Genomic DNA, 261,757 nt, shown 5'->3' with positions numbered 1-261,757 from the left:
CCCCACGTCACGCGTCCCTGTGTCCCCATGTCCCATGTCCCCGTGCCCGGTGCCACCTCTCGCAGGACATGTGCGCCGACTGCCAGCAGATCGTCACCCTCCTCACCCGCATGGCCAACGAGTCGGCCACCAAGGTGCCCATGGGGATGGGGGGGCATGGGGTGGCCACCGTGGGTGCCAGCACGGGTGCCATGGTGGCTGTGGGCACGGGGTGGCCACCACGGGTGCCGCTGTGGGTGCCAGCACGGGTGCCATGGTGGCTGTGGGCACAGGCGGCCGTGGAGGGCTTCCTGCGGCGGGAGTGCGCGGCGCTGCCGGTGCCCACCATGGTGACGCCCTGCCAGAACCTGGTGCACGAGTACTTCAGCCTCCTCCTCACCGACCTGGAGGAGCACCTCGTGAGTCGGCACCCATGGGTGCCGCGGTGGGTGGACGGGGGCGGCGCGGGGGCAGCGGGGACATCGTGGCAGCTGGGGACGCCTCAGGGGTGCTGGGGGACACCACGCCACCCAGGGACACCGTAGGGTGCTGGGGGCGTTTGGGGACACCAGGCCAGATGGGGACACCAGGCCAGATGGGGACATCTCGGGGTGCCGGGGAGACCAGGGACACTTTGGGGGGGCTTGGGGACACCGTGCCAGCTAGGGACACCTTGGGGTGCTGGGGGGATTGGGGACACTGTTCTGGCCAGGGACACCTTGGGGTGCTGGGGGACACCGCGCCAGCTGGGGACAGCTCGGGGGACTGGGGGGACTGGCGACAGTGTCCACGCGGGGGTACTTGGGGACACCAGGGGTGTCACCTCGGTGTGCCCCCACCCTGTCCCCCCAGAAGCCCTCCGCCATCTGTGCCCGCCTGGAGCTGTGCCCGGAGCAGCCCGGGGGGGCCCCGGCCGTGCCCCCCCTCAGGGTGCTCAGCGCCCGCCTGCAGGTACGGGACCTCGGGGCTGGGGCCGGTGGGTGCCCGGCGGCAGCGACACGGGGGCTGCGGGGCATCGGCACGGGCACGGGCGTCTCCGTGGGCATGGACACGGGCATGGACGTGGGTGTCTGTGGGCGCCTCCGTGGGCAGGGCGGGGCTGTCTGCGGGGCGTAGCCACGGGCGTAAGTACGGGACTCTCCCTGGGCACCCGCGCAGGCTTCCATAGCGGCACCTCTGCGGGCATTCACACGGGCATCTTCAAGGGCCCCCACGCGGCCACGAGCATGGGCACCCTTGGGGGCACCCCTGTGGCTACCACCATGGGGCTGGGCACCCAGCAGCCCCTCTGCGGCCACAAGCACGGCCGCAGCCCCCCCATTAGCCTCCAGAGTGAACGCTCGTCCCCAGGTCGCCGCCGGTGACGCCCTGCCCATGCCGCTGCCGCTGTGCTGGCTGTGCCGCACCTTCCTGGCCCGCGCCCAGGCCGCTGTCCCCAAGGAGGCGGTGGCGACGGCGGCAGCGGGGCTGTGCCGGGTGCTGCCGGTGGTGGTGGCAGGCGCGTGCCAGTGCCTGGCGCAGCGGTACGCGGTGCTGGCGGTGGAGGAGGTGCTGGGGCGCCTGGCCCCCCGCCTGCTCTGTCACCTGCTCCTCTCCTGCCGCCCCGAGGACGGTTACGCCTTGTTGTCACCTCCCCGGCGTCCCCTCGAGGCCACCGCGAGCCCGCCGGCTGGGTGTGCCGGCACTGAGGTGAGCGGGGTGACGGGGTGCCACAGCGTGGTGAGGGTGGCACTGCAGTGTGAGTCCTTGGGGACGTTCCTGGGCGGGGGGGTCACGGTCCCCCGGGATGGGACAGGGCACCCAAGGGTGTCACAGCCCTGAGGGTTGTGCTGCAGGCTGTCACAGCCCCAGGGGACGTGCTGGGGAACCAAAGGGTGTCACCGCCCCTGGGGACAAGTCCTTGGGTGTCACAGCCACAAGGGACATATCCCAGGGGTGTCACAGCCACAAGGGGACACGATGAGGCCCCAAAGGGTGTCACCGCCCCTGGGGACACACTGCAAAGCACGACAGCCTCATCAGGCATCCTCCAGGGTGTCACGGCCGCAGAGGAGCCGCGTCCCCGAGGGTGTGCCACGGCCCCTGGGGACACGGCCAGGTCCCAGAAGGTGTCACATCCCCAGAGAACGGGCCAGGGGCCCTGAGGGTGTCACAGCCCCCAGGGGACACACTCAGGGGTGCCACCAGGTATAGGACCCCCAGGAGGCGGGCACTGAGGGTGCCACAGCCCCAAGGGGTGCACCGAGGCTGTCCCAGCCCTGGGGAGGGGGTTCCCGGGGGTGTCCCCACCCCGGGGGGTACCGGGAACCCCCCTGACCCCCATGTCCCCACCCCGCAAGGACCTCCCCGCGCTGTCCCCAAACCCGGGACCCTGCGCCCTGGGCCCGACCTACTGGTGCTCCAGCCCCGTGGCCGCCCGCCGCTGCCAGGTGAGCTGGGGACATGGGAGGGGGACAAAGGGGACGAGAGGGGGGGCCTGGCCACTGCCCTGCCCCCCAGCTCACGCCCCCGCTCTCCCCCAGGCCCTGCAGCACTGCCAGGAGCACGTCTGGGCCTAGGGGGGCATGAGGAGACCCCCCCACACACACCCCCCTCGGCCCTGGCCCCCAAATAAAGCTTGGATACTGCTCTGCCTCGGTTTCCCCAGTTTTGGGGTGTTTCGGGGTGTTGCAGGGTGCGGCGAGGGGTGATGGGGCACAGGGGTTTGAGCTTTCTCGGAAAGCAGGCGCGTTTTCACAGCCCCCAGAAACTGCGAAAACCACGACACCCTCTCTGCGCCCAAAGAGCAAAGGCGGAAAACGGTTACAAAAATACAGCCGGTGACCTTTAATCGAGGGGGGGGCATTCGGGGGGGGGTGGGTGCCCCCGGGGGGGTTTGGGTGCCCCCGGGGGGGCTGCGGGTGCTCCCAGGGTGGGGAACGGGCAACCCCGGGGGGGTTGCGGGCATCCCCGAAGCGCTCAGGCGCCTTGTTGGTTCGTCTCGTCCTCCTCGCGCCGCTTCCAGATCTGTGGCAGCACAGGGTGGGGGGGTCAGGGGACATTTTGGGGGGTGACAAGTGTCCCCTGGGACCCCCCTCGCTGTCGCCAAGCCCCTCACCTGGATGTACGCCTCCGAGAGGGTGATCATCTGCGGCAAGATGTCGGTCACCTGCAGGTCCTGCAGCTCGTACCACTTCCCGGTGCCCTGCGAGGGGAGGGGACAGAGGTGACACTGGGGGGGCCACCCTCCCTGTCACCCCCCCAGGACGAGGGACACTCACGTGGTGCAGCACGTGGATGCGGTAGGAGCCCTCGGAGGGTTTCCCGTCGTGCACGATGTTGGCGATGAGGTCATAGGTGGTGTTGGTGTGCGCTGCCTGCACCTCCTCCGACAGGTACTCCCGCAGGTCCACGTTCCTGGGGGACGCCCAGGGGCACCCCGCACCCCTCAGCTGGGTGTCACCGGCACCCAAACCCCAGGGGAACCCCTACGCCACCCACAAAGCCCCCCTAGGTGCTTCCAAACCCCTCCTAAATGCTTCCAAACACTCCTAGATGTTTTCAAGACCCCCTAAATGCTTGCAAAACCCTCCTGAGATGCTTCCAAACCCTTCTGAGATTACTGCAACTCTCCGTAGATGCTTTCAAACTCTCCCTAAGTGCTTCCAAACCCCCCCAGAAGCTTCCAAACCCCCCCCCCAGACTATTTCAAAGCCCCCTAGATTATTTCAATGTCCCCTTAGATGCTTATAATCCCTCCTAGATGCTTCCAAACCCCCCCTCAGATGCTTCCAACCCCCCCTTTAGATGCTTCCAAATTCCTCCAGATGCTCCCAAACCCCCAACGGGACACAGGGAAAGGGAGACGGGGACCCCAAGCGCCCCCCCAGGGGTCTTCACCACTCACGTGATGGGGAAGTTGACGATGGTGGGGTTCTTCTCCACGAAGAAGTTGTTCTTGGTGAAGCGCTTGATGCAGAAGATGAGGTAGGGAGGCAGCTTGGTGAGCTGGAAGCGCTTGAGAAAGTTCTCCTTGTAGGTCTTGTACTCCTTCTCGGTGGCGCCATTGAATTTGGCCAAGATGCTGAAGAGGGGGACCTGGGGGATGATGAGCTGCTCCTTCTCATCCTTGTAGAGCGGGGCGGTGGGAAGGTCCAACGTCAGGTACATGAAGGTGGATTCCACCATCATCTCCTGGTACTCGCTGTTCTGCAGGAGCTGCGCCTTCTCCTCGGCCGGCTGTGGGACACGGGGCTCAGAGCGGGGCTTGCAGACACCCGTGGGGGCGAGAAACCCCCCTCTGCCCCTCCGCGTACTCACCAGATCCGGGTGGGGCAGTTTTTTGGTGAAGATGCGCATGGAACCCTGGAAGACGTCGGTGACGATGGCTGTGGGGACACAAAGACGTGGGTGGGGGCCCAGGGGTGATGAGCATCACCCGAGGGGGTGCCCCAAGGGAATAAGGGCCCTTCATCGCCCTCTGCTCACTCTTCTTCTTCTTCTTTGTGCCGCCCAGGGCCGAGTGCAGCGCGTTCAGGAACCAGGAGAGGAAATCCACCCCGTCCCCTACAAACCGGAGGGTAAATCAGAACCAGGGGGGCCAGACCCAGTGCCCCCCGGCCACTCCATCCTGCTCCTCACCTTGCTTGGTGATCTGGAAGTTCTTCTTGCTGCAGAGGACCACGGCCTGCAGCATCTCGTGGGGCGAGACGTGCGCTTTGAAGTTCCGGGGGTTCCACAGCTTCCGCATCAGCTCCCCGAAGCGCTGCACCAGCAGGAACATGATGTCCCCGGGTGGGCGCTGGATGCTCTTGTAGTTTTCCTCCTCCAAAAAATAATTCCTCAACGGCGGCACGTTGGATAAAGCCTGCGGGAAAGGAGCCGGGAAGCATCCCCGCCAGCCCCAAGGGGGCGGTTTGAGGGGTTTTCACCCCAAAAATGAAGCCCGGAGCCCTCCCCCCCCAGTGATACCTGAAGGACGGCGTTGGCGTAGTCGTTGGCTTTGATGTTGTTGAGCCCCACGATGCCGGGCAGGTACGTGGTGCCGTCGTAGGCACGGGAGAGCTTGGCCTGCTTGTCCAGGTTGGTGATCTGCTGCGCGGTGAAGGTGGGCTTCAGCACGTACTGCGGGCGAGAAACGGCGTCAGAAAAGGCCGGGGGGACAGGAAGCTGCGCCCCCTCCCCGGGGCGGCTCGGCCCCCCACCGCACCGTGATGTCCTCCAGCGAGGAGTCGATGATCTCGTAGTTGTCGGGGAGGCAGTAAAACTTGAGGGTGTGGAGGTTGAGGAAGACGTGGTGGCTGAACTGGACGCTGTGGATGTAGGCGTGAGACTTCAGCCCGCGGCCTGTGGGGGAGAGGTGGGGTCACGGCGGGGAGGAGGGGGGTCTCGGGGAGCCTCGGGTCCCCGGAGAGGGGTGGGGGGGTGGAAAACCCCAGGAGAAGGTGGAGATGGGACAGAAGCGATTCCCCTCCTGCCCCGGGGGCTGCTTCTGCCCGCCCCGAGGGTCGTTGCGTGCCCCCCGCAGCACCCCGGCCCCTGGGTGTCCCCCGTTCCCCACCCCGGCAGCACCCTGGACCCTTGGTGTTCCTTGTGTCCCTCCTGGCAGCACCCTGGTCCCCAGGCAGCCCCCAGGCACCCCCCTGCAGTACCCCAGCCCCTGGGTGTCCCCCGGCAGCACCCTGGTCCCTGGGTGTCCCCCCCCAACAGCACGCTGGCCCCTGGGTGTCCCCCATGTCCCCCCCAGCAGCACCCCAGCCCCTGGGTGTCCCCTTTGTGTCCCCTGACAGCACCCTGGTCCCTGGGTGTCCCTGTGTTCCTCTGTCCCCAGCAGCACCCCGGTCCCTGGGTGCCCCCGTGTCCCCCCCAGCAGCACCCCAGTCCCCGGGGGGGCTCACCCTGGAAGTACTTCCCACAGACGAGGCAGGCGTAGACGTTGATGTGGGAGAGCGAGATGGAGCAGAGCTTCTCGAAATCGAAGTCCAGGACGCTCCTAGGACGGGGACAGAGCTGCGGGGGGACTGGGGGGGACCCCAGGGACAGTGGGGACCCCCAGGAAGGGGGGGAGCCCCCGGGGACCCCAAAAAGCCCCGGCCCATCCCCCCTGCTCACTTGTTGATGGTGTCCAGGTAGGGGCAGTGCCGGCTGCGCTGGTCCTCGGGGTCGAAACGGCCGTAGCGCACTGTGGGGGAGGCTCGTTAGCACGGGGGGTCGTTAACGAGGGGGGGTCGTTAACGAGGGGGGGTCGTTAACGAGGGGGGGCTCAAGATGACGCCTTGTATCAGAGATGGAGCAAACGTCTGCCCCCATCAAGCACCCCCGGGGCTGAGCCCCGGTTCCCCCCCGGTGCCTCCCCAGCCCTAAGCCCGGGCCCCCCAGGATCAGCCCCGGGCCCCCCGTACACCCCGGTGTGTCCCCCCCATCCCGGTTCCCCACCACCACCACCCCGGTGTCCCCCCTCAGCTCCCCCACGCACCCCGGTCCCCCCCCCCCATTCCCGGTCCCCCCCCCATTCCCGGTCCCCCCCCCCCCATTCCCGCTGTCCCCCCCCCATTCCCGGTGCCCACCGGTGGGCTCGGGCTCAGGATCGGAGTCGCCATCGGGCTCACGCTCACGCTTGACCCGCACCGGGCCGGTTGGGGTGGTGGAGCCCCCCCAGGAGCCGGTACCCGCTTCCCGCTTGATACGAGCGGGATCCACCGGCAGCGGGAGGGCCAGGCCCGCCTCCGCCGCCGCCTCCCGCCGCCCGCGGTCCCGCTCCGCCTCCCGCCGCCCCCGCGACCGCTCCGCCTCCCCCTCCCGGCGGCTCCGCGACGAGCCCCGCGACGAGGAAGAAGAGGAGGAGGAGGAGGAAGAGGAGGAGGAGGCGGCGGCGGCGGCGGAGGGGGGGGCGCCCGCCCCCCGCGGGGCCGCCCGGGCCTCCCGCTCCCGCTCCCGCTTCCCGCGGCCCGACATCGGCCTGCGCCGGGGGCGACCGCGCATGCGCGGAACCGCGCCGGCCAATCGGCAGCAGCGCCGCCGCCGCCTGCTACCGCGCATGCGCAGGACACGCCCCCTCCGCGCCCGCGGCCGGCGGGGCTTTTAAAGGGGCCGCATCCCGGTACCGGCGGGGCAGCCCCGCCCGCGGCCCCCCCCCCTCCCGCCTGCAGGCCGGCCCCCGGTGGCGGCCGCCGATGGAGGCGGCCGCGGGCTGGCGCTGCCGGCCGGGTGGGCGACTCGATATGAGCCACGGCTTCGTGCGGCACATCCGCCGCAACCAGATCGCCAGGTACCGGGCACCGGCGGGGCCCCGAACCCCCCCGGGGACCCCCCCCCCCCCTCCCGTGACATCCCCCCGGTAACTGCCCGGTCCCCCGGTGCGCAGGGACGCCTACGAGCGGGCGGTGCGGCAGGCGCGGGGGCGGGCGCGGGGCCGGCTCACCCCCACCCCGCCCCGGCCCCGCCGCCCCGACCAGCAGGTGTACCGGCCCCGCCGGCCCGGTGAGCGGGGCGCCCGCGGGGGGGGGGGCATGGGGGGGACCCACGGGAGACCCGGGGGTGGGGTCACCCAGGGGTGGGAGGGGACATGGTGGGACCCCATGGGGGGGGGGGGACATGGGGGAGACCCAAGGGAGAACCGTGGGTGGGGGGCACCCGGGGGTGGGGGGTCATGGGGGGCACCCATGGGAGACACAGGGGTGGGGGGACCCCGTGCGTGGGGGGCACATGGGGGAGATCCAAGGGAGACCCAGGGGTGGGGGGCACCCAGGGCTGGGGGGGACCCCCCGTGGTGGGCTGAGGCATGGGGGGGAACATGGGGGGGACCCAAGGGAGACATGGGGATGGGGGGCACCCAAGGGTGGGAGAGGACATGGGAGGGACCCCATGGGGGGGGGGGGGGACATGGGGGGCACCCATGGGTGGGGGGGACATGGGGGGCACCCATGGGAGGCACCCATGGGAGACACAGGGTGGGGGCACCCATGGGTGGGAGGGCACATGGGAGGGACCCCAGGGTGGGAGGGGACATGGGGGGACCCCAGGGTGGGTGGGGACATGGTGGGGTGGGGACATGGTGGGCACCCATGGGTGGGGGGACATGGGGGGACCCCGGTGTGGGCTGGGACATGGGGGCACTCAAGGGAGACACGGGGGGGGGCACCCATGGGTGGGCAGGGGAGAGCGGGGGCACCCAAGGGGGGGTGGGGCCCCCCTGGGGGGGGCACTGGCAGCCCCCTGAGGGTGTGGGCGCCGCAGGGGGTCCCGGAGGAGACGCCAGCCCCGGGTCCCCCCCCGCCGACACCCGCGGGCCCCGGCTCTTCTGCCTGGAGTACGAGGGGGACGACGGCCACGTCACCGCCGTCATCGTGCACCAGGTGGGAACCCTGCGCCCCCGGGGGCACCCACGGGTGCGGGGGGCAAGGGGGGGGGCACTCTGTGTGTTTGGGGGGGAGATGGGCACCCATGGGCGCGGGGGGGGCAAGGGGAGGGCCACTGCGTGCAGGGGGGGGTCTTGGGGCACCCACGGGTGTGGGTGGGTGCTGTGGGGTGCATGGGGGGATGTCGGGGCACCCATGGGTGCCCGGTGGGTGCTGGGTGCCCTGGGACACAGTGGGCGGGTGTGGGTGCCGCCGTGGGGCAGGGGCGTGCCGCCGTGGGACACGGCGGGTGACGGGGTGCCGCAGGGGGACAGCGCGGAGGAGGTGACGCGGCGGGTGTGCGCCCGGAGCCCGCTGGAGCCCGCCCTGCGCCAGGCCCTCTGCCAGCGGGTGCAGGACGAGCTCAGCAAGCGCCGAGGGACGGGGTGACGCTGCCGCCACCCCCGGGGGACGCTGCCACCCCCGGGGGACGGGTGGCAGCCGCCGCCAGGTGTCAATAAAGGTGCTGCAAGGCTCCGGTGTCTGGCTCTGCTTGGGGAAACTGAGGCACGGGGCAGGGCCCCTGGTGTGTCACCACGTCGTGTCACCCCCTCCCGTGGGTGACACTGGGTGCCGTGTCCCCAGGGATCCCCCTCCCATCCTCTCCCCTCCCCGGGTGCCATCGTGTGTCCCCAGGGTCCCCCCCCAGGCCCCCCCATCCCGGTGGCAGGGCCACAGCACCCTCCTGTCCTCCCCCCCAGGGTTGGTGGCACCAGGGGACAAGACCGGGTGTCCCCAGAGCAGGTCCCGCTGGTTTGTTGTTGTAGGGTCTCCCCAGGGCTGGTCCCACCGCTTTGTCATTGCAGGGTCTCCTCAGAGCGGGTTGCGCTGCTTTATTGGGGTAGGGTCTCCCTGAATCGGGTCCCTTTGTTATTGTAGGGTCTCCCCAAAACAAGTCCTGGTGCTTATTTAGGGTAGGGTCTCCCCAGAGGTCACCGTGCTGCTCTGTTATTGTAGGGTCTCTCAGAGATCATCCCCCCGGTTTGTTATTGTAGGGTCTCCCCAAAACGAGTCGTGGTTCTGATTTATTGTAGGGTCTCCCCGAAAGAGATCCCACTGGTTTGTTATTGTAGGGTCTCCCCAAAACGAGTCGTGGTTCTGATTTATTGTAGGGTCTCCCCGAAAGAGATCCCACTGGTTTGTTATTGTAGGGTCTCCCCAAGTCCCGGCAGGCTCCCCACGGTGCCGGTGCTGGGGGGGACGGTGACGATGGCAGGGGGCGGCCGCGGCAGCCACAGCGCCAGGCCGAGGGCGAGGAGGAAGAGGAGGAGGAGGGCGGCGAGGCCGATGGCCACCAGGCGCCAGCGCCGGTGTCCCCTGCGCTGCTGCCGCGCCACCGCCCGGGTGCTGCGGCTGAAGGTTTCGCCCTGCGGGGACAGCACCGTGGGGGGATCTCTAGGGTACCCCCCGGCGCCATCCAGGCCCGTAGTGTCTGGGGGGGCACTATAGGGACGTACGGCCCTATAGTGCCCCTCCGGGGCTGTATGGCCCTATAATGTCCCGTAGGGTCCTGTCCCCACCCACCCGGGGCTGTATGACCCTGTAGTGTCCCCTGGGCTATATGTCCCTACAGTGTGCCCCAGGGTCCCATCCCTGCCCACCCAGGGCTATATGTCCCTATAGTGTGTGTCCCCCTGGGCTGTATGTCCCTATAGTGTCCCCCAGAGCTATATGTCCCTATAGTGTCCCCCCCCCAGGGCTGTATGTCCCTATAGCATCCCCCAGGGTCCCATCGCTGCCCACCTGGGGCTGTATGTCCCTATAGTGTGTTCCCTAGGGCTGTGTGTCCCTATACTGTGTCCCCCCAGGGCTATATGACCCTATAGTGTCCCCCAGGGCTATATGTCCCTATAGTGTGTGTCCCCCTGGGCTGTATGTCCCTATAGTGTCCCCCAGAGCTATATGTCCCTATAGTGTGTCCCCCCCAGGGCTATATGTCCCCATAGTGTCCCCCAGGGTCCCATCGCCACCCACCCAGGCCTGCATGTCCCTATAGCGTGTCCCCCCCGGGCTATACATCGCCACGGGTGCCCGCGTGTGCCCACCATGGCGCGCAGCTCCTGGGCCCGGCTGTCGAGGTCGCTGAGGCGCCCGTCCCGCTCCAGCGCCCGGGCGAAGTTCTGCTTCATCAGCTCCGTCACCTCCTCGGCCTCGCGCTGGCACCGCGCCAGCCCCGCCTGGGGACGGGGGCACGCGTCGGGGGGGACCGCGGTGGGGGGACGGGGCGCGTGGGGACCACCGGGATGTGGGCGCTGCGGGGAAGGGGCACGTGGGGACTCTGGGGACAAGGAGACCCTGGGGACACGAGGGCCGCGGGGGCAAGGACACCGCGGGGAAGAGGCGCCGTGGGGACATAAGGGACCATGGGGACACGGGGGGATGTAGGGGACCAAGGGGACACAGGGGACCATGGAGACACAGGGGGACAATGGGGATACAGGGACTGTGGGGACACAGGGGACCATGGGGACAAGGACACCCCAGGGAAGAGGCACCACGGGGACTATGGGGACATCGGGGACCACGGGGACACAGGGAGTGTGGGGACACAGGGACCATAGGGACACAGGGACTGCAGGGATGGGGGACATGGGCACCATGGGGAAGGGGCACGTGGGGACTTTGGGAACAAGGAGACCCTGGGGACATGGGGACCATGGGGACACCACAGGGAAGAGGCACCATGGGGACCATGGGGACTGTGGGGACCCGGGGACCGTGGGGACCCGGGGACTACAGGGAAGGGGCACATGGGGACCCGGGGACCGTGGGGACCCGGGGACTGCAGGGAAGGGGCACATGGGGACAAGGGCGCTGCGAGAAGGGGGCACTTGGGGACCACGGGGACCCGGGCAGCACGGGGAAGGGGCACGTAGGGACACGGGGACCGTGGGGACCCCGGGAAGGGGCACCGCGGGGACAGAGGTGCCCTGAGGAGGGGACGCACGGGGCCGGGGGGGCCGGGGCCGGGGCCGGGACACGGGGACACGGGGACACGGAAAGTCCCACGCGGGCCAACGCCCCCCGCGGCCGGGGCCGCGTCCCTCCCGCCAGCGGGAACGGCCCGGGGGGACCGGGGGGTTCCCCGAGCCCCGGGGGGGTCCCCGAGCCCCGGGGGTCCCGTCCCGGCCCGTCCCGTCCCGTCCCGGCCCCGGCCGCGGGGAAGCGAAAGCGAAAGCGGCGGCGGAGCCCCCGGCGCTCACCATGGTCCCGCGGGGTCGGTGCCGGTCCCGGGGTCGGTGCCCGGGTCGGTGCCGGTACCGGAGCGCCCGTCCCGGTCCCGGTCCCGGTCCCGGTCCCGGTCCCGGTCCCGCCCCGGCCCCCAGCGGCCGCCCCCGGCGGGAGGGACCGGGACCGCCCCCCCCCGGGCCGCAGCCCGGGACCCGCTGTCCCCTCCCCGGGCACCCCCGGCCCCGCAGCCCCCCATGTCCCCAGCCGCGGGTCCCCAGAGCCCCCCGGCCCTACAGCCCCCCGCGCGGGGGTGTCCCCCCGTGTCCCCCAGCCCCCCAGGCGTGGGGCCCCCATGTCCCCAGCCGCGGGTCCCCAGAGCCCCCTGGCCCTACAGCCCCCCGTGCGGGGGTGTCCCCCCGCGTCCCCCAGCCCCCTAGGCGTGGGGCCCCCCAGGGCCCCCCTACGTCCCCCCACACCTGGGTCCCCCAGGACCCCCACGCCCCTGGACCCCCCAGCCCCGGGTCCCCCCCCAGATGGGTCGCTGGGTCCCCCGTGTCCCCCCATGCCCCCGTACCTGGGTCCCCCGGGCCCCCCATGTCCCACAGCCCCCCCGGTTCACAGGCCCCGGCAGGGCGGCGGTGCCACCGCCACCACACTGCGCCCTTTGTTCCCCGGTGCCAGCCGCCGTCCGGCACCGCTCCCCCCCGGCACCGCCTGTCCCCACGCGTCCCCACGCGTCCCCCGGGGTCCCCCCGTCCCCCTCGGCGCACGCACACGCACGCACGCGCGGCTCGTCATCCCTGTATTCCTCGGGGACAGGCGGGGGGTCCCCGCGGGGGGACGGGGGCTCTAGGTGGGGATGGTGCCGGTGGCCAGGAGGATGATGAGGATGAGGATGATGACGCCCACGAGGCCGAGGATGACGAGCAGCTTCACGTTCTTCCACCAGTAGCGGCGGGCCACCTTCTGCGACGTCGTCTTGAAGTGCTCCGACTGCGGGGACGCCGCTCAGGGGGGGACAAGGGGACACCCCCTGCTGCCCTGGGGACCCCCTGCCACCCCGGGGACACCCCACTGCCACCCCAGGACCCCCACTGCCACCCTGGGGACACCACTGCCACCCAGTGCCCCGGAGCCCCCCTTGGGGACCCCATTCTCCCTTGGGGACCCCGTGTCCCACCACCCTGTGTCCCCCCCCGGGGTCCCAGTGCCAGCTCGAGGACCCGGTGCCACCCCAGGGGACCCAGTGCCCCCAGTCCCAGAGCCACCTTGGGGACCCTGTGTCACCTCAGGAGCCCTGTGCCCACCTTGGGGACCCCGTGCCCAACTCAGGGACCCTGTGGCCACCTTAGGGACTTTGTGCCACCTCAGGAGCCCCGTGCCCACCTTGGGGACCCCGTGCCCACCCTGAGGACCTTATGGCCACCTCGGGGACCCCGTGCCCAAGTTGGGGACCTTGTGTCACCTCGGAAGCCCTGTGCCCAACTTGGGGACCCCCTGTCACTCGTGGACCCTCTGCCCAATGTGGGGACACTGTGGCCACCTCAGGAGCCCTGTACCCACCCTGGGGACCTGGTGGCCACCTCAGTTGCTGTGAGCCACCTTAGGGACCCTGTGGCCAACCTGGGGACCCTGTGCCTCCTTAGGTACCCTCTGCCACCTTGGGGACCCCGTGCCCAACGTGGGGACTGTGTGGCCACCCTGGGGACTTTGTGTCACCTCAGAAGCCCTCTGCGCAATTTGGGGACCCTGTGCCACTTGAGGACGCCACACCCAATGTGGGGACCCTGTGCCACCCTGGTGACCCCGTGCCAGCCCGGGGACGCCCTGCCCGCCCCGGGGCCCCGCCGCGCTCACGGTGGCCTCCAGGTCCTGGCTCTTGCTGTGCAGCTGCTCCAGGTTCTCGCCCCGCGCCAGGATCCGCTCCACGTTCTGGCTCATGATGGTTTTGACGCCCTCCACCTCCTCCTGCAGCGCCCGCACGCGCCCGCCGCCCGCCATGCTGCCTGCCGCGCCGCCCGCCGCGCCGCCCGCCTGCTGCCGTGGGGCGGCTGTTAGGGTGGGCAGCCGGTGGCACCCCCGCACCCCACAGGGACCCCGACACCCTCCTCCGCCCCATATAGGCCCAGGCGCCTCCCAGCACCCCATGTACTCTGTAGGCACCCCACATACGCCCCCCGAGCACCCCATGTAGAGCCTGGGCACCCCATGGGCACCCCCCAGCACCCTATATGCAGCCTGGGCAGCACCTATGTACCCTGTGCACCCCCCAAGCACCCCATATCCACCCCAAGTATCCTATATGATGCCCAGGTACTTCCCTAAGCACCCTATGGGCACCCCAAACACCCAACAGGCACCCCTGGGTACCCCCCCAGCACCTCAGGCATTCCATATACACCCCCCAAGCACCCTATAGGTGCCCTGAGCACCCCATAGGTGCTCCATGTCCACCCCAAGCACCTGCTGAACACCCCATATGCAGCCTGGGCACCCCTCAGCACCCTATATGCACCCCATAGGCACCCCGTATGTACCCCAGAGCCCCCATATGCACCCTGGGCACCCAAAGGGACCCCCAAGCACCCCATAGGCACCCAAGCACCTGCCGGCACCCCATAGGCACTTCCCCAAGCACCCTATAGGCACCCCATATGCACCCCATATGTACCCCAGACCCCCTATATGCACCCTGGGCACCCCAAAGGGACCCCTCCAGGTACCCCATGGGCACTCTGGGCACCCCATATGCACCGCAAGCACCCTATATGCACCCCATGGGCACTTCCCCAAGCACTGTATAGGCACTCCGGGCACCATATGTACCCCATATGTGCCCCAGACCCCCTGTAGGCCCCCCGGGCACCCCCCAAGCGCCCCCCAGACCCCCACAGATCCCCCCAGACCCCCATAGACCCCCCCATAGGCGCCCCATAGACCCCCCCAGACCCCCATAGACCCCCCATAGGCGCCCCATAGACCCTCCCAGACCCCCCCAGGCCCCCATAGGCCCCCCATAGGCGCCCCATAGACCCCCCCAGACCCCCGCAGCCCCCCGCAGGCGCCCCACGGGCGCCCCGCAGCCCCCCGGAGCCCCGGTCCCACCATGGCGGCTCCGTCCCGCTCCGCTCCCGCCGCCTCCCGCCTCCCGCGGCGGCCGCTGACCCCTGACCCCGCCCCGCCCCGCCCGGGGCTTCCGGGAGCGGCGGGACCGGGGGCGGGGCCGGGGGTCGCGGCGGGGCCAATGGGAGGGGGAGAGGGCGGGGTCAGGGGTCGCGGCGGGGTCAGGGGTGACGGGGGTCAGGGGGCGACAGGGGCCGGGGGGGCGCGAGGCGATTGGCGGCCGCGCCCCGGGACGTGGCGTGACGTGGCGTGACGTGGCGCGAAGGGGCGGGGTCGCGGCGATGGCGGCGGCGGCGGCGGCGGCGGAGGGTAACGGGCCGGGGCGGGCGAGGGGGCTCGGTGCCCTCTGACCCCTGACCCCTGACCTCCGACCCCGCCGCAGGGCCTGCGCGGCGGAGGCGGCGGGAGGCGGCGGGGCCCCCCCCGGGCCCCCCCCGCCCCGAGGACCCCGGCCCCGGCCCCGGCCCCGGCCTGGCGCGGCGCCTGCTGGGCTTCGAGCTGCGGGAGCTGGCGCGGTGGCACCGCCTCGTCCGGCTGCTGCACCGGCCCGCCGACCCCGCCGCGCTGGGCGCCTTCCGCGGGGCCTTCGGTGAGCGGCCGCGGCGCCGGGGCTGCGGGGGGCCCGGGCGTGTGGCGGCACCCGGGGGCGGGGGGGACCCAGGGGCTGGGGCGGGGGGATCCAGGGGTTGGGGGGGATCCAGGGGTTTTGGAGGGTCCCAGGGGTTTGGGGGGATCCAGGGGTTTTGGGGGTCCCAGGCATCCAGGAGGGACCCAGGCGTTTGGGGGGGACCCAGGGATTTCGGGGGACCCAGGTGTCCAGTGGGGACTCAAGGATTTTGGGGGGGAGCCAGGCATTTGGGGGTGACCCAGGCGTTTGGGGGGGATCCAGGGTTTTGGAGGGGACCCAGGCGTTTGGGGGGACCCAGGCGTCCAAGGGGGGGAGCCAGGCATTTGGGGGGTACCCAAGGATTTGGGGGGAGCCAGGCGCTTGGGGGTGACCCGGGTGCCGGGGGGGTTGCAGGCGCCCGGGGGGACGCAGGCGCCCGGCCGTGCCACGTCGCCGCCAGCGCAAGGTCCAGGCAGGGGTTGGGGTGGGACGGGGTCAGCGCCCGCCCGGACACTGGGGTCCCGGGGGGGCCCGGGCCGCTGACACCCCCCCCCCCCAGGGCTGCTGATGGCGCTGGACGTGCCCCAGGAGCGGGGCCTGGGGCAGCTGGACCAGCGGTTCCTGGACGGGCTGGAGGTCTGCCGCTTCCCGCTGCTGCCCTTCCTGCGGCCCCTGCCCCTCGACTGGATGTACCTGCTCTACGCCGTCATGTTCCTGGGTACGGGGACGCGGTGGCGCTGGGATGGGGACGGGGCTGGGATGGGGACGGGGACGGGGTGGCGCTGGGATGGGGACGGGGTGGCGCTGGGATGGGGACGGGGCTGGGATGGGGACGGGAGACGCGGTGGCGCTGGGATGTGGACGGGGTGGCGCTGGGATGGGGACAGGGTGGCACTGGGATGGGGACGGGGCTGGGATGGGGATGGGAGACGCGGTGGGGACTGGTACTGTGGTGGGAATGGGGACGGGGTGGGCACTGGGACGGGCACGGGGATGGGCACAGGGACTGGGACGGGCACTGGGACTGGGATGGGCACAGGGAGTGGACAGGCACTGGGGTGGGCACTGGGACTGGCACTGGGATGGGTAAAGGGGCTGGGATGGGGACTGGATGGGCACTGGGCCAGGGCCGGGGCCCGGGAGGGGAGCGGGGAGGGACGGGGGTCTCCGGGGCGGGGGCCGCGGCGGCGGAGGGGCCGGGCAGGGCGGGACGCGGGGCCAGGAGGGCTGCGGTGCCCGCAGGGGCGCTGGGCGTGATGGCGGGGTGCTGCTACCGCCTGAGCTGCGCCGCCTTCCTGGGGCCCTACTGGTACCTGCTGCTGCTGGACAAGACCTCCTGGAACAACCACTCCTACCTCTACGGGCTGCTGGCCTTCCAGCTGGCGCTGCTGGGCGCCGACCGCTACGGGTGGGCAGCGGGCCCCCGGGGGTGGCCCTGGGGACGGCGCTGGCACCGGGCTCTGCAGAGCGCCGGGGCCGCTGCGGTGGTGGGGTGGCACAGTCCCCGGTGGCCTCCGTGGGGTGGCACGAGGTCTGGTGTCACCCGTGGGCGCTGGGTCCCCGTGGGGGGGGCGGAGGGGTCCCCGTGGCTCTGTGTCCCCAGGGGTGGCACGGGTCCTGGTGTCCCCGGCAGCAGCGGGGTCCCCGTGGCTCTGTCCCCCCGTGGGGTGGTGGCACGTGTCCTCTGTGGCGCTGACGAGGGTGACCCTTTCTCCGGGGGTCCCCCCGTGTCCCCGCTGCCGCCCCGTGTCCCCGCAGGTCCCTGGACGGGCTCCTGCGTCCCCAGAAGAGGAACGCCCACGTCCCGCTGTGGAACTACGCCCTGCTGCGCGCCCAGGTGGGCGCCCGGACGCCGGGGTCCCCTCGTCCCCCGCCCCGGGGTCCCCTCCGGGACCGCCCCTCACCCCTGCCTCCCCTCCCCAGATCTTCATCGTCTACTTCATCGCGGGGCTGAAGAAGCTGGACGCCGACTGGGTGGGCGGCTACTCCATGGGCTCCCTCGCCCGCCACTGGCTCTTCGCACCCTTCAGGTGAGGAGGAGGAGGGTGACGGGGTGAGGAGGAGAGGGGTGACGGGGTGAGGAGGAGGAGGGTGACGGGGTGAGGAGGAGAGGGGTGACGGGGTGAGGAGGAGGAGGGTGACGGGGTGAGGAGGAGAGGGGTGACGGGGTGAGGAGGAGGAGGGTGACGGGGTGAGGAGGAGAGGGGTGACGGGGTGAGGAGGAGGAGGGTGACGGCCCCCCCCGCAGGCTGGTGCTGTCGGAGGAGATGACCAGCCTGCTGGTGGTCCACGGCGGGGGGCTGGTCCTCGACCTCTCCGCCGGCTTCCTCCTCTTCTTCGACGCCACCCGGCCCGTCGCCCTCTTCTTCGTCACCTACTTCCACTGCATGAACTCCCAGCTCTTCAGCATTGGTGAGACACCCGGGGGGTGGGGGACACGGCGCCCTTCCCACCCCCCAGAGCACCCCGACCCCCTTCCCGCCACCCTGGGGGACCCCGGCGCGCGGTGGGGGTCCCTCAGGCGTCCCCGTGTCCCCCAGGGATGTTCCCCTACACCATGCTGGCCAGCAGCGGGCTCTTCTGCCACCCCAGCTGGCCCCGGCGCCTCTGCGCCCGCTGCCCGCCCTGGCTGCGGCGGCTGCTGCCCAGCACCCGGCCCCCCCAGCCCAGCCCCGACTGCCACTACGGGGGACGGGGGGCGCGGGGGAGCCTTCGGCCTCGCCAGCATCTGGCCGCTGCCTTCACCCTCCTCTACGTGCTGGAGCAGCTCTTCCTGCCCTACTCCCACTTCATCACCCAGGTGGGGGCACTGGGGGGGGGCGAAGGGGGGGCAGACGGGCACTGCCGGGGCGAGGGTGCGGTTTTGGGGACGCGGGGGCATTTTTTGAGAGGTGGGGGGTATTTCTGGAGAAGTGGGGGGCATTTGGGGGGACGTGGGAGACACTTTGGGGGACATGGGGCATTTTGGGGGATGTGAGGGCATTTTTGGGGACATGGGGAGCATTTTTGGGGACGTAAGGGCATTCGTGGGGACATGGGGGGCATTTTGGGGGACATGAGGAGCATTTTTTGGGACACGAGGGCATTTTTGGGGACGTAGAGGGCATTTTTGGGACACTGCTGGGGGGCCACAGGGGTAAGGACCGGGGGGGGCTGATGCAGGGGATGAAGGAGGGGGGTCCCCATCCCCTCCTCGTCACCGTGGGGTGGGGACACCGCTGTCCCCCGGTGCGGCCCCCCCTCCACGTGTCCTGTCCTCCCCCCAGGGCTACAACAACTGGACCAACGGCCTGTACGGCTACTCCTGGGACATGATGGTCCACTCCCGCTTCCACCAGCACGTCAAGATCACCTACCGCGACGGGCTCACCGGGGAGGTGGGCTACCTCAAACCGGGGGTGAGCGGGGACCCCGGGGCGGGGCGGGGGGGCACGGGGGGGCCCCGCCAGCGGCACAACCAGGCGACCCCCCCGGGGTAGGTGTTCACGCAGAGCCGGCGCTGGAAGGACCACGCGGACATGCTGAAGCAGTACTCGACCTGCCTGAGCCGCCTCCTGCCCCGCTACAACGTCTCCCAGCCCCAGATCTACTTCGACGTTTGGGTTTCCATCAACGACCGCTTCCAGCAGAGGTTCGGGGGGGACCCGCGCCGTCGGGGGGGGCGCGGGGGGCGAGGGGGTGCTGACGGCCCGTCCCCGCAGGCTGGTGGACCCGCGGGTGGACCTGGTGCGGGCGCCGTGGTCCCCGTGGTCGCCCACGCCCTGGCTGCTGCCGCTGCTGCTGGAGCTGTCGCCCTGGCGGGAGCGGCTGCAGGAGCTGGAGAGCCAGCTGGACGGACACACGGACGCCGTCTTCATCGCCGACTTCCCCGGTACAGGGATGGGGGGATCCCCTGGCTTCGGGGGGCACCCACCTTTGGGGGGCTCACCCCTTTTTTTTTGTCTCCTTCCCCAGGCCTGCACTTGGAGAATTTTGTCAGCGAGGACCTGGGTAACACCAGCCTGCGGGTGCTGCGGGGAGAAGTGCTGGTGGAGCTGGTGGAGCAGCACCGCAACCGCTCCCTGCGGGAGGGCGAGGGGATGCAGGTGAGGCCCGGGGGGGCCGCGGCGGGGTTTGGGGGGGCCCCGGGGTGCTGACGGCCCCCCCGCGCCCAGCTGCCGGCGGGGCAGTACCACAAGGTGCACACGGTGTCGCCGGAGCCCTCCTGCTACATGTACCTCTACGTCAACACCACGGCGCTGGCGCTGGAGCGGAACCTGACGCGGCTGCAGGAGCTGCGGGAGCGGGTGCGCAACGGCACCGGTGAGCGCCGGGGCTCGGGGAGGGCGCGGGGGCCCCCGAACCCCCCGCCTCACCCCCGCCTCGTCCCCGCAGAGAAGGAGCCGCTGCCCCCCGAGCTGCGGCCCATCCTGGGGGAGCCGCTGGCGGCGGGGACGCCGGCCGACCCGGTGGTGATGGCCTTCCTGCGGCGGCAGCGGCGGCTGGAGGAGCAAACGCGGCGGCGGGAGGCCGGCTTGGCCCAGCGCCTCCACCGCTTCCTCCGCAAGAAATTCTACCTCTTCCGCCGCAGGTGAGAGCCCCAAAATCGCCTTTTTTTCCCCTCATTTCCCCCCCCATTGCATTACTGACCCCCCCGCCAACCCTCGCAGTGCCCTGATGACCTGCATCTCCCTCCGCAACCTGGCGCTGGGCCGGCCGCCCCTGCAGCAGCTGGCGCAGGAGGTGGCCTTCGCCAACTGGCGCGGTGAGGAGGAGGAGGCGCGGCGGGAGGGCGGCGGCGAGGGCCCGGGGGGCCCCGAGCTCTGAGCGCCCCAATAAACTCAAGCGTGCCTCGGTTTCCCCCCGCCCCGGCTGCAGGCGGAGGCAGGTACCGTTTGAACCCAGCACTTTTATTGAGATTTCTTTTAGTTTCTTTTGTTTTTGGAATCGGTGAAATCGAAACAAACGTAATAAAACCTCCAGAAAAATATTAAAAGAAAGAAAAAAACAAAAAAAAAAAAAAGAGAAAGCCCCCCCCTCACCCCCACCCCCAGGCACCGCTGGGGTGCCGGCCCCGGGACGGGCAGGTAAACAAGCCGGCTTCTCTGTACCACACCGGCCAAATGCGCCGCGCTCCCGGGGCCGGGCGGCCCCAGCGCTTGCCTGCCCCTCTCCCCCTCCGTCAATAAACCCGATTTCCCCCTTTTTTGCCCCGATTCGGAGGCCGTCTGGGCCTCCCGGGGGCGGGGAAAGGCGGCTGGAGGGGGGTGAGGGTGCTGGGGGGGGCTTTCAGGAAAAAAAAAATCAAGAGCTGCCGTCTGAGCCCGGGGGCTTCTCTGTACTCACGCCCCGCGCCTCAGCACACAATAAATACACCGCTAGAAAAAACGTTCAAGTATGAAGGGCCAAATCCCTCCCCTTTTCCCCCAAAAATATATATATAAAGCTCGGCCGAGCCCCCCCCGGCGCCGAGCCGGGGGCGGGCGGGGGGCTGTGCAGTTGTGGAGTCACTTCAGCTTTCTTATAAAGAAAAAAAAACCATTAAAATACTTTCCTCCGGTACCAAACCCGCATGGGGGGGGCGGGGGGGGGTGGTTTTAACACCGTCCCCCCCCCCAAAACGTGCGTCCTCCGAAAGAGAGGTTTAAAATTTGGGTTTAAGAACAAAACCAGCACCAGCGAGGTCCCGGCGGGGAAAGGGGGGACCCGAAATGTGGCGTGTGCCCCCCGCCCCGCGGCGGGACGGAGCGGGGGGAGCGCTCGGGGGGGCTTTCTGCCGTCTCTGAGCTCAGACGTCACACGTGAGAGTGGGGGGGTTTAAAAAGAAGCCGGAGGGATCGGCGGCCACGGGGCGGGGGCTGGGGGAACGGCACGAGGCCGCGCGTGGTCCCCACGCAACCGAAACGATGGCGAGAGAGAGAGAGAGAGAGAGAGAGAGAGAGAAAGAGCGAGAGCGAGGGGGGGACACGGGGCCGGGGGAGCCTGGGGGCCCGGGAGCTCTTTCCCCCAGAGCCCGCGAGCTTCTCTGTAGCCTACGCCCGCGGGAGTGGGGGGAAAAAGCCTAACAAGGCTTTTTTTTTTTTTCTTTTTTTTTCAATATTTTAGTTTTTTGGGAACTTCCCAAGGGAAACTGTCCCTACCAAAGTGGCCATAGGCTGCGGTCCTCTGATAGAGGGGCTTCTTCAGATCCAGATCCCTGGAATATACAAGTCCTCAACTCAGTAAAGAGGATGCGGCCGCGCTCTCGCCCCTTCCCTGCCTGGCCGGGGGGTCTGCGGCGGCGCCTCCGTCTCCTCCCCGTCCCCGGGGGCGGTTGGAGCTTCCCCGGTCGCCCCCCGCCCCCTCCCCACGTCCCGAGAAGCCGGAGAAGCTCCAAGCGCTCGGCTCTCGGCGGATACTTACCCCCGTCCGCGCCCGAAAGCGCTTTTATCTTCCGGCATAAGCGACTCTCCTTGCCGGCTCCAGCTGCGCCAGGCGGTGACCGCGGCTGCTGCGGGGCCGGGGAGGGGCCCCCGCACGCTGCCGCCGCCCCGGTGTCCCCCCGCCCTCTCCTCTCCCCGCGGCGCGTGCCCCCCCCTCTCCCGGCGCCCGTTACCTGACGATCACCCCGGGGCGGAGGTCGAAGTTCTTCTTGACGATCTCCAGCAGCTCCCGCTCGCTCTTCTGGGAGGTGCCGTAGTGGAAGATGGAGATGGAGAGGGGGTGGGACACCCCGATGGCGTAGGAGACCTGCGGGGAGGGGAGGGGTTGAGCCGGCGGAGCCCCCGAAAGCGCGGGGAGGGGGAGCGGCGCCTGCACCCACCTGCACCAGCACCCTGCGGCACAGCCCGGCCTTGATCAGGGATTTGGCCACCCAGCGCGCGGCGTAGGCGGCCGAGCGATCCACCTTGGTGTAATCCTTCCCCGAGAAGGCGCCGCCGCCGTGGGCCCCCCAGCCCCCGTAGGTATCCACGATGATCTTGCGGCCCGTCAGACCGGCGTCACCCTGCGAGGGACAACGCCGTCACCGCCGCGCCGCCGCCGCGCCGGCACGGCCTCAAGCGGGAAAGGAAAAGCCCGCCCTACCTGGGGGCCGCCGATGACGAAGCGGCCGCTGGGCTGGAGGTGGTAGATGGTGTCGTCATCCAGGTACTTGGCCGGCACCACCGCCTTGATCACCTTCTCCTTCAGCGCGTCCCGCATCTCGTCCAGGCACACCTCCTCGTCGTGCTGCACCGAGATGACGATGGTGTGCACCCGGATGGGGATGACGGCGCCGCGGTCCTGCATGTACTGAACCGTCACCTGCGGGGGGACGCGGGGCGATCAGGCGGGAGGGCTGGGGGCTCGGAGCCCTTTGGGGGTCCCCCCCGAGGCGGCGGGGCCCTCACCTGCGTCTTGGAGTCGGGGCGCAGCCAGGGCAGGGTGCCGTTCCGCCGCAGCTCGGCCAGTTTGGCGTTCAGCTTGTGGGCCAGGACGATGGTGAGGGGCATGCACTCCTCCGTCTCGTCCGTGGCGTAGCCGAACATCAGGCCCTGCGGCAGAGGGAGGGGGGCGATGAAGCCGCGACCCCTCCGGCTGAGCCGCGGTGGCTGACGCGGCAACGGGGGGCACCCACCTGGTCCCCGGCGCCGATGTCCTCCTCGCTGCGGTCCAGGTGGACGCCCTGGGCGATGTCGGGCGACTGCTGCTCCAGGGCCACCAGCACGTTGCACGTCTTATAGTCGAAGCCTGGGGCAGAGCGGAGGCTGCGGTGAGCCCGGCGCGCCAAACCCCGCGCCGGCAGCGAGCCGGTGACCCCCGCGGCACGTACCTTTGGAGGAATCGTCGTAACCGATGTGCTTGATGGTGTCCCGGACCACCTTCTGGTAGTCGACGGCGGCCCGGGAGGTGATCTCCCCTGCCAGCAGGATCATCCCCGTCTTCGCCACCGTTTCTGAAGGGAAAGAGGAGGACGTCAGCGCTGACGTCACCAGCACGGAGCCAGCGTCACCCTGCGTCCCCGGGGAGCGACTCACCGCAGGCCACCTTGGCGTCGGGGTCCTGCTTGAGGTGGGCGTCCAGCACGGCGTCACTGATCTGGTCGCAGATTTTATCTGGGAAGGGGACAGGGAGCGGGAGGCCGTCAGGGCGGCGCGGCACGGCCCTTCCTTCCGGAGCCACCGGCCCTCGGCACAGCCGCGGCCACACTAAGCTGGGCTCCGGAGCGGTGGCCGAGCACAAGCCTTCCCTTAAGCCGGCAGCCTCCCGCGGCGCACACAGCCCTCGCCTTGTGCCACGCCGGGCTTTTTGCCTGGAATTCCAGGCATTTACCAGTTAAGCTCCAGTTACAGCCGGGTCAGGATTGTGTTCAGCCACCTACGGCACTGCCGAGCCCCGGCTTCCCGATTCCGGAGCTTTCTGAATCCAGAGCGTGACGGCCTCCCAGCAGCTCGGCTCCCGGGGGGGGGTGCCTGATGCCGGCAGCTACCCCGGAGCACGCCTGGCCAGCTCCCACCGGATCCCCAGGTCCCTCCAGTAGCCGGCATGTTTTATTCTGGGCGAGGCAGAGCCCGCTCCCGGCGCTCCCCAAGGGCCGCTCGGGGCTCGGCGGTGAATAAGCAACTTTCCTCGGCCTGCGGACGTCCTTGGCAGTGACCTTTCGGGCCGGATTCAGGAAAGGATGAGGCAGCGCCTCGCTGGGGCGCGGGGAGGCGGCTCCCCCGGCCGGGTCTTGGGGCTAAAGAGCGCGGGAACGGATCTTTCCCCCATGCACGGTTGCTGAACTCCTTTTCCCTCGTGGCAGCGCCCGATTTGGGGTGCGGGGAGCCCCGAGCACCCCCAGACGGGCCGCAGGGCCCTGGTTACGCCGTGGGGCGGCGCGGGTGCAGCCGGGCGGGCCGGGGGGGCGATGGGAAACCGCATCTGCGGGCGGGCTGGCCGGCGGGGGCGCGGGGAGCCGCGGGCGCTGGCGGGCAGGGAGCAGGCAGCTGCCTGCACAGCTTGCCAGTCATGTGCCGAAACCGGCGAGCACAAAGGCGGGGGGAGGCCGGCGCGGCGCGGCACCGCGCCGAGAGGCGGCCTGGGGGCGCGGGGGGCTGAAGGAGCCCCCGTGGGGGCCCTGAGCCTCCAGATGCGGGGGGGAACATCTGGAGAGCCCCCGGCAGCGCCGGGGGCGGGCAGGGCGCTCCGCCCCCGCCCGGGCAGCGGGAGGCGGGGACCCCCGCGGCGGGGGGGCAGGGTGCTGAGGGCGGGGACCCCCCCCGGGCCCGCCGCGGCCCCCGCAGCCACCCGGGGACCCCCCGGGGGCCGCCGCCCTGCGGGAGCTGCTTCGTCACGGCCCCCCCCGCCGTTGCGTCACCCGGTAAGGACGCCCCCCCCGTGCGTGTCGTGTGCGTGTCGTGTCCCGTCGTGTGTCGTCCCCCCCCCCGCCCCACGCGGGAAGCACGTGCGCGCCGGGGCCCGCAATGCGGCGCGCGCCGCCCCGCACTGCGCGCGCGCCCTATGGCGTCACGCACCCCCCACCCACCACCCCCCAAACCTGTGTCCATCCATCCGTCCGTCCGTCCGTCCCCTCCCGGGTGCGCCCCCTCCCCTCCTCATCTTCCGCCTCCCCCCGCCCGTCCTGAGGCGGCCGCGCGCCGCCGCCGGGCCCGCGCCTGCGCGTTCGCCGCCCCGCCGCGGCCCGCACCTGGGTGCCCCTCGCCCACGGATTCGGAGGTGAAGAGGAAGGTGCCCTCCTCGATGAACACCTCGTGGAAGCCGTTGAGTTGCCCGTTCATGGCGGCGGCGACGGCGGAGAAGCAGCAACAGCGGCGGCGGCGGCAGCGGCGGCGGGCGGGAGCGCGGGAGGCGGCAGAGCACTGCGACGGCCGCAACGGACTGAGCGCGGCGCCCTCCGCCCCGCCCCTATTTATACCCTCCTCGCCCCGCCCCGCCGCCTCCTCCTACCAATGCCGAGCGCCGAACGCGCCGCGGGGGCGGGGCGGCGGAACCACTGCCGGCGGGCGGGGGGGGCGGGTTACGTAACGCCGGGAGCGGCCTCCCCCGCTGCCGCTTCCCCCGTCCCCCCGCGTTCCCCGGGGCGGCAGACAGGCTCGGAAGGGCGGCCGGGGCGTCTCGCCTTCCTCCCGGCGTGCGGCGGGGCGGGCGGGCACCGGCGCCCTCCGCCGCTCCCCCCCGGTGCGGCCGCATGGAGCCTCCCTCGCTGCCGAGGCGCGGAGCGGCGGGCGCGTGCGCTGTGCGGCGGAGCGGGGGCGCGCATGCGCGATGGGGCGGCGGCGGGCGGCGAGGACGGGGCCCCCCCCCCGCCGCCATCTTGCGGGCTGAGCGGCCCCGCCATTGTGCGGCCCTCGGCCCCGCCGCCCCCCGGTACCGGCTCCCCGCGCCCCGCCCCGCCGCCTCCTGCCCCACCCCAACGCCTCCCGCCGCCATCTTGTGAGGGCGGCGGCGGCACCGCCACAGCCGAGGGCGCGCAGGCCGGGCCCGGTTCTGCCAACCGGTACCGGGCCCCCGGGGCCGCCCCAGGCGCTGCGGGCCGGCGGGAGGGGGCTGGGGCGGCGGGCGGCGGTGGGAGCGGGCGGCCTCTCGCCGCCTGATGCAACCGGCCGCCGGCATTGCCAGTGCTGGAGCCTCCCCAGCGCCCGCCGGCCCGCGGCACCTGCGCGGCTGCCGGCCAGGCCCCGCCCGGGGCAGGCGCGGGGAGCCGGGCCCTGGCGCCGGCGTCGCCCCGGGGCGCGGGGTGGGGCGGGAGCGAGCCCGGACGGGCCCCGGTCAGCGGGGCAAGGAGCCACGTGGCCAGGACAGACGGGCACCCAGGCCCCGCGCACGCAGGACAGACAGACACGCACCTGGGACCCATGCGCCCAGGACAGACGGACACCTGGGACTCAGCTGCCCAGGACAGACACATACCCAGAATCCCAATACCCAGGACAGACGGACACCCAACACCCATCTGCCCAGGGCAGATGGACACCCAGGACAGATGGACACCTGGGACTCACACCCCCAGGACAGACACCTGGGACACATGCACCCAGGACAGACGGACACCTGACACCCATATGCCCAGGGCAGATGGACACCCAGGACAGACGGACACCTGGGACTCACACCCCCAGGACAGACACCTGGGACACATGCACCCAGGACAGACAGACACCTGACACCCATATGCCCAGGGCAGACGGACAACTGGGGAGCCCCTGCCCAGGGCAGATGGATACTCAGGACAGACGGACACCCAGGACCCACAGCCCCAAGCCTCACACCCCCAGGACAGACACCCGGGACCCATGCACCCAGGACAGACGGACACCTGACACCCATATGCCCAGGGCAGACGGACACCCAGGGCCCCCACCCCCTGGACAGACGGACAGGTCTGTCCCCCCGGGGCGGGGCGGGGCCCGGCCGTGGGGGCGGGGCGGGGGCGTGGCCCCGCCCGGCCCCGCCCCGTGGGCGCTCAGAGCACAGCCAGGCAGCTGGGGATTTTTTTTTTTTTGTCGTTTTTTTTTGTAAAAAATGGTTTCTCCGTTCCATTTTTGTATAAAACCCGGGGGAGCAGCCGAGCCCCTCGACCACCGCCCCAACTGCTGCCGCCTGCCAAGGTACAACTGCGCGTCAAACTTTGAATCTAAAGCCCATACCAACGGTTTCTCCTCTACAGTCAATTGGCTACGCTCTTCCTTTGAACTATTCCTTAAAAAAATTCCACGTATCCCCAAGATTTCTTCTGTCCCGGGTACAGTATGACAATGGGAGGGAGCGGGCCGCTTTTTTTTTCCTCTCTACGCCGTCTTCTGTTGTCCCTTCTTTCCGATCAGAGACTTGTGGATGTGGGGGATGACGCCTGCGGAGAGAGGAGGAGGAGGAGGGTTCCCGTCAGACTTCCCACACGGCTCCGAGAAATCCGCCGTTCCCAGCGGAGTTCTGCGATAGCCCGGCGCAAACGCCTCCTCCCGCTCGACGGATCACCCCCCCGGCGCTCCAGTCGGATCCAGGGAAGCAGCGAGCCTCTGGTATCGATCACCGCTGCCGAATTCCCATCTAATTTTCCCATATTTTTTTTTTTAAATTCCCAGTTTGGGAAGGGGGGGACGATACCCACCGCCCCCGGCAATGGTGGCTTTGATCAGGGAATCCAATTCCTCATCGCCGCGGATCGCCAGCTGCAAGTGACGGGGGGTGATCCGCTTGACTTTAAGATCCTTTGAAGCGTTGCCCGCCAGCTCCAGCACCTGCCGAGAAAAATCGGGAAGACACTCGGGATCCCGAGGGACACGGGGATTTTTATTTTGTTTTGTTTTACGTTCTGTTGTAAGGGAGGAAGGGAAGCGCGGGGACCCACCTCGGCGGTGAGGTACTCGAGGATGGCGGCGCTGTAGACGGCGGCGGTGGCGCCCACTCGCCCGTGGCTGGTGGTGCGAGTCTTCAAGTGCCTGTGGATCCGGCCCACCGGGAACTGGGCGGGGGCAACCGACACCTCGTTAGCACCCCCAGCCTCGTTAGCACCCCCAGCCCCTGCGCCTCCGCAGAACGACACCCACACAGAGCCGCCCGCGGGATTGCGCGGCCCTGATCCAAATCCGTCCTCGCGCCCTCTCCGTAGGAGAGGCGGATCCTGCCCCAGGCAGGAGGCAGCCCCTGCGAGCCCCCGTCGCTCCGTAGGGACAACGCAAATCACAAAACACGAAGTTTTCACCCCCCAAAAAAGGGTTTGGGGCAACCGGCCGCCCAAAGTGGAATTTTCCCTCGGCAATTCCCGTTTCACGAGGAGACGGCGGGCGCCGGCATGCCTTACCTGCAGCCCGGCTCTCTGTGAGCGCGACACCGCCTTGGCCTTGGCCTTCCCGCTGTCCTTGCCCGCCTTGCCACCAGCCTGCAAGAGAGAAAGGCGCCTGTTAATTAACCTTAATTAACCCGGAGAGACGGGCCGCGCTGTAATCCGAGGCAAACGCGCTCTCTGCCGCCGCAGGAAACTTGTGGCCTCTCCAACGACCCGAAACGAGGCGAATTTGAGGGGACGAGGGGGTTCAAGGGGCGCAGCGGCTGCTTTCTCGCCCCGGGCGTCTGTCTGCCACTTCCTGCTACCGCTATTCCCATTATTTTCCAGAAAACGCCAAACGGGAGGAAACCAGCCCAAAGAGCCTGCGTGGTTTTGTTGCGGCAGTTGTGAAACAGTTTGATTTCAGATTCGTTTTCTCTGACGGCCGGCGCGCGGCAGGACACTGTTTCTGAACGCAGGAATTTGCAGACCAGGCCTGCGGGGTTCAAGGGCAATTCCCTTCCTGCTCCGGAGCGGAAAATTGTCAGGGAGCCCCAGAAATCACGGACTTAGTGAAAATCGTGTTGCGGGGGGGGCGGCAAAACCCCTGAAGCGCGAGAGTTTGGAAGCTGCTGAGAAACGAGGAAGAACCGAACGTGGGTTCGCCAGGCTCTCGGGCATCCGCGTGAAGGAAATGAATCGATTCGAGGGATAATGAAAGAAAGCGCGACGTCGCTAATGGCTAACGAGAGCCGCTTCTAACGAAGGTGAGAGCGGCGGGCGGCGCAGCAGGGCGGTGGGGAAGAGCCCGCAGCCCCCCATGCGACTGGTGGTTTGTACCGCAGGGAGAAGGGAAGCCTCGCAACGATGGCAATTACATTTAACGGCCGGGCCGTGCCCAGACCTGCTGGTACCACCCCAAAACCCGCTCCCTGTCAGAAAAACAGCAGCTATAACCCCCAGAATTAAGCCTCCCGGCCCCCGTACAGCCACCGCAAAGGGAAAGCAGAGCCCTAAAAGCATCCACGCTCATAATCCCCATTTTTACATCACGCGTTGATCACGCAATCCCAATGCAATCCCCAGCCCCTTCAAAAAAGGGGGAATGACGTCTCGCTGTCAGGGAGCGGAAAGCTGCCGCCAGCCCTTCTTGCTCACTCGGAATGAACCGCAGGATCCAGAGATCCCTGGAGACCGAGATGACGCTAACTGAGCATATTAATCCTTAACATAAGGCACCGGCTCAACACTGGGATATCCAAGATCCGCGTCCCATCCCAGCGAGGTGGGAGTTAACACCTCGCACCAGCTGGGGAGCGCCGGCTGGGCTTAAACTCAAATATTGAAAAAGAAATAAATCGCATGGGGAAAATATTTACTCTGGAGGCAATAAACCAAGCGGAGGGAGGTGGGCAGGAGAGCCGGGCCGGCGTGCTGCGGCACCGAGCGCAGGTGGGTTCCTCCCCACGGCAGAGATCCGGCTGCGGGAATGCTGGCATCCTGCAAACCCGCTCGGCGTTTTGGCAGCCAACGGCAGGACAGGAGCGTCTTCAGAAGCCGTTGGCTCTGGTCTGTTATGAGAGCGGCTGAGGGATGACTTGGAGACGCCTCCAGAAGCGCTTTGAAGCGCCGACGACGCTGCCTGCGCTGTGGTGAAGCATCAGGAGTTACTTTTATCAGTAGAAAACATCACTCAGTAAAACTTCAAAAATCAGGAAGGGAGATCTGGGGATATTTCCACGCTCTGGAAATAAAAGACGGCTCTGGGAAAAGCCCTGGCTGTTCACACCGAGGGCTTTTATCAGCCAGCTGTGAACTTTCCCACTTCTCCGTCAAGTTTTCCAGCCGGCAGCTGCCCGCCCGATGCTTCTTTACACGATATTTGACTAAAAGAGGGAAGAAAAGCCTCGCAGCGGAAGTCCCGAGGTTTGTCTCCACCTTCACCAACATCTAAGCCGTCTGCGGGGTTTGCAGAGGAAACGCCGCAACAGGTTCCCACAGCCGAGCCGCCACCGGCTCCCTGCGGAAGCTCATCCCCCTCCCGGCCACGGTCCCGGCGGAGGAACGAGGGCTCCTTGATGAACGTCGCCTTCGCGGTGTGGAGATTTCCTCCTCTTCCTCGGGATGCGGCGCTCGCGGGGGCTCAGTCGGGTTGGAGACGGCAGCGATTCCCTTCTTCATCCGGGGGGACCGCGCCGACGGGTGCAGGAACACGACGCCTCCTTCCCTTCTCCCCACAGAAGCACGTTCCCACATTGAAACGCCACCAGATTGAACGCGCTGGGTCTCTCGCAACCGACAAGCAGCTTTTTTTTTTTTATTCTCCTCGTTTCAAACGGGACTAAAATACTTCAAAAAGCAACTTTTTATCTGTTGCCACAAGTTACGAGATATCCTCCAGCGCCGGCGAGGGTTGCATAATCTCGCAGAGCGTTTCCATGTTAACCCTTAGCGATCGGGGCCCTTATCTCCCTCCTCGTACCCTAAACGGCGGTTACAGACCCTGCAGCCGTGACTTCCACGAGTTTCAGGCACCAGGCCACAGGAATAAGGCACCGAGGAGGATCAAACCCCGGCCTTCTCCCCGCAAGGAGCCAGACCCTTCCTTGGGAAGCCACCGGCGAGCTCCGCCGAGAGCCGAGGCGCGCAGGGATGTCAGTTAGAACCTAAACCGTGGAAACCAAAGGCTCCTGGGGGCAGGGGCTACCTGGGGAAGGCGGCCGGGCCGCTTGACAGGCGTCCTTCGGACCACTTGCTCCTGGCTCAGCAGGTTTTACGCCCCTGACAATCAGTTTGCTACCACACAATCAACTTTTAAGATATATAAGCACGGAAAGTAGCTGTAAAGAGGCAGTTTCCCCTCCAAAACCCATGAAATGAGGGCAGCCACGGCGTCTCCCAGCCGCCCCGGGAGAGCTTTGACAGCCCAAGGGAGGCACCGGCTGCGCCGCTCCCCGCCCGGCCGGCGGGGCCGGGCCCCCGGGAAGCGGCACGAAGCCTCCCCCGAAGGGCCCCGCAACGAGACAAAAGTCGGCGAGAGGCTTCGGTTACACAACGGCGGCAGCCCCGGGGAGCCCGAGGGGGCTTTCGGCGGCCTTCCAGGCGCCCCGCCAAGGGGAGGCTCCCGGGGGAGCCCCTCGGGGAGGGCAGCGAGCGGCGCCGAGCCCAAGGTCACGGATCGGTGACAGAGCCCGGCGCAGGAGCCGCCCGTTCGCTCCCCCGCCGCGGCCCCGGGCCTCTCGCCGAGAGAGGCCTCCCCCGGCCGCGGCTCCCCGCTGACAGCGGCGGCTCCAGCCCCCGCCGGGCGCCCCCGTCAGCCCCGGGCCTGCGGCCAACCCCCCCGGCCCAGCGGGGAAGCGGCGCCTCCCGACCTCGGCCTCCCACCGGCTCCGGTCCCGGCCCCGGAGCCCCCCCCGCGCCCCCTGAGGAGCCGGACCGAGCCCGGCCGCCGCCCCCGCCCCTCACCATGGTGCCGTCGCCGCCGCCTGAGCTCCGGTCCCGAGTCCGCGCTGGAGCCGCCTCAGGAGCCGCCAGACAATAACCCGCCCGAGCGCGAAGAGGGAGCCCGGCCTGCCGCGGCGACCTCCAGCCAATGGAGACGCCTCATACTAGTTTGAACATCCCGCTAGGGCCAATCGCGGCGCCGCTTCTTGCCCCCCCGCTGGCTCCGCCCCGCGGCCCGTTTAACGGCTGTTTTTTCCTTTGCACACGGCACGCAGGGGTGAGGGCGGGGGGCGTGCCCGGCGCCTCCGAGCCGGTGGGCGGTGCAGCGGAGTGACGTGATCGCCGACCAATAGAAAGAGCCGTCCGTCTGGCGAGAGGCGGTGCCGGGCTGACAGACAGCTCGCGGAGCCAATGGAAGGATAGGAGCCTTTCCCGCCCATTCTCTCCCCCCGCCCCCCGTGTTGTTTGTTTGCGCGGAGCGGGGGAGGGGGCGGACGCGGCGCTGAGGGGAGCGGGGCGGCGGGGGGGGCTCGCCCGGTGCCGCCGCCGTTACAGGCGGGGCCCCGGCCCCTGTCAGGGCCGTCGGCGGGTCCCGCCGCGCCTGCCCGCTCGTGGGCCGGGGCCTCCCCGGGCAGCGGGGGCTCCTGACGGGGCCCGCGGCCTCTGTAGGCCGCAGGGCCGCGCCCCGTCCAGCCCAGGCCCTGTCATCGCCCCCACGGCCGACCGAACGGCTTGGGCCCGAGGCGCGGCCTGGAAAGGTTTAAACCTCGGCTACAAGCGGCTGTGATCGGCCCGGCCAGGCTGCTGCCCGTGCCAGCTGGCGTGGGCAGCACCGAGGAGGGGGGAATCCCTCCCCGGGGGCGCCGAGGCTCGGGTGAGCGGTGCCTGTGAGTCCTTCCCCGTGTGTTTTTCAGAAAATACAGAAATAAAGGCTGGTCCTGCCCCTTAGGGTAATAAGGGCAGCAGCCGCGGTAGCACAAGCCGTCCCTGCGGCCCCAGTAGCACCGAGGAAGGGTTTGGGCCGGGGCTCGGGGCACGGGGGGACATTGAGAGGCAGAAGGGGCAGTTGCTGGTAATGGCAGGGGTAAAATACGGCCAAAAAATGCCCAAAAAATTCCCGGTCCGGACTGTCGGGGGGGGGGGGGGGGGGGGGATGTTGGGGAAGAGCGTGTCGCGGGAAATAAAAACCCTTGAATTTCTCTTGATGAGCCCCGTTCCAGCGTCAGATCGAACCCCATTTACGTGACGAGGTTGATATTATACGGGAAACTTCGGATTGTTAGAGAGCGAGGGCCAACAGGACAGGAGCAGCCTGGGGAGCTTAACGGGCCCTGGCGCGGCGGAGGCGGCGATGGAGCAGGTAGGGGAGCGCCGGGCTGGGAGGAGGAGGAGGAGGAGGAGGAGGGGGACGAGGAAGGCACCTTTGTCCCGGCCCGCCCCGTGCCTCGGTTTCCCTCCGGCGCCGGGCAGGGCTGGGGGGCAGCGGGCAGCCCCTGCCCCTCGCTGCGGCTGCGGGGGGCTGAGGGGCGCCCGGGCGCCCCCGCAGCTGCTCCCGGTCCCCGTGGAGGCAACGCTGCCTGCACCTGCCCCGCGGGCAGCAACTGCCGCCGGCGCCTGCTGCGCGCCCGGGCCCCGGCTGTCCCCCGCTGTCCCCGGCTGTCCCCCGCTGTCCCCCCGCGGGGCCGGAGCAGCTGCCCCCCGGCGTGCGGGGGACGTGCGGGACGGGGACGCTGCCAGCTGCTCCCCGAGGGGTGAGGGACCCCGGCCGGCGGGGACGCAGCCCCCCGGGACGGCGTCAGGCCAGGCCCCGGCCGCCTGCAGCGCGGCAGCGGCGGGGTTGCGGTGCCGCGGCGGCGGCGGCTCATGCGCAGGCGTTTCCCGCTCGTGTCCTCAGATGAGCCCGTGCCCGCAGGGAGCCGCAGAGCTAAATGCGGCGCGGGCTGCAGCGCCTGCGTCGCCGCACGCCGGCCGGGTTGCCTCGCTGCCGGGGGACGCGGCACGGGATCGCCGACAGCCCGCCCGGCGCAGGCCGCGCGCCGCGCACGCGGCCGCGAACACGCCACGCAGCCGCGCGCGCAGCACGTGTGCCTTACGCCTGCGCGCGCGCCTTGCCGGGCCGGTCCCTGCGCGCCGGCGTGAGCCGCGACACGCAACACGCGTGTGCCGCGCCCGACCCTCCTCCCCCCCGGGGTGCCCACCCCTGCGCCCCCCGCCTCTGGGGACCCCCCTGTGCCGCCCCGAACCCCGGGGACCCCCCTGCGTGTCCCCCGAGCGTCCCCAGGCCGCCCCACACCGCCGTGGGGCCACCGCTGACCCTGCCCACCCCGTCCCGGGGGACCCCCGACCCCCCAAGGAGCGAGACGGGGCCGGGCTGGGTTTTTCATTCACTTTTCCGCATACTTTTTATTTGTTACAAACATACAATTCTTTAAATATAGACTTGTAAAACTCCATTTGCAAAAATCTGCTACGGTAAGGAGTGCTCGCTAGCATGAGGAGTTCGTCACGTCGGGCGTCGTCTTTGCTAGTGGTAAAATCCAGGACCTGCCTTCGGCAACCGCCGGCCGCTCCCCGGCGTCTCCCGAAGCCGCCCCGCCGGCCGCAGAGGAAGGGAGAGGGGGGACGGGACCCCCCGGGCGCCGGCAGCCCCGCGCTGGGCCGCCTAAAGTGCATGGTTTGCTTTATTTTTTGTTTTTCTTTCATTAAAAAAATAAGAGGAATAAAACTTTCTTCTTTCGTCAAGGTACTTCGGGGTGAACGTTTTGGTCTCTCAGCAGATCGCGGCCGAAGCCAGTCCCGGCCCCGGCGGCTCTCGGAGGAGGACCCGGCGCTCTCCCGTGCCGACGTTCCACCCGCCGGCGGCGCGTTTCCACCTCTGCCCGGGGAGAACCGCGTGCCGGGGACGGGAGAGCTGCCCGTGCCACACCCGCGCTCGGCCGCGGCGCCGGCGCTGCTCCCAGGCCGGAAGTCCCCGGGAACGCCGCGCTTTCGAGGCCTCGACGCCACCGGCAACGCCGGAGAGACGCCGGCGCGGGGCCTCCGCGGTCTCGCCGACGACCGCCAGCCCGACGGTCGCCACCGCCGCGGCGAGAAGCCGCCGGCGCCGCGCTCTCCGCCGGCCGTTCCTCTCCCGGCTTGGCTCGCCCCGAGATCCGCTCCGGCGCCTGGATTCGGGATCTCACGCCGACGCACCAAACACCCGCTCCGCTTGGCACAGGCACCGCTGGCTCGACCGGCTCCGCGAGGAAGAGGAGGGCGACGGCGCCCGCGGCCGAGCCTCGCCCTACGAGGAGCACCTCTCCGGGCATCCGCGGGGCCGCCGCCGCGCCGGCTCCCGGCTCCCACCGGGAACCCTCTCCTCTCCCGGCGAGCGCGGCGCCGAGTGTCTGCTGAGAGATCCCTTGTGCATCAGCTCAAGTACCGTCATCGCTCGCTCGCGCTCCTTTATTCTTTTTCTATTTTTTTTTCTATTTTTTTTTTTTTTTAAACTTTCTTTTTTAAAAGAGAAGCCGGCGAGGGTTGGGTTGTTTCTTTTTTTTTTTTATCGCCAACAAGAGAAACCGCCGCTCTCCCCGGCGCGGCAGCCCCGGGGACCGGCCGCCTCCCCCGCGCCGTCCTCCGCCGGCGGCGAGGGACCACGAGGGGATGCCCCTGCCCGGGACCCCAAAACGGCTGGAAACAAGGCAGGATAATTCCGATTTTCTTCCATATTTTTCTCTTGGGGGGGAAAATTGAAGCGGTTTTAACTTTTGACGGAGCCGCCGACGGCTCCCGGCTCTCGGCCCGGACGTTGTGGGTATTTACATCGATTTCGGGGCGCTATACAAGATTTACAAGATTTCTTTTTTTTTTTTTTTTTTGTACAGCGATAGTCGCGCTCTCAAACCGTCCCTTCCGGGGCAACAGAAATCTGGAAGCTCCAAGAATTTGGGATATTTTTTTCCCCCTTCTGGTTTTAAAAAATAAAAAAAAAAAAAAGCAATTTGCCCGTTTTCTACAGATTCCAAACCAAAAAACTCAACCGAATCTCATATATATACACACACACGCACATGTGTATATACATATATATAAGGGAACCACCAAACCCTCCGACCTGCCGCGCGCCGCCGCGTTCCCCGGCGCCTTCGGCGACGCCGAGGTCCCGTCCGTGGGGAGATCCCGGCGCCGGCGGGAGCCCGGCGCCGGCGTAACCGTCGTCCCGCTCTCCTCGGCGGCGCGGGGGGCTCCCCGCCGGCTCCCCCCTCTCGGCCCCGCGGCCAAACCGACCCCAAACCCCCAAAACTCACCAAACCAAACCAAAAGTCTCCCCCCGGCAGAAACGACCCGAGTCCTCGCTCGCGCCCGCGGCTCGTCCGCCCACCTCTCCGAATCGCTCTCGCCGGCCGCTGGTTCGCTTACAAAAGGTTAAAAAAACCCTTTTTTTTCTGATTTTTATCTTTTTTTTTGGATGTTTTTTTTTTCCTTGTTCTTGCTGCGAGATTTCTTCCCCCGCCGCACTCTGGTTGCTGGAGGTGAACTGGAGCCGCGGGAGGTTTCCGCGCGCGGCCCCGCCGCTGCTCCGGCAGGAGACGGGGTTCTGGTGGCCGCAGCGAACGCCGGCTGCGCGCGGGGCCCCGCTTTTATGGGGTTCGGTAACCTTTTTTTTTTTTTTTTTTTGGCGGTATTTGCCTTTTTCCTCTCGCACGTATTTCCTAGGCGGCTGTCGAGCGCCGAGCCGGGCCGGCGGCAACCGCGCCGCTACCCCGGAGTAGAAAGGTAAGGCCAAACGACCGCAATTCAGCCAAAAAAAAAAAAAAAAAGAATATATATATTTTTTTTATATATATATATATATATATATATATATATGATCCTCTTCAAAAATAAAAGGAGAGGTACCGCCTGCGTCTTTGCAACCGGCAGCCGCACGCCGGCAAGTCCAAGGCCGCGGAGCCGGGCGTCCCCCGGGGCGGCCGAGCGGTGCCGCCGTCTCCCCCGATCCGGCGCTGGCGGCGGCGCTTCGTCGTGGGCTTTCTGGTTTTCTGTTGTGTTTTGTTTTTTTTTTTCTCCGCGGCAAAGAACGGAAGGCGCGCGAACACAGAACGAGGACGCTGGGCGAATACAGCAGGACGTCACTGGAAAGAGCTGCCTGAGGGTACAAAATACAGTACGGACGCGGTCGGACATCGAGATAAAAGACTATTGCTCCCGTGAGAGTGAGGAAACCCAGTCCTTTGCGACGGAGAAGAATTAAAAACGGGATAAACGGAAGAAATTCGCGTTAAAAATCCCTTTAAAAAGAGCTACGGAGGCGAGGAAGGGCAGGACGGGGCTCGGAGGACGGACAGACGGATGGACAGACGACGTCCCCCGGGGCTCTGCCGGGTTTTGGGGCCAGGCGGTGGCGCGTCCCCCCCCGCCGGGCGAAGCCGAGGCGCTGCCGGCCGTTCCTCGCTTCCCGAGAAATACGGAGAGAGAGAGAGACGCCGGGATCCGCGACAATAAATTAAGGAGGCAGCTGAGATCGGAGGGCGGGCGGGCGCGGGCTCCCGAAAAACAGCGGAAAAAAATTAATTTAAAAAAAAAAAAAAAAAGAACAAAACCAAAAAAAGGTCCTAAAACGGGAGAAGCCGTCGGACAAGAAGACCTGCAACTTTGGAATGAAGAGCGATGAACCCCCCTCAGTTCAGAGTTCCCGGGAGAACGTGGCTAAAAAATTCCTTTCGGGAAAGGCCAGGATTGAGCCGATTGAGCTTAAAAACAAAAAAAAAAAAAATAAAACATTTGAGAGTGGAAAAAATCTATTTAATAGGAGAGGTGATGGCTGGAGGGGCCCCGCTGGCTCCGGCGCGGCGGGCCCGGGCGGCCAGGTGGGGGGGGGGAAAAAAGAGAAAAAAAAAAACCAACAACCAAAAAACCCCAAAACCCCCAAAACCACAACACCGAAGGCCCCGGCTGCCGGGGCGCGGAGTCCCGCTGGTGCGAGCGAGCCGCCGGCGCGAGGCACCGCGGGAAGGCGCGGGCTGGCTCCGCTAAGGGGAAAGAAAAAAAAAAAAAAGAAGAAAAGAGGAGAAGGGGCGGATTTTGGCAGCCGCGGATCCCGGCGGCGCCGCCTCCGGTGCCGGCTGTGCCGGCAGAACGGCGAGCGGGAAGGAAACCTGGCCGGGCCTCGCCGGTACGGAGCCGGCGCTCGCTGGAGGCCGCCTTATTTGGAGAGGAGGGGAAGATCGTGCGCCCCGTCGCGTTTTCCTTGTGCTTGGTGCCTGCGGGAGCCGGCCTCCCCCGCGCCCCCGCCGCCGGCGGGCAGGGGACCGGGGACGAGCCACCAAAGCCCAGAAAGTCTGCCGTCACGGTCGGGAACCTGCCGGCGTCGCGCTAGCTCGCGTGCGGGATCCAGTTCGGGGGCTGGAGTTGAGCAGTTTGCACCCCAAAAAAAAAAAAAAAAAAAAAAAAAAATTGGAAAAGGAGGGGGAAAACGAAAGGAGAAGGGAGGGGGGAGAGGAGAGAACGGACGTTGGTCCAGATGCGGCCCCCCCGCCCCGGCTCTCGCTTCCGAACGCTCCCGCTCGCCGCCTCCGTCGCTCGCTCCCCCCGGCGAGGCTCTCGATCCGCCGGGATGCTGGTTTCGATGGTGGGGGGGGGGGCCGCCGCGTCGGCGCGGGCCGGGATCCGGGAGCGGAGCGGGGATCCGAGCCCCCGGGAAGCTGGGAGTCCTCGGCGGGGGCCGGCGGCGGCTCGGCCCGGCGGCGGAGCGCGCGCCAGCGCGGAGGAGGGAGGGACGCGGGCGGCGTCGCGGTCGGGCCGGTTCCTCTCTCTCCGGCGGCGGGATCGGGGGGGCCCGGGGGGGATCGGGGCTTCGGGGGGGTTGGGGATGGGGGGGGGGGGCCGGCGGCGGGGCTGAGGGCGGGGGAGGCTCAGTCGTCGTCCACGTCGTCGCCGTCGGAATCGTCGCCGGCGCCGCTGCCGCTGCCGGGACCCGGGGGCCCGGCGCGCCGGTCGTAGAGCTTGTCCCGCTGGCGGTCCTGGATGTCGCGCATCTCCTCGGCGTAGCGACAGAAGGCGCCGCCGAACTTGGCCCAGGCCTTGTAGGGGACGGTGATGGCGTTGCGGTAGGACGGCTTCACCTCGCTCACCCGCAGGAAGACGCCGTACTTGTTGCAGCCCACGTCGAAGAAGAAGCGCTTGGAGTCCACGGTGATGGAGGTGCCCTCCGGCAGCTCCCCGTAGAGCCCCCCGCCGCCCGGCCCGCCGCCCCCGGGGCCGCCCAGCTCGTCCTCCTCGCCCCCGTAGTCGTCGATCAGCTTGGCCAGGGCGTCGCGGAACTCGATCAGGCCCTGGGCGGGCAGGGCGATGGTCTGCCCGCTCTGCAGCCCGGGGGGGCCGCCGGGAAAGCCCCCCGCCCCGCCGGGCCCGCGGTTGACGGTCTGGCGGATGCGGAGGAACCGTCCCCGCTGGTTCTCCTTCAGGTCCAGGTAGTACTTGCGGTTCTCCCGCACCAGGAACTCGCTCTTGAGGGCGCGGCGGGGCCCGGGCCCGGCGCCGTCCTCCCCCGGGGCGCCGGCGGCCTGGGCCAGCTGCTCGGGGCTGGAGGGGCCCAGCTGGGCGTAGTGCTCGATGAAGTCGCCCAGGTAGTCGCGGAACTCGGCGGCCACCGCCATGGAGAGAGTGAGGCGGCTCTTGGAGCCCCCCGCGCCCACCTCGGCGATCTTCAGGAACCGGCCCTTGGCGTTCTGCTTCACGTCCAGGTAGAAGCGCTTGTTCTGGATGTCCAGCCGCTTCGAGGCCAGCTCCTGCGTCTCCTGCTCCGGGCCCGCCCCGCCGCCGCCGGACCCCCCGCCGGACCCGGACCCGGCCCCGCCGCCTCCGCCGCGGCCGGCCGCGAACCCCCCGCCGCCGCCGCCGCTGCCGCCGCGCTCGCTGCCGCTGTCCCCGTCCGCCATCTTGTCCGTCCGCCCGCCCGCCCCGCGCCGGCCCTTCCGCGCGCGCCGCCCCGCTTCCGGCGCGCGGCCCCGCGCCCCGCCCCGCCCCTCTGCGACAGGCGGTGACGTCACCGCCGCACTCCGCCGCCCCCCTCCCCCCGCCGAGTCACGTGGGGCGGGCAGGCCCCGCCCGCCGCGTCCCCGCGCGCCCTCTGCCGCCGACGGAGCCCCGCCCCCCGCCGCGCCCGGCTGTCAGTCACGGCCGCCGGCGGCTCCCATTGGCCCGCGCGGGGGGGGGGCGGTGAGGCCCAGAGCCCCGCCCACCTCCGGCCCGGGGCGCGGAGGGAGGGGCAACGGTGGATGATGTCACGGCCGGCCAGCCTGGCGTCATCGGGAACGTCGGCGGCGGGAGGGGGCCGCAGCGGGGGTCTGCCGGCCCCCCCGGCAGCGCAGGGCCCCTCCCCGAGGGGCGCCGGGGCGACACCGGGCAGCACGGGGAGCCCCGGCCCCGCCCACCCCGGGAGGCGCCGCCGGGAGAAGGGGGCGGGGGCGGGGGGGGCGACTCCGGTGCCGGCCGCCGGGACGCGCCGTGAGGAGCGGCGTCCGCGTGGGGGCCGGGGCCCCAGAGCCGGGGGCTGCTGGGCCTCCCCGCGGGGGGGGTGGCGGGGCGGGGGGGGCCGCCCGCCCCCCGGGGGCCCTGACACCCGGCGGGCCCCCCCGGGCACGCGGGGAGGCCGCCCGGGGGGACAGCGGCCGGTTGCGGCCCCCCCCAGCGCGGACAGGCGGATGGACAGACGGACAGCCCCCCCCGCGGGCGCAGAGCTCCGTCGGGGGGGGACACCTCGTGTGTGAGGGGGGCTGTGACCCCCTCCGGGACCCCCGGGTGGGAAGGGGGGCCCCAAACCCGCACCCCAGCCCCCCCCAGGGCACAGGGACGGCGAGGGTGGGGTCCTCCCACCCCAAACGCTGCTCCAAGGTCTTGACCACCCGGGGGGGGGGACGCCCCCTTCCCGCCCCCCGTGTCCCCTCCCTGCTGACGACGACAGCGACAAAGTCACACCCCCCCAACCCCCCCCGGCGCAGACAGAGTCGGGGTCTCCACACACAAACTCTTTATGGGGGTGACACAGAGCGGGGGGGCTCGCACGCAGAGCGGGGGGCTCAGCTCGGCCCGGGCCCCGGGGGCGCGGGGTCCCTCAGTGGGGCAGCTCGTGGGGGATCAGCTTGTAGTGGGCGCCGCAGGAGGGGCAGCGCTGGGCCTCCCCCTGGTGCAGCCAGAACCAGACGACGCAGCTGTTGTCCTCTTCGCCTGGGGGGAGGAAGAGGAGGGTGGGACGGGGGGACGGACGGGGGGGCGGAGGGACGGGGGGGCGCACACTCACAGACGCAGCCCACGATGCGCTTGGTGTTGATGGAGGGGACGAGGTTGGGGTCCTCCTTGGTGCCCGCGTAGCGCTTGGGCCGGAACATGCTGTAGGGGTCCTGGGGGGCCGGGGTGAGCGGCGGGCGCCCGGGCCCCGGCCCCCCCCGGCCCCGAGCCCCCCCCCCCCGGCCCCCCGCACTCACCAGCCCCTTGTTCATGGCCTCCAGCACCTTCCGCTCCAGCCCCGTCGCCTGCTCCTCATCGCTGGCCAGGCCGCCTGCGGGGCACGGCGGTCAGAGCGGCGGGCCGCGGCCTCGCCCCGCTGCCCCCCCCTCCCCGGACCCCCCCCACTCACCGGGCACGGCGAGGCGGCGGGCGGGCGCGGAGGCGGCGGGCAGGAGCCGCAGGGCCGCGCTCACCCGCAGTAACCTTGAGGCCATGGCAGCGGCGGCGGCGGCAAACGGCGCTTCCGGGGGCGGGGGCGGAAGCGGAAGTGGCGGCGAGGCGCGCGACAGAGCCACGCCCCTCGGTCGGCGGGCGCGCCTCGCCCCCGGCAACCACGGCCCCGCCCTTGGCAACAGGCCCCGCCCCTGGAGCGGCAGAAGCCCCGCCCCGGGGGTGGAAGCCCCGCCCACAGGGACAGAAGTCCCGCCCCTTGTGGGGCAGAAGCCCCGCCCCGGGGGCAGAAGCCCCGCCCCTGCGTGCGGCCCCGGGGGGCAATGGCGGGGCCGGGAGCCCCGGGGGGCCGGGGGCGATGTCCCCGGGGCCACGGGGACGGGAGGCCCCCGGGGGGACAGGGAGGGCGTCCCCGGGGCCGGGGGGACCGGGACGCCCCCGGGACGCCGGGGTCGCGCCACCCTGGAGGGGAGGAGGCCGCGGGGGGCGGGGGGTGACGGGGACGCCCCCCCCGCGGCTCCCCGGGGAGCCCTTCCCGGCGGGGCCGGCTGCTTACTCATCCCCACCGGTCCCTGCGCCGCTCGGTAGCGGCCCCGCCGCCACTTGCCCCGACTGACCCCCCCAGGGGCGGGGGGGGGGGGCTGCCGCCCGCCTCCTCCCGGCGGGGGGGCAAAACCCGCCTTTTTTTACCCCATTTTAGGGCCACGCTGGGTTGGGCCCCCCCGTTCTCGCAGGCTGGGGTGAAGGGGGCACCCATGGGTGCCGCGGGGGCGGCCGGCGGGGAAGGGCGGGGGTGGTATTAAAAAATTAAAAAAAAAAAAAAAAAAAAATAAAAAAAAGAAGCAAATATGGGAAAAAAACCGCGGCCAAGCCAACCCCAAAGCGGTGGGGCGGGCGCGGCGGGGGGGCCTGGGCGCGTGCCAAGGGGGGAGGGCAGGCCGGCGGCGCAGGCGGCCCCGCGGCAGCGCCCCGGCGCTCACCGGGACGGCACCGGCCGCCGGCGGCCTCGCCCCGGGGCGCCCCGCTTGGGTCTGGGGGGGGAACCCCGCCGCCTTCCCCCCCCGCCGGCCATGGGCATCCAGGGCATGGAGCTGTGCGCCGTGGCCGTGGTCATCCTCCTCTTCATCGCCGTCCTCAAGCAGTTCGGCATCCTGGAGCCCATCTCCGTGGAAGGTAACCCCGCAGCTCCCCCCCGCTTTAATTAATCCTCAGTAATTAATTTAATTTCGTTTCAGCCCCCCGCCGCATCTCGGGGTGTCCCCGTCCTTCCCCCCGCCGGCTCGCAGGACCTGTTGGGCCCGTAAATGCTCCCCATGGGGTAAAAGCTGCTTTTTTTGGGGTGTCTCCCCTGCCGGCGGAGGGTTTGGGGGCGAAACCCGGGGTTTCGGGGCGCGGGGGAGCCGGCAGCCCCCCGCCCCGCGCCCCGCACTTGCCGCGTCATGGCCCAGCCTTGCTCTGACCTTCCCCGAGGGGTTGGGCCGGCGCCAGCCCCCCCAAAACGCCCCGCCGAGGGGGTGCCGGGGACCCCCCGGCCCGCATCGACCCCCAGGCCCCTCCTCAGGGTGATGCGGGGGCCTCTGCGCCCCCGAGACCCCCGAGACGGGGTGACGGGGGGACCCCAGCCCTCAGCGACCCCCAGACCTCCCCGAGGTGGGATGGCGGGGGCCTCTGAGCCCACAGCGACCCCCAAATCCCTCCTGAGGTGGGCGCTGGGGCCCCCCAGCCCACACCGACCCCCAAAACCCCCTGAGACCGGGCGCTGGGGACCCCCAAGTCCTGCATCGACCCCAAAATCCGCCTGAGATGTGATGCTGGGGACCCCCAATCCCCCATCGACCGCCAAAACCCCCTGAGATGGGGCACCAGGGCCCCCCAATCCCCCACCGACCCCCAAAACCCCCTGAGATGGGGCACCAGGGCCCCCAACCCCCCCGACCCCCAAAACCCCCTGAGATGGGGCACCAGGGCCCCCCAATCCCCCACCAACCCCCAAAATCCACCTGAGATGGGACACTGGGGACCCCCAAGTCCTGCATCGACCCCAAAACCCCCTGAAATGCGACACTGAGGACCCCCAATCCCCCATCGACTGCCAATACCCCCTGAGATGGGGCACCAGGGCCCCCAGTCCCCACCGACCCCCAAAATGCCCCCGAAACGGGAGGCTGGGGCCCCCCAATCCCAATCCCACCCCTTCATACCTCAGCAAACCTGGCTCGCTGGGAGACCCCCCCACGGCAGCACCCCAGGGTTTTCCGGGGCGTCCCTACCCATGCGGCACGGCGGAGCCTCTCCCCAACCCTGGCCCGGTTTTTCCGAGGTTCCCGATATCCCCGTCTCGGCGCTGAACGGGTCCACGGGGGCTTCCCAAGCTGGAATTATTAATGAGCCATCATTTATTAATTACCTTCCGCCAGGCCGGGCGCGGGCGGGAAGGAGCATTAGCGGGGTCAGGGTGAGAGGCGGCTCCGGAACGCTCCGCGCCCCGGGAATGTGCTGCCGGAGGCGGGCAGGGGTTCGGCGGCTCCGGGGAAACCCTCCGGGTCGGCTGGCTTCTCCCTCGGGATGTGAAACCCGGAGCGCCCTGGTTTTCCTCAAGCCACGAGGGGAATTTGGGATCTGCCGCTGGGTCAGGGGGGTTCGGTGTTAAGCAGGGTGGGATCCGGGCGGGAAAGAGGCCGGGACGAAGCGCGGAGAGGCTGCTGGAGCCGCGGGGGTCTTTGCCGGCGTCTCCCGGCAGACGGCGGCGATGCCGAGCTGGAGCTGTCGGCCGTACGGCACCAACCCGAGGGGCTGGAGCAGCTGCTGGCGCGCACCAAGTTCACCAAGAAGGAGCTGCAATCCCTCTACCGCGGCTTCAAGAACGTGAGTGGGGGGGACCCTCGCCCGGCCCCCACCCCCGGCGCTGGCGGGCGGACTTTGGTGGAGCCGGGGTTCACCGGGCGCCCGCTCTCCTCCCCAGGAGTGTCCCAGCGGCCTCGTGGACGAGGAGACCTTCAAGCTCATCTACTCGCAGTTCTTCCCCCAAGGCGGTGAGTCGCGGGGACCCCCAGGCCGGCGTCGGGTGCCGGGAGGGGGCCGCGTCCGGAGGAAACGCCAAATCCCGATGCGGGTGCGTGCCGGGCTGGGGGCTTCACCGGCTCTCGCCTTCCTCCCCTCGCAGACGCCAGCACCTACGCGCACTTCTTGTTCGACGCCTTCGACACCGACCGCAACGGGGCTCTCTGCTTCCAGGTGAGCGTCCCGGCACCGCTTCCGCGCCCGGCTTCTCGCTGGGAAAAGCCGTGCCAGCGCCGCGCTCCTCGAGCCGCGGCCGGCTGTAAGCGTGCCCAGCGGCGTGATTCATCAGATCTCCCTCCTCGCCCGCGTGCGGTCGGGGATAAAAGCTCAGCGCAGCGGCGACGGCCAAAATCTTCGGACTTCTCGACGGCGGGAGAGTTCCAGGCACTGCGGCAGGGGCGGCTGGCGGGGGGGCCGGAGCCGGTTTTACCGTGGTGATTAAAAATAGCTACAAGCGAGAATAGAAACGGGATCAATAGGAAAAAGTCCCCCGGGGCATCCCACGATCGATGGCAGCGCCGCAGCACCGTTGGAGGGGGGCGAACGGCCGAGCCAGGCGGGACGTGGGTCCGTCCCCGGGGTCCGGGCGTGCCGGCGGTGCCTGTGGGACGTCCCTGCTCACGGCCGCGGTTCCTCCGGCAGGATTTTGTCATTGGCCTCTCGGTCTTGCTGCGGGGCACGGTGCAGCAGAAGCTGAAGTGGGCGTTCAACCTCTATGATATTAATAAAGACGGCTACATCACCAAGGAGGTGAGACGGGGAGCGGGGACGAGGACTGGCGGGGCCGGGCAGGGTGGGAGCATCGCGGGGGTGCCCAGAGAGGGACGGAGAGGGCAGACACGGGTGCTGGGGGACAAAAGTGCCCTCATTCGGAGGGTTCCTGTCACCCTGTCCCCGCTCTGTCCCCTCCTAGGAAATGCTGGAGATCATGAAGTCCATCTACGACATGATGGGGCGCTGCACCCACCCCACCCTGCGGGACAGCGCGCCCGCCGAGCACGTGGAGCTCTTCTTCCAGGTGAGGCCGTCCCGCGTTGTCCCCTCCCGGTGGCCACCAACACCCCCCGGCTGGCACGGGCCGGGGCCGTCACCACCGCCGGGGACAGGGACGTCCCCGCTGAGCCCCTGCTCTTCCCTTGCAGAAGATGGACAGGAACGGCGACGGCGTGGTGACCTTCGAGGAGTTCCTGGAGACGTGCCAGAAGGTGAGCAGCGCCGGGGGGGCTTCGGCCTCACCGCCATCCTCCTCCTCACTGCCAGGCCTCCCGGTCCAAGACATAACCCCATCCCATGCCAAAACGACGCGCTGGGGGGAGCGGGAGAGTTGGGGGGCGACAGCTCTGGTCAGCCCGGGGCCGACGGGGCACACGGGGGGCTCTGACCTCTCCCTCCCGCCCTGTCCAGGACGAGGACATCATGAGCTCCATGCAGATCTTTGAGAACGTCATCTAGCACCCGGAACTCGGCCCCGCCAGCGCCTTCCGCCAGCACCCGAGGGGAACTTTTTTTCCTACGATTTCAGACAAAACGAGAGGTTTAAAGGAAAGAAGAAAATAATCCACCTGGCTCCCGGCACTCCGGTTACAAGAGACGAGAAGAAATACAGACGACTTTGCCGGTTCGTCCACCTGAGCCCTTCCCGGCACGGCGCCGGGCCATGCCCGCCCCGCAGGCCGGACAAATTTGGGGAGGCAGAGCCCCCCAGAAGCAAGGATCCCTCAGCCGCGGGTGGTGCAGGGGGCCCCGGGACGGGACCCTCCGGGGAGGGGGTTTCTGTATCGCAGCCGGGAAACGGCAGCAGCCGAAGGCCGAGGGAAAGCGGAGGAACCGCCTCTCCCCGCCACGCACCGCTTAGGGGGACCCGCAGCCAGGGGAAAGGCCGCTCCCCGCCCTCCGGCGGTATGAGGAGAGAGCGTTTATTTTCTAAATAAAAGAAATGGCGATGATGTAGGGATGAACCGTGCCGCCCGGGGAGCCGAGGGGGAAGCCAGGGCCGCGCACAGCCCCGGCAGGGCCGGAGAGGGCGACCCCGGGCCCCGGGGTGGTGGCGGCAGAGGCGGGACGCGGCCGGGAGGGTGATTTGGGTTATTTCTGCTGTTTTTCTCCTCTCAAACGGGCCGGGGAGGCCAGGCCGCGCCTCAGCCAGGCCCCCGCCCCGGCCCCCCGCCCCGGCCCGGCCCCCTCCTCCGCAGCCGCCTGTTGCTCGTTCACTCACTGCGTGTTTCCATGAAATAAAGGTGAGAAACACCCGCCTCGGCCCGGCTCGCTCCCGCCGCGGCGCTCCGCCGGCCCCGGCCTCGGCGCCGTCATGGCGGCGCTGTCATGGCGGCGGGGCGCCGTCATGGCGGCCGCTCCCCGTATCCTAGCAACGCCGCTGCCCCGCCCCTCCGGCGAGGGGGAGGCGTGGCCGAGCGCCGCCGGCTCTCATTGGCGGCGAGGCCGGCGCGGCCCCGCCTTCGCCGCCCTCGCATTGGTCGGGCGGGAGGGGCGGGGACTCGGCGCGGCGGGGACCTTCACGCGGGTGGCGCGGGGTCGGCGCGTGCCGAGAGAGGGGTGACGCAGCGCGTGACGTAGGTGTGCCCCCCCCCCCGGGATCGGGGAATCCCTGGGATCGGGGGGGGGGGGGGAATCCCCTGGGATCAGGGGGATCCCTGGGATGGGGGGGGGATCCTCGGGACCAAGGGAGTCCCTGGCGCTGGGCTGAGCGGGATCGGGGGGGATCCCCTGGGACTGGGGGGGATCCTTGGGATCAGGACTGTGTGGGATCAGGGGGAGGGATCCCCCAGGGCTGGGGTTGCGTGGGATCGGGGGGATCCCTGGGAGCGGGGCTGCGCAGGGTGGCAGGGATCCCCCAGGATCTGGGCTGTGTGGGATCAGGTGATCCGCTCCCCCTCCTCTGGTGTGCTGGGAGATCCCATCTCTCCCCTGGATCTGTCCCATGCTGGGATCCATTCCCTGCCGTGGGAGGGTTTCGCTGCCATACTGGGGATCTGCTCTGTGCTGGGATCTTCCCCCTGGGGAGGGATCCACCGGGGACCCTGGTGCTGGGATCTCCCTTCCCTGCAGGATCCCTCGGGTGCCGGATCCACCCCTTCCCCACGGCAGGGTGCCAGCCCCCCAGGATCGCTCCCCGTGCCGGGGGTCAAAGTCCCCAGCCCCACGCACCCCGGGGTGGGGGCCATGGCCAGTGCCGGGATCCACTGAGGGCAGGATCCCAAGGATCCGGTGGCCGGTGCCCGCAGGCGGATGCGGCTGGCGGGGGCCATGCGGCTGGTGCGGTTCCGGGGGCCCGGGGGGGCCGAGCCCCGGCTGGGGCTGGAGGAGGCGGCCGGGGGGAGCCTGGTGGACCTGAGCGCGGCGGAGCCGGCGCTGCCCCGCTCCATGCGCGCCTTCCTGGAGAGCGGCCAGGGCGGCCTGGCCCTCGCCCGAAGGTGGGTGCCCCTACGCCGGCGGCCGCGGCGCGGGACGCGGCCCCGGCGCTGAGCCCCCCCGGCCCCGCAGGGCGCTGGAGTCGGGGCGGCACCGGCTGCCGCGGGGGACGGCGCGGCTGCTGGCGCCCATCGGGGACCCGGAGAAGGTGATCTGCGTGGGGCTCAACTACCGCGACCACTGCCTGGAGCAGGACGTGAAGGTCCCCAAGGAGCCCATCATCTTCAGCAAGTTCCCCAGCGCCATCATCGGGCCCTTCGATGACATCATACACCCCGAGGAGAGCAGCGTGAGTACCCCCGCGCCGTGCCCCCTGCGCCGTGGGGTGCGGCCCCTCCGAGCCCCCGTCTTCTCCCGCAGGAGGTGGACTGGGAGGTGGAGCTGGCTGCCGTCATCGGGAAGAAGGGGAAGCACATCGAGGTACCCCCGCCCTGCCCCTCCTCCTCTCGGGGGTCCCCCGGGTTAAGTGAGACCCCGTTGTCACCCCCCCTCCACCCCAAGGAGTCGGCGGCGCTGGACCACGTCGTGGGCTTCACGGTGGCCAACGACGTCAGCGCCCGGGACTGGCAGATGAAGAGGAACGGGAGGCAGTGGCTGCTGGGGAAAACCTTCGACACCTTCTGTCCCCTGGGGCCGGCTCTTGTCACCAAGGACGCGGTGGCAGGTGGGGACAGGACGGGGACAGGACAGGGACTCTCCTGGCTAACGTAGGAGGCAGCGGGCGCCAAATTTGCCCAAAAGCATCCACATTTTCCTGTGGTGGGGGGTTCCCGGCAGCGGGGGCCCCGCGGCGCTGTCCCCATGTCCCCTCCCAGGGTGACGCGTCCCCTCTGTCCCCGCAGACGTCCACAACCTCAGCATCCGCTGCAGCGTGAACGGGCGGCTGATGCAGGACAGCAGCACCAGCCAGCTCATCTTCAGGCTGCCCAAACTCATCGCCTGGGTCTCCCGGTAGGCGCCGACGGCACCCCACCGCTCCCCAGGGGCTCAGGGGGTGACGGCTGTCACCGCCTGTGTCCCCCCCACCCCAGGTTTGTCACGCTGGTCCCCGGGGACATCCTCCTGACAGGAACCCCTCCTGGCGTGGGGGTCTTTCGGAAGCCCCCCGTGTTTCTTAAGGTGAGGGAAAGGGGGGGCTGCAAATAGGGTTGGGGGGGGCAGAGCGGGGACATACAGGACCCCGCGGGGGACAAGGCGACGGGGGCTGCCAGCGTCCCCCTGCCCCTCGCAGAGAGGAGACGAGGTGCGGTGCGAGATCGAGGAGCTGGGCGCCATCTGCAACAAGGTGGTGTGAAGAGGGAGATGCCAAATCTCACCCCGATTCGCCTGCCTTCCCCTTCAATAAACGCACGAGGCCGGTCGGGTACCTGCTCCCAGGTTTATCGGCACCACGGCGGCCGCGCCGGCGCCTACGGCTGGGTGAACTGCTGGATGAAGGCTTCCAGCTTCTCCCGGCTGGCGCGGGAGCGGAAAGGCTGGGCGAGGTGGAGCAGGGGGCCGGCGGGGGTCCGCGCCTCCTCCAGCACCTGGGGAGGGAGAGGAGCGTCGCGGCGGGGTAGTTCAAGGTTGGGGGGGCCAGCAGAGCCTCGGGGGTACTTACCCCCATCTCCTTGAAGGTCTGCAGGGAGCTCAGGGCCAGGCTCCTGTTGGGGGGCTCTGGAGGGAGAGAAATCCCCAAGGGAGCACCCGCATCCCACCCTCCGGGCACCCCCGGCCCGGCTTTTGGGGGTGCTGACCCCAAAGCGGGAGGGAGGCCCCGTCCGCCCCCCACCCCAACTCACCGAAACCGTCCTCCTCGGCCAGGAACTGCAGCAGCGACTCCACGCAGGCGGCCTCTGGGGTTGGGGAGACAGGAGGGGGTCAAACCCCAGCTCCCAGGGGGGCACAGCCCCGCTCTGGTCCCGGTGCAGAGCCAGGGCTGACAGGGAGCTTCGGCTGTGCCTCAGTTTCCCCCAGAGCCAAGCCAAGTGGGGCTGGTGGGGTCGGAGAAGCGGTTGCCCAGGCCCAGGGGGTCTTACCAGGCTGGGGCCAGCTGGGTCGGTCCAGGAAAGCCACGGCTCTGGCGTAGGTCCTCAGCACGGGGCTCAGGAGCCGGCAGAGGAAGAGGAGGAAGCCGGGCGAGCCCTGGGGCTCCCTGAGCTGGACGGGGGAAGCCAGAGTTTGGGGAGACCATCCTCACCCTGCCACGGGGGCAGCCGGGGGACACCCCGTGTACCTTGAAGCAGCGCTTGGGGACCTCGTCCTCGCTGTCACTGTCGCTGTCGGTGAAGTCCGTCCCTGTCCAGGGCCGTCGCTTGCAGAAGGGCCGTGGGGCCAAGTCGCAGACCCAGCGCTCGCTTTCCGGCTGTGGGGACAAGCCAGGAGCGGGGACCTTTGATGCCACCCCGCAGGGACCCCGGTTCCTCATCCCCTTCCCAGCTGGGGCCGGAGGGCGCAGCAAGGGCTGAGCTGCTCATCTGCGGCGCGGGGAGGGGGTCCCGGCGGGGCGCCCACCTCTTCGGCCTCCAGCAGCCCGCAGAGAAGGAGCTTGTCCACAATGTCCTGGCTCCGGCAGTCCAGGGGCTGGCAGGGCTGAGGAAGAGGAGGAAAGGGGCTGGCAGGGAGCTGGATGTCCCCACGGGCAGCGGTGACAGGCCACTTCCACGCGATGGCAGTGCCACCCCGCGCCGCCAGCCCCTCACCTGGAACCCCAGCAGGTTTGGGGGCAGCAGCCGGAGCAGCTCCAGGGTCTTGCGGTGCAGCTCGTCCTGGCTGAGCACGATGCCGGAGGGTCCGATGGTCGCCCCCAGGAAGGGCAGCATCTCCAGCAGCAAGGCGCGGATGGCGCAGGCTGCCAGGAAAACGGTGTCACCGATTCCCCCCCGCCGTCACCGATCCCCCGCGCCTCGCTCCTCACCTCCCACCGCCTCGCTGGCAAAGACAGGCAGGATGGCAGCGCTGTGCTGGCCCAGCTCCCTCAGGGCCTCCGCCGAGGCCTCGGGGACCACCAGGACGTCACCGAGGGGGGAGAGGTGGTAGAGGGCGAGGCGGGCTCCGAGCAGGACGAGGCTGTGCCGCACCAGGGCACGGAGCTGCCCCGAGAAGCCCACGTCGCGCTGGCGCAGCAGGATCTCCTCCAGCAGCCAGGCGAAGTCCAGCATCAGCCGGGAGAGGAAGACGCCCTGGAGGAAGAGGAGGATGAGCTGGCCCCCTGCATGGCGGGGGTGGCTCTGGAAGTCTTCCTCCAAAGGAGGCGGAGGAACCTGGACACATCCTTGTCTCACCTCCCGGTGCTTGTGCAGCAGCAGCGCGGACGTGATCCCCACAGCCATGACGGCGGAGCAGGCAACACCATCTGCCAGGGAGCCAGAGGCGCTCGTTAGCCATCAGGGGATTAGCCCCCCGCCCCGAGCCCGAAGGGGAGAGAAGGCAGCGGGGGTGACATCCCGAGGGACGTCACCCAGCGGGTGCCGGGCCGCTTTACCCCCCTGCCAGCCCCCGGTTGCCTACACTCTCCCTTTCCAGCCGGGGAACAGGCGCTGCCAGGCAGCCATCACCCCGCCGCCTGCATCACCGCAGCGCCCCAAAATAACCGGTAACGGCACAGCCGCCTCCGCGCCGGTGAGAGCGCGAGGGGCGACCCTGGCAGGACCAGGTGAGCGCGGCTGAGCTGCAGCCCTGCGCGGACAGGCAGACGGCGGGAGGACAGACTCCTGCCTGCCCCGGCAGACCCCTCACCGCTCAGGGAGTGCAGGCCAAGCTCGGTCACCAACATTTCCTCTTCTGCCTCCAAGCCGGCGGCTGTTGCGGGGCCAGGACCCCAGATCTCTGCTTTCTTGCCATCCAGCTGGCTGGGCCTGGAGAAAATGGGGTGAGAGGGGTGAGGAAGCGGGGCCGGGAGCAGACATCGGAGGCGAGACGCTGCCCCGAGGCTCGGCTCCCGCTTACCACGTGCCAAGGATGGTGGGCAGCAGCAGCTCCTCCAGCGGCTTCCCCTTGCAGCTCTGCCTGACGAGGTTTGTGGCCGCGAACTCCTGGGAAGGAGGACAAACGAGCCTGTGGGTGCTCGCAGCCCTCTGCGCCAACGAGCTGACTCGGTCCCTTGGGTCCCCAGGGCCCACGAGCACTGCCCCATTGCCCCAGCAACCCCCCAGCTTCCCCTAAAGGTGGGCTCACCGGATCCCCTGGAGAACACCGGATCCCCTCCAGCCACCCCAAAGCCCTCAGTCCAAGCCGCCAACATCACGGCAATAAACCCTCCAGGGCCGAGACGGATCCAGCCAGGGGCCCCGGCTGGAAACCCGGCTGCCGTACCTGTAAGGAGAAGGGCTCGGCGAAGTCCACCCGGGCGCAGCCGCGGTTTCGGCACGCAGCCCAGCACGCTGCCCAGAGGCACGCACCGAGGCCGAGGGGCTGAGCACCGTGCTAGGAAGAGAGGGGACCAAAGCGTTAATGGGGTGATGGCGGGCAAGCGCCGCTCCCCAGGGACACACCGAGCCATTTGGGTGCTGCACCCACACCGGCAAGACCTCTCACCGCTCCTTCCCGGTGCAAACCGCCGGGGACCACGTCGTAGGCGATGCCCACGGGCACCAGGAGGACGTCGGGGACGGCGCCGTCCCGCACGGCTCGGTAGACCAGGGCCAGCCACTCGCGGGCAGGGGCGGAGAGGCGCAGGGCGACGGGGGGCTCTTCCAGGAAGATGAGCAGAGGCTGTCGGCTCCTCAGCACCTCCTCGACGTACTGGTGGGGGAGACGGGGTGAGGCTGGGGGTACCGGCGGCACCCTGGGGATGCACAGCCAAAAGGCTTGGCCAGCCTGGGGTTGAGACACCCCTGGACGCCTTCGCCGAGCGCTTTCGGAGCTCGGGGGGATGTTTCATCCCTCCCAGCACCCCAGGCTGGACCTACCGCGGCCAGGACAGCCCCCCGGAGCCCTTCGTCCCAGTCACTCGGTGTCTGCTCCATCCTTGAAGGCAGGAAAATCCCTCCCAGGCGGCCGAGCAAGGCTCTGCAGGGGAAAGAAGACACCACTGGCACCCACCTTGCACAGGGCCACGTCCCCCCCAGCTCCCCACGCCGGCTCAGGGGCTTTGCAAGCGCAATTCCCTCTTGCATATACAGGGAGCTGGCCACGTGCCGGGCTCCAGCGGGCATCTGCCGTGCCTTACCGGAGGCGAGGGCTGCAGGGCTGGCCGCCCACCGTCACCCTGGGCACCCCCAGCCCCTGGGAGAAGAGGAGGAAGGACAGGAGCAGCCCATCCAGCTGGGATTTGTGCGTTGAGAGGAAAACCAGCGGCACGCCGGGCTGCGAGGAAGGCGGCCAGGGCTCAGCGCCCGCTGTGCCAACAGTGAGGCGCGGGGTCGAGCGTGGCTCGCTGGGCTCCCTACCGTCCTGGTGGCCCGCAGCACCATCTCCAGCTGCCCTCGGTGGAGCTGCACGCTGAGGAAGAGGCGGTTCAGGAGCCTGAGCAGGGCCCAGCTGCACAGCCTGCAGGAAAACAAGCAAGTGAGCAGCCCCGCGGGGGCCGTGGCTGCCCCCAAGCCCCCCCCGGAGACCTTACCCAGGCCACCCCTCCCTGCCTCAGTTTCCCCATCCAGGCAGCAAAGGGGGTTGCATGAGACAGCTCAACTCGAAATGTCACTTCTCAGCTCCCGTAAAGCAAATAAACAGCTTTATTATAAATTAAGTTAAAACATTAAAGGCTGGATGTGACAAGACCACCCCCTTCTCCCCCCCGGCAACAAAAGCTGAAGTCAATTACCCCTCCATCTCCCCGTCCTCCCGCACGCTGTTTACGGGAAGGATCCGAAGGCTTTTATCCCCTGGGTAATTTCTTCCCTTTAAATACTTCAGACTGCTCAGAGGGTTCTTTTATTACAGCTCAATCAGACAAGCAATTAGGCTACAATGCAACCTTTAATTGCCAATTTCTCAATGACAGGAGGAAAAAAAAGAGAGGAGAGAGAGAAAGGAAAAGTTCCCTTTTGCTTTGCTTTGATTTCCATCCTCCCAGTGGTTTTTTTTTTCCTCCACTCCGGTGTCAGATTCCAGCTCCCTGGAAGAAATTGGGGGAAATATCCCCAGGGAGCTGCGCGGGACCCCAGGGGCTGCCTGTCCTGCCGGTGTAGCCCTGGGCAACCTGCACACGCGTCCCCCAAAGGATCCCCGTGTCTCCCCCAAAGGCTGGCTCGTGGGAGCGAGGCACCGAGCCACCGCTGAAAGCCCATCTGAAGGGGCTTAACGCACAAGTTCAGAGCATAAGAGACCTGGAGTGGAGGAGAGGGACTGGGAATGCCCCATCCAGGAACCGGGATCCCTCCAGGTGGAGATGGGAGATGCCCATGAAGGGGGATCCGCACCCACAACCCTCCCCGGAGAGAGAGCGCAGACCTCAGCATGAGAAGGGAGAGCGGGGCCTGGATTTCGGCCAGGATCTGGAGTGCTTTCTCCTTCCACCGCCGGTGGGACTCGCCGTCCCCTCTCGAGCCACGGGTCTGGCCGGTAGCAACATCCCGTACCCTGCGGAGAGGGGACGGAGAGGAGGTGGGAAGCAGGAGGCAGAGCGAGGGCTTGAAAAGCATTCTGCGTTACAGTAATTACAATGTACCGGCTGCGGCCTCATGCTGCGTAATTAGCGATGACAACGAGTTAGGTGACAGTTGCCTGACAAGGCCACGTCACCCCAGACACCGCGTGCTCTGGACCAGGCAAGACTGGGAGAGCCTCGGCAGAGCCTGGAGAGCCGGTTCCCCACTGAACTGGGGCACCAAACCCTCTCTGGGGGTGCTGAGCCCGGGGGGAGCGGCTGCAAAGCCCCTTCCTCGGGGGGAGCTTGTGGGAAGGGTGCAGCAGCGAGCAGGAGCTGGCGCGTTTCTTTCCGCCAGGAGCTGACAAGTGCATCCCTCGCTCCGGCGACCAAACGGGATCCCGCAGGATTGGGGGATGAGGCTGCAGGAGCTGGGTCCTGCCAGGGGTGAAGGTGACCCAGGGAGTCCCTCGGGCTGCTCCCACCTACCTCTTGCTGCGGCAGATCCTTGCCGGGAGGTCTCCAGGGGTGTCAGCAGGAATCTTCCAGTCCCAGACAGCGAGGAAACCACAGACCCTTCGGACGAGCCAGCCCCGGTACCTGGGCAGGGAGGGAGACAGTCCCGGTGGTTAGGGGCTTTCCCAGGGTGCTCGGCCTCCCTCAAACCAGCTGTTGGCAAGAATTTGAGGTTTTTCCTCCCTGTTTTACAGCTGGGAAAATGGAGGCACCAGCAGAGTGATGCTCCCGGCCACCCCGGTCCTCACAGCATCGCTCCTCATGTGAGGAGGAAACCTGAAATTGCTAAAAACATGCAGAGGATGCTGCAGAGGTCCCAAATCGGGTACTTTCCCAAATCTGCCCCCAAATCAGAGCTAGGCAGCACCTGAAAGGGACACAAGTGAGGTTTTAGATATCACAGAGCGTGCAGCAACCCAGCGAAAGGGCTGCAGGTGGCCGGAGAGAGACACGGGAGCTTCAGACCTTCGTCTTCCCGCTCGTGCTCTCAGCCACCCATCACCGGGCTCTTTTTAGCCATCCCGCAACTCCCGAGTCGCTGCGAGTGGAGATGAATTATTCAAATAGTTTGAAAGCTGGAGCTGGGATATTTCAAGCTGAATGGAGTATAATGACCCGATTTGGAAAAATACAGCACAAAATTGCTAAGCCACCAGGGACCGCTCAGAAAGGGGAGAGGAACCGAAGGAGTCCAGCACCTCCGGAACAGAAAATATAGCAGGCATTTGGCAAGGAAAGGGGTCCGGGGCTCCACGTCAGCTCCTCGGCCGGAGGAAAAGGCTGGTTGACACCAGCTGGAGGTCTGGAGTTAGGGCCCATGGGGAGGAGGAAGAGCAGGAGGGGTTGGGGAAGAGGCCGTTTCGCCTTTCCCCGGGGGCCGGGAGCCGGGCTCGCTCCAAGCGCTGCGTGCGTGAGCTTGTCCTTGTGCCGAAGCCAGAGAGAAGGAGAATGCCCCCAGCCCCCCCGCCAAGCTCTTCCCAACAGCATCAAGATACCAAGCTTTGTTTAAAAAAAGAAACAACCCCAAATCCTCGACTCTGTGGCCGACTTCTCCTCTCAGCCTGAGCGTGACAGTAGCCAGAGGAACAGACCGAGCCCTCTCCTCTCTGCCAGTATTAACACTCTGCGCTCGGAGATGCAGCTTCCAGCCTCTCAAAATATAATTAACGTAACTCCTTCTTGGACTAATTAGGGAGCAAGGATGATGGAGAGGTGTCCCCATGCTCCTGCAGCCGGGGAAGGGATTTCCACAGGGATTCAGACAAAAGGGAGTATAAAACCTGGGAAAAAACGTGGTTTGCCCAGGGCTCCCCGGCACAGAGCTCGTCCCGGCCTCACCGTGTGTCCTCCTCCGTCACCCGGATGGCGTCGCGGAAGCCGAGGGAGGAGAGCTGCTTGTGGTAGAAGCCATCCTGGAAGGAGAAAGCGGGGTCAGCTCCTAGGGCAGCAGCGGGTCTGCCTTCGAAGGAGGACAGCCCGGAGAGGTGGGGAGGCTTCAGCAGTGCCCGCCCTGCTCCAGCCCCCAGCCCTCCCGCCGGGCACACGGGACCCTTCGGATGGGCCTTGTCCCCTTCACCAGCATCCTGGCATCCCAAATTCCCTTCCCAGCCAGCTCTGCAAAGCCCAGAGCTTCCAGGCCCATGCTCTTACCCAGCTCTTCGGGGTGCAGGTCTGGCAGCAGTGCCCCGAGAACGGACGGTACTTGCCCAGAAAAGGGATGAAAATTTCCAGTTGCTGTCCCGAATCGCAGACCCAGGTTTTCATCTGAGGAGGGAAAGAAAGACAGCGGGGAGGGAGGGATGGCACAAACCCTGGAAATGCCAAATGTTGGTGAATGCTCCCCGAAACACACTCGCACTGCGGGGAAAAGTCCCGTTACTGGGCTTACTGGGGAGAAATAAAGCAAATTTATCTGGGATCAAAGGGGCAGCCACAAAGGGGAGACTCAAGCTGGTTTCCCCTCCGAGGGGACGCTGCCCACCTCTCCGGCCAAGGAGTCGCGTTCGTTTCTCCGCCGCTGCCACCGGAGGAGCGCGGGACCCGGATCCGGTGGGATCGGCACCCCGAGGGGCTCGGGCAGCCGGTTCTGCGCAGGGGCGAGCTCTCGGAGACGCCTCTGGGGAGACACGGGCAAGGGGGGTCAGCGAGAGCCGGGGGACACGCGGGGAGACCCCAGACCCCTCGTCCCCATCCCGCCTGCAGCGACCGAGGCCGGCAGCGAGCGGGAGACCCTCCTGCCACCATAACTGGAGCCATGGGGCAAGGGGCTGACGCAGGATGGGACCCGCAGGGTGCTGGGGAGGAGGCGCCGAGCCCCTCTCCCCATGTCAGGCCTTTGTGGGGACGGGACCTGCTCCTCGGCGGGGAAATGGATGGTTGATAGCACAAAAAGAGAGGGGAAAAAATAAAATAAAAAAAAAAAACAACCCAGCAGCCAACGCGCCAAAAGCCCTCGGGAAAAGAATTTATTCTTCATAATCGAGCTCCGGTGCTGCTACAATTGACTTTTCCCTCCCACACCCTCCTCCCCTCGGCAAGGAGATGCCAATCTGTACCCAAAAACCCCGCAGCGCCCGTGCAGCCTGCCCGAAACGCCCAGATCCCGACCCCGGCATCGCCCACCGGCGCTGGGAGAGGGGCTGCTTGTGCGGGGGACCCCGCGAGGCATCAGGGGCTTTTAAATCACGTCAACCCCTTCCCTTTCTTGTGGGGTAGTTTTAAGGAATGTTATTCCCCCCAAAAAAGAGAGGAGGGAGGAAAACAAAAATAATCTGGTTTTTAAAAGTTGCTGGGGGGTGTAAAGGAAAGGGAGGATGGAGAGAAGGTTTGGGACCCACGGGGAACCCCCCAGCACGAGGCTGCAGCCGGATTCCCCGGGGGTGCTCGCGGCGCCCGGGGATCGGAGCGTCCCCTCGGTGCCCGTCCCTGTCCCCAGGGAGTCGCCCACCGCCGGGACCCACTGCCGCGGGTGGGGGGACGGCGCTGGCAGCCCCCGCCGTGGGGCCGGGGCGGGGGGACGTCCCCAAACCGGGGGGGAAGAGGCGCTGGGACGCTGGGGGGTCCTGGGGAAAAAACCAAGCAGAAGCCAGAAATAGACAGAGAGGCTTGGTTGGACAGCTTCGGGCGGGGGGGGCTGCTGGTGGAGGGACACCCCCGGGGGCCCACGGGCCCTATAGGGTCTGGGGGGGTGGGGTGTAAAACACCCTACAGCCCCTATAGAGCCTTGGGGGGGGGGGGGTAAGACACCCCACAGCCCCTATAGGACCGGGGGGGGGGGGGGGGGTAACACAGCCCACAGCACCTATAGAGCCTTGGTAGGGGGGTAACACGGCCCACAGCCCCATAGGACCTGGGGGGCGGACAGCACACCCCACAGAGGCCCCAGACCCCCTACGCAGCCTCGGCAGGGGGGTAACAGAGCCCCCGCCCCACGGAGCCCCGCCGCCCGCTCCCGCCGCTCTCACCCGCCGCAGGCCCGGCCGCTGCGGCCCGCTCCGCCCCCGGGGGAGCCCGGCCCTGCGGGGCGGCGGGGCCCGGACGGGCAGCCCCGGGGCCCTTTGCCCGCAGCCCTGGCACCCCCTCGGTCCCCATCACCCCCAGCGACATCAGCCCCAAACCCCATCCCGGGGTCCCATTCCCAGCCCAGGTCCCCGTCACCCCCAGCGACATCAGCCCCAAACCCCATCCCGGGGTCCCATTCCCAGCCCAGATCCCCGTCACCCCCAGGGACATCAGCCCCAGCCCCGGTCCCCAGCCCCATCGCCCTTGGGGACATCAGCCCCAGCCCCAGTTCCCAGCCCCATCACCCCCAGGGACACCAGCCCCAGCCCCAAACCCCATCTGGGGGTCCCAGCCCCATCCCAGGTCCCTGACACCCCCCGGGACATCAGACCCAGCCCCATCACTCAGACCCAGCCCCAAACCCCATCCCGCGGTCCCATTCCCATCCCAGGTCCCCGTCACCCCCAGGGACGCAGCCCCAGCCCTGTCCCGGGGTCCCAGCCCCTTCCCAGGTCCCCATCACCCCTGGGGACACCAGCCCCAGTCCCAAACCCCATCCTGGGGTCCCGTTCCCATCCCAGGTCCCCGTCACACCCGCAGACACAGCCCCAGCCCTGTTCTGGGGTCCCAGCCCCATCCCAGGTCTCCATCACCCCCAGGGACATCAGCCCCAGTCTCCAGCCCCATCGCTCAGCCCCAGCACCCCAAACCCCATCCTGGGGTCCCATTCCCATCCCAGGTCCCCATCACCCCCAGGGACACAGCCTCAGCCCTGTCCCGGGGTCCCAGCCCCTTCCCAGGTCCCCAACACCCTTGGGAACATCAGCCCCATCCCAGGTCCCTGTCACCCCTTGGGACATCAACCCCAGCCCCGGTCCGCAGCCCCATCGCCTCTGGGGACACAGGCCCAACCCCAAACTCCATCCCGGGGTCCCATTCCCATCCCAGGTCCCCGTCACCCCCAGGAACATCAGACCCATCCCTGTCCCGGGGTCCCAGCCCCTTCCCAGGTCCCCGACACCCTTGGGAACTTCAGCCCCATCCCAGGTCCCTGTCACTCCTAGGGACATCAACCCCAGCCCCGGTCCGCAGCCCCATCACCTCTGGGGACACAGCCCCAACCCCAAACCCCATCCCGGGGTCCCAGCCCCATCCCAGGTCCCCATCACCCCCAGGGACACCACCCCCCATCCTTGGTCCCCATCCCTGTCACCCCCAGGGCCATCACCCCTCAAAACCTCCAGCAGGGAACCGGGGGAGCCGAAATGGGCTGAATCTGCCCGAAAACACCCCAAAAAAGGCAACATTTTTCACCTGCCTGCTGGGGCTGATGCTCTCACCCACCCGGGGGCTGGCACAGCAAATCTGCCTTTAAGTGCAGCTGAGAGCTTTTATCCCTTAATCGTCCTCTGGTGGGGAAATAATAAGGGGGAAAAAAAAAAGAAAAGACAAGAAAAAAGGAAAGAAAAAAAGAAAAGACAGGAAAAAAGCAAAAACATAAGAAAAAAAACTTATTTACTTGGAAGGGAAGAGGAGGCGGGAGAGCTGGGGGCTGCTGCGATACCCGGGGCTTTGGGGGGCTTTTTAGGGGGCACAAAACAGCGGGGGGAGGCGTCTGGGCCAGATCCTGCCCGCCCTGAGCCCGCCTTCTCCGAAAACGGGCCCCTTCGCACTTTTTCGGGCTTTTTCTCACTTTTTCTTCTGGCTTTTTCTTGCTTTTTCTCACTTTCCGGGGGACCCCAATAACAGCAAAGCATCTTCACGCTGCGTCGCCCATAAAATATCAGTGAAACGGGAAGATTTCAGGCAACACAACCCATTTTTTTTTTTAATTTTTCAATATTTTTAAACACAAATGGGCTGCCGTGGCTCCCCCCCGCGCCACGGTGGCTATGGTTACCGTATCTTCCCTTCCCCGGCTTTTATTGCTCTGCCATTAAACCCAAATACAAATAAAGAGCTTTTGCAGCCGTTCCCAGCTCCTTATTTTTAAATATTTGAACGGGAACGTGCATTTTTTCCCCCGTGAAGAAATAATTTTCCCCCCGCCGGCTTCGCGCCTGACCTTCCTCCGCTGACGAAAGTGGCCAAATTTTGTCAAAACTCCCAAAAATAAAATGAAAGATTGCGGGAGGGATCATCCCAGGCGCCGGCGCCGAGGGTTTTGGCACGTCTATCATGTTATTATGATATTTCATAGTATAATTAACGGGCGCTAATTAAAAGCCCGAAGCCCGGCCTCGGGGGCAAGCCCTAGAGCAGCCCCAGCAGGAGCAGGCTGAGCCCTGGCAAGAACTCATTGCACCTCACAGCATCATCCAAGCTCCCTGTGAGGGCTTCTCACACCAGTTTAAGGCAGCGCCTTCATACTGGTCCCAGTTTGGGTCCTGAGCATCCCCCCAGCCCAGAGCAGCGCCCGGGGGAGGATGTCAGCAATTAATATTTCTGCTCAATTAACTTCCCCCTCCCGTCGCTTCCCCAGCGCTAACGAGGGGATGGCAATTATTCCGGCGGCGATAACGCTGGGGCCGGTGGGTCAGCGGCACGGCGGCTTCACCGCGGGGGTCAGCCGCTGCCCCGAGCGCCGCGGGAGCGGGAATAAACGCCCGCCAACCCGTTTCAACCTGTTTGAACTCGTTTTAACCCATTTTTTCGGCAAAAAGCTCATCCTGCTTGAGTTTCTGCAGCCCTTTTTTTGCAACAAACCTGGTTCTGCTGAATATACGGGGGGTGGAATTAAGGAATCGCCATGGCAACCCGTGGGCTGTTTTGGGGGGATTAGCGGGGAGCAGAAGGGGGAGACATCGGGGGGGCAGAGCCGGCGGCGCTGGGGGTCCGGGGTGGGCAGGGGGGATCGGGTCCCGCTGGGGACAGGCTGGTCCCATGGGGGCCATGCCCAGCCCCACGGGGCCACTCGCAGCCCTGTGGGACCACGGCCAGCCCCACAGGACCCCACACCCCAACACGACGACACCCGGCCCCGCTTCTCCCCGCAGCGACGTGGGGTGCGAAGCGGCCGGCGCAGCTGCGCGGCAGAGGGGCCGCAGCGGGACGCGGCGCCGGAGGCCGGGAGCGGGTCCAGCCGCCCCGGGGCCGGGCTGGCGGGGGTCCAGCGGCTCGGCGTGCGCAGCCCCGCGGCCCCAGCCCCGTTCGCACGACCTCTCCCACCCCGAGCATCCTCCCAGCGCGCCGGGACGGGCCAACGGCCGCCGGCCGTGCCGGGCTCCAGGGGAGGAGGAGAGCAGCCGGGCTGGGAAAGGGCTTCCCAAAAGTTCAGCTGGTTTGGGGTGGGTGGAGGTGACGTCCCGCAGTGGGGCAGGGAGATGGGGCCGACCCCGCCGCTGCGGAGGTGAGATGTCCCCGGCCACGTCCCCCGGCGACGGGGGGTACCGGCGTGGGTGATGGCACCCCAGCATGAGGCGTGATATACTGGTGGGGGTCACCGAGCACTGGTGGGGGTCACTGAGCACTGGTGGGGGTCACCATGCACCATCACAAGTCACGATGCACCAGTAGGGGTCATGATGGACCAGTGTGGCTCACGATGCACTGGTGGGGGTCACGACACCCCGGTAAGGGTCACCACACGCCGGTGTGGGTCACCGTGTGCCATCGTGAGTCATGGTACAGCACTCTGAGTCACGACACACCAGTGTGGTCACAACACGCCGCCATGAGTCATGACACACCAGTGTGGATCGCAATACCCTGCTGTGGGTCGCGATACACTGTCACAAACCACAACACGCCAGCGTGGGTCACGATGCTCCACTGCGACCCATGGTTACGCTTGTGTGGGTCACGATACCGCGGCGTGGGTCACAACACCCCAATGTGGGTCACAACACCCCAGCGTGAGCCACAGCCCACGACCCCCCCGCAGCCCCCAACACGCGTCACCCGTACCCCAGGTGGGCAGCACAACCCTATACGAGACACCAGCGAATCCCCTATAGCAGCCACTGGCGAATCCCCACCCTGCTGGGGTCCCCCAGCACCGGGCTCCGTCCCCGTCCCCCATCGGGTTGAACGTCCTCGGGGCCGGCGGGCGGCAGCTGCAGAGATTTATTCTTTGGGGTTGTTTGGGGCTTTTTTATTTTAATTATCGTTATTTATTCCTTCCCGGGCGCTGCCATAAATAACCGCCCCCTCCCAGACATCGTGTTCCCGCTCCGCCGGCACACATTCCTCCCGGCCGCGCTGACGGCCGTCACGGGCCGCGGCTCTTGTCCCCAGGGACGGGGGGGACGGACACCCCCTGGGACCCCCCACCTCCCCCCCGACAAAAAGTGACATTTTTTTCTTATTACAAAATATCTTTTATTGTTAAAAGGCCACGGCGCCGCCCTGGGGGGGAGGTCTGCCAGGTTGCCACCGGGCCACTGGGGACAGGGGTCGTGGCGCGGTGGCATGTGCCCCCCGCCCCGGGCCCCCAGGGAAATCTGGCAGCGAGAGAAGGCGGGAGGGGAACCCGTCATCGCTTTGGGGGGCTTCAAAGCCCCCCCCAAACCCCAGGGACGCTCCGGGCGGGAAGCGCAGCCGGGAGGAGGAGGAGGAGGAAGGGGGAGGCCAGAGCCCCTCACCAGGGCGTCGGGGCGCGGCGGCGGCAGAGGAGGCGGCGGAAAGCCTTGCGGAAGTCCTGGTTGAAGACGGTGTAGATGACAGGGTTGAGGGAGCTGTTGCAGTAACCGATCCAGAAGAAGAACTGGAAGACGCCGTCGGGGACCTTGCAGCGCCGGGGGCAGAGCGCGCCCAGGCTGTAGAGGAAGAAGAAGGGGAACCAGCAGAGGACGAAGACGCCGATGACCACGGCCAAGACGAAGGTGAAACGTTTCTCCCGGTTGACCTGAGTCTTCCTCCTCCACGGGTTCAGCGCCGGCGGTCGATGTGCCAACACCACCCGCCCCGTCCCGGTGGCCAAGGTGTCCCTGGGGCGTCCCCCGGGCTGCGGGGACCTCCCCGCCCCGGGGCTGGGGGACGTCGGGGGCTCCTCGGGGCTCAGCAGCGAGGTCCTGTCTGCCGGTGGGCCGGTCCCCGGGGCGTCCGCGCCGGCCGGGGGGGGGGCGTTCGGTGGCACCGATCCCGGCGGTTTGGCGCTGGCGGGGCGGGAGCGGTGGCGGCGTTTGGCGATCAGGTAGATGCGCAGGTAGACGAGGATCATGATGAGACACGGGGCGAAGAAGGAGCCGACGCTGGAGGAGAGGACGTACCAGGCCTCCTCGTTGAGCTTGCACTGCGGCCGCTCCCCCGCCGCCGCCTTCTTCTCCCCCTTGTAGACCAAGGGCGGGAGGGAGATGACGGCGGCGATGGTCCAGACGATGAAGATGCTGCACTTGATGCGCCGCGGCGTCCGCTTGGCGTTGTACTCGATGGCGCGGCTGACCGACCAGTAACGGTCCAGGCTGATGGCGCAGAGGTGGACGATGGACGAGGTGCAGAAGAGCACGTCCAAAGCCAGGTAGATCTCGCACCACGTCTTCTCGAAGTACCAGTAGCCCAGGAGCTCGTTGGCCAAGGAGAAGGGGATGATGAGGGTGGCCACCAAGATGTCGGCGGCCGCCAACGACACCAAGAAGAGGTTCTGGGGCGCCCGCAGCGAGCGGCTGCTCAGCACGGCCAGGATCACCAGCACGTTGCCCGTGATGGTGAAGAGCACCAGGAAGGTGATGGCGGCGGCGATGGCGGCGGTGGCTTGCACCGAGTAACCGCCCTCGGGGCCCTCCATGGTCCCGCCGGCTGCGGGCTCCGGCCGCCGGCGCTCAGCGGTGCCCCGGGGTGCGGGAGGACGAGGCCGCAGGGTGCTGGGGGACACCGGCGCCCCTTGCCATGCTGCCCGCCAGGCTGCCTGCCCTGCCTGCTGGTCCCTGCCCTGCCTGCTGGTCCCTGCCCTGCCCGCTCGTCCCTGCCCTGCCTGCCGGCCCCCTGCCCTGCCCGTTTGTCCCTGCCCTGCCTGGTGGTCCCCTTGCCCTGCCTGCTAGTCCCCTTGCCCTGCCCGCTGGCCCCTTGCCCTGCTTGCCGGTCCCTTGCCCTGCTTGCCGGCCCCTTGCCCTGCCCGCCGGCCCCCCTGCCCTGCCCGCCGGTCCCTGCCCTGGTCCCCTTGCCCTGCCTGTACCTCTGCTTTCCCCTGCCTGCACCCCTGCCCTGTGCTGCCTGCAAGTCCCTTACGCTGCCCGCCCTGCCCTGCCCGCCCCCTGCCCTGCCTGCATCCCGGTGCCCCTGCCCTGCCCTGCCCTGCCCGCACCCTACCTGCCGCCGCCGCCGCCGCCGCCGCCGCCGCCGCTGCCGGTGCCGGTGCCGCCGGGCTCTGCGCTGCCGGGCGCCGCCTCCGCGGGTTTTTAAGCGGGAGCGGGGGGGGGCCGAGCCGCCGCCCCCGGGGCGGAACAGGGCGGCACCGGGGGATCAGCGGCCGCCGGCGGGGCCGGGCTCCGCTCCTTCCCCCGCGTCCCCCTGGTCCCCGCGTCCCTTCCCCGCATCCCCCCAAGGTGCTTTTTCTTCCCGCACCCCGTCCCCCCTCCTCCTCCCGCACCTCCACGTGATTTACGCAACAATTCAGTTTTAAGAGAGAAAAAAAAACCCTTTTTGCCCATTTATTCGTTTTTTTCCAGCCAGGGGAACGTTTTCCGGCCCTGCGGGCGCTCGCCTCCTCGGAGGGGCGAGGGCAGGGCTGGGCGACGCAGGGCTCCGCGGCCCCACCAGCTCCCCCTGCTCCGACGCTCCAGCGTCGCTGGACCCCGGCGCTCCAGCTCCGCGCTTTTCGGGGCCTTTTCCCCTCTTTTGCAGGCTGCAGATGCTTTCGGAGCATCTCCAAGCGCCGGCTGAGGGCTGACGGCAGGCACGGAGCAGCCGTTGCCGCTCCCGGCTCGTCCCCATGCTTCCCCCGGGGATGGGGCTGTAATTCGGGTTTCATAAAGGGGGAAACTGAGGCACGGCGGGCTGGGAGGGGAGGCTCCCGGGCGCCAGGCAGACCCCGCTTCGCCCTTCCCCGCAGCGGCCCTCCGCCAGCAGAAACCCTCTCCCCTCACCCCGCCGCAGAAACCAGCGCCAAACCCCGCTCCAAAAGTCTCCGTTAGGCCAAGAAAAGCATTTTTTCCTCCTTTTAATAACTTATTGAGGCGCTGACACAGCCCTCCCGGGGCTGCCGGAGCCGGGAGTCGATGCAGGAGCGCTCTCACCGTGCTCCAGCTCCGCCTGGAGCATCGCCGAACTCTCCTGTGAGGGGTAAAGACAGACGGCAGCGCGGATTCCAGACAGACAGACGGACTACCCCAGCCTGAGGTCAGTGGCTCATAAAAATGCACCCGCTCTGCCACGTTTTCTGCCTTTGCGCCTGGAGATTTCTGCCTGGAGAGGGTCGAGCCCCGCAGCTCGCTCCCGCAATGCCACCAGCGCAGCCGGGGCGAGAGGGGGAAGGAGCGGGCCCCCCTTTCTGGGGCTTTAGGGCAAAAAATCCGCCCTCGACGGCATCCCAGGCGCCCGGCCGCCCTCAGCTCGGTCCCAGACCCTTCCCGTGCCGCGCTTCCCAGGGCAGCGGCCACCTCCCATCGCTCCGCGCCTGCCGCCGCGACCCGCACGGCCCTTCCCGAGCCCCCGAACCAGAGGCGGCGGCGGCCGAGCACCCTCTGCCAGCGGAGCTCCCTGCGGCACGTCTGCCTCGGGCTCAGATCAGTCGGGCTTCCCCCTCCAGCTCAACCTGCAGGTCGCAAACGCTGGTGAAGTCGATCTCCTCGCCGGCCCGGCTGCCGGAGGCGGAGGGAGAGGAGGGCTGCTGAAGGCCGGCTGCTGCGGGGTTTTGGTTCACATAGGCCTCCAGGGATTTCAGGAGCTGCTTCGGTTTCTTTTTGGTGGATAATTCCAGCTCTGGGGAGGTCAGAGGGAAACGCGTGAGGAGAGAGCGAGGTCTGGGACGCAGCGCGCTCCTGGGGTAAGGTTTTGACCCATGTATTATTTCTGGTGGCCCAGCGTATCCCCTCGGGAAAGGCAACGATTTTGTTGTGCTCGGGATGAGAGAGCACGGAAAGCTCTGCACCAAAACCCCCAGCCGAGCTCAACATCAGCCCGAGCCCCCCGAGATCCCCCCGGGAGGGAAAGCCCGGGGAGAGCGGACGGAAGCGGAGCCCGACCGCGACAGCTGGACCCCGATTTAAGAGGGAGCCATTAGCGCGGCGCAGCCGAGCAGCTCTGTTGACACCAGTCTCCTCCGGAGTAAATAACCTCGCTGGTTAATTTAGTGCTCGCTGCGAAAAGCACGCCGTCGGCGACTCCGCTACAAACAGGGCTTACGCAACCGCCCCGCGCGACGCGAGCGAGCCCGGGGAGCGAGAAACGTCCCCGTTGTCACCTGCCTCGCGCCACCGCGACACAGCACCCTTTGAACGCGGCGGGCGCTTCCGCGGGTGCTCACCTTTACGATTTGAGATGCAAAATGGCGGGGAAAAGCACCCCGCAGGGCACTCGGCTCAAGATTGTTGAAAATCTCGGTGTGAGATTAAATGATGAACGGTCGGGGCTTTCTGGGCGCTGGGGCTGGGCTCCGCAGGACACAAACGGGCTGAGAACGCGCCGGGTTTGTCCTCCGGGCCCCGGGTGATTTTCCTCGGCCGGGGAAGGAGGGGAAAGCGCGGGGAAACGCACCCTTTAGGAGGAAGCCGGAGTCGGCGACGGTCTTGTGCTGCCATTTCCAGACGCGGTAGAGCTGCAGAAAGGCCGCCGCGTACAGGTCGTTCAGCACGGCAATGACTTGCTGCCTGCGGTTGCACTCCCTGAAAGGGACAGAGAGGGGTTCAGCTGCCGTTCCGAGCCCCTGGGGAGGGACCCCGCTAGTGGGAACGACGGACAGATGGCTTTTGAGGCCCCCAAAACCCCACCCAGCCCGGCTACAGAGCCGTTGGCCGCTCCCGATCTCACCTGGAGAGACGTTCCTCCCTCAGGGCCTGGAGGACGATGCGGGTGATGTTCACGGACATGATGCAGAAGGGGAAATTCTGCAAAAGAACGAGCGTTATCGCAGCTCGGCTGGCAAAAGGCTCCTCTCTTGCGGCACACGGAGGCGCCCAGACACCTCCAGCCCTTTCGTGCCTCATCCACACGGCCCCAAACCGGGGGGACAGCAGCCACAGGCAACAGATCCACGTAGCAGGATAATAATGCTACAGATACAGGCTCAGATGGATACTGTGGGTCAAGCTGAGCTGATATCCAGGCTTAAACCCAACCATTTCCAAGACCAAAATGCCAAGTTTAAGGAGACGGGCTCCACTCGCTCCCATTTTCAGGCTGCGCCGCTCTTCGCCCGCTTCTCCAGCCCTTTTAACCTGCACAAGTTCAGCTCCGAGCCAGGATCCGGGGAGCAAATCTCCAGTCTCCACCGGGATGCTAAAAATCTCATTCCCAGCATAAAGCCAACACCGGGAGCTTGGCTCCCGCCTCTGATGGGAGCTTTCTGGGGACCACCTTCCTCCCCTTGCCAGCGCGAGGGGGATTAAGCAGCAAAAAAAGGCAAGCCCTTCCTCTGACGGGAAGGATTTTGTGCTTCCCTTCCCCGCGCGTCAGAAATAAAGGGGTGGGCACCCCCACAGGCAGCGAGCGAGGACGGGGAAGGACGTGCCTGGGTTTCGTGCTGGGACAGCTGGAAGATCTCCCGAGCCAGCGGCAGCATCTGAGAGTCCATGACGAAGTATAGCATCTGCATCAGGCCCAGCATCCCCGTCCCTCGCAGGTCAGTCCCGGGATCCGCACCTGGAAGAGCGGGACAGCGCGGTGAAGGCAGGGACAGCCCGGAGTCGCTCTCTGGTCACCCCCCCGCTTCCACGGGCTCTTTATACCCCGTCCCGGTGAATCACAGGGGAATCCCAGTGACTCCCTTCAGGAACCACATCCCGAGGGAAAGCTTTCGGGGAATTTCCCTAACCAGAGCCGAACGGGTGCCGCAGCCTCTTTCGCGTGGGCACTATCAAGCCCTTGCTCTCCCACCCACGCACCCGTTCCCACAGCTTCTCTAGGAATAAGTCGCCCCACGCTCTACCCGCCCCAGGGCTGGTAAGCTAACGCTTCGAACCAGTCGTGCGCTCGCCAGGGCGGAGGACCATTCCCCTCCTCTTGAGGGTTTCAGGCTCCATTAAAACCCGGCCTATTTAACGCGTGAGTCAACCAGCCCGAAACCTCCTGCGAGGCCGCACGTGACAGCTCTAATCACGCTGTTTTTCTTACACAGCCGAGGCTGAAAGCAACCTGCGACGCAACCTTAGTGACAGAGCCCCGACCCGCGCCTCGCTAATAACCCAGCCCTCCGGAGACGGCTCATTAGCCGCAGAGATCGCTCGCTAATGAAGAGCATTAACGGCCCGGGCAAAGCGGTTATACCAACTTCTTGTTATGCCCACGCCAGCTGGACACGGGCAACCGGGGCAGCGGGTATCGGTGTTATCTGGCCAGCCAGTCCAGATGTCGTACTGGTCGTGACAGCTGGCTGGGGCAGCGACAGATCTGCTACGAAACCAGGGCTCAGTATCGGGGCCACTCCTGGTTAATATCAATGGTCTGGACGAGGGGACCGAGCCACTCGCAGTACGGCCGCAGACGACACCAAGTTGGGCGGGAGCGTTGATCTGCGGCCGCCCCTCGAATGCTGTGCTCAGCGCTGGGCCCCTCACCCCAAGGCGGCCATGGAGGGGCTGGAGCGTGGCCAGAGCAGGGCAGCGAGGCTGGGGCAGGGGCTGGAGCACAAGGCTGGGGAGGGAACTGGAACAGGACGAGAGGGAACGGCCTCAAGCTGCACCAGGGCAGGTTTAGGCTGGATATTAGGAAAAACTTCTTCCCCGAAAGGGCTGTCAGGCCCTGGCCCAGGCTGCCCAAGGCAGGGGCTGAGTCCCCATCCCTGCAGGTGTTTAAAAACTGGGTAGATGTGGTGCTCAGGGACATGGTTTAGTAGTGGGCTTGGCAGTGATGGGTTAACGGTTGGACTTGATGATCTTAAGGGTCTTTCGCAACCTAAATGATTCTATGGAACGGCAGCAGGGATGGCAGCTGTGTGAAGGGAGAGGGAATGAGCAGCAAACCCCTTGCGCTGCCCCTGGATCCCACCTCCGGAGGAAGGAACGGGACCAGCACGCTCCCTCTCGGCAAAGGTTGGCCCCAGAGGTCTCTCCCTCTGCCCTACCTTGAAAGCCGAGCTCTTCCCAGTGTGCCCCGTAGCGCGGGCAGCCCAGCCTGGAGCGGGTTAGCTTCTTGTAAATGGTCTGCAGGATTCTCATGTGCACTCTCTGGTTGTCATCCAAACCGCCTGGCGGAGAGAAAACACCCCTCGGCATCTAAACACCACCGCTGGGCATCCCTGCCCCGCTGCCCTTGAGCGCCAGCGCAGAGCCACGGTGGGGAAAGAAACGGCTGCCAGCGTAAAGCCAGAGCCCAGCTGGAAATGAAACCCTGCAGCCAAGAATGGCTTACAGCAACAAGGAGAACACCCCGGCTGTGTTTGTGCTGCTGGAGGGGAGAAGGGAAGGAGAAAAAAAGCTTAGAGGTGCAGAAACACAAGTAATGCTGCACCCCGAGCCCCCCTCGAGTGGCTCCCCACGAAGCTCTCACCACAACGGTGACGCCGGCCGGGCCAGCGGCTCGCGGCGGGGCGGAGGGGACACTCACACTGCGCCATGGCCAGAGCCAGCTCCCGCTCTGCCTGCAGCTGCGGCTGGAGCCGGGGAGGGCCGAAGAGGAAGTGAAGCAGAGCAGCCAGGCCTTGCCTGCGCGCCATCGCCTGGACTTTCTTCTGCGGAGGAGAAAAACACGCAAAGAAACGGTCAGGGCCAGTCCCTCGGGGAATCGGGCAGGAGAGAAACCCGTGGGCAAGCTGGGAGGGACGGGATCACGCGAAGAGCCGAGCCGAGGAAAGGCGGAAGGGAAAGAGGGGAGCGCTGTGCTTTTCCCGCCGCGCTCCCCTCTCCTACTTACTAAAACTACCCCCCCGAGAGAGGGCGAGAGCGCGGGGCCTGCCGTACCCTGCACTCGGAGAGGTCGGCTGTCTGGAAGTACTGCAGTGCTTCGTTGAAGGAGATCAGGGGCGCGGCACCAGCCGCTGTCCCCCCCAGCCCTGCAGGGGGGCAGAGAACGGCATTAGCCCCCCCAGCCTCAGCCCTGCCCTCCGCTCCAGCCTCCCCGTGTGGAAACGAGCTCCCGCCTCAGGCCAGAGCGGCTGTTCCGGAGCAGGAAGCTCGCTCCCAGCTTCCAGCAAGGCAGGGGGGCGAAGACTTGGGGAGCTGGGGGAAGGCAGCGGGTCTCCCGCCCCCTCCAGGCCTTCAGCCCCTTCCCCAGCTCTCCCCCCCCACACACAAATGTCCCCCAGCTGCACACCCAGGTCCCCTCCCCTGCCCAGACCTCCTCTGTCCAACCCTGGAACAACCCCCCTTATCCCCGGCGGTGCCAGCCTCCGCCGTACCTGACTGGATCTCTTCCACAGCCTCCCATTCCTCCTGGGCTCGCCGCAGCTCCTCGCTGACCTCTGCCAAAAGAAAGGCATGCCAGAGGTTGGAGTCTGCTGGGAGCCCGGGGGGCGTCTGCTCCCTTCCCCCGGCACCGCTCAGGCCATCTCGGGGCAGGATTTCCCCTTCTGTGGGGAAATAAATCCTGACCCAGGCCCCCGAGACGCTACGAGGTTTCTCCTTGGCAAATCGGGGACAAAGCGAGGCCAAGGCTTCACCAAGTCGGAGCCAGATTTGCCTGCGAGCCCAGCGCTGGGCTCCTCGGGCTCCCTTTGAGCTCCCCAGGTGTTTCCCCCACCAGAACACAACGAGATCAACACAAAGGCAGCAGAGGAAAAGCTTACCAGCGCCCGTGGGCTGCCCCGCTCCCCGCACCAGAGCCTGCAGGAGCCCATTTTGTCTCAGAGCCGAGATCTACGTGGGGACAGAGAGAGGGGCAGCCGTCACCCACCACAGCAGACCCCGAAAACTGACCACTCCCCGAAATCCTCAGCTCTTCCCTCAGGGGGAACCAGCCCCGTCCTCGGCTCGCGGCCTGAGGACCGCGCCAGCCGGCTGGGCGCATTACCAGCTCGGGTAACGGACAGATCGCTTTCGGTACCCCCGAAAGATCATTTTACACGGACGTAAATGAAGGAGAGCGATGAGGGGTCCCAGAGGGCGGGGGGCGCGGCCGCGGGGCGCACGGCCGCGGCAGGGCTCAGGCCTGACACGCACGGGCAGGGACTTGCCGGGCGGGGGGAACCGCTGCCGCTCCTCAGGCCGCTCCGAGCCCCCGGCGCCGCCGCTCATGCCCTGCGGGGAAGAAGGCGGCCTCCCCCCTCGGCGGGAGCCGCGGCGGAGCCTCAGGCGGCGGGGCCGGGTGGCCCCGGGGGTGTCCCGGGGGGGTGACAGCCCCGCCGGCCCCGCAGGGCCCCTCCGGAGGCCTCGGGCCTCTCCTGCGGCCTACGGCCCGCCGGCCCCGGGGCGCCCCTTCCCGCGGCCCCGCCCGCTGCCCCCCCGCGGTTCCCGGTTCCCAGCCATCACCCCCCGCTCCCCCAGGCCGCTCTGCCCTTTGACCCGCCGCCCTTTGACCCCGCGCTCACCGGAAGCGGCGGCTGCGCCTCCCTGCCCGCCCGCCGGTCCCGGCGCCGCCGCCGCGCGGTGCGCAGGCGCGGCCGCGCTGCATGCCGGGAGCTGTAGTCCGCCCCGGGGGACACGGGGGCGCGGGACTACAGCGCCCGGCAGGCGCCGCGCGGGGGGGCGACGGCGGCGCGGGAGGGTCAAACCGCGGGGAACGCGGCCGGGGACCGGTGCCGGCTCCCGGGGACCGGTACCAGTGCCAAACGCCGGCTCCCAGTGCCTGGTACCAGTGTCCAGTGCCAGCTCCCAGTGCCCAATGTCTGCTCCCAGTGCTAGCTCCCAGTTCCCAACACCAGCTCCCAGTGCCCAGCATCAGCTCCCAGTGCTCCATACCAGCTCCCAGTGCCCCATGCCAGCTCCCAGTGCCAGATTCCAGTGCCAAACACCAGCTCCCAGTGCCCCATGCCAGCTCCCAGTGCCAGCTCCTGGTGCCCAGTGCCAGCTCCCAATGCCGAACACCAGCTCCCAGTGTCATGTCCCAGTGCCCAGTACCAGCTCCCAGTGCCCTGTGCCAGATCCCAGTGCTCCATACCGGCTCCCAGTACTCAGTACCAGCTCCCAGTGCACGGTACCAGCTCCCTGTGCCAGCTCCCAGTGCTGAACACCAGCTCCCACTGTCACCTCCCAGTGCATGGTACGACTCCCAGTGCCAGCTCCCAGTACTCCACACCAATTCCCAGTGCCCCGTGCCAGCTCCCAGTGCTGAGCAACAGCTCTCTGTGCCCAGTGTCACCTCCCAGTGCCCAGCACCAGCTCCCAGTGCTCCATATCAGTTCCCAGTGCCCAATGTCATCTCCCAGTGCCCAGTGCCAGCTCCCAGTGCTGAACAACAGCTCCCAGTGCCCAGTGTCACTTCCCAGTGTGCAGTACCAGATCCCAGTGCCAGCTCCCAGTACTCCACACCAGTTCCCAGTGCCCAGTGCCAGCTCCCAGTGCTGAACAACAGCTCCCAGTGCCCACTGTCGCCTCCCAGTGCCCGGTACCAGATCCCAGTGCCAGCTCCCAGCGCTCCATACCAGCTCCCAGCGCCCTGTGCCAGCTCCCAGCACCAGCTCCCAGTGCTGAACACCGGCCCCCAGTGCCCAGCGCCACCTCCCGGTGCCCGGTGCCACCTCCCGGTGCCCGGTGCCAGCCCCGTTCCCCCGCCCCTCCCGGGCCGGTGCCGCCCTCCCGTTCGCGGCGGGGCGGAGCGGGCCCCGCCGGCAGCCGCCGCAGCGCCATGTGGCCGTTCGCGCTGCTCTTCCTCGCCCTCCTCCTCCTCCTCCTGGCCCGGCTCCGGCGGGGCGCGGGCGGCGGCCCCAGCCCCTTCGCCGCCGATGCCCGGCGCCCGCCCGCCCCGCTCGTCACCGACAAGGCTGCGCGCAGGACCGTCCTCAAGGCAGGTACGGGGCTACGGGGCAATGCCCGCCCCAGCGGGACCCCGGGGCACCCCAGCCCTCAGCCCTGCCGGGGGGCATCACCCCCGGGGCGGCATCAACCCCCCGGGCGGCATCTCCCCCCGGGGCGGCATCACCCCCGGGCGGCATCTCCCCCCGGGACGGCATCTCCCCCCGGGGCGGCATCTCCCCCCGGGGCGGCATCACCCCCGGGCGGCATCAACCCCCGGGGCGGCATCTCCCCCCGGGGCGGCATCACCCCCGGGCGGCATCTCCCCCCGGGGCGGCATCTCCCCCCGGGGCGGCATCACCCCCGGGGCGGCATCTCCCCCCGGGGCGGCATCACCCCCGGGGTGGCGTCTCCCCCCGGGGCGGCATCTCCCCCCGGGGCGGCATCACCCCCGGGGCGGCATCTCCCCCCGGGGCGGCATCACCCCCGGGGTGGCGTCTCCCCCCGGGAAGGCATGACCCCCAGGGTGGCATCACCCCCTGAAGCAGCATGACACCCCCAGGGTGGCATTAACCCCCCAGGGTGGCATCATCCAGCGAAGTGGCATCACCCCCTGGGGCAGCGTGACCCCCCCCAAGGGTGGCATCACCCCCAGGGTGGCATCGCCCCCCGGGTGGCACCACCCCCAGCCAGGTTTCGGGGCCACCCGCCGGGTACCATGCGCCCACCCGGGGGGTGCCACATCCCTCCGCTGAGGATGCCACCCCTCCCCAGTTTTCTCGGCAGATAAAGTCCCCGAGGGGCTCGATGCCATCGTGGTGGGCAGCGGCATCGGGGGCCTGGCAGCCGCCGCGCTGCTGGCGAAGGCGGGCAAGCGGGTGCTGGTGCTGGAGCAGCACGGGAAGCTGGGGGGCTGCTGCCACACCTTCAGCGAGAAGGGCTTCGAGTTCGACACCGGTACGGCCCCCGGCGGCGTTTGGGGTCCCAAAGCCACCCCCGGCGGACGGGGAGGTGTGGGGGGGTGCCCGAGGCGGGAGCCGCACCCATAACACTCGTGGGGACCCAGCACCCGCCCCGGGTTATACAAGCGCTTTTTCTGCATGAGCGACGCGGTATCGCACACCTTCGCTCCCGCCGAGGCGCTGCCGGTCACACCCCGCCGCGGTGACACCTATAGAATTCCCCGTATCCAGCTCAGCCCCTGTAGAATTCCCTATCTGGGGGATGTCACCTCAGGACACGTCTCCCTCGGCCAACTCCTTCCAGCAAGACAAAGTCCATCCCCGTACGTCCCTTGAGTTGCATGGGATTAATTATTTACAGCAATATAGAGGGGGAAAAAATATCAACGCATAATAAAATTCCTAAAAGCTGCTTAAAAACCCGGCGGCGAGCGCTTGGTTTTCCCTTCAACCTGGAATGGGAGGCGGATTTTTCCCGGCTTTTCCCTTTCCCCTCCATACGGAGCTACTGGGGGGCGGCGGAGAAATAAAAGCAGGGTCCTGTGCATCCCAGGGGTACGCGATGGGGTGCAAAAAAAAGGAAAAAAAAACGAAAATAAATGAAAAATACCTCTTGCAGGTATCCACTATGTGGGGCAGATGCAGGAGGGCTCCATCACCCGCTTCATGTTGGACCAGCTGACGGAGGGGCAGCTGGAGTGGGCTCAGCTGCCGGCTGCCTACGACACCGTGGTTTTGGGGGAGCCCGGCCGCGGCAGGACGTATCGCATCTATTCGGGGAAGAAGGAGTATTTCCAAGGCTTGAAGGAGCAGTTTCCCGGGGAGGAGGCTGCTATCGATGAGTTCGAGCGGCTGGTGAAGGTAGAGGGGGCTTTGGCTTTGCCACCGGGATTTTTTTGGCTCTGGTCCTTCTCTGCAGGGTTACGCAGGGAGGGGGAACTCCCCCCCTCACCCCAAACTCAGATACTGGGCAACTGCAGAGAATAACGGCGCTGCATAACCTGCCCGGCCCAAAAAGTGTTGGGAAACGTGTCAAAAATCTCCCTTTTCTGCCTCAAAAGCCCGGCGCCGCACCCAGGGGTTCAACCCCGCTCCCTGCGGATGCTCGTGGCCCCATGGGATGTGCTGGGGCCCCTGCGAGCCCCGACACCTCCCAGTCCTCCCAGGCGGTGGAGAGGCTGCAATCATCAAAACGGTGCTAAATTAGCATGAATTAATTTAAGCTTTGAAACCACTGCAAGGGCTGGGAGCCCCTGCCCCAGGGGAGGTTTTTTGGGGGTGCCGGTTCTTCCCTTGCCCGCAGCTCCCCGGGATTCGGCGCTTACGAGAGGCTGTCACCTCTCTGCCAGCCAAGCAGTAAATTTAAGGGGAAAAAAGATGCTTTTGAGCATCTTTCGAGCCCACCCTGGGTTGTCCGCAGCCCCCGCGGCGGCGGGTGCTCAGCAACAGCCTCCCCTCCCGCAGAGCGTCGGCAGAGGGACCGTGCTGGTGGGCGCCTTGAAAATGATCCCCCGGGCGCTGGCCAGGCTGCTGTGCCGCTCGGGGCTGCTGCCGCGGCTCAGCCCCTTCTGCCGACTGGCGTCGCGCAGCCTGAAGGAGGTGGTGGACGGTCTCACCGCCGACCGCGAGCTCAGGGCCGTCTTCAGCTACATCTTCCCCACCTACGGTAGGTAGCCAGGAGGCTCCGGAGTGTCGTGGAGGTGAAGTTAAACCCTTTAGAAACAAAAACCCCCACGAAAACTCTTTTATTTGCTTTTATAAGGGTGTTGCAGTTTGCAGGCGAGGGCTGCTGCGTGCGTGGATGCTCCGCCAGCATCCTTGTCCCCAAGCCAGCAGCTGGTTGTCCCCATCGTCCCCATTTCTCGCCTTCGACTCTTTCCCTCCGCATCCTTCAGCTTCACGGCGTGGCCGCGTCGCTCCTCCGACGCACGGGAACGTCTACCCAGCCTTAACCTCGCGCTGGCACCACCGCCCTGGCCTCGCCGTAACCCTTTCGCCCCGAGCCTTCCCCTTCCCCTTCCCTTCCTCCTGTCCACCCTGGGGATTTGCCCCCGGCCCCCCATAACTCGGCCGGTTCAGGGGGTGCACCCCAAGTTGTGGAAGAGCCATGGGCTTTGCCACGGGGCCACCCACGTCTGACGCCCTCCCTGCTCCTCCGGGAACCGATGACCCAGCGTTTCTCACTTGCATCCATCCTTCCTTACAGCATCGCGCCCAGCTGAGGGCATTCCTCATCCTAAAAACTTCAGGATAAGCCACAAAACCACAATTCAGCACAAATTCACCTTGCGCTGCCCCTTTTTTCAGGCGTGGTCCCCTCCAAGGCCAGCTTCTCCATGCACAGCATCCTGGTGAACCACTTCCTCCGTGGTGCGTGGTACCCCAAAGGGGGAGCCGGGGAAATCGCCTTCCACACCATTCCCGTTATCCGGAGAGCTGGAGGCAACGTACTGGGAAGGGCGCCGGTGCAGAGGATCCTGCTGGACTCCCAGGGCAAAGCCTGCGGTGAGCGCTGGCACGGGATGGGGCACGCGTGGCTTCTCCCCACCGCGGCATTGCTTTTAACCGGACCCGTTCCTCCCCCGTCGCCTTTCCCTTCCAGGCGTGAGCGTCAAGAAAGGCCAAGATTTGGTGAACATCTTCGCTCCTGTTATCATTTCGGATGCCGGGATCTTCAACACTTACGAACGGCTCCTGCCGGCGGAGGCGCGGGCGCTGCCTGGTAAAACACGGCAGCGTTGGGCTTCATTGGGGTTACGGCACTGGTCCCCTTCTGAGCCACATCAAAAAGCGGCTTCTTTATAATCATTTCTTAGACATCAGCAAAACCCCGTTGTTTATGTCGCGGCATTCAAAACACCACCCCTGGCCATACATTTCTTTGCAGGGTTTTTAATCAAGCCTGAATTAATTTGCCAAAACTGGCCATACAGTTGGTAAAGCCCTGGTTTGCTGCTCGGTTTCCCTAAAAAGCACACTGTAGTGCCCCAAAACTTGTGAAAGTTGGTGAAATGTCCGCTTAAAGTTGGGTTTAGCACTGCCACAAAATCTTCTGGCTGCTTTGGAAGGGGCACGGTTGGGCGGAGGGGGGCACGGTTGGGTGGGAGCTTTCTGGGCAGCCACATGGTCCTGATCTACAACCATTCAACGTTTGCAGAGCAGGAGCGCATTTGACTCCAAGAAGGTCACTAAACCCAGCCAAAGCTCAAGCTGAGGGCACCCCAAAGCATCCCCTATAGGAAACTGCAGCGCTGCTGCCTTCCTTACAGTTTGCAGGAGTTGCCATCCCACCCCTTGAGCACACATGGGTTGTCAAGATAAATCAGTTTTACAAGCCAATGCAGGAGCAGTGTAGATATGAGTAGGGCTTCTTCTAGGAGAAACCACTTCTCCATAGCTGAGGATCCCAGAAAATACTGATTTTCCCCTTCTTCCCTTCGTATCGCAGAGATCCAGTCTCAGCTTCGCATGGTGACACACGGCGAAGGGGCTCTCACCGTCTTCGTAGGACTTAATGGCTCAAGGGAAGAGCTGGGGCTGGAGCCCACCAACTACTTCGTGTACCTAGGAAACGACCTGGATGAAATGTAGGTTTGGCTTCACCTTAAACGTGCTTTGTTAAGCGTAAGGAGATGAATTCCTGGGTGGTGACTCAGAAAATGCTCTTGGCAGATCCTCGCTGCATGGGGATTTGGACGTAGCAAGTATTCACGGAAAGGTTTGCGTCAAAACCCACCTCAAACCCTCGTATCTCCCTGCAGAACCAATCGCTACCTGGCTTCTTCCAGGGAAGAAGCTGCCAAGAACATCCCTCTCCTGTTTGTCACCTGCCCGTCAGCCAAGGACCCCACCTGGGAGATGAGGCACCCAGGTAAAGGCTGAAGCCCAACCACACACGCTTGGGAGGGGCTTGAAAACTCTTGTTGCGTTTTGATTCGTTTGATGAACTGCAAACGAGGAATTTCTCCTAAAATAGCCATGGTCAAAGCTGCCGAGCAGGTTGCTCATGGAAAGTGGTCTTCAGGATAACTGGATGAAGAACATGGGACCAGAAAGGCCTGGGGACATCCCTGGTGTTTGCATGGGGATGGCTGGATTCGTGGCAGCGAAATGGTGGCATGAGGGTGGGCAGGGGGACAACCGCCCCAACCTTGTCCTGCTGCAGGTAAATCCACACTGGCCATCGTGACCTTCGCCAAATATGAGTGGTTTGAGGAGTGGAAGGACAAGCAGGTCAATAAGCGGGGAGACGATTATGAGGAGTTGAAGACGACCTTTGTGGACACCATCATGCAGGTTGTCTTCAAGCTCTACCCTCGCATCGAGGACAGGGTGAGGAAACCTGGGGTTGGTGGGTCCTCCAGCTCCTCTCCTGGCTCCTGTCTACTCAGCCCCATCCCGCAAATGTAGGAACCGGGTCTGGGTCTGCTGGACGTGAGGTCCAGCCAGGTAGCGCGGCACCAACCCATAGCCACTGCCTCCTGACCATGCATGGTGCAAGGAGGGGGACGATGGTCCTCCAGGACCATCCTGGGACCAAACTTGGCCAGAACCAGCAGCCAAGGGCCTGCAAGGAAACCTGTCCTAGCCTGTACCCCATGAAAACAGCTTTCTAGAGCACGAGACGCCTCACACCATCACCCCTACCCCTTGCAGACCACGTTGTCCCCTTGTCCCCCCCCAGATCGAGTACATCTCTGGAGGGACGCCCCTCACCAACCAGCACTACATCGCCAGCCCCAGAGGGGAGATCTATGGCATCGACCACGACATGGCCCGCCTGCAAGCCGAAACCATCGCCACTGTGAGGGCACAGACGGCCGTCCCCAACCTCTACCTGACAGGTACCATGACCACCACCCAGACACCACGTTCTCAGATGAGGACACCTCTGGGGAAGCAGGATACGGGGGGAGAAAAACCTTCAATGAAATAAGGGGACAAGCCGCAGGGTGCCATGGGGCAAGGCAAGAGCCGCTGGAGCACGTCCAAGTGGAGCTGCATGGTCCCAACGGGAGGAGAAAAGGACTGTGCCTCCTCCAGCTCCTGGATGTTGTCTCCCTGCCCAGTGCTGATTTATTTTAGCTGGGCAGGATGAGGCCCTTTCCCTGCTGGGGAGAAGGAAGGGGTCAAACAGGGAGGGGTTCTGTGGGTTCAAACCCCAGGGTTGGTGTGGGGGCAGCTGGGAGGCGGGTGGTGGCTGGGGATGGTGATGCCCAGCAGCACTGGTGGTCAGCTGGGGATGGAGAGCGTGGGCTGCTCATGGGTCCCCACCGCAGTCGCTGCCATCACCGCCTCCTGCTCCCTTCCAGGGCAGGATTTGTGCATGAGCGGCTTCATGGGAGCCCTTCAAGGAGCCTTCATCTGCGCCAGCGCTGTCCTCAAGCGCAACCTCTACGTCGACGTGGCATGGCTGAAAAGGCGCACGCAGGCCACCAACGCCAAGAAGAGGGACTGATGCCTGCCGTCCCAGCAGCCAGGACCTCCCTTTCCCCCCAGTGCCTTATTTTCAGCTGCCAATCACCCATAGCACATCCTTCTCTAACGCAAAGCCAAAGGATTACAGCGCAGAAGACCCCGTACCCATTTCCAGCCAGCTTGCTTTGGACCTTACCCACCTAGAGCTCACCTCCTTCCACCACAACGTCCACCGCTAGCGAGTAAAAGCCAGCACTGATCCCTGGCCGCCCTTTTGAGGGCAAACCCCTTCTCCCGGCGTGGGGAAGAAGAGCTCCAAGAGCTGCCACGGGCAGCAGTGGCCACGAGAGAAGTCACAGCAACCCCAAAAACCAGGCTGCACCAGAAGGCAAAACCCAACAGCTTCTACCAGCAACACCCCTTGGTCGCTTGATCCCCCACCAGTGTCCGACAGCCGCCTGGACCATCGGAAGAGCATCGACCTTCACCCAGACCCGCTGGCTCAAGGGCAGCGAGCCCCCGGGGATGCTTTCCCCCTTTCAGACGGCAGCTTTGGCGCCGAGTTGGGCTCCTAAAGCTTCGCTGGGCTCGTAAAGCTCCACGAGGGACTCGGAGCCCCGGGGCTTGCGGAGGCAGAGGAAGCAGCACCTCCCCGGGACAGGGCTGTGCACGGGCTTGTCCAAACAGCATCAGGCAGTTTGATAAATCCCTGCCAGCTGCTGGACCGGCACCGCCTGCATTTAAGCAAGGGGAAATTAGGCCAGCCTAAGCCCCAGCGCGGCGTTTTAACGCAGACGCCTGGGAAAGGCCGACGGACACCATCCTTTAGCAAGGAGCCAGCTCCTGGCTCAACCGGGAGGTGGAATAAGCAGGTTCTTCTGCCATGCCGAGGCCAGGCGGGAAGGCTGGAGTGATTTAAGCCAGGTTTAAAGCTGTTTAAGAGCAATAGTGCTTGCTAGCTGTACGGTGCCTTGCTGCAGCAGAGCAGCAGGACCAGCGTGCTCTGCAGCGAAGCAGCCCCTCGGCCCCGCCACGCCGCGATATCTCAGCGCTGCTCTACCCTCCATCGCCCAGAGACGTGCGATGGCGCAAACACCCGCTCCTTTAGCAAGGAAAAAAAAAAAAGTCTAGCCTTTCTGTCTGCTGGGAAGAGCTTGGGAACATGATCAAAGCCCTCTCCAAATGGGAAAGGGAAGCACGTGAGACCAGAAATAAATAACGGTGATCATCTTGTGATCTGTGCCTTGTGATGTGGGCTCAGCAGGGCTGGCGGCGGGGGGCAGGGGAGGGCTGCTTTTCGACACTCCAGGTCAGGAATTTTGGGAAGGGAAGGAGAGAGGGGATGCGGCTGAGACCCGTCCTTGTGAGCATGGCGCTGCAGCTCATCCTGCACCGGCACGGGCTGTTTCGGGGAGGAACGATGGCAGAAGTGCTCCAAATGGGTACCCCAAGCGGGCAACACCAGCGGGCCAGCGCCTGCTGCCCCCCGGGAGCAGGCAGGGTCAGGCGATGAGCAGCCCTGGCCAAAAAGCCCTGCCAGGAGCTTGCGGGGGAAGCTGGAAGGGGCCGTTTTCCCTGCCGCCAGCGATGGGAAGCAGGAATTGCCTGGCTTTTTGGGGAAGACTCAGACAGGGCAAGTCTGGATTGCCTGGCTGCTCCCAGCAATGCAGGCGTTCGCATCCCCCAGCCCTGCCACCATCCCCTTGGGGAAAAAAATCCCCTTTTTCTTTCCCCTCCCCACATATGCCCCAGGCTGGACGGTGCCAGCCCAGCCCTCTCGTAGCCGGCGATGCCCGTTGAACCCGGGGCGAGCCACGGCCCTCTCCTGCCCCTATGAGTCACGCCCGGGTGCCATCTCGCTGCCGTGGCGGGTGACAGGGCATCGCTCCCGCCTTGCCCTTGAAAATCAGCTGCACGGGTGCTGAGTCAGCCGGCGGAGCAGGATACGCTCCCCTGGGCTTCCCGAAGCAGCGCTCGGGGCTCACCGCTAGACAAGCCCGACCTCCGCGCCGGCACGGCGGGGGTTTGGAGACCACCTACCCTCCGAGGGGACACCCCAGCATGTCCCAGCCAAGGCAAAACCGGGCTCTTGTCATCGTCAACACCGATTTCTGCAGCAGCGACGGCGATGTGGTGTTTGCGACCCGGAGAGGGGCCAAGAGAGAAGCGGAGAAGCTTTCCAAGGTACTCTCACGGCTCAACTACGAGGTGAAGCTGATGCATAACAAGACGGCCAAGGAGATAGAAGACCTCTACCAGCAAGGTACGCGTCCCCCCGCCAGCCCCTCGTCTTCCCCAAGCCCAGCCATCTCCCGTTTCCCACCTCTGGGTCCAAGTACCCTCGGCCACACCCCGCCTCGATGCTCGAAGGCACCAGTTTGGCCGTGTCTTTGCAGAGTGCGGCTGCGAGCACGGGGAGTACTTTGTGAGCATCATCTCCAGCCACGGAAAGGAGGGGGTCATATTCGGTTCCGACTCAGAACCCGTTAAGCTGACCCAGATTTTCCAGATTTTATCCTCGGAGCAGCATCCAGTGCTTGCCAAAATCCCGAAAATCTTCTTTATCCAGGTAACACGGCTGCTGGATGATAATTTGATCCCCTTTTTGCTAGGTTTGTGCAGAATTAGACTGGCACAAGCAGGAGGCTGCTGCCAGTATAAATCTGGTTTAATTGTAGATTTTGGTACATCCGTGTGAGACCTTGCTCCCTTCCTCGCTCCCCAGCTTCCCAGCACAACCCTCCAACATCCAAACCCCTCTTTTTTTCATGCTTTCACTGATTTTGAAGTCTCCTTGCTCACTGCAAACCCTCCTCTCCCAGCCTCTCGTCACCCACACACGTGTCCCTTCCTCGGGAAGCGGCCTCGGTCTTTTCCCAGTGTCTCCAGACAGGAGCGTTTCTCCCGCTGCTTTGCACCCTCTGGACTGCCTGGGCTGAAACCAAATTGTTTGCCATGATACATGACGCTGCTGGGATCAAATATTCCTCCCAGACACCACCAGGATATAGATGAATCGGTAAAAGCTGCCTTCAAATCCCATTGCCGTGACATTTGGGCACGGCAGACTCCTGGGGTAGGGCTGGGAGAAACCCAGCTGGGAACTGGTGATAAAAAAATAAAGCCTCCAGCTGGTTCCCAAGCAGTGAAGCAGCGGGGAGTGTGAACGTGCCCTTGCAGGAAAGGAGCCCGGGAAGTACGCCTTGCCGCTGATCCGACAGGGAGGATGAGATCACTGAACACAAATAATTCAGCAGCTGGATCGATACCAGCAGATAGCATGAGCTGGGCAAACATGCAAATACACAGATGACTTTTCACCTGAAAGCAAGTCCAAATCGCTCACGGGGTTCGTTTCCTGCTGGTAAAGGGCTTGGCTGCTGCTCAGGGAGCAGCGACAGCTGGGGACGTCCCCCTGCCAAGCCAACAAACCCGGCGACTGGTCTGGGCATCTCCATCAGCGGGGAAAACTTGTGCTTGTGCTGATGTGCTGGGACCAACACGTCCAGCAGAGGTGGCTCCAGGCAGGGGTGAAACGCGCCCTCGGAGCAGCCTCAGCAGCGCTAGTCCCTCTCCAGCACCTTCCCACCACCACCACTCCGTCCCCGCGAGAAAGACCAAACCATCACGTAGAATAAAGGACCGCGCACAAACTGGGCTGCCCGCGGGCTGCAGTCCAAGGGGAATCTCTGCCAGCGCTTTCCCAGGGGACTTCTGCATTTCCAGGTGTATTCCTGGGTTCGCACGTGCAGCACCGCATTTACCGGGGAGGGGTAAATGCAAAGAGAAGGGGAACCAACCTTGTGAGAAATGCGGAGGGAAGGGAGGAGGGAGCCCCATCTCCAGGCTCGTCGGGAAGAGAGGCTTGGCAAAGCCGAGCCGCCATGGCTGAGAAGGGAAGAGGAAGCCCAATGGATGAGATGGGAAGGGGACGGAGGTGGGAGAGGAACCGTGGGGGGCTGTAGGACCCAGGGAACGGGAGCTGGGAGGGGCTCTGCACCGCCGGAGGGGTTGGAGGCTTGGTTTGGGGGGGCTACGGGTGCACAGGGAGCCCCCGGAGCCGCCAGGAGCTTTAGGCTTGCCCCGGAGACGGGCAAAAGGGAGAGAGCGGAGCAGGGGAAGCTCACGACAGCCGTTCTGCCCGCAGGCTTGCCGGGGAGACGAACTCGACCAGGGGGTGGTTGTGGAGTGCGACAGCGGGGAGCCCGAGCCGGAGCACGAGCCAGACTGCTTCTCACACTACCTCTCCATCCCTCCCCAAACCGCCGTGATGTTCGCCTGCAGCCCAGGTAAGGGAGAGCCCCCGACACACCAACGCCGGCCGAAAACGCTTCCTTTTGGCAACGCCGCCATCACAGGGCCACGGCCCAGCCAACGTTGCTCTCCTTCCTTTACACTCTGCAGGCTACGGGGCCTTCCTCAACCTCTCCGGATCCATGTTCCTCCAGGCCCTGCTCAAGGTCCTGGAGGGCGAGGAACGTCACCTGGACCTCAACCGCCTCATGACCCGCATTAACTGGGAGGTGGCATTCTGCTGCCAGGCCAGGGGCACCTACGAGGGATGCAAGGAGATGCCCTGCTTCGTCACCAACCTGCTGCAGGAGGTCCTCCCCTTCTCGGCGCCCATCGTGGAGGAGGCAGACGGTGTTTGAGAGCTGCCAGCTCTGCAGAAAAGCCCAAGGGGCGAAGAGCAGCAGCAAGAACTCCCCTGTCACGCATGGAGAAAACAGGACAAGTAATGAGAAAACCACCAGAAAGCCCCTCTGGAAAGGTGACCGGCTCAGCCTGGGACGTGTTGGAGCTGCCTGGGGGGAGGCTTTAGCAAGCCAAGTGCAGCTGGGGCAAACCTTACCACGGGACCTTCAGCAGAGCAGTAACATCCGATTTAAGCGCATGATGATGCCGAGATACCCAAACGCCCTACAGCAGCAGCCCCACGCCACAGCTGCCCACAGCTCCGGAGTGGGACGTAAACCTGCTTCTCCCCTGGTTTTCTTACACGAAAGAGCTCCAACCTTGCAAATGCAATCTCACCCTTTTATTTTTTTTTTTTTTTTAATAATCTCACAGGCCATGGACTTTTGTCTTACAGAGGCAAAGATGATATGTTTATGTGGCTGGTGCCCTACCCATAATGAAAATACTGCTGCCCTGCTGTAAAGATCACCTCATGTTCGAGCTGTTTGTTCGTGAGGCTGTTTAAAAAGTCAAGGCTTTAAAAATAAAAAAAATAGGGTGGTTAGCAGGATTTGCAGGTTGGTGGGTTAAGCCGAGACCCGGAGCAGAGGTCAGGGAGTGGATTTAGGAGTGTTTGCTCAAGGTAGCTCCAAGAGGTCACGATGGATAACTGGGTCTTTGGGAGCTTCCTTCTTACGTGAGCAAGGGGAGAGGGGAAAAGCTCCAGCCGGGATGCGAGCGGAGGGGACAGACGGGCGGGACACCTCGTGGGCCTGACGCATTTGCTCCAGGTCCTCTCCTGCTGTCGTCTCTTTGGTACCAAGAATAAGCACGAAAGCCCCGTCAATAAAGAGCCGGAGCGGCTCCTGTGCGGGCACGGGGACAGCCCCGCTCTGCGGGACAGGGGACTGGTCCCCGGGCGGCCGCAGGAGGAGGGAGGGGCTGAAGGGGCCAAGATCTCCACCAACGCAGCAGAGTTTCACCCTGCGCTCATGCATTAAGCTCTTCATCAAACCCACACCGCCTCCGCCCTAAGGGCCTCTCGGATAAACTCTGGCCGTATCGGTATTTCTCAGTGTAGCCCCGTGCAATCCAGCTCCGATAAGCAGAGCCCAACCCAGCTGGCAGGTAATTTTGGTTTCATTTAGCGTTTTTTCCCCTCCTGGACTTTGACTCACGGGTAGGTGCGCGGTGCAGCTACCCCGGCACAACCCACGCTCGGCACTCACCGCGTCCTGGCACGCCTGACGGGCTGCTCGTGCTGCTGCCTCTCTCCCTTGAGGGACCAGGGCTGTTCCTTCCCCGCTACATTCGCTCCACCTGTGGGATAAAATAGGTTTGAGACCTTTACAGCTCTCTCAAATCAGGGTGGAAGCGGACAAGGGGTTCAAAGAGCTCTTGAAGCACCATTCAGTAGCTCTTGTTTCTTCGGGAAATCGCCCTAAGGCCACGCAGCAGAGTGGTGCGCTCATCTCCTAGGAAGACTCGGACGAGCACTCAATCCCACAACCCCACGCGCACGCGAATGGAGAATTTTCATTTTAATCCCCCACTTCCACCCTTTTTCCCTCCCTCAAGCTCTCAGCAACCCCGTCAACAGGAAAACAAGTGGTCCTCCCTTTTCCCTAGCCTGTCCTCTGCGCTCACTGCCAGGCAGCTGGTGCCCGGCCCAGTTGGAGGAGAGGGCAGGAGGGTGGATTCTCTCCTTTTAGGGAAAAAGTGGGGGAAAGGAGAGCGTTTCTTCCATTTACTGCAGGAAGCAGCAGTAAGCGCTACCCAGAAGCGCCTTCATCATCTGCTGGTGCTCGTGGCACCTTCTCGTCCCCTTTCCGCGGCTGGGCAGGCAGCAGCGTCCCGCGCAGGCTGCTCTCGCCGCAGGGAACCGGGGCGGCACCACCGGGCGCCCTCTTTCCCAGTCTCTCCCAGTCTCTGCTGCTCAGAGATGGGCCGTGCTGGGATGCGGGCTGCGTCCTCCTCGAAGCCTCCCTGTGGGTGAAAGAAGAAATACAACAGGAGAGATCCACAACGGAGCTCTGTTAAAAGCAGTTTAAACTCTATCTTAAGGTCAGGTCCTAACGAACCCCGCTCGCTACCATGCGCCCGAGGGACCGAGACGGGCAAGAGGAACGGGGTTGTCGCTACAGGCGATCGTCAAGCAGACTGGAAACGTTTCAGATCCGCTCGCGGCTGAAACCTGTCTCGGCTCCTTCCGCCCGCAGGGTTGGTCTCAACACGAACCGCTCAGCTCAAAGAGCGCTGGTTTTGTTAAAACCATTTTTCTTTTTTTTTTTTGCACAAAGAGGAACTAACCTGCACCGCTGTTGCCAGGTTTCAAAGGAGACCATGAAAAGAACACGCACAAAAAAAAAAAAAGAGGTGAAACTCCTTATTTATTTTTCTTAAATCCATTTATTGACTTCACCACACAGGAAAAAAAAAAGTACCAAGAAATATAAAAATTCTGATCCTTCAAAGCAAGTTGCATTTCACTGCAGCAGAAAACAAACCATTTGCTGATTCAAACCGGCAAGGCAGCTGGCCTGAAAGTGGTAACTTTTGGCAAAAATCCTACATACCGACAGATAGCGTCCATTCAAAACGTGTTGTGTCCAAAGGGAAAAGGTTACGTGCACCTTGACCCGTTTGAATCACATTGCATAAATTTAAATACCATAAAGATCAACAAACCAGGAGTCATTCCCAGAGGTTTCACGCGGCTCGGACAATTACGGCGACCGTTGCCAGAAACATGCCGGCCTCGGGAGCTGCTGGGCAGGAGGAGATTGAGGGGGAGTCCCCCCGATTTAGCTCTGCCTCTCCCCAAACCCTGCGCTTCCCAGGCACCGGGCATTTCTGTTTTGCCAGAGCCACGCCGGGCACCGAGCAAAGCAACGGCGTCCACCGAGATGTGAGGTACGTCCTCGTTAGCCTGACGAAGGAGCTGGTGCTGGGTCCAGCCCGACGCTCGCGATGGTGGAGGTAGGAGGGTCCTGTCTCCGCAGACCCCCCTCGCTGCGCACAGCCAGCTGCTGGGAACGGGGGCGGCGCTCCCAACACGACGCGGAACCACAGAGGACCGAGAGGCATTTGAGAAAGCTCGTGGGATAGAAAAGCAAGCAGACGGTGAAAAAACCCCCTTGTAAATTACCTTTCCATTTCAAAAACAAAGCAGGAAAACAGCGCGCACACTCTGAAAATCCAGGAACGAGCAGCTCAGAAGCACGGGGCATTTCACATGTTGGAATATGGTTTTTTCCCCGCTGTCAGAAGACAAAAGCCACCACCTCCCACCCCGCATCCTGCCCATAAATCAGCCGCACAACAGCGAGCCTCAGACGTATCCTACGGGATCTCTGCAACAGCGGAGTCTTGTTGCAGGAGCTCCCACCCTTTCCAGAAGGCACATTTCCCCACGGGTTATGTTCCCAGACTTGTTTTCCTTTCTCTTCCCTCCACCTCACACTCCTGTTCTCCAAAATAGCTTCTGCAAGTACTTTTAGCATCAGAAAAGTTTACTAGGGAAACCTTGAAAGCTGTTTAAAGCCAAGAGGGAATTCCTCCTGCTCTTTGTGCTTGCTAAAGCCAGCAAAAAAGAAAAAAAAAAAAAGAAAAAAGAGGATTCTTTTAAGAGAGGGTCAAGCTCCTTCTCCCCTCTTACGTGGGGAATGAACCACTAGAGGAAAAAAAAAAATACAGCTGTATCGTTCATGTCCAGACAAGGAAACGCCTTTGCCCTTGTCAAACGTGACTATCTTTAGCAACCACAGGGCAGATTACCAATTGTTCGCAGTCTCGGGAAGGCCGGAAAAAGGCCGGCCTCATCCCCCAAGTCGCTTTTGCAGCCAGCTGGCGGGAAGTCACCCCGAGCGGGATTCTTCCTGCGCAGTCAGTCGGCAAGCGCAGGGCGAGGGTGACTCACGTACGGCCGGCGCGAGCTTCGGGCGCGGATGGGCACCCGTGTGAAGAGCTCTAAATGCCTCATACCAATTTTGTTCTGCCCATATCACAAAAAACAAAAGCACGAGCCGGGCAGGCACTTCACACCTTCTTCAGGAACATACTGTCTCAAACAAACATCTTTGGAGTAGAACTACAAAAATAAAAACAACCTCACAGCTGTAACTCGTGACTCAACGTGTTTTGCAGCCTTAAATACAAGCAGTACGTCCCAGGCCCTAGCTGAAGCGCTCCACAGCACGCCGAAGCGACCGGCTCAGCGACAAGCAGCCGGTTACGTGTACATTCAACCACCCAGAACTCCTCAAAGCCGGGGCCGGCAGAGCCGCGGGAAGAGGCGCCGGCTGTGCCACAAGCCCTTTCACACGTCGGTCACCTGCTCAGGAGGTGACCTCGGGGAGAAGACGCCCCGTGGTGACTCACAGGCAGAAGAGACGGCGCCCGCGCCGCCGGCTACAACGGTTTCCCAAGGCGAGAGGCGCTGGGCAGGCGCGGCGCCGCCAAGGCTCGTGCCAGCCGGGGGGCGAGCAGCCACCTCGCCTCTCGACCGGGCGAGAAAGCGGCGCTTCTTCAGCAAGAGCCGAGGCTGAGCTCGTTCAGTGGAGCCGAAAGCTCCAGGGCCTCAGTACTGCGTTTCTGAGGAAGAGGTTTGAATGACCGCAAGTTTCATTCATCCCAAACGCTTCGGGATTACCGTACATTTTACATTACCACGTAACTACATTTGACAAGGGGTAGGAAAGGAATCTGCCAAGGCAAAGTCTGCTACAACTACACCGCGGCAATTTGGCACGAAGCTTTCTAAGCCTAACCTGCCCTCCTTCACAGCATCGAACTGCAGCCTTTAGTGCAAACACCTGAACTCTGGGGACCGGGAGGGAAAAGACCCACGTGGAGCATAGGATGCAGAGGAGGAAGTTTAAGCTACAACCCGAGGGCCAGAGACTGCTCCAGCGGTTCCAAAGATGTGCACGGAAGAGAGAGTCTAGATGATAAACTCTAACGTTGTCTTCATCACAGAGAGAGAAAATAACCAAATCAAATCAGAGTCCTCGGCAGACCGTTTCCAAACTAGTGCAATCAGTCACGCTGCGAACTTTAGCATCCAAATACAATGGACAGAAGAGGAGAACGTCTGTGTCTCAAGCAAGACTGTGCTGGTTACAAAGGCAGCTCTATGACTCTGGAAGGGGAAGAGTCAGATGGCTCATTTCGCAGGCGGGTTTTTTTTTTTCCCCCCAAGAGGAGACGTCAGTACAGTAGATGGCAAATTCCATTTCATTTGGACACAAAAGTTCTGTCAAGTGCTGGCGACTGGCTTGTCCCGGGTCACAGGCCAGAAGCCAGACGCCCAAGCAAGAAAACGAGTTCATCTTCAGGCAGCCGGGAAAGGAGAAACACGTTTCGAGGCAGTGAGAGGTTCGACATTACCAAGGTGCAGGTGCAAACCGAAAAGCATTTCCCCTTCTTCCTGTTGTCTGAAATCTGAACGCGGCAGCACAGCTACAACTCAGCGCTACAGCAGGGGAGTCGGTGGGTGTCCCAGTGTTACTGCGTTTTCATCGCCAGCCATCATCATTCCACTGAACATCCGAGGAGGAACCTAGATCTGGGAAGGCAAAAAGAAAGGTTGAAACAATTTGAAAGCTCAGCATTGCTTTTCTACTCTGACAAAGCATCAGGGTCTGAGCGGGCTGAGTGTCTCTGATGAGCTTTCAAATAAAACCCAAGCTCTTTCTAACTGCCTGCCTGCTTTACTGCGCCTCAGGGGCAAGTCAGGAAAATCTGGGCAAAGGAAACAAATTCCTAAAATATTGGTGAGACTAAGTGGGGAGGCTCAAGCAGGCAAATCAACTCAGGCGGCTTCCCCAGCCAGGCACGGCTGCGATTCGGGAAGGGAGAGAACTGAGCTTCCACCCCCAACGCCGCGCTGCACCGCTGCAGAGCTGACAGCAAGCCGAGGACGACGCTGCCTTGAGTTTTATATGCAAAACCCCTAACGGCGTTTGAAAACGGCCATCGTCGCAGTTCCCCAAATGCTGACAGCCTTCTGAAAGACGAAGTTTCAGCTTAACTTTCTCAACTTTTAAAAATTTTCTGTCCTTGTCTCCTTCTCTTCCCATTGCAGAAAACAACTACAGACGCATCTGACTTCAAGGACAACGGGTGAAAAAAGTTTCAAGGGGAAGAAGAAAGGGAATTCTCCCCGAATCCTACCCTTCCCCTGCTACGAACTTCCTTGAAAAAGTCATTTGTGTCAGCGACAAACTATTCTTAAGCACACTTCAGCTCGAGACTCACAAACTTCTGCTCTGCGTTAGCCCCCTCTCCCACCATTTCTCAGCATTATTGCTTCCATTTTCTGGCAAACCCCTGTTTCCAGACCAAGAGTGGGGTTTTTGCTAAAAAATCTGCTTTCCAACACCAACCAAGTAGGGGCTTTGTGACCGTTTCTAACGCGAAAGGCCAACAGATCGCATTTGCGGCATACACCAGGCACTGCAACCTTCTCCCCGCTCCCGGGGGGAGGCAGCACCCGTTTCGGCTAGATCTTACCTTTTGATCCAGTCTCTGATAATCGCCAGATTTGGGCCGTCGACCACTTTTCGATCTTTTCCCTTCCAGAGCAAAAGCAATGATCTTTGGAGAGAGAAGTGGGGACACGGTGAGTGGGACAGCAGCGACCAAATATGCTTTTTCTCACTTGGAACGCAAGCACTTTCTAATGGGCCAAAGACCAGGTTCGCTCACCCCCTTTTAGTGGCCATATTTCATTTGAAAAAGCACTTGAAACAAACAAACGCCAATATCTAAACCCAGCTAAGATTGAAAGCAGGCGATAATGAGGTTTGCCTAATAGGCAGAAAACAGTAAGAATTTGTTTTCTTTCTCCTACCTCAAAAACTGCTTTACAGGAGGAAAAAAAAAAACAGCAAAAGCCAGTTACATCATGTGAGCTGCATCCCCCCCGCAAGACTATTTAAGGACAAGTCTTCTGCAACCTGCTATAGAAAACTCATTGTCAGCGAGAAAATGCAGGGTAACTTCATACATCTTTGCCTTTTCACCTCCTTTAGCTGAAAATAACCACCAGAGCCGAGGTCACCCAGCTTCCAGGGAGATTCGCCCCCTTTCCTGGTTACAACACCCCTCCGCTCCTCCCAAAGCTGTGGGGACCACAGCTCAAGTTAACGTTAACAAACCCATGCCGCGCAGCAAGCGGGGGGTATCGGAGAGAAGCAAACGTCAGGGCGAGGGGAAAGGCCTTCCACCGAGCAGGTCCCAACCTGCAGCGGTGACCGGCGAGAGGAAAGGGGGCTCCGACACCGCAGGGGAGATGTCGAGAGCCCGGGTAAGGAGCACAGCCACTCACCTTGCGTTTGTTGTGATACGCTACGTATAAGGCAGCAACGATGATAGCCGTGGTCACCAGATAGGCGAAGAAGTGGCTGCTCTCCGACTGGTCCCTGGGGGGAGAAGGAATGCTCTTCTCTCTATTCTTATTGAAGGAGGAGGCATCGTCGCCTTCTTTAGCCCCATCCTCTTCATCTCCAGGGCTTTCTCCATCGCCTAAACCGCTGTCGCCCTCAGCAGTGGAGGAAGTTAATTGTGGTGATACGTTTTGATTTGTGGGTGAGCTCATTTGATTGCCCTGGCTGTTGGGCTGGCTATCGCCATTACTGCCCTGGTTCTTGCCCTGGTTCTCTGCGTTCCTGTCCTGGTTCTCGGTGTTGCTGCCCTGGTTTGTGTCTTTGCTGTCCGGGCTGTTGCCCTGGTCCTGCTTGTTGTTGCTGTCCTGGTTCTTGTTACCCTGGTCCTCGTTCTTGCTGTCCTGGTTCTTGTTACCCTGGTCCACGTTGTTGCTGTCCTGGTCGTCACCATGGTTCTTGTCATTGCTGTCCCCTTTGTTCTTGCTGCTGCTGTCCTCGCCGTTGCCCTGGTTTTTGCCGCTGGTGCCCTCACTGTTGCCCTGGTCCTTGCCATTGCTGCCCCTGTTGCTGCCCTGGTCCTTGCCGCCGCTGCCCCCGTTGCTGCCCTGGTCCGTGCTGCTGCTGGGCCCGTTGCTGCCCCGGTTCTTATTGTCGCTGTCCTGGTTGTTGCTCTGGGTCCTGTTGTTGCCATCCTCGTTGCCGTCCTTGTTCTCGTCGTTGCTCTCCTGGTTGTCTCCCTGGTTCTGGTTGTTGTTGCCCTGGGTCTCGCTGTTGCCCTGGGTACCAGGGCTGCTGCTGCCCTGCGCACCGCCACCGCCGCCCTGGTCACTGGCACCGCCGTTGCCTGTGCTGTTTTGGGAACTTGTGTTGCTGCCTTGGCCGCCGCCGCCGCTCTGACCGCTGGTCTGCTGCTCGTTGGTGGTGCCTTGGTGAGACACACCCGTGCCCTCCTTGTCCTTTTCCTTGTCCTCTTCCTTCACCCCTCCGTTATTCGTGTCCGATTCGGGATTGCTGCCGTTGGGTGGATTGGATTCAGAGGGCTGCTCTCCGCTGGATTTGTGCTCTTGGCTCCGGGTTTCCTGCCCATCGGGTGCTCCCGGCCGGGCGGCTCCCCCCGCGCCTGCTGAGGAGTTGCTGGTCCCCGCTGGCTCTGACCCCCGCCCGGCAGCTGTCAGCAGAGAGAGGCCGCGGTCACCGCCCGCCCCGCGCTCGCCGCAGCAGCGTGCCCGGCTGCCGGGGACACGGCGGCCCCGCCGCTGCCGAGGGAAGGAACCCCGCTGCGGGGCGGCGGGGAGCGGAGCGGCGACGAAGCCGCGGCGGGGTCCCCCCGAGGGACCCCGGCCCCGCCGCACGCAGGAGGGGCCCGGCGGCAGAGGAGCCCCCGCAAGCCCAGCGCCCGTGTCAGACCCCGGCCGAGGGCAAGCGCTGCCCCGGCTTCGCCGCTCGCCCACCCCAACCGCTTCCCCCCGCCCCGGCCGCTGCCCTCCCCGCCGGTCCCCCCCCGCCCGGCCCCGGGCTTCCCCGGCCGCGGGCGCCCTCTCACTGCTTTCCCCGGCCCGGGCACCTCGGGCCGCCCCGGCCGGTCACTCACCCTCGGCCCGGGCGGCGGCGCAGAGCGCTAAGAGCAGGAGGAGCAGCCGCAGCGGCATGGCGGCCCCAGCGAACGGCCCGCACCGCCCCCGCCGGCCCGCCCGCTTCCGCTTCCGGTAGGAGCGGGCTGCCTGCGGAGGAGATCTCGCGAGAGCCGGGAGGCGGCGGGCGGGCGCAGGAACGGCCGCGGGTGAGACACGGGAAGGGGCGGGGCTTTGAGAGGCTGGGGCGGGGCTTGCTGAGATGGGGCGGGGTTTGTGGCGAATCGGGGTGGGGCTTGCTAAGACCGGGGCGGGGCTTGTTGATTATCGGGGCGGGGCTTGCTAAGACCGGGGCGGGGCTTGTTGAGAATCGGGGCGGGGCTTGCTAAGACCGGGGCGGGGCTTGTTGGGACTCAGGGGTGGGGTTTGGGAGAATGGGGCGTGGCTTGTTGGAACCGGGGCGGGGCTTGTGGAGAATCGGGGCGGGGCTTAGGGAGCATGGGCCGTTGCCCAGTCTAATTAGGTGGGGCTTATGCAAATTGAGGGCGGGGCTTCACTGCCCCCGGCGCGTGCCAGGCCCGGTTCCGCACCGCGGGCACGGCTGCCTCCGCAAACCTGCTCCATCTTTGGGGTAAACGCGGCATTTTGGGGTAAAACCTGCCACTTTGGGGTCTGTCTCCGGGCCTTGCGAAGCCGGGGCTGGGACTCTGCGAGGCCCTCGCGCCCCGCAGCGTCCTTCTGCCACGGCTGGGCCGCGGCGGGGGTCTGACGCCCGCGGCCGAGCGCCTCGGGCGGATTCGACGCCCTCAGGTCCACGAACCGCGACCCTACGGCGGCGAGCCGAGGCGACGAGCCTGCGACTGATGTCCCCTGCCGTCGTCCTCCAGCCGCGCGTCACCCGCTGTGTCCGAAGGCTGTCCCCGCCCGCTGTCCGAGGCCTCCTCGGGGGGTTTGCCTCCCGCTCTGCTCCTTTTCCAGCAGACCTCTGCCGGGCCGCGGCTTTTGGGGGATCCCGGTAGCACAAAGAGCCCCAGATGTTCTCCCTGGGCCTTCCTCGTGTCGCACGGGTCTGTCTCCCTCAGTTTAGGGACATCGGCACGGGCGTCCATCCCTCTTCATAAGGCTTTCTCTCCAGCTTTTGCCCTGCCTGTCCTTCCCAAACCAGCCGGACCTTTGATAGTTTCCCAGAAGCGTGAATTGTGCCGTTAAATCCCTGTAATTTGGCTTATTAGCGGCAATCCCACTCTGTCCTCCCCGTCATATCACTTCTTCCCTTTCAGATCAACGGATTTGCCTTCGCCTCCGCCCAGGATGAACTCCCCGGTGCTCAGCTGCCGCGGACCACGCACGCTTCCCGCCGTTGCGCGGTGTCACCAGCGCCGTCGCGCCCGCGCCGCTGCGTGCGGAGGACAAGCAGCGACGCCTCGCGCGTCTCCGGAAGGAATCGCAGTAACATCACGAATTCGTTAGCTGCCCTGGTTGGTCCGTTTAACGCTAAAACACAGAAAACTATCACAATGTCATTCAACATGCAAACCAAATGAGTCCCGCACAGCGATAATACTTTGGGGAATAATCCTGACTTGGCCTCAAGTGTGATGGATTATGTGGTTGATTTTTCTCCTTTTTTTTCCGATCCTCTATTCAATTCAATACATTCCAATAATCCTAGCAGCTCGGTTCTGCCCATGCCTGCCTTTCTAAGGAGACAGAAGAACAGTTGGCCCAATGCTTTTGTTGAGATTTAAAACAGACAAGCGAGGCTATTTCTCATGCCCAGCCAGTTCGGCTTTCACTCACACCCCTGGAAGTCAAGAGTAACTGAACGGAGGCCAAGTTCCTCTGGATTTACAACAATGCATCTGGGAACAGAATTCTGCCCAAAATACCGAGGACGAGGCTGACATCAGCTCAGCGCCTGGTGGCTCGCACCAGGCTCGTTTTCCTTCAACGGTTTTCTTGGCTAAAACGTGATAAACAGGACCGGCGACCTCACCTAACCTCCGAGCGGCTGCACCCTCTCCGCGCAGCCCGAGGAGCGGGAAGCTGCCATCGACGGGGACGACAAGGAAGCTGCTTCTGGCTTCGGCACGATGACGCGGATGTAGACGGCAGGAGGAAAAGGAGGATCGAGGATTATTATCTCTGTCCGCCGCAAAGCGGGAGGAGGAAATTCTCTTTCGGTCCCACCCAGCTGCTTCCCAATGTGACAGCAGCTGCCGGTCCTTTATTGCCTGAAAAACAACTCCTTTACATTTGAACTTAAGTGAGGTGTTGGTTGGTTTCCTAGACCAGTACCGTCTCTTCTCATAAATCCTTGTGGGGTGTCGCTTTTTGGGGATGACTCTTTCTGAGAACAGCCACAACGGCCAAGAACGGGCCGGACAAACAAATCTGGCCTGTAGTTTAGCACCAACCGGGGGGTTGCAGCATGGTGTCCCGAGGTCCGGTGGCAGCCCCGCGCTTGGAGATAATAAAGTCCTCACCTCGTCAGAAGCGTCTGCGCCCCCCCTCCCGCCCGTTTCCCCCGAGGGCTAATCTGGTCAGGATAAGGGATCAAAAGGAGAAACAATTAGCAAATGGAAGAATTTAATGATGCTAATTAAAATGTATTAAGTGTAGCCACTGCCTCTGCACCAGCTGCTTTGGCAGGAGCCCGGAGTCCGCGGCGCGCCAGCCGTACCCCGGTGCGGAGCGGGGAAGCAGGACATCTGGTGCGCCCTCCCCCCGGCCCCTCGCAAAAAAGCGGGTTCGAGGAAACCTTAGCTTCATTTGCTGCTGCTCGCTGGATTCGTGGCGGAGCCCCTAATTAGCTCCATCTCTGCAGGAGACCCCTGGGACCTCATTAGGCATTTCAATTAGTGAATAGCCAGAGCTGCGGAGGGAGGGGGGCGAGGGCCGTTTGATCAAGATGGCTGCAATTAAGCAAGCGGACGGAGGTGACAGAAGTAACCCCGCTTCCAAAAAAAAGTGGGGAAAGCACCGAGCTGGCTCCCAGATGCTACCCGCGCTCCAGAGCAAGCTCTCCCAGCAGTTTGCTCTTGACAAGCTCCTAACGAGATGTTCGCCAGCTCCCGGCAGTAAAACCCCCATGAGAGCTGCAGCGAATTTAGGGCTGGGCTCGTCACAAAAACGGCACCCTTTAATCGAGGTTTTAAACCGTTTCTTACTGTACATCATGTTTCTGGACAGGGACAGATGCACAGGCGCATCCTCCCCTCTCCCGGTGCCGTTCCTGGTGCCGCCGATCCGCCAGGACGCAGCCCAGCTCCCTGGCCACCCCACTCTGCCGTAGTTGCTCACCCAGGGTATTCCCAGCCCGGAGACATCAGGCACTTCTTGAACTTCATTTCACTGGGAACGGGTGGCAATGATGGTGAACGTGTATCTGCCAAGGACGCGGCCGCCCGTTCCCAATTCCAGCTTCATCATTCACCCGGCTGCTCCCGGCTCTCCCACCCGGCCGTACCTCCTGCTGCCTCTCGGCACTTTCTACCTGGACCTCCACTGCTGGAGGTGACGGCAAACCCCAGACGAGCAGGTCCGCCTCACCCATCTCCGCGCAGCCGGGGCTTAGCCCCCCGCGGTGTTCGTACCGTCTTGACCTGTGCGTGCAAACGGCAACATCTGCCGCAGCTGGGAGAGCACCGGGGACCCCGCCATTGGCACGACGTCCCCCGTCCCAGCTGTTTCGTGCCTCTCAGTTAAGGCAGAATCCGGCTGTCCCACCTCTCCCTGCTCTTTACACCATGCTATCCCTTCCTTCTGCTGCCAGCTCTCCGTGGGACACCATTTCATTCCCTCCCTGACCTCTTCCCCTTCGTTGGATGTGGTTGGGATGCACCCTATGGAAAATAAGTCATCTACAGAGCAGGACCAGGGAGCGCGCAGTGGCAAACGCCTCATTTTCTCAAGGGACCAAGGGAAAAAGTCAGGAATCTTTGGCCACAAAATTGTTTTTTTTGTTGGAAGTTTGAAAAGTGAATTCTTGTAACTGGGAGATGCTGCTAGAGAGCTCCCCGGGACCTCCACGCATGGCTCTCCTCTGCATCCTGGGCTGCCTGGCTCAGTTTCAGCTCCCGGGCCTGAGGATAAGTTAAACATTGCGAGGAATATCGTCTAAAACTTGTCCAAAAAAGAGGAGAGGGGCTACAACAGCCTTGCCACAACAGCCCAAACTGAAGCACTCTGGATATTCGGGGTTTTCTGCAAGACAGACAAACCGCAGAATTTTCCCCTTATTGAAGCACCTCCCAGAGGCCAAAGAAAACCCTGCTGAGGGATCCGTCTTCTAGTGATAAGCAGCCTGAATGCAACCTTTTCATCTCGCCATCTGCAAGCACGAAGGATGAACGGGTACCGCCATCAGTCTGCTTCCACTGAGATAGCCTCAGCGTGTCCATTGCGGAGCGGAGCAACGCGTAACCGGTCTCGCCCTCTTCTCCAGGAGGAGCGAAGCCAAGGGGGCTTTGGTGGCCAGTTGCTTCTCTTCTAGCAGGGGATAATCCAAGCCTATCTCAGTTGAGGAGCACTGCGAAAGCATCGGAACAGATGTTCCTTTTCTGTATGGGAAAATGCCGAGTAAAACAAAGAAATATTCTCCTGCTGAAGTCCAACATCTGTTTGAAGCTGTCTGGCTCCGGTTCAGACTTTAATTCTTGTGACAGGTCTCTTCATGCCTTTAATTTCCCATGAAATCTAATTCAAGAAGTTGTTTGTCTGCAGCCTGCTCCCGGTGTTGGGGAGAGCGAGGCTGCATGCGATCCAGACGTTCCTCGCAGAAAACCAGTTTCTTGGAACAGCCTTTCTAAAAAAAGCTACGTTTTGCCTCTTTTCAAATGACGGCCACGCACGTTTTCGGCGACACTCTAATCCTCTCAGTCCTGGATCTCGCACAACCGCGCGACACGCTATCAGGATGCCATTAATTAAAGCATCGTGGCTGGTCCTCTTGGGTGCCGTTGCGGAGGAATCATGCCCCATCCCAGCATTTACAAATTTGTTCTTTGAAAGCAGGAACTTTAAGCAATTTTGTGTGTGGAACGGAAACGCCTACCGAGCTCGGGGCTGTCTTGGGTGTGACAGTGAATAAAGAGGCTCCGGGCAGTTTCTCGCGCTCGGAGGCTTTGGTGGTGGCCACCAAGAAGCTGGTATGCAGGAGCTGGGTCTGCTGCAGGCTCCTCTCGCTGCTCGAGGCTCTCAGCTAGCCAGGACCCCTTAAAGCAATGATTTCAGGAGCTACCACCCAGCTGGGATGCTCTGAGCTGTGAATTTAAGCTGTCGCTTCCAGTCCAGAAGATGATCCTCAGCTGGATGGGAGAAGCTGTGCTCCTGCTGGAGGTGCCGTCACTGCTTGCAGAAGTCATCTGGAGCTTTCATAAGGTTACCAGGAGCCAGCGTTCGCCCCAAATGTGTCCCTGGTGCTCACGCAAGGGCTCGAGACTGGGCTCTCGTCTGCACCCGCAGCTGGGGGCATCGCTCGGCTGTACTGTTCTGGTAGTTCTGCTCAGCTCCAATACGGAAACAGGAATCCTGGAATCCAAGTGTCATCTGCTGGGGTGACGGATGCCAGCGTCATCCCGTGGCACGCGCTCGTCTCGCGTAACATCTGGTAAATGTGGATGCCGTCTTCCTTAAGGGCGAGACACCAAGATGGTCCCTTTTCCCCTCTACCTGCAGGTGGACATCTGCTGCTGCTCCAGCTTGCTAAAAATACTTCCCCCGTGGCTTCTCACACCAGCTCGGCGCTGGAAAGGAAAAGAGAAATGTCACAACAGGAGGCGAAGGCGTCACTTATTCCACCAACTGAGCAAAAAGCACCCACCAAACTGAGAGCCAGAGGGCCAGCAGCCACGGGAAGGGCTCAGCCCATCACTGACAGGGACGGCTTGGACGTTGCCCACCGCCACGGGCTGGGAGCCCGAGGACACCGCGGTCCCCAAACGCAGCACTGGTGCAGGTAGAGAGGAGCCAGGCTGGGGCCTGGGAAATGGAAATCGGCCAAGAAATTCAGAAAGGGGAACGAAACAGGACTATAAACACCATGAATCACCTTTGGGCAGACACAGCTCGGAAAGAAATCTGCAACAGAAAACAAAATTGCGGCTTTCAACAGGAAAACTTTGAGATAGTTATTTTTCCTGTTAAAAATATAGGGAGATGGAAGAGTCTCGATGAGCTCAAGTGTTGAACTGACCGAGAACTTAAGATGGGCTGAAAATCCACTGGGTGACCCTGGGTTGCTTTTGCGAAGGTCCTTTTTCATCCTAACCTGTCTTTTCATGCCTGGTTTGGAAGAAGCAGGCGCAGGGCATCCTGCAGTTCCCGGCCACGAGACACGCACCACTACCTCGCGCTCCTCGGCTTCTCAGGCACCCCCGAACCGGGGTACCTAATCCCGCACCCTGCTGCCCGTATCTCGCCAGCAAACCGCACGCTGCCTGCTCGCTCCATCGCAGGTTTGTGATGGACACCCCAAAATCACCCTGTGCCCATCGATGGAGGCGTCTGGGTGATGCTCTCCGGTGGGGCCATGCCTGGCCCCGCGCCCCGCACCGGGGCTGGACCGCAGCCCCATCCTGAGATGCTTCCCAGGGCACGGTGACGCTCGAGCGCTGGCGGGGAGAGGGTGGCGATGGGCAAGGAGCGAGTGCTTCCCCCACTGACCACGCTCACGCAGCAAGTTGCAGCTGTAGTTTTATTTCCTTTTGTGAAAAATAACAGGGTTCCAAGGGGAAAACCCCCCCACCCAGGGCTCAGCCCTGGATCCTGCCCACCCCAGCACGACCACGGGAAGGAGCAGGGCCGACGGCGCAGCATCCTCAGGGCAGGATCCGGCTCCTCGCCGGGACGGAGCGAAGGCGATGACCGTGGCTGGGAGCAGAGCCACAGGATGGGAGGACTTGGGAGCACCCGGAGGCACCGGGTCGGTAGCCGGTGTTTCTGCTCTTGCCTCCGGCACAGAGCGCCGGCCCCAGCTCAACGCCCGCCACGTTCGGTGCCGGCATGCCCGTGCATGGGAGCGCCGGGCCGTCAGCATCACCGTGCCCGGCAGCAGCGACGGGCACTCGGCTCCTGCCCACGGTCAGCTCGCAGATTTCCATCGTCGGCAGCTTGTGGAGGGTTTCTTTTCTTTTTTTTTTTTCCTTTTTTTCCTTTTTTTTAATAAAAACGGTCTTTAGGTCGACTGCTGGCAGCAGCTCTGAGCAGAAAGCCCCTTCCTCCAGAGTCTGCTTACAAAAGAGTTCAGAAAGGGTCAAATATTGACCAATAATGGTTTTGGCTGCATATGAATCTTGATTGTGGCTTCTGCAATGTACAGCAGGGAGGGGACGGACGGGACGGGACGAGGGGGGACGAGTTTTTCCCTTAGTCAGCAGGTTTGGTGACCAGGGAAAGGGGCTGCGTTTGCAGCACGGCCAGGGCAGCCTGCGGGGACGGGATGGCGGCCGCGAAGGACGGAGGCGAGGACAGGAGAGCCGTGGAGGGCACCGAGGTGAAGGGGATGGGTCTGGAGAGGAGTGAGGGTGGGCTGCCGAGGCTCGAGGAGGAGGAAGAGGAGGAAGAGGAGGAGGAGGAAGAAGAGGCGGCTTTGCCCGAGAGGAAGGCGGCCGAATGCACGGTGAGCTGAGCCCTGGCCTCCGGCTTGGTGGTGAGCGAGAGGGGCTGAGCCTGTTCCGAGTGGGTGGCAGCCGGCGCGGCCGGGGACGCCAGGGCAGCCGACGGCGTGGCAGGCGAATCCAGCATGCTGCCGTGGGAGGACGCGGGGCTGTCGCAGGGTTTCTCGGCCGGCAGGTACTGCACGCACGGCTTCTTGCTCTTGGATGCCAGGGAGCCTGCAAACGATGGAGAACGGCGTGAGCGGCTGAAAGCCGGAGGAGAGAGGGGGCTGGCGGGGGGGATACTCACTCTCCGTGTCGTGGCTTTGCTGCTGGGCCAGCTTCTCTCGCTTTCTCTTCTTTTTCTTGCCCTGGAAAATATTATAAAGTCATTATGTGGCTTTCTGCTACCAAAGAGCCCTTGGTGGCTGCTTGATGGATGAGACCTTGGGGAGAAAGGGGGGTGACGGTGCCCAGGGGCAGCTCACAGGCATGCAGGAGCTGCTGAGGGTGGCAGAGCATCCCCCAGGGACCCAGCGCCATCACCCACCACCCCTAGCACCCCAAACACCGACCTCCCCGAGCACGGCAGCAACCTCCCACCAGCCAAACGCCCTGGAGAGGAGCCATCCGGGAACCCAGCAGAGGGACAGGAGGGGAGGCCTCCTCCCAGCCGGTCCCCATGGCTGCGGGGCTTGGGGGGGCCACACTTACGTAGTTGTCCCGCGCCGACCACGTTGGGTAGAGCTGCGAGTGCAGCTGCCGCTCTTTCCGCGCGAGCTCGTAGTACTTCGCCTGCTCCTCCCGCGACAGCGAGTGCCACTGCAGGGGGGAGAAGAGACCACGCTGCAAACCCCAATGCGACGCTGCAAACCCCAACGCCACGCTGCAAACCCCAATGCGACACTGCAAACCCCAACGCCACGCTGCAAACCCCAACGCCACGCTGCAAACCGCAACGCCACGCTGCAAACCGCAACGCCACGCTGCAAACCCCAATGCGACACTGCAAACCCCAACGCCACGCTGCAAACCCCAACGCCACGCTGCAAACCGCAACGCCACGCTGCAAACCCCAACGCCACGCTGCAAACCCCAATGCGACACTGCAAACCCCAACGCCACGCTGCAAACCCCAACGCCACGCTGCAAACCGCAACGCCACGCTGCAAACCGCAACGCCACGCTGCAAACCCCAAAGCCACGCTGCAAACCCCAACGCCACGCTGCAAACCCCAAAGCCACGCTGCAAACCCCAACGCCACGCTGCAAACCCCAACGCCACGCTGCAAACCCCAACGCCACGCTGCTGGCCCTGAGGACACACTGCCCTGGGGCTGCAGGGCTCCCAGCCAGCCCCAGCACGTTGTCACCCCGTTGCCTCCAGCTCCCTGGGACCTCCTGGGCTGGCGATGCCCCGGGACAAGGGATCGAGCCACAGGGAGGGGTGGAGCAAAGCGGGGTTAAAGCCATTTTAAGGTCACAAACGGGCAGCACGCAAAGGCAGTGCCGAGGGAGATGCCCGTACCCGTCTGCCCAGGATCTGGTTGATGGCGGCGCTCTCCTTCAGCGTGCACTCGGCCACCACCTTGGCCCTCATCTCCTTCATGTACAACATGAAGGCGTTGAGCGGCTTCTTGATGTGGGGTTTCTTCTCCTCCTCCTTCTTCACAGTGACAGGGGATTTCCTGCAACGAGCGGGACGGTGGGTCAGGACAAGCTCCCGGCCCCAGGGCCGTCCCTTCCCGTCCCCGACTCACGAGTTGGCTCCGGGGCTGACGCTGGGCTGGGTGGGCTCCTGCTTCACGATGGGCGAGACGATGGTGGGGTGCGGGATGCCCGAGGGGTGCAGCCCGTGGGTGGGTGGTGGGACCATGTGAGGGGAGAAACGGCTGGACATCAAACTGCAGCGGAGGGAGCGGGAGGGGAGGGCTCGTCAGCTCCCCATGGGCACCAACAGCCCCCAGCTTCCGCCCCAAACCCTCCCGAGAACCTCCTGGGCTAAGAAACCACCAGCCCCAGCCCAGCTGGGATCTGGTTTTACACTGGATCCTGCCCCAGCTTGCAGAATGGCAACATGGACCCAGCCTAAGCAATGCCCTGAGCCCGTGGGAGGTTGCTTTTCCCCCACGGAATCACCTGTGCGGACCATCTGCACCCTCCCAGGGGTATTTTTGGCCAAGGAGGCCACCGCAGCCTCCTGGGGCTGGTCTGTGCCCGTGCAGAGCGGGGTGTCCCCGGGAGCACCCACTACCGATGCTGCTGCAGGGCAGAGTCCGCATCGTCCTCAGGGAAGTGGCCAAAAACCTGCTGCCAGCTCTGGGATGCCCAAGGAGGGTCCCTCGTCCCTGCCGAGACCCACCTGGACATGGAGGCGTTCATGGCGAGGGCGGGGTAGGGGTGCCGAAAGCCGCCGGGAGGGATGGAGTACACGGGCTGTCCTTGCCTGCAAACGCACAAGTTTTAGTGGAAAAAATATCCCTCCCCAACTCACGGGCACCCTCGGACCGCTCCCCGGCCGATCTCCATCCCACCGATTCCCAAAATTTCCAGTGGTGGGGAGTCCCTCCCTTCCCAGCCCCTGGAGCTCTGGGCATCCCACCAAGATCACTGTGGAAAAAGCGGGTAAGTGGGAAGAGGAGGAGGCGCTCAGGGGGATGTGGGGCTCGGGGGGACGTGGGGCTCACAGGACCTGCCCGGGGACAGGGACACGGAGGTGGGAGCGAGCCCCCAGCCCAGCGTCGAGCCCATCCTTACTGCGGCACGAGCCAGCCCAGCGGGTGCGGGATCTGGCCCACGGCTCCTGGTGACAGCGGGTAATAGGGGGGCAGCTCGGACGGGTGCGGCGGTCGTGGGATTCCTGCAGAGGGAGGGAGGGACGAAGGGGGAGCGGTGTTAAAACACGGACATGGCAGCCTCCTAGCACCCTGTCTGCCTCTGAGCACCCTCCCTTTGAGCACCCTGTTGGCCTCCGAGCACCCTGTTTTCCTCCAAGCATCCCATCTCCGTCCGAGCACCCCATCTCCCTCCGAGCACCCCGTCCCTCTCTGAGCATCCTGTCTGCTGCCATGCATCACATCTCCCTCCCAGCACCCCATCTCCCTGTCTGGAGCACAGGGAGAGGATGCTGAGATAACCATAACGGAGACCTGGAGGCATCCCCACGCACCCCAACCAAACCTGTGACCAGGCCAGGACCCATCCCCGGCCACCGGCCGCGTCCCCTTCTCACCACCCAGGGACCAGGCTGTGAAAACCATCTGGGAAGCAGAGGGACCATCCAACGGCGAGCACCCCGTTCCCAGCACAGCACTGACGCCGTCACCGTCCCTTTGCTCACCCAAACATGTCCTATGCCGTGTCCCCCCCCGTGCTCACCCGTCTTCGGGTCGATCTCCGGTGAGAGGTGGCCGGGCGGCGAGCCTGGTGAGAAGTGGTCGTTGCTGTAGGTGATGAGCGGCGTCAGCGGGTGCATGTGATGGGCGTGCTGCACCACCGGGACCTTGTTCGACTGCGGGGCAGCGAGGGAGAGCACGTGGGAGGGCGAAACAACGGCCACCCCCCCCAAAACCCCGCCATGGGCATCGTATCAGCACCATGGGAGGCTGGAGCAGGGCTTTCCCTAGGAAACCCAACACCCCCGTGGGAGTCGGCTGCTCTTACCAAATGTGCAGGCGAGGGCGAGCGGCTGTCCTTCAGCGTGGCGCCGGCGGGCACGTCCAGCAGCGGCCACTTCATCTGCAGGTACTGCAGGAGAGCCGGGCTGACGCCCTCCGCCAGCCCTGAAACACCCCCAGCCCCAAAACACCCCCCCGGCACTGGCTGCACACTCGGCTGGGGACACCCCAACCCATGGAGGACACTGTGGCCTGGTGGCAAAGGGGCTTTGGGGGCACGCAGGGCTGTTTGCAGCCCTACAAGCCCCTACCGACCCTATAAGTGGTGCAAAGCCCCAAATGATGCAAAGCCCCAAATCCTAAATCCCAAATCTCCGCCCCAAATGCTGCAAAACCCCAAACCTCCACCCCAAATGATGCAAATCCCCAAATCCCCTACCCCAAATCTCTGCTCCAAATGGTGCAAAGCCCCAAATCCCAAATCCCTGCCCCAAATGGTACAAATCCCAAAGCTCTGTGCTGTCTTGCCGGGGAGCCACGAGCCCCTGCCTGCCCTCCCCACAACTCCCCACCCGCCTGCACCAATGCCGCCTTTCCCTATCCCAAACCCAGACTTTTCGGGACACGGCGATGCCCGGCGCAGCACAGCACGAGCCGTGATCGCCCGTGGGGCTCAGCCCCGGGGTGCTCCCCGTGCCCTCCCTGTCCCCGGTCCCCAGGGCACCAGCACCAACCCCAAACCGCCGGAGTGCGAGAAACCAGCCCAATATTGCAATGAGGGGTGGGGGGAGATAAAGACGGGGCTTTTTTGGGGCTTTTCCCCCTCTCTGGGTTAAACCTTGCTGCGACGCAAGGGTTTGTCTCCCTGGCACTGGACGTAAGCAGCCCCCGAAAGAAAGGTGCTTTGTGTTGTGTTTTTCGGCAGAGGGGGGCCGGAGGCATTTCCCGGCAGACGGCGGGAGGGAGGCGCGTCCCGCGAGATGCCGGGGCTGGGGAATGTGGCCTGGACGGGCCGCAGCTGCGCGCAGGAATTTCCCTGCCGTACAAACCTTCCTGATCCGAAGCAGCTGGAAGGAAAACCCAGCGAGGAGCTGCGCGGAGCGTTAACTCTTCCACGGCGGGACAGATGCATCCGCGCCTGCATTGCCTCCTGCGGCCCCCCAAAGCGTCCTCTGTCCCCCCAGCATTGCCTCCCCCTTTTCCCCAGTCTCCAGCATCCCCCCTGCATCCCCTACTGCGCTTCCAGTACACCCCAGCATCCATTCTGCATCTCCTGCATCCCCTCCTGCAACTCCAGTATCCCCCTTGCTCCTCCAGTATCCCCCCCCCCATCTCCAGTATCCCCCCCTCCATCTCCAGTATCCCCCACCCCGCATTTCCAGTACTCCCTTGGTCTCCAGTATCTCCAGTATCCCCCCAGCACCCCATCATCACGCCCCCTTACTGCTGACACTCGGCCCCGCACCGCTGGCCCCCCGCACCCCCAGCTGAGCTACAACCCCGCACCACCTCCCAGCAGCCCGGCAAAGCTGGGAGAAGACGCGGCACTGCTCATGGGGACGATCCCGCTGGCAAACTGCGGCCACCCTGTGCCGACAGCACTGCCGCGAAGGTGCTGCCGGAAACCCCGCCGGCCGCGGCACAGTCCCGACGAAGCCCGATATGGGGATTTCCCATGACCCAACCGTTCCCGCAGCCACCGGCACGGGGGATCCCCTAAAAACCTGCTTCACCGCCTAAACCAGGCACCCCACGTCCCATCCCCATCCCACGCACCGGGATGCTCCAGCATCCCGATGCCTCCACGCGCTCTCCCGGGGGAGATTTTTGGCACCAGTGGGATAATAGCGGCAAGACGGAGCCGTCGGTGCTGGGGAGCCGTAACCAGATCTGGCCCTCAGCCGCTCCGCCGAAGGCCGGTTGCGGAGGAGGCAGGCAGCCAGGGCGCCGTGCACGCTCGGAGCACGCTTGGTATGCGAGCGGCCCCGTGACCCGCGCGGGCTCGCGCCGTGACCTGCCGCACACCCTGCGCGCCCCAGTACAGTAGGAGCCGTTTCCTGAAGCGCTGGCTTTGATGCGTCCTCCAAATCTGGGTGATCAAAGGCGACGGGCTGTGGCGGGGAAGCCCTGGGGTCTGGCTGCCATACAACTTCGGGCTGGTTCCAAAGAGCCGAGCGCCGCCGCTGCCGCCCCGCGCGCCACCGAAGCTGCAGCGTCGCGTGGACGGGGAGAGGGTTTTGGCTCGAGATGCTCCGGGGCTGGCGGCGGTGAGGCATGAGGCGCCCCGGCGTTCCCGCGGCCGTGGCTGGGCGATGCACAAGGTGCCCTGAGCATCCTTACATCCGCGCCGGGGTGACGCGTGAGGTGCCCTGAGCATCCCCGTAGCCATGCCAGGACGATGTACCGGGTGCCCCAACATCCCTGCGGCTGTGCCAGCGCCATGCAGGGGATGCCCCGACATCCCCATGGCTGCACTGGGGCAACGCGCGAGATATCCCGACATTTCCACGATGGTACACGGGGCGACGCACGAGGTATCCCGACATCTCCACGATGGTACACGGGGCGACGCGCGAGATGCCCTGGGCACCCCCAGGGCCGTGCCTGGGTGATGCACAAGATGTCCCGACATCCCTATGTCCACGCCCAGGGCGAGGCACAAGGTGCCTGGAGCATCCCTGCAGCCGCGCCAGGGTGACGCACGGGACGCCCCAACATTCCCATGGCTGTGCCCAGCCAACGCACGAGGTGCCCTAAGTGCCCCCGTGGCCGTGCTTGGGTGACACACGAGATGTCCCGACGTCCCCATGACCATGCCTGGGGTGATATGCGAGATGCCCTGAGCATCCCCATGGCAGCGCTTGGACGATGCATGAGATGTCCTGACATCCCTATGACCGTCACAGGATGCCCCAAGCATCGCATGTGCCTGGGTGACGCACGAGATGTCCCGACATCCCCAGGGCAATGCACGCGGTGCCCGGAGCATCCCTGCAGCCACGGCAGGGTGACGCACGGGACATCCCAACCTCCCCGCGGCTGCACCCATCCGAGACACGAGATGCCCTGCGCATCCCCGTGGCTGCGCTGGGACAGCACACGAGATATCCCGACGTCCCCGTGACCGTGCCCGGGCTGACACGCTGGATGCCCTGAGCATCCCCGGAGCCACGCTCGGACGATGCACGCAGTGCCCCGCCATCCCTACCGCCGCGCCGGGGCGACGCCGCGCGTGGTCCCCCGCCATCCCCGGGGCCGTGCCGGGGCGAGGCAGGAGATGCCCCCCGCGTCCCCGACGGGCGCCTTCGGCTCCGCCTCGCCGTCCCCTGCCCGCTGCCCCCATCACAAAGGGGGCTTTCTCGTCTATTCTGTAAGCGGAGAAGCCGCTGGGGGACGGCGGCTGGGGAAAGGCCGGGTATATAAAAGGCTGCTTCTCATTTTGAAGCCGTTTCAGGAGGCCGGGGAGGGGAGAGGAAGGGGGGGACCCTTTCAAAATATACAAAGAGGGGGGGAGCTGGCGAACGGTTCAGTGGTAATGTGGAAAAATGAAGCCCCCCCCTGCTTCCCCTCGGCCCCGGCCTGGACACAGCTCCCACTGTACCACCACGTGCGGGAGCCGCGCGCGAGCGGCAGATTGGAGCTATTTAAAAAAAAAAAAAAAAAAAAAAAAAAAAAAGGAGAAAATAGTTGAAAATCGGTCACATTCCAGAGAGATTAGAGCAAGTTCTGGTTCCTCGTTACCAGCCACCCCCCAATTAAAAGCAGGGAGTTAACCCCTTCCCTGCCGGAGCTGTAGGACCACAATGAAGCCTCCTGTCTGTCTGTCTGTCCCCTCCCCGGGGTGGGGTGAGCCCCCGCCGGCAGCCACCCCACGGCCCCAGCAGCCGGAGGAAGGGCTGGCGGCGGCGGCGTGCCGGGGGCCGGCGTGCCGGGGGGGCCGTGCCGCGTGGCGGCGGCGGCGTTTTGCCTCCACGCTCGGGGAGGAGGCGCAAACGCCGCGGGATCCCCTAATGCCCAATTAGGGTCTTTAATGAGCGGATTTCCTCTCCTCTTCCGCGCGCGGGGCTCGATCCCGCCTGAGACATTTTCCCTGGGAAGGGGGAAAAGCGCCGCTGGAGAAGTCCTGGCTGGCGGCAGGGCCGGTGCCGTGCGTCCCAGCATTGCGTGGCCTGGCGTTACGCGTCCCACTGTTGCGTGTCCCAGCATCGCGTGTCCTGGCGTTGTATGTCCAGGCGTCGCGTGTCCCGGGATTGCCGATCTTGGCGTTGCGTGTCCCGGCTTCACGTGCCCCAGCATCGCGTATTGGCATTGCGTGTCCTGGCATTACATGTCCCAGTGTTGCGCGTCCCAGGATTGCATGTCCCGGTGTTGTGTGTCTTGGTGTTGCGTGTCCCGGCATCTCAAATCCCAGGATCACATGTCCCAGTCTCACGTGTCTCAGCATCGCATGGATCGTATGTCCCAGGACTGCAGATCCTGGCGTTGCGTGTCCCAGGATTGCACATCCCGGCATCTCATGTCATGGCATCGCGTGTCCCAGCATCGCATGTCCCGGGATTGCATGTCCCGGCATCGTGCGTCCCAGGATTGCGTATCCCAGTGTTGCCTGTCCTCCTGACATTGTGCATCCCGGCGTTGCGCATCCCGGCATTGCATGTTCCAACATCAGTTGTCCCGATGTTGCATGTCGCACCGAGACAGCACAGGGTCACAGCAGGCTCCTCTCGTTTTGGGAGAGAAAACTCCCTTTGGGACCCGAGCTGACGGTTTTCCGGGTAAAACGCTGCGCACAGGCACCGGGGGCGGAAAGCCTCCGCGCTGGCTTTTCCCTTCGCCTGTGCAGGCTCCAGCCCAGAGATGAGCCTGCAGGAACCACCAGCGCCGTGGAGAAGATCCACGCGATGCCGGCACCCGGCCACTTCGTCCCCATCCCAAAAACCCCGCGGGCGAGCTGGAAAGCATCCAGGGAAGCATCCCGCTGGCGCATCCCCGACGTCCATCCCTCCCACGCCACCTCCGTCCCCGGGAGCCGCCTGGGGCAGGTGCTGGGGGACGGTGACCCCAAATTGCCCATCCCCACACCATCCCCTTTTTCCAGCCCGAATTCCTGGGGCTTTGCAAAGCCTCTGGGCTCGGCAAGCCTGAACGCAGCCCCGCCGCGGCCCCCGCCGGTCCCCCCGGCCCTCCTCGCTCCCAGCCTGTTTACACAGCTGCGGGATAACTGACAGCGCGCCCTTCCCCCTCCCGCCGCCGCTCCGGCCCTTTTTCCCCCAAAATACGGCAAATGGGGTCTTGTGGGATGTTTAATGGAACCCCCGAAAATCTTCATCCGGGCATTGGATGCTCCGGTCCCGCAGCATCCCAAGATCCCAGCGCTGAGCAGCATCACCACCTCTTTTGGGTTAAAACCAACCAAGTTTGGCTCCTAACAGCACAGGCAGTCAGAGAGAGATGCGATTTTTGAGGGAAATGGGTTTTCTACATTGTCTTATTTGATAAAACTTTGTGCCTGGGAGCAAAAAGCTGGAAACCCCCCAAACTTCCTCGGCAGGAGGTGCCGGGGCTGCTGTGGAGGAGGTCTGGGTGCAAAGGGAGATGTGGGGAGGGGCTGTGGGTGCTGAGCCCCAAAAAAGGGGGGAAATAGGGGAGGAGGGAAGGGGGAAAGGGGGGATGGGAAAAAAGGGGGGAAAGGGGGGGGAAAAGGGAGAAAAAGAGGGAAGGAGGAAGAGGGGGAAAGGGGTGGGAAGGGGGGGAAGAGGGGGGAAAAAAAGGGGGGGGAAAGGGGGAGAAAAGGGGGAAACCCCTCCTTCCTGGAAGCAATCAGAGGCCAGGGGAAGCGAGTCGCGCTTTGAGGGAAGAGGAAAGCGAACGGGCCGGCAACACCCCAGCCACGGGATTTTGGTCCGCGTGGAGCTGGAAATGACGGCAAGGAAGGGACCGGAGAGAAATGGAACAAGGGGACCCGGTTTCTTGCCTTCGTGCGCCAGGTCTCAGGTGTCCTTCGAGCTCGAAGAAATCACCTTAACGCCCAAGAAAAAGGGGAAAAACCAAAAAGCATCCCGGCCCCACGCGGCCCATCGCCCGTCCCACGGCCCCGCGCGGGGAACCGCCGCGTTCCGCTTCCCCGCGGATAATTAGGGAGGGAGAAATCCCAATTACAGCTGGGATTTACAGCCCAAGAAACAAGCCGTAAATCCTCGCCCCCCTCTCCCCGCCTCGCTCCCCTCCGAGCCGCTTCCCAGCCAAATAATCTCCTCCAGATGTTGGCCGCGAACGCTGGGATGGCGGTTTCCAGCGGGGACGAGACCTCTGGGGGGTCTCCTGCGTCCCCGCATCCCACCAAGGAGAACCCCAAAAGTTCCTAGTGGGGTCATTTCTTCTCCCATCGGGGTTTGGGGTTTTTAAAGGGCTGCAAAGGGGCGATACGGGGCACGATGCTGCGGCTCGGGTTGTCCCCGCGGCTCGCAGTGTCCCCTCCCGGCATTTCTAGGGCGACAGAAGCCAGGCAAAGGCTGTCCCAGGTGGGGACACTGACTCGAGGGTGGGAACGGGTGCAGCGCTGGGAGTTTGCAGCCCCTCGATAAAGGATGCTCGACCGTTCCTGTGACGCAGCCCAAACCCATCAGCCGGTGGCACGCAGACACTGGCACGAACCAGGCGGGAAATGCCAACGGCGCCAGGATGGGAAACCAGAAAAAAAGGCTGGGAGCTGAAAAATAAGCCAAAAAAACCCCATTTGGGATGAGCTCGGAGAGGCGGCGCTTAAAGCCGACCTCATCTCCAGCCACAGATCCCCGTGTCACCGCGCTGGGGATGCCGGGTGGCATCTGCTGAACAGCTTGACCCCGGCCGCAGCTCCGCGGAGGAAGGCGGGATGGGAGGGATGGAAGGAAGCGGGATGGAGCTGGAGCATGGCCAGGGTGCCGGCCGAGCTGGCTCCCGGGCAGCTCATGGGGCGCAGCCTCATCCCAAAGCCACCTTGGTGTGGGGATGCCCCGAGCATCCTCCACGTGTGGACGTCCCAAGCACCCCTCGCCTGTGGATATCCCCGGCATCCCTCACCTATGGGTGCCCTGAGCATCCCTCACCCAGGGGTGCCCTGAGCATCCCCCATGCATGGCCGCCCCGAGCATCCCTTGCCTGCAGATACCCCCAGCACCCCAAGCATCCCTCACGCACCCACCCAGCCACCGAAAAAGAAACAAGCGGCACAAGCCGAGACCCCCAGCCGCCAGCAGTTCCCTCCCCGCTCCCCAAACCTGGCGGCAACAAGTTTTCCCCGCTGCCCCGAGGCTTTTGTCTGCAGCTTTCAGCTCCCGTCCATCACGCTGAATGGCTCCATTCATCCCGCATTCAGGCGGCGGCTGCATCCGCGCCGGGGGGATCCCAGCGGGTGCAAAGGGCTCATCCCCGCCCTGGCAAAAAAAATCCCACCGGCTCCGAAGCCCCCCCTGGAGCATCCTTGGTCTCGGGGGGACGTGACATGCGATGCCCAGCCGGGAAAGGTTGTTTTAACGGATGTTAGCATGCGTAAAATGTTTAAGATCCCATCCAAGGTATGGGGATGATGGGAAAAGTCACTCGAAGCCACACTGCCACGGAAATTTGGGGTGAAGAGGGTCCCATCACCGTGCCGTGCCCCCGCCGGCCACAAAGCCCAGGATTTTGGGGGCTGACCCCTCCAGAGGTGCATCCCTGCGTCCTGCCGGGCGATGCTGCGCCCAGGCTCAGGGGAGCACCAAGGGAGTCCCGTACCCCCTGGGCAGCACCCATGGGATGCCAGGGGGTCCCGTACCCCTGGCAGCACCCATGGGACACCAGGGGGTCCCACACCCCCCTGGTAGCACCCATGGGAATGCCAGGGGGTCCTGTACCCCCCTGGCAGCATCCATGGGATGCCGGGGGGTCCTGTACCCCCCGGCAGCACCCAGGGGACACCAGCTCACCCAGCGTCACAGCCTGCCTGCCTCCCCTGCCACAGCTCCGGGCGGGATTCCCGGGGCTCAGGGATTCCCGGGGTGCACGCACAGGGTGACATTGCTGCCAAAAACCACCCCAAAAACGACGCAAGCCGTGAAGCCGCACATCATCCTCACCCCTTCCCCCTCCTCCGCGGGGCACCTTCACCCAGCCCGTCACACCCCAACCCATCCCCTCTCCCCCCACAACACCCTCAAACCCGACACGAGCACGGGGAGAGGGGACCCGGCGCGAGCCCGACCTCCCCCTGCCCTTAACCCTCCTCTTCCTCCGGCCGGGATGCGCCGGGCGCTTCTCTCCGGGTTCCTCTTTCCCCCGCTCCCGCCAGCGACTTCAAGGAAGAAAAACTAATGAAAAGCAGCTGCTCAGAATACCAGAAAGATGATGAATGCGCGTTAAGTCCCCTTAACAAAACCAGGTCTTATGAGAGTCGCCCGGAGCACTTACTTCATTGCTTTAATTTGGGAATCGTGTTGGAAAAGGGAGGGAGGAGGGAGAAGTTAGGGGGGTTTAGTGGAAACCTCCTGGAGGTCTCATTTAGCCCCCCAAAAAAAAGAAAACCCAGGGTAATTAGCCGAATAGCATAATTAAGGAGGAGACATAAAGGAGCCATTGTGTGCAAAGGCTCAACAGGCCGGAGCACCTCGAGTGGGGAAACTGAGGCACGGGGCGGGTTCGCTGCCCGGAGGGACGCGATCGGCAGCTGCGCAGGGCGAGATGAAGATGCCAAAAAGTGCGAAAAATCCTTTTTTTTGTAATATTTTCCAGGTGGGGAAGGCAGCCCCTGGCGCTGCGGTGGGGGAATCCCAAATAAACCAGCGAATCCCGAGGAGGAGCCTGGAGCTCGACCGGCGAAGGATGAACCGCCGCGGTTAGAGGATGCCGAGCACCGAGCGAGCCCCCGCAGCCAAAAAAAATCGCCCCCATCCCACCACCACCATCCCGCATCCCGAGGAGCGCACGCCAAAACCCTCTCCGCTCAGCCAGAGCCGCCGCCGGAGCCTCCGGCAAGACCCGCCCGGTTTTCGGAGCAACCCTTTTTCTTGCCAAAAATCTGTATTTTAATCATTTTTCTTGGCAGCCGCACGTTTAAGAGAATATATTTTCTTTTGCAGACAGATATGCCTCTGTATTGCAGCCCGCGTGGGGATCGCGAGCTCATCTCAGGAACAGGGAAAAAAAAGCCGAAACAAGTCCAGGTTATGTTTTTTTTCTCATTTATTTTGGGACCGCAACCCGCCGATGTGCATTAATTACACCGGCGTGTGTTAATGACACCGCCGCGGCATCGTTGCAGGGCGCGGGGAGCTGTTTGGGTGCCTCGGCTGAATTTCCACGCCCGAGGAAGGTTCGGGTTTATTTAAATACTCGCCTCCAGACTCGAATTCCTGGGGTTAAACTGCTTTTTTTGAGGAAATAACGACAGTCCCGTGCGAGGGGTTTTTATCCGCCAACGCGTGGTCTCGCCTTCGCCTCCCCGGCGGTGCCGTGCCTGGTTTGGGGATGCCAAGTGCCCGGTTCCCGTCCCTCTCCCTCCCCAAGCTGGGGATCAGAGGAGGATACTGAGGTCCGGAGAAGGATACTGGGGTGCGATTTTGCCCCGGTACGGATCCAGCTTGTCCTGGGCTTGGGATAAAAGATGCCAGCTCCAAATGATCCCAATGGGATGGATCCGGCGCGGTGGCGACAGGGGCTTGCATCCGTCCAGCTCGCGGTGCCGGTGCTTGCCCGGAGCTTTTCCTTTCCATCCTGCCTTGGGTACCCTCGTGTGTTTGGGAATCGCGGCTCCGATGCTCCCAGGGAACCAAATCCAGCCTCGGGGGTCCCCAGTTCCCGGTTCCCAGTGCGCTCCTGGGGAAACCAGGCTAAAACGCTGCTCCGAACGGCAATGCCATCATGAGACCCTGCCAAATTCCTCTCCTGGCTTAGAGGAGCCCCAAAAAACCATCACCCTGGCCAGGAATCGCCAGAAAAGTGATACCGGAGGGGACGCCCCAAATTTCAGGGTCCCGTTTGGAAATAACAGGGGCGATATTGGAGCGAAGCGAATTCAGCCAGATAACGGGCAGGAGCATCCCGTCGCTTCGGTGCCCGGCAGCTGTGCACGGGGATGGAGGCGATTCTCCTGATTTGGGGTGCATGAAGGCATCACATTTCCAGATTTCTAAATATTTTCCAGATTTCTAAATATTTTGGAGTGAAGAGATGCAAAAGCACCGGCTTGGCTGCCTGTTACTCCAAAAAAAGTCCTCCAGTGGTTTCACCGCTGCCGAGCCACCACCTGCGTCCACGGGCATGGCCGTCCCCAGCGTCCCTCGCCCGCCCCGCTGCCTCGGAGCATCTCCCAGGCGCAGAGATTATTCGGGTTTGTGGGTTTTTTTTCCCCCCCAAATCTTCCTTTTTCACGCGGCAGAGTCGCGCGGTTCAATCCGCAGCACCCCGGCTGAGGGATGGCGAGGATGCCGTGGCCGCTGGGATGGCCGGATCCTGCGGATCAGCTCATTTCCTCCAACGGCTGGGGGAAAAAAAGAAGGAAACAGGGAAAAAAAAAAAAGCTCCCAGGGCTGCTCGGTGGCCTCCCGCCTCCTACCACCTCCATGCTTCACGTGTCAGGTCTTGCCTCGAAGCCTCCCGGGATGAGGGCGGGCGGCGGATTTGTCGGCGCAGAGCTCGGTGCCCGTGGGCGATGCTGCCGTGCGGGGATGCTGCGCCCGGCCGGATCTGGTGCAGGCTCGGGGATGCTGCGCCCGCCTGGATGCGGTCCGGGCTCGCCGGCATGACGGTGTCCCGGGATCCAGGGGATCCCTGCGCTGCCGCTTCGGGGGGAGCGCGTGGAAAGGGGGGGTTTTGCCGACCGGTGCAGAGCTCAGACACTTTCATTGCACGAGTGGCCGCAGGATACGGCGGGGCCTCACCCTGCCCCAGCAGCGCAGCCACATTCGGCTCCAAGAGCCCCCCCGGTCGCATCGAGACGTGACGTGCGCCCGCAAATCCTCCCAGCACCCCAAGTTTGCCCCCACCACGCAGGCGCCCCGGGCTCAGCTCCGCACAGAAACACCCCAATCCGGCGGGATTCGGCCCCGATCCGGCGCTTTCCCAGCCCCACTCATCCCTCCAGCCCTTTTCCAGGCTCAACATCAGCCCGGGTCCAAAACCGGGATGCAACATCCGCTCCTCTCCCAGCCCCTTTTAATCACCCCCCCTTTCTGGGATTCATTAAATCATCGTTAGGGGCCGTTTTCTACGCATCCCAACCCCTCTCCTGTTTCATTATTCCTGATTCCTCACCGGTGTTTGGGATGGTGGCCAGTTGTGCATCATCTCCAAAATGTAGTAATACCAAAAGTGACAAATTGGGAATACAGCCTTTGCCCGGCCGCCGGCCAGACCGGGGCCATGTATGTAACCCGGCGGCCGGCCGGGGCCCCCAGCCCGGGGTTTGTGCTCGACGGCCATTCAAACCAGTTGCTTCCAATAAAGCAAAAGCAAGAAACCCCCCAAAAATATAGAAAACTCCGCGCAACGCCATCGGAAAGCGGGATCCCGGCCGGCGAGCTTGCGCCGGGGATTTGAAGCAATTTGGATTGCAGCAACTTTTGCTGTCCTGTACATATTCCATACAGGAACGCAGGTTCCTATAGAGCCCGGGCAATAACAACGTGCTTAAACCCATCAGGTGTCACCAGCACCGCAGCTGCGGAGCGAGAAATCCAGCCAGAAAGCCAGGAGCGTGGCGCGATGCTGCAGCCGGGACGCGGCGGTACCGCGGCCGCACCGCATCCCCGCCACGGGGGTACCGGGAGGGGAAACTGAGGCAGGGGGAGCCGGGGAGGGAATGGTCATGTCTCTGAACCGGGTTTGCAGTTCTGAACCGGGTTTGCATTTCTGAACCGGGTTCGTGGCTCCGGCCCAGGCTGGCGTGCGGGATGGTTTGGGTGCTTCGATGCTGTCGAGGTTGGGGGGGTCAATCCCGCCCTCCTTTGTGCCCCCCCCCCCCCCAACGCTCGCTCAATTTGCTTAATCAGTTTTCTAAACGCCAAAGGAGGGCCGGACAATGTCAGCCCATTAAGAGCTTTAAAAAGTCGAAGGGAGCCCTTTTAAATAAGAAAAGCGGCGCAGGGGCTCAGGGTCAGGTTTCGGGGCCGGGTGCCCGGGGCCAGCCCCCCCCTCCCCGGGGTGCACCCCCCTGGAAGGAGCAAGGGGAACCAAAAATACAGGCAATAAACCCCATTTTTTTGGTGTTTTAGCAGCAGGCTGTTGCCTTCCCGCGGGATGGGGCGTGAGGCTGCGGGGGCCGAGGCGGGGGCCGAGCAGCCCTGCCGTGGGGGAGCAGGGGGGTCTCGGGGGTCCCGGGGGGGCACTTACGGTGCGGGCGCCGCCGGGGGAGAGGGCTCCGTTGGCGAGGTAGGGGCTGCCCAGCTCGGGGAGCATCAGGAAGGGGTAGCCGGGGTAGGGGGGGCCCTTAAAAAAACCCCCATCTTGCTGTCGTCTGACCACTGGGGAGAGAAGGAAAGGGGGGGTCAGGAGGCGGCGGGGGGGGGATGCTCCCACGGGGGGGGCAAGGATGGGGGCGTGGGGGGGTCATGGGTGGGTCCCTCTGGGGGTGCCCAAGTCCTTGGGGCAGTCCCTGGTTCTTCTGGGGGGGATCCCAGCTGCGGGAGGGGGGTCCCGGCACCCGTTGCTCCGGGGGGTGCCGGTTGCAGAGGCGGGTTGGGCCATGGGTCTGAGCCCCCCACTTGGGGGGCCCGGGTAGGTCCCTCTGGGGGTGCCCAAGTCCCTCGGGGGGTCCCTGGCTCTTCTTGGGGGGGTCTCAGCTCCGGGGGAGGGGATCCCGGTTGCAGAGGGGTGGGGGGCCGGGCGGGCGGTAAGGGGGGTCCCGGGGGTGCCGGTTCCTCCGGCGGGGGGGTCCCGGTGCGGGTCACTCCCGGAAAGGCCCCAGCTGCGGGGGGGGGGGGGTCCCGAGCCCGGTTCCTCCGTGGCGGGGAGGGGGGAGAGGCACCGATCCTTCCGTGGGGAAGCGACCGGGGGTCGGTTACCGGGAGGGGGGGCGGGACCCGGGGCCGGGGGGTCCGGCGCACCGGGGGGGCGCGGGGGGGTCCCGCCCGCAGCCGGGGGCGGAAACAAAGAAGTTGGGAAGCGTCGGGTGGTCCCGGGGGATGCGGCGGGGAGCGGGAGCGGGGGGGGACACCGGGGGCGGGAGCGGAGCCGGTACCTTCTGCCAAATAGTCCCGCGGCTTCTGGAAACTTTCCCGGGGCTGCGGGGGCCGCTCCGCCTGCGGGGAGAGGGCGGTGAGCGGGGCCGGGCGGGGGTCGCCTCCCCCCGCTCCCCCTCCGCCAGCCCCCGGGCTCACCTCCGAGTCGGAGCCGGCGCCGGTGCCGGTGCCGGTGCCGCGGTTCTCGGTCTCGCTGACCAAGGAGGACTTCAGCTCGTCCAGGTCCCCGTGGGCCGAACCGCGCCCCGCTCCCTTGTCCTGCTCCTCGCCTTCGTCCTGGAAGGCGATGAGCTCGTCGGGGGCCCCCAGGTCGTCCCCCGCCGCCGGTTCCAGCTGCGGCATGGTGGGGGTCCGGCCCCGCCGCCCGCTCCGGCTCCGCCGGGCCCCCGCCGCCGCCGCCGCCGCCCGGGAGGGTCGGGAATGCGCGGGGCGGCGGGGGAGAGGAGGAGCCCGGCTGCAAACCGACACCGCGGGGCAGGGCAGGGCGATCGCACCGCCCCGCCGCCGGCTCCGCCGCCCGCCCCGGCCCCGCTCCGAGGGGACCCGGCCCGCTGCCCGCCGAGCGCCCGCGGGGCGGCAGCGGCGGCGTGGCCCCGCCGCGTCCGGGGGGTCCCCGGCACCTCCAGGGTCCCTCCATCCCGCCCACGGTCCCCCCATCCCACCCAGAGTCCCCCCATCCCAGCCAGGGTCCCTCCATCCCAGCCAGGGCTCCCCATCCCACCCATCCCATCTGGGTCCCTCCATCCCATCCAGGGTCCCCCCACCCATCTGGGTCCTCCCATCCCGCCCAGGGGCTCCCCAGCATGTCCAGGGGCTCCCTGGCACCTCCAGGGTCCCTCCATCCCACCCACGGTCTCCCCATCCCACTCAGAGTCCCCCCATCCCGTCCAGGGTCCCCCCATCCCATCCGTGTTCCTTCCATTCCACCCAGGTCCCTCCGTCCCATCTGGGTCCCTCCGTCCCATCCAGGGTCCTCCCATCCCGCCAGGGCCCCCCATCCCATCTGGGGGCTCCCTGGCACGTCCAGGATCCCTCCATCCCACCCATCCCATCTGGCTCCCTCCATCCCATCCAGGGTCTCCCCACCCATCTGGGTACCCCCCATCTTGTCCAGGGGCTCCCCATCCCATCCAGGGTCCCCCCCATCCCATCTGTGTTCCCTCCATCCCATCCAGGGTGCTCCATCCCGTTTGGGTCCCCCCATCCTGTCCAGGGGCTGCCCAGCATGTCCAGGGGCTCCCTGGCACATCCAGGGTCTCCCCATCCCATCCAGGGTCCCCCCCATCTCATCCAGGGTCCCCTCATCCCATCCAGGGTTCCTCTACCCCATCCAGGCTGCCCCATCTAAGGTTCCCCCATCCCATCCAGGGTGTCACCTCCCACACGGGTGTCCCCATCCCATCCAGGGGCTCCCCAGCATGTCCAGGGTCCCTCCATCCCGTTCAGGGTCCCCCCATCCCACCCAGGACACCCCATCCCATCTGGGTACCCCCATCCTGCTTAAGTTGTCCCTACCCTGCCCCATCCTCTTCAGGTGCCCCCATCCTACCTGGGTGCCGCCCTCCCACCCGAGGTGCCCCCATCCCACCAGGGTGTCCCCGTCACCCACATCAGCTCAGAGAGGGCTCCCCATCCCGCCCCACGCCAGGAGCAGGGTGCCAGGGTGCCACCATGGTGCCCATCTAGCTCCAAGCCAGCCTGGAGGACAGACCCCATGGGAAACCCCTTTTTCCACCCTTTTTCTTGCAGGGTGGGCTCGTCCCCCCGTGACGGGGACACACGGGTGGGATGGGTGCTCACCCCACTGCCCATCACACCAAGATGGCACCAAATGGGGCTTCATCCACCATCTCCAAGCAATTGGCTTCATCCCATCCCATCGCCCGCAGCCTGACCGTGAACCCCCATCTCCGGCCGCACTTGCCACCTCCTGGTTTCACCGGACACCGAGGAGAGCCCCCGAATCCCCGGTCCCCGGGGCCACAAGCCTCTCCCCACCCCTCCCCGCCAGGCCAGCAGCCCCTCGCTCCGCTCCACAAAGGTTCTTCAGTTGCTTTGCCTGAAATACTTCATGAAAAGGCTTTTGTAACATCTAAATAACTGGTGACCCCGGTCCCCCCTGCCCAAGTTTCTCAAGGAGCGGCGAGAGGCAGCTGCAGGGTATCGTGCTGGCCGGCCCTCCCCAGCTCCCAGGCCTCCAGATGTTTTATTGCCCTGCTTTTAATTAACGTTGCCATCCATGTGCTGACCGGGGCGTTCACATCTGCCCCTTCCCGGGCGGCTCCTTGCTCTGTGTTTAGGGGCAGATGCGGTGGGGAGAGCCCTCCCATGCGGGCTCCGGACGTGGCCGGGGGGCCGCGCCAGCCCTGGCCTGCTAAAAACCATAAATAACCACCCAAAGCGTTATTTTTCCCAACATTCTCCCGGCCAGGAGATAAATAGCGCGTGGCAGGAGTCCACGAAGGAGCGGGGCGGTGGCTGGTTCCTGGCGCGGGACGCGGGGAGGGTGCCCGTCCCACACCGCCCAGCGCTCCCCAGCTGCCCCCCGGGTCTGCAGGAACCCAAGTGAAAACAAGGGAGCTGGCAGCGCCGCGGTTCTGGGGTCTTTCCCAACATTTTTTGCACGTCCTACAAACGCAGGAGAGCCTCTACGATGGGTCTGAAGGTGCCACCAGGAGGCAACTGGTGCTCTGGAGGCAAAGCCTTATCGTAACTCATTTCCCAAGATGTTCCCAAGACCCCCCCGCCCCGTTAAGCGATAATTAAGAGCATCCTGGCTGGGCAGGTGGGATGGGAGGTGCACGAGACCAAGGAGATGACGGCAGGGTCGAGCCCTTCAAAACCATCTCACGCAACGTCTTGCTGCTGCGCGGCCCAAACCGAAAAGCAATTACGGGCGCTGCCGTGTGCCGCTGGGTCGGATCCCGTCACCCGGCCTTTGCCCCAGCACGTCCTGGTGTTAAAAGCTGCTGGGACCCCGGCAGCAGCGCCCCGAAGGTGCCGCGAGGCTGGGGATGGAGAAGGGAGCGGAGGCTCGGGGACCCGGGGACGGTCCCTTGGCAAAACGAGTCTCTGGAGCAGGGCCGCTGCTGCCGATGGCGTGGTTGGAAATGGCTCCAGCGGCGCGGTGCTGCGGCTGCGGTAGGGTGGGACCGTCGGACGCCCCAGGACCTTCAGCCACCATGGGACCCTTGGCTGCCCTGGGACCCTCAGGCACCCCAGGACCCTCAGCAGTCCCAGGACCTACAGCCACCCCAGGACCGTTGACCACCCCAGGACCCTCAGCCACCCCAGGACCCTCAGCCACCCCGGGACCCTCGACCACCCCGGGACCCTCGACCACCCCATCCACCATCTCCCACCCCTTTTCCCTTGGTGGCTGGGGACACGGGGGGACACCCGTCCCCCTCCACCGCCTCCCCAACCGAAGCCTGAAGCCCGGAGGAGAGAAATCCCGGCACGACACCGTCACCGGGGACAAACGGGGGTGCCAGGGGGGCTCACCCTCCCGGGGAGGCCGGGGCGGTGGGAGCTCAGCCCCCAGTTGTTTCGCCGGTGGGTGACGGTGACGGCTCATGGGTGGCTTCCCCCCCCCGTTGCCCCCCGAGGCTGGCGGGGTGGGGATGAAACGCTGCCGGAGTTTTTGGGGAGCCCCTCCTGCCTCTGCCTCCCCCCACTCGTCCCACTTTAGGGTGACACCGAATGCGGAGGAAGCAAAAAAAAAGGCAATTTGGGTTTGGTGCTTGCGTTCCTGCCTGAACCCCCCCTTTCCTTTCCCAACTTTTGGGGTGACTCACTGGGGGGCAGAGGAGAGGGCCCCCCCCATGCCCAGCATGGGAAAATCTTTGCCCTGCGAAAATACCCCCCTTGCTGGAGCCCCGTTTCCCCAAAAAGCAGAATTCTGATGATTTGGGGTGAAACCGAGGCGCATTTGCACCCCAGACAGCCGCGGGCTGAATGCTGCTGCCGCGCTGGGAGCCCCCAGGCCCCTCCTGCTCCTCAGCTTGGGAAAGGGGGGAAATCCCCGAAAACCCCGGTTCTCCTGGCCTGGGACGAGGGCAGCAGCGCCGCGGCTGGGGGGGCCGCGGGGGACCCCCTCGGAGGGGGGGCGTGGCTTAGTGGTCCAGGGGCGGGGCGTTCCCGGGGCGGGGCGGGGCAACCCAGGGGGTGTGGCGTGGAGACTTGTGGGCGTGGCTTTGCGGTGCGGGGGGGCGCGGCTTGGCGGCCCGGGGGCGTGGTGTAGCGGTGCGGGGGGCGTGGCGTGGCCGTAAGGGGGCGTGGCGTGGCGGTCCTGGGGCGTGGTGTGGCCAATCAGGGTCGTGGCGTGGACACCAGTGGGCGTGGCTTGGCGCTCCGGGGGCGTGGTTTTGCCGGGCGGGGCGGGGCGCGGCGGGGCGGCGGGCGAGGCGGGCCCGGTAGCACCGGCGGGGCGGGCCCGGGGCGGGCGGTGGGGCGGTGGGCGGGCCCGGGGCGGGCGGTGGGGCGGTGGGGCGGTGGGCGGGCCCGGGGCGGGCGGTGGGCGGGCCCGGGGCGGGCGGTGGGGCGGTGGGCGGGCCCGGGGCGGGCCGGGTGGCGGTGGCAGCGCGGGGCGGGCCGGGAACGGGCGCTGCCATGGCGCTGAACCTCAGCAAGAACGGGCGGGCGCTGCAGGAGGCCTACGGGCGGGTGGTGGCGGCGGGGAGCCCCACCGACTGGTGAGGGGCGGGGGGGGCGAGGGAGGGTCTGCCAGGGAAGGTTGGGGGGTGCCGGGGGGGTGTGGGGGCTATGGGGGGCTGGGGGGGGCGGTCAGGGGATGGGGGGTGGCGGGGAGGGGGGTCTGGGGTGTATAGGGGGCTGTGGGGGTGTTTGGGGGGGTCTGGGGTGTATAGGGGGCTGTGGGGGTGTTTGGGGGGGTCTGGGGTGTATAGGGGGCTGTGGGGGTGTCTGGGGGGGGTCTGGGGTGTATAGGGGGATCTGGGGGGTGCTGGGGTGTATAGGGGGCTGTGGGGGTGTCTGGGGGGGTCTGGGGTGTATAGGGGGATCTGGGGGGTGCTGGGGTGTATAGGGGGCTGTGGGGGTGTTTGGGGGGGTCTGGGGTGTATAGGGGGATCTGGGGGGTGCTGGGGTGTATAGGGGGCTGTGGGGGTGTCTGGGGGGGTCTGGGGTGTATAGGGGGCTGTGGGGGTGTCTGGGGGGGGTCTGGGGTGTATAGGGGGATCTGGGGGGTGCTGGGGTGTATAGGGGGGCTGTGGGGGTGTCTGGGGGGTTCTGGGGTGTATAGGGGCCTGTGGGGGGGTCTGGGGTGTATAGGGGGGATCAGGGTGTATGGGGGGGATCTCAGGGGGTGGGGATTGGGAGGACATGAGCGAACCCAGGATGTGTGGGGGTGTCTGGGGTGGGGGTTGTATGGAGGAGGTCAGGGCTGTGGGGGTGTGGGGCGTGTAGGGGGGGATCAGGGATGTGGGGTGCGTAGGGGGGATCAGGAAGCATCTGGGATGTGGGGCCGGAGTGTGGGGCAGGGGCCCTATGGAGCTGGGTGCAGCGGGGGCCTCCGGGGCGTGCGGACACCCCGGACGGGCACCGTCAGCACAGGGCAGTGTTTTGGGTGCGCTGCAGAGGGTCCAGAGGGGTGGGTGATGGGGTGTGAGGTTTGGGGCGAGCGTTTCGCACCGGGCTGGATAAAACCTCTGCTTCTGGCTTTGTTTTAGGGCTCTGTTCACCTATGAAGGCAACAGCAACGACCTGCGCGTGGCCGGCTGCGGAGGTGAGCGTGTTAGGGACCGTCCCCCCGGCCTGGCGCCGCCGGCCGAGGCTGGGGCTGTTTGCAGGGCTCGGCTCACGAGGTCTGGCTGGCTTTTGTCGCTCGGTGCTTCTGGTGGCATCCAGCCCCTGCCTGGAAGGGCTCCAGCGGCGGGAAGCGGTGCTCGCTCCCTCGCCCCTCGCTGAAGGCTGATTTTTATTTCAGTCCCCGAGCCTGTTCTCGCCCCTCGGCGCTGGGACGGGGGCGAGAGCGCGCGTCTGGGAGCAGCGGGGTGTTCGGTGCGGTTTCTGAGCGAGGGAAGTGGAGAAGAGTCTCGGTGGCAAGCGGGAGAGGCGCGTGCGTGGCTCTGCCTTCTCCTTCCCTTTCGTTTTCCTCTTTTCCGAAGGATCCAAAGTTCACTTCCTTGTACCTCTTTGCAGTCCTGAAGTATTGTAGATCCCAGCTGGCCGCAGGGCAAGATGAAGGCAGGACCACGAAGCGCTTCAAAGCTGGCTTTCTCAGGCTGGCAATTCCAGCTCGCTGCAGCTGAAGTGCCTCTTCTTTCTTTGGTTCCTTGCTTCGTGGGACTTTTTTTTATTTTTTTATCCGGCTGCCGATTCCCACACAAATCCTTCTTGATGCAAAGCTAACGCTGGTAGAAAGCAACGCATCCAGGCAGGTTTCTCCGCTCTCTAGATTTGCATCCTCCAGCGCTCAGCTCTGTTCCCTTGCCGGCTGCCTTTCTCATTTGCAAGCGTTTCTCACGACCCACGAAGCTCTTGGTTACTGCGGTCAGGTGAGACGTTTCTGGGCAGCTTTGCAGGGTCCGGCAAAGCCTCCGTTGTGGGTTGTTTGGTGCCGGGGCCTTGTGTTCAGCCAAAGCTGTTACCGAGGGCTGCGGGGAGCCCCGGGGAGGCTGCAGAGGATGCGACTGCCTGAGCACCGGATCTGCGCTAGAGAGCGGCTGCGGGGGACCGTCGGCGGGGCGGAGGCGCAGGTGGGCCGCCGTTGAAGGGTTAGGGTTGTATGGAAGAGAGATCCGAACGCAGGGCTCGCACGGGTGTTAGCTGCTTGGCGGGTTTTGTCTGTAAATTAAAAGTCCCACGTGGTCCTCATGCTGGACCCTGCTCAGTTAGGCGCAGCTTAACTGCTGCTCCCTGTTACCGGAGCCCCGACCTCTCCGCACAGCTCTGCTCCTCCCAGCACTTCCCTTTGTGTCCTTCCGTGCCCGCCGCCGCCGCGTTAAACGTCCACCCGGCAAAGACGCAGCCCCGGAACCCTCCCGGCGCCCGGCCGGGGCTCCGTCAGCCAGCCTCCTTCAGACTTCTGCCCTTAAACTTTTCTGCTAGGCTTGGAAACCACCATGACAAATTTAGAGCCAAAGCATAAATATTTAATAGCGGAGAAGAAAACGATCTCAGGTCCTGCTGCAGTGCAGAGCAAAACAACTGTGCAGTTGCTGCTGGTGTTTGATGCTAAGCAGTAGCTTGTCTTCTGCTTTTCAGGGGTCAGACAAACCAAAGTAGGAGGAATCGTGGTCTGTGGGAATTTTTTTGAAATGAGAGCACATGTTTTTGCATTTTTCCTCCTTTTCTGGTCGTTTTTTGGCATACGGTTTTAGCGAGAGCGATGCTGCGGTTCGTGGGGCAACGTAGCACTTTCCATCCCTCGCCCGCCTTGCACAACCCCTCTGCTGAGCCTTGCACAATGTTTTTTCCCCTGTGCAGAGGTGGGCTCTCCTCCTTCGTCCCCGAGCTCGTAGCTGAGAGCAGCCCCTGCACAGACCTGCCGGGAGGGGCCCCGTGGGTTTAACGCCAGCGAGGAGGGCGCCAGGGCAGGGGTCTCCTGTCTCAGTTTCTTCTCTACTTCCCATTTGACGAAGCAGGGCTCGTCACAGCCGCGGCCCGACGTAGAAGGTGGGACGGGAACAAGGCGTAGCCAGTTCCTCCGCCGCTTCTGGGGACTTTTCCGATCATCGCTGAGCTGTTCTCCGGCGTTGGAGGTGCTTGCCGGAGACCTCGCGGTGCAGTTTCATGTAGGAAGCTGTGGGCAGAGTTTGCAGCTGCCTGCTCTGGTTAAAGCCTCTAATTAGTCTGGGGCACGCAAGCATCTCCTTTCCCTTCTCTCTCGTCCCTTGACTTGCGTTATGGACCCGGGATCTTTCCGTATGTGGATTTGTGCTTGTCGCAGTGAAGGTCTGAGGAAGAGGAGCTCTGGTGGCAAAGGCTGCTGGGGACGGGGGTGTGGGTGAGAGCAGGCTGAGGCTCGGCTCCTGCGCAAACGAGCAGGTAACGGAAGGACCAGGGCAAACGCGAGGGGTCTGAAATACTCTCGGTGTAGGACAACTCCAAATCTACCAGGAATAATCTCCGGGAAATAAACAGCCAGGCGGCTGCAAGCTCTGCAGGCTCGGCCGTGCCCTCCACCTGTCCGTGGTTGGCTCGTCTCACGCCTCTCGTTTCCCTCCCGGGGCAGATGGTGGCCTGGAGGAGATGGTGGAGGAGCTCAACAGCGGGAAGGTGATGTACGCCTTCTGCAGGGTGAAGGACCCCAACTCCGGCCTGCCCAAATACGTCCTTGTCAACTGGGTGAGTGGGGACCTGCTGGAAATAAATGACTGTTTCTCCCTCCGATTCTCTCTGGAATCGTAGTTGCCGACCGCTCGCAGACAGCGTGTTGAATCCTCTCCACCAGGCTGCAACGCCGAGGGCGTACCGTGCCCGCTGCCGCGGGCGCCTGGTCCAAACCCTGAGCATATAGGTGACAAGAGGCTGGGAGGATTCACCTCCCCGTTGCATCTCTTTGGCCACGTAGCTCACCCGGCTGGCGGTGACGCTGCCGGTAAATGGCACTGAACCCATCTAAGGTGGGGTGAATGAAGCGCTTGAGGACCAGCAGGAGCCTGGAGCGCTCGCGGTGCGGCCGTCGTCCCTGGGCAGGAGGCTCGCTCTCCCTCCGGGCAGCGCCCGCTGCAGAGCGGGGTCTTTTCCCATGCAGCGAGCCCTGGTGAAGCCCTCGCCCTGGCCAGCGCGGATGATTTGCAGGCTTAGATCAAGGTGCTGCTGCTATAAAAGCAGCCTGGGATGGGACTCTGGGGTAAGCAGGTGCCGATGGTTTCTCTTTGCAGACGGGCGAAGGCGTGAATGACGTGAGAAAAGGAGCCTGCGCCAACCACGTCAGCACCGTAGCAAACTTCCTAAAGGTCTGGTCCTCTTCCTGGCGCCCTCCCCGCGTCGGTGGGCCCCGGGCTGGGGAGCTGCGCCCTGCGTGGCTCGCGCTGCTCTTCGGGGTGGCCCGGAGGCGCCCGTTGGCAGGCAGGAGCGTGGCCCGGAGAGGCCGGGGAGCGCTGCCCCAGCACCCGGTGCTCCCTGCGGTGCATGAGAGAGCCGTTTCAGAGGCTGATGCGCAACACAAACCCCTTGCGGTCTAAAAACAGCTCTGGAGACTGCAGAGGAGGCGAAATAAGCCTCTCTTTCCCTCGCAAGCATGTGCTTTCCCCGCGTTGCGTTACCTTAGAGTGGCCAGTGGCCTCCCGTTGTCACCTGAGCCCTTTTCCTTCCCTCGGGAGCTCCAGGAGCGCAGAGGGCCCGGCGAGCCGCGTGCTGGGTTTGGTGGCCCCTGGCGTCGCCCTCTCACTCCCGTGCTGGCTTTCTCCTGCTCAGGGGGCTCACGTCACCATCAACGCCCGCGCGGAGGAGGACGTGGAGCCTGAGCTCATCATGGAGAAGGTTGCCAAGGCCTCTGGGGCCAACTACAACTTCCACAAGGAGAGCAGCAAGTTCCAGGACGCGGGCCCTCAGGCGCCGGTGGTGAGTTTGCTCCGTGGGGGCTTTCTCGTCCCTCTGGGCTCGCAGTCGGGCAGGGGCAGAGTCCGGGACCGCCGTCACCCTGCGGTGGAAGGGGCTCCCCGTGCTTTGACGTGGCCCTGGAAGCACCGATGGTTTTGCCCAGGGCTGGTTCCTCTCTCTGGCTCGTTGCAGAGTGAATCGGGGCGAGAGCACGGGGTGGTGGCAGAGCCGAGATGTCTGTGCAGCAGACAGAAAGCCTAAGCTCTCCTCTGCATAGGCCCAACCAATTTTTTAAGCAGGACTGATTCCCCCCGTTCTACTCAGGTTTGTAGAGACACAAAAGCCCCAGCTTTTCAAATTTGGAGAGTATCTGCGAGGCCTGGGGCTTCTCCGAGGCTGCGGTGCAGCCGAGGGACAGGGAACAAGACGTGTCCATGCAGCGGCGTTTTGACCTGCTTGCAAACGAAAACTGCGGCTTCCCCCGGTGCGGTGAAGCGTCGAGGCCAGAGAAGTCAGCAGCGTCCTTTCTGTCTATGTGGAAATGTTCTGTGGAAGGTGTTGTTTTAACACACGCCAAGCAAGCGAGGTTTCTCAGCTGTACCAAGGAGAAGCTCAGCCGCACGTGCTCTCTGACTCTGAGTCGCTTGACCCTGCTCTGAGATGTGGGTAAAGAGCAAACCTGAGCTGTGCGAGGCCCTCGCTCTGCCCCCGGCCCCGCTTCGGTGCGGCAGTGCCAGGTTCCCCGGCGTCCTGGCCGCTCCTCTGCTGGCTGCTCCAGCCTGGGCTCTGCAGCGCTTCAGCAACCTGATTTTTGCTTGAGGCAAGAGGAAAACCAGGCTGGAAGTCCCCGGTTTTGGCAACATGCGCATCGCTGGGCTTCATGAAGCCAGCCCTTCTTTAAAGTCTGGGGCAAAGCATCAGGTTATAGTAACTTCTAAAAAGTCACGGACTGTGCTGAACACGGGACCGTGCTGGTTTTGCTGTTATATTCTATCAGAAAGTGTCTCTTTTGTTAATTCTTCATGCTAAATATCTTCCATTGACCCCTTCGACCCAGCCTGCTGGCCCGTGGCTGTGCGGGGCTGGGTGCCCTCTGCCAGGGGAAGGCGAAGAGGGCCTGCCCGGTCCCGCGGAGAGAGCTGCCAGAAAGCCACGGGGACACGGTTCTGCAGAGGGACGCAAAAACTGTGATTGCTCGGTGACTACTGCTCACACGTGCTGCATTCTGCCTCCCCCAGGGCTCCGTCTACCAGAAGACGAATGCGATGTCCGAAATCAAGAGAGTCAATAAAGATAATTTCTGGGCCAAAGCTGAGGTGAGCGCTGCTGCTTCTCTTCAGCAGCCAGGCGTGAGCAGGACGAGGCATTTAGATGTAGATGGAGATTTCTCTCCGTCTGCACCGTCCCTCTCTAACCCGGGCTCTCCTGCGCCGAGTCAGGGATCCAGACCTCTGGCAAAGGGGGGAAAGCAGCATGGAGCTGGGCTGGCTGCAGAGGTCCTGCTGCCTTGGCGTGCAAGGGGAGGAAGAAATTGGGCTTGAAGAGCAAGATGCTTTTTATCTCATCTTAATTTGGCTCGGGGCTGCTGGGGCAGGCACAGGGGGAGAGGGCTGGGCTGCGGCCCGGCTCCTGGTGGATGGCAAACGCCATTTGGGTGAGGGGGCTGGGTTTTGACCTTTCTGAAGGCAGCTCTCCAAGGCTGGACAGCAGGGCAGGTCTGCTCTGTATTTGCTTCCCATTCCAGTTGCTTTACCCCGGGGTTTTACGGTGCGTGCACCGTCAGGCTGCGGAAGCGTTACGGGCGCCCTGGGAGCTGCAGGAGATCTGCCGTGCTGGCTGGGGGCACAGCGCAGCGTGCAAAGAGCTGGGGGGTTCTCGGAGCTGGCAGCGTTAAACTCACGACTTGATGCGCGTCTCCCATTAGAAAGATGAAGAAAACCGCCGGCTGGAGGAGAAGAGGAGAGCGGAGGAGGAGCGGCAGCGGCTAGAGAGAGAGCGTCGGGAGCGGGAGCTGCAGGAAGCGGCAGGGCGAGAACAGAGATACAAAGCGAGATCCAACGAAATCGAAGCCCAGAAGTGAGTCTCTGCCGCTGACAAGCGTTCGTAACGATTCCCGGAGCCCGGCCCGCTCTCTGGGATCTCGTGGCTTTGCTCTCGGTGGTGCTGTGTGCCCTTGTCACCACCTCTCCCGAGCTGCTGTCCCCGCTCCAGCCCCTGCGCTGCCAGCGGAGGGTTGTTCCTCAGGGAGTGGCGGATCATGTCCGTGTGTTCCCGGCTGCTGCAATTGCTGCAATTCCAGGAAACCTCTTTTAAGGCAGCAGCTGTGGAGGGGATCTGCCTCGGCTTGTGCCGGGACAGGCTCAGCCCGGCTGCCCCTGCAGCACGCGGCCCTCGGGCACCGCGATCCGCAGGTCCGATCCTCCTGATAGCCCCTGTGCATCCCGAACGTCCGTCTGCTCCTGCCGACGTGCAAATGAGTTGTGTTTGCCTTCGCTCACCTTCCTGGAGCGGTGGCAGAGGTTTGGCCCGGCTGGTCTGGCTGACCTGCGGGCTCCCCGGCTGGGTGTCCCCCAGCGAGCCCCTGGCCGACCCGCCAGCAAGCTCGGCTGCTTGTCCAGCATCACCCGTGGGTCTCCCTGCCCGTGGATCCTGCCCCCAGGACCAAGTCCCCCCCTTGCAGGGTGCTTCTCAAAGACATCGTCGAAATCTGTGGCCACCATTTGTGGGGTGCCGGAGGTCCGGGCCGGCTGGTGGAGGGCTCTGCGCCCTGCAGGGAGGAGCGGCCTGTGCGGGGACCGGCATTGTGCTGGTTTCCTTCCTCTCCGAGCCCGGCGTGACCCCGGTTAGGTGGCGGAGCTCACTTCGGCGAGCAGCAGCGGGCACTGCCTTCCTGTTTTGAGCTCGGATGGGGAAGTCTGCCCGGCCCCTCCGTGCCGGGTGCTCTTGTCTGTGCCCCTGAAGGAAAAGATTTCCCTGGTTTGATCCCACTGTTTGAAGCAGCTCCTGCTACTCTGCCCCTCGCTCCTTGCTCTTGCCCCCTGCACGGCTCCGGAGGTGGCCTGTGGCTCCTTGCCTGGCCCCGGAGGTGAGGGGGAACAGCCTTTCTTTGGTCTTCCCAAAGAAGCAAAGTGTAGCTGCAGCAGGGTGAGGTCCCAGAGCAGCCCTGTGCAGAGCAAACCGCTCGTCCTGCCTGTTTGCTAACCCCAGTTTGTCATTTGTCACCGCAGGAGACTCCAGCAGCAGCAGGAGGCAGAGAACAGGGACAGGGAGCAGCAGCAATGGGTGAGCTTTGGCATCGTCCCCCGTGGCAGGTTTCTTCACACATCCCCCATGATGGAGAGGACAGGGTGCTCGGGTGCAGACGGTGCTGCCGGGAGAGGCAGGAGGGCAATGGAGGAGCACCCCGGGCGTTGTCACGGCAGGCGGGGGACGTGGAAAGATCCACGGACACGCTCTGGCAGGAGAGGTGCCACGAGCTGGTCGCCCAGGTCTCTTGCTCCATCCTTTGATTTTGCTGGATCTCGCTTTATATCTCTACTCACGCTGGCCACATGCTCCCGATGGCTGGTCCAGCCACGGCCTCTGGGGAAAGCAGAGTTGAAAACTCTGGAGAAGAGCCTGGGGACACTGGAGGAAACCAAGCCCTTATCCTCTGCCCAGCAAACCTCCTGCCTCTCCCTCCCAGACCCAGGGGGTTTCGTCCCCGTTCACCCTCCGTCGCCGTGTCTGTTCCTTGTTCCCGTTCCTGCGATCCCCGGGCAAGGAGGGGGCTGGCTGGGCAAGGAGGGGGCTGGCTGGGCGCCCGCCGAGGCTTCAGTAGACCCCCTCTTGTGCTGCAGAAGGAGCAAGCCGAAGAGTACGAGGCCAGGCAGCGGAAGGGCTTCAAGAGAAGCGAATCGGTGGAGAAAGCCCAGGTACGCTGCCAGGAGCCCGAGCGCTTTGCTGGGGGGGCTGCGTCGGCTCGGCTCCCCGCCTCGTGCAGCGGCAGGGGGGCTGCTCCCCACCCAAGGCCGTGGTCCTTGACTGCGGGGTTTCTGCGCTCTTCGCCCTCGCAGGAGGCTGCGTCGCTGATAGCGCAGAGGGCGGTGAACCCCCGGGACATCTTCAAGCAGAAGGAGAAGTCGGTGCCGGCGGATGCGGCGACGGCTTCCCAGCCAGGTACGGCGCGGGGCACAGTGCCGGCAGCGGGTCGGGCAGCGTGAGCCGGTTCCCGTTCCCCGCACCGGGTGAATCTGCGGGCAGAGAGTGCTCCCAGCGCGGGGAGCGCGTGTTTGGGGTGGGCGCGTTACCCGTGAGGCCGCGGTTCCCGCTGAGCACGGGTCGCTCTCATCACACCCGGTGCTCTCGGCTGTAGGCAGGGCGATGTCTCACACCCGGCTCACGCGACGTTTTTCATGGTAAGGCCCTTGCTGCGCCAGGTTTTAACAGCCGAGACTGGTTTTCCATACTTTGAGTCAACTCATGAGGCTTATATTTGATTTTTAAAATGAAAATTAAGTATATTAATGCCAGAAAGGGACCGCTGTTGCAATCTCTCCTGACTGCCGTAAATTCCGCCCGATTTTTTGCCCTGCTGAACCAAGCGGGAGTGCAGCCCTTTAGAAAAGACCGATCTGATCTATCGGATAGAAGCAGGAAGCTGTGAAAACCGAAGCTGAAACCGGCCGAGGAAGTCGCTGAGAACACGTGATATCCCTGGATGAGCGTCTCCTCCTCAGCTCAGCCCCCTTGAAAGTAGCTTGAATTACTTTGGAATAAGCACTTTTATTTCGTGATAGGAGCGCAAACGTGCTTTCTTGTGTGGGCAAGCCATCGGCGGGACCGGATGAAATCCCAGGGTGGGAAAATGTCTTTCTTGCTGTTTAAACATCATGGCGGGGAGGCTGATTTGTGAGGCCGAGGAATCCCTCGGGATTTCCCTTGTTTGTGTTAGTATTTGATGTTTTTCAATGGAGGCAGAGGAGACAAATGCCCTGGCACCGATAAAACCCGCGGGCTAAGGGCAGGCTGGCAAGTCCTGGTGCGTGTTCACTGCTGTGCCGGGGCAGGGCTTGCCTGGCAACTCCTGCTTTGCTTTTGTTTGCTTCAGAGGCGTAGATGGGGGAGATAACAGCGCGCAGTCACCTTCTGCCAAAGGAAAGGGCTTAGAAGGCTGGCAGCAACCAGTTTGAATCGTGCCTCTCCCAGTTGCTGGGCCTAATGTCTGTGAAATCCACGGTGCTCCGAAAATCGCCCTAGAGAGCCTGGAGAGCAGGGCCTGGGTGGTGGTGTCCTCCGCTTACTCTTCCTCCCTAAAATTATGTCTTTTTTATTTTTTTGCTTGGCTGCAGCTACTGCTGTAACCAGTAGACAAACTTGTTTTCCACAACCAGGATTAGAGCTGGAAAATCCTGTTTAGGAGAATAACCTAAGGCAAAAAGCATCCGACAACACCCTTCGGTGACTAACTCCTGGGGAGCCGTGGGGCTGTCGCCGTGCGGCTGGAAGCCTCGATGCCTGCCCGGCTCCTGCAGCACGTTTCGCTCCTTTTCCAGGCAAGCTTCGCAGCCCTTTCCTGCAGAAGGAGGTGAACTCCGTGCCGAGCCCTGCCTCTTCTGTCTCTCCTGCCCGGGATGTTCCCCCAGCCTCCTTCGCCCCCTCCTCTGCCTGGGGGACCCCTCCAGCCTCTCCGGTACCCGCGGCAGGTGCGTGGCTTTGCTTTCTCGCCTAACCAAAGCTTTTCGCCTCGCCTTTCCAGATAAGCCCCCAAACTTGGGCACGTTGAGGCCAGGCTCCCAGTTTCTGTTTCGTTTCCCACGCCTCGGCAGGGCGCGAGGATCTTTAGGCCAGGAACCCGCAGGCTTTGTTGCCAGCCGGAGGGGCTGAGCGTGATGCTGAGGCTGGGGAAGGAGGAGAGTTATTGCTGCCCGGTGCCGAGGTCCCTTCCTTTCCTTCTCAGACTTAGCAGGAGGTTCAGCGGCCGAGGGGATGAGGACATCTCCTGGCTGAAAGGCTGAAATTCAGCTCCGCGCACCCCCAGAGCCCCTCTCCAGACCTCCCGCTGCAGGGGCTTTGAGGTTCGCACGCAGACCTTTCCAAAATGCCTTGGAGACCCAGCACAGGAGGCTTTCTGCGCCCACGCAGGGATTTCCCTCCGGGCAGCAGAGCATGGTGACAGCAGCCAGCTGTAGCAGCTCGACGGGGCTGGGTTTCACCATCCCAGTAAAGACCAGAGGATGCGGGGCTCCAAGGGCTGGCAGCGCCTGTCTGCCCCGGCATCGCTGCCCTCGCCGCTGGGGCAGCAAGGCAGGCAGAGGGAGCCGGGCTACGCAGAGCTTTCTCTGCATGTGGCGAGATGCTCTGTCCCTTTTCATGTGGTTTGGGTGGGAAGAGCAAGTCTGGAGGAGGGCTGGCTGTATCTGGAAGGTCTCCCTGTGCACCGTGGGTGGCACGGAGGGGTTCCCTTGTCCTTGAAGGGCTGTGTGGCTTCACGTCCTTGCTGGCTTGTCCCCAGCTTGCCAGGCGGCTCGCTGCCCTGTCCCAAGGCTGCTCCGGAGCTTTGCTTCAGGAAGGTGGGAGCTGGGAAACAACCTCCAAGCTGCCTTTTCCCAAATAAACCAAAACAGACCTGGTTAAAAACCAAGATTGGGTTCAGCAAAACGCTTCAGCCAGAAACAGATTTTCTTTGGTGGAGCAAAACCAGGGGTTGTTTCAGAGCGCCGTGTGCCTGCTCTCTGTGCCATCCACCCCAGCGACGGGGCCAGGGCCGAGCTCCGGCCGCCCCCGGGCCGCAGTCACCGCTAGATGCTGCTCTCGGCCAGGGTCTCCGCGCCAAACCTTCCCGTCAGGGCCCGTGCTCACCACCAGGAGCAGCTTGGAAATGGTTCCTCTTGAGCAAGCTTATTCCTTTCCCCATCGGAGGTCCTGGATCTCTCCCTTGTCCTTTTTATCGTTCCCTACACCCCTGCTCGCCCCGCGGCTGGGGTTGTGCTTGCTGGACCCGTCCCCTCTGCAGGACAGGAGAGCCGGGTGACGGCCAGCTCGTAGCAGGAGTTCGGTGGCACTTCAGCCTGGAGCTGGATGAACGAGGGGACAGGGAGAGGTTTTGGTGATGGATATCGTGGTGAGATACCGTGTTTCTTCAGCAGGACGAGACGCCGGGTACAATTCAAGCGTCCCGGCTTCCCACGTGGAAGAGGCGAATCTGTACACGGAGCCGCTGGACTCCTCGGCCATCTATGAAGAACCGCCTCAGGTTGGTGCATGGGGGAGGATGGAGGACCCCGGGGGGAAAAGGGCACCCGGAGCTGGCCAGGATCCTCGCGCGAGAGGGCAGGGCTTTGCCTCATCTGTTAGGGTGAGCCTGGAACCCTCTTACGAGCATCTCGTCTCTTTGGGTACAAACCCACCCTCCGGTGCTCGGGGCCCGGCTGCCTGGGCTAAAATCAGTAGGAAACGGAGAAACCCCGGCGCTCGCACACGCTCGGGCCTCATCTGTGTGGCGAGGGGATGCTGCGGCGTCCCTTCCCTGCGCTGACGGCGAGAGATGCTGGCGCCGAGCCCCCGTCACCCGTCCCGCACCCTGGGGTGCTCCGGCCGGCGTCACTGCGGCCCTGGAGCCCCAGGGGGGACACGGGGAGAGCCCCATCAGCCCCTTGGCCAAAGCCCCTTCTCCTCCTTCTCCTGCTTCTTTGCACATCCAAAACCAGCTGAGCCGACAAAGCCCAGCTATTCTTGGCATGCCCGTCAGATTCTCCAGCGTCTAATAGCGGGGTTGTGTCATGCTGCAGTATTTCCCTCGGAGTTGTGGTGGCCGTTTGGTTTCCTCTCCTCTATTCATCCGTCTTGTGTCCGTCCCCCCCCCCCAAAACCATAAGCATTTCAAACATACTTAATTTTCTCATTCTCAAATTGGTCTGGAAGTGTCCAGCTGGTTCAAAAGGAGTGGGAGATGGACTGAGTGATCGCCTCAGCCTTTCCGTACGAAAGAAAAGTAAAAAGCAGCCAGCTCAGGTCTCAAAACAGTCATGAGAGAGAAGTGCTTGGAAAACTGGAGCTGGAGCTTGTCCAGCTTCAACAGGCTTAAACGTGGGGGTGATGAACTGCCGTCTGCAGCGGAGATCCCGAGGGATCGGCTTCCAGAAGGGTTGTCTGCTGCTGGTCTCTGGTATTTCTGGTTGTGATGCTGGCTCCTGGGCCAGAGGCACTGCAGGATCGGTGCCGGCTTGTGAGCCAAACAGGAGAGCTGGCCGCCTCCGCTCTTCGGTGCCGGGCTGGTTTGCACGCTCGTCCCCTTTATCTCCTGGCAGAGACGCGTGGAGCCCCCAGAGCCGGCGTTTTTATTACGGGGGGGGCATCTGGGACCTCCTGCACGCAGTTCCCCAAGGCTCGGGGGGCTGATTTAAATCTCTGGGTGTTGCACGGTGTTGCATTCCTCCCTCCCACTGTTTTCCCCTGCAATTCCTGGTGTGCAACACCTCCCGATCCACCCGGGAAACCAAGCGGGGCTGCGAGAAGCGGAGCGGGGCGATGTGCACCCCGCGTGCCGTGCATTGGGGCGGTGAGACCCCGGGCCACAGACCCTTGCTGCGGCTAGCCAAGCGCGAGCTGCCTGGCACAGCATCGCCCACGCTGGTAACTCCTTTCCTGCCTCTCTCCTTCCTGAAGGAACAAGTTGAGGATGCCAAATACGACTACCCGGTTGAGTACCAGCAGCCGCCGGACCTGACGGGGAAGGGGCTGTGTGCACGGGCGCTCTACGACTACCAGGCTGGTAAGACCTGCAGAGCTCTGCCTTTCCCTCTGAACTGGGCAGGGCTTTGCTGGGCCCAGTCTCTTCCCAGAGAGCTGGACCGGAGACATTGCCCATCACGCCAGGCGATCCCACGGCTGGGTGCTAGGTGCAGCGTCTTCCACCCAAAGTGGAGCTGGAAAAGGAAGGCAGCTGATGGCTTCTCTTTTTTTTCCCCTAACATCTGTTTCTCACTCGCCTCCCTGCCTTCCCTCCCCTGCCTCCTGCCTCGGAGCCTGTTTTGCCTGGACATTCACATCTTATAATTTACTGGACCCCTGGCCTTTCACAGCGGCAGCGGGGCTGAGCTGCCCGTGCTTTCTCCAGCCGTAAAATCGCCAGTCTGCTGTGAGGAGTGGCTGTCGAGGGGTTTGGGCTCCGGCAGGACACAGCCCCGGGGAAGCTGACTCTGCCACCGCCTCCTCCCTTTAAGCGGGGGGCTCCGGCGGGGGGCTGCGTGCCTGGCACTGTGTCCCTGCGGGAGGGACGTCTGAGGCAGGCGGGGGGTCCCAGCGTCTCCGGCTGTGCTGGGGGGGTTCGGCTTGGCTCTGACCCCCCCCTCGCTCTGTCTCATTCCAGCTGATGACACTGAGATCTCGTTTGATCCAGAAAACATCATCACTAACATCGAGATGATCGACGAAGGCTGGTGGCGTGGCTACGGTCCCGACGGCCACTTTGGCATGTTCCCTGCCAATTATGTGGAACTGATAGAGTAAGGGGGCTGGCGGGGCTGCGGGGACCAGAGCCGCTCCGTCCTCCCGGGAGCACGTGGCTCCTGCCTGATTCTTCCAAACGATATGTGGCTTTTATTTCTTCTTTTTTTTTCTCCAAGTGAAGTGCCATTGCCCTGCTCCCTCAGCAGCAGGGCTGACCCAGGCGCTGCTCTCCTCCGCCCTCTCCCATCCCCGTAGCTGGCCCTCGGTTGGGATGAAGGGCCCGATCCCATCCTGAGCCCCCGCAGTGCTGATCTCCCCCTCCTCCCCCTGGTTTGGGGCGTGGATTCTCTTTCAGGGCTGAAGGAGGGGACAAATCCCTTATGGGGCATTTTCAGGGAACAAGTTGCCTCTCCCCCCGCGCTCCCCCCAACCCTGTGGCCTCAGAACCGACGTGGCCACGGTGGAGAAACCGCTTTCCCCGTTTCGCCTCGCTGACGAAGCTCACTGGATTGCTTTTGGCACCTCGCAGGGTCTAACACCACCTAGAGAGCCAAATCCTGGCTGCACGGCGGTGCCACCACCCCCCCCGAGCACCCGAGAGCTTGCCAGCGGGGCCGCCGCTGTCCCTGTGTCCTCCTCCCTGCTGTCCCCCAGAGGCGTTTCCTCTGCCCTCCCCTCTCCCCAAACCCTGCTGCGGGGGTTCGACTCGGGTGCGAGCCAGCTCCCTGCAGGGGAGGTCGAACCAGACCAAAGCGGGTGGTTTGGGGTTTGGTTTGGTTTTTTTTTTTTCCAGCAAAACCTGTGAGCGTGGGATCCCTCCCCCCATCACCCCAAATTCACTGTGAACAAGGAAGAGCCCAGCCCAGCTGCCACCTTCCCCCCTTGTTGAGTTTCTTTCCTTGGTGTTGCTTTAGAAGTAGGAGGAGTTTGGAGATGCCGGCGGTCCCGGCTTGCCCACCGCTCCCACGGGCGCTGGGGGACGCGGTGGCTCCTCCAAGCCCATTCCCCGGGGGTCCCGTGGGCTCCTTCCCCACCGCTCACGCCTCCCGTGCCGTCCCCATCCCTCCCGGCAACAATAAAAGGGCTTTTCTTTGGTGATGGCTGCAGCAGGATCCGGCCGTGCGGTCCCGGGCATGAATTGGGGTGAAATGCCGGTGTTTGGCGTGGGGCCGGGCACAGCTCACGTATTCCTAACGTCAGCCGCCAGCGCCAACAAGAAATCTTTTAATAAGGTAAAGCTGGGCCGCGCGTGGGAATCACCACATGTTTTCGCAACGGGTCATCGTGACCAGGCTCGTGCTCCAGAGAGAGGAGCGAAGGCAGGGATAATTAGATACGTAATTAGCCCCAGCACTAATTATTTGAGTCTAATACGGAGGGAGGTTGGGTCAGAAAAGCAGCCGGAGGCAGCGGCTGGCAGAAATGTGCAGGCAGCGACGGGGTCTGGGTGGCCCCGGGTGTGTAGAGGGGCTTTAGGGGTGGTTTTGGGGATGCTGGGGATTTGGGGACACTGAGGCCATCAGGGTGCAGGGACTGTGGAGATAGCGGGGAGTGGGGACACCGGGGCCGTGAGGACATGGAGGTGGCAGGGACGCCGGGCTGAAGGGACCTTGGGGATGCAGGTCCCAGGCGTGCAGGGACACCGGGGATTTGGGGACATGAGGGACTTGGGGATGTGGGGACACTGGGGATGTGGGGACACTGGAGACGCAGGGCTGGCGGGTGCCACGAGCCATCTCCCACCTCTCCCAGCCATCTTGGGGTGCTCACGCAGCACCGCACCCGGAGCAGCGAGACACAGGGCTCGGCACCCACCCTGTGTTCGCCAGGGCCTGGGCGCAGGACGGGGGAGACGTGTGGGCGTGGGCCTGGCGTGGGCGTGGGCCTGGCGTGGGCGTGGGCACGGTGTGGGCACGGGCACGGCATGGGCAAGAAGATGATGTGGGCACGGGGACAGCGCGGCATGACGTGGGCACGGAGATGATGGGGCGTGGAGGTGGCACAGCGTGGGCACGGGGGTAGCACGGGCACAAGCGGAAAGGCGGTGAGGGCGTGGGGGTGGCAGAGGTGCGGCAGCAGTGAGGGTGGGGGGACGGCATTGGCACAGACCGTGGGCATGGCACGGGGACAGGAATGACATGGGCACGGGGACGGGGATGGCACGGGGATGGGAATGACATGGGGACGGGGATGACAAGGGGATGGGGTGGGCAACGGCACGGGGATGCCAAAGGAATGGGGATGGTACGGTCATGGGGATGGGGTTGAGGATGGCATGGACATGAGGATGGCAAGGGGATGGGAATGACACGGGCATGGGGTGGGCAAAGGCACAGGGGTGGCGTGGGCATGGCACAGGGACGGTATGGGGTTGGCACAGGCTTGGGGAGGGCATGGGGATGTGACTGATGTGGGCATGGGGATGACATGGGGATGGGGATGACATGGGGATGGGGATGGCACAGTCACGGGACAGCTGAGCAGGGCGCAGGTGTTGGCAGGGAGCTGGCACAGCTGGCACAAGCCTGGTGACGCCCTGGGCCGGGCGCTGGCCCCGCGGGTACCCGTTCCCTCACTTCCAGCTGGTGAAGAACTGCTTGAAGAGGGGCGTCTCGCGGCCCTCGGGCAGGATTTCCACCTGCCGGGACAGGGACAGGGACAGGGAGGGGACGGGGACCGGGACAGGGTGAGCTCGCCCGTGCCAGCCCCTGGGCAGCCCTCGCCGCCTGCACCCACCTGTGTCCGGGGCGAGTGGCCCATGCGGGCGATGACCTCCTCGGCCACTTTCAGGGCCGCCTGGCGCTCCTGCTCGTTGGCCTTGCGCCCTGCGGACGGGGATGTCAGAGCCACGCTGGGGGTGGCCCCTGTCCCCGCGTCCCCCCCCCGCCCCCGTCCCCAGGCACCTTTCCAGACGTAGACCTTCCCGCCGGCACCGTTGTCCAGCACGAAGCAGTCGTCGGAGCAGAGCAGGCTCTGGCTGAAGGGGCTGCTCGCGGCCACCTGGGTCAGGTCCATGCGCCCCGTTGCGTCCGACACCTGCCCGTGGCCGGGATGTCACCGCGGGGCCACCCCGGGGTCCCTCGGCCGTGCCCCGTCCTGTGTCCCCCCCCCACAGCCACTGCAGCATCCCCCATCTGTGCCCTGCCCCAGGGCCACCGCGGTGTCCCCTGGCCATGCCCAGCCCCAGGACCACCATGGGGACACTCAGCTATGCCCAGCCCGGGGACCACCCTGGTGTCCCGAGGTGGCCTTGCCTTGTAGAGGATGGCTGCCCCCGCGTTCCTCTGATCGGCCAAGACGTCCTCCTCGGGGCTGCCTTCCTGCAAGGTGGGCTTGGGGCCCAGCACCTGCCGGGTGAAGAGACAGGGGCTGTCACAGAGCCACCCCGGGGATACTCAGGTCCCCCTCTGCTCCCACTGGGGACGTCGGGGCCCCGGCACACCTGCAGCATCTCAGGCGGCTCCTCGCCATCTGCCACGATCTCCAGGCGAGCCTTGCCGCCCCGCTCGCCGTCCCGGATGGCCGCGGCCAGCTCCTGCGCCCTGCTGCGCTCCAGCACGTTGCACTTGGCCCCGCACCAGACGAAGAGGGTCTGGGGACAGGGAGAGGGACAGTGGTGACGGAGCCATCCCACCTCCCCCGGGCCACCGTGGTGGCCCCCAACCCATCTCATCCAGGCTGAGGATGAAGCAGTCACTGGGGTTGACGCTGGCCCAGGGAGACGCCGCGCTGGACAAATGGACACCCCGACAGACAGACACCCAGATGGATAAAGGGTTGCCCCAATGGATGGATGGACACCGAGATGGACAGACAGATACCCCAACGATCAAACACACCTATGGGTAGGGGAGCCACCCCAACTGATTGATGGGCACCCCAAGAGACAGACATCTCCAAGGACAGACAGGCACCCCTATGGACAGACAGATGCCCCAGTGGACAAATGGCTGCCTGGAAGGACAGACGAACAACCCAACAGACTGATACGCAGAAGGACAGACAGACATCCCAACAGATAGACACCCAGAAAACCAGACAGACACCCCTACGGATGGATGGACACTTTGACAGATGGCCACCCAGAAGGACGCTCAAGGTGAGAAGCTCTGGGGGACAGGGAGAGGGACGGTGGGGACAGGGCCACGCGGCGGCGCCTGCCCACCTCGCCCAGGTCGAGGATGAAGCAGTCGCCGGTGTTGAAGCTGGCCCAGCTCAGGCTGCGCTCGCTCGCCCGGATGTTCTTCTTCCCCTTCACCTGGTAGAGTTTGCGCACGGGGCCGGCGCCGGCGCCGGGGCAGGTGGGCTTGAAGGCCGAGTCCACGCCGCCCTCCTGCCGGCACGGGGGTGCTGAGCGCCCGCTGGGGTGCCCAGCACCCAACGAGGCGTGCTGAGTGCTTGGTGGGTGCCCAGCACCCAGCAGGGATGACAAGCACCCAGCTTGGGTGCTAAGCACCCAGAGGGGATGCTGAGCATGTGGTAGAGGTGTTGAGCACCCAGCAAGGGTGCTCAGTATCCATCAGGGATACTGAGCACCCAGAGGGGATGCTGAGCACATGGTAGAGGTGTTGAGCACCCACCAGCGAGGCTGAGCACCTACTAGGGCTGCCCAGCACCCAGAGGGGATCCCACATGCCCAGTGGTGGGGATGCTGAGCGCCCAGCGGGGATGCCGAGAGCCTGGTCGGGATGCTGAGTGCTCAGTGGGGACGCTGAGCGCCGGGAGCGCCCCGAGCCCCCACCGGGGATGCCCAGCGCCCGTACCTGGTAGGTGATGCCGCGGGGGAAGTACTCCATGAAGACGTCGGACTCGTTGCCCTGCACCTCGCGGTGCGTCACGGGGCGCTCGCCCAGCAGCGCGTTCAGCTGGGTGGAGAGGAGGGCGCAGGCGCCCTGCTCGTCCCGCGAGGAATCCCGGCCTGTGGCGGCAGCCAGCGCTGAGCCCCCCGCTCCCACCGCCACCCCCCGCGCCCCCACCCACCCACCCACCCTGGGGCTCACCCAGCCAGAGGTGGAGGTGGGCTCGCTCGTCCGGCCCGTTGTGCAGCACCAGGTAGGCATCCCCGGAGAAGAAGACGCCCCACGTCGCCTTGGGGACCTCCACCGGCTGCAGCTTCTCCACCCGCCAGATGTGCAGCCCCGGGCGGGCGGCGGCGGGGCCGAAGGGGGAACCGCTGCGGGGCGAGGGGCGGCGTGAGCCGGGGGGCGAGGGGAAGGGGAGGGGGGGGGGCGGGGGTACCTTTTGGGGAGCGCGGTGTACATGGCGGCGGGGAGGTGGTGACGCGTGGGGTGGCGGAGCGGAGGGCTGGACCTGCGGACGGAGGGGCACCGTGAGATGGAGAGCACAAGGGGTGGAGAGCCGCGGGGTCAAGGGCGCCCCGATAGGGAAATGGATGCCCCAGTGGACAGACGGACACCCCAACAGACACCCAGAAGGAGAAGTGGAGCCCCCAGTGGACAGATCGACACCCCAGCGGACAGATGGACACCCAGAAGGACAGACAGACACCCAGAAGGAGGGGTAGACACCCAACAGGTAGATGGAAGCCCCAATGGACAGACGGATGCCTAGAAGGATGGACAGACACCTTTTCATACAGATGGATGCCCCTACGGATAGGGGGACACCACTATGGACAGACGGACACCCCAATGGTCAGATGTACCCCAATGTACAGCTGGACACTTGGAAGGACAGACAGACACCCCTACAAACAGATGAGCACCCCGATGGATAGGTGGACACCAGGAAGGACAGACAGAAAGACAAACACTCCAGTGGGTGGGGAAACCCCCAGGACAGACAGATGGACATCCCCAGAGGCACACACCCCGTGATGGACAGACAGACACCCTGAAGGACACCCCGAAGGACACCCCGATAGACAGACAGCTGGCCGGACGGATGGACACCCCAAAGGACACCCGGATGGACAGACAGATACCCCAGAGACACACCACCCCCCCCCCCCCCCGACGGACAGCCAGCCACACAGACAGACAGACGGACAGACACCCTGATAGACAGACGGACGCCCCGACAGTCAGACAGCCCCTCGCTCAGGCGGACGGCAGCAGGCCGCGGCAGGACAGACGGACGCCCCAACAGCCGCGGAGCCTCCCGGAAGGCGGCGGCGGTGACTCAGGCGGCAGGAAAGGGTGGGGACGGGGGGGACGGGCCTGGCCCCGCGTGGGCCCCCCACGGCGACACGTGGCCTCGAGTGGGGCCCCTCACACCACGGTGGGGTCCTCCTCCCCTCTGGGACCCCCACCCCACTGGGACCCCCCCCACCCCACTGCTGGGACCCCCCTCCCACCCTCCTGGGACCCCCCCACCCCACTGCTGGGACCCCACCCCACTACTGGAACCCTCCCACCCTCCTGGGACCCCCCACCCCACCGGGACCCACTGTCACCCAGGGCACTGAGTGTCACCCGTGGGCCACCCCCCCCGGGGGGGTCCCAGCCCTGTGCCCTGCCAGGGGGGTACAGGGGGGCTCTACTGGGAGGGGGTGGCCCTACTGGGTGGGGAGGCTGTACTGGGGGCTGTACTGGGAGGGCTAAACAGGGGGGCTGCACTGGGGAGGGTATACTGGGAGCTGTACTGGGTGGGGCTGCACTGGGAGGGGATTGTACTGAGGGGTCTATAATGGGTGGGGGCTGTACTGGGAGCTGTACTGGGAGGGCTATATGGGGGGGTGCACTTGGGGGGTATACTGGGAGCTGTACTGGGAGAGGGTTGTACTGGGATGCTGTACTGGGAAGGGAGGGCTGTACTGGGAGGGGAGGGCTGTACTGGGGGAGCTGTAACGGGTGGAGGAGTCCGTACTGGGAGCTGCACTGGGAGGGGGGGGCGCTACTGGGGGCTGCATTGCAGGGGGGCTGCAGTGGAGGCTCACTGGGAGGCACTGGGAACACTGGGAGGCACTGGGAGGTGCAGAGCAGGGCACCCCCCCCCAGCTCCCCCCAGGCCCCGGCCGCAGCATTGCTGGGAAGTGACTCACGGCCGGGGGGGCCATGCGTGTGACGAGCGCGGGCGGCCTGAGCCCGCCACGTGGCCCCACCGGCCACCGCGCGGCCCGGGGAGCCTGGGGGGCCGGGGCGGGTGGGGGGCGCCCACCGCACCCCCTTAGCGCCTCGGGTGGCACCCGGGGGGCTTCCCTTCCCCGGGAAGGGGGTGGGCGGGGGTCACGCGTGTGCGCCGCGTCCTACGTGCAGCGCGTGGTCCGTGTGCGTGGTGCCTCCGTGCACGGGGGGCCCATGGGCAGTTGCCCACGCGTGTGCAGGGACACGTGTGGTGCGTGTCCCGCGTGCGGGGTCTCCGCGTGTGCAGCGCGTCGGCGCGACGGCGGGCTTCCCACGCGTCGTGCGTGCAGCGTCACGCATGCGGTGTGCGCGCAGCGCGGCGGTGTTTGCGTGCAGTGTGTGTGCCTGCACACGCGGTGTCCGTGTGTCCGTACCAGGCCGCAGCACGTGAGCGTGGGCTCTGCGTGCCCAGGGCCGGTGCCCGCGTCGTGCCAGCGCCGGTGCAGCGCTGGTCCCCGTGCGGTGCTGGTGCCCCTGCAAACCAGGGCCCAGGCAGTGCCAGCACAGCGCTGGTTCCCAACTGGTGCGGGGCCCTGGGCAGCGGCAGTGCCCGTGCGGTGCCGGTTCGGCATGGGTTCCCCGGGCGGTGGCAGTGCCCGTGCGGTGCTGGTTTGGCGTGGGTTCCCCGGGCGGTGGCAGTGCCAGTGTCAGTCCAGCGTCAGGCGCACCACACCGCAGAGTGCCAGTGCGGTGCCGGTGCTATTCCTGTGCGGTGTTGGTGCCAGTGCAGTGCCCGTGCAGTGTGGGTCCCGTACAGTGCCGGTACCGTCCCGGTTCCATGCAGTGCCGGTGCTGTGCCGGTGCCGTGCCAGTGCCATTCCCGTGCAGTGCCGGTGCCGTGCCGGTGCCAGTGCCCTTCCCGTGCAGTGCTGGTGCAGTGCCAGCGCCGGTGCCATTCCCGTGCCGTGCCAGTGCCGGTGCCATTCCCGTGCAGTGCTGGTGCAGTGCCAGCGCCGGTGCCATTCCCGTGCCGTGCCAGCGCCGGTGCCATTCCCGTGCCATGCTGGTGCCGGTGCCGGTGCTGTTCCCGTTCCCGTGCGGTGCCGTTCCCGGTGCCGTTCCCGTTGTTCCCGTTGTTCCCGGTGCGGCGCGGGTGCCGCTCGGCCCCGCCGCAGCTCGGTGCCGCCCCCGGCCCTGCGCCCGCCCCCCGCCCGTCCCGCCCGGGCGCTCGGGGCCGGGGCCGGGGCCGGTGCGGCGGACGCGGCGATGGGGCTGGCGGGGCCGCCCCGCTCCTGCCTCCTGCTGGCGGCCGCGCTGCTGCCGCTGCTGCCCGGGGCCGCCCCGGGCCCCGCCGCGCCGCCCGCGCTCACCGACGCCGAGATCGAGGCGTTTCTGCGGGGCTTCCTCGGCCCCGGCGGCGGCGACGGCGAGGACGGGGACGGGGACGGGGACGGCGCCGACCTGGGCTTCGGCACCGACCTGGGCGTCGGCACCGGCACCGGCACCGGTGAGCGGGCGGCAGCGGCACCGCGGGTCGGGGCCGCGCCGGTAGCGGGGCGCGGCGGGAGGTGGGGACCCCCCCAGCCCGGCCCCGGCCGCCCCTCACCCCGCGGCGGGGCGGCTGCTGCCCCCGCTCCCCTCCCCAGGCTCCCCGGGACTGACGGAGCCCGAGAAACCCAAGAAGGGGAAGAAGGAAAAACCGCCCAAGCCCACCAAAAAGCCCAAGGAGAGAGGCCGGGGCGCCAAGAAGGACAGGGACAGGGGCACGGACAAGCCCCCCAAGAAGCCCAAGGAGAAGACCCCCAAAGGCTCCGAAAAACCCCCAAAAGGCTCTGAAAAAACCCCCAAAGGCTCTGAAAAATCCCCGAAAGGCTCCGAAAAACCCCCAAAAGGCTCCGAAAAACCCCCGAAAGGCTCCAAAAAGCCCAAGGAGAAGCCGCCCAAGGAGAAGCCGCCCAAGGCCACCAAAAAACCCTCCGGTAAGAAGCCACCGGAGCCACCGACCACCCCCCCGGAGCCCCCTGCCACCCTGCAGCCCCCGCGGGGCGAGGATGATGCGGGGACACCCCGGTTCCCAGAGCAGCCTTCGCCTTACGAGGAGGAGGAGGATGGAGGTGGCCGAGGTGAGTCTTGGGGGGCCTGATCTCGCCGCCAGCCGGGTTGGGGTGGGGGGGTGGCACCCCACGGCGTCCCCCCGTGTCCCGCTCGGCTTCCCGGCGGCACCCCATGGCTGGCTGGGCTTTGTCCCGCCGGGGTCACCCCTCCGCCCCGCCAGCCTGCCTCCTGACGGGATTTTCCTTCGGCGGGGGGCTGCCGGGGGGCCCCGCCAGCCCCTCGCTCTGTGTCCCTGTCCCCAGGGGAGCTGGAGGAGCCACCGAGCGAGCCCTGGGAGCCAGGGCGGGAGGACTGGAGCCCCGAGCCCGAGCCTGGTGAGTGCCCTGTCCCCGGGGCCACCTCCCTGTGTCTTGGGGCCACCTCCCTGCACCCCGGGGCCACCTCCCTGCACCCCAGGGCCACCTCCCTCCACCCCGGGGCCACCTCCCTCCACCCTGGGGCCACCACCCTGTGTCCCAATGCCACCTCCCTGCACCCCAGGGCCACCTGCCTGCATCCCAGTGTCACCTCCCTACACCCCAGTGCCACCTCCCTGCTCCCCGGTGCCACCCTGCGCCCCGTCCCCACGTGCCCTGTCCCCGCAGAGGTCCCCGAGGAGCCGGAGCCACCAACGCTGGACTACAACGAGCAGCTGGAGCGGGAGGACTACGAGGACTGTACGGTGCCAGGGCGTGGGCGGGGGGACCACCGGGGTCCCCCGGCCTCCAGGAAAGGAGGGAGGGTGTGTCCCCCCACCTCGTCCCCCCAAAGTCACCGCCACCCCCTTTCCGTCCCCAGTCGAGTACATCCGGCGCCAGCAGAAACCCCGCAAGCCCCCGAGCAGGAAAAAACCCGAGAGAGTCTGGCCCCAGCCCGAGGAGCCATGTAAGTGGGGTGACAGGGGGACAAGGGGGGGCTGGCACCTCTTGGGGTGGAGGGGACAGTCCCCAGCCTTGGGGACCCAGGGGAGCATCATTTTGGGACAGCCTGGAGCTGGGGGGGGGCATGGGGACTGCGTAAGGGGTGCAGGAGACCCCACAGGGCTGCAGGGACCCCCTAGGGGCATGGGGATCTCCTGGGGGCACGGGGATCCCGTGCGAATACAGAGGGGGACATGGGGACCCCACAGGGGCATGGGGGATCCCACAGGGACACAGGGATCCCACAGAAGCATGGGGGACCCTACAGGGACATGGGGGACCCCTGGGAGCACAGTAGGGGTGTGGGGATCCGCAGAGGCATGAGGAACCCCACAGGGACTGAGGGATCCCATAGGGGCACAGGGACCCCACAGGGACATGGGGGTACCCCCATTCCCCCCCAGTCCCCAGCACGGCCTCTTTCGCCCTCCCCAGCGAAGCCGGAGGTGCCACCCCCTCAGCCACCACCCCCGCCGCCCGTCCTGGTGACCGAAGGGGACTACGAGGACGGCTTCCTACGACCCGACTACGATGACCGTGAGTGACGAGCCACGGGGGGCCGGGGCAGCCCAGGACCCCCGTTCCTGGGGGGCTCTGCCCGGCCCCATGGGTAGGGATCTCCCCCCGTGCCCAGCTGGGCTCTGGCGGGTGGCACCCCCGCGCCGTCCCCCGGCCCTGAAGGGGTGTCCCAGCCCCGCTCCCCCTTTGCACCCCGCAGTGGAGTACGGGCTGCCCCCCCCGCCGAAGCCCAGGAAACACCCGGACAAAGAGGACGAGATGGAGACGGACGAGGAGAAACTCAAGCCCTGTGAGAGACGGGCTGGGTGCCGGGGCGGGTGGCACGTCCCTGGGGTGGGTGGCACGTCCCCTGGGTGGGTGGCATGTCCCCTGGGTGGGTGGCACATCCCTGGGGCGGGTGGCACGTCCCCTGGGTGGGTGGCACGTCCCTGGGGCAGGTGGCATGTCCCCGGCAGCCGCTCTCCCATCCCAGGGAAGCCCAAGAAAGGCGGCAGCAGCAAGGAGGAGGAGGAGGACCCTTGGGCGGAGGAGAAGGGCCGGGACCGCAAAGGTGGGTGCCAGCCCCCCCAGCCCCGTCCCCTCGCCCCCAGCCCCCCGGGCTCTGCTCCCCCTCATGCACCCCTTTTCCAGGAAAACCCAAAAAACCAGGGGGGAAGAAGTGGGAGCCGGACGAGGACGAATGGGCCCCTCCAGAGGAGAAGACAAGTGAGTGTCCCCGGTCCTGAGGGGGAAGCGGGCACCCCGCTGCAGGGGGGTGCCCACCACCTTCCCGCCCCCCCACTGTCCCCAGGGTGTCCCCCCATCGGCCTGGAGTCCCACCGCATCGAGGACGACCAGATCCTGGCCTCCTCCATGCTGCGCCACGGGCTGGGTGCCCAGCGCGGGCGCCTCAACATGCAGGTGAGGGTCGCCCGCCCCGCGCCCACCCTCCACACCAGCGGGCCCCCCACCCACGTCCCCCCCACTGTCCCCACCCCAGGCGGGCACCAACGAGGACGATTTCTTCGACGGGGCTTGGTGCGCTGAGGACGACAGCCGGGCGCACTGGATCGAGGTGGACACCCGCCGCACCACCAAGTTCACCGGCGTCATCACCCAGGGCCGCGACTCCCAGATCCAGTACGGGGCCGGGGACGAGCAGGAGGGGACGGATCCGGGGACACGGGGTGGGGGAGCAGCTCGGGGACCTCCTCTCCCAACCTGTCCCCTTCCTCCCACAGCGAGGACTTTGTCACCAGCTTCTACGTGGGCTTCAGCAACGACAGCCAGAACTGGGTGATGTACACCAACGGCTACGAGGAGATGGTACGGGACCCCAGAACGGGCTGGCTGGGGGGGACGGGGACAGCAGGGACCCGCTCCCCTGCCGTGGCTACGTCTTGCTCCCCTCTGCAGATGTTTTACGGCAACGTGGACAAGGACACGCCAGTGCTGACTGAGTTCCCCGAGCCCATAGTAGCCCGTTACATCCGCATCTACCCCCAGACGTGGAACGGCAGCCTCTGCCTGCGCCTCGAGGTCCTGGGCTGCCCCCTCTCCAGTAAGAGCCACCCCAAAGCGGCGGCTGAGGGGACTGGGGGGATGGCAGCTCCGCAGCCCCCCACCGCCGTGTCCCTGTCCCCTCCGCAGCCATCAGCAGCTACTACGCCCAGCAGAACGAGGTGACCTCCACCGACAACCTGGACTTCCGCCACCACACCTACAAGGACATGAGGCAGGTGAGCACCTCCGTGGGGCGGTGGGCACCTCCGTGGGGTGGGCTCCTTCACGGGGGGGTGGGCTCGGCCCCCCGAGCGCTGTCCCCCATCACCTGCCCCCCACCCTGCGCCCGCAGCTGATGAAGGTGGTGAACGAGGAGTGTCCCACCATCACCCGCATCTACAACATCGGCAAGAGCTCGCGCGGGCTGAAGATCTACGCCATGGAGATCTCGGACAACCCGGGCGAGCACGAGACGGGTGAGAAGGGGAGGTGTGGGGGGACCTGGCTGCTGTCCCCTGCCGCAGGCAACACGGTGACCCTGCCTGTACCCTGCCCGCAGGCGAGCCCGAGTTCAGGTACACGGCGGGGCTGCACGGGAACGAAGTGCTGGGCCGGGAGCTGCTGCTCCTGCTGATGCAGTTCCTGTGCAAGGAGTACCACGACGGCAACCCCCGGGTGCGGAGCCTGGTGACCGAAACCCGCATCCACCTCGTGCCCTCCCTCAACCCCGATGGCTACGAGCTGGCCCGCGAGGCGGTAAGGGGACGGCAGAGCAGGGGATGGGACGGCGGAGCGGTGGGATGGGACGGTGGGATGCAGCCCCCGGGCTCACCGCTGCCCTGGGCTGCCCGCAGGGCTCCGAGCTGGGCAACTGGGCGCTGGGCCACTGGACGGAGGAGGGCTACGACCTCTTTGAGAACTTCCCCGACTTGGCTTCGGCGCTCTGGGCGGCCGAGGAGAGGAAGCTGGTGCCCCACAAGTTCCCCAACCACCACATCCCCATCCCGGAGCACTACCTGGTTGAGGACGCCACGGTGAGCCACGGCACGGGGCGGGGTGGTGGGACGGTGATGGGGACGTGGCGTCTCACGCTGCCGTGCCTGCCTCGGCAGGTGGCAGTGGAGACGCGGGCCGTCATGGCATGGATGGACAAGAACCCCTTCGTGCTGGGAGCCAACCTGCAGGGCGGGGAGAAGCTGGTGTCCTACCCCTTCGACACGGCCCGGCCCGTCAGCGAGACACCAGCGGCCGCCCCTCGCCCGCCAGACGACTACGAGGACGACAACCCCGAGCTGCAGGAGACGCCCGACCATGCCATCTTCCGCTGGCTCGCCATCTCCTACGCCTCAGCCCACCTCACCATGACCGAGACCTTCCGCGGGGGCTGCCACACGCAGGACATGACCAACGCCATGGGCATCGTGCAGGGGGCCAAGTGGCACCCCCGGGCTGGCAGTAAGTGGGTCCCACGCCATACGGCGTCGGTCCGCCCGCCCCGCACTCCCGCCACCCGAAGGTGCGAGTGAGCGGCTGGGTGAGCGCTTGGTTTGTTTTACAGCCATGAATGACTTCAGCTACCTGCACACCAACTGCCTGGAGCTCTCCGTCTACCTGGGCTGCGACAAGTTCCCCCACGAGAGCGAGCTGCAGCAGGAGTGGGAGAACAACAAGGAGTCGTTGCTCACCTTCATGGAGCAGGTAGGCACTGGGACGCGCCGGGCGGGGAGCCGGCGCTGCCCCGCCTGCCCCACGTGCATCCTCTCGTCCCCTTTCCTCGCGTAGGTCCACCGGGGCATCAAGGGCTTGGTGACGGACCAGCAGGGAGAACCCATCGCCAACGCCACCATCGTCGTAGGGGGCATCAACCACAACATCAAGACAGGTATGGCACAGGGCAGGGCGCCAGGCGGGGTGCCGGCAGCACCGTGCTGCCTCCTTCACACCCCGCTGCCTCCCCTCGCTCTCCGCAGCCAGCGGCGGGGACTACTGGCGCATCCTGAACCCGGGCGAGTACCGCGTCTCGGCTCGGGCCGAGGGCTACAACCCCAGCGTCAAGACCTGCAGCGTCTTCTACGACATCGGGGCCACCCAGTGCAACTTCGTCCTCTCGCGCTCCAACTGGAAACGCATCCGGGAGATCATGGCCATGAACGGGAACCGGCCCATCCGCCGCATCGTGCCCGGCCGCCCCATGACGCCCCGCGAACGCATGCGCCTGCGTATGCGCCTCCGGCAGCGCATGCGGCTCCGGCAGCAGATGAGGCTGCGGCGTCTCAATGCCACCACAGCCGCCAGCGGCCTCACGGCCCCGCCACCCACCACGGCCCTGCCCTTCCCCTTCAGCAGCACTGCCTACGCGCCCTGGAGCCAAGAGCCACCCACAGCCGGCACCTGGGAGATGGAGACCGAAACGGAGGTGGTGACTGAGCTGGTGACGGAGACGGAGGCCTGGGAGCTGGGCACAGGGACAGCGCAGCCCTTCACCACGGCCGAGACCTACACCGTGAACTTTGGTGACTAGGAGATGCTCGTCCCCTCGCTCCTGCCTCGAGCCAAGGCCGGACGCTCGCGGCCGGTTTGGTTTCGCCTGCAGCAGGCTCCGGCATCTGCTTCTAAAGCCTTCCTCGAGCCCCGGGCAGCCCGCTCTGGGTAGCCCGCCCCGGGTGGGCTCCGGCTTCTCACCCGCGCTGCTTCCTGACTGCAGGGCACGCCATGCCGACGCTCGCCCCAAAGGCTGGGCGGCTGCAGAGCATCCCCCTTGCCAGGCTCCAGAGCCCGGCAGGAGAGGACGTGCTGCCCCGTCCCTCGGGGCTGGGCAGCACCAGCCCTTGCCTGGCAAGGGAGGGGGCGAAGCAGGACCCAGCCCTCGCCCCGTCCCCGTCTCCCGGCACAGCGGGGCTGGCAGGGGTGGTCCCGCTCTCCAGGGCAGGGCCCACACGGAGGCAGGCGCAGCCCCTGTCCCCTCCACAGTTTTTTTGTTACACAAATAAATCAAGTTATATTGGTACAAGCATCTCTTCTCTCCTGCGCCCCCGGCAGCTCCGTGCCAGCCCTCCCGGGAGGGCAGACGGGGATGATGACACAAAGGCGGAGGGCGCCAGGGCCCTCCGAGGGGCCAGGGGTTTATCGAGTCCGTGCCCTGCCTGCTCAGTCAGTGCCCGACCTCCATGTCCCCGTCATCGTCCTCGGCCCCGAAGCCGGAGAAGCTGATGGGCTGGCAGCTGAGGTCGCGCAGGTTGACGAGGCAGGCGGTCTGCGTGGTGCTGAAGGCGGGCACCGTCAGCAGCAGGACCTGCTGCTTGTCCTCCCCTGCAAAAATAGGTGGGCGTCAGGCGGGTGAGCCCTCGGGCGGCACCCCGGGGCAGGGTCCCAGCCCCGAGCGAGGATCGGGGGCCCTGCAGGCTGCGGGACTCACCTTTGAGCAGCTTGGACTGGAAGCGGGGAGCGTTGCCGCAGAAGTAGACGTGAGGGCAGTCGGTGAGGATGAAAGGGTCCGATTTGTAAAAGGGGTAGCAGCCTGGGAGGGATGGAAATTAGGAGGGGAACCTGCACCTTGCACCCCTTCGAGGGCAAACAGCCCCCCAGCCTTGGCGGCCACCCAGCTCTCGCCTTACCCAGCGTGTCCGGGGCCGTGGGGCTGATGTGTCCCGCCAGCAGCGTCCACTCCAGGATCTCCAGGTAGTCATCCATGCTGCTGTATTTAAAGATGTCGCTGATGTTTTGCCCTGAGGTCCCCAAAAACCTACACCATTTTGGGGGAAAGAAGGAGGGATTTGACAGCTGTACTTGCCGTGACTTGCCCCGCGATCCCATGCCGCCAGCAGTTATCACAGAGCCGGTGGCACACGAGGTGTTTTTACCTGACGCCGTCCACGTCAGCCTGGTAGGGGTTGGTGACGAGCCGGAGCGTGGAGTAGGCGCTGGCGAGGGGCAGCATGCAGTGATGCAGGGGCTGCTGCGGCAGCGTGTAGTTGGTGGGGTCAAACTCACCAGGCATCACGTCCACGGGCACGGAGGTCTGCAGGCAGAGCGGGGATTACGGGGGACGGCCCAGCCACCCTCCTTCGAAGGGGCTCAGAGCAAAGCCCCGGCTCTGCCCAATCCCTGATTTGGCTCCCACCACTTCCCCGCAGGAAGCCCCGCTTGGCTTCACCGCAGAGACCAGATGCCAGGAGAGGGATCTGAAGCTGGGCTGTGCGCTGCCTCCCCTTCTTGCCGCGTTCCCGTACAGCACCATATGCGGTGCTCAAAGGGAAGCTGGGGGCCGGGGAAGGGGTGTTTGCCACCCCGCAGCCCCAGGCTGCTGGCAGAGCACTGCTTCCCTGGCTTGGGAGCCAGGCTCCCTCCCCCAGAAGGTACCCAAGGCCCCAGCCAACCCTATCCCGCTCCAAGCACTTACACAAAGCTGCAGCAGGATCTCATCCAGCATCTTCACGGCCTCCACACTCGCAGCCTGGGTCTTCTTGGTCAAGTACTTGGCCTGGGGCAGTGGGGAGAGAGTGAGGGAACAACCCCGTGCCCTCTCTGACTCCTCCTTCCCCACCTTCACGCGCCTCCCCGTGCCAGCCCCAGCCCCAGAGAGCAGGGTCGAGGCTGAAGGCCCCTTCCCCGCCGTACCTTGTTGATGGTGTCCCGGCTCTGCGTGTTCTGGCTCAGCAGGTTCCCCGCCAGAATGACGCGGGAGATCTGTGCGGCGCAGCTCTGCTCGCCCTCGGCGCCCAGCTGCCCCGTCACCACGTCCACCAGCAGCTGCGTGCTCAGCAGGGACTCGCCGCTGCCGCTGCCCAGCCCCAGCCCCGACACCAGCAGGACGAACCTAAGCGGAGAGGCTCGGGCAGTGCTCCCTGCCTGCACCCATCCCTGCCTGCACGGCAATGCCAGGGCTGCCCACACCAAGGGGCTCCAGATACGGCGGTGCCAGCCCCGCTCCTGTCCCTGCGGAGACTCACCGGTCCAAGCTGGGGCCCTTCCAGGGCAGCGGCCGGGGCAGGTTGGCAAAGCAGTGATCCTCCACCAGGAACTTGCCATCATCCTGCTCGGAGCCATACACGGCACAGATGGTCCCTATGGCAGAGAGCGGACGGTCAGCCCCCGGCCAGGGCTTGTGAGGTGGCTCCCACCACAGAGCCATCATCCCCTACCTGTCACCAGCCTCTGCACCTCGACAGCTCCTTCCAGCTTGATCCGCTGCAGCTCGTCCTCCAGGATCAGCTCGTCGGAGGGGTGGATGTACTTGGGCAAGGGCGGCTGAGGCACCAGGTTGTGCTGCGGGGGGACAGGGCAGGCTGTCATGGCCTTGGCAAGGCCGAGCTGCCCCAAAGGGCCCTTCCTCACCCCAGCCAAACCCCGCTCGTGGAAACCAGAGTGCGGGCGCGTGACTCATGAGAGCCGCCGGCGCGGCCCCCCGCCGCCGGTGCGGCCAACACCCCCACTGCCGCTTTGAAAGCGGCGCTTTGGAGGCCCCGGCAGCTCTCGGCGCTGCTCGCCAGCTGCACGCTGCCCGGACGAGCTGGTTTCGCTTAACGCTTCCCTGCAGCGCCCTGGCGAAGCAAACACGAGCGTGGCTCCCCGGCCAAGGAGGAAGCGGCTCAGCCAGGCAGCGGGAGACGGCGCTCTGGCTCGCCTTGGGAAACGTGTTTGCAATCATCGCCCGGGCAAGCGCTCCGCTCCCTTTGAACCCTGCCCGGCAGGCACGGGGCTAACCTCATGCTGCGACGAGCAGGCTCCAAACTTCCCAACGTGCTCCCTGTGAGCTGGCTGGGAGCAGATGGGCCCCCAGCACGGCATGGGGACGGCAGAGCCTCCCCGGACACCCCCCTCATCCTCCTCCCCTGCAGCAGGGAAAGGAGGTTTGCTCTGCTGGATCCAAACCCTCCAAGGGCAGGAAAAGCAACACCAAGCAGGCACGTACACAATCCGCACTGGCACAAAGGGGTGGCAGCAAGAGTGGCGGCGTCTAGGGACAGCGTAGGCACAGAGAAGATTATACACCGGCTCCCCAGGTCAAGGTCCTGGCAGTTCCCACTTGCTCGGCCACAGCGAGCACAAGGGAAGCGATGGGAAGCTGCCCATGTGTTGGCACGTCCCCCAGAGCCATGCGGAGGAGGACGGGGGGGCCCGCGGGAGGGAACGTCCCCGCCGCTACCTCCTCGCTGATCTCCTGCAGGATGGAGGGCTGCAGCTGCATCGCCTTGAAGAGTGTCCCCACCACGCAGCACTTCTCGCCCGCCCGCAGCTCGCAGAGCTTCCTCACCACCACACCGTTCCCTGCGGAGAGAAACGGGGCTCAGCCGGCCTCGGGGACGGTTGCGAGGGCAGGCAAGGCTCAAGGCTGGCCGGGACCAGCTGAAAGGGCCTGAACGTCCAGGCCAGCAAGAGGCGGCGAGGGAATGTTGCAAAGCTTCTCGCTCTTCCTTGAGGCACGGAGCCCAATCCACATGTGTAGGCCAGATGGGGCCAACGGAGCATGCCAGAGAGCCAGCACTGCCTGCAGGCATTTCCTCTGCGTTGAGGGGGAGGAAAGCTGGGTCACACCAGGGTCTGGGGGACCCACAGCTCCCGGCCACCACCCAGGACAGCGTGCAGAGCTCCCGCTGGGCCCACAGCTCCAGCTCTGCAGGGGGCACAGGTCCAGGATTGTCCCACCTGGGCACGGAACTGGTGCTCTTGCCCTTGAGCACGAGGGGCTGGTGTTCCTGCTCCTCATCCAGATGACCCAAACATCCCACTCAGATTTGACAGGCAGGAGAGATCGTTCACCACCCCCAAGTCTGACCTCTGCCTCTGCCAGGGCCAGATCCTCTGCCCGGGATCCCTGCTGGAAGCCAGGATCCCCATCGCAGCCGGGCATTTGGGAAGATCCCAGCATGAAGACAGGCTGCTGGGGAGGGCAGGGTTTCCTCTGCCTGAAAGGCACAAACAGGTCCCTGGGCTTTACCAGGGGGGATATGGGCCGGGGGAACCAAGTCGCGCCTCAGGAGGTGCAAAGAGCATTGCAGCCCCAGCGCTTCATTGTCTCTGTGGCTGGGCAGCATGCGCAGACAGCAAAAAATGCACCTCCCTCACCACAGGCTGAGCCCAAGACTTCTCACCTCACCCACCAGGACCCAGAGATGCTTCAGCCCTGTCCTGTACGTGTCTGCAGGACTTTTATTTCCTCCTGCTTAAATCAAGCCGTGAAGCCCAGCCACCCCGAGCCTCAAGCGCGGGAGGGAGGAGGACTGCGCCGGGGCGGCGGGAGCTGCCGGGCTCCTCTCCCAGAACAACACGGCCGAAGCCCGCTGCCGCGCCAGCTCCTCCGTCGGGTCGCCCTTTCTGGCTGTGGGCGGTGGGGTGACCTTTTCCCCCCCCAGACTCTCCCTTTGCTAATCACGCGCCTGCTGAACGTGACTCCTCTCCGGTGGAAAGCACCCCGCTGCCATCACCGGCACCCTGGGCTCAGCGGAGCTGGAAACACAGGTTCATCAATCCCAGGAATGCAAACACTCAGAGTCAGAAAAAACAATCCCATTTTAGTTTCTTATTCTTGGCTCTAACCCTCCAAATGTGTGTGTTTAGGGGGAGGGGGGCTGCTCTCTCCAGATTTTGCCTGCAGGCACTTCTCGCTGTGAGACAAACGCCAGAAATCTCGTCCCATCACATGACTCTGGGAAGTGGAGCTTTACAAAACCACTGGTTCCCGTCACCCTCGGCAAAATCCAGGGTTACGGCGCAGGGTGGCCGGCCAAGGAACAACATCCGCTGTGTAACCGGCACAGCCCGGCGCGGGCTTTGCTTCCCCTCGCTCCACGCAGCCCACGGGGCCGGGGAGAGAAAGAAAAACAAGTGGCCAAGCCCAAAAACCTCCATAGAAGGGCAAAGCTGAAAGCTTGGCTGGTCCGAGAGGGTGAAATTTGATAACAGGCTTTTACCACGCTCAGGGAGCCATGTGCCGCGCCGAGGCCTGTCAGAAAGCTCAGCCACCGCGCTCTGGCAGCAGCGAGGCAGTTGCTTCATCCGAAGGCGTAACAGCGGCGCTGGATGGAAACTCTCTAGCACGAGGATCCCACCCGCTAACCGCTAACACAGCTCTGCCGGGCGAGGAAACGGCCCCCCCGGCGCAAGCGGCGCCTCTCGCGCCCCCCACAGCCCGCTTCCTGGCCGGGGCGCCCGCCAGCCCCTCGCCGTGCAAACCTTGCGCTTAACTCGTGCTCCCGACAGCGAGCGAGAGCTCTGACCTGGCCCGGTGAGCAAAAAAGAAAAAAGGTTTTCTCCACACAGCTGATGTTTAAAGCTGATTTTAGAAAGGCTGGGACATGTCCGGCAGAGAAACCATCCCCCAAAGGGTTATTCGACCCCTAATGTGTGCCTAAGCTTAGGAAAGGATGGCCAGCACCCGCCAAAAAATCACCGAAGAGCTTCCAGCAGGCACTGTGCCGGCCGCGCGGCTTTGCCCTCCTGCCCCAAAGAGGGGGGTTACTCCCCAAACCGACTCACCCCACTTCTGCCGCGCCCGCTCCTCCAGGATGGGCCGCATCTCGATCAGGCGCGCGGCGTAGATGTGAGCGTACTGGCGGCTGAAGCTGCGCTCGCCCAGCCGAAAGGGCTGGGAGCAGTCGGTGTACGCCGAAACCGGCAGCCTGGCGAAGGTGGAGGCCTCGGCGGAGGGGGGGGCCAGCAAACCCTGCGCCGTGGCGGCCGCCTGCTCCCAGAACATGGTGGGCGCCGGGCCGGAGCAGCTGGGCTGGACACGGCGGGATTTTAATGGAGGATCTGGCAAGGAAATGGGCAAATTAAGGATCCGGGCAAATTAAGGGTGGCAAAGCGGCACGGCGCCGAGCCCGGCACACCCCGGCCATCACCGTCGCCCCGAATCCCTCCCTGGAGGCAGCCCCCACCCCCAAACTGCCCCCCTCCCCCCCCAAAACACGACTGACCCCCCCCCATCACCGCCCCCCTCCCCAGCACCAGGGCACCCCCAGACCCACGCTGGTGCCAGGAAAACCCCAGGACCCCCCAGTCACCCCCCGCAGCAGGACACCCGCAGCCCCCCCAGTCACAGCCTGGCCACTGGACCACCAAATGCCCCCGGCACCACGAGCCCTGCACAGCCCCCCGGATCCCCCCTAAACACCCCCCCGCACGGAGACCCCCCCCAGGGCACCGGGAGCCCCCCCAGACACCTCCGAGCACCACGACCCCCCCCGAGGACACCCCCGCCCCAAAACTCCCCGGTCCAAGCCCCCCCCAGTCCGCAGGACCCTACAGGGACCCCCCAGCCCCCCCCGGGCACCAGGACCCCCCCTCCCCAAACCAGGGTCCCCCCAGGACCCTCGCGGGGGTCCCCCGGGAGCCCCCCCGCGCCAAGGACCCTCCGCCCCCCCCCAGGGACCCCCAAAAGGCACCAGCCCCCCCCCGGGCCCCCATCGCCCCCCCTCCGGGCCGCCCCCCGAGCGGGACAGCCCCAAACCCCCCCGTCCTCACCCCCCTCCGGGCCCCCCCAGGCCGCAGGTCACCTACGGGGTCAGAGGTCAGGGGTCAGAGGTCGGGGGGGGCCGCCGGCACCGCGGGCCCGCCATGGGGAAGGGGCGGGGGGGGGAAAAGGCGCGAACGCCGCAAAGCCCGGAAGTCGCGTGGCCGCGGGGCGGAAGTGACGCCAAAGCGGCGGGTCGCCGTGGCAACCGCCGGTGGCGGCGGCGCGAGGCCGTTACCGTGGAAACCGGCGGGGGCGGGGGGAGGGGGGCACCGGGACCCCACGGAGCCCCGGAGGGGACGGGGACACCGGGACCGGGCCCCAGGCCCCGGCGGGCCCCGGAGGGGACGGGGACACCGGGACAGGCCCCACGGAGGCCATGGCGGACAGGGGACACGAGGCCGACGCCTGAGGCCTCGGGGGGTCCGGGAGGGGACAGGGGACACCGGGACCGGCCCCCGGGCCCCTCCACTGCTCATGGGGGGACCGGGGTCAGCGGGACGGAGCCCCAGGCCCCCCGAGCCCGGGCGGGGGCAGAGGGGACCCCCGCAGAGCCCCCGGCCCCACGCCCCCCCCCCCGCTTGGGGGGCTGCTGGGCCGCCCCCCGCCGGGCCCAGGGCTGGGGGCCGCCGGCGGCACCCCGCCGCGGGGCGCGGGGGCTCGGTGGGGCGCGGGGCTGGGCCCCCCCGGCTCCCCTTCCTGCCGCGGGGGCGGAGGGCGGAGGTGCGAGGGAGGAAGGGGTTTGCGAGCCGGCGCCGCTCCATTTTAAGGGTTTTTTGGGTTTCGGCGGCGCTGAGTGGCGCGGCCGTCCCCACAGCCCGCTCGCCCCGCTATAAAAGCCGTCGGGGCGGGCCGGCCGGTTGTCACCCGCTGTCACCTGCTGTCACCCTCTCGAGTGGGCTCGCCATGGCTGCCGCCTTCCTCTTGGTGCTGGTGGCGGTGGGAGGTAACGGGGGTCCCCCCTGCCCCGCGCCCCCGAGGAGGGACGGGGTGGCGGGGGGACAGGCACCCCGGGGCGCAGGGGAGGGGGACAGGCAGGGACGGGCACGGGGGACAGCGGGGATGGCGGCCTGGGGACGGGGTCTGCGTGGGGACCTTGGGATGGTGGGACGGGGTCCTCGTGGGGGCAGTGGGGACGGTGGGGACAAGGTCTATGTGGGGACATGGGGATGGTGGGGATGGGTTCCACATGGGGAGCCGGGGATGGCGGGGATGGCGGCCACGTGGGGACAGGCACCTGGGGGTGGCAGGGACAAGGTCCGTGTGCCAGCTGGGGTACAGTGGGGACAGGGTCTGCGTGGGGACGGGGTCTGGGCACTCCTGCGGCACCCAGGGACCTCGGTGACGGCCGCGCGCTCCCGCGGCCGCGCTCACCGTCCCCATCCCCGCTCAGCGGCGCAGGCTGCGGTCCCCGAGCCCTGCCAGGGCGGCCCCGCAGCCTGGTGCCAGGACGTGGCCACCGCCAGCCGCTGCGGCAGGGAGCAGTACTGCCGTGACCTCTGGGACAGCCTGGCCCTGGTGAGCACTGGCCCCGCCGCCGCCCCACGGCCATGGGGCAGCCCCCCGCCTGTATCGGGGGGCCCGGCGCAGCCCTGAGGGTCCGCCTTGTCCTCCCACAGTGGGACATGACCGAAGGGGACGTGGCTGAAGGGGACGCAATGGCGCTGCGCAAGGGGAAGAAGTGCACCCTGTGCACCAAAATCCTGGAGCAGATCAAGGCGATGGTGGGCGACGACCCCGACGAGGTGAGCGGGCGGCTGGGGGGCTCGGGGGAGCGGGGCCCGGCAGGCGGGCGGGGGGCTCGGGGGAGCGGGGCCCCGCAGGCGGCCCCGCTGACGCCGCCGGGGCTGGTTGTGGCAGGCAGCGGTGGAGGCGGCGCTGGGCAAAGCCTGCCGGGCCCTGGGCAAGCGCCTGGGCCGCGTCTGCAAGCAGCTGGTGAAGAAGTACCGGGACCAGATCAGCGAGGCGCTGCAGAACGGTGACGAGCCCCAGGACACCTGCGCCGCCATCGGCTTCTGCAAGGCCTGAGCCCGGTCAGCACCCGCCCCGCGTCCCGCACCCCGCGTCCTGGTCCTGCATCCCGCGTCCTGATCCTGCATCCCGCGTCCTGATCCCGCGTCCCAAGTCCTCCACCCCGCATCCTCCATCCCACACCCCACGTTCCCCCAGCCCGTATCCCGCACCCCATGTCCTGCACCCGCGCCTGCCCCAGCACGGGAGAGCACTTGGGGGTCCTGTGTCTCCAGGAGGGAACCTGCCTGCGCCCCTGGAGGGTGGGGGTGAGGCAGGGGACCCCAATATGCCTCCTGGAGGTGGGGGGAATGTTGGAGGAGCCACTTTCGCTGGCACATGCGTTGGGGGTGACGGTGGCCCCCGACTCACTGCTCCTTCCTTGTCTCCGCAGGGCTCAGACCACGACCAGCCCCGAGTGCCACCCCCCGAACCCTGAAATCCCCTCCCAGCCCCACCTGCCACCCTGGCCCCCGCATCCCCCTCCCCGTGCAATAAAGCATCTTGCCCCAGGCCACTGCGTCTCTTGGGGACAGTGGCCCTGCTGTCCCCCGTGCCGGGGTCCCCTGGGAGCCCGTCCTTTGCAGGGGGGCTGTCCCTTGCGTTGGGGACACGCCAGCTCCACAGGGACACCGGGAGCCATGCGAGGGTGCAAAGCCCAGGCTGAACAGAGCCACCTCCCTCCCTGGGGCCACTGCAGACGGACAGACGGACAAGATCCCCTCGTTTGGTGGTTTATTTGGCCAGAGCGAGCGGCGGAGGGCGGGGGACCCGCTGTCCCCTCAGTCCTCCTTCTCGTCCCCGTGGGTGATGATGTAGCACAGGGACTTGTAGTCGATGTTCCCCGAGACGTCGATGGGCGTCACCGCGAACATCTGCTCCACCTGTGGAGGACGGGGACCCTGGGGACAGGGACTATGGGGGACACACGGGGACCTTGGGGACAGGGTCTTTGGGGGACACATGGGGAGCTGGGGCTGGGGGCTGTGTCCCCCTCCCCACATCTCCCCGTGGGCAGGCAGAGCCGGGTGTCCTGGGCACCCACTCCCCCCGAGGGTCCTGTTGTCCCCCCTCGTGCAGGGACACTGTGAGGGGACGGGGTGGGCAGGGGCCAGCGCAGGGGACGGGGATGGGGACGGTGACGGCCAGGGGAGCCGCCTCACCTCCTCTGGGGAGAACTTATCCGCCTGGGTCAGGAGGAGCTGCTTAAACCTGCGGGAAGAGGGAACGGCTGAGCCCGGGGTCGGCTCCCGTCCCCCGCCCGGGGGAGGCAGGATCTGGCCGGGTGCCCCGAGGGGTCCCTGCTGTCCCCCGCTCACTCGTCCTTGTTCACGGTGCCGGTGCCGGCGGGGTCGAAGAGCTTGAAGGCGTTGAGGATGGACTCCTCAGGGTCGGTGCCTGGCGGGGAGGTGTTAGGTGGGGCTTGGGGCTGACCCCTGGGGGTGTCGGGGTGTCAGGGGTGTTGGGGGGTGTCGGGGGACACCCGGGGCCGCTCACCGTTCAGCTTCTCCCCGAAGAGCGTCAGGAAGACGGTGAAGTTAATGGGCCCCTTCCCCTCCTTCAGCATCTCCTCCAGCTCCGCGTCACTCACGTTCGTCTTCCCTGGGGGGGGGACACGGTGACAAGGCCACGTGGCACCGGGGACAGCCTGGCCCCGGGAGGGGAGAGGCGGCACCGGAGATGCCAGCGGGAGCGCGGGGACGTGTCCCTCGGGAGATAAAGCCAGTGGTTCCCTCGGCGCGCCCGGGCGGCCCCGGCTGTCACCGCCCCGGGCTTCGCACCGTCACTGGCCCCGCACTTGGCACGGTCACTTCCCTGTGCCTGGCACCACATCTGTCCCCACACTGGGCACTGGCACCATCACCCCCTTGGCACTGGCACCGTCACCCACTTGGCGCCATCGCCGGCACCATCACTGCCACGGGCTTGGCACCGTCACCGTCCCCACCCTTGGCACTGCCACCGACCCTGCGATTGGCATCACCGCCGTCCCCAGCTTGGCACCGTCACTGTCCCCTGCCACTGTTACCACCCCGACTCGGCGCCGCAGCCGTCCCCGTCCCCGTCGCGTCCCTGCGCGGCGCCACTGACCCAGCTGTGTGTAGGTCTCCTTCAGGTCCGTCTTGGTGATGATCCCGTCCCGGTTCTGGTCGATGCAGCTGAAGGCCTGGAGCAGAGCGGGCGAGGGGGTCGGGGGGGACGAGCCCGGGGACCCCCCCACCCTGGGACCCCCTGCTCTGGGATCCCCCACCCGGGACCCCCCACCCGGGACCCCCCGCCCCGTTACCTCCTTGAACTCCTGGATCTGCGACTGCTCGAACATGGAGAAGACGTTGGAGGAGCGGCGCTGCGCCCGCCTGGCCGCCGCCCTGCCGCGCGTGCCCGCCCTCCTGCTGGCCTGCGGGAGCCAACCGGGGCGCGGGGAAGCCTTGGTCCGGCCCCGGCCAATCAGAGCACAGGGAATCCTTTTTGTTTGGCCCCGGCCAATCGGAGCGTAGGGAATCCCTTTTTGGTCCCACAGCCAATCAGAGTGCAGGGAATCCCTTTTGTTTGGCCCTGGCCAGTCGGAGCACAGGGAATCCCTTTTTGGTCCTCCAACCAATCAGAGCACAGGGAATCCCTTTTGTTTGGCCTTGGCCAATCGGAACAGAGAGAATCCTGCTGGCTGAGGGCTGCCGCCAATCAGAGCACAGGGAATCCACTTTTGGCCACGGCCATGAGCACAGGGAACCCTACTGCTGCTGGGCGCAGCCAATCAGAACACAGGGAATCCTGCTGGCTGCTGGCCGCAGCCAATCAGAACACAGGGAATCCTGCTGGCTGATGCCCAGGGTGCCCCCCGACGCCCAAGGATGACCCCGACACCCTGAGACGTTCCCGGATCCTGGGGTGGCCCCAGGCGTCCCAGGGTGGCCCCGGCCCCCCACGATGGCCCCTACCATGGGCTGACTCCCAACAGCCCGAGGGGGTCCCAGACCTGGGGTGCCCCCGACCCCCAGAGGGAACCCAACACCCCGGGATGCCCCCGGAGGACCTCAGCACCCTGGGGTGCCCCCAGGCAGACCCCAACACCCCGGGATGCCCCCGGAGGACCTCAGCACCCTGGGGTGCCCCCAGGCAGACCCCAACACCCCGGGATGCCCCAGGAGGACCTCAATCCCTGGGGTGCTCGCACACACCCAGAGGGACCCCAACACCCTAGGGTGCCCCCAGACCTCCCCCCAACACCCTGGGGTGCTCAAGACCCGCGGATGGACCCCAACACCCTGGGGTACCACCAGACTCTCAGAGGGACCCAACACCCTGGGGTGCTCCCGACTCCCAGGGGGACCCCAACACCCTGGGTGCCCCTGGAGGACCTCAGCACCCTGGGGTGCCCCCAGGCAGACCCCAACACCCCTGGGGTGCTTGCACACACCCAGAGGGACCCCAACACCCTAGAGTGCCCCCAGACCCCCCCCCAACACCCTGGGGTGCTCGAGACCCTCGGATGGACCCCAACACCCTGGAGTACCACCAGACTCTCAGAGGGACCCAACACCCTGGGGTGCCCCAGACCCTCAGAGGGACCGCAACACCTGGGGGTGCCCCAGGAGGACCCCAAAACCCTGGGGTGCCCCCAACCCTCAGAGGGACCCCACACACCCTGGGGTGCCCCAGGAGGACCTCAACACCGTGGGATGCCCCAGACCCCCAGGGGGACCCCCAACATCTTGGGGTGCCACCAGACCCCCAGGGGGACCCCAAAACCCTGCCCTGGACCCTCTGGGGAACCCAACACCCCAGGGTGCCCACCATCCCTAGAGGGACCCCAACATCCTGGGGTGCCCCAAACCTTCAGGGCGATCCAAATCCCTGGGGTGCCCCAGACCCCCAGAGGGACCCCGACACCCTGGGGTGCCCCCAGTCCCCCCCACAGCATCCCCACGCCCTGGGGCACCCCATCCCTGGTGCCTGGGGTGTCCCCGGCCGCACTCACCATCCCCGCCGCAGCCCTGGGCTGGGGCTCCCCGGGGCGCCCCGGCTTTTATCCCCCCCTTATCACCCCAGGCTAAATCGGGCAGCGGACGCGGGCGGGCGGCCGAGCCAAACTTGGCGCTGGCGCCGGGTGCTGACACCGCGGGGCTGTGCCGGACACAAGCCAGGCCGGGCCCCCCGGCTGTCACCGGAGCAGGGGACACTATTTTTGGCTGCTTGGGAAGGGGGCCAAGCCACGGCACATTTTTGGGGTGGGCTGGGACCCGCTGGGTTTTGGGGTCCTGCCGCTGGCGGGAGCAGGATTTAGCCCCTGGCGGGGGTCTGTGCCCCCTTTTGGGGGGGTCAGTGCTGGGAGGGGGAGGCTGGGGTGCCCCCAGGCTCTGCCCCCCACCCTGCGTCTGTTGCGGGGACAAGGCTGGAGGGGATCCCCAGAAATCGGTGCTGCGGCACGGCCGGCACAGCTCCGGCGCACCCCAGTCGGTCTCTGCACCTCCGGGGCTCACTGGTGGGGGCCACCCCGGCCCCCTCTGTCCCCAGGTCCTCCCCAACCAGCCCCTCACCCCTTGGCCAGCCCCCCGGGGGGTCTCAGTCCCAGCACAGGGGCTGGGGGGGTGCACGGGGGTCCCGCTCCCCACGGCCGGGTCCCCAGCGGGGCCAGGGAGGCGCAGGATGACCCCGCAGACGTGGGGCAGCCCCACGGGGGGGTCTCCCCGCTGGCACGAGGAAGACGAGGAGCTCTCGCTCAAGCGGCCCCAGAGGAGAAGTCCACGCAAACCCCGTTTATTGGGGAGCCAGGAGCCGCCTTCGCCAGCGGCAAATCCCTTCCCACGTCCGTCTCTGCTCCTCGCAGAGCTCCGAGCGGGACCGCCGTCCTCCCACCCCCCAGGCCATCATCATCCTCATCCTCCACCCGAGTCCTCTCTCACTGCCCCATCATGCAGGCCATTTTGCAGGCGACGGCCGAGATGAGCGCGGCCCCACGGCCGCTGCCTTCCTCCGACTGGATGAAGGTGATGTCGCAGCCGGGCGTCAGCTGCCGAACCGTGGCGTGGAAGCGGTCCTTGAAGCTGTCAGAGGGGAAAAAAACGGGGTCAAGGCTTGGGAGATGCAGGAGGAGGAGGAAGAAGGGGACCACGGTGGGAGGAAGGCTCCCAGGGATCTTCACCTGGGATGGAGCTTGTAGACGGAGCCGTCGACCCCCACGGTGATTTTGAGGGTCTCCTGGCTCCGGCTTTCCCGCATGCGGTTGATGACGCCGGCCAGCCCGGCCGAGCACATCTGGGCGGCGCGGGTGGAGACGCTCTCGCAGACCATCCGCACGATGTCACAGTCTGTCCCCGAGGGCAGCAGCTCGAAGGCCGTCAGGATGTTGTAGATCTGCTTGCGGTCGCCGGAGTCGCTGGGACAGGGAGAGAGGGGTGCGTCGGTCAGGGGACGGGGGGACACGGGGACCCCGTGCGGGGCGGTTATAGAGCGCTGGCGTGGGGTGACGGGACAGGGGACCCCAATGTGGGACAGCCTGGCGTGGGGTGACAGGACAGACACCCTGATGCGCCTGTGCGGTTACGGGACGGAAGACCCCAGTGTGGGGCAGCACAGCAGGCTGGTTTGGGGGTGCCGGCCCCCCGCCGCGGCCCCGCCAGCCCCGTACCTCTCGATCTGCGACACGAAGCGGGTCTCGAAGGTCCCACGGGTCTTGAGCTTCTCGGAGGCCTCCCCGTTGAAGAGCAGGTTCTCGTCCACCAGCTTCAGCAGCACCAGCCGGACGATCTCTCCCATGTACTTCCCCCCGATGATCTTCTCGTAGCTGGGGGGGGACACAGGCGAGGGGGCGGCCGTCAGGGCCGGGATATGGGGGGCCACGTCCCGCGGCACCCCCTCTTTCCTTCCCCCCCCTTGCCGGACGCATCCCCGCACGTGGGCACGGCGGCCGGGGCGAAGGACCCCCGCTTTGGGGGTACCTGTGCTGAGCTGCTCCAGCCTCAGCTGAGCCCAGTGTGGTGAGGGCGGGCAGGGGGAAAGAGAAGGGTGGGCGGAGGGGACGCGGCCGGGGATGGCGGGGGGACGCCCAGAGGAACTGGATCTGTCCTATTCCTTACAGTTGCTGACCGGGGTTAAGTGAGGTCTCGTCCACCACGCGGTCGTATTCCAGGAGGAACTCGTCCAGCTCCCCCGAGGCGCCGAAGGCCCCCCACTCCGTGTTGACGCACATCCGCCCCTCGTCGCCCTCCACCAGCTCCACGTTCTGCATCTCCTCCATGTAGCAGGCATTGCAGCCCGTCCCTGCCAGCGGGAACCGGGGATGGGAGCGGGTGGTGGTGGCGGGGGACAGCGCTGACCCCCAGCACCCGCGTCCCGCCTGTCCTGACGGCTCCGTGGGGCAACCAGCGCCGTGGCTGGGGGGCTGCGCTCGGAGCTGTACGTCCCCATCCTGATGCGGATCGGGAAGCTCAGCCTCCTGCTCCCCCCGATCCTTCCCCACGGCCCCAGCCGGCTGCGTGTCCCTGGTGGGTGTCAGGGACGGCCACCGCGGGGTCCCAGGGGCTCCGGCTGCTGCGCAGTGAGGGCAGCCTGGCCTCCGGAGGAGCTGATAAACAGCCCGGTGCTGGCGGCGCGGTGTTTACCCAGGCCGAGGGGACGGTGTGAGCCAGTGCGGAAAGCCCAGATGGCCGCATGGTTGATGGCACTAAAGCCAGCGTGGGTCTGGAGGATGGCGGGGGGCTGCTCCCCTGCGGGGGACAAAGGAGCCTGCGGGGTTCAAACCCATCCCCACCTCCCGGGCTCCCCGGCACGGCCAGCGCTGGCCACCTTCAGTGGGTCCCCAGCCGTACGGTGAGACGCCGGAGCCACCGGCAGCCTGGAGAAAGAATGGCTCTTGGGGACAGACCCGCGCCCTGGGTGAGCAGACCCCCTCTCCACCCCAAAGGTGCCCCCGCCACCGTGCCGGGGCCAGGCGATGCCATCCGGCGTCCCAACCTCGGGAGGACCTCGGCAGGGCGCCGCTGCCAACCCCCTGTCCCTGGTGGGCGTCCCCAAAAGGGACAAGCCCCTGCTCGCAGCAGGGGAGCGTGAGCGGGGCCGTGGGAACGGTTCCCCCCTGGCCTGCTGCGTGTCCCTGCGGGAAGGGGCCGTCTTACCCACAATCATCCCAACCTCGCACCGGTGATCTTCGTAGTAGCAGGAGATCATCGTGGCCACCGTGTCGTTCACCATCGCCACCACGTCCATCTCGAAGTCCTGGGGAGGGGAGAGGGACCATCGGGGTCTCGCCGGGGGTGTGGGCTGTGCCGCAGCAGGCGGGTCTGGGGGGGGGGGGGGGTCCCGAGGGCGAGGATGCAGGCATGTGTCACACACTTGCGTGTGCGCACGCGTGGAACGACCCTTCCCGGGGACACGCCAGGCTCCAGCGGCCCCATCGTGGGGACAGCCAGGGGTGCTGGGGTCTCCCCACCACTGCGGTACTGGCACAAACCGTACGATCATCTCACCCCTCGCCGTTTGATGGCGTCTCTCAGGAGCCCAACCACGTTGTTCCCTTCCGCGCCAGAGGCTTTGAAGCCCTTGGTCCAATTCAGGAGGATGCCCTGGAGCAAGGGTAAGACCGAAATGGGGCTGTGGGTGTAGCTGGGTCCTGGGGACCCCCCGAGTCCTCGTGCTGCCCGGCCACCCCCTCACCTTGTCGATGTCCTCGTGCCGCACGGGGAAGGAGAAGGTGAAGCCCAGGGGCAGCTTTTTGTGCTTCATCTGGTGCTTGTCCAGGAAATCGGAGATGCACTCGGAGATGTAGTCGAAGAGCTGGAAGAGAGGAGGTCCAGCCTTCGCCGGGGGCTGTCCCCCATCCTCCCACCGCCTGCAGCCGGCCACCACCCCACCACGGGTCCCCAGTGCGTGGCCACATCCCTGCCACCCCCCGGAGGGATGAGGGATGCCCCCACCAGCGTCCCCACCGAAACGCGGCACGGCGTGCCCCTGCCCGGTGACGGGGACCGTGCGGGAGGGGACGGGACGCCCCGCGTGCCCAGCTCACCATCTCGGCCGTCCCCGTCATGGCGTCCTCCGGGATGGAGTACATCTGGTGCTTCGTCTTCACCTTCCACTGCCCTTCCTCCCCCTCGCCCACTTTCACCAGCATCACGCGGAAATTGGTGCCGCCGAGGTCCAGCGACAGGAAATCTCCGACCTCTGCAAAGCCGGGAGGTGACCGGCTCGGGGGGGGCTCGGCCTCCTGCACCGAGCTCGGCGAGGTCCGGGGAAGAGGTGACATGGCAAAGGACCCGGAGCGATGCCCGAGGGGCCCGGCAGTGCCGTACCTGAGCCCTCGGGTGTGGAGCGGACGTAGGTGGGCAGCATTTTGACGGAGGCTTCCTCATGCGTCTCCAGCTTTAGCCCTCGGTCCATCTCTTTTTGCATCCGGTACATCACCTTCTTCAGGTCCTCCTCCTTCAGCCGAAACTCCGACAGGATCTGCTCCACCTGCGGCAGGACGGATGGTATCAGCTGGGGATGGGGGATATGGGACCCGGCTGGCCTGAACCGCAATAAATAATCCAAATTTTCCTTCCCCTGGCCCTGCTTTTCCCCATCAGCACACAGACACCCCGAAACACCTTATCCCATCTCTCCACTATCCTGCCTCCAACCTAACGGACACGCTGGTGAATCCGCACGACCAGCACGAGCCGCTGCTGGCCCCAGATCCTCTCCCGGCGCAGCCTGTCAGATGGTCCCCGTGCCGTCGCTTTCAGCCCATTGATTTTCCACAAGCTCGGATGGTTGACACCACATTGAAGCCGGCGCCATTCCAGCAGGCCTCGGACCAGTGACCTGGGACGTCCCATCCTGCCGAACCCCAGAGTCTTTCCCAGCAAGGAGCACTTCCAGCAATCCCATTTAGGAGCTCAGCAGCTCCCACCAAGGATGCGGGACCCCTCCGTGTCTGCGACGAGGATGCTGCGTTCTCCGTCCCCTGGGAGCCGGGAGCATCCCTCTCCCTGTATCCCCCTGGGAATTGCGGGTACCATTTTCCGCCCATCGAACTTGGCACGAAAGGGGGGCCAAGGGCAGGCAGCCCGGACCGCGGGCGGGATATAAAAACTATTCTCAGGAAATGCTCCCTTGCCTCGCTACCAGGGAGAATCGCAGGGCCCACTCGAGGGAAGCGCCTGGCAGGCAGGACCTGTATTTACCCTTTACGTAGCAACCCCAGGCTCCGCCGCCGGCGCAGCCTCCATTAGCCACGGCACGTAATCGGGGGCAGGCAGCCCCGGGCTGTCAGATGGAGCTGGCGGGGGGAGAGAGCGCGCTTGCGGCTTGGCCAGATGCAGCCGGCGGCATTAGAGGGCTCATTAGTCACTGGGATCTGGGCAAGCTTCAAACGCTCCCGCTTGCACTTCTGCCGGCAGACGGATGTTTTCCTCGAGGCTGCTGCTGCTTCCCGATGTGTTTCGGGGTGGGGGGGCTCTGCAAAATGCTTTGGGACGTCGTTTGGAGCATCCCGGTATGGGGAGAGCACACACCGCCTCGGCTCAGCCAAACCTGCAGCTGCTCGCCCCGATCCCCCCAGCGCACCCTGATACCTCGCCCGGCCCCGAACACCGTCCCTCAGCCTCCAGCTCCCTGAGCAGGGGCTGATCCCAAATATCTCCTTGCCCCGAAAGCTCCTGCCCTGCAGAGCACTCGCGCCTGGGCAGGCCTCAGCCACCACCCTCAGCCGGGCGGGATCGCGGCACCCCGGCACCTCTCCAGCCATCCTCCCCGCCCTGTCCCGGTGCCGAAGCCTGGGGGCTCCATTAGCCCTGAACTCCCGAGGTGCCACGAGACAAGATGCCAAGAGACGTGGCTGCACCACGGAGGATGCCGCCGTGCTGGGGGATGCCACCGGCCACCCCAGAAAGGGACCGGGGCAGCCCAAGGCAGCACCGTGGTGAGGTTTTCCACGACCCGGAGGGTGTTCAGCCCAGGATGGCTGGAAAAATCCTGCCAGGAAAAGTGTGGAGCTGGATTAGACCATCTCGCCTGAGCTGTCGGCTGAAGGTATTCAGCATGAAGCCATCCTGTGGCACTGTTCGGCACATGAGCACCAAATTTGCCGCGGCCAGAGGGTCCCCGTCCCCAGGGCCGGCACCCGCGAGTGGCACCCCAGGGTCTGAGTTTTATTTCTCCAACATTTTTTCCATCTCGGGTGCCGCGTGTCCCGACTCATCCCTTCTCTTGCCTCCGAAACAAGGGGTTTCACTCTTCCTCGGCAGGATTTGGCTCTTCCCATGCCACCGAAACCGGCTCTCGGCTTCCCAAGGAAACTGTTTGCTCTGACACATCCCACAAAGGGGACAAAGCTGGGAACCACGCGGCCGAAGGTTGCAGTGGCCGGCGATGCCCGACTCTGCCAGCCACGCACTCCTGCCCCAGCACGTGCCATGTCCCCTCGGTGTCCCCTTGGACATCCCGGTCCGCAGCTGGGAGGCATCTCGCTGTCCTCACCCATGGCACAGCCCCATCAGCTCAATCCATCCGGGAGAGGAGATGGGAGCAGCTGCCCCCAACCAACGTTTGGCCAGGGATGAGCCGGGTGCCGTCCTTCTGGGTGCCTCGGGGACAATGTGACGACCAGCCGAAGGAGGTGACAGGCCCCATCTTGTCCCAGGGATGGCAGCTGCTTGGTTGGCAGCAAGATGCCAACGGCAATGCCTGGACAGCGGGAGCATCCCAGCCAGGCGGTGCAGTCCCACAGGCATTCCCGGCTCCGTCCCGGGTCCTCGGTGGCACGGGGATGGGGCACGGCCCGTGCCGTGCCGAGATCCGGTGCACCAAAACCCAGAGCCCTGGCTCGTGGCGCTGGGTCCCCTCCCCGGAGCGTGCCGGGGGGTGACCTCCGGGACGGCGACCCCCCTGGGCACGTCGGGGCTGACGCCGGGCTGCACGGCTTTGCCTCTGGAGCTGACGTCCGACCCGCTAGCTGTCCTCCCCTCCCGGCTACCTCCGTCCCCAAGCGGAACCTTGCCCGGCAGCAGACGCCATCAGCGCCTGGCCGCTCGCCGCAGGGAGGGCTGGCAGCCCGGGGAGGATCTGCACCGCTGCCCGCATCCGCGGGGTGCCCCCCGCCCCATCTCCCCGCCAGTCACCCCTGGGATCGCCCCGGCGGCAGCCTCACCTTCTCCTTCCTGCCGCTCTCCATCCTGGCTCGGTGATCCAGCATGGGGGCAGCCGTCGGGGCGGGGTGGGCTGCGGGCCGAGCCGTCCCCCCGCCAAGCCCCGGGCACCCCGCCGCCACACCTGGCCCAGGGAGCGAGCCCCCTTCCCCGTCCCGGCAGTCGTCCGGCCGGCACTGGGCTGCTCCGTCCCTCGCTCCGCCGGGGGATGCTCCACTTTCGCCGCTTTATCTCATCCGATGCCCGGCAGCGGCCGCCTCCTCTCCGGCACCCGCTGAGGGGGGGTCCCGCTCTCCCCCCCCGGCCTCCGGACCCTCAAGCGGAGGGGCAGGGAGAGGGGCCCGGCACCCCGGCGCGCTCAGCCCTCTCACCCCACATCTCGGGGCCGCAGCCCTCTGTGCCGGCGGGGATGCTCGTCACGCTCTTCCCACTCGCTTCCTTTCACCAGTAAATTTATTTTACCGGACGGTTTTCAGCGCGGCGAGGGGTCGCGAGCCCACCCCGGTGGGTTTCTACAGGCAGCAGGGAAGTCCTGGTGCAGTGGCGAGGCTTGGCCGGGACCCCTCCCCGCCGGGGGCCGCTGGCCCCGTCATGCGAAGCACCACGCCCCGGGCCACCCGTGTCCCCGCTCCAGTTGTCATATCAACGGCTCGATGTCCTGGTGGCGGTGGCAAGCACTCCACCGGACGGCTTAGCAACCCGGCACGCTCCCATGGAGACCGCGCCGGGCCGGAGGAGCCGGTCGCTCGATGACAAAGGTTACGGACACACGGCGAGGGACGAGGGTGACTGGAAAGTGCTCCGTGCCCCCGGGATGGGAAAAGCTCCGGTGATGCCGGGCGTCGCGGCGGACCGTGGACAGCCACTGGTTTTGGGGGACAGGGACACGGCGTTCCCCTCTTGCCCCTGGGTCGGTGCCGTCAGCCAAGCGTTGGGGGGCACCTGGGGAAACGCAGACTTATGGGGGTCGCAACAGGCAAGAGGACACTTCCAGCCACGGGTGGACCCCAAAACCTCCCGGTGCCGGCCCACGGCGGCGGCCCCTCGCTCACGGAGCTGAGGAGGAAGAAGGAAGGGTCCCCCCGGAGCCTGGGGGGGCCCTGGGGGTGCCGGCAGTCCCGCGGGGGAGCGAGGGGGCTGGGGGCAGGGTTTGGGGTGCAATGGCGGGGCCAGGGTCACCCCACAGCGCCTGCTTCCCACCCTGCCCATGGCCTGGGGGCACCCGTGGGGCGGCGGGGGGGGGGGGCTCAGGCACCCCTGCCCCAGCCGTGGGGGGAGCTGGCCCTATGGGGGGGTCCTCACCCCACAGAGGGGTCCCAAACTCTCGGGGGGTGCACCCACATCTCGTCGGTGGGCCCCACCCCACGGGGGAGAGGGCAGCCGCGCAGAGGAGGCGGCCCCAACCCACGGCGGGGGTCCCGCGCATGGGGCCACGCCACAGAGGGGTCGCCCCACGGGCAGAGCAGCCCCACAGGGGGTCCCCACGCCAGGGAGGGGCCCCCTCACGGGCAGAGCAGCCCCACGGGGGGTCCCCACGCCACGGAGGGGCCCCCTCACGGGCAGAGCAGCCCCACGAGCGCCCCCGCCCCACGGGGGGGGCCCACGCAGGCCCCCGCCCCACAGCGGTCGAGCGCCCCCCGCCGGAGCTCCGGCGGAAGAAGCCCCGCCCCATGACGCCAGGACGGCGCTGATTGGCCGCGAGGGGCGGTGGGCGAGGCGGGAGGGGGGGAGACGGAGCGCTTATTGGTCAAGAGGCTGAGGGGGCGGGGCGAAGTCCGCGCGAGCGCAGAGCGGGCGAGGCCCCGTGGCAGTTGCCCGGGGCCGGTGTCACTTCCGGCCGCCGCGGTTCTGCTTCCGGGTCGGGCTCGTTCTCCCCCTTCCGTCGGCCGCCGCCTCCTCACAGCCCCCTCCGGAGCCGCCGGTACCGCGGGCCGGGCCGGGAGGGCCGGGGGGGATGGGGATGGAGAGCTGGGTTCTGCCTGGTGGCGACGGGGTTCTACCTGCTGGGGCGGGCTGGGCTGGGCTGGCTGGGTTATACTGGGGCGGCGGACTGGGTTAGCTGGGTTACACTGGGGCTGGTGACTGGGCTAGCTGGGTTATACTGGGGCGGGGAACCGGGCTAGCTGGGCTATACTGGGGCGGGGAACCGGGCTAGCTGGGCTATACTGGGGCTGGTGACTGGGCTAGCTGGGCTATACTGGGGCGGGGAACCGGGCTAGCTGGGCTATACTGGGGCGGGGAACCGGGCTAGCTGGGCTATACTGGGGCGGGGAACCGGGCTAGCTGGGCTATACTGGGGCGGGGAACCGGGCTAGCTGGGCTATACTGGGGCGGGGAACCGGGCTAGCTGGGCTATACTGGGGCGGGGAACCGGGCTAGCTGAGCTATACTGGGGCGGGGAACCGGGCTAGCTGGGCTATACTGGGGCGGGGAACCGGGCTAGCTGGGCTATACTGGGGCGGGGAACCGGGCTAGCTGGGCTATACTGGGGCGGGGAACCGGGCTAGCTGGGCTATACTGGGGCGGGGAACCGGGCTAGCTGGGCTATACTGGGGCGGGGAACCGGGCTAGCTGGGCTATACTGGGGCGGGGAACCGGGCTAGCTGGGCTATACTGGGGCGGGGAACCGGGCTAGCTGGGCTATACTGGGGCGGGGAACCGGGCTAGCTGGGCTATACTGGGGCGGGGAACCGGGCTAGCTGGGCTATACTGGGGCGGGGAACCGGGCTAGCTGGGCTATACTGGGGCGGGGAACCGGGCTAGCTGGGCTATACTGGGGCGGGGAACCGGGCTAGCTGGGCTATACTGGGGCGGGGAACCGGGCTAGCTGGGCTATACTGGGGCGGGGAACCGGGCTAGCTGGGCTATACTGGGGCGGGGAACCGGGCTAGCTGGGCTATACTGGGGCGGGGAACCGGGCTAGCTGGGCTATACTGGGGTGGGGAACCGGGCTAGCTGGGCTATACTGGGGCGGGGAACCGGGCTAGCTGGGTTATCCTGGAGTGGGTGTTTAAAGCAGGGAGGGTTTGGGGGAGCCCCAGCCGTGGTGGCAGCAGGGTCCCACCGAGCCCCAGCCCCGCTGGGGGGGCCCCCACCGGCCGCCCGGGCCCCCCGCCCGGCCCCCCCTCACCCCGGCCCCCCTGCGCCCAGGAGAGCGGGAGCCGGCGCCATGAGGCTCTACAGCCTGAGCGTCCTCTACAAGGGAGACCCCAAAGTGCATTTACTGAAGGCCGCCTACGACGTGTCCACTTTCAACTTCTTCCAGCGCTCCAGGTGGGTGCCCGGGGCGCCCGAACCCCCCGAGGGAGACTTGGGGCGGGGGAATCTCCCCTGTGTGCTGCGAGGCCGGCACGTGGCTCGGGCAGGGCCTCGGGGAGAGGGAGTAGAAGCTTTTGGGGGCTTTTCTTTCCTGGTCGGTGGCACCAGGGATGCAGTGGCAGCGGTGACAGGCTTCTCCGAAGGGATAAACCCACCGGAGACACTCCCCTGGGGAGCCGTGAGCCTGCACAGTGCTGCAAAATCCACTTGGAGCCACCTTTCAGCCTCGGGAGTGGAGCGAAACCTCGTTTTCCCTACGAGCCGCCCAGGGCCAGCAGCAGGAGGTCAGGTTTGACCTGGTAACTCGTCGGCCGTAGCCAAGCGGCAAAATCTGGGCGCAGGGAAACACCCCGAGCGCTCGGGTCAGCTGCTCCCCCTCCAGCGAGTGCCTGAGCCTGGTAGTCACGGCGGCTGCTGGGTGCGAGAGGCGAGTGGGAGGAGGCTCCTCTCTGTGTCAGACGAACGAGGCTCGCCTGACACCTCCGCGCTCTTTTTATTTAGGTGTTTGGTTTAATCTTAAACTTTTCCCAGCCCACAAACCTCCGCTCGGGTTATTCTGACAGCTTCGGGTGAGCTGGTTTAGGCCTGAACGCTGATCCGGGCGTCCCGCTGCCCGCTCCGTGCACGCAGAGAGGTCGCGGAGCTCTCTCAGCGGTCGCCCTTGAGCTTGCAGTTGAGGGGAGCTCCCGACAGCCTCTGAAAGCTGTAAAATAAAGCAGGTGCCTGTTGGGAAATGCTCTTTTCCCGGCCCCCAGCTCCAGATGATAAAGGCTTTAGGAAATACTCACCTATAGGACTCGAATTTTCCGTGTCCTGTCCCTGCCAAGATTTTATGGAGCCTCGAGCACATTTGGTTCTGCAATTCCAGTGATAAAGCAAAAATACTGAAGTAAGATTGTCTTAAAAAATACTTTCTTAGCCAAATATGCAAGAGGGATAAAGGAGCTGTGCCAGTGCTGCCAACGCAGGCGCTCGAAGATGGATTGCGGTGGGTGAAGTAATCCCTTAAAAACCCAAATCGCTTCGTAGTCGCAGCTCTCAGTTTGCCAAATCCTGAGAAAATTCCCTGCGTGGTTTTGCCATTGGCTACAGCTGAAAAGAGCCGCTTGCCCGGCAGCTGGCTGGTTCTTTGCCCAAAAAAAAGTCTTGGCTTTTTGGGAACAGCGATGCCGTGCGTGGAGGGTGAGGGGGTGTCTGTGCTCGTCAGTCTCGCAGCTTTTCTCTGGTGGCTAATCCTTGCCCTGGGCTGGTTGCCTGGTTGTGCTTGGAGGGGCTGCTTGCGCCTCGGTGCCTGTGAGAGCGCGGCCTCGGTGTGATATTTAAGGTGCGATTAACTGAAGTTTGGGTTAAAAACGCTGCCTGTACCTTTTTTTGAGGCTGTGGAGTTACCAGAGAGTTGGGTTTGGGGTTCGGGTCTGGGGTGAACGCGGCTGGGGCTCCTGGGAGCCATCGGAGCCCGCGGGCAGGAGGACAGGGCTGGCCTGGCCATGCCAGCGCGGGCCGTCAGCCGTCCAACGTCTGCCGAAGAGTTTAGGAGGGTGAGGAAGGGGGCGTGAGGGAATGAAGTCTTCCGTGGCTGATTCCTCCGGGAGTACTCTTAAATCCTGGAATTGCGGCGGCTGTGGCTGCCAGCAGATCCCCCAGGCCAGGAGGAACGCGTTGGTCCTCTGTTTCTGCTGAAGTTTGATGTTAAGAAATCTTTGGGCTGGTCTTTTCTCTGCAGCGCCTGGAAACCTGTCGGTTCGGAGTCTCGGTGGAGCCGGCATCCGATCGCGTGGTGTCCGGGCTGGGGGAAATGCAAAACCCCTAAGGAACACGTAAAGTGCGAGAGGCAAATCCCCGATCTGGAGTTGCTTCCAGCAGTGGAAGGCAGTGGGGGAGACCGCGGTCTCTGCCGTGCCGGTGTCCGTGTTCGTTGACATTTCCTCGGCGCCGCGTCACGTGAAGCTCCCGTGTTGGTGCGGGGGGTGTTTGAGCAAACTCGGTAATCTGAGCTCCGACAGGTTTCCCTTCCTGGGACTTTCCAGGTGAAGTGGGGAATTTGTCAGCGTTAATCCCGGTGTGTGTTGGGAACGGATCGATTTTGCGCTTGCTCGTGACTTTGGCCTCTTTTCTTTTACTGTGGGGCGAAGGAGAGGGTTTACGTGAGAAGCCTGTCCGGCCCTTGGCAGGGAGCGTGGCTGGGCTCGGGAATGTTATCCAGACTTAGCGTGAGCCCGACTTGAGGATGTTCCTCGACTTTGATCAAACTGGTGGGTAGGTGAGGTGTGTTTGCGGGTCGAGCCCCTCCCCGGCTCGCTGGCGCCTTGCGTGGGGTTGGGGTCAGGGCCCCGAGCACGGGATAAAAGCTCAGGCGAGGGAAGGGGCCGGAGGCCCCCGCAGCCCCTCGCTGCGTGTGAGCAGGGCGCAGCCGCTCGCCAGGCTTCAGCCGGGCAGGTCCGTGGTTCAGCGGAGGTTTGCTGGCTGCTAAATCCCCCAAAAGCAAGTTCAGCCCAAGGACGCGAGTCCCTCGCCACGGCTGGGGAGGGGTGGGCGCTCCCCTGGCCTGGCGAAGCTGGAGGTGTTTGGGTGGTGGCTGCAGCTCTGCATAGGTGCAGGCTCCGGCCTCTTCCCCGAGGAAAACCGACGGCTCGGCCATGTCCCCGCTCCCCAGACGTTGGGGGTTTCGGTCTGCCCAAACCGCCGGGGCCCTGTGGGACAGGTGATCCCCGCCATCGCTGCTGCGCCAGCACGCCCGTGGCTCTCTAGGCCGCACACGGCCCCGGGTCCCCTCGCAGACTCGAGCGCCGATGCTTTGTCTTTGCAGCGTGCAGGAATTCATGACCTTCACGAGCCAGCTGATCGTGGAGCGCTCGGAGCTGGGCAGCAGAGCCTCCGTCAAGGAGCAAGGTAAGAGGATAACCCGGGGTCAGCACGCAGCCGCACGTGCTTCGTTCCTTGTCCGTTTATGATAAAAAACGAGACCTCAAAGCAGTGAAAGGTCGAGCTTCGTTATGCTCCTGGCCGCCCTTGGGACACCTGGAGCTGTTGGGCTGCGTGCCTGCCGCTTGCCGGGTTTGTCCCCTCCCGCGATCTCTGGCCTCTCCTCGCGCCTCCCCGCCCTGCTCCGCGTCCCTCCCGCCCCCTGAGACGCGCAGGGTGCGGCCTGGAGTTGGCCGCTGCAGCCTCTTTAATGACACTCCAGGCTTGTGACAAGTTGTTATTTATGAAAATCAGGCTGAGCACTTCCCCCTCTGGTTTTTGGTTAACGCTGGCAGTACCTGCTGCCCTGGAAAGGCAGTGTCGTGTCCCCACCACGTGGCCAGGCTGCGGTAACCTGCTGAAACACAATTTGGGGCTGATTTTGATCCTCCCTTGAGCCCTTCCCGCTCTCCTAATGAAATCACGTGAAGCGCGGTCACTGAATGAAACCTTCCAGTGCAATTCGTGGGTTGTGGAAGAGCTGCCGGGGCCGGGTGGGAGGCGGCGGGTGCTGGGGGAGGCTCTGGACCTTCCCGCTGCCTCTCTGACGTGAACTCTCTGCCCAGAGTACCTCTGCCACGTGTACGTCCGGAACGACGGGCTGGCCGGCGTGGTGATTGCAGATAACGAGTATCCGCAGCGGGTTTGCTTCACCTTGCTGGACAAGGTGAGCGCGCGGGCCAGGAGCAGCTCCGGGGGCAAGAGTCTGCGGCGGGGCTGCTCCGGGGAGCAAATCCAGATCTTGTGCTCGTGCTCCGATGAGGAAATGGCCCTCCTGCTTGTTAGCTGGGGGCATCAGAGCTGAGCCGAGCGGGACCCGACCGGCCCAAAGACTTCCCGGCCGTGCAGTGGCTTGGCTTTGCCCGCTAGGACTTAGTCCCGGCTCCGCTCTGCTGCCAGCCCAGGCCTTGGCCTCACAACCACCCCGTCCTCCCTGTCTGGCTTGGGTTTTATGGGGGGAAACTGGGTGTCGCTGCGCTCCCGGTGTTGCCAAAATCCGGTGATGACGTGTCAGGCCACCCTGGCAGGGCACAGGGCTTTGGGGACAGTCGGGGATGACCGCCCCTACCTGGCGTAGGCACTGCTCTGTCCGTCGTTTGATGAGGAAGTTGGTTTCTGCCTCTTCCCTCGGTTTGTTCAGAAGGGAACAAGGAGGATGAAGATCTCATTTTTCGAGGAGGAAAATCCCTTCTGGCCAGGCAGTAACCGCCCGCTTCCTTGCGTCGCAGGTGCTGGATGAATTCTCCAGGCAGGTCAGCAAAGTAGACTGGCCTTCGGGATCCCCGGCGACAATCAGCTACGCGGCCTTGGACGGGTACCTCAGCAAATACCAGGTACGGCCCCCGGCTCCTGCACGGAGGCCGGGAAATGCTCCCCACGGCCCCAGCTCTGGAGGTGACGCCTCGGCGTGTGCTGGGACACCGGTGCTGCGGGGCCGTGGCCCGGGGAACGCCGGCGTCCCTGCGGCGGTGGTGCTGACGCCATGTTGTTTCTCTCCGAGAACCCCCGCGATGCCGACCCCATGACCAGAGTGCAGGCGGAGCTGGACGAGACCAAAATCATCCTGGTGAGGAGGACGCTGGGCCCGCGGCTGGGATGCTCCGGCTGGCACAACCGCTCGGGGCTGTGGGGACGCCCTTCGGGGGGCTCGGGTGCAGGGTGGCCCTCCAGGGGCCATCCGGCCCCCTCCATTCCCCGGGGACATTCCCGGTGCTGCTGGAGCTGCTTCTCCCCTTCCCTCCCGGCTCCTCGGGGGCACTGGCTCCCCTCCGCTTCCCTCCTCCAAGCCACGGTCCCTCCCCTGCGCAGCGTTACATCCTCGCATGTCGTCCGCTTTAAGTGACGCGCGTGTGCGGCCGCCTGCACCGAGGGCTCCTCTGCTCCCGCTCGCTGCCACCTTCCCGTCTTTGCTGGGGCTGGGATCGCTCCCTCCCTCGCCGCGGGGCCGGGGCGGCCGTGGAAGGGCAGAGGCTCGTCCCCTCCTGTGCGGATGGGGACGTGGTGGCACCTCCATCTTCTGCTCGGGGCGGGGAGGGCCCGGGGTGCCGGGGCCGGGGCTCAGCGCCGGTTTCTGTCGGCAGCACAACACCATGGAGTCGCTGTTGGAGCGAGGGGAGAAGCTGGACGACTTGGTTTCCAAATCGGAGGTGCTCGGGGCACAGTCCAAAGCCTTCTACAAAACTGTGAGTGCAGATTTGCATCCCAGGGGAGGGTCGCCCCCTCCCCGGAGAGCCAGGGAAGGGCAGAATAAACCCCCAGGGCGGTGGATGCGGGTGCCGGGCAAGGATCGCCGTCCGCCGGCGCAGCTGCTTTGGACCTGGAGGGAGCTCTGTTGCCCAAACCCCAGCTGCGGAGCTCCTCAGCCCCTCGCCTGGGCTGTTCCTTGCCCTGCGGGGTGGAGGCTGATGCCGATCCCGGCCGCGGCAGCTCCCGGCACGGGCTCTGGCTAAGGGGACGGCTGAGGGGGGCAGATCTGTGCCACGAGCCTTCGGCGTGGGGCCACAGGGCCTTTGCCTTCGTGGCGAGCTTCAGGGAGCTGCAGCGAGCGTCACTGCCGGTTTTCCTTCTCTTCCCAGGCTCGAAAGCAGAACTCGTGCTGTGAAATCATGTGACGCGGAGCCCGGGGTCTTCTGCTCCGGACCACCAGGCCTTCGCTCCCCTTCGGACCTCACCGCACCCAGGACAGCAAGCAGAAGCCCAGGGTGGGCTCCCAGGTCTGGGCTGCGCTGCAGCGGCCGGGGCCGGGCGTCCTCGGCGCCGCGCGGTTACATGACTTTTTTTCGTCTCGAGGGGATGGCGAGGCCGGTGTTGGGCTGGCGCCCTGCGGGGTGGGGGGAGCGCCGGAGACCCGCTGCCCTCGCTTTTCCCGAGGGCGGCTTGGACCACGGGGCGCCCGGCCGCGCGCCCGCCCCTGCCTTTACACCTGTAACACTAGCCAGCGCCTCGGCCTCCCGGGCGGCCGGGGAGAGAGGAGCCGGGGCTCCCCGGGGCTGCCTGGGGGAACTGGGGGGGGTCTTTGGGGTGAGGGTCCTAAGAGGGAGCCCGGGGGGGTGGGAGAGGGGTGGGAAGGGAAGAAGAGGCGCTTTCCTCTGCTGGGGGAGGCTCGCTGCTGCGTTATCACCTGTTGCCTCCTCAGGAGCTTTTCCCAGTGCCGGTGAGCGGGAAGCTGTGGCGCCCGTCCCCGGGGAAGGGACAGGGCCGAGGCGGTGCCGGGGAGGGGGTCGCCTCTGGGCCCCTTCCCTCTCTTCAGTGGTGGCATGGGGAAGAGCCGAGCTGGGACGGGGGGGCCCCGGGCAGCCCCCAGCCCCCCGTGCCCCTGGCTGGCTCGGGGGCTCTGTCCCCCACTGACGTGCCTGAGCCCCCCGTTTAGGCAGCACGGGGCCGGCTGGAAGCCAGCCCCGGTGCTCAGGGCCGGCGGGCGGCCGGGGGGGCTCGCCGGGCTTCCCCGCGGCTGGGAGCCCCCTCCCCTGCTCCCGGCAGCCTGGGGCCCAGCGCCCGCCAGCTGCCCCGCGGCCCTCGCTGCCTCCTCTTCCTCCTCCTCTGGAAGGGAAAAAGCTTTCGCTCGGGATTGTATCGTGATCGGTGTTGCCTATCGTTTCTGTGCCGCTGGCCGCACCGGCCGGGCAGGGATAAAGTTGTCTTTGGCGGTTGTAGCCCGGCTCCGACTCTCCTTGTGCCTTCCCGGGTCGGGAATCGAGCCGGGGCCGGGAATGGCCACGGGGCGTCCGCGGGGCGAACCGGCGGGTACAGATTGACTCAGCCTTTGCCCTCCGGCTATTTTTTTTTTGGTCAGTTGTTTTTTTCCTCATAATTTATTTGCAGTTTTCCCGAGACAAAAACGAAATCAGAGTCATCTTTTACACTTACAAGGCTCAGAAAGAAAAGACGAAGGGGTTTGGGGCGGGGGGGAGATATGCCGGGGGGGACGGAAAAAGAATGAGAGAAAAGGGGGGGAGAAGAGAAAAATTTGGCAACGATCCACCAGCATTCATGGGACAGTAACAGCTCAGCTCAGCTCCTCGACATACAGCGTTAGCGCCCGAGGTTTGCTCCCGCGCAAAGGGCATGCAGAAAAAAATAATAATAATTTAAAAAAGAAAAAATATCCCCCGGCCCTCCCGCCCCGCACCCCCCCCAGCCAAAAACAGCCCCCAGCAACACACGGCGCCTCCGGACGCAGAGATGGAGGAAGGGGAAGCCCCGGGGAACACGCGTGGCCGAGCCGCAGAGCGCCCGGAGCGGGGTGATGCCTCCCCGGGGCAGGGGAGTGAGGGGAGCCGGGGCCCCCCGAGCGCTGGCCGGGGGGAAGGGGCGCAGGAGGGGAGCCAACGCCCTCGGCCGGAGCCGGGAGCGCTGCCCAGTGCCCCTGGGCCGTGGGGGGAGCGGCGGGGGAGCCCCGGCACCCGGCGGAGCAGCCTGTGCCCCCTAAGAGACCCGTTCTCTTAGTCTAAAGTGCTTTCGATGCTGCGTCAGTGCTGGCTGGATCGCCCCGATCCCCCCGCCCCGATCCCCGCCGCCTGGGCCGCAGCCCCCCCGCTGCCCTCCAGCCCCCTTCCGTGGCACCCACCTCCCCTCTGCCAAAACCCACCAGCACCCGTCGCCGGCACCCAGCCACCCGCCTGCCCGGGGAGGGGGAAACGGGGTGCTGGGTGCCCGGGCTTTGTCACCGGGATGGGGACACGGGGGTGCCCGTCGGGGGACACTCCCACAGGCGCCCACCGTGCGCCCGGGATCAGCCTCGGTCCCCCGCGGGCGTCGCTCCGGGGGCAGCACCGGACTTTGGGGGGGGTCCCTCCCCCCGCCACCTCGCTCACCACCCGGCAGCACCCCGTGGCCGGGGCCCCCCGTGGGAATTCAAAAATAAAGAGCTCTCTCTATGTACAGGGGCTGGGGAGGGAAAGAGCGAAAGCGGAGTCCAAGAACAACATCCACCACCAGCAACAGCGAAACGCCACAAGCAGAGCCGGGGAGGGGGTCGGGACCGCCCCCCCGCCAGCCAGGAGACCCCCCCGGGCGGAGACGGGCAGAGAGGGGGGGTCTGGCCGTGGGGGCGTCCCCCCAGCCCCCCCCGCCTGTGGCCGAGCGGCTGGGTTGGTTTTTGGGTGTGTGGGGTTGGGTTGGGGTTGGGTTGGGTCTTTTTTCCCCTTTTTTTTTTTTTGCCTTTTTTTGTTGTTGACGTCATTTTGGCTTTTTTTTTTTTTGTCTTTTTGTTTTCTGCAAACACAGGCACTGGAGGGGGGAGGAGCAGGGGCCGGGGCGGAGGGGGGACAGGCATGCGGACGCGTGCTTCAGGGCCGCAGCTCCGGCTGCCGGCTCGGCTCCCATCGCCGTCTCCGTCGGGCTGGAACCAGGACAGCCACCGCGAGCTCTGCCGGGACGGGGGACCCCTGTGAGCCAGAACCGGGGCACCCCAGCACCCCTCTCGCCCCGATCCCGCGCTCACCTTCACTGGAGCGGGGCGACGGGGGCCCCCGAGCCGTGGAAGTGGACGTTCTGCCACTTGCCGTCGCGGCGGTGCCAGACGCGGGTCTCCTCCGACTGGCTGGTGCGGGGCCGGCCCTGGGCGTCGATGTACTGGGTGAGGCGGATGTAGGCGATGCAGGCGGCGTCCTCCCCGATGACGTGCACGTGGGGGTTCAGGATGGTCGTGTGGATCGGCTTGTTGTTCTTGGAGAGCACTGCCGGGAGGCGGCCGTCAGGCGGGCAGGGGAACGGGCACGGGTGCGGGCAGGGATGGTGGCGGGGCAGGCGGATGGACGGCCAAGCGGGCACGGGGATGGGCAGGCGGAGAGGGATAGAGGGAGGCAGGCAGGATGGACAGGCAGGCGTGATGTGCAGGCAGGGAGGGTACAGGCAGGCAGACGGGATGGGCAGGAAGGCAACAGACAGGCTAGGTGGGTGGATGGACAGGCAGGCAGGCAGGATGGACAGGGAGGGTGCAGGCAGGACAGACAGCAGGCAGAGATGGGCGGATGGACACGCAGCCAGGACAGACAGGCAGAAGAGAGACAGATGGGGAACAGGCAGGACAAGCAGGGCAGCAGGCAGTGGCCAGGCAGGGGATGGGCAGGGGAACAGGAAGGACAGGCAGGGGATGGTCAGGATGGACGGACAGAGGGACCGGGCAGGGGAACAGGAAGGACAGGCAGGGGATGGTCAGGATGGACGGACAGAGGGACCAAGCAGGGGACAGGCAGGCAGGCAGGAGCTGGGCGAGACTGGCAGAGGCTAGGCAGGGGTTGGGAAGTTTGGACGGACAGATGGACAGGCAGAAAAAGGGCAGGGGATGGGCAAGATTGGCAGGCAGGGGGGCAGACAGGGAGAGGTAAGGCAAACAGGCAGGGGGAGGGCTGTGGCCAGGCAGGACAAAGGGACGGGAGGATGGACAGCCAGGCGGGCAGGGGCGGGCAGGGGCGGGCAGGGGACAGGCAGGGGCGGGCAGGGGCGGGCAGGGGCGGGCAGGGCAGGGCACTCACAGTTCTCGAAGTAGAAGCGGTGGAAGTCCATGCCCTCCACCAGGTTGCCCAGGGCCTCGGGCTCGAAGGAGGTGAGCCCCGGGTCGCAGATCTTCCTGCAAGGCAGTGGGTGAGCAGCGGCCCCGCCCGGCCCCGCCCACCCGGCCCCGCCCGGCCCCACCCGGCCCCGCCCACCCGGCCCCACCCGGCCCCGCCCGGCCCCACCCGGCCCCGCCCACCCGGCCCCGCCCGGCCCCGCCCGGCCCCACCCGGCCCCACCCGGCCCCGCCCGGCCCCGCCCGCGGGCCCCACTCACGCGTAGGCCTCGAAGTCCCCGTTGTTGACGGCCTCGATGAGCTGCTCCGTGATCTTGATGATCTCCTGCTTGCGGGCTGGGGGCAGAGCCAGCGTCAGCTGGGGCGGGGGGGACACGGGGATGGGGGCGGGAGAGGGATGGACACACGGACACCCGCCGGCGGGACGGACACGGGGGGACGGGAGGTGGAGAAGGGACGTGGAGGGGGCATGCGGACGGACAGACGGACCACAGGGACGGACACGTGGACCATGGGGACAGGCAGACAGTCAGTCCATGGGGACAGACACATGGACCGCGGAGCAGACACAGACAATGGGGACAGACAGACGGACCATGAGGACAGACAGACCGTGAAGACAGACATACAGACCTTGAGGACAGACTATGGGGACAGATCCATGGGCCACGGGGACAGACAGACAGATGGACCATGGGGACAGACACAGGGACCTCCACACGCCCAGGCCCCGCAGCTCTGCCGCACCGGTCTCTGCATCCCCACGGCCCAGCCGGCGTCCTGGGCCCTCCCAGCATGTCCCAGTGCTGCCCAGTGCCGTCCCAGCATGTCCCAGTGCTGCCCAGTGCCCTCCCAGCGCCAGCTCAGCACGTCCCAGTGCTGCCCAGTGCCCTCCCAGCATGTCCCAGTGCTGCCCAGTGCCCTCCCAGCGCCAGCTCAGCATGTCCCAGTGCTGCCCAGTGCCCTCCCAGCATGTCCCAGTGCTGCCCAGTGCCCTCCCAGCGCCAGCTCAGCATGTCCCAGTGCTGCCCAGTGCATCCCAGCGTTACCCTAGCATGTCCTAGTATATTCCAGTGCCATTCCAGTGCATCCCAATACATCCAGTTCCATACCAGTGTCTCCCAGTGCCATCCCACTGTGGCTCAGTGCCATTCCAGTGCATCCCAGTACCATCCCAGTGTATTACAATAGATCCCAGACCCATGCAAGTGCATTACAACACATCCCAGTGCGATCCTATTGCATCCCAGTGCCGCTCCGGTGCACTCCATTACATCCCAGTGCATTCCAGTATGCCCCAGTTCCACCCTAGTGGACTGCATCCCGGTGACACCCCAGTACATTCCAGTGCATTCCACTACATCTCAGTTACATCCTGGCATGTTCCAGTACCATTCCCATGCAGCCCAATACACCCCAGTTTACACCAGTACATCTCAGGGCCATCCCACTGCATTTTAATGCAATCCAGTGCCAGCCTACTGTGTCCCAGTGCCATTCCAAGCATTCCAGTTCACCCCAGTTCCATCCCAGTGCATCCCAGCGTCATGCTGTTGAATTTGTGTGTCCCAGTGCATCTCAGTGCAATCCCAGTGTGTTCCAGTGCCATTCCAATGCAGCCCACTCCACTATATCCCAATGCCACCCCAGTGCATCCCAGTGCTATCCTACTGCATCCCAGTGCCACTCCACTGCATTCCAATACAGCCCAGTTCCAGCCCAGTATGTACCAGCGCTATTCCACAGCATATCATTACACTCCAGTTTGTCCCAGTGCATTCCAGCGACATCCCACTGCATCTCAGTGCCAATCTGCTGTGTGTAGTAGATTGTCCCAGCGCTATTCCAGTGCATCCCAATACATCCCAGTTCCATTCCAGTGCATTGCAGTACCATCCTATTGCTTCCCAGTGCATCCCAGTACCATTCTAGTGCATTCCAGTACACCCCAGCTCCATCCAGTGTATCCCACTGCCATTCCAGTGTATCTCAGTTCATCGTGGTATCATCCCACTGTATTCCAGTGCATCCCAGTCCATCCCTGTGTCACCCTAATGTGTTCCAGTGCCATTCCAATGCATCTCGGTGCCACTCCGCTATATCCCAGTGTGTCCCAGTGCATCTCAGCACCATCCCAGCGCCTTCCTAGTGCATCCCAGTGTTTCCCAGTGCATTCCAACACAGCCCAGTTCCATTCCAGTATGTCCCAGTGCCATCCTATTGCATCCTAGTGCATCCCAGTGTCATTCCAACACAGCCCAGTTCCATCCCAGTGCTATTCCAGAGTATATCATTACACTCGTTTGTCCCAGTGCATCTCAGTGACATCCCACTGCATCTCAATGCCATCCTGCTGTGTCCCAGTGCCATTCCAGTGCATCCCAATACATCCCAGTACAGCCTAGTTCTATCCAGTGCATCCCACTGCCTTTCCAGTGCATCTCAAGTCATCTTGGTACCATCCCACTGTGTCCCAGTGTCATTCCAGTGCCTCATGGTGCATCCCAGTGCCATCTTACTGCATCCCAGTGCGACACAGTGCATCTCAATGCATCCCAGTCCACTCCAGTGCCATCTCAGTGCATCCCAATGCCACCCCAGTGCATCCCAGTGCCATCTCAGTCTATCTCAGTGCACCCTAATGCACCTCAGTGCCATCCCAGAGCCATTCCACTGCATCCCAGTGCCATTCCATTGCATCCCAGTGCCATTACAGTGCATCCCATTCCATCCTAGCTCCATCCCAGTGCATCCCAGCTCCATCCTAGTGCATTCCAGCACCCTCCCAGTGCATCCCAGCTCCATCCCAGTGCATTCCAGCACCCTCGCAGTGCATCCCAGCACCCTCGCAGTGCATCCCAATGCGCCCCACTGCCAGCCCCGCCCCGCAGCCCTCCCGCGCCCCCGTCACCTTTCGTGTCCTCGTCCTCGATGGTGGTGTTGGTGCTATCGGACGACTCCTGCCAGCGGGACGGCGGCGGTGCAGGGGGAGAGACACAAACAGAGAGGGTCAGAATCCGGCCCAGCCGGGGATGGAGACAGGGATGAGCCCGGCTGGGGCTCGGCAGGACCCCGGCGATGCCGGACGCTGCGGTAGGGGGAAGCCCCCGCCGTCACCGCGCCCCGTGCGCGATCCTCATCCGCTCCAGCGCCACGTCAGCCCCCTCCCCACCCCGCGCCATGGCTGATGCTGAGGGGGGGATGGAGGCGGAAAGCGGGGCCCCAAACGACCCCGGGGGCTAACGATCACGGGCGAGGCGAGAAGGGAAGAGAGGCAGCAATACCTTTATGCCGTCCGCGGGGTTATGAATTACGGTAGTTTGAGGCTCCTATGGGAGAAGGGAGAGAGACAGAGGCGGGGGGGGGGGAGAAAGCGAGAGCCCGGGGGGGGACAACGGAGTGGGGGACGACGGAGCGAGCGGCACGCGGACGGGGGCGAAGAGAGACCCAGACCGGATTCGGGGAGGGGCAGAGGGGGGAGAGAAGCAGAGAGTCATTAGTCCAGCGAAAGCCAAATGGTTTAATTCACAGAAAGACGGAGGCGGGGGGAAAGAGCAGGGGAAGAGAGCCGCAGCGGGACCCCCGTGGACAGCCGAGGAGGAGCCGGCCGGGTCGTGGAGGGCAGCCCCGTGCCCGTATCCTGCACTCGCCGGGTGGGCTGGACACCCCTCTGCCTGCATCCCGCACTCCTGGTACCGGCCGGCAGCCTCAGGCCCACGTCCCGCACTCACTGTGCCGGCTGGGCGTCCCCGCGCCCGTGTCCTGCGCTGGCCAGGCATCCTGCCCGTATCCCGCACTTACCGTACCGGCCACGCATCCCCACGGCCGCGTCCTGCCCTCCCTGTGCTGGCGGGGCATCCCTGGGCCCGTACCCTTGCACCCACCTCGCCGTCCGCGTTGCCGGGGCAGCCCCGCGCCGTACGCCGCGCTTACCTTCCCGGCAGGCTCCCGGCCAGCATCCCCCTCCCTGTGCCCGCATCCTGCGCCCGCGTGGTGGGGTCCCCGTGCCCCTGTCCTGCACCCACCTTGTCTTCATGGTGGGGCATCCCTGAATCCTGCACCCACCTCGCTGTCCCCACGGCAGGGACGTTTCTGTGCCCATCGCCTGCACCTGCCTTGTCCTCGTGGTGGGGCACCCCCGTGCCCATCTCCTGCACCCACCTCGCTGTCCCCATGGCAGGGACATCTCCGCGCCCGTCTCCTGCACCCACCTCACGTCCCTGTGGCAGTGGCACCCCCATGCCCGTATCCTGCACCCCCCCTCTCCACGTCACCCCCCTATCCCCAGCGACACCAGGGACCAACAGACGGACAGACAGCCGGACGAGGCGGCAGGGATCAGGGGCGCATGGCGATGGATGGGATGGGCTGGCGGGATGGATCCGGCCGGGGTGGGGGTGCGGGGGGTGCGGGTGGGGGGTCACCTACCAGGGCGGCGGGCGGGAGCGTCCCCTTGGGGCTGGTGACGCCGGCGCTGCCTTTGGTGCTGTTGGTCTGAGGCTGGGGGGGACAGAAGTGGGGGGCTCAGCGGCACGGGGGGGGCAGCCCCCCCACGGCCCCCCCGCGGCCCCTCACCTTCACGCCGTCCGCCTTCTTGTTCAGTAAGCTCTTAGCTGCTGCGGGGGGGAGAGAGCATCAGCGGCTGTCCCCTCCCTTGGGGACAAGGGACACCGCGTGTCCCCCCGCCCTGACCCACCCACCCCAGCCCCCCACCCCGATGCCCCCCGGGTGCCGGCAGCACCCGCCACCCCGGCGTCGGGGGACACACACACGCTGGGAGGGGGGTGTCCCCGTCCTGGGGTGTCCCCAACCTGGGGGTGTCCCCATCCTGGTGGCCCCCCCGTGGGGGGGGGGGCAGAGCTGGCTTACCTTAGAGAAATGCAGAGAGGAAAGCGAGAGAGAGAGGAGGGGGGGTGAGAGAGAAACGGGGCGGGAAAGGAGGAAAAAGGGAAAAACATAAAAAAACAACATAAAAAAGATGAGTTGAGTCCGGGGGGGGGGGGCGGCCCCCTGTGCCCCCCCCGTGTCACCCTGGAGGGGACGAGGACGGGGCGGGGAGCATCTGTCACTGCTATCGAGATCTCTGGCCAGTGAGGGGCAGGGGGAACGGGGACCTGGGGGGGACACAAGTGGCCGTGGGGGGGGGCGTCACCTCGAGCATCCTCGTCGCTCCTCCAAGCTCAGGGACCCCCCTGCCGGCATCATCGGGTGCCAGGGGCTGTGCGGTGACAAGTCCGGTGACAGCAGGGTGGCATGGAGCAGCACCCAAAGGGGGGGTGGGAGTGGGGGGGAAGGGGACACCCCTGTCCCCCCCCAGCGGACCCATGTCCCCACGGGGGTCCCTGGTGGGGTGTCCCCAAGGGTCCCGGTCCCTCCTCTGAAAGCAGGCGGGCGCTGAGAGGTGGGGGTTTAAACCAGAGCCGAATTGGGGGGCCGGGGGGATGCCCGGCGGGGGGGCAGCTGTAGCCCTTTGGGGGGCACGGTTTAAGACCCGCCGAGTGTTCCGCGGCGCCACGAACACCGGCTGCAGCTCTCGGAAGCCGTGCGGGGGGGGGCATGCGGGGAGGGGCGCACATGCTGGGGGGGCGTGCAGGGGGGCACGGGGGGGACACGGCGGGGGCATGGGGCATGCGGCCGGTTTGCCCCCCTCCATGCACCGGTGTGCCCCCCCGTGTGCGTGGGGGGGGACAGTGCCATGGGGTGGGAGCAATGGGGGGGGCACCCTAAAATTATCCTTTCCCCCCCCAGCTCCCCGTTGCTGACCCAGGCGGGGTCCCCGGGTGTCCCCTGGGGGTGCCACCACAGTGTGTCCCCCTCCAGGGCCCACAGCAGGGCACAAACTGCCCCCCCGGGATGATGGGGTGGGGGGCAAGCGATGTGGGGGGTTGCAGAGCCCCCCCCGGGGCCAGCCGGGGGGAGACAGCGGGGGGGGACAGTGGCATCTCTCCATCCCCATGGGGAGGGGAAGAGGCTGGGGGATGCAGGGGGGGTGTGGGGGGAGCAATGCGGGGGGGCCATGCTTGCGCTCCGATTTCCGAGGAGGGCACCCGAAACCCGTTGGGGGGGGTGAGGAAGAGGCTGGGGTTGGGGGGGACATGGGGACGAAGGATCTGGAAGGAGAGGGGGACACACAGAAACCAAGCGGGGCCGGGGGGGCCGGGGGGGCCCTTTGCGGATGCGTCTACCTTGTTCCACCAGCCCCAGGGGGGCCCCGGCGGCGGCCGCCGACATGGTCGGAGGAGCGGTGGTCTGTCTGCCCACTGCGGGCAGGAGACGGGCAGGAGAGAGAGAAGAGAGGAGAGAAAGGGAGCAGAGCTCCTGTTAGGGGAGGGGGGGGCAGGTGGGGGGGGGCTGCAGCCAGGACCCCCACCTTCCCACACCCCCACCCCCCCCAACAAGTCCTGGGGTGCCCATCACCCCGGCCTCAGGCCTGGGGGTGGCTGGCGCTGCTCCGTCGTATCCCCCCCCTTCCCCGTGTCCCCCCCCATCCGCCAGCCACCGGAGTGGGGTGGGGGGGACACGAGGACCGGGCACTACCTGCTGCTGTGTGCGTGGGGGGGCCGGATCCTGCCCCCCCCTTGGCTAACACACGCCCCCGTCCTCGCCGACAGGGAAAAAATGGGGGGGGTTTAGGGGGTGGGGGGGAGAAAGAGAGAAAGACAGCGACAGAGAGAGGGGCAGGGGGGCACCGGCCTCGGCGGGGGCTGCGGGCAGGGGGGCTGTGGCCCCCGGCCCCCCCCCGGCCAGCGGGAGCCCCCCCTTACCTGAGAAGTTCCTGGTGGCCAACATGGTGGTGAGGATGGCGCCCTGGAAGGGAGGGAAGGGGCAGGATGAGGCCCTGGGACGGCGGGGTACAGGATGGGGCCCATGGGGTGCGGTGATGGGATGGGGGGTGCAGGATGGGGCCCTGGTACATGGCGATGGGACCAGAGGGTGCAGAATGGGGCCAGGGCACAGTGCAATGCGCCAGGCAGGGGCAGGATTGGACCCTGCTGCACTGGGTACCGCTGGGAGGGGACCGTGGCCCATGGCAAAGCAGCAGGCACGGCCAGGATGGGACCGTGGGGTGGCCAGGACGGGACCACGCCGCACCGGGCGCTGCCAGGATGCGACCGTGCTGCACCGGGCATGGGCAGGGTGGGACTGTGCCCCACGGAAAAGCCCCGGGGATGGGCAGGGCGGTGCTGTGCCGGGTGGGGAAACACCGGGCAGGGCCAGGGCCGGATCCAGCCCACGCTCCTCCCTGGAGAAGAACCTCACCTTGAGCTTCCTCCGGGCGTTGAACTTTTTCAGACACTCTACCGTCTCCTGCCTGTGCATCATGGAGGCCACGGTGGAGCGTTGCTGCGGGGGACAGGGGGGTCAGCGCCAGGTGCCGGCGGCCACCGCGCTGGGGGGGACACCGGGTGCGGGGACATGGCACTTACGCAGACCCACGGGTGCTTGAGGGCTTCGTGGGCTGTGATGCGCTTGGCGGGGTTGATGGTCAGCATCTGGTTGATGAGGTTTTTCGCTTCGGGGGTGACCGTGTCCCACTCGGGCGAAGGGAACTGTGGGGGGGGACATGGCGGGGTGACGGCTGGGGAGGGGCAGCCCCACGGCACCTGCGTCCCTCCGCCTCCCCACACGTCCCCAACCAGCCGCCAGAGACGTGGCCCAAAGCCCCGCCCCAGGCTCTCCCTGGTGGTGATTAGCTGTAGTGTCCCTCAGTAGGTTCCAGGGTTAACAAGCCGGCCAGCCACAGCGCGGGGCGTGCCTGGCGCCGGGGACTTACGTCGTAGGCACCGGCCTTGATCTGTTGGTAGAGTTTGTGCTGGTCCTCGTCCCAAAATGGTGGGTAGCCCACCAGCAAGATGTACAGGATGACGCCTGGGCGAAGGAAAGCAGGGTCAGGGCCGGGGAGGCCAGGGACCCCCAGCCTCCCCGTGGCTCCCTCCAGCCCTGCCCCCGGGAAGCAGTGTCCCCAGGGTGGCCTGTCCCCATGCCAGCCTCCCCGGTGCTGCTGGGATGGCACCGTCCCCTGTGGCAGCATCCACCCACCGGGGAGAGTGTGGCATGGCCGGGGCACGCAGCCCGGGCTGGCCACGGGATGGGGCCAGGATGAAGGGGACAGGGACAGGATGGGGACTGGGATGGGACCAGGACAGGGACAGGGTGAAGGGGACAGGACTAGGATGGGGACAGGGATGAGACCAGGATGAGGATTGGGATAGGGCCAGGACAGGAACTGGGATGGGACCAGCATAGAATTGGGATAGGGAATAGGATGAGACTGGGATGGGAATGGGATGGGACTAGGATGGAGCCAGGAAGGGGACAGGATGGGATCAGGATGGGATCAGGAAGGGACTGGAAGGGGATCAGGATGGGAGGGGAATGGGATCAGGCCGGGATCAGGCTCTTACCGCATGCCCAGATGTCCACGGGTTTGCCGTAGGCCTCTTTGCGCAGGACTTCAGGGGAGAGGTAGCCGGGCGTGCCCGCGAAGCCTGGGACGGAGACGGGCAGGAGCTGAGCCGAGCCGCAGCGGGCAGGAGGCAACGGGCAGGGGACAGGGACAGGGACGGGGACAGGGACAGCGACAGGGACAGGGTGGGCACGGGGCAGGACGCAGTGGGCACGGGACTGGGGCACAGGCACGGGGCAGGGATGTGTTGGGCATGGGGTAGGGAAGCGGTGGGCACAGGGGACGTGGTGGGGACACTGCACGGACACGTTTGGCATGGGACAGGGACACGGTGGGCATGGGACAGGGACAGGGCAGGGACGCGGTGGGCAGGGGGCTGTGCCACAGTGCGCAGGATGCTGTGGGCATGGGGCACGGACATGGTGGCTATGGTGCAGGACACAGCGGGCACGGGACAGGGACGTGGCAGGCACGAGGACGCGGTGGCACTCACCGAACCAGGCCTGCTGATCCCCTTGCACCTCGATGGCGAGGCCGAAGTCGGCCAGCTTCACCGCCGCCCCTTTGCACTTGCTGGCCAGGAGCAGGTTCTCCGGCTGCGGCGGCAGCGCCGGGCGAGGGCCGTGCCAAGAAGGGCAGCATCGGGCACGGGGCGGGCAGAGGAGGAGAGGGAGGAAGCAGAGGGTGCTTTGCAGCCGCCGTCGAGTGGGTGCTGCCCGTCTGGCAGCCCCCTGCCCCAGGCAGCGGGTCTGGGGGCTGTGGGTGCCCCGTGCCAAATGCCTGGGGGTGCCCGGGTGGCACAGCCCCGGGCCCAGCCCCACCTCGGTGTCACCCCGGCTCCCTCCCAGCCCCATGTCCCACCCCACAGCCAAGCTCCAGCCGCCCCCCCGGCTCATCCCCGTCCCCACATCCCACCCAGCTCACGGCCCCCTCGCACCCCAATGCGAGCGGGGGGGTCGCAGTGAGCACCCAACTCAGTGCAGAAGTGTGGCGTGACCGGGGGGGAGGTCACACACACCCCCAGAAAGGGAAGATGGCAGCTGGGGGGCACTCAGGGAGGAAGGGACCCCCCCCAGCCCCAGCAGGAGCTCAGTGACCCCCCCAGGAGCCGGGGGCTTGGGGACCCACCGAGCCAGGGCGCCCCCGGGCTGTGGGGACTCAGGGACCCCAAGACCTGTGAGGGAGGGGACCCACCCTGTGCAGAGGGACAGAGGGACGGACAGACGGAGGCACTCACCTTGAGGTCCCTGTGGACGACGCCCATTTGGTGACAGTGGAGGACGGCCTCCAGGATCTGCTGGATGCAGTGGCTGCGTGCAAACGTCGGGGGGGGTCAGGGACACGCTGCCCCCCATGCCACCTCCCGCACCCCCTTGCCCGGGGGCACCCGGGACCTATGCCCCCCCCAAAACCGGCCCCCTGCCCCGCTGCCGGCACCCCACTGCGCCCTGGGGGGGACCCTACAAAAGCAAGCAGTGATCTTGTACTGGGGGGGGTGCTGAGCTTGGCACCCCCTATGCCCCTGCCTGGGGGGGTCACCCCTGGGGGGGTCACCCCTGGGTGCCCATCAAGGGGTGCTCCCACCTTGGCACGGAGCCATGGGGGTCACCCTAACGGTGCTGCTGTGCCCCCCCCTCCATGGGGACCCCCCCCAGCCCTGCTGCCGCCCGGACACCGGGTCCCCCCAGACAGGACTCACGGGGGGGACAGGGGTGCGGGGAGGGCGGATGGAGACGAGACAAGAAAGAAAGAGGGAAGGAGCAGGGGGATGAGAGGCTGAAATGGGGGTGAAGGGGGGGCCCGGCCCGGCTGGGGGTGCTGGGGCATGGCGGGGGGGGGGGGCAACCTCCCTGCAAGGAGGGGGGGGGGGCAAAAAAAGTGGTGGGAGGGGGGAGAAAAAGGAGGGAAGAGAGAGCCCCAAAGCGGGGTCCCGGCAAGGGGAGCGGGGGCCGTGAAGCGGGATGCTCCGGCGGGCGGGGGCAGCGCAGGGGGCACGGCCCCCCCGGCCCCCCCCGTTATACTGACCTGCGGCTCCCTCTGCACAGGGGCAAAGTGATGGGTGGGAGAAACGCGTGCTAATAGCTCATGGACACAGTGACTGCAAAACAAAACGGGGGGCGGGGGGGTAAAGGGGGGCAGGAGGGGGAGCAGGATGGAGAGGAATGGGATGGGAGTGGGGGACAGGATGGGGGGAATAGGGGGGAGAGGGGGCAGGAGGGGGTAAAGGGGGTGGGAGTGGGCAGGAGGGGGGATAAAGGGGTGGGGGGGCAGGAGGGGGGGCAGGAGGGCAGGTGGGGGGGCAAGAAGGCAGGTAGAAGGGCAGGAAGGCAGGTAGGGGGCAAGTGGGATGGCAAGAGGCAAAACAGAGGGAAGAGGGTGCCGGGAGGGGGCAGCGAGCGGTGGGACGGACAGACACACGGACGGACACACGGACACGCACAGAGCCCGAGCGACGCGTGATGGGAGACAGGGAGGGATGAGGGGGGCACGGGGGGGGACGAGGGGTGGGGGGCACGGGGGGGGACGGGGGGGCAGAGATGGGGGGAACGAGAGAAGGGGAGAAACAATGTTGTGAAAGCCCAGAGACCACGGGGAGGGGCACACGGCGGGCACACAGGGCGCTGGGGGCTCGGTACCGGCATGGGGGGGGGCCCTGGGGGCCCCCCACCCGCCACCAGCCCCCCCCAGCACATGTCATGACAGCACCAGGCCTCAGTGGCGGGGGGGGAGCATGGGGTGGGAGGGGCGGGACATGGGGGGGCCCCACCGAGCACCCAGCAGCAGGACAGAGCCGGTGGGGGGCTACGATAATGGGGGGGCACCTCCCCACCCACTGGGTGTCCCCCTGCCTGCCTTGCTGGAGCTGCCCCATCCCTGCAGCCCCCCCGGGGGGGGCACTGGGGGGGCTGGGGGTGTCCGGGGGGCTTGGGAGGGGCTGGGGGGGCGCGGGGGCTCACCTGGCATCGGCTTCGCTGTAGTACTCCCTTGCCACGATGTCCTCAAAGAGCTCGCCGCCGGTCACCCTGCAACGCAGCCAGGGCACCGCGTCACCCCGGGATCCTGGCATCTGGGCACCCACAACCCCCCCGGGACCCCCCGATACCCCCCGAGCCCCCAGCCGCACTCACAGGTCAAAGACGAGGTAATGGAACCCCTCCTCCGAGATGCTGTCGTGGAGCCGCACTGCGGGGACAGGACAGGGACAGGGATGGGGACAGGGACAGGGACAGGCTCAGCCACAGCCCCAGGAGCCCATGGCCCCCGCGCAGCCGCCACGTGTGGCACACACGTCTCTGTCACACGCAGCCCTCGCGCTGCACCCAGCACGTCCCCAGGGGGGCACCCAGCAGGACCCCAGGGTGGGACCCCGTGTCCCCAGAGGGGCACCCAGCGTGTCCCAGGGCTGCTGCCCAGCAGGACCCCAGGGGACACCCAGCAGGACCCCATGTTCCCAGCATGGCACACCCCCACGGTGGCACCCAGCGTGTCCCCGGGTGGCACCCAGCACAGCCCACGGCGGCCCCCAGCCCGTCCCCGGGTGGCAGCGGCGTCCCCGGCCACTCACCGATGTTGGAGTGCTTCAGCAGCCGGCAGATGCGGGCCTCCCGCTCCAGCTTCTGGTGGTCTGGGGACACAGGGGTCAGCCAGGCACCCGCCCCGCGTCCCCACCCCGCGACGCCCCAGGGGTCCCCGTCCGTGGCCCCGTCCCCGTCCCTGGCCGGAGGAGCCCGCAGGTGCCCACGTGTGAGCGCACGTGGGTGTGGGTGTGCATGGGTGTGCACCTGGGTGTGGTTGTGCGAGTGCAGGGGTGTGCACGCATGTGTAGGTGTGCGTGGGTGTGCACAAGGGTGCGGGGGGGGGTGCGTGCCGGTGTGCACGTGTGGGGACTGTGCGTGCATGTACCGGTGTGCACGTGGGTGTGGGTCGGCACCTGTGGGCATGGGCACGTGTGTCGGTGTGTCTGGGTGTGCAGGTGTGCAAGTGTGGGCAGGTTTGCACATGTGCAGGTGTGCGCAGCTGTGCACGGGTGTGCACGTCTGTGTGGTTGTGCATATTTATGCAGCTGTGCATGTGTGCGGATGTACATCCATGTGGTTGTGCATGTATGGGTGTGCGCACGTGGGTGTGTCTGCACATGTGTGGATGTGCACGTGTGTGGGTGTGCACACGGGTGCGGTTGTCCATGTCCATGTGGGGGGGTTACATGTGCCTGTAGTTGTGCACCTGTGTGCAGGTGTGCCTGTGTGCAGCTGTACCCGTGTGCATGGCTGTACCTCTGTGTGCAGCTGTACGTATGCGCACGTGCATACCACTGTACCCGTGTGTGGCAGTTCATGCGTGTGCAGCTGTACATCCATGCGGTTGTACCCGTGTGTGCGGCTGTACTCACGTGTGCAGGTGTACCTGTGCGTGTGTGCAGCTGTACCCCTGTCTGGCCGTATGTGTGTGCCCATGTGTACCCGTGTTTGCTGCTGTACGAGCATGCAGCTGTACCTGCATGCGGTTGTACCTGTGTGTGCGTGTGTACCGGGGTGCGTGGCTGTACCTCTGAGTACAGGTGAGGGCAGGGGCAGGCAGAGTGAGGGCAGCCCCATCTGTGAGCGGGGGAGGGCTGTGCTGGGCAGGGAGGGCACACGGACGCACGGACAGGGGTGTGCACCTGCTCACACACACCTGCACACATGTGCATGTGTGCACACGTGTATAGCCATGATCTCACACACACGGCTCGCACACGGCACACCCCCCGGCCTGCACACGTGTGCACACACACGCAGCCTGCACATCCCATGCACCGTGTGCACACACACAACGTGCACACGTGTGTGCACACACATCCCCACGCACACTGTACTCACACAGAGCAAACACACGCTGCTCACACCTGTGCGCGCACACACACATCCATGGCCGAGGCACACACATGTGTACACATGGAGCACACACCCGCACACCCAGTGCAACCGTACGCTGCCTGCTCACACGTGTGCACACCCCACATCTGCACCCGTGCATGCTGTGCACACACACGTCCCGCACCTGCGCACACCCCCCGCACACAGCGTACACGCACACTGCTGAGGTGTGCACACACCCCATGACACAGGACACAATGCACACACCTGTGCGTGCACGCAGCCCCATGGACACATCGCACGCACTTGTGTGCACACGCAGAGCTCACGCCGGTGCATGCACACACACACACGCTAACACACCCATGCACACCCCCCCAGGTACACATCGTACACACAGCTCACACCTGTGCAAGCACACGCACCCTTGCACACACCTGTGCGCACCCCCATGCACACACAGAGCTCACACCGGTGCAAGCACACCCCCCCACGCACACACACTGCACACACTTGTGCACGCACACCCATGTACACATCGGACGCGCACCGCACACCCCCACTGCTCACACCCGCGCGTGCACACAGACACACGCACACACACTACATGCACGCCTGTGCACACTGTGCCCGCACACAGACACGCGTGCACGTCCACACGCAGACGCACAGCCCGCTCACACGTGCGCACAGCCCGCGGGGGACACGCACCGCGGCTGCTGCGGGGCCCTGGGGGACGCCATGGGGCACCGAGGGGCACCGGGGCGGGGAGGGGGGGACCCCGCGGAGCAGCAGGAGAGGACAGGGACGGGAAGGGCCGGATCCAGCCCCCACGGAGCACCCCCCACCCCCCGCTGGCACCCTTTGCCACGAGCACCACGGGTGGCAGGGGTATCACGGGTGACACGGGTATTGTGGGTACCAGGGGTACCACGGGTGTCACCATGGGCACCGGGGTGGCCGGGCTGGGGGGGCCCTGGGAGCACCCGCCCACAGGTCACGGGGGGGTCCTACCTCTGGCGGAGAGCTTTTTGGTGTTGATGATCTTGGCGGCGTACTCATGGCCGGTGCAGAGCTTGACGCAGCGCCGGACCACCGAGAAAGCCCCCCTGGGGAGGGGGACAGGCTCAGCGCCCCCCGCCTGCCTCGGCCCCCCCGCCCCAAAACCAGGCACGGGTGGGCTCCCACCCGTGACTCAGCGCCCCGGGGCCGGGGGCTGCGCCGGCCGTGACTCAGCACCCGGGGGTGAACCCCGGCAGCGGGGGGGACCCGACGCCGCTTGGCCCCCGCCCCAGGCACGCCGGGGGCCTGCGGATGGGGGGGCTGGGGGTGCCGGGCAGGGGGGGCTCGGCGGGGAGAGCGCCTGGCGGGGGACCGGGGGCCGGCATCACGGAGGGGGTCTGGGGAAGGATCTGGCACCGGCAGCCCGTTGCCATGGGGACGGCGGGTGGCCCGGATGGCGGCGGTGGCCATGGTGGCGGCAGTGGCGATGGTGGTGGTGGCGGCGATGGTGGTGGCAATGGTGGCGGTTGCGGCGGTGGCGGTGGCAGCGGGCACAGGGCCCGGCTGTGGGCATGGCGGGGCACGGGGAGCCAGCGGCCACCGACACCCCTGGGGACAGGGACGGGGACGGAGACGGCGTGGCCGAGCCCGCGCCGGGCAGCAACACCCTGCAGCCCCTCCAAGTGCCACCACCATCTGTCCCCCTCCCAGGACCACTGTCCCTGCCCGTCCCCTGCCCGCCAGGGTCCCCAGGGGCAGCAGGTGCCCCAGCCCTGCCTGTGCTCAGCAGCACCCACGCCGGGGGGGGTCAGAGCAGCGTCTGGGGGGACAGAGAGGGGACCTTGGCAGGGCACGGCCCCCCCCAGGCAGGCTGGGGACGCGGCAGAGCCCGGCAGCACCCTGGCCCCGCCACGCCGAGGGTCCCGCAGGGGACACGTGGGCCCCGGGAGGCTGGGGGCCAGGCCGTCCCCTGCCACCGCGCCGGGTCCCCATGTCCTGGGACACCGAGGGCCCCACGCCGGCCGGGATGGCGGGGACCCTGCCACCGCCGGGGGACAAGGGAGAACTCCCCAGGGCCTGGCACCCCCTGTCCCCCCGTCCCCTCCCCACATGGCCCCACGGAGAGGGGACATGGTGGGTGCCAGCTCCTGTGGGAGGGGCGGCCGTCGTGGCCCCCTCCCAGCTGTGCCTCAGTTTCCCCACTGGCCGGGGGCAGATGTCCCCGACAATCCCGGCGTGGGGACACACACACACAGTGGCTGGCGGGTGACACGGAGGGATGGGGGGGGGGGGAACCACGTTGCCATGGCAACCAGGATGGGCTGGATTTTGGGGAGAGCGAGGGAACAGCCGCTGACGGCACCACATTCCCCCCCCCCGATACCCCCAAAGGGACCACGTCTACCCCTGCAAAATGTCCCCCCGCTATGGGGGGGTCCCCTCCTTCCCGACGAGGTCTCCCCCCAACACCCGTCCCAGGGGTTCACAGGCGGGGGGGGGCTGGAAGGACCCGGGGGGGGCCAGGGGGGACCTGGGGGTCTTTAAGGACTGGGGGGGCCAGGGGGGCTGGCGTCTATAGGGACCGGCGGGGCGGGTAGCAGATTTGGGGAGTTACATAAGGCCCAAAGGGGTCTAATGGGGGCCGGCAGATGAGGAGGGTCCGTAAGGACCAGCGGGGACATATGGATGAGGGGTCTATAGAGATGGGGGGGCTGGAGAGATTGGGGGGCCTGGAGGCTGGGGGGGTCCAAAAGGAGCAGGTGCCTGTAAGGACAAGGACGGTCTGGAGGGTGAGGATGTCCATAGGGACCAGGGGGCTATAAGGACTCGGGGGCGGGTATCAGGACTGGGGGGGTTTGGGAGGTCTATAAGGACCGATGGGGCTATAAGGGCTGGGGGGCTGTCGGTAAGAGCTTCGGGGGGGGTCTATAAGGACCAGAGGGGCTATAAGGAGCAGGGGATCTGGAGAGATGGGGGGGGGTCTATAGGAGCAGGTGGGGGCTATAAGGACGGGGGGGGCTGTAGGAGCCAGGGGCAGAATCGGGAGCGCTGGGGGATCTGCGAGGACTGGGGGGTCAGGAGAAATGGAAGGGGGGGTCTATAAGGGGGGGGGGTGTGGTGTCCATAGGGCCAAGGGCAGCCGTAGGGACTGGAGGGGTCTATAGGGATGGGTGATTGGGGACTGGGGGGGATCTGGAGGGGTCTGGGGAGACCGGGGGGATCAGGAAAGATCAGGGGGGTCTGCAGGGATGGGGGGTCCCTGGGGAACAAGGGGGCTGCAGGGACTGGGAGGGGGGGGGTGGGAGGAACTGGGGGGGTCCGGGCCGCCGGGGAGGGGCTGTAAGGCCCGGGGGTCCCTGCGGCCGGGGGGGGGCAGGCACCGGACCGGGGGGGGGCGGTGGGGGGGGCAGGGCCAGTACCGGGGGAGGGCAGTACGGGGGGGGGGGGGACGGGACTGGGCAGGGCCGGTCCCGGGGGTGGGGGGGGCCCGATCCCGGGGGGGGGGGTGCGTCACGTCTGCACCGAGCGGCGGCCGGAGCCCCGGGCAGCGCCCCCCCCCCGCCGCCCCCCGCCGCCCCCGGGGCCGTGCCCGCTGCCGTGCCCGGTGTCCGCCGGCCCTTACTTGCCGATCTCCTCGTAGAGCTGGTACTCGTCGGTGAAGCGGGTGCAGGGCACGGTGGTGGCCATGCTGCCGCCGCGCCGCGCCGCAATGAGCCGCCCCGGCACCGGCTCCGCTCCGGCTCCGGCTCCGGCTCCGCCTGGCGCGGGGGGGCGGGAGGAGGCGCTGCCGGGCCGGGGGAGGCACCAGCCCGGGACAGCCCCCGCCGCCCCCCGCCTGGGATCCCCCCCCGCCGGGCACCCCCCGCCCGGACCTGCCCCCGCCCCGGGGACCCCCACCGCCCCCATCCGCACCCCCCCGGACCCCTCCGTCCCACCCCCCCCAGCCACCCCCGAAAGGCCCCGTACCCAGACCCCCTCCCGGGATTCCCCCCAATATCCCCGTACCCAGACCCCCTCCCACGCATCCCACATCTCCCCCCGCAAAGGACCCCAAATCCCGACTCCCCGCCCTGAGCACCCACAGCTGCCCCCCAAAAGGCCCCACATCCAGACCCCCTCCCCGGGATCCCCCCCCAATATCCCCGTACCCAGACCCCCACATCCCCCCCTGGAGGACCCCAAATCCCCCCCCCCCCGATCCGACATCACCCCCCAAAAGACCCCAAAATCCAGGCACCCCCCTCGAGGACCCCACACCCACCCCCTCCACCATCCCCCTGCACCCCCCAACACCGAGCCCCCCCCAGTGTCACCCCAAACAACCCCTCCAGGCTCCAACCCCCCTCAGCAAAACACCCGGCAGGGGTCTGGGGGGGCAAAAATCTCCCTCCCCCAAGGGCACCTTGAAGCCCCCCAATGCCAGAGGCTTGCTAGGGGGGCAGGTTTTTTGGGGGGGTGGAGCACTAGAGGCCACCCTGGAGGCCACCAGCAGCCCCAGGGCCTGGCCAGGGTGCGGGGACACCGGGGTCCTTCCCCCCCGCCCCGCCGTGGGCACACGTCAGCGGTGGGGCCGGGGGCGAGCGGGTGGGTGGGCGGCATGGGGCGCGGGCAGGCGGGTGCCCACCCCGGGGCGCGGGGCGAACGCGGGTGGGCGGCTGGCGGCTGGCGCTGCCGTTGCCATGGGGACCGTGGGCGGCCGTGGGGGACTGCGCCGAGCCCGGTTATATTTGTGCATCGCCACGGAGAAATTTCGGCGCCCGGCGCGGGGGGGATTAGGGGGGGAACGGGGACAGGGAGGTGGGGAGCAATGGGGCAAGACCCCGAGGTTGGCACCCCCAAAGCCACCAGGCACCCCACGCCCACCCCACCAAATCCCCCCCCGGGGATCCCATATTCACCCACAAAGGACCCCAAAATCCAGCCCCCCCCCACCCACCAGGGATCCCATATTGATGCCCCAAAGGACCCTAAAATCCAGCCCCCACCACCACATGGGAGGGACCCCGTCCCCATGGGGGGACATGAGGGCCACCTGCAGACGCCCTTGGGTGTCCCCGTCCCCAGCCTTTAGGCGGGGCAGTGCTGGGGGGGCCGGGGCACAGGCGTCCCCCCCGGCGGTGGCACCGAATCACTCGCAGGCCCCGCGCTCGAGAAACGCGTTTATTGCAAACCAAGGGGAAGGGGGGCAGCGGGGGGGCAGGGTGACAGCCAGGGACCCCCAGCCCACGCACTCCAGGGTGGGCGCCCGTGGGAAGCCACCAGAGCCAGGCTGGGCCTGGCGGGGGCCAGGGCTCACCATGTGCCCCCTGCCAGATCCCAAAGTGCCGTGCCAGGGAAGCCCAGACGTTTCTGGGGCTACTGCCCACCAGTAGGGGGGTCTGGTGGCCATGAGGGCCAGGCCTGTAGCCCCCTGGCAGGGACTCATGGGCGCAGCCTGGCCCCCTCCCCACAATGGTGTTGTGGGTGGCAGCCCCGCTGCTCCCCACTGACCCCCAAGGAAGGGGGAAGCAAACCCCGGGGCCTCTGCCCACCGCCGAGGGGCTGCGCGCGCTCCGGTGTGCCCCGGGCCCCCTCCAGCAACGGGCTGAAGGGGGGAGAAGCCGGGAGAAACCCCCCCGCGGTGCTGGACGGGGCCCTCGGCCGGGCAGAGGCAGCGCAGTACCCATGGGAGACCCCGGAGCAGGGCCCGGCAAGGGGAGTTGGGGGTGCCAGGCAGGCAGGGCAGCAGGCAGGGCGCAGGCAGGGCGCAGGCAGGGGCAGGCTCTCTCCCCGTGTGCCCCCCGCCATCCCCGCTGCCCCTACCCGGAGCTGCGGAGAGCACAGCTCTGCCTGTGAGGGGCAAAGCTGCCCTGCGCCAGGGCGGGGAGGGAGCTGCACCCCCAGAAGCCCAAAAAGAAGCATCCTCAGCCACCAGAAATAATAATTATGTCACCCAACCAGCTCTGTCTATTCCTGAAAAACAACAGAGCCGTCGCCAGCGTGAGGCGAGGAGAGGAGAAGGGTCCCAGCCGCTCGGGTTGCCTTGGTGACGGGACGTAAATCTGCATTCGCCAGGTTTCCCCGCACGTACATCAAACCGCCGAGCCCAATGCCGATGCCGGTGCCAGGGCCGGTGCAGGGTGGCAAAGGCAGTGCAAGGCTGCCGGCAGCGTATATCATTGGTGAGCGGGTTACCGGTGCCAGTGTTGGGTGCAAGGGTGCCGGGTGGGCGTTTGGGTGGGTTTCTCCTCTCCCCGCTTCATTTCTCGGCCATTTTTGGCTGCCGTCAAAACTGCACGGCGCCGGGGGAGATGTTGAACATGGAGGGGTCGAACTTCTGCCCACGGAAAGGGGAGCCCTCGGTGTCCCAGCCCTTCTTCAGCATCTCGTGCACCTTCTGCAAAGAGGCCACAGGGCCACAGGGCTCCCTCAGGATGGGGATGACCCCACACCTTCGCCCGTACTCCCCACCATCCCCACCGAGGGTACGGGCTCATCCCGCAGGCGCCAAGGGCTGTGTGGCCACCCGATGCATGAAAGGGCGTTTGGGGCTCAGCAGCAGCACCCCTCTGCCCTGGGTGACAGCAGCACCCGAGCGATGGGCAGCGAAAGGCGGCTCCTTGGTGGGGCTGAACCAGACCCGCGTGGGTTCATCCCGGAGCAGAGGCAGCGGGGAGACGGCAGGGCTGGCTCTGGAGGAGGCACAGGCATGCGGGGCCCATCGCCGGTGCAGGGGGGTCTGGGCTCACGGGCGTTTGCCAAGGTGCCGGGAAGGGGAAGACGGGAGCGTGCAAATGACAGGGACTAGCAGAACCTCACACCCCCGAAACGGAGATGTGGGGGGACGCTGTGTGAGGAGGAGCTCTGAGACGGAGCGGGCCCCACGCCACACCCTTTATACCGGAGATGGGACCCACGGAGGAGCCGGAGGGCGCGTGGCAGGGCAGGGCTGGGCTGGCGGCGCGGAGGGCACTTACCAGCTCGTGGCTCTGGGGCTTGCCCTGCAGCTTCTGGTGGTAGTCGAAGGTGAGGCGGTCCAGCACGGCGTGCTCCTCCTCGTCCACCGTGGCCATGGAGCGCTCCTTGTTGATCTTGTCGATGTCGATCTGCTCCTCGCCCTCCAGGATGGCGTTCCACCAGTACTCGTCCCCTTTGTTCAGGTTGATCTGGGGACAAAGTGCGGCTCAGCAGAGAGCGGGGAGGGGAGCCCCCGTCCCACCCCTGGGATGCGTTACCCCCCGCCCGCCCCACACCTCCGTGGCAGCAATGCGCTGAGCTCGGCCGTGCCCATGCATCGCTCTGCAGCGTGGCTGGGGCTTGCCCATGAGTGGAGGTCCCGCTTGCCACCGATCGAGTCCCAGGTCCTCCCCCACGGCTGGCAGAGGGGGAGAAAGGCTCATCCTTCCCTCCCTTGGCACTCCGAGGGCTTTGCACCATCCCACCCCGGTCCCAGCTCAAGCCTCTGGGCTGGATGGCACGGCCAAAATCTCATCCCACGCCGTGGCTCCAGGCTGGGACAGGCGTACTCTGCGGGGGCCTGCCCACGGGTAACGCCAGCCCGGGACCACGTGGCCAATGCGGCAGCAGCAACGGGGCCTGGAGAAGCGGGCCAGCTTGTCCACAACCACCCAGGAGCCGAGAGCCCGGGGACCTGTCAGATGAAGAGGCCTTGTCCAGCAGAGCGTGGGGCCAGGGGCTCCCAGCATCGCAGGGCTGCGATTTCGCGTTTCGCTAACCCAGAAGAAGCCCTCGCCTCGGCTCCCCCAGGGCTTGCTCCGCAGGCAGCAGCGTGGGTGGCGAAGGAGGTGAAAATGTCACCCGCCGCTCCATGTCACCCCTGCTCGCCGCCAGCACCTGCCTCCCGTGGCGCCGTGGCTCGTCGGCCAGCCCAAGAGGGATGGCCTGAGGAGAGGGGACATCCCCTCGCCTCCAGCAGACACCCTCCCTGGCAAAACCCGCTGGCCGTAGCCGCGAGCCTGCCCAACGCACCAGCGCAGGCAGCGCCTTGCATGGAGCCAGACGGCCGGAGGGGCTGTGCCGGGTGCCAGCGAGCGCTGGCGTGACTGTGGGGCATCCCGCGCCGGGAAGCCCGACGCGCTGCTTTTTTTGCCAGGAGGGGTGGGCTGCTTTTTCCTGTATTATTTTAGCAATAATCCCAGCAGCAAGGAAGATTTACGGTGTTCGTCGGCCTCTCTGCAAAATCATCAATAAAGGCAGACAATACGATTTACTCAAACCTCCCTGGAAGCTCAACAGCTCTGGAGGGGAAAACACGGGCAGCCATTAAAGTTACGGAGCTGGGTGTCTCTGTGGTGCAAAGAAAAGGATCCAATTAATACGGGAGGGGGTGGCTGGGGCTTAATCCTTCTGGGAGAGCAGAGCCGGTAAAATATTCCAGCTTGGGGAAGGCGTTAGTTTTTCCAGCTAGACAGGCGTGCTTGTTCTCCTCTTAATTGCACAGTTCCACTTTCGAGGGAAGGAAGAGCTGCTGAGGGTTTCCTCGTGGGCTTCCCAACCCTGGGTGGGCAGGCAGGGGAACGGCAAGCTTCCCGGGAACGTTGTCCCCTCGTTGGGCAAGACGAGCCATGGGTCAGCAGGCCTGGCCAGCCCAAGCCTACGGCAGGAGCACTCTCCAGGCTTGCTGCTGCTCCTCCGGGTTTGAAACAAGAGGAATGCCCCCACAGTGCTGCCGGTGAAGCGTGAGCTTCCCCGGTGACGGCTTCGGTGCGAGCCGTGCTCTCGCGGCATCGCTGCTGACCGTGCACAGCAAGGCCGCACTTGGTACGTCCCCACCAGAGCCAGGCTGGCAGCAGAGGGACGAACGGACGCCGGAGGACTTCATGGCTTGTCAGGCGTCACCCCGCCTCCATCCCAGAGCACCAGGCGAAGGAAAACCCATCCCCTCTCCCTTCCCTACCAAACCCCCTTCCTCCCCTGGCATGCCACCACTGTCCCCCACCACCAGCAGACCGCAGGGAAGCCCCACGGAGCCACGGACCAGGTGGGAAACACCCATGAGACCCGAATCCCCCTCATCCGCAGACCACCCCCGGCAAAAGACTGTGGAGCTGCCGCCGTGAGTGCCAGCCCAGGGATCCTTTCCTCCTCCCCGCCCCATGCACGGCCCCGGCTTTATTTACCGCATACTGTTTCCCACCCTGCTGGGAAGACAGAATTATTCATTTCCTCGCCAGCTTTTCTGCGGCGCGCATCGCTACAGCGCTGAGTGCTTTGCAAACAATAATTAATTAACCTCTGCAGCCCGCCTTGTGCGCACGGGGGAATTTGCTCATCCCCCTTTATTCCAGGGGGCTCCAAGGCAGGAGCCCCACTTTCCGATGTGAGCCTCCAAGCCATCGGCCAGGGCAAAGCTCGCTCTATCACCTTGAGTTTGGGTTTTGTGGTTCGAAGTGGTGCTAGAGCACTCACCGCGGACAGGTCCAACGTCCAGGAGGGGAAGCGTGGGCTCAGGATGATTTCTCAGACACATTTCTGCCGACAGTCTCCGTTGATTCAGCCCAGCGCTGAGCTGGACACGTAGGCTACGAGAGCTTGTGGTGATGGAGACATGGGTGGGAGCCTCACCGAGTGCTTGGGTGTGAGAAGGTTGAGGTAAGGGAGGGCCAAGAGACCGTGGCAGATCCCTGGGCTCAGCCCAGGCAGGGTGACGCCCTACGAGTGCCAGCCCTCGCCCACCCACAGAGGAAGGCTCCGGCACTCAACCGACAGCACCGCGCGAGGCTGCACGCTCCCCCGGGGAGCGCTCCGGCAACCCCGGGGGGCTCCAGGAGGCAGCAGGGCTTTTTTCCCAAGGACAAATCTCGACCCGATGATGTTTCTCACTTCAAGACAAGGCAAAAGCTTTGCCCGCGCTTGAAACTGCTGCTACAAGTTTCCCAGCCGACAGCTCAGGCCGACCCTCTGAGGTCCTAGAAACGCTGGTGGCCACTTGCCAGAGGAAGGATCGGGTCCCGGCAGCATGCCCGGGCTCTCGGTCAGACTTTGTCTCTGCTTTTTAGGCTGGCGCGTCCCAGAGGGCCTCCTGGGCTGTAGAGAGATCCTTCACCCACAGCGAAAGGGGTAAAAGCCCAGCTGAGTCTTTTGGGGTGCACAGGGAGGCAGGAACAGCCTCTGCAACGGCGGCCTGAGGAGAGGGAGGCTTGCAGGGGGGACGCCCCTGCTGCTGCATCCGAAGCCAGCAGCGTCCTCGTGCTGCAGCGCCCATGTTCCCAAAGCCGGTGGCCGAGACGCAAGCTGTCAGCCAGGAGGGGAAGGGGCTGATCCCTTTTGCCCTCAGCAAAGCACAGGGGCTGGATCGCAAGGAGGATCACTGCAGGTGGAGACGGGCACGTGGGAGGGACGGGACACTCGGCAGGCACGTCTGCAGCCAGGAGGGATCCTCCAGCAGCACGCGAAGAGGGTGACAGGCGTCATCGGCATGGACACGGTGTCATGTCACATCTCCACGCCCTGCCGGGAAGGTCACAGCCTGTTGTGGCCGGTGCTGGGCTTCGTCATAGCACGAGGTTTCTTCCCCGATCCTAAATACCTTGTCAGAGCTGGAGAGATGCCACCAAGGGATATAAGTAGGTCTTGGAAAAACAACCTCTCACCACCTGCTTTCCTTCTGGAACAGCAGCAGCCGTCGCCCCAAACGGCAGCGGGAGATGTTTAGGGGGTATGGAGGAGGAAGCAGGCGATGTTTCCAGCAGTGTGTGCAGGGCAGGGCGGAGGGAGAGCACCGCAGATTGTTATTAACTTGGCCTCGTGGCTCACGAGATGACAAGCCGAAGACTGTAATAGCTGTTCAAGGCAGGACTTGGTGACAAAAGCCCAAGCATGGATAACAAATGCTGGAGAGGATGAGAAAAAGAGAGGGAACAGGGGGAAAAAATCCTCAACAAGGAAAATAATCCCAAAATGTGTTGTGCACAACACCCAGCGGAGACTTCTAAAAACAGCTCGTGCGAAGCTATTTTAATCTCACTTTTGACAAGCGAGCGGGTGTGACAGAGAAGGGAGAACACAGGGATTATACCTGGGACCGGGGCTTCGGTGTGGCGCCACAGGCAGGGGCAGGAGCCCGGGACAGGACCCCGAGCGGGAGGAGGTGTGGGCAGGGCCCCCGCCACGCGCCACAGGCATCGGCAGAGCACTCCGCTTCGAAATGACGCCCGCTGGGTTTCTGCCACGGCCATGCTGTCGCACAAACCGGGACAAGATGGGAAAGACGCTGGTGCTCAGCCCAGGCTCTGGCAGGGAGAACCTCGCGGAGCAGGAGGGGAAAGGCAGAGCCGAGCGGTCTCTGAGCACCGGGAAGAGGGGAGCGCTGGGGCTGCTGGAGAGTGGGCAGACATGCGGCGAAGAGGATAAATTGATAAGAACAGCAGACAGGATGGGGAAAGCAGCGCCGGCGGGGGTTATAAGGCAAATTAACCTTCTTACAGTAAGAGCTGGGGGGAGAAGGGAGGCCGGCTAATGAGGGCCCGGGAACAGCTGTCCCAGAAGGGAGCTGAGCAGGGGGCAGGGGAAGCCAAGGCGATGGAAGGCGGCTGTAACAGCAGCCTGGAGAGCACAGGGATCTTGATGATGCTTGATGTGTCCTGCAAGAGCGCACGGGACTCAACGGCCTCTCTGCATGGAACTGGGACTCTCCCAGATGGACAATATCAAGCAGGAGAAATTTCCCCTCCTCGGCGCACGGATCCAAGCTCTGCCCGCAGGGATTGCCTCACTCACAGAGCACGAGGACACAAGCATACACAGGTTTTTCTCCAGACAGAGCCGCTGAGGCGCCCCAAGCCGTAACCGAGGCAGTCAGGAGCTCCTCGGACGACTCCGGCGCTGGCACCGGGTGAGTTCAGTTTCAGCTGCATCCCCACGCTGCCGGGGAATGCCGTCCCCTGGGTCCCAGGGAGGGAAGCCAGGTGGCACCTTGCAACACCTTGCAGGACAAAGACGTTCCCGACCGCTGCATTCGGAGTTCACAGGGAGCACACAACAAGTGGATGCACAAACTTGGGTACAGAGAAGGCCCATACGCCCCGTCAGCCCTCCAACCAAACCCCAACGGCTCCCACCCAGTCCCCTCCCAGGCGCCAAACGAAGCAGTTCACTAACACACGCTGGGTGTCTCCTGATGAATGAATCGGGAGGAGTCGCAAACCACTTTTGGCTACTCTGCGCACGGGAAAAGGAGATGCTCTCGGGCGAGAATTACTCACTCTGCTCCAGTTACCTTACAATTCTTCAAGAGAAATTTCATCCCACCATCAATATGTTGGCAGCCAGCTGGAGATCCTCACAACCCCGTGCTCGTGCTAATTTGAGGCAAGACCCAGCTCTAGGGTTGGAGGTAATGGGACCGCTCCCCGTGCTGCCCGCGGCCGCTCCAGAAGGCCCCGAGTCTCGCTCCACCCGCGCGCTGTTCCCATCCTCCTCCGGCGCCCGGTATTTAACAAACATTGCCTCCCTTGCTGATCCTGGGAACACCCACCAGGGACTCCCATCCGCACCGCAGAGCAGCCACCCGTCGGACCAACTCCTCTTGAATGGGTTTATTCCTTCCCAAGATTGCTTCTCTTCCCAGATCAGCTAATTTTTAAGAAGCTTAAGACCATTTAAAAAATGCAGGTTAATGATGTCACCACCTCCTTTTTCACATCCTTTCAACGGCCTAACAGAGTCAGAGCAGCTCCTCTCTCTGGCAGGGACCTCACTCTTTTGGCACCAGGTCCGTCACCCTGGGGTACGTCCATACGGATCTGCAGTGGCCAGGCGGTGCCCGCGCAGCCTCCCCACGCACCACCCTCAGCACTTCTGCCTCCGGCAGCACATTCCCACTCCATTTACCGCTGCGGGGGCTTGGCTTTGGGTGCCGGTGCGCTGCCACCCTCGTGACACAGGGTGGAAGGCTTGAAGCCCGCTCCCTCCCTTGCAGGGACAGTGCTGCCTGCCCAGGGTCAGGATCCGCCTCACCTGCCTGACCCAGGCAGCCAGCATCCCCTCCTGGGGCTGACGACAGCCTCGAGAGCTCCTGAAGCACATCTGGGAAAGCCTCCGGGTGGAAAAGGAGAGGGTGAAGATGGCCACAGGTGGCAAAACCCCGCTCCCAGCACAATCCTGGCCCCAAAACTTGCACAGCAGTTTGGCAACTGTTTGACACTCGAGGCCCCAGGCTGACAGGCAGCAATGCAACCCCCAGGACAGCTTCAGCTGTGGGCACAGCCCTGGCACAGCAGAACTCACACCCTCAGCCTGGCCATCTGGAGCACACCAGAAACCAGCCACGAGGCTGGGAACCCACCGGAATGCACTGCTGGGCGGCAACAGCCCTCAAACCACCTCGACAGGGAAGATTTGTGACGCTGGGGTGGCAGGCACGCAGCAAGCCACGGTGCGTGCTGAGGGCAAATGGAGAAGTAGCCACAGTGACTACTTCAAACAGGATAAGTAAGAAACCCGAGGCAGGACAGAAATGAACGGCAGGGAACAGGCATCCGACGGGATGCTGGGGTAGGACCAGGGCCAGGAGAGCCAGAGGGCAAAGCCGGCAAGGACGGGTGCGCAGCACCGGCACCGCGATGCAGTGCCACAGCCTCTCCACTGGCAAACCCTGCGTGCCAGGATCAGGGGAGAGCGACCACCTCTAGGTCACAGACATACTCCCCCCACCGCAGGCTGGGGCTTCGGGACCCTCCGCGCCCGACCCGATGGCTGTGCTGCTCTGCCAGCACCCCGCCACGCTGCTGCCGCTCACCCGCAGGGGCAGCTCAGGAGCTGGAGGCAGGGCACGGCACACAGGCAAGGGCAAAGCGAGACAGATGTTAGGTGGGGAGAGCCAGACACATCCAGATCTGGCTCAAACTTCCAACTGCCCCAGTTTTCCCGGTCGAGCCCAGCGGAGCTGCAAGCCAGCATGCAGAGACACGGCTGGCATGGACCACCCTTACCAAAACGCACTTCCCCGGCTCCAGGCTCCAGAGGGAACTCTCTGTGTTGATCTTGTGCGTGAGTTTCCCTTCCATGAGGACACGCTGGCTGCTCCCCTCCAGCACCGCTACGCGAATTGCACCGCTGCTGATATCCACAGACACCTGGAAACACAGAGAGAGAGAAAATAATCAGGAAGGTTCCTGCTCGCCCTCTTGCTGTGCTAGTTGGGGTGCGGGGTCAAGTGCACTCGCTGGGGATGAGAGAGAGAGAAGAGCTTTCAGACCTGCATGTAGCAGGAGGGTGGGAATCCCGCTGTCATTTCAGAGCAAATAGCAACAGCTCGGAGGAGAAAGAAACCTCTCCAGGGAAGGAAAGGCAGCAGGGCCCAGCAGACAGAGCCCTAGAAGGATTCGAGGCAGCTGGTTCTGCCACCGCAACTGCCCCGTGCCTCAGTTTCCCCACAGAGAAAACCAGCAATGCTACAGGCCTCCTCCATACAGTGCTCAAAGGCTGGATGCCCACTTGCTGCGACCAAGCCGTTCGGAGCACAGCAGGTGCCCGGCCGTCACCGTGATGAGCTGGGCATGGCTGTGTGTCTTCCTGGGGGCTGAGCGCTTCCCTACCGAGCGGGAGCAATTTGGGGATTTCTACACCAGGAAGGGCCGCAGCGGCTCATCCCCCCTTCTGCTGCACCACACCGAAAGCATGCTCCTTGGCTCTGTTTCTGCCGCCAGAGCCAGCGCTGGGCTCAGCCCAGCCCTCCCGTCGGGCGTGCGAGGAGGGGCCGCGTGCGGGAGGGACGCTGCGGCACGGCTCCCCTTCTCCCCGCCGCGGGGGCGCGGGGACGAGGCAGCTCTGTCCCCAGGAACGGGGCCAGCTCCCGCCCGCAGCAGCCATATGGGGAACCCTGCTCCGACCTGCTGCGGAGGTGACATGGCTCTCCCCTGGGGAGACAGAGGCAGACTGCGACTTTGCTGCGCGGCACGCAGTACCCTCGGTCTCCGGAGAGACCATATGCTCTCTCCTTTCCCCTTCGGCCCCGAGCTGCCGCCAGCAGAGAGCCTGGGCTGGGCCAGGCCAGGGGACTAAGGGAGGACCTGTCCGGGAAGGGGCAGGTTTGTGGCCCCCGGCACTGCTCCGTCTCTGGCCCGAGAGGAGGAGACTGCAGTGAGATTTGCCTGCATTCTCTCCCAGAGTTCCCCCAGATCTTCCTCCCGCTCTGCAGATCTCATTTGAAATGTTATTACATTATCCATTACCTAGGAGATTTCCAGCGGCTCACTAGCTCCACGCAGGCAAGAGACAGGCAAAGCTGCTCCAGCCGGGGAGGGCACCACGGCTGCACCTGATTGATGCCACCCAGATAAAGCCCCCAAACCAGCTGCGTGCGACGGGGAGCTGCCAGGGCTTCGACAGGAGCAGAGGAGGCCCAGCACACACGGTGCAGGGCGACACGGGGACTGAGCTCCAACGCTGACAGCTGGGAGCAGGACCGCAGTCGCAGGGGATCGGGGAAGGGATGCGAGCTCCAGCTCTGCCAGACAGGAGAGGACGCTTGGCTTTCCCCCGGCACGTGGCTGTGGACAGCCTCTCCGAAAGCAGCTCCTCCTGGACGGGAAACGTCTCCAGAGAGGCTGCAGCACAGAGCAGCTTCCTCCAGGCCAGGGCTGAGGCCCCACCGCAGGGATGAGGTGTGGGGACGAGGCTCTGCTCCCCGCCACCACCGACTGCTCTGCTCCCAGGGCGCAGGGACGGGGCTGCTGACGCTGCGCTCTCGGCACAGGACGGGGCCTGCCCAGAAAGGGTCAAGGGGAAAAAAGCAAGGTGACCCGCAAGTCGCCTTCTCGGGGGGGCTTCTTTGGGTGTGAGGGCCAGGGAGGCTGGAGATACGGAAGGCACAGACGCAGCATTGTGGCTGTGGGATCCATGGGGACAGGAGAAATCAAATGTGAGAGGGGTTTTATTCCGAGGTGGCTGCACAAGACAGCTGGTGGGGCTGAGGGACGTCCTCAAGGTGGCTCTGGGACCAGCAAGGCGTTAGGAGAGGGAGTGGAAAAACCCAAATGGAAGAAGAGATCCAAAGCGGGCAGCCTTCATCCAGCCACTTCGCCGCGCAAGCGGCCAGCACAAGAAGCGATCACAACACCCGCTTCTACCTGCAGCCAGCAAAAAGGCCCCTCTTGGCACGCCAGCCCACCGGAGCGGTGACAGGGGACAGGAGCAAAGCACGCGCCGCCGGAGAGGCCTTGTGCAGAGAGGAATGTCCGAGAGGACTCACGTGCGTACGTGGTGGTGCCCGGTGAACGCAGGGTTTGGCGCACGTGGGCAGCGGCTCCTTCTCGGGTGCCTTGGTGGAAAAATTGCCTCCGCTTGGCATCCCCGCTCCACTGGGAGGGTGGCCGGGCTCTCCGAGGGGCTGCCCTTCCTCCCTCCGCCACCTGAACCGTCCTGCCGCACTGGGCTCGGGGCACGCACCGCCGGCAAAACCAGGCTTTGCCAGAACCAGGCACGGACAGCCTGCACCTGACCCCAGGCAGCGGCTGGGGGGAGGCCAAGGGCGATCCCATGGGAAACACGCTGTCCCACAGCCATGAGCAGGGCCACCCCGGAGGCTCCAAGGCTGCTCGTCCGCCACCATGCGCTCCCCACGAGCACCTCTGCCCCCCAAAATGCCTGGCTTTCCTGGCACTCGCGAGGAAACCCAGATCTCAGCTCTCTGCCGTGGCTTTCCACCACAGTAATTTCTGTGCACACTAAAACGCCCACACCCGCCCACGCAAATCAAACAAGCAAACACAAACCTATGAAGGAATCTAGCTCGTCTCCTCCGAGCCAGGCAAAAAGAGAGGCTTGTTGTCATTATCTCTATTTAAGTGCTCGGGAAGCGCTCGGATCCATGGGCCCCTGTTGTGCCTGTAAGTAGATCAGAGAGGTGGAGAGCACAGGGGAAGATGCTCCCACCTACCCCATTGCCCATTCCTGCTCCGTGGACACTTTTTTGGAGCTCCACACAAGGAAACCTTAAACTCGCCTGAGCGAAAATGTGCCATAGCAACAGCCTGAATCCAAAAAAGTGTCATAAGGAAGATTTTGAGCAGCATTAGAGTTGGGCGCACTCTGAGCCCAGGGACCAAACGGAGGAGATTTTTAATCTCGCCTTGGCAGGCAGAAGCCAAAAACCTGATAATTTTTTAAAAAGATGAAGCTGTGTGGTGAATGTAGGGGAATGCTGCTCTTTTGCAGGAACCCATCAACAACGCATCCGAAGTCCATCGAGCTTTAAAATGGCTCTGAACAATCCTGCTCAGGCCCGTGACCCAGCCTATCTGCTTCCACTCCCCCGAGGCTGGAAGAGATTTAAAGAATCACTTTAAAATGAAAAGTCGGCTGCCAAGAGGAGCCCCAAGAGGGATGTACGAACCAAATACCAGGAGATGCCTCGTAAGGATAAGGAAAGTCCGATGTCTGAACAATCAATCGCCCGGAGAGGGCAGCGCAGGCAGAAACCGGGGCCAGGGCAGGCAGAGCTGTGCCACAGGCAACGGCGTGGCAGGGAACTGCCCTGATTATCACCCCCACTGACACGCAGGGGCTCTTCCGCAGGGATGGCACAGCCTCGAGTCAAGAAAAGGTCCCGTCCCAGCTCCTCCGAGCACCTGCAAGGCCCCCACGCCTCTGGGTGGCAAAGGACGGGGCAGACAAAGCCTGATGCGTTGTTTTTTGGCAAGGACACAATTCTCCTGGCACAAAGGGCCCTTCCCTGGGCAGGGAGAGGCATCGTGATCGCAATATGATGCAGAGGGATGGAACATCCGTCTGGATGCCCCCGAATCCTTCCAAGAAACAGCCTGGGTTTGTTTTAGAGACCCACTGGGAGAGATGCATCTCCTGGTCCCCCTGCTGTCCCCGTGGCAGCCGTTTGCTCCCTCACCCCTCCGGTCCGGGTTGCTGCTGCCAATTACACTCTTTTGGCATGATCAGGAGCTGTGTAGGCTGGAGCCGGTGAACAAACCCAAGCGTGCTCATTTCAGCCGCCCTGGAAGCAGAGAAGAACGGGAGGTGGGGGAGCGCGGACTTCCCAAATGGAAAAATACAGAATCAGCCATGGGGAGGGCAGCACTCGGGAGACAGGACAGTTCAAACCTCTGGGTCCAACTAACGCCAGCCGTGGGCACGCTCCTCTCAAGACCCTCGCCGGGAGGGAAGAGAAGTGGTGAAGGAAAAACAAGGTGATCGCTCGTGGCCACGAGCAGAGAAGGAAAGTTCCTGCCTGAGCCATGGACGGAGGTGAGACCTCCCTGCCCACGCAGGCAGCCAGGGAGAGGGTCCGGCCGCTCAGCCTTCCCTTCCGCCAGAGCAGGTCAAGTCTCACCCGGGCGGTGCCTGCTCCGGTTCCCAAGTGCCACTCCAGTGCCCAAGAGGAGCCATTCCAGCAGCTCCTGCTTGCAAGCGAGAGGCAGGAGACACTCCGAGACAGAGGGAGCAACTGGGGAAGGAGCGTCCATCCTCAGCCAGGCTCAGAAACCCACATGCAAGTTTGCAGTCAGTGGAAGAGGAGAGAAAAAGCACAGAAATTGCCACGCGGTGCCAGGGAACCCCACTGCGGCTGGAGCAACAGGACCCTGCAGTCACGACGGGAATGCGGCCAGGCTGGGACCGTCGGTCCCCACCAGCCACACACCCACCACCAGCGAAAAAGGCACAACCGCATCCTGCTCCTTGAGTACGAAGCACAAGGAACCTTCCCGCTCCAAACACAGCTTCTCAGGAAAGCTGGGCACCCCACGGGAAAGGCTGAAAGGCACACCATGAACACCACTTTACCTGTTTGCCTTTTACGATGTGCTTGGGCACAGGCACTTTAATCTCCAGGTCGCTGTAGTCTTGGGACCAGGCATAATTCTCTCGCACAGCTCCGTTGTAGCTGTCGGGGTTTGTCTGGAACTGCTCCTGTCTCCTGTGGGGGGAAGAAAGAGGCAACATGCTAAGCGTCGGACAGATCAGAGCCTGGAGAGAGCAGGAAACCTGAGAGCAGGGTACAAGAAGCAGAAAGGGAAGGCAGAGCCTCTGCTGGGCCTTCCTGCGAGCATCCCTAATGCTTCAGGCTGATGCCCAGTCTCTCCTGCGCTGCTGGCCCTATCTAGGAAGGGAGAAGGTTCAGGTCGGCAGCCCAACACAAAGACACCCCAGCCACCCTGCCCGCTGCAGGAGACTCGCGCGCCCCTCTCCCCAGTGTGCCGCAATGGAACAGGCTGCAAACAGGACAACTGCAACCTCGGCTCACCATGAAAAACCAGAGCTGGTTCTTCTCCTCCCAATTTTAGCGTGTTTGGGAAAACCATCAGCTGTTGTAACCCAGGCAGCTGCTGACACAGAGGTGATGGAGCCGTGGAGCGGGATGCCTGAAGAGCCAGCCCGGTGTGGCACTGGAAGGGGGCAAGTGGATCACGAGCAACACTTTGAGCAAAACACAGCCACTTCCAGCTGCAGAAATCTCAGGAGAAGGATGAGGAGGCGGTTGTGAGGGCAGGATGGGATTTATCAGATCACTATGCAATAATCAATACCATGTTTCTAGCCAAGAAAGATCTCCATCACACCCATGTCCTTTCAAACTGCTGGCGGGCTGAGGATCTATTCCACCGAAACCTCCCGGAGAGGGCTTTCAAATAAAATAAAATCTTTTCTAAAGATAGCTGCGGTGCTAACAAAAGGCAGAGTTATTTTAAAATGTTTTGATACGCACCTAGTCCTCAATCTGGAGCTGTATAAACATGGGGCTTCAGCGACTTACGTAAGGGGGGGCCAGTAACGAGCAGCCCTGGGGGGCAGCCGGCCCCGGGGACCGCGTCTCCCTGCGCCCCGCTGTCTTCCCGACACCCCCACACCCAGGGGCCCTCGCCAGCACCGGGCGGGGGCGGCTTCCAGCAGCACGGCACCCTGAGGATTATGTAAGATCCATCGATTTTAATTAAATTAGGCTCTAAGACGGTTGGAGGGTGTTGTCGAAGGGGCTGGGTGTACAGACACACACCTTTTTTTTTTTTTTCCTTGATGGTTTCGCAGGGTTTTACCTGCCCTGTTACACCCACCCGCGCCCCGCGGTGGATTTCATCCAGCTCTCTGGGCAGCGCAGGCAGCGCGGGCAGCACCGGGGACTGGCAGCGGCCGCAGGCTCCCAGCCTCAGGCCGGCGATTTCGGGGTCACCGCATCACTTTTTTCGGGCATCTTGGCCTTGCCTGGCGGTCACCCATTGGGTGCCCATTGCCATGGAAACGGGGTTGGCATGGCAGCGCCGAACCGGCGCTGGCGCGGGTTGGCTCCAGCTGTCGGTTTCCCAACCGCCCCCGGATTGTAGGAGTCGAACAGGCTGGAGGGCGAGAGGGGGAATGGTGCAGGCGACCGGGGTCTGCGGGGCCCCGCTCTCACCCCACGGGGAAGTAAAGGCGTTGAAAGGAGGTGGCACATCCCCAAGCATCGTCTCGCGTGTCCCCAGGTCCTCACCTAGAGCCAGCGCAGCGGCAGCACCTGGCCCCGCTCTCGGGGCATGATCGTCCCAGAGACCACCCTGCACAAGCCCCCCCAGAGGGGAGGGACGTTTCTCTCCCGGGTGAGGATCCGTGTGCTGCCAGGGGCAGCTCGGCCGGTTAAGTGCCCTCGCAGGACGCGTCCCCGTGTGGCGGGGTCTGCCCGGGCACGGCGCAGCACTGCGAGGCTCCCGCCCTCCGCCCCGACTCCCTCGGGCTGGAGCGTGTACGTGGCTGCGCAGTGAACCAGAGCACAAACCTGACTGGGGTTTAAAACCAGCTGAGTTTTTTCCTCCTAAGAGAGTCTTTCCTTCTAATCAGCACAGACCTGAGCTGCGAGGCAGAACTCACCAGGCTCCTTCCAAACCTGCCAGCAAGACACCAGAGGCAAGGCACATCGGCTGGGAGTCACCATCCCAAGCATCGACAGCTCCCTGAGAGTGAGCAAAGAACCAGACAAGAACCAGCAAATGGCTATTTACTTCCAGGCTGTTTCCCCCCGCAGGCCTTTCCCAGGAAAAGCTCGAAGGCTAAAGGGGGAGGCAGCGAGCCCGTGCTCGGGCCAAGGCTTGTTAGAGCAGATGCAGAGCATCAAAGGTGGGAGAAAACCCATCAGCGCAAAGGCAAGCGTGCGTAAGACGCCAGCTGCAAATGCCTCACGGCCACAGCACGGATAAATACAATGCCGGCGCAGCCGCTTGCTGCCACAAAGCCACCGGGTCCCTCCTTGTTGTGTCTCTTCCTCGGGAGGAAAGTGCTGGGGCTGAGCAGACCCTGGCCAGGCACATCCTGGATGTTTTAGCCCCCCAAGAGCTCGCCGAGCATGATTTCATTGTCCCAGGAGGACACGAGTGGCTTCACGGCAGCCCCAGGAGATGTCAGTGTTAATTGGGTTACTTCCACAGGGAAACTGAGGCAGGACTTGCTCTGCAATGACTGTCGAACTTCTCTTTGCTTGGCATCGCTACTGAACAAGTGAAAGCAGTCTTCCTCCCAGCCTCGACAGTCCCCCACGGGACGGCTCTGTCCTCGCTCCCGCCGTGCCGTAACTAGAGCAGCGCGCTGGGTGATGGAGGGACGTTTCACGGCCGTCTCTGCCTCCACGTGCAGCTTGCTGGGACGAGCTCTGTCCACGCTGCCTCATCCTCACCGCCCTCCCGGCCTGGCCAGGCGACATATGCCCCAGCCAAACCATCCCCGTGCTCAGCCAGCTTCATCGGGGAGAATTTTCCCTTGTGCCTAAACCTCCTTCCAGCCGTGGCTGCTTGTCCCATGGGCGTGGGGATCAGCGCCGGCGCTTCTCTGCTCCTCTCCTCCCTAACAGCCAGCCCGAACCTCTCCAGCCCTTCCTGCAAGTCACCACCACCGATCTCTGCTCCTGACGTTCAAAATCCTCAGATGTGAAACTAATGGGGTGGCTTTGTGCCCCAAAACTGGATCACAGGGGGAACTCACGAAGGCCTCGGCAAATTCCCCTGCAAGTTTAACTGCCTACTCTTAAGCAAATAAGGATCCAGGGTGACGAAGGCAGGCCTCAGCCTCGTTAGGCGCCTCTGACAAACGGCTGACAGCTCTACCATCTCCTGGAGCAACTCTTCCTTTCCTGGAGGTTTTCCAGGCAGATCCTTGCCTGGTCCAACTGTGCTTAGCACACGCCACCCTTCACGCCGGCGGCACTCAAGAAATTGGACCCAGCTCCCTGGTTGGGAGGCAGCTTCCCTTGCCATCCGAAGATGGCCCCAGCTCACAGCGAGCCATGCCACCACACCGGAGGTGGCTCTCCCAGCCAAACCTGTCCCTCGCATCGCTTCAACAGCACCACCGTGCAGCGGGCGAGAGAATTTCCTGCACGAACACCATCACCAGGAGATATCCCCATCCTCAGATCCACCAGGCGAAGACCAAAGCCAGATCCAGAGCGCGGCGTGGGTTGGATGGCGATCCTCCCAGCAGCCTGGTGATAGCACAGCAGCTCCCGGTGCGATGGTCAGCTCACCAGGATACCGAACCGCCTGCTGGGGCAGGGCAGGTGGTGGCAGGGCTGAGGAGAGGGAGGGTGAAAAAGCATCAGCTTTTAAAACCAAGGGTTTGGCACCGCGTGCACTTGGCTGCCGGGTGGTGGGGATGGTGTGGGTGGGTCTGTGTGTTCTGTCTTGTTCTATTTTTGCTCGCAATGTGTCATTTTGGGGGAGGTGAAACCTTTAACAATGCACCGTCAAGAAGCAGCCGATCTGTTTTCCACTCCTAGGAGCCGCACTGCACGGCTGCGCCGTCACCGGTACCAGAGCCGTTCCCCTCATGCAGATTCAGACCCCCGATGGCAGCGAGAGGGGGACGGGACCCGAGGAGTGGTGGTGGTGTCACCAGGAGGTGCCGCTCGAGCGAGGCTGGCCGAGGCAGAGCTGGCCTCGGCGTCCAGGCTGGACACCCGAGGGTCGAGCCGCACGCTGGGCCCCACATACAGATTTCTGGGCATTTCTTATTCCGGGATTTCCAGCTCCGTGGGTTGGTGATGCACGATGAGCCAAGCGATGCGGAAACGGCGACAGAGCAATCCTCTCCTCTGCGGACACTCGGCTGAACACGTTTCTGTCCTCAGAGCGCAACAGCTCCAGCACCAGCTCTGTCAAAGCAGTGCCGGACACAAACCAAGAGCAGGAACCAAGCGCCGAAGGATTTGGTTTAATATTTTATACGAGGAGAAGTAGGGCAGCTCACCGAGTTCCTCTTTACTGAGGATTTTTGGTGCAAGAACGCAAAAGTTGAGGAATAGATACAGCAGCACGGGAGCAGCTGTCCATCAGCCCGATGCGGCAGGCTGAGGGGGTGCGGGGGGGGCAAGCATCATGGGAAGGAGTTAATATGGGCCTAACCCCAATGGACTTTTTTTTTTCCTCCATAAAAAGAAGAAAAGAACAAAATCCCAAGGATTTTCAGAACTACTAAAGGAAACCGATCCTCTCAGCCTGGAGCATCTCAGCTTTCTGATGCAGGATCCCTGCCCTCTCGGGAAGCAGGCTGATGGAAGTCCGGGATACCTGGGTTTTGCAGAGTCAGGCTTGCTCGACGGCTCAGCATCCACTGCTGCCGGCACCGGTGACCTGCCTCAGCCAGCGCTGGTTCTTTGGCTGAGCAGACCACTGAGCTCAGGGTGGGGGTCTGCCTCACCAGCACTGCCGAGGGCCGGTACAGCAGGTACCCTCCAGCCACTTGGCATTCACAGAAAGCCTCCTCCGGGGCCAGCACTGCTGTTTGCTCTTAGTCAAGGTGAATTATTTAGGCAGCTTTAAGGAAAACGTGTCAAGCCAGTTAAGCGATGCAGATGTGGAGGCGGGTGGAGAAAAGAAACAACCTCAGCAGCTGAAGCTGGGCAAGCGGGACTGGCCGAGGCCAAGGCCGAAGAGGAAGATGTGGGGAGAAAGCCGGGCTGGTGCTGCGAGATGACCAACCCTGCGTACACAGAAATGGAGACCTAGACCCGCTCCCTTCTGCAAAGCTGCTCCTGAAGGAGGTTTTATAATAGCCCTACCCTACCTGCGCTCTCCCATCAACATCCCATCAGGTCCCACAAGCACATCCCCACCGCGAAAGCAAGCCTCTCCCCTCTGCGAGACCTTCCTCCGTTTAGAGTGGGGGAAACAGAGGGGAATGGTGTTGTACGGAGTCACCCTGCCAGCAAACAGCAGAGAAAAAACACCCCAGCTTTGTATTTTAACCACTGTCAGAGGCCCCGTGCGATGCATGAAACCTTCTTCAAGCTCGAGAGGTTGCCAAGAATGGAAAGATCTCATTAACTAATAATGAAGTTCCGAGCAAGTAGGAAAAGAGAAAATCAGGCACAACGCGTCCGCATGCCTAACCCAAATAAGCATGCAGCGAGTGGGGCCTTCCAGGGAGATGCACCACACGCCGTCAATCCAGCCAGCATTTATTGCAATGATCAGACGTTTGGATCAAGGCTGTTGCTCTGTGACAGCAGCCTAGAGCGAGCGGCGTCCATCAGCATAATTAATCCTGTGTCCCCAGCATCACCATGACTCAAGGAGGGACCGGCAAATTCAGGAAGAGAAGCTGCTGCCGACACACAAGCGCCTCGGGCAGGCTGCCGTGCTGCCAGACACCCAGCACCGCAGCGGGGCTGTAGCCGAGGGCTTCTCCCCTCTGACTCGGCTGGAAACGCCTGCCCTGGGCTGGGTTTCTCCGAGCCAGACGCTTCCGCCGCAGCTGCCAGTGCCAGAGCTGGCAGGACCCGAGGCGAGGTGGAAGAAGGGCCCTACCTCCTGCACACCGCGACCCCGCCATCTCTGCCTCGCCCAAGGCGGCAGCGTGCAGATCTTCCTGTAGCTCACAGCCGGCATTGCTTGGCTCAAAGCATCTTGCTGGGCTTCCCAGCAAGCGGGGAGGACGACGTAGAGGACGACAAGAGGAGCATTCACAGCCTGTCCCCCCGAAACCGCCACAATGTGCTCAGCTCTGCTGGGAACCAGCACCGTGTCAGCAGCCATCGTCCTCCTGCCCCGGCAATGGTCGCATCACCCACCCAGGCTCCCATCAGACCCCTGGCAGCCTCCAGGCCTTCACACGATCCTAAATCCCCTCTCCCTCCTGGGGAAGCACCCTGGACCACACCTGCACCCAGCCTTCCCAGCGCTAACGGAGCTGCACGCAGCCCACCGGGGTGGAAATCGTCGCAGAAGTGGGGCGAGGGCCCGCCAAGCCGGGCAGGCAGCAGGCAGACGGCCGGGCCCTCTCCGCATTGCTACGCAGGGGCCACGTTCTCCCGACGGCACCAACACGCACACCGGAATACAGATTTCCAGAGCTCCTGGCTCCCAGCCCCCTGCCAGCATGACCAGATGAAAACTCAAAGCCACCTCGAGCCCCAGGAAGGTCTGTGCACCCTGTACAGCCTCTGTCAAGCCCCAGCTCGAGCTGGACTACAGCCACCGTAAAAAAGCCACAGCTTTTAAGATTAATTTGAAGGGGGTCAAACATGCCCTCTGCTCCTTGGGGTCCCAACTGCTGGAGCAGCCGAGCAACAGGTAGAGAAGCCAAAAGCTTAACCTCTTCAGAAAGCTGTGCTTCCAAAGCTGCAGGCATTGCGTGCGTGGAAAATACCAGGTTTGTGCTCCTTCTGCAGGCAAGCTGCGAAGGAGCCTCCCCCCGCCTCCAGATTTAACATCTTTTGGCATCAAAACATCAGGACTGTTGCACTTCGCCTCTTTCGGTTTTGCCCGAGAAGCGCTGAGGCAGGAGGAACGTTTACCGTGGGCCCTCGGCACCTTCGCTGAGGTCCTGGAGGCACCCAGTGTTTCATAAAGGCTCCCTTTGTACAGAACACTTCAGTTAATTAGGTCTCCGGCAAAGCGTTAAGCAAGCTGAATACCAAACCCTTCCCTCTTACAGTTCAGTTCACACCCGCAGTCAACAAGCCTCAGGATCCGCTCCGATCCACTCCATCGCTCTCCGGCTGTCAGCGAGCTCCAGCCCCGAGCGCAGCGGTGGCCCGGGGTGGGTCCCGGGGCCCTCCCAACCCTCAGGGTTTCTTCCAGCCCAGGTATGTTTGGGTTGCTGGGGAAGAACACCCCAAATCCAGTTCTGGAAGGTCTCCTTCACCCTTGAGGTGGACAGAAGTTCATTAGTGGCTCCCCAATCACCTGCTACCCCAGCCTCAGGGCTCCCAAGCACACAAAGTGCAGCCTTGGCGGTCCTGCTCTCAAAAAAGACTGAAAAATGGAAGCTAATGCCTTCCCCCTCACCCCCAAAACTCAGGCACGCCCCGGCCAGGCTGTGCAGCCCGGGCTCCAGCCTGTGGTGCCCACCGTCAGCTCTCCAGGAAGGTCTCCTCGCCTTCAGGAAGCCTCAGAGCTTCAACTCATCCCCAGGATGGGACCAACGCCCAAAAAGAGACCGCATCGACACTTTTCCCCTGTATCGCATTGTACCATCGAGCCCGGAGGCTGCTGTGGGGCCAAGGCTCCCCTGTATGAGGTGCCCAAGGTACCACCCACACGAGACGAAGCCTTTACTGCCCGACCCAGCAGCCGAACAGCGAATCCACCCAACCCGCAGCAGCCAGAGCCCCACCAGCCCCACCACACAGGACCAAGGCGCTCTGCCCCAATCCCTGCCAGGTGAGAGGCTTGCTCTTTTCCAAGCTTGCACTCTTCAGGGCAGCTTTTAAGCCTTCCCTTTCGGTTTCCGAGTTATTTACGGAGCCATTCGACGGAGCCAACTTACTGACATTAGGCGAGTTTAAATGCCACCGCCAGCTCGCAGGAGAGCGTCGGAGCGTCGTCACCAGAGGGCTAGATTTCACTACTGCTGGGATATTTAGGTCAAGGGCGGCAGGACACGCTACTGTTTGGAAGAGTCCCCTGGGATCTTTAGTGTTTGCACAGAGCTTATACAACCTTGGGTTTCAGAGGTCTCCTCCGAGAGACCTACGCGCAGCCAAACCAGGCTGGATTCAATTATAGCTCCCCTGGAAAAAAGGGATAAGGCCAAAGAAATCCAACGGGATTGAATTGTGGGAGCACAGGACAAGGTGGCCTCTCAGATCCCCAGACCACCGACGCAACCTGGCCCGATCTCTCCCCGACACCTGACGGCACAACGGGGCCGTGCCAGACCCGCGCGCTCGGAGTAGTTTTCCACATTACGCCGCTTCCTTTGGTGAACAACGCGATCTTAAAACAAGCAAACAGATATTGCTTTTTTAAATAAGAATCAGGCACACGCTGTCCCTCGGCCTCCAGCCCTGGGATTTTCTGCTTGTTAAGAGAAAAATTTATAGGTTTTAATTTAGTTATTTTTGGTCCCGGGACCTAATTTTGGAGCTCAGTACCTTGGTAGGGCAACCAAAGCCCTAAGCGATTCAGTGCCTGACAGGGGAACTGGCACTCTGCTGCTGATCTCAGCAACCCAGCCGGAGGAGTCCGATTCCCCGTGAAAGCGCTGGAAAATTGGGCCCCGACTGATTCCTCATCAGCTGCAAAAGGCTCGTTACAGTCGAGGGCTGCACCAGACAGAGGGCTGGGGGATCTCATCCTCGGCTCAAACGTTTCAGCCCTTTGAAAAGATGCTTCCCGAGAAGCTGAGTTGCCACTGCTATGGGAGATGGCTTACGTATTAAAATAATTCTCCCAGCAGGAAGCCACGGCCTCTCTCCATTGCAAGAAGAAAGACTCCGCTTGGCAGGGAGGACTTAAAGAGAAGATTCCCTGCTTCCCCCAGTATAACCTGGACACATCCCTACTAGTAACCAACCACGACTGCACCGCAGCTCCCGAGACTGAAACAGCCTTTGTGTTACACGACAAGCCAAGGACGTGCTGCCTTTCCTCTCCTGGGCATGTCGGAGAAGGGAGGTCTGGCCAAAACGGGGCTTTTGAGCAGCAAGGCTTGAAGGAAGCTCATGTTCCCAGCCGGCACGGGCTGCAGCTCCCATCTGGAAAGCTGGCTGTCAGCACTGGAAGGGGAGGAAAAGGGACTGAGTGATGCCAGTTGACTGGGGGGGACCATGTGGCTGGAAAAGAGTTTCCTGGCCCCACCAGGACGGCTGAGGAGCAAAGAAACGGGGTAAGAAGTGGAGAATCCTGATGGGTTCACACACACAGAGCACAGGGATGGCCCTCCCTGCCCCAGCAGCGGCAAGGAACAACGGAGGACTGTGTAGGACCGGGAGGAGCACGAGGACACTTAAGTGAGAAACAACCAAGCAAATGAGGACTCTTTGGCCTAAAAAGAGGCTGAAAGGGGGAAACAGACGTGACAGAAAAACCCCACACAGGGTGGGGAAGGGAAATGGGGAACCCCTCGCTGCCTCTCCACCTGCGCAGAGACAAAAGCGGCACGCAGCGGTGCCGCACGGTGGTGGACCTGCTGCAGGACGCTGCCACGGAGACCCCAGGCACATGAGGGCTGAAATTTAGAGACAAAAGGGAAAAAAATAATCCACCAAGACACGAAAGACCAAGCGCTCGCTCTGGCTCAAAGCTGCTGAGCCACAATTTGCCGGCGGCAGGGGGAAAACACGGAGGAAGCATCACCGCTTGCTCGTTCTGTTCTTCTCCTCTTCCCCAAGCGTCTGCCGCTGATGGAGACAGGATAGGGGGCCAGATGGAGCTCGGCTGTACCAGGTCAGGCCGTTCTCCGGAGGTCTGCCTGGCTCCTGCTCGTGACAGGCCTCGGCCGCGCCAGGGGAATTCCCCACGCACAGCCCCGGGTGCCTTGCGGCACCTCTGCGCAGCTCATGCGTGCGAAAGGAATCGGAACCAGGACAGGCTCTCCCTTAAATATGGATCAGGATCAGCTCCGTCTTTCTGGGTCAGGCTGGAAGAACAGCATGGACCCTGGGCTCCTGTGGTGAGCTCACCAGGAAAACCCATAGGGACATCAGGGAAGGAAACCAGTTTAACTGGCTTCTGGTCTGGACAGGTCCCCAACAGAGCCTGCTGAACAGGAGCATCCGTGGGCTCCACTCCCTTCCCCTGCCTGTTCTCTTGGAAAAGGCTTGAGAGAAGAAAGCTTGTGATAACGCTGCCTCTGAGTCAAATAAGACTGGCCTCAAAGCCAGCAGCGTGCAGCGATACCTCCTCTCCGCAGCCCTGCTCCTCCGCTGAGGGTGACCAGCAGTGAAATTCCCCTCCCCGGCACCCCGAGGAGAATGAAGCCACGCCAGAAAGCCCATCCTGCAAGCACCTCGCAACGAAAAAAATCCATCTGGGCTTCCGGCACAGCCAAGCCGTTGCTAAGTCAAATTAGATTAACACAGGAGCCTCATGGAAATTTCCCAGAGCGCTGCTGTGTCATCTTGGGGATGCTCCCCAGCGCACCCCACAAAGGGTTAACCCCAGGCCGCACGGACTCTGGGAATGGAAGCGCCGCTCTCAGGAGAGGAGAGCTGGAGCGTCAGAGAAGTCAGCTCACCAGATTAACACATTTCAGTTCAATTTTGCCCTGCTTCTCACTAGGGACAGCGAGCCGGAAAGTACACAAGTGATTTTTGTAGGTCACTGCCGAGCCCTGCCACCCACTTACCGGGACGGCAGAGCAGCGAGCGGGCGGCCGGCCCCGAGGCAGAGCTCACCTGGACAGGGTGGCCAGGGTGGCCTGGGCTCGGCTGGCCAGCGAGGGCCAGGACGGGGCGCAGGCAACGCTGCTGCCCGTGCGTCCCCTTCCCTGGCGGGGGGACTGTCTTCCCCAGGTCGCACACGGCACAGGACCGGCAGGGTCTCCTTCGAGGCCGGACCAAGGCGGCAGTGGAGCCGCAAACAGCCCCCTTCTCACCACAGTCCCCTCCTACAGCATCTTCTTCCCTCTCCGCGCCCAAGGAGGTGAACGGTTGGGCCACGGAGGCCCCAGGGTTTTGTTCTGCTCTGGCTCAGCAGCGCTGAGTCCCCTGGCAGCAGCCACAAACCTTCCCCAGGGACGAGGTGTTGCATGTCCTCCTTGGCCCGCCTCCGCGTCCCGCTGGTCCCATTTGGAGTGCCGGGCACACCGCACACAGCGAGGCAGCCCGACCCGCGGCATGTGGGTGCCGCGGCTCAACGCCAGCCCGCTCTGACCCGAGCCATGGCCCTGCACAGGCAGGGCAGCGGGAGGACCAGCAGCTCCCCACTGCCCCGGGGAAGGCAGGGGCCAGGCTGGAGTCACCTGGGGGGAAACTGTCGTCTTGGGGGGGAACCCTTCAACACCTGTCCACCCCCAAAGATCTTCTCTGGGAGACCTCACCCGCCTGACAATCAAATGCCCTGCTGCTCTTTCCAACGGGTCGTTCTCCCAAGGCCCAAGATGGTCTCTAACAGAGCACCCCAAACAGCCCAGTCCTGACCATGCCTGGCCGGAGCACCCAGGAGAGACGCAAGGGCTGGATGGAGAAATACATGAAAGTGAGGCATTCACCATCACGCACAGGCTTCCAGAGCTGCCGCTCCGAGCCTCCTGCCACCGCTTGCGCACGGAATAACCCCCAGGATGGGGCTCACGGGATGTGGGGAGAGCATGGCCCCTGGTTCATCCTCAGAGAAAGAAAGGAGCAGAGGGAAGCCAGCAACCAGAGTCGGAAAGCACAAGCTGAGCGCCCAGGCCGGGCTGCGCAGTGCCACACGTGGGCTGCCGGGCTCTATTTTAAATGCTGTGTGGCAAATATATGCAGGATGAGATCCAAGCTGGGGGAAGGGGAGGGTGCTGGGCGGCGGAGGTGTTCAAAATTAGGAGCTGAGCTCAGGCGAGAATGGCTTCTGGGAGCAGATGGGGGAAGAGCCGGAGCCGGGGCCTGTGCGAGATGTGCAGCTGCCACGCCGGCCCCGGCCGCGTGCTCCCGGGATGAACAGCCCCGTGGCAGAGGGTGCGAGGGGGGGCATGCTCCCCTCTGCCCTCCCAGCAAGGTGGGGAGAGCACGAGAGCCACGACGGCCAGGGAAGGATGGCGAGGAGGCCCAGGGCAGCTGCAAGCCAGGCTAAGAAGCCAGCTTCTTCAGCAGCACAAAGGAGACCTCTGGTCCCCCTCGGCACTGCTCCTGACACGTGGGTCACCCCAAAGACACCCCAGTCCCCAGCATGTTTACAGGGCAGCCTTCCTAGCGAAGGGGAACTGCATCGCCCGCGTTTCACAGGCAGGGAAGGCGAGAGATGCGGGGAGACCTGGCCAAGCCCCTCGCAGAGCAAGGAACCGAGCCCTGCTACCCTCCTTGCCTGCAGGCAATCCTCCGCACCCGCAAAGCCAGCTTGATTCCGCTCTCCCCTTCCGCATCGACCCCGAAAAAGCTGCTACCATCTCGCTGCGCTTTGCAAGATGCTCACAAACGGCGCCCCAGCACCCGGGCGCACAGCGCGGCTCTGATGGGAGCTGGCAGATCTGGGATGGTACCTGCCCTACATTTACGGAGCAGTCAGGTTGACAGAATGAGCGAGTTTTTATATAGATTTCGGTGGCAGCGGTTTTCTTCATCGGCAGCGGGGCGGGGAGAGGAAGGGAGATGGAAAATATTTTCATTTAAGCTCTTTTCTGCATTCTTGCTGCCGGAGTCGCACATTATTCATGCGCCCCTCGTAACCAGGCTGGTGGCTCTGGGTTTTGCTCAGAAGGGGCTGTGCAGAATTAAGCAGCCGGTTAAATTATTAATAGTCTGTCGGGGGGTGCCCAGGCCACCCGCTCCTGGTCCCCGCTGCCTTTCGGGGGGCTCCAGTGCCCCCCAGAGGCACAGAAACCAACTACAGCCGTTTGACAAACCTGTTGGCCACTCTGCCCTACTTCGAGGCCAGACAGCCTGTTCTCCTGGCCTGGAAACCACCGGGCTGCGAAGCCTCGCTGGACGGGTCCTCCTGCGCCCAGTCTCACCCACCAGGCACCCAAACTGGGCAGGCACCAAGGGGGCTGCGAGTGTTTGACCCCGCCAGAGGGTTCAGGGCAGTCGGAGCAGGCGCAGGCAGGAAGAGGAAAGGGAGAAAAGCCCGCCGGGCAGGGCAGAAGCTGTAGGGACACCTGTATTCAGCTGAAGGCACCTTCTTTTCACGGATAGACCGGCGGGAGAGCTACCACACGGGGCTTTGCATTTGATGCCACATCAGCAGGCTGCCAAAGAGCATCCGAGCGTCTGAAGTCTGTCAGGGGCCACTCTCTGGCTGCGCCAGGACAGCCACTGGAAGGGTGGAGGATGCAAGGGCTGGGCTTTGCAGCCGGCTGAGCACGCAAGACCAGCTCTCCCCACCCGCAGCAGAAACCGTCCCCATCAGACACGTCCTGCCCCCGCACCAACCCCCAGCTTCCTTCCTAATCCCTCCAGTTTCCTTCCCGCAGCCTTGACATCTGTTTTCAGGCAGCTAAATACCACTCGCAACGGCTGCTGCCCCCACAACAAAAGGCCTGAGTTGAAATTTCATGTGGCAGAACGCAACAAACGTGGACTGCAAGGGGGCACAGGCAGCTGGCACTCAGACCAGCCCCAGCTCCCTCCCGCTTGCGGCCTCCAGTCTCTCCCTCTCCTTTCCATTTAGGATAAAGCCGGGCTGGAAACACACGGGTCAGCACCAGGGCCACGCAGCCCAGCCGCAGAGACCTGCCAGCTCTAACAGGGCTTTTTTTGGCTCGTTAATTTTGCACGAGGAGAGGTGTCAGACTGCCAGCCCCGGGGACAATCTTTCTTTCGCAGGACAGCTCTGGCACAGGCAGCAGAACGTGGCTTTTCAGGTGATTTCATTTTTGGCTTCTGGCTTATTTTTATCCTGCGGGATGTATGTCAGACTGGTCGAGTTAAGTCGAGTCCTTCTCTTTCCCATTGGATCAAGTTACTTGGCAGGCGCTTTGCCCGGGCGCAGCCGGCACCCTTCCCCTTCCACCCGATGGCTGCCACGCTCGCGCCCTCCTGGAGCCGAGGCTGCAGGCTGCCACCCCGACACAGTCCTGCCGCATCCTGCCCTCAGGATGTCGGCCCTCAGACCATCCCTTCCACACGCCGAGGGCCAACAGCCCCCAAAGTCTGGGCTCTGGAGCCTCTCTGCCCCTCAGGGGCATCGGCCACCCCAGTCCTTCCAGAACGTGGGGCTCTCCCAGGAAAGCTTGCTTCTCTCCAGTGGCTTGCTCTCACCACTGATGTCTAAACCTGGCCCCGAGGACAGGGATCACTGCCCCAAGCTGTCCTCCTCGCCAAGCACCAGCGGGACAGCGGGGACGGGCCACGGCAAAGCCCCACGTACAACCAAGAAAGCAGTGGTGAGCGTGTGGGGTCAGCGCAGCCACCGCCTGGGGCTCTGACCACCAGAGACCCTGGGAGGAGACGGCGGTCTGCCGTGGCCTGCTCGCAGCATCCCTCCCCGAGGCGAGGCAAAGCTCTGACTTGGGCAGCAGGGAGACACAGGAGCTTGAAACTCAGCAGCATGTGAGGAGAAGGTGAGACAGCTTTGCCTTGGCTCGGGGTCAAGGTGACGCCCAGGGAAGGATGAGCGAACCCTGCACAGGTAAGCGGTTCATAAAGGCCATGCCGGCCCGCTGGAGCTCCCCTCCCGCTGCTCAGCAGACAGAGCCGAGCTGGAAGAGCCACTGATACCCTGGAAGGACTTTGAAACAAGGACATTTTTGGAAAAACCAAGGCTGCTTAGCCCTGTTTGAAAGCGACTGAGTCTGATGAAAGAACACCACTGAAGAGAAAACTCTTTGCAGCGCTTGATTGATCTTCAAAGTTGGTCCTGCTCTGAGCAAAGGGTTGGGCCAGAGACCTCCGGAGGTCTCCAAACACATTTTTTGCCGCGCATATTTGATGCTGCGCCTGGCCTTGCTGCCTGCCCCACAGCCAGGCCTGCCCGCATTGACTTGCAGGTACTGGGGGTATCTATGCAAGCTCCTGGCTGGCTGCCGGGACATCTCACGGCACACCAGGGGAGTCCGACACCGAATTTCTGTGAGAAAAGGGCTACAGGATGGTGCCAGGGTCTCCCAGAGCTGCGACAGACAGGACCATCAGCCCAGCTGTGCTGCAGCAAGCACCAGAAAAGGGACGCTGCTCACCGCAGCCAGCGCGAGGAGAAGCCGCACGGACTGGCCCAGCTCTGCGGGGCTGTGCACAGGGACCTGCCACCTTCCCTGCTCAGAGCGGAACAGGAGACACCAAACCGCCCGTAGGAGAACCAAGCCCTGCCCTCCCATGGGGAATTCCATGACATCCCGGGCGCAGGAGCCTGCAAGGGAAATCCTCACAGCCTCCCGAAGGGCTGAGTGCCCACAGAGGAGGGCCACCCACCCAAAAACGGCTGCACGGCAGGACAGCGAACACCACCTTGGTGTTTTTGCCTCCCCCCTGCCAGGAGCACGAAGAAAGTAAGAGGCCCTTACGTGGGCAGTTCTGCTGGCCGGGGCTCTGCCGGGGCAGCGGCCCCCGGGGGCTCTGCCGACACGGGACTGGGGGCAGCGTCCTGGGCTACGGCCGAATCCTGCGTCCCCACAGCTCCCTCAGCATCCGGCGCAGGGACGTGCTCTGCTGTTGTCTCTACCTCAACCTCCTGAGCTGCAGGGGACAGTTTCACCCTCTCAGCGGCTGCGGCAGCCTCCTCCTCCTCTTCCTTCTTCCTTAGCTTCGCCTCCAGCTCTCGGCGCCTCTTCTCATCATCCTGCCGGGCCATCCGCTCAAATACTTTGAATGCCTGAAAGATAAAAAGCAAACCGAGCGGGTAGTCAAGCTGCCAAGCTCTGCCCAAGAAGCTGGGGGAGAAGGAGAGGAGAAGCATCGCACGGTTGGGGCACTTATTACTGTCCCTCCCTCTCTGGACACCACACGCCCCCCACTCCCTACACCGAGTTGCTTCAATCCCCGACAAAACCAGCCACCGACTATTTCAAAACTCACACAGCCACATTAAAGCCATCTCAGGAGAACGCCCCAGTTCCTGGGAGCCGCTTTGAAATCATTGAAATCCCTCTGCTGCTGGGAAAAGGGCTGGTTACTCCAGGGAAAAGCAATGAGCTCTGACTCCTGGCTGGGAAGGGGGCTTGGAGGGAGCCATCGCCCCTCGCCCTGCGTTCCAGCGCTCACTGAGGGGCTGTTTGCAAGCCCAAAGCTCAGACCAACCCTCCGAGGCACAAACGGGCTGAGCTGCCCCAGGAGAAGCTGGAGGACAGCTTAACTGCTGCTGGCTGAGCCTGAACGGACTCAGAGCTCTCTTAGCTGTCACAGGAGAAGGAGCAGAGTGACCTCATGTGGGGTTTTGAGCCAGAACTGACTGATTCAGCCCAAAAACATGCACTTGCTCAGAGAAAAGTCATCCCTCCTCATGCCCAGAGGTGCAACAGACGAGAAGGCTGCTGCCCAAGCCAGGGGCAGCAGGAGAAGGCATAATCCCACCCTGCAGTTTGCTTCTAGCTGTGCCCGTCTAGTGCAGGCTGGGGGTTAAAAGTTAAACCCACAACTGCGGGATGCAGCCAAGGGAGGCGCGGCCACCCGAGACCTGCACCCACTCCTCAAAGGAGCTGAAGCTTCTCCCACCCAGCTGCCAGGGCATTTGTCACAGTAAACACGTGCTGGAAAGTAAGTGAGCCTTGAACGCAGCCGTCCCTTGCTTCCTGGGAGTATTTCAGAGCCAGCTCCAGTGCTTCTAGTGGGAGACCGATCCTAAGCACAGCCCACGGCGCCACTTGATTGAGTCTTCCTCCAGGCACAGGAGGTGTATGGCAAAGGGACGCAGCGCCGGGAGGGCTCCCGCCATCACAGCCGCAGCAGGACAGGAGCAGCTTTATGGTGGTGCGTGCTCATGCCCCTCACCCCAGGCTTCTTCGCCACACGGGGACCAGCCCGTGGGACGAGGACATGGGAGAGGCGAGTGCCGGGCACTGTCCCCGCTCCGTTTGCCTCTTTCTTTGTAATCGCTTTTACTCCGTGCGAAGCCGCGGTGCCCGGCCCCGGCTCCTTCTCCCCATCCAAAGCCCAAACTCAAGCCAGCCCCGCGTGGAGCATGCAGAGTGACGGCTCGAAAGCATGTCCTTCCCCTGGGCTGCAGCCAAGCCAGGACGGGGGCCGAGTCCCTTCCCAACTGCTCCCACACCCTCCCTTCGCTCCGCGTCCCTGCGGTCACAGCTGCAAGGCCGCCCTGGCCAACACCGTTCTGGGGAATGAATGCCATCGCTGCAGCGCTGCGCCTCCCGCCTTGTGCCCAGGCCCAGAGCGGTCCCCGGGGTGCACACAAGACGGGTCTCCCGCTGCTGCTGCCCCGCTGCCAAGCGGTTCAGGCTCCACACTCTCCCCTCTGCAGCTGGAGACCTCCCTGGGCTCCCCGCTCGCCTGCAGAGCCCAGTACACTCCCACGGCAGGGGCTAATCCGGGGACATGGGGACACAGGGGGTGCCGAGGACCCCCTCGTCCCACCCCAGGGAGAGGGGCAGGGATCTCCTATCAGCCTGTGTCACCCCCTGGCCTGACAGGCCTGGGAAGGGACACTCGCTCGGTCCGAGCAGATGAACACCCCAAATCCAGCCTTACCCCTGTTTTTATGGGCTTGTTTCCTCCCTGCTAATAAAGATTAATGACAGCCCAGAACAGCCCCGAGTCAGAGCCCTCCAGCACCGCCCCAGCAGTAGCTGGGTGGCATAAACACCAGGTCGGGGCTTTTGCCATCTCTCACCCGCCACCGAGGCGAGCCAGGTGCCGGCCGCAAGCTCCCACTAAGCGGGCCCCAGCCAGCTCCCCACACGGCCCCCGGGGCCCCCGCCTGCCCTCGGCCGCTCTCTAGGCTCCCTGCTCCCACGCCGGCAGCTCCTCAGGAGCCCGGCCTGTCCCCTGTGCCGCTGGCAGCCGCCCTCAGCCAGGGCCAAGCTCCGAGGGGAGGATCGCACCCCAGCTCTTTCCATGAGGGTCTCGCCGGCCCCCAGGGCTCCTCGTCCTTTGACGGGGGTGACGCCTCCCATCCAGCCATGCCAGCAGCCACCCCCGCCAGGACACCTCTCCCGCCGCCTCCCCCCCCTCCCCGGGCACAGCCAGCTACCCGGGGGCTGCTGTGCTGCCCGGCCCCCCTCGCCCTGCCCCAATCTCCACCGCAGCCGCCACAGAGCAGCCCCGGCCGTCCCGCTGGCAGGCACCCGCCCAGCCCCGGGAACGCGGCCCGCTCGGCTCGGAGGGCACAAACACGGGCGGTGAGGCCCAGCGCCGGGGACAGCCAGCACGGCCGGGCCCCGTCACCCCCACAGCCCGCCCAGCACCACCGGCCCCGGGAGACCCTGAAGGCCGGGAGGGTGCAGCAGTCCCGGGCGCCCCGCCGGTACCTGGAGGGCCATGGCCTGCGCCGCGCCGGGAGGGAAGCCCAGGCGGTCCCCGGGCCGCAGGAGGAGGCGGTAGAAGTCGGTTTTGCGGTAGAGGAAGCCGAAGAGGACGCGCAGGAACTCCTCCACGTTCCCGACGTGCTGCAGGATCCCCAGCAGCGCCTGGTCGTACATGTCGGTGAGCGCGGCCGCGGCCTCCATGGCGGCTCCGGGCCCGCTGTCACGGCAACCGCGCCCGGCCGCGCTTCCGGTCCGCGCCGCGCCGTCCCCCGCACTTCCGGTCCCGGCCCCCTTCCGCGCCTCGGCCCGCCCGGAACCCGCGCCGCGCCGCGCCGTTCCGGCCGCCCCGACGGGCCCCCTCCGCCCTGCTGTGGTTCCCAGGGGACCCCCTGCCCCCGCCCCCCGACACCCAGGGGACCCCCAGGCTCCGCAAAACTGGCAGCGGGACCCTCGGCTCCCCCCGATGGCACCCGCGGCCCCCCACCTCACTTCCGTTCCCTGGGGACCCCAAGGCCCCAGGGGCAGCAGCTCCCAGGCGCCATGGCGCTGGGGTAGCCTCCCGGCTGGGCCCTGCCGCCCGCCGCCCCCCAGGGCAGCCCCCGACGAAGCCTTTTTCCTCCAGCCACAGGAAGGTTCGCGCTCCCGGGCTCCCGTCCTGCTGGGGGATTCAACCGCCCCGACATCTGCTGGGGAAGCAACAGGGCAGGCCGCAGGCAACCCAGGAGGCTCCTGGAGCGCATGGAGGCCAACTTCGTAAGCCAAGTAATAGCCCTACCAGAGGGGCTGCAGTACTGGACCTGGTGGTCACCAATGTAAGTGAGCTCATCGGTGATGTCAGGACTGGCGGCAGCCTCGGCTGTAGTGATCACGCGCTGGTAGAGTTCATAGTCCGGAGAGGTAAGGGTTGGGTGAAGAGCAGAGTCAGGACCCTGAATTTTAGGAAAGCAAACTTCCAGCTCTTCAAGGAGTTAATCAACAGGACCCCCTGGGAAATGGCCCTCAGGGACGAGGGAGCAGAACAGAGCTGGCAGGTCTTCAAGGACGCTTTCCATAGGGCACAAGAGCTCTCGATCCCCAGGTGCAAGAAATCAGGCAAGGAAGGGAAGAGGCCAGCATGGCTGAGCCACAACCTGTTGGTCAAACTAAAGGACAAGAAGAGATTGCACAGGCAGTGGCAGAAGGGACTGGTATCTTGGGAAGAGTAGAGGGACGCTGCCCAGTTGTGTAAGGATGGGACCAGGAAGGCCAAGGCTTGGCTGGAGCTGAACCTGGTGAGGGATGTGAAGAATAATAAGAAGGGCTTCTACAGGTACATCAACCAGAAAAGGAAAGTTAAAGAAAGCGTACCCCCTCTGATGAGCAGAAGTGGCGAGCTGGTAACAACAGACAAGGAGAAGGCTGAGGTACTCAACAACTTCTTTGCCTCAGTCTTCACTGGCAGCCTCTCTCCTCACACCTCCCGAGTCAATGGGCCATTTGATGGAGATCGGGAGGACAGAAGTCCTCCCACTGTAAGAGAAGATCAGATTCGCGACCACCTGAGGCACCTGAACGTACATAAGTCTATGGGTCCTGACGAGATGCATCCCAGAGTCCTGAGGGAATTGGCTGATGTAGTTGCCAAGCCACTCTCCATGATATTTGAAAGGTCCTGGCAGTCAGGTGAAGTCCCTGGGGACTGGAAAAAGGGAAATATTGCACCCATTTTTAAAAAGGGTAAAAAGGAGGACCTTGGGAAGTACCAGCCTGTCAGCCTCACCCCTGTGCCTGGGAAGATCATGGAACAGATACTCCTAGAAGCTATGCTAAGGCACGTGGAGGACAGGGAGGTGATTAGAGACAGCCAGCATGGCTTCACCAAGGGCAAGTCCTGCCTGACCAACCTAGTGGCCTTCTGTGATGGAGTGACTACGTCAGTGGATGAGGGAAGAGCTGCGGATGTCATCTGTCTGGACTTCTGTAAGGCCTTTGACACGATCCCCCACAATATCCTTCTCTCTAAATTGGAAGGATACGGATTTGATGGGTGGACTGTTCGGTGGATAGCAAACTGGCTGGATGGTCGCATCCAGAGAGCAGTGGCCAATGGCTCGATGTCCAGATGGAGATCAGTGAAGAGTGGTGTCCCTCAGGGGTCCGTACAGATGCCAGTGCTGTTCAATATCTTCATCAATGACACAGACAGCGGGATCAAGTGCACCCTCAGCAAGTTTGCAGATGACACCAAGCTGAGGGGTGCAGCAGACACGCCTGAGGGACGGGACGGCATCCAGAGGGACCCGGACAGGCTGGAGAGGTGGGCCCGTGTGAACCTCATGGGGCTCAACAAGGCCAAGTGCAGGGTCCTGCACCTGGCTTGGGGCAACCCCCGGTATCAGCACAGGCTGGGGGATGGAGGGATGGAGAGCAGCCCTGCCGAGAAGGACTTGGGGGTACTGGGGGATGAAAAGCTGGCCACGAGCTGGCAATGTGCTCTCGCAGCCCAGAAAGCCAAGCGTCTCCTGGGCTGCATCCCCCGCAGCGTGGGCAGCGGGGCGAGGGAGGGGATTCTGCCCCTCTGCCCCGCTCTGGGGAGACCCCCTGGAGCCCTGCGTCCAGCTCGGGGGTCCTCAGCACGGGAAGGACATGGAGCTGTGGGAGCGGGGCCAGGGGAGGGCACAAAGATGATCAGAGGCTGGAGCACCTCTGCTGTGACGACAGGCTGAGAGCTGGGGGTGTTCAGCCTGGAGAAGAGAAGGCTGCAGGGAGACCTTGTTGCAGCCTTTCAATACTTAAAGGGAGCTTGTAAGAAAGGTGGGGACAGACTTTTTAGCAGGGCCTGTAGCGATAGGACAAGGGGTGATGGTTTTAAAGTAAAAGAGGGGAGATTCAGACTAGATATAAGGAAGAAATTTTTTACAATGAGGGTAGTGAAACACTGGCACAGGTTGCCCAGAGAGGTGGGAGATGCCCCATCCCAGGAAATAGTCAAGGCCAGGCTGGACGGGGCTCTGAGCAACCTGATCTGGTTGGAGATGTCCCTGCCCATTGCAGGGAGGTTGGACTGGGTGGCCTTTAGAGATCCCTTCCATCCCAAAGCGTTCTGTGATTCTGTGGAGCACAGGCCTGGAGACTTCCGACAGTCCTCCCAACACAACCTTCATCATGAAATGCAAACAGGCTGAAACCCCAGCCTACACCAACCCTCCTCTTCCTAGGGCCTGCTGGGTCCCCCATGGCGTGGGTGTGGGGGGCAGCACAGGGGCTGAGGGGGTGCTGGGGGGCTGCTGCTGCCCAGGGGTGCCCCGCGGGGGTGGCCGTGGCGGAGAGGCAGAATTGCCCTCTCCGAGGCAGTGGGGATCCCGACCAGTGGTCCCCTACAGCTCGGGGGTGACGGCGGTTGCCTGGACTGCTGGGTCCGGGGCCTGACTCTGCCCTGTGCCTGTGACGTGTCTCTGACACCGCCTGAGGTCACACTGGGATATCTGACATCACAGTGACAGCTGCCCCTAACCCACCTGCCCCTGGCCCTCCCTGTGCTTTCCTGAAGGGCAGCAGAGGAGGAGCAGGAGGAGAGCAGGGAAGGCGGCGTTTCCTAATGGGAAGCACAGCCAAAAGGATGAAGTTTCCCTTCATCAAGCTCCCAGCGCTGAGAGTGCTCAGCCTGGATGGTAAGGCCTTCAGGAGCGCCTCCAGCCCCGTTACTGCACAGGATACCAGCTTCCAAGATTGTGGGCTGCCTCGGGGACCCCAGCTGGTCCCAGCCAAGGAGACTCTAGGGATGCCAGAGCCCCCGAGGAGCACAGCACTGCCCTCCTGGTGGGAGAAGTCCATGGTGGCATTTCTCCAGGGAGAGGGTCTGCCCTGGAGATTGGCTTATGAAGGGGAAGGGAAGGGGAAGGGAAAGGCGAAGGGGAAAGGAAAGGGGAAGGGGAAGAGGAAGGGGAAGGGGAAGCATGCTGTGTGAGGAAGGCTGAGGTGTTGTGCACCTCCCTCAGGTCTCTAGAGACCAGTCCAATGTGTCTGTTGGAAATTGGAGGCTTTCCTTCCAACCAGCTTGGCTTGGTTTTGACAAGTCTTTCCCCGCCCTGGAGCTGGGGGACAGCTTCCCTCTGTGGACACGAGACAGTGGGGTGCCCATGCCCAAACCCCTTCTGCTGCCCCTGGCCAAGCTGCAGCCTGCTCCCGGGCTCACACTGAGGCTGAGGGTCAGCAGTCAGCCAAGAGCTGGGCTCTGCAGCCCCGGCCGTGCACGTCCTTCTTCTGCCGTGTGTTTGATTACAGCTGCGTCCATCACCTCTGTGGCTGGGATGGTGCTGAGGGGTGGTGAGCCCGCCGGCTCAGAGCCTGACTTGTCTCACTCTTCCTCTTTAGAAGTCATGAGAATCTGGGACGGCGTGTCTGAGTACATGCTACAGCAGTTTGCGCTGAACAAGGTGGGGTTTTCCTCCTCTTCCTCCTGGTACCTGGAAGCTTGCAGCAGCCTGGGCAGTCCCCTTGCCCTAAAGTGGGGGCTCCTTGGCAGTCTTCTGTGGTCCTCTCAGAGGACTCGGGAGCTGGCTTCTCTTGGCCTGCCATCATCAGCGTAGCACTTGGGCGAGGCAGGGCCTTCTGCAGTGCCAGCTTTCCATAGAGCTCCTTGCTTGCATTTGGTGGCCTTGGCTACTAGAGGAGGCCTGGAGAAGAGCTGTCCTGGCTCAATCGAAACACCTGGGATCCCATTCCCAGCAGCTTGGGGAAAGAGTAGGCACCAGCATCCCAACCACTGCTTGTGCCAGGATTTTGTGTCCTTCTGGGAGAAGGCTCATTAGAGCAGGCGGCCTCCTTGCTGCTCCAGCAGAGTCACTCTCTCCCCCTCGCCATGGTCAATCGGGGCGGGGCAGGCAGGGTGCTCGCTCTGCCGTTCCCCCTGGTGCTGCAGCTCCTAGCCATGAACTTCATGAGGTCTCTGCCAGCCCATTTCTCCAGCCTGTCAAGGTCCCTTGGGATGGCAGCATGACCCTGGCATTATCAGCCACTCCTCCCAGTTTGGGGTCATCAGCAAATGTGCCGATGGTGCACTCCGTCCCATCATCATTAATGAAGATGTTAATGAAAATGTTAAACAGGATTGGACCCACGTCCAACTCTGCACATCCAGAATTGACTCCTGGGGTGCTCCGTTGGTTCCCCGCCTCCAACTAGACTTTGTGCCACTTATCTCCACACTCTGGGCACGGCCATTTCCACAGTTTTCAATCCACCTCACTGTCTGCTCTTCCAGACCATACTTCATCGGCTTTTCTGTAAGGACCTCCTGGGAGAGAATGTCAAAATCCTTAATGAAGTATAGGTAGACAATAGCCACTGCTCTCCCCTCATCTCCCAAGCCAGCCATGTCAGCGTAGGTTATCAGGTTGGTCCAGCATGACATCCCCTTGGTGGAGCCGTGCTGACAGCTCCTGATGGCTTTCTGGTCCTTCATGTGCCTGGAAATGGTTTCCATGATCAGCTGGCATGCAGCCCCACCATGAAGTGCGAGCGTCCATCCCCTCCTGGGAAAGCAGAGGAAATGCCCCAGAAGGGCACAAAGGTGTGACAGAGCTGCTCCTTCGACACTGGATGCCAAGAAGGGAATTTGGCTCTAGTAGACGACAGGCTTTGAGCCTTTCTGGCCACTTGTAGCCCTCACTGCTGGAGGGCAGAGCCCCAGGTGACAGCCTGGGACCCTTCTCGGGGCTCACTCAATTGCCCAACACCCCTTGAACCTGGCGTAGCTACGAGATATTTGTTTGACTTTTACCTTCGCGTATCTTAGAAGGTGAGTCCTCCATCCATTTGTGCATCTAAACCCCTTCTTCTGCTCCTCTGCTCTCTGCTGGTTTCAGGGTGTCGCCATAGATGTGCTCGGCGTTTTCTATGTGCTGAGAAAGTACAGCAGTGAAGTGAACAGGGATGTGATCGCACCCAAGTTTCATCTGTCCGAGAGAGTGGCACAGGCTCAGGGGATCAGCCATGCCAACAGAGACATTCCTGGTAAGGCGGCAGCATGAAGCCTTGGCTTTCTCTTGCGGCAGCGTTGGGGCTGTGAGCCAGAGAACATCTTCACCTTGTCCAAACGCAAGACCTGTGTCACATCTGTGTCACTGAAAGCCAAGACGTCCTCCGAGCAGTCATGAGGGCCCAGGGTGGGATGGCCAGGCTGACCCTCAAGGCTGTTATGCAGTCTTTGATGGCCTAAGCGTGGCACAGCTGCAGGAGCTGGCACCCTCCACGTGGCCATGGGAGCTGGACCCATCTCCCTGCAGAGGGCTCCTACCCGACGGCCACGCTTCTTTTGTCCTGCTTCTGCTTGGAAGAAACCCTTGCTTTCTACCTGACACCAGTTTGCGGAGGGCTTTGAATTTAGGCCAGGGCATTGGACAAGACATGTCTGTAGCACAGGACTGCCAGTGGGGTGGGCAGCTTCTTCAGCCTGCGGAGCTGCTGCCTACCTGACCTTGCTCCTCTTTTGCTGTTTTCCAGATGACCTCAAAATCGTCCCCCTGGACTATTCTCAGCTGTCCCTGAAGACGACCCTTCCAGAGAAGCTAGTGAAGGAATGCGTGAATGACATTGTGGTGCTCTTCAGCTGGGGTGCAGGGCTCGGACAGGATTATGACCTTGTTTTCAAGGGCATCGGTTTCCTTATGAGCCGAAACAGGATCCTCAAAATGAGATACTACGAAGACTTTCTTCTCGCCATCGATGGCACTGGAATTCTGTTAAACTGTCTGCTGTCTGTAAGTTTAACATTTTTCCAGTGCTCCTTGGCAGTCTTCTGAGGTCCTCGGGTGAGGACCTCACTCGGGTGCTGGCTTCTCTTGGCCTGCCACGATCAGCGTACTACTTAGGCAAGACTGGGCCTTCTGGAACGTAAGCTTTCCGTAGAGCTCCTTGCTTGCCTTCGGTGGTCTTAGCTACAGAGGAGGTGCGGAGAAGAGCTGTCTTGGCTCAAGCCAAGATCTGTAGCCGGGGATCGCACTCCCAGCAGCTTGGGGAAAGGGTGCAAGACCAGGGCAAGTCTTGTAGCACAACTGTGCAGCTCCTCTTCACGCTAAGGGAGGGCTGCTGGTGGTGAAAGACATGCATAGCAGAGAGTTTCCTTGCGGCAACTATGCTGAGTGGTGGGAAAGCTTGCTGCCTTTGTGAAGGAGGAGCTCCTTTCCTTGGCCTCACCTGCCACGTCTCTGTGCTTTCTGCAGAACCCATGGACAAAGATTAACGTGGTATCAGGCAACGAACCTGCTGCTTTCCACGTGTGTCCTGGAGGGATCCGCGTGCTGCCCACGTGAGTACATTTGCTTGGCTTCTCAGCTCCTGCTCAGTAGGGCTGTGTTGCCAGACCTTGCCTACTCCTGAGGTTATTCAAGAATGCCTCCTTAAAGGAAAAGTTCCGGCTACCTCCATGCATGTTCCTTCTTATTCCTGACTCTGACTGTCCTCACCTGGGTTAATGTGGAAGAGGGATTGTGCTTTACCCTCCCGACATGGTTATAGACCCAGATGGGATGATGGCAAAAAGAATTTCAAAAAACAGCTCCTCAGTTTTCCTGTGTTGACTTGTACCCAAGAAGCCTCTCTTCAAGGTTGGTCAAAGACCTGACCTGTACAAGTCCTGCTGGGGACATTTGCCCGTCTTTCCTGAGACTCCAGTACATGAAAAGTCTCCGGAATGACTTCTCCTTGGAGCGAGGGGGAGGAGAGGAGGGACTCGCTGGCCCAAAGGGAGGCTGTGGGGCTCTGCAGAGCTCCACGCTGGGACAAGCCCTGCTGAGGAGATCCACCGATGAGGCGTGGGACAGAGCTGGCTCTGTACAAATCTAGAGCATGCATCAGGGAGGGACTGCTAGGGAGCCGCGGGGCTCTTGGCTGTGTCACACAGTTACCTGCCGGAGTCCTCCAAGGTGGTGAACAGCCTGGATGTGCTGGTTCAGAAAACTAGAGACCTTGCAGTGACTGCCGGCCACCTCTGTCACTGGATGCCAAGGGAAGGTGGAGCCCTTTCTTCCAGCTTGTGTCTGCTTCTTTCCAGGTTTGAGATTAAGCCACCCCCTGGAAGAACAGCCAAAGACTCTTCCCCCGCAGAGGGATCCAGGGAGGAAGAAGACTGTCCTACTCCTAAGCTGGGACTGAGCAGGTCTGCACCTCCACTTGTCTGGGTGGTCACAAATCGCTCTTCTGGAGAGGTGTCTGCTTTCACAGTTGCAGGGAGCCCTCCTGACAAACGTCTCCATCATCAAAATGGCCTCAAGTTGCACCAGGGGAGGTTTAGGTTGGATATTAGGAAAAACTTCTTCACCGAAAGGGTTATCAAGCACGGAACAGGCTGCCCAGGGAAGTGGTGGAGTTCCCATCCCTGGAGGGATTTAACAGACGGGTAGATGTGGTGCTTGGGGACACAGTTTAGTGGTGGGCTTGGCAGTGCTGGGTTAACGGTTGGACTTGATGATCTTAAAGGTCTTTTCCAACCTAAACAATTCTATGATTCTGTGATAAAAGAGGTGTTCACCAGGCAAATTGACAGAGGCCAAGGAGGCAAAAGGGGAACAAGACAGTACAAAGAGGCCTGTGCACAAGTGAGGCTCTTGGGGAAGAGGATGAGGGCAATGGGATGGTCTTGTACTCGTCGGAGCAAGAGACTTCCGTTGGGCACGCTGTCTGTATTGGTGCTGAAAGGCAATTAGCGCATCTCACGGGCTGGCATGTTCTGGCTGGACCGCAGGTTCACAGCAGGGTTTTGTGAGACACTGCTGTCAGCATCATGCCTGTTCACCTTCTTTCCAGTGAAGGGTTTAACCAGCTGTTATCCAGTCTGAGGGCAGCATTCCAGTCTGAACAACAGCGAGACTTGAGAGAAGACATGGCTAAGAAACAAGCGAAAGAAGGTAAAGCAATGGACGAATCCTGACACAGGCTTGCAGATTTCCTTACCACCAGGGGATGGAAGCCAAGGCTACACAATGCATGCCCACTGGACCCAATTGCAGTTGATCTGCTGAATGACACCTCCCCACTCCATCCCGTTATATCCCTAGTATATCTTGCCAAGCGCTCTTTCACTTGAGCCCCGTCAGAGAAGACCTAAGGCCTCTTGGGAAACGTGACCCCAAGGCCATCAGGATTACTGCCATAGACAGTTTCCAACAGGACTGAGCAGCTCTGCCTGTGCTTCTTGTCTGAGCTGCCACAAAGACGCCATTGTTCTGAGCCGGTTTCTCGTGTCTCACCTGCAGGGAGTCCTCCTGAGGAGAGGCTCCTTCGTCGAAGGAAGCTTTCCCCCGTGACGTTACCTGCATGGGAAAGAAAGGATGGCAAGGGAGGGCAAGCCTTGGGAGCCAAGCCCCCAGAAAGGTGAGAGGCTTGGAGAAACACAGCGGGGCAGGGGTGTGCCCTTGTCCTTGGGGAGTGAGATGTTTATGATGGGCACGTTGCTGGCATCAGCTCTGGAAGGCTCTCTGGACGTGTCCCCGGGGTGGGCATTTTCTTGCTGGAGGACAAGTGTTTGGTGGGGTTTTGTGAGACTCTCGTGCCGGCTTCATGTTTGTCATCTTCTGGTTTCCAGGTCTGAGGTTGCCCAAGCACCATCTGCCACTGCGGGGTCTCTCCAGTCACTGCAGCAGCGACACGTGGATGACGCCACAGGTAATGGATGGGTCCGGACAGAGGCTTGCAGGTTTCCCCTGTGCCCTTAGTGCCAGGGAAAGAAAGCCTTTCTACGAGGTGATGCGTGCGCCAGAAGAACGCCCGTCTTGTGGCTGCCTTTGCCCCACACAGTCAGCCTTCAGGGGCTCGCTGTGGAAGAAGACCCGTGGACAGCGCGACGCTCCAGGTTGGGGTTGGTCTGCTGAAGACGCATCCCCACTGCGCGGCGTTCCCTGGTGGATCTTGCCAAGGGTTTTTTGGTTGAGGAGTGTGTTTGTGCTGGAGGGAGACAAAAAGGACTCCGGTCCACCCCCATGCTGAACAGCAACTTCTGCTGTAAGCGGAAGGAAAAGGAGCGTTGGTGTATGCTGGGGTTTCAACCTGTTTCCATTTCATGAGGAAGGTTGCGTTGGGAAGATTGTCAAAAGCCTCCAAGCGTGTGCTCCAACACCACGGCAGCTTGGGAGCTGGTAGCTCGATCCCTTCTTTTGGAATTGCTCACAGACTCCTCAGAAACAGCGTCTTTGGGCTGACGGTGGCCACAGGAGCAAGCGTGCCTACGAGAGCAGTGCAGGCAGCCCGGGATCTCTTCCCCTTGGGTGAAGTTGTTTGCCCCAGAGAGGCGCTCTGAGGTCTCCAGCCTTTCCTGGCAAGCCCCGCTTTTCAGAAGGTGTCCTAGGGAAAAAGAATACTAGACAAGGAATGCCACAGGGGTGAAAGTTGCACTCTGGACCTGCGGAGTTGGATGCGACAGAGGGTTCACAGCCGCCTAAGTCCTCCTGGGAAACGAGACTCCAAGGGAACCCGGAGTGCTGCCACAGGACTGAGCAGCTCTGCCTGTGCTTCTTGTCTGAGCTGCCACAAAGACGCCGTTGTTCTGAGCCGGTTTCTCGTGTCTCACCTGCAGGGAGTCCTCCTGAGGAGAGCCTCCTTCGTCGAAGGAAGCTTTGCCCCGTGACGTTACCTGCACGGGAAAGAAAGGATGGCAAGGGAGGGCAAGCCTTGGGAGCCAAGCCCCCAGAAAGGTGAGAGGCTTGGAGAAACACAGCGGGGCAGGGGTGTGCCCTTGTCCTTGGGGAGTGAGATGTTTATGATGGGCACGTTGCCGGCATCAGCTCTGGAAGGCTCTCTGGACGTGTCCCCGGGGTGGGCGTTTTCTTGCTGGAGGACAAGTGTTTGGTGGGGTTTTGTGAGACTCTCGTGCCGGCTTCATGTTTGTCATCTTCTGGTTTCCAGGTCTGAGGTTGCCCAAGCACCATCTGCCACTGCGGGGTCTCTCCAGTCACTGCAGCAGCGACACGTGGATGACGCCACAGGTAAATGGATGGGTCCTGACAGAGGCTTGCAGGTTTCCCCTGTGCCCTTAGTGCCAGGGAAAGAAAGCCTTTCTACGAGGTGATGCGTGCGCCAGAAGAACGCCCGTCTTGTGGCTGCCTTTGCCCCACACAGTCAGTCTTCAGGGGCTCGCTGTGGAAGAAGACCCGTGGACAGCGCGACGCTCCAGGTTGGGGTTGGTCTGCTGAAGACGCATCCCCACTGCGCGGCGTTCCCTGGTGGATCTTGCCAAGGGTTTTTTGGTTGAGGAGTGTGTTTGTGCTGGAGGGAGACAAAAAGGACTCCGGTCCACCCCCATGCTGAACAGCAACTTCTGCTGTAAGCGGAAGGAAAAGGAGCGTTGGTGTATGCTGGGGTTTCAACCTGTTTCCATTTCATGAGGAAGGTTGCGTTGGGAAGATTGTCAAAAGCCTCCAAGCGTGTGCTCCAACACCACGGCAGCTTGGGAGCTGGTAGCTCGATCCCTTCTTTTGGAATTGCTCACAGACTCCTCAGAAACAGCGTCTTTGGGCTGACGGTGGCCACAGGAGCAAGCGTGCCTACGAGAGCAGTGCAGGCAGCCCGGGATCTCTTCCCCTTGGGTGAAGTTGTTTGCCCCAGAGAGGCGCTCTGAGGTCTCCAGCCTTTCCTGGCAAGCCCCGCTTTTCAGAAGGTGTCCTAGGGAAAAAGAATACTAGACAAGGAATGCCACAGGGGTGAAAGTTGCACTCTGGACCTGCGGAGTTGGATGCGACAGAGGGTTCACAGCCGCCTAAGTCCTCCTGGGAAACGAGACTCCAAGGGAACCCGGAGTGCTGCCACAGGACTGAGCAGCTCTGCCTGTGCTTCTTGTCTGAGCTGCCACAAAGACGCCGTTGTTCTGAGCCGGTTTCTCGTGTCTCACCTACAGGGAGTCCTCCTGAGGAGAGCCTCCTTCGTCGAAGGAAGCTTTGCCCCGTGACGTTACCTGCACGGGAAAGAAAGGATGGCAAGGGAGGGCAAGCCTTGGGAGCCAAGCCCCCAGAAAGGTGAGAGGCTTGGAGAAACACAGCGGGGCAGGGGTGTGCCCTTGTCCTTGGGGAGTGAGATGTTTATGATGGGCACGTTGCCGGCATCAGCTCTGGAAGGCTCTCTGGACGTGTCCCCGGGGTGGGCGTTTTCTTGCTGGAGGACAAGTGTTTGGTGGGGTTTTGTGAGACTCTCGTGCCAGCTTCATGTTTGTCATCTTCTGGTTTCCAGGTCTGAGGTTGCCCAAGCACCATCTGCCACTGCGGGGTCTCTCCAGTCACTGCAGCAGCGACACGTGGATGAAGCCACAGGTAATGGATGGGTCCGGACAGAGGCTTGCAGGTTTCCCCTGTGCCCTTAGTGCCAGGGAAAGAAAGCCTTTCTACGAGGTGATGCGTGCGCCAGAAGAACGCCCGTCTTGTGGCTGCCTTTGCCCCACACAGTCAGCCTTCAGGGGCTCGCTGTGGAAGAAGACCCGTGGACAGCGCGACGCTCCAGGTTGGGGTTGGTCTGCTGAAGACGCATCCCCACTGCGCGGCGTTCCCTGGTGGATCTTGCCAAGGGTTTTTTGGTTGAGGAGTGTGTTTGTGCTGGAGGGAGACAAAAAGGACTCCGGTCCACCCCCATGCTGAACAGCAACTTCTGCTGTAAGCGGAAGGAAAAGGAGCGTTGGTGTATGCTGGGGTTTCAACCTGTTTCCATTTCATGAGGAAGGTTGCGTTGGGAAGATTGTCAAAAGCCTCCAAGCGTGTGCTCCAACACCACGGCAGCTTGGGAGCTGGTAGCTCGATCCCTTCTTTTGGAATTGCTCACAGACTCCTCAGAAACAGCGTCTTTGGGCTGACGGTGGCCACAGGAGCAAGCGTGCCTACGAGAGCAGTGCAGGCAGCCCGGGATCTCTTCCCCTTGGGTGAAGTTGTTTGCCCCAGAGAGGCGCTCTGAGGTCTCCAGCCTTTCCTGGCAAGCCCCGCTTTTCAGAAGGTGTCCTAGGGAAAAAGAATACTAGACAAGGAATGCCACAGGGGTGAAAGTTGCACTCTGGACCTGCGGAGTTGGATGCGACAGAGGGTTCACAGCCGCCTAAGTCCTCCTGGGAAACGAGACTCCAAGGGAACCCGGAGTGCTGCCACAGGACTGAGCAGCTCTGCCTGTGCTTCTTGTCTGAGCTGCCACAAAGACGCCGTTGTTCTGAGCCGGTTTCTCGTGTCTCACCTGCAGGGAGTCCTCCTGAGGAGAGCCTCCTTCGTCGAAGGAAGCTTTGCCCCGTGACGTTACCTGCACGGGAAAGAAAGGATGGCAAGGGAGGGCAAGCCTTGGGAGCCAAGCCCCCAGAAAGGTGAGAGGCTTGGAGAAACACAGCGGGGCAGGGGTGTGCCCTTGTCCTTGGGGAGTGAGATGTTTATGATGGGCACGTTGCCGGCATCAGCTCTGGAAGGCTCTCTGGACGTGTCCCCGGGGTGGGCGTTTTCTTGCTGGAGGACAAGTGTTTGGTGGGGTTTTGTGAGACTCTCGTGCCGGCTTCATGTTTGTCATCTTCTGGTTTCCAGGTCTGAGGTTGCCCAAGCACCATCTGCCACTGCGGGGTCTCTCCAGTCACTGCAGCAGCGACACGTGGATGACGCCACAGGTAAATGGATGGGTCCTGACAGAGGCTTGCAGGTTTCCCCTGTGCCCTTAGTGCCAGGGAAAGAAAGCCTTTCTACGAGGTGATGCGTGCGCCAGAAGAACGCCCGTCTTGTGGCTGCCTTTGCCCCACACAGTCAGTCTTCAGGGGCTCGCTGTGGAAGAAGACCCGTGGACAGCGCGACGCTCCAGGTTGGGGTTGGTCTGCTGAAGACGCATCCCCACTGCGCGGCGTTCCCTGGTGGATCTTGCCAAGGGTTTTTTGGTTGAGGAGTGTGTTTGTGCTGGAGGGAGACAAAAAGGACTCCGGTCCACCCCCATGCTGAACAGCAACTTCTGCTGTAAGCGGAAGGAAAAGGAGCGTTGGTGTATGCTGGGGTTTCAACCTGTTTCCATTTCATGAGGAAGGTTGCGTTGGGAAGATTGTCAAAAGCCTCCAAGCGTGTGCTCCAACACCACGGCAGCTTGGGAGCTGGTAGCTCGATCCCTTCTTTTGGAATTGCTCACAGACTCCTCAGAAACAGCGTCTTTGGGCTGACGGTGGCCACAGGAGCAAGCGTGCCTACGAGAGCAGTGCAGGCAGCCCGGGATCTCTTCCCCTTGGGTGAAGTTGTTTGCCCCAGAGAGGCGCTCTGAGGTCTCCAGCCTTTCCTGGCAAGCCCCGCTTTTCAGAAGGTGTCCTAGGGAAAAAGAATACTAGACAAGGAATGCCACAGGGGTGAAAGTTGCACTCTGGACCTGCGGAGTTGGATGCGACAGAGGGTTCACAGCCGCCTAAGTCCTCCTGGGAAACGAGACTCCAAGGGAACCCGGAGTGCTGCCACAGGACTGAGCAGCTCTGCCTGTGCTTCTTGTCTGAGCTGCCACAAAGACGCCGTTGTTCTGAGCCGGTTTCTCGTGTCTCACCTACAGGGAGTCCTCCTGAGGAGAGCCTCCTTCGTCGAAGGAAGCTTTGCCCCGTGACGTTACCTGCACGGGAAAGAAAGGATGGCAAGGGAGGGCAAGCCTTGGGAGCCAAGCCCCCAGAAAGGTGAGAGGCTTGGAGAAACACAGCGGGGCAGGGGTGTGCCCTTGTCCTTGGGGAGTGAGATGTTTATGATGGGCACGTTGCCGGCATCAGCTCTGGAAGGCTCTCTGGACGTGTCCCCGGGGTGGGCGTTTTCTTGCTGGAGGACAAGTGTTTGGTGGGGTTTTGTGAGACTCTCGTGCCAGCTTCATGTTTGTCATCTTCTGGTTTCCAGGTCTGAGGTTGCCCAAGCACCATCTGCCACTGCGGGGTCTCTCCAGTCACTGCAGCAGCGACACGTGGATGAAGCCACAGGTAATGGATGGGTCCGGACAGAGGCTTGCAGGTTTCCCCTGTGCCCTTAGTGCCAGGGAAAGAAAGCCTTTCTACGAGGTGATGCGTGCGCCAGAAGAACGCCCGTCTTGTGGCTGCCTTTGCCCCACACAGTCAGCCTTCAGGGGCTCGCTGTGGAAGAAGACCCGTGGACAGCGCGACGCTCCAGGTTGGGGTTGGTCTGCTGAAGACGCATCCCCACTGCGCGGCGTTCCCTGGTGGATCTTGCCAAGGGTTTTTTGGTTGAGGAGTGTGTTTGTGCTGGAGGGAGACAAAAAGGACTCCGGTCCACCCCCATGCTGAACAGCAACTTCTGCTGTAAGCGGAAGGAAAAGGAGCGTTGGTGTATGCTGGGGTTTCAACCTGTTTCCATTTCATGAGGAAGGTTGCGTTGGGAAGATTGTCAAAAGCCTCCAAGCGTGTGCTCCAACACCACGGCAGCTTGGGAGCTGGTAGCTCGATCCCTTCTTTTGGAATTGCTCACAGACTCCTCAGAAACAGCGTCTTTGGGCTGACGGTGGCCACAGGAGCAAGCGTGCCTACGAGAGCAGTGCAGGCAGCCCGGGATCTCTTCCCCTTGGGTGAAGTTGTTTGCCCCAGAGAGGCGCTCTGAGGTCTCCAGCCTTTCCTGGCAAGCCCCGCTTTTCAGAAGGTGTCCTAGGGAAAAAGAATACTAGACAAGGAATGCCACAGGGGTGAAAGTTGCACTCTGGACCTGCGGAGTTGGATGCGACAGAGGGTTCACAGCCGCCTAAGTCCTCCTGGGAAACGAGACTCCAAGGGAACCCGGAGTGCTGCCACAGGACTGAGCAGCTCTGCCTGTGCTTCTTGTCTGAGCTGCCACAAAGACGCCGTTGTTCTGAGCCGGTTTCTCGTGTCTCACCTGCAGGGAGTCCTCCTGAGGAGAGCCTCCTTCGTCGAAGGAAGCTTTCCCCCGTGACGTTACCTGCACGGGAAAGAAAGGATGGCAAGGGAGGGCAAGCCTTGGGAGCCAAGCCCCCAGAAAGGTGAGAGGCTTGGAGAAACACAGAGGGGCAGGGGTGTGCCCTTGTCCTTGGGGAGTGAGATGTTTATGATGGGCACGTTGCCGGCATCAGCTCTGGAAGGCTCTCTGGACGTGTCCCCGGGGTGGGCGTTTTCTTGCTGGAGGACAAGTGTTTGGTGGGGTTTTGTGAGACTCTCGTGCCGGCTTCATGTTTGTCATCTTCTGGTTTCCAGGTCTGAGGTTGCCCAAGCACCATCTGCCACTGCGGGGTCTCTCCAGTCACTGCAGCAGCGACACGTGGATGACGCCACAGGTAAATGGATGGGTCCTGACAGAGGCTTGCAGGTTTCCCCTGTGCCCTTAGTGCCAGGGAAAGAAAGCCTTTCTACGAGGTGATGCGTGCGCCAGAAGAACGCCCGTCTTGTGGCTGCCTTTGCCCCACACAGTCAGTCTTCAGGGGCTCGCTGTGGAAGAAGACCCGTGGACAGCGCGACGCTCCAGGTTGGGGTTGGTCTGCTGAAGACGCATCCCCACTGCGCGGCGTTCCCTGGTGGATCTTGCCAAGGGTTTTTTGGTTGAGGAGTGTGTTTGTGCTGGAGGGAGACAAAAAGGACTCCGGTCCACCCCCATGCTGAACAGCAACTTCTGCTGTAAGCGGAAGGAAAAGGAGCGTTGGTGTATGCTGGGGTTTCAACCTGTTTCCATTTCATGAGGAAGGTTGCGTTGGGAAGATTGTCAAAAGCCTCCAAGCGTGTGCTCCAACACCACGGCAGCTTGGGAGCTGGTAGCTCGATCCCTTCTTTTGGAATTGCTCACAGACTCCTCAGAAACAGCGTCTTTGGGCTGACGGTGGCCACAGGAGCAAGCGTGCCTACGAGAGCAGTGCAGGCAGCCCGGGATCTCTTCCCCTTGGGTGAAGTTGTTTGCCCCAGAGAGGCGCTCTGAGGTCTCCAGCCTTTCCTGGCAAGCCCCGCTTTTCAGAAGGTGTCCTAGGGAAAAAGAATACTAGACAAGGAATGCCACAGGGGTGAAAGTTGCACTCTGGACCTGCGGAGTTGGATGCGACAGAGGGTTCACAGCCGCCTAAGTCCTCCTGGGAAACGAGACTCCAAGGGAACCCGGAGTGCTGCCACAGGACTGAGCAGCTCTGCCTGTGCTTCTTGTCTGAGCTGCCACAAAGACGCCGTTGTTCTGAGCCGGTTTCTCGTGTCTCACCTGCAGGGAGTCCTCCTGAGGAGAGCCTCCTTCGTCGAAGGAAGCTTTGCCCCGTGACGTTACCTGCACGGGAAAGAAAGGATGGCAAGGGAGGGCAAGCCTTGGGAGCCAAGCCCCCAGAAAGGTGAGAGGCTTGGAGAAACACAGCGGGGCAGGGGTGTGCCCTTGTCCTTGGGGAGTGAGATGTTTATGATGGGCACGTTGCCGGCATCAGCTCTGGAAGGCTCTCTGGACGTGTCCCCGGGGTGGGCGTTTTCTTGCTGGAGGACAAGTGTTTGGTGGGGTTTTGTGAGACTCTCGTGCCGGCTTCATGTTTGTCATCTTCTGGTTTCCAGGTCTGAGGTTGCCCAAGCACCATCTGCCACTGCGGGGTCTCTCCAGTCACTGCAGCAGCGACACGTGGATGAAGCCACAGGTAAATGGATGGGTCCTGACAGAGGCTTGCAGGTTTCCCCTGTGCCCTTAGTGCCAGGGAAAGAAAGCCTTTCTACGAGGTGATGCGTGCGCCAGAAGAACGCCCGTCTTGTGGCTGCCTTTGCCCCACACAGTCAGCCTTCAGGGGCTCGCTGTGGAAGAAGACCCGTGGACAGCGCGACGCTCCAGGTTGGGGTTGGTCTGCTGAAGACGCATCCCCACTGCGCGGCGTTCCCTGGTGGATCTTGCCAAGGGTTTTTTGGTTGAGGAGTGTGTTTGTGCTGGAGGGAGACAAAAAGGACTCCGGTCCACCCCCATGCTGAACAGCAACTTCTGCTGTAAGCGGAAGGAAAAGGAGCGTTGGTGTATGCTGGGGTTTCAACCTGTTTCCATTTCATGAGGAAGGTTGCGTTGGGAAGATTGTCAAAAGCCTCCAAGCGTGTGCTCCAACACCACGGCAGCTTGGGAGCTGGTAGCTCGATCCCTTCTTTTGGAATTGCTCACAGACTCCTCAGAAACAGCGTCTTTGGGCTGACGGTGGCCACAGGAGCAAGCGTGCCTACGAGAGCAGTGCAGGCAGCCCGGGATCTCTTCCCCTTGGGTGAAGTTGTTTGCCCCAGAGAGGCGCTCTGAGGTCTCCAGCCTTTCCTGGCAAGCCCCGCTTTTCAGAAGGTGTCCTAGGGAAAAAGAATACTAGACAAGGAATGCCACAGGGGTGAAAGTTGCACTCTGGACCTGCGGAGTTGGATGCGACAGAGGGTTCACAGCCGCCTAAGTCCTCCTGGGAAACGAGACTCCAAGGGAACCCGGAGTGCTGCCACAGGACTGAGCAGCTCTGCCTGTGCTTCTTGTCTGAGCTGCCACAAAGACGCCGTTGTTCTGAGCCGGTTTCTCGTGTCTCACCTGCAGGGAGTCCTCCTGAGGAGAGCCTCCTTCGTCGAAGGAAGCTTTGCCCCGTGACGTTACCTGCACGGGAAAGAAAGGATGGCAAGGGAGGGCAAGCCTTGGGAGCCAAGCCCCCAGAAAGGTGAGAGGCTTGGAGAAACACAGCGGGGCAGGGGTGTGCCCTTGTCCTTGGGGAGTGAGATGTTTATGATGGGCACGTTGCCGGCATCAGCTCTGGAAGGCTCTCTGGACGTGTCCCCGGGGTGGGCGTTTTCTTGCTGGAGGACAAGTGTTTGGTGGGGTTTTGTGAGACTCTCGTGTCAGCTTCTTGGTTCCAGGACTTGAGGATCTTCTTCTCACTCCCCTTAGATGGCTGTGAACCCATCCCTGGTTTTAGGGAGGCACAATATTCTGCTGGGCAAAAGGAGATGGAGGTTTTTCTGCAGGAGATAACTTTTCTCCCTACAAGCCTGTCGTCTCCTTTCACACTGTGCCCCAGCAGCAAAGCCCGCTGCAGCCCCAAGCCCAGCACAGTGACTACCAGACAGTCCTTCAAGTCATTGTCAGCTGGGGGCTCTGCAGGAGGCAGTCATTTCAGATGATGCAAAAGGGCCCACTCCTGAGCACCCTGAGCACCCCTTCCTCCGTGTAGGAGAAGGCAAGGAGCAGGCAACACATTTCTGCTGCACAACCCCCTTCTGCTGCAGAGGCAGGTGCCCAACTCGCAAGCCTGTGCTCGCAAAGGAGATGCGAGTATATCTGCTGGAGTCCAAACTCTGCCCACTCTGTATCTTTAGTGTGCTACCGGCGATTGAGGGGAGCTCCGTGCAGGAGGGCAAGAGCAAAACAACTCATCAAGGCAGGCGGAAAACTGAAATCCCTGCTTGCAAAGGCCATCGAAGAGTGGGGCAGGTACATGATGTCGCCGCGTGTCACCACCGTGTCATAGTGAACAGTGGAGAAGTGCCGTTATGGCATTAGGAGCAGGACGCTGCAGCCAGAAGGGCTCGGGACGAGGCACAGAAAGCCCCCAGTTCCTGATATTAATGCTGTCTGCGTGTGTGTCTGTGAACCCTGCAGGAGGTATGCTACCTGTGCATGCAGCAAGAGGAACGAAATCTCCGGGCAGCCTTGCTGGAAGAGAAGGAGAAGCAAGAAAGGGCCGAGCGGGCAGAACAGCAGGCCTGGCAGGCCAGCATGGCTGCCCTGAACGCCCAGGTACTGGCAGCACCTTCAGCCAGGCAGAGGAATGGCATTTCTTCAGCCAGGCAAGGCTGGGGGTGTGGAAGCCTGCAAGGCACGGCTGTGTTGTTTCCCCAAATTGTGGGGAATGTGGGGAAGCTGAGCTAGGCTGAGCTGAGCTGATCTGGGCTGAGCTGAGCTGGGCTGATCTGGGCTGAGCTGGGTTGAGCTGAGCTGAGCTGGGCTGGGCTGTGCAGAGACATTTTCTCTGGTGGCCCCTCAAGCCAAAATGCACTCTTTTTTTCCCCCTCGCATGACAGAGGAGAGTGTGTGCTGTCTTGAAGTTAGCGGTTGACAAAACAGGGACAAAGGAGGATCTAGAAGAAAGACGAGATTACCTGGTAAGAAGTTCATAAAAAAGGAAACCAGGAGTTCCCCAGCAGGTAACTGCTGCTTCTCAGCTGTGCCACTTGGGAAGCCCAGCGAGCCCCTGGTCCAACCCCGACATCCCTGCGGGGACTTGCGGCTGTGATTCTCCTAATGCCTCCGCTAGGCCTGCAGCGTCCCTGCTGCAGCCCGCCATGGGGCTGGTGCTTTTGGGAGACAGACCCCTGCATTTGCCTGCTGCCTGAGAAGCCTCTCTTGCTTTTCAGAAATCCTACTGGCCCGCTCCGCCAGCCTACATCAGGAGAAGGGAGTATGACAGAGAGCTCCAGGAGAGACGGGAGGTGTGGGGATGGGAACCAAAGCGTGTACCAGCGAAGATCTCACTGCAGCAGTAAGTGTGCACAGTTCCTGCCACATCCTGGTACCGTTTCGTGGCAGTGAGTCGGCACTGGGTCAAGGATCCTGACCCTGAGCTGTGGGGCTGGATAGAGCACCCTCCGATTTCTCCTGGCCTGGGAATGACATTGGTCAGCCCCTGCCTCCAGGTACCTCTCTGCAGCTCCAGGCGAGTGCTTAGGGCTTGTCCTGAGCTGCGGACGCTGGGCACCGATGGGACCACGGGTGCACGGGCATGGGGCAGGGCTGGGGCAGGACGAGTCTCAGGGCACGAGAGCAATTTTGTCTCTGCTTTTGCAGCCATACATCCCTGCCGGCATTCCAGATGAGGTCTTAGAGGTGGACAGAGCCCGGCGGGAAGAGCAGGACGGGGAAGAGCAAAGCCCCTGCAGTGCTGGCAGCCAGAGCGCGTCTGGTTCCTCGGGTGCCTCTCTCCGAGCAGGGCTGGAGCTGTGCCCTCCTGTGCTGTCCCCAGCCAGCAGCAGGGGACAAGATGCACCGCCCAGACTGGGTGGGAAGCTGCCAGGAGCTGCTGTTGCCTGGAGAAGACAAGAGAACCAACGCCTCCAGGGCACTGGAGACTCCCTGCCCCAACAGCCTGGGCAGCCCCAAGGGACATGTGGCACGTCAGAGCCCAGCCATGGCTGCTCCCAGAGGGAGCGACCAGCCTGTACCTGAGATGGATTTATCTATATTAAAAAGGTGCAAAGCCCAGGTGCGATCCCAGAGTGATTTGTAGGGGCAGGGTCCTGGGACCTGCTGGTCCTGCAGGGTTGGGCAGACAGTTGTGGCTGGTTCTGTGCTGCATGGCTGCTCGTCGTTACCAGTCTCAAGCAGGACCAAGGTCTCTTATAATCATCCCCTGGCACTTGTCCCTCCAGCCCAGAGGTTCACCTTCCTCCTTCAAGAGCCTGATGCTCGCAGTTCTTCCCATCTAAATAGCGTCTGTGCAGAAACACAACAGATGACCAGCCTCTTCTGGCTCTGTCTCCTCTCTTTATTACCTGGAGGACTCAGGACGCACCACTCTTGTTTAGTGCAGGTATTATCAAAACTCAAAGCCAGCCCATTCTGGTTGCATCCAGCATGTAGCAGGCTTGTGCTTGAGTTCAGCACTCGGGGCTCAGACATTCACAAGCTGAAATGCCCCTGTCAACTGCCTGAATGCCGACTGGTCAGCTGGATTCGGCTCCGTATTGAGATACCCAAGTACAGGCATCTGAATAAAAGCCTACGTGGGAAGCAGGCTCTTAAACTCACAAGAGAGACTGGTCGAAGGGGAGGCAGTCAGTCCTGAGCCTGCGACTGCAGCCTCAGCACTTGGGTCTGCGTGAGCATTCTGGAATGAGAGCCATGAATGGGGGCTCGGGAACATCTGAGATGCGCAGGGGTTGGTAGTTCTGCCCCAAGAACAGAGCCACCCTCTCCCAGAGGAAAGACCTGGAAATGATCAGGCATTTCTTGCGGCTCACATGCCTGTTGGACCCCCTGGCACGGCCAGGGAAGCTGGAGAAATTGATCCTGCAGATATCCCTGGGTGAGTGAGATCCTCTTGAGATGGTTCCCAGAGCAGGAACCAGCACACGGGATGTGTGTCGGGTGCAGATGGTGGCAGCATCACCCTAACTGTAATGGCCCCAGTCAAGGCTTGCAAGGAGGAGCAAAACCTTTTGTTGGACCTGCTACTCTTAGATGGGAGGAGCAGGGAACTTCCCAGCCCGTGCACATTGCTCCTCAGGGCTCCGCCCAAACGCTTGTCTCCTTTCCCCAGCATCTGTAGGCCTTGTGAAACCAAATCCATCTATCTGCTCAGTCATTCCAGTTCCCTCTCACGGGACGACTGATGCTTCCAGGAAATGTTTTTTCCAAACCAGCTTGGTCGATTCAGGGAGCAGCAAGTGTGGGGCTGCCCCACAGGGGAGGATGAGCCTGGAGCTGGGGGTGGCCACAACGCTGGCCGTGCCCTCACCAGCAGGTATCTGAGCAGGACGGGCAGAGCAGGGTGTGGGCAGCAGGGTCCATCAAAGGTACCAGAAAGACTGAGGGGATTAGGCGGCTCCAGGCTCCGTCCAGGGGCTCCGCTCAGCAGCAGCAGGAGGTAGGGCCAGAGACAGGACTGGAGACAAGCCACAACCCCACAGCCTCTCCAAGGCCCCACGCGTGTCCCTGGGCATGTCCACAAAGATGAGTCCCTTATGCTGCCGGCGACGGGGCAGGGACAGCCGTCGGTAGGAGGTGACATCGGCACCATTTGTGTCTCCTGGACCACAACGCTCGCTCCAGCTGTAGCATCTCTCAGAGACGGCTCTGCACGTGGAGACCAGAAAGGGAGAATGTGAAAGGGCTGCTGAACGGGGCAGGTCCTTTCTCCAAAGAACTTCAGCCCACAGGGCCCCACTTTCTCCCCACCGCTTGCTTCCCAACTTACAATAAACTCAACCCAGGCAGATCTTCTCTGGATGAACTCTTTGCACGACTTTCATCTTTCTTTGGAGGCTTCTGCAGAAACAAAACTGTTTCCCGGGTCGCTGGATAAACTTTCTTCCACACCAGACAGGCAGGTGGGCGGCCGCGCCGGGGCAGGAGCCGGTCTCCAGGCAGCGGGAGGCACGGCAGACGCGGCCCGCGACGGCTCGCGTGCTGCCGTCCCGTCCAGCGCGCGGCCGTCCAGCGCGCCTGCCCGCGACGCCGCCCCGCCTCGCGGCGCTGGCGGGACAGGCGTCCTCGTGTCCGGCTCGGATACGGACGCCCTCGCTTAGGTGTGAGCGCGCGGCGCCGAACTCCGCCGGGATTCCTACCGCGCGCCCTCGGTAGCTGCAGCACCAGCGTCTGCGGGGCCCCCTCTCCTTCGCGCTGGGGAAGTTTTTTTGAGATTTGTTCTTATTTCTCATTATCCTGTGTCGCTAATTGGCAATAAATTAGTTTCCCCAAGTCGAGTCTGTTTCGCCCGTGACGGTCGCTGCCGGGAGATCTCCCTGACCCAGGAGCCGGTGGTCGCATTTTCTCTCCCTGCCCAGCCGAGGAGGGGAGCGATCGAGCGGCCGGGTGGGCAGCCGGCGCCCGGCCGGGGCCAGCGCAGCCCGCCCCGCTGGCAAGGCGGCGGCGGGGACGGAGTGGCCGGGCCTGGGCTCCCCTCCTGCCCGGGGGGCGGGGGCCGGCCCCGGCCCGCAGCCGCCCGCTCCGGTCGGACTACAACTCCCAGCATGCCGCGGGGCGCCGCGCATGCGCTCCCGGCCGGGGCGCCCTCTCCCGCGGCCCGGCAGCGCCCCCTGCCGGCTCCCGTCAGCCCCCGGACGCCGCCGGGGTCGCCCCCGAGCCGCCCCGGGCTGGCCCGGAGCTCCGCGGGGCGAGGAGAGACCCCAGGGGCCTGGCCGCATCCCTGGAGCCGGGATGGCCCGGGCAGCCCCCCCGGAGCCGTGCCGGCCCAGCCCCCGGTGCGCGGGCCCCGCGCTGCGCCCAGCTCCGCCGGCGCGGCCTGGTCTGAGGCAGGCCACAGCGGCCGGGCCGGGCCCGGGCCGAGGGGGGTCTCCCTCTCCGCAGGTGCGGGGCTGTGGCCGAGCTGCGGGGCCGGCGGGGCTCTGCTGGAGCAGGAAGGAGGCCTCTGCTCAAACGGGCCTTCCCCAGGAGGGACGCAAAGGCCTGGCGCAAGCGGCGGTGGCGATGCCGGTGCCCCCCCTTTCCCCAGGCCGCTGGGAACGGATCCCAGGCTAGAGGGGTGCTTGGCTTGGGCCAGGGCAGCTCTTCTCCGGGCCCCCTCTGTGGCCAAGGCTGCCTAATGCAAGCCAGGAGCTCTACGGAAAGCTTGGTTGGGGCGCTGTGGAAAGCCTTTGGTCCCTTCCAACCTCAGCTGTTGCCTGATTCAGTGACTGCCCGGGGCAGGGAATCTGACTTCAGGAGGTGCCTTCACCTCCAGTTCTTTGCCGCTCTCCGCAGGTGTGCTCCCGGCGGCCCCGGCAGCCCAAAGATGCTGTTTCTGAGAAATCTGTGAGCAATCCCAAAAGAAGGATCAAGTAACCAGCTCCCGAGCTGCCGTGGTGTTGGAGCACACGCTAGGATGTGTCTTTCTGACACGACCTTCCTCATCAAAGGAAAAGTTGAGCACAGCAGAGAACAGGAGGCCTGTTCTGCGAATACTGACTCTTCCATCTCCGATGGCCTTCCCTTCAACGTTGCTACGCCTGCGTCACGTCACCCGCCTTCCTCCTGTCCAGCCGCACATGGAATCACGGAATCGTGGGGTAGTTGAGGGAGCTCTGGCCGTCATCTGGTCCAGCCTGTCTGCTCAGGCAGGGCCACCTAGAGCTGGCGGCCCAGGACTTTTGAATTCCTACCAGGATGGAGACTCCGCAGTCTCTCTGGGTAACCTGCTCCAGCAAGACCACTGGAAATGCACGTGGTGGCAGCCTGTGGCTTTCCTTTCAGCCAGCTCCTGGGCATTTTTCCTTGACGTCCTGTTCATTGGATGAGAAAAGAGCATCAGAGCAGAAGCAGGAGGTGGTACAGATTGACGTAACGATGGTGTCAAGTGTAGAAAAACAGCTCTCTGGATACGGAGTCGTGAAAGAGCCCTTCAGACGTGCTCGTTCAAGTTGCTTCTGCGGGCTCTTGCTTCCAGTCTCGCAAATGACTCCATCCTTTTTTACACCGCCTGTGCCTGTAGTGCTTGCCCTGGAGTTTGATCAGGCTCACAGTCCAGCGGCTGGAGCTGGTCGCAGCCGCACTGTAGCAGGGAGCTCCCGGTGGCCTTTTTATTTATCGTATTTCTATTAGCATGACCGGTAACTTTCTTTTATGAATAGAACATGGTTTTGGAAGTCAGGGGGGGTTGTGGTTTGGGTTTTTTCGTGGTTTTTTTTTTTAATCGGAAGCGTTAGGATTGTCTCCCAAGCACACTGGCATAAAAAGCATGAAAAGAGGAAATTAAAATGTCTGCTGGCTTCAGTAGGCAAGGGATGGAGCCTCAAATTTTGACTTGGTTGGGAAAAGGCCTTGGGGCCGAATGTTGCGAAACCGGCTGTACAATCGCTAGAGGGCTCCTGGGCTCTTCGGCGGCGCTGCCCGTGTTGGCACCTCCGATTTGGCCTCCTTGTTCCTGCTCTGCAAAAAGCCGTCCCCTGCCCCGAGGGCCACGCAGGTGACGCCTCGCCTGGCTCCTGGGCAGGGGCTCAGCCAGGGTGGAGGGGGAATTCTTCCCTGCTGCTGTAGCACCTTGCCACCATAAGCCAGAGAGGTTCTGGCAAGGCTGGAGACACCTAAAGCCGCCAGGAAAGGCGGAGGAGGAACGTGGGGTCTGGCTCTGCCCTTCCACGCCAGAGAGCCCGTCCGTCCTCTGGCAGAGCAGCCGCACGCAGGCGCCTTGCCCTTGGTGCCAGGGGTCCCTCCTGCAGGAGCCGGGCCCTGCGGGAGGCGGCAGGACACCTTGCCTTCCCCTGTACGTGCAGCGGGCACCTTGGGGTTGCCCGTTAGGCTTGCGGGGAGGATTGCACTTGGGGGGAACGCAGGAGGCCTTCCTGGCAGGGCGGCAGAGGCCTGAGCAGTCGAACCGCACAGGCAGACAACGCAGCCAAGGAACACTGGAGGGGACCGAGGGAAACCCCAGACTCCAGGGCAGGGAGACTCCAGGGCTGGCAGCGCTGGGGCCGAGCGGAGGTGTGCCGGTGCGGGAGCTCCTGCTCGTGCTGCCCTCAGCCCCCTCGGGAACGCCAGGTAAAGCCCCCTGGGGCCAGCTCCCAGCTGGAGTCACCAGCCTTTGCCTGGCGGGGCGTTGATCCGCAGGGATTCGGGCAGGAGGGTGTGCTGCAGGTCCCGGGGGGTGGTGGATGGCGGCGCACAGGCACCGCAGCCCCCCTCGGGTGCTCACCCCGTTCTTGCCCCAGGCGGACTTGAGCAGGGACGGGGAGGGGAGGGGAGCACCCAGGCAGGGAAATGACAAATGACAGACAGCCCACGTGTCCGTGAGGATATTATGGCTGACAGCGGCAAAAGCCCTGCTGAGGTGGGGGCAAACAGCATCCATCGCTCCTCCACCAAGGCGGTCGTCTCCCCGTCTGGCTGGTGAAGCACCATCTCCCCTTTGGCCGTCCATGCTGACCGCTCCCCGTCACCTTGTTCGTCGTGCGCTTGGAAATGGTTTCCAGGTCTTCGTTCTTGTCCTCCTCAAAGACAGGAGTGACGGTTGCTCTCTTCCCGTCCTTGGGGAGCTCTCCTGCTCGCCGTGACCCTCCAAAGCTAATCTGGATCCCGCTCGTTCCCCAGTGCGTCCCCGGCCCCGCACCACGCGCTCAGCGCCGCACGCCGTGTATCCGGCCCGGCACTGCGCCTGCTCGGTGCTGCACCCTGTGCCTTTGGTGCCATCCCCCTGCACCCACAGGCCCCCAGGTGCCTGGGTCCCCTCCCGGCTTTGGGGGGGCAGGGGGGTGGGAGCCGGGGGTGCAGGCTGTGGATCCTCTCAGCTTCATCCAGGGGCTGCTGCCTCAGTTTCCCCCGCAGACTCGCCCGCCTGGGGCCGACGGGGCCACCTGAGGGTGACGGGGATGCGGGACAGGGGCGCGGGGCCATCCCCTGCTACCGCCTCGGGGGGCCAAGAGGGGCGAGGGGACCCCGGCCTCCAGGCACGCGTCCCCCCTCGCCCCCCGGGGCCACGCCGCGGCTCCGCGCGCCCGGCACCGCACGTGGCCGGGGACACGGGGCCCACGGGGACGCGGGACGGACTCTGGCCCGGTGACGCCAGGGCAGCGGGGCAGCGGGGTCAGGGCACCCGGCCGCTTCCCCCCCGCCGGGTGCCGTCCACGGGCCCACGTCACTGGCGGCCCCGTGACGCGGTGCCCCGCCATGGACCGGCCGTGGACCGGCGACGGACCGGCCCCGAGCCGCTGACCCGTGCAGGGGCACAGCCCCGCCGGAGGCCCCGGCTGCCGGCGCCGCGCTGACCCGCTGCCCCGGGGCCGGACGCCGCGGCGCTGCCCGCTGAGCCGCGGTTCCTGCCGGGCAACGGTCACCCCGGGGCGGGCACCGGCCCCGGCCCCGGCCCCGGCCCCGCCCCGGCCCCGCCCCCGCCCCGGCGGCACGCGTCTGCTCCCGGCCGGGGCCGGGGCCGGTGCGCGCACACCCGTGGCGGGGTGCACCGGCAGCGTGCAGGGGGC

The 261,757-nt window shown here is 64.4% G+C and overlaps 32 protein-coding genes and 1 long non-coding RNA gene across 51 annotated transcripts in view; 14 read left to right on the top strand and 19 right to left on the bottom strand.

Annotated features, from left to right (window-relative positions):
- The window catches only part of LOC309601695 (pulmonary surfactant-associated protein B-like), a gene marked incomplete at both ends in the record, with an annotated part of 3,638 nt that extends 1,101 nt beyond the window's left edge, over positions 1-2,537 (top strand). Inside the window, 6 exons of the mRNA XM_082334862.1 lie at positions 66-134; positions 273-398; positions 832-930; positions 1,330-1,668; positions 2,319-2,408; positions 2,502-2,537. Of these exons, the coding sequence (XP_082190988.1) occupies positions 66-134; positions 273-398; positions 832-930; positions 1,330-1,668; positions 2,319-2,408; positions 2,502-2,537 (759 nt within the window). The remainder of the gene's footprint in view (positions 1-65; positions 135-272; positions 399-831; positions 931-1,329; positions 1,669-2,318; positions 2,409-2,501) is intronic.
- Positions 2,538-2,804: 267 nt separating this feature from the next.
- On the bottom strand, positions 2,805-6,912 carry LOC309601574 (ubiquitin carboxyl-terminal hydrolase 39-like; the record flags this gene model as incomplete). Of its 2 annotated transcripts, XM_082334661.1 has the most annotated exons (12): positions 2,806-2,985; positions 3,077-3,163; positions 3,240-3,375; positions 3,866-4,197; positions 4,279-4,346; positions 4,447-4,524; positions 4,600-4,825; positions 4,930-5,082; positions 5,168-5,304; positions 5,856-5,950; positions 6,070-6,139; positions 6,525-6,912. In XM_082334661.1, the coding sequence occupies 12 exons, from the start codon at positions 6,910-6,912 to the stop codon at positions 2,938-2,940; spliced, it is 1,818 nt and encodes a 605-aa protein (XP_082190787.1). In that variant the 3' UTR covers positions 2,806-2,937. The 2 variants fall into 2 exon arrangements, with proteins under 2 accessions (XP_082190788.1, XP_082190787.1); XM_082334662.1 differs by lacking the exon at positions 4,447-4,524 and having other exon boundaries at positions 2,805-2,985.
- Positions 6,913-7,077: 165 nt separating this feature from the next.
- Positions 7,078-8,880, top strand: LOC309601500 (UPF0561 protein C2orf68 homolog). Its single transcript, XM_082334529.1, has 4 exons — positions 7,078-7,225; positions 7,322-7,437; positions 8,194-8,312; positions 8,622-8,880. The coding sequence occupies exons 1-4, from the start codon at positions 7,131-7,133 to the stop codon at positions 8,742-8,744; spliced, it is 453 nt and encodes a 150-aa protein (XP_082190655.1). The 5' UTR covers positions 7,078-7,130; the 3' UTR covers positions 8,745-8,880.
- A 561-nt stretch (positions 8,881-9,441) lies between these two features.
- On the bottom strand, positions 9,442-11,644 carry LOC309601558 (vesicle-associated membrane protein 5-like). 2 transcript variants are annotated; one of them, XM_082334621.1, is made up of 3 exons: positions 11,558-11,644; positions 10,400-10,531; positions 9,442-9,721 (listed from the first exon to the last, which is right to left on the bottom strand). In XM_082334621.1, the coding sequence occupies exons 1-3, from the start codon at positions 11,558-11,560 to the stop codon at positions 9,497-9,499; spliced, it is 360 nt and encodes a 119-aa protein (XP_082190747.1). In that variant the 5' UTR covers positions 11,561-11,644; the 3' UTR covers positions 9,442-9,496. The 2 variants fall into 2 exon arrangements, with proteins under 2 accessions (XP_082190747.1, XP_082190746.1); XM_082334620.1 differs by having other exon boundaries at positions 10,400-10,606; positions 11,558-11,635.
- Positions 11,645-12,311: 667 nt separating this feature from the next.
- LOC309601559 (vesicle-associated membrane protein 8-like) lies at positions 12,312-14,704 on the bottom strand. 2 transcript variants are annotated; one of them, XM_082334623.1, is made up of 3 exons: positions 14,631-14,704; positions 13,383-13,559; positions 12,312-12,518 (listed from the first exon to the last, which is right to left on the bottom strand). In XM_082334623.1, exons 1-3 carry the CDS (start codon positions 14,631-14,633, stop codon positions 12,375-12,377), a joined length of 324 nt encoding a protein of 107 aa, XP_082190749.1. In that variant the 5' UTR covers positions 14,634-14,704; the 3' UTR covers positions 12,312-12,374. The 2 variants fall into 2 exon arrangements, with proteins under 2 accessions (XP_082190749.1, XP_082190748.1); XM_082334622.1 differs by having other exon boundaries at positions 13,383-13,562; positions 14,631-14,680.
- Positions 14,705-14,920: 216 nt separating this feature from the next.
- On the top strand, positions 14,921-20,181 carry LOC309601633 (vitamin K-dependent gamma-carboxylase-like). 6 transcript variants are annotated; one of them, XM_082334784.1, is made up of 15 exons: positions 14,921-14,957; positions 15,031-15,237; positions 15,844-15,973; positions 16,498-16,663; positions 17,014-17,092; positions 17,179-17,285; positions 17,504-17,667; positions 17,848-18,055; positions 18,522-18,653; positions 18,735-18,886; positions 18,957-19,126; positions 19,210-19,340; positions 19,410-19,557; positions 19,630-19,825; positions 19,905-20,181. In XM_082334784.1, the coding sequence occupies exons 1-15, from the start codon at positions 14,930-14,932 to the stop codon at positions 20,059-20,061; spliced, it is 2,175 nt and encodes a 724-aa protein (XP_082190910.1). In that variant the 5' UTR covers positions 14,921-14,929; the 3' UTR covers positions 20,062-20,181. The 6 variants fall into 6 exon arrangements, 5 of the variants coding, with proteins under 5 accessions (XP_082190910.1, XP_082190911.1, XP_082190909.1 ...); XM_082334785.1 differs by having other exon boundaries at positions 15,815-15,973; positions 16,587-16,663; XM_082334783.1 differs by having other exon boundaries at positions 15,815-15,973; positions 17,796-18,055.
- A 1,115-nt stretch (positions 20,182-21,296) lies between these two features.
- On the bottom strand, positions 21,297-25,065 carry LOC309601634 (S-adenosylmethionine synthase). Its single transcript, XM_082334787.1, has 9 exons — positions 24,884-25,065; positions 23,232-23,309; positions 23,027-23,149; positions 22,832-22,944; positions 22,605-22,748; positions 22,300-22,518; positions 22,037-22,219; positions 21,830-21,963; positions 21,297-21,430 (listed from the first exon to the last, which is right to left on the bottom strand). Exons 1-9 carry the CDS (start codon positions 24,972-24,974, stop codon positions 21,328-21,330), a joined length of 1,188 nt encoding a protein of 395 aa, XP_082190913.1. The 5' UTR covers positions 24,975-25,065; the 3' UTR covers positions 21,297-21,327.
- A 1,634-nt stretch (positions 25,066-26,699) lies between these two features.
- LOC309601531 (histone H2A.V) lies at positions 26,700-31,546 on the bottom strand. Its single transcript, XM_082334576.1, has 5 exons — positions 31,427-31,546; positions 27,998-28,075; positions 27,545-27,658; positions 27,305-27,434; positions 26,700-27,046 (listed from the first exon to the last, which is right to left on the bottom strand). Exons 1-5 carry the CDS (start codon positions 31,427-31,429, stop codon positions 26,985-26,987), a joined length of 387 nt encoding a protein of 128 aa, XP_082190702.1. The 5' UTR covers positions 31,430-31,546; the 3' UTR covers positions 26,700-26,984.
- A 395-nt stretch (positions 31,547-31,941) lies between these two features.
- On the top strand, positions 31,942-36,178 carry LOC309601992 (uncharacterized protein). Of its 4 annotated transcripts, none has more exons than XM_082335259.1 (4): positions 31,942-32,292; positions 32,626-32,765; positions 33,844-34,079; positions 34,180-36,176. In XM_082335259.1, exons 3-4 carry the CDS (start codon positions 33,897-33,899, stop codon positions 35,095-35,097), a joined length of 1,101 nt encoding a protein of 366 aa, XP_082191385.1. In that variant the 5' UTR covers positions 31,942-32,292; positions 32,626-32,765; positions 33,844-33,896; the 3' UTR covers positions 35,098-36,176. The 4 variants fall into 4 exon arrangements, with proteins under 4 accessions (XP_082191385.1, XP_082191386.1, XP_082191387.1 ...); XM_082335260.1 differs by having other exon boundaries at positions 34,183-36,175; XM_082335261.1 differs by having other exon boundaries at positions 32,101-32,292; positions 32,632-32,765; positions 33,883-34,079; positions 34,180-36,178.
- Positions 36,179-38,275: 2,097 nt separating this feature from the next.
- On the bottom strand, positions 38,276-39,327 carry LOC309601882 (transcriptional regulator protein Pur-beta-like; the record flags this gene model as incomplete). Its single annotated transcript, XM_082335126.1, has 1 exon — positions 38,276-39,327. One exon carries the CDS (start codon positions 39,325-39,327, stop codon positions 38,302-38,304), a length of 1,026 nt encoding a protein of 341 aa, XP_082191252.1. The 3' UTR covers positions 38,276-38,301.
- Positions 39,328-40,403: 1,076 nt separating this feature from the next.
- LOC309601607 (cytochrome c oxidase subunit 5B, mitochondrial-like) lies at positions 40,404-41,146 on the bottom strand. The gene is made up of 4 exons (XM_082334709.1): positions 41,025-41,146; positions 40,873-40,946; positions 40,689-40,788; positions 40,404-40,615 (listed from the first exon to the last, which is right to left on the bottom strand). The coding sequence occupies exons 1-4, from the start codon at positions 41,107-41,109 to the stop codon at positions 40,503-40,505; spliced, it is 372 nt and encodes a 123-aa protein (XP_082190835.1). The 5' UTR covers positions 41,110-41,146; the 3' UTR covers positions 40,404-40,502.
- A 989-nt stretch (positions 41,147-42,135) lies between these two features.
- LOC309601826 (uncharacterized protein) lies at positions 42,136-44,108 on the top strand (the record flags this gene model as incomplete). The annotated part of the gene is made up of 2 exons (XM_082335000.1): positions 42,136-42,238; positions 43,806-44,108. 2 exons carry the CDS (start codon positions 42,136-42,138, stop codon positions 44,099-44,101), a joined length of 399 nt encoding a protein of 132 aa, XP_082191126.1. The 3' UTR covers positions 44,102-44,108.
- Positions 44,109-46,671: 2,563 nt separating this feature from the next.
- On the top strand, positions 46,672-48,916 carry LOC309602047 (oxaloacetate tautomerase FAHD2B, mitochondrial-like). Of its 3 annotated transcripts, XM_082335348.1 has the most exons (8): positions 46,672-46,695; positions 47,192-47,556; positions 47,627-47,843; positions 47,915-47,974; positions 48,056-48,218; positions 48,397-48,505; positions 48,586-48,673; positions 48,786-48,916. In XM_082335348.1, exons 2-8 carry the CDS (start codon positions 47,372-47,374, stop codon positions 48,846-48,848), a joined length of 885 nt encoding a protein of 294 aa, XP_082191474.1. In that variant the 5' UTR covers positions 46,672-46,695; positions 47,192-47,371; the 3' UTR covers positions 48,849-48,916. The 3 variants fall into 3 exon arrangements, with proteins under 3 accessions (XP_082191474.1, XP_082191472.1, XP_082191473.1); XM_082335346.1 differs by having other exon boundaries at positions 47,915-48,218; XM_082335347.1 differs by lacking the exon at positions 46,672-46,695 and having other exon boundaries at positions 47,115-47,556; positions 47,915-48,218.
- A 47-nt stretch (positions 48,917-48,963) lies between these two features.
- LOC309601833 (glycerol-3-phosphate acyltransferase 2, mitochondrial-like) lies at positions 48,964-56,342 on the bottom strand (the record flags this gene model as incomplete). Its single annotated transcript, XM_082335008.1, is given in 20 exon segments — positions 48,964-49,080; positions 49,155-49,210; positions 49,336-49,389; positions 49,573-49,693; positions 49,770-49,898; positions 50,048-50,125; positions 50,236-50,384; positions 50,451-50,715; positions 50,818-50,888; positions 51,272-51,390; positions 51,482-51,567; positions 51,848-51,958; positions 52,070-52,276; positions 52,444-52,543; positions 52,704-52,882; positions 52,885-53,023; positions 53,927-54,055; positions 54,552-54,662; positions 55,917-55,990; positions 56,229-56,342. Coding segments are annotated over 20 exon segments (2,409 nt in total).
- A 6,079-nt stretch (positions 56,343-62,421) lies between these two features.
- On the bottom strand, positions 62,422-63,956 carry LOC309601664 (alpha-2B adrenergic receptor-like). The gene has a single exon (XM_082334828.1). The coding sequence runs from the start codon at positions 63,802-63,804 to the stop codon at positions 62,659-62,661; it is 1,146 nt and encodes a 381-aa protein (XP_082190954.1). The 5' UTR covers positions 63,805-63,956; the 3' UTR covers positions 62,422-62,658.
- A 1,213-nt stretch (positions 63,957-65,169) lies between these two features.
- On the bottom strand, positions 65,170-71,441 carry LOC309601818 (ELMO domain-containing protein 3-like). The gene is given in 11 exon segments (XM_082334973.1): positions 65,170-65,936; positions 66,711-66,838; positions 66,984-67,060; positions 67,684-67,814; positions 69,235-69,357; positions 69,717-69,840; positions 70,023-70,036; positions 70,039-70,161; positions 70,507-70,569; positions 70,894-70,963; positions 71,267-71,441. Coding segments are annotated over 11 exon segments (1,128 nt in total). The 5' UTR covers positions 71,342-71,441; the 3' UTR covers positions 65,170-65,736.
- A 1,449-nt stretch (positions 71,442-72,890) lies between these two features.
- LOC309602044 (all-trans-retinol 13,14-reductase-like) lies at positions 72,891-79,836 on the top strand (the record flags this gene model as incomplete). Its single annotated transcript, XM_082335336.1, has 11 exons — positions 72,891-73,053; positions 73,772-73,954; positions 74,579-74,820; positions 75,424-75,625; positions 76,267-76,464; positions 76,562-76,681; positions 77,408-77,546; positions 77,721-77,830; positions 78,125-78,291; positions 78,644-78,803; positions 79,272-79,836. The coding sequence occupies 11 exons, from the start codon at positions 72,891-72,893 to the stop codon at positions 79,415-79,417; spliced, it is 1,830 nt and encodes a 609-aa protein (XP_082191462.1). The 3' UTR covers positions 79,418-79,836.
- Positions 79,837-81,438: 1,602 nt separating this feature from the next.
- Positions 81,439-84,146, top strand: LOC309601694 (caspase-7-like; the record flags this gene model as incomplete). The annotated part of the gene is made up of 4 exons (XM_082334861.1): positions 81,439-81,640; positions 81,774-81,946; positions 83,525-83,666; positions 83,782-84,146. 4 exons carry the CDS (start codon positions 81,439-81,441, stop codon positions 84,027-84,029), a joined length of 765 nt encoding a protein of 254 aa, XP_082190987.1. The 3' UTR covers positions 84,030-84,146.
- Positions 84,147-86,459: 2,313 nt separating this feature from the next.
- LOC309601853 (uncharacterized protein) lies at positions 86,460-93,142 on the bottom strand. The gene is made up of 4 exons (XM_082335052.1): positions 93,034-93,142; positions 91,385-92,610; positions 90,568-90,651; positions 86,460-89,620 (listed from the first exon to the last, which is right to left on the bottom strand). Exons 1-4 carry the CDS (start codon positions 93,089-93,091, stop codon positions 89,615-89,617), a joined length of 1,374 nt encoding a protein of 457 aa, XP_082191178.1. The 5' UTR covers positions 93,092-93,142; the 3' UTR covers positions 86,460-89,614.
- A 6,637-nt stretch (positions 93,143-99,779) lies between these two features.
- Positions 99,780-117,763, bottom strand: LOC309601878 (transcription factor 7-like 1; the record flags this gene model as incomplete). The annotated part of the gene is made up of 12 exons (XM_082335119.1): positions 99,780-100,848; positions 100,922-100,982; positions 101,326-101,433; positions 102,140-102,299; positions 102,372-102,515; positions 102,974-103,057; positions 103,369-103,471; positions 103,990-104,122; positions 104,275-104,358; positions 116,574-116,704; positions 117,421-117,481; positions 117,560-117,763. The coding sequence occupies 12 exons, from the start codon at positions 117,761-117,763 to the stop codon at positions 100,382-100,384; spliced, it is 1,740 nt and encodes a 579-aa protein (XP_082191245.1). The 3' UTR covers positions 99,780-100,381.
- Positions 117,764-122,021: 4,258 nt separating this feature from the next.
- On the top strand, positions 122,022-137,455 carry LOC309601583 (drebrin-like protein). 4 transcript variants are annotated; one of them, XM_082334682.1, is made up of 14 exons: positions 122,022-122,115; positions 123,109-123,164; positions 125,616-125,728; positions 126,268-126,342; positions 126,803-126,949; positions 128,167-128,244; positions 128,853-129,004; positions 130,156-130,210; positions 130,768-130,842; positions 130,984-131,086; positions 132,463-132,612; positions 134,056-134,162; positions 135,575-135,680; positions 136,278-137,455. In XM_082334682.1, the coding sequence occupies exons 1-14, from the start codon at positions 122,033-122,035 to the stop codon at positions 136,415-136,417; spliced, it is 1,440 nt and encodes a 479-aa protein (XP_082190808.1). In that variant the 5' UTR covers positions 122,022-122,032; the 3' UTR covers positions 136,418-137,455. The 4 variants fall into 4 exon arrangements, with proteins under 4 accessions (XP_082190808.1, XP_082190807.1, XP_082190809.1 ...); XM_082334681.1 differs by having other exon boundaries at positions 134,053-134,162; XM_082334683.1 differs by lacking the exon at positions 132,463-132,612.
- A 145-nt stretch (positions 137,456-137,600) lies between these two features.
- Positions 137,601-142,466, bottom strand: LOC309601513 (macrophage-capping protein-like). 2 transcript variants are annotated; one of them, XM_082334546.1, is made up of 10 exons: positions 142,371-142,466; positions 141,596-141,667; positions 141,358-141,530; positions 141,121-141,275; positions 140,523-140,690; positions 139,800-139,949; positions 139,612-139,704; positions 139,261-139,393; positions 139,094-139,182; positions 137,601-138,995 (listed from the first exon to the last, which is right to left on the bottom strand). In XM_082334546.1, exons 2-10 carry the CDS (start codon positions 141,616-141,618, stop codon positions 138,930-138,932), a joined length of 1,050 nt encoding a protein of 349 aa, XP_082190672.1. In that variant the 5' UTR covers positions 141,619-141,667; positions 142,371-142,466; the 3' UTR covers positions 137,601-138,929. The 2 variants fall into 2 exon arrangements, with proteins under 2 accessions (XP_082190672.1, XP_082190673.1); XM_082334547.1 differs by having other exon boundaries at positions 142,399-142,455.
- Positions 142,467-144,648: 2,182 nt separating this feature from the next.
- Positions 144,649-151,354, top strand: LOC309601693 (adipocyte enhancer-binding protein 1-like; the record flags this gene model as incomplete). The annotated part of the gene is made up of 21 exons (XM_082334860.1): positions 144,649-144,889; positions 145,029-145,505; positions 145,740-145,811; positions 146,082-146,153; positions 146,275-146,361; positions 146,832-146,933; positions 147,115-147,204; positions 147,388-147,465; positions 147,546-147,620; positions 147,706-147,815; positions 147,895-148,034; positions 148,136-148,220; positions 148,311-148,455; positions 148,545-148,633; positions 148,750-148,873; positions 148,957-149,153; positions 149,252-149,431; positions 149,510-149,852; positions 149,956-150,095; positions 150,180-150,279; positions 150,368-151,354. The coding sequence occupies 21 exons, from the start codon at positions 144,649-144,651 to the stop codon at positions 150,916-150,918; spliced, it is 3,498 nt and encodes a 1,165-aa protein (XP_082190986.1). The 3' UTR covers positions 150,919-151,354.
- A 61-nt stretch (positions 151,355-151,415) lies between these two features.
- LOC309601554 (DNA polymerase delta subunit 2-like) lies at positions 151,416-157,973 on the bottom strand. The gene is made up of 11 exons (XM_082334616.1): positions 157,896-157,973; positions 156,873-157,148; positions 154,543-154,664; positions 153,539-153,662; positions 153,347-153,461; positions 153,015-153,213; positions 152,797-152,877; positions 152,258-152,415; positions 152,012-152,139; positions 151,813-151,914; positions 151,416-151,706 (listed from the first exon to the last, which is right to left on the bottom strand). Exons 2-11 carry the CDS (start codon positions 157,090-157,092, stop codon positions 151,549-151,551), a joined length of 1,407 nt encoding a protein of 468 aa, XP_082190742.1. The 5' UTR covers positions 157,093-157,148; positions 157,896-157,973; the 3' UTR covers positions 151,416-151,548.
- A 737-nt stretch (positions 157,974-158,710) lies between these two features.
- On the top strand, positions 158,711-160,366 carry LOC309601868 (antimicrobial peptide NK-lysin-like). Its single transcript, XM_082335085.1, has 5 exons — positions 158,711-158,794; positions 159,242-159,366; positions 159,468-159,593; positions 159,709-159,881; positions 160,253-160,366. The coding sequence occupies exons 1-4, from the start codon at positions 158,755-158,757 to the stop codon at positions 159,874-159,876; spliced, it is 459 nt and encodes a 152-aa protein (XP_082191211.1). The 5' UTR covers positions 158,711-158,754; the 3' UTR covers positions 159,877-159,881; positions 160,253-160,366.
- Positions 160,367-160,640: 274 nt separating this feature from the next.
- LOC309601692 (myosin regulatory light chain 2, atrial isoform-like) lies at positions 160,641-162,800 on the bottom strand (the record flags this gene model as incomplete). The annotated part of the gene is made up of 7 exons (XM_082334859.1): positions 160,641-160,742; positions 161,022-161,070; positions 161,178-161,256; positions 161,356-161,460; positions 161,950-162,025; positions 162,146-162,256; positions 162,786-162,800. The coding sequence occupies 7 exons, from the start codon at positions 162,798-162,800 to the stop codon at positions 160,641-160,643; spliced, it is 537 nt and encodes a 178-aa protein (XP_082190985.1).
- A 1,958-nt stretch (positions 162,801-164,758) lies between these two features.
- On the bottom strand, positions 164,759-171,080 carry LOC309601654 (hexokinase-4; the record flags this gene model as incomplete). The annotated part of the gene is made up of 10 exons (XM_082334812.1): positions 170,987-171,080; positions 168,147-168,309; positions 167,864-168,018; positions 167,512-167,631; positions 167,325-167,420; positions 166,974-167,073; positions 165,936-166,119; positions 165,488-165,643; positions 165,002-165,235; positions 164,759-164,903 (listed from the first exon to the last, which is right to left on the bottom strand). The coding sequence occupies exons 1-10, from the start codon at positions 171,029-171,031 to the stop codon at positions 164,759-164,761; spliced, it is 1,398 nt and encodes a 465-aa protein (XP_082190938.1). The 5' UTR covers positions 171,032-171,080.
- Positions 171,081-174,119: 3,039 nt separating this feature from the next.
- Positions 174,120-180,267, top strand: LOC309601535 (synaptobrevin homolog YKT6-B). Its single transcript, XM_082334583.1, has 7 exons — positions 174,120-174,257; positions 177,109-177,191; positions 177,830-177,930; positions 178,493-178,597; positions 178,765-178,830; positions 179,345-179,446; positions 179,840-180,267. The coding sequence occupies exons 1-7, from the start codon at positions 174,154-174,156 to the stop codon at positions 179,873-179,875; spliced, it is 597 nt and encodes a 198-aa protein (XP_082190709.1). The 5' UTR covers positions 174,120-174,153; the 3' UTR covers positions 179,876-180,267.
- Positions 180,268-182,494: 2,227 nt separating this feature from the next.
- LOC309601635 (calcium/calmodulin-dependent protein kinase type II subunit beta-like) lies at positions 182,495-200,727 on the bottom strand (the record flags this gene model as incomplete). The annotated part of the gene is made up of 21 exons (XM_082334788.1): positions 182,495-182,631; positions 182,707-182,941; positions 183,740-183,834; positions 184,035-184,110; positions 186,686-186,734; positions 187,059-187,103; positions 188,203-188,274; positions 188,350-188,390; positions 189,960-190,034; positions 190,539-190,581; positions 191,035-191,118; positions 191,202-191,324; positions 191,549-191,643; positions 192,180-192,263; positions 192,675-192,777; positions 193,419-193,491; positions 195,139-195,204; positions 195,310-195,364; positions 195,747-195,806; positions 198,052-198,146; positions 200,663-200,727. The coding sequence occupies 20 exons, from the start codon at positions 200,725-200,727 to the stop codon at positions 182,709-182,711; spliced, it is 1,632 nt and encodes a 543-aa protein (XP_082190914.1). The 3' UTR covers positions 182,495-182,631; positions 182,707-182,708.
- A 1,446-nt stretch (positions 200,728-202,173) lies between these two features.
- LOC309601627 (nudC domain-containing protein 3-like) lies at positions 202,174-234,479 on the bottom strand. The gene is made up of 6 exons (XM_082334770.1): positions 234,229-234,479; positions 231,313-231,620; positions 215,779-215,911; positions 210,972-211,115; positions 203,997-204,185; positions 202,174-203,416 (listed from the first exon to the last, which is right to left on the bottom strand). Exons 1-6 carry the CDS (start codon positions 234,424-234,426, stop codon positions 203,306-203,308), a joined length of 1,083 nt encoding a protein of 360 aa, XP_082190896.1. The 5' UTR covers positions 234,427-234,479; the 3' UTR covers positions 202,174-203,305.
- On the bottom strand, positions 212,214-214,981 carry LOC309601628. Its single transcript, XR_014230573.1, has 3 exons — positions 214,376-214,981; positions 213,756-213,867; positions 212,214-213,301 (listed from the first exon to the last, which is right to left on the bottom strand). It is a non-coding gene; the product is annotated as an uncharacterized lncRNA (long non-coding RNA).
- Positions 234,480-235,473: 994 nt separating the features above from the next.
- LOC309601691 (uncharacterized protein) lies at positions 235,474-250,983 on the top strand (the record flags this gene model as incomplete). The annotated part of the gene is made up of 20 exons (XM_082334858.1): positions 235,474-236,521; positions 238,579-238,640; positions 240,072-240,219; positions 240,709-240,965; positions 241,428-241,513; positions 242,258-242,362; positions 243,010-243,110; positions 243,459-243,576; positions 243,788-243,867; positions 244,775-244,892; positions 245,104-245,183; positions 246,092-246,209; positions 246,421-246,500; positions 247,408-247,525; positions 247,737-247,816; positions 248,725-248,842; positions 249,054-249,133; positions 250,041-250,158; positions 250,370-250,449; positions 250,955-250,983. Exons 2-20 carry the CDS (start codon positions 238,584-238,586, stop codon positions 250,981-250,983), a joined length of 1,971 nt encoding a protein of 656 aa, XP_082190984.1. The 5' UTR covers positions 235,474-236,521; positions 238,579-238,583.
- LOC309601572 (uncharacterized protein) lies at positions 250,449-255,234 on the top strand. Of its 2 annotated transcripts, none has more exons than XM_082334659.1 (4): positions 250,449-251,475; positions 251,687-251,766; positions 254,486-254,610; positions 254,916-255,234. In XM_082334659.1, exons 1-4 carry the CDS (start codon positions 251,433-251,435, stop codon positions 254,950-254,952), a joined length of 285 nt encoding a protein of 94 aa, XP_082190785.1. In that variant the 5' UTR covers positions 250,449-251,432; the 3' UTR covers positions 254,953-255,234. The 2 variants fall into 2 exon arrangements, with proteins under 2 accessions (XP_082190785.1, XP_082190784.1); XM_082334658.1 differs by lacking the exons at positions 250,449-251,475; positions 251,687-251,766 and adding exons at positions 253,260-253,868; positions 254,153-254,233.
- Positions 255,235-261,757: the final 6,523 nt, after the last annotated feature.

Source organism: Platalea leucorodia (genome assembly GCF_965183815.1).
Source record: "Platalea leucorodia genome assembly, chromosome: W".
Taxonomy (NCBI): Eukaryota; Metazoa; Chordata; class Aves; order Pelecaniformes; family Threskiornithidae; genus Platalea; species Platalea leucorodia.
The sequence above is the reverse complement of the archived record's forward strand: the minus strand, read 5'-3'. Positions and strand labels throughout refer to the sequence as shown.

Excerpts from the sequence above, each read along its gene's own strand:
- LOC309601559 (XM_082334622.1), bottom strand. Across the intron at positions 12,519-13,382 it reads GCCAGGACCTGGAGGCCACC|TCGGAGCACTTCAAGACGAC; the intron begins GTGAGCGCGGCG and ends GCGTCCCCGCAG.
- LOC309601500 (XM_082334529.1), top strand. The coding sequence starts at position 7,131 with ATGGAGGCGGCCGCGGGCTGGCGCTGCCGGCCGGGTGGGCGACTCGAT. Across the intron at positions 7,226-7,321 it reads CGCCGCAACCAGATCGCCAG|GGACGCCTACGAGCGGGCGG; the intron begins GTACCGGGCACC and ends CCCGGTGCGCAG. Across the intron at positions 7,438-8,193 it reads GTACCGGCCCCGCCGGCCCG|GGGGTCCCGGAGGAGACGCC; the intron begins GTGAGCGGGGCG and ends TGGGCGCCGCAG.
- LOC309601558 (XM_082334620.1), bottom strand. Across the intron at positions 9,722-10,399 it reads CCCAGGAGCTGCGCGCCATG|GGCGAAACCTTCAGCCGCAG; the intron begins GTGGGCACACGC and ends CTGTCCCCGCAG.
- LOC309601513 (XM_082334546.1), bottom strand. The coding sequence starts at position 141,618 with ATGTACACCGCGCTCCCCAAAAG. Across the intron at positions 139,394-139,611 it reads GGGCAGCCATCCTCTACAAG|GTGTCGGACGCAACGGGGCG; the intron begins GCAAGGCCACCT and ends GGCCACGGGCAG. Across the intron at positions 138,996-139,093 it reads GCCACTCGCCCCGGACACAG|GTGGAAATCCTGCCCGAGGG; the intron begins GTGGGTGCAGGC and ends CTGTCCCGGCAG.
- LOC309601868 (XM_082335085.1), top strand. The coding sequence starts at position 158,755 with ATGGCTGCCGCCTTCCTCTTGGTGCTGGTGGCGGTGGGAG. Across the intron at positions 158,795-159,241 it reads GGTGCTGGTGGCGGTGGGAG|CGGCGCAGGCTGCGGTCCCC; the intron begins GTAACGGGGGTC and ends ATCCCCGCTCAG. Across the intron at positions 159,594-159,708 it reads TGGGCGACGACCCCGACGAG|GCAGCGGTGGAGGCGGCGCT; the intron begins GTGAGCGGGCGG and ends TGGTTGTGGCAG.
- LOC309601627 (XM_082334770.1), bottom strand. The coding sequence starts at position 234,426 with ATGGAGGCCGCGGCCGCGCTCACCGACATGTACGACCAGGCGCTGCTG. Across the intron at positions 231,621-234,228 it reads CGCAGGCCATGGCCCTCCAG|GCATTCAAAGTATTTGAGCG; the intron begins GTACCGGCGGGG and ends TTTATCTTTCAG. Across the intron at positions 215,912-231,312 it reads CGGCCAGCAGAACTGCCCAC|GAGACAGGAGCAGTTCCAGA; the intron begins GTAAGGGCCTCT and ends TTCCCCCCACAG.
- LOC309601572 (XM_082334658.1), top strand. The coding sequence starts at position 253,749 with ATGCAGCAAGAGGAACGAAATCTCCGGGCAGCCTTGCTGGAAGAGAAG. Across the intron at positions 253,869-254,152 it reads TGGCTGCCCTGAACGCCCAG|AGGAGAGTGTGTGCTGTCTT; the intron begins GTACTGGCAGCA and ends CTCGCATGACAG. Across the intron at positions 254,234-254,485 it reads AAGAAAGACGAGATTACCTG|AAATCCTACTGGCCCGCTCC; the intron begins GTAAGAAGTTCA and ends CTTGCTTTTCAG.
- LOC309601992 (XM_082335261.1), top strand. The coding sequence starts at position 33,897 with ATGAGGAGTTCGTCACGTCGGGCGTCGTCTTTGCTAGTGGTAAAATCC. Across the intron at positions 34,080-34,179 it reads TGGGCCGCCTAAAGTGCATG|CAGATCGCGGCCGAAGCCAG; the intron begins GTTTGCTTTATT and ends TTGGTCTCTCAG.
- LOC309601607 (XM_082334709.1), bottom strand. The coding sequence starts at position 41,109 with ATGGCCTCAAGGTTACTGCGGGTGAGCGCGGCCCTGCGGCTCCTGCCC. Across the intron at positions 40,789-40,872 it reads AGGCCATGAACAAGGGGCTG|GACCCCTACAGCATGTTCCG; the intron begins GTGAGTGCGGGG and ends CCGGCCCCCCAG. Across the intron at positions 40,616-40,688 it reads GCGCATCGTGGGCTGCGTCT|GCGAAGAGGACAACAGCTGC; the intron begins GTGAGTGTGCGC and ends TCCTCCCCCCAG.
- LOC309601531 (XM_082334576.1), bottom strand. Across the intron at positions 27,659-27,997 it reads CACAGAGAGCCGGGCTGCAG|TTCCCGGTGGGCCGGATCCA; the intron begins GTAAGGCATGCC and ends GCCCCCGCCCAG. Across the intron at positions 27,047-27,304 it reads AGCCACCATTGCCGGGGGCG|GCGTCATCCCCCACATCCAC; the intron begins GTGGGTATCGTC and ends CTCTCTCCGCAG.
- LOC309601583 (XM_082334681.1), top strand. The coding sequence starts at position 122,033 with ATGGCGCTGAACCTCAGCAAGAACGGGCGGGCGCTGCAGGAGGCCTAC. Across the intron at positions 128,245-128,852 it reads ATTTCTGGGCCAAAGCTGAG|AAAGATGAAGAAAACCGCCG; the intron begins GTGAGCGCTGCT and ends GTCTCCCATTAG. Across the intron at positions 134,163-135,574 it reads TCTATGAAGAACCGCCTCAG|GAACAAGTTGAGGATGCCAA; the intron begins GTTGGTGCATGG and ends TCCTTCCTGAAG.
- LOC309601634 (XM_082334787.1), bottom strand. The coding sequence starts at position 24,974 with ATGAACGGGCAACTCAACGGCTTCCACGAGGTGTTCATCGAGGAGGGC. Across the intron at positions 22,945-23,026 it reads TTACGACGATTCCTCCAAAG|GCTTCGACTATAAGACGTGC; the intron begins GTACGTGCCGCG and ends GCTCTGCCCCAG. Across the intron at positions 22,220-22,299 it reads TCGTCATCGGCGGCCCCCAG|GGTGACGCCGGTCTGACGGG; the intron begins GTAGGGCGGGCT and ends TGTCCCTCGCAG.
- LOC309601664 (XM_082334828.1), bottom strand. The coding sequence starts at position 63,804 with ATGGAGGGCCCCGAGGGCGGTTACTCGGTGCAAGCCACCGCCGCCATC.
- LOC309601853 (XM_082335052.1), bottom strand. The coding sequence starts at position 93,091 with ATGCCGCTGCGGCTGCTCCTCCTGCTCTTAGCGCTCTGCGCCGCCGCC. Across the intron at positions 92,611-93,033 it reads CGCCGCCGCCCGGGCCGAGG|CTGCCGGGCGGGGGTCAGAG; the intron begins GTGAGTGACCGG and ends CTCTGCTGACAG. Across the intron at positions 90,652-91,384 it reads CGTATCACAACAAACGCAAG|ATCATTGCTTTTGCTCTGGA; the intron begins GTGAGTGGCTGT and ends CTCTCTCCAAAG.
- LOC309601535 (XM_082334583.1), top strand. The coding sequence starts at position 174,154 with ATGAGGCTCTACAGCCTGAGCGTCCTCTACAAGGGAGACCCCAAAGTG. Across the intron at positions 178,831-179,344 it reads ACGAGACCAAAATCATCCTG|CACAACACCATGGAGTCGCT; the intron begins GTGAGGAGGACG and ends TTCTGTCGGCAG. Across the intron at positions 179,447-179,839 it reads CCAAAGCCTTCTACAAAACT|GCTCGAAAGCAGAACTCGTG; the intron begins GTGAGTGCAGAT and ends TTCTCTTCCCAG.
- LOC309601554 (XM_082334616.1), bottom strand. The coding sequence starts at position 157,092 with ATGTTCTGGGAGCAGGCGGCCGCCACGGCGCAGGGTTTGCTGGCCCCC. Across the intron at positions 154,665-156,872 it reads GCGGGCGCGGCAGAAGTGGG|GGAACGGTGTGGTGGTGAGG; the intron begins GTGAGTCGGTTT and ends TTCTCTCCGCAG. Across the intron at positions 151,707-151,812 it reads CCAGTCCAAGCTGCTCAAAG|GGGAGGACAAGCAGCAGGTC; the intron begins GTGAGTCCCGCA and ends CTATTTTTGCAG.
- LOC309601633 (XM_082334782.1), top strand. The coding sequence starts at position 14,930 with ATGGCGGCGGCGGCGGCGGCGGCGGAGG. Across the intron at positions 18,887-18,956 it reads AACGACCGCTTCCAGCAGAG|GCTGGTGGACCCGCGGGTGG; the intron begins GTTCGGGGGGGA and ends CCGTCCCCGCAG. Across the intron at positions 19,826-19,904 it reads TTCTACCTCTTCCGCCGCAG|TGCCCTGATGACCTGCATCT; the intron begins GTGAGAGCCCCA and ends CAACCCTCGCAG.
- LOC309602047 (XM_082335346.1), top strand. The coding sequence starts at position 47,372 with ATGCGGCTGGCGGGGGCCATGCGGCTGGTGCGGTTCCGGGGGCCCGGG. Across the intron at positions 48,219-48,396 it reads CACCAAGGACGCGGTGGCAG|ACGTCCACAACCTCAGCATC; the intron begins GTGGGGACAGGA and ends CTGTCCCCGCAG. Across the intron at positions 48,506-48,585 it reads CTCATCGCCTGGGTCTCCCG|GTTTGTCACGCTGGTCCCCG; the intron begins GTAGGCGCCGAC and ends CCCCCACCCCAG.